Raw genomic sequence first — 267,316 nt, forward strand, 5'->3', positions numbered from 1 at the left:
GTGCCCCTGAGTCCAATTGCCATTCAAGCAAAAGCAATAAGTATTTATGCAGATATTAAGGATAAGTACAGCAACCCCAAGCCAAATTCGTGGAAAGCAACAGGTGGTTTAATAGGTTCAAGCATCACGCTGGTTTCCAAAACATTAAAGTATGTGGTTAAGTTGACAGTGCCGTTTCTGCAGCTGCAGAGAAATTTTGTGATGTGTTGGAAAAAATTATTTATGAAGGCGGCTATTCAACACAGCAAATTTTTAACGTTGACAAGCGCTCTGTATTGGAAAAAATGCTGGATCAAACATACATTGCCAAAGAGGAAAAGACAATGCCAGGTTTCAAGGCTTCAAAAGATCGGGCCATGCTCTTGCTTGGGGCTAATGCAGCAGGAGATTACCGATTAATACCACTGCTTATATACGATTCTTGAAATCCTCGTGCATTTAAGGGCATCAGTGAAGCCACCCTACATTTCCGATCGAACCAGACAGCATGGATAACAATTTTTCTCTTTGAGGATTGGTTTAAATGCTGCTTCATTCCCGAGGTTTAAAAATATTGTAAAGACAGCGACGTTCCTTTCAAGATTTTGCTTCTATTAGATAATGCTCCTGGGCATCCTACACATCTAGCTGATTTCAATTCGAATGTGAGAGTCATATTTCTACCCCCAAACACGACTTCACTCATCCAATCTATGGATCAGGGTGTTATTTCGAATTTAAAAGCATGCTATTTACACACAACATTTGCTCAGGCATTGTCTGCAGTAGACGGTGATAAAAATTTTACATTAAGAGACTTTTGGAAGTCTTACAATATTTACCATGCCATCTTAAACATTAATAACGTCTGGGTGGAAATTACTAAAAGTTGTTTAAATGGCGCATGGAAGAAAATATGCCCGCAGCATGTAAAAGAGTTTGAAAAAGATGAATCACATGAAGAGGTTACAGATAAGATTTTAAAGGTTGCAGAGCTACTTCAGTTCAAGGTTGTTGCCAAAGACATGGAGAAGTTAATAGAGGAAGAAGAGAATAAGTTCTAACAAAGAACTTATTAACTTGCAGGCAGCGATAGTGAAAGAAGAAAATTGTTGACGAAGCTCAAGATGAACCAAATGAGGAGCCGAGACGCTTCATTACCAGAGAGATGGCAATGGCATTTCGTGAAATTGCATCGACAATGGCTAGGTTTGAGAAGATGGATCCTGAGAGTGAACGATTCTTGAAAGTTAACAGAGGGCTGAATGATATGCTTGGCTTGCTACAAAGAAATCTACGATGAAAAGAAAAAAACTACCGTCCAGTCATCCATTAATATGTTCTTTCGTAAGGTTGAGCAGCCGACTCCTTCTAAATCTCCACAGCCCTCAACCTCCGCAGCGGCATACTTATCAGCTGAAGACATCAATTCTGGCAATGATGCTCGAGAGGTAAAACTTACTGACGTTATGCCTGTCTCCTCTCTTTTTTTTGTAATTTTATAATTTTGAAATCGTTTAAATTGCACGCTTTTGTAGTTTTTCCTGCGCATGAGATAAAAAATTGAATTAATAATTCTATTCACACATTCGTTGAACATTTATTTTTTGATTCAATCAATTCAGTGAGCAATTGAGAGTGCTACACAAGCATGGGGGAAATTCCGACTTACATAGAGTTCCGCGGAATGCAACCCTTAATTGAGGAGTGGCTGTACTGTATACATACAAGACAGTGCACAAAACGTCCCACATTTGTATCATCATTAAAAATTAACTATTAGTTAAATTTTGCAAAAAAGTTGAGTTAGTCCACAGTAATTCCTGAAAAATTCACTACAGCACAGTAAGTAACAGCAGTTTATATGCTCATGAACCCTACATGCTCCCCTCAATAAGAAAAATGAATAAGGAATTGCACCTCACACAATCAAGCATAAGGCTTGTGTTGCACTTTTGTTCACTGAAACAAACAGTGTAACTGCTGTGCAGGTAAGATTTCAGGCTTTTTTAGAACTTCAAGAACCTGCAAGAAACTGCTGGGATACTTTGTTCACCCCAGCAGTATGAATAAAAAAGCTGTGTAATAGCTTTTCTATTCATACTGCTGGGGTGAACCCAGCAGTATGAATAGAAAATGACCTCTTGTGAACAGTGTTTATTCTCAAAAAAATGCCAAGCCTTCTGAGTTACAATGCAGTGTAATCCAGGAAGGTCAACAAAATGCAAACTTAAAATATCTTAGCATTCTTTTCGGTGATTGCTTCAATTAAATTTGAAGATGTTCCCACACAAGATTACAGTACTGTATAGACGTTTCAAAAATGATAGGCAGAAAATACTTTTATTTGATGCATGAGCAGAAGGGAAGCAGGGCAAATTGTTGCACCTGGTTTTTATGTGAAGCTTATTTTCACTTGGACAAGACTCAACAAGCAGAACATATGCTTTTGGGCATCAAAACCTCTCCCTCCAACTTCATGCAAAAAGTATCCATGGAGGGTCAGTCAGTAATGTGTGTGTTAAGTGCCAAAGCAACTTTTTAGCATTAGCATTAGCATTTGATGCAAGAAAGCAAGCTTATGCAGCATCAGCCAAAAAAAATAAATAAAGTAAAATAAATAAATAAAAAATAACCACTTCCACTTCACCCCTCTGTTCGTTCGAAATACCTGTCCAGCTGAGCCTTAAACTTATTTAGGCTATCAACTTCCACGACAAGGGATGGAAGTCTGTTCCACCTACCAACCACCCGCTGGCTAAAGGCAAATTTCCGCACATCTATCCTACATCTGTCTTTCCTCAATTTGAATTTATGCCCTCTCAGGTGATTATTCTGAGCAAGAGGAAGAATCCCATCAGCATTGAGCATGCTCAAGCCATTCAAGGCTTTGTACACCTCTATCAGATCACCTCGCTGGTGCCTAGTCTTCAGGCACTGTAATTCGCAAAACTTAAGCCTTTCTTCGTAAGAGCACCCCTTTGTTCCATTCACTAATCTTGTTGCCCTTCTCTGTACTCGTTCCAGCAGCTCTACATCCTTCTTGAAATGAGGCCTCCAGGCCTGTAAACTTCACTAGGTGTGGCCTGACCATTGCCTTATACAAGGGAATAATCACCTCCTTATCCCTCCTAGAGAAATTCCTATATATCATTGACAATACACCATGAGCTACTCTTGCAGCCTGTCTGCACTGCTCAGAGAACTTCATATCTGCCTGCACAACCACCCCCAAACTAAGACTTTAGTTGTCAGTGTAGTCTGTCTGTAAATTGTATGTATTCTGCACTTTATTTGCCTATTTTCCAGATGAAAAACTGAAGTTCCCAGGAGAAAAGCATGCAATTCTTACTTGAGACCAACTGACTTGGCCCTGTTGTGGAAAAAAAGCCCATAAAAATTCTTTGCATCATTGACAAGATTCAAACTTATGCCTTCCCTGCCCAGTATGGGGAGGATAGTGATCATTCCACTGTGCTACCTGAGAGGAATGCTATGGAGGGACGGTGACTCTGAGTAGCCCCAGCCAATCATGGTTTAATTGTACTCTTTAATTAACTCACAGCAGTTCCTACATATGCATATATATGCATCGGAATGATGTTCTACCACAACTCATGGCAACTGAGCTCTGAGTTAGCAATAGTAGAGGCATATGATGCAAGAAAGCAAGCTTATGCAGCATCAGCCAAAAAAAAAAAAAAAACCCTCCATTTGTTCCAGATGCCTATCCAGCTTAATCTTACATTTATTTAGGTTAACAACTTCCACAAAAAAAGATGGAAGTCTGTTCCACCAACTGCCCGCCAACCAATCAACTACCCGCCAGCTAAAGGCAAATTTTCGCACATCTATTCTACAACTGTCTTTCCTCAATTTGAATCTGTGCCCCCCTCAGGTTCTTAATCTGAGCAAGAGGAAGAATCCCATCAATATTCAACTTGCTCAAACCATTCAAGGCCTTATACACCTCAATCAGATCACCTCTCAGGTGCCTATACTTCAGGCGCTGCAATTTGCAGAACTTAAAGCTTTTTTTTGGTAAGAGCACCCCTTTGTTTCCCTCACCAGTCTTGTTGCCCTTCTTTGTACTCGTTCTGGAACTCTGCATCCTTCCTAAAATGAGGCCTCCAGACCTGTACAGTACTCTAGGTGTGGCCTGACCATTGCCTTGTACAGCAGGATAATCACATCTCTGTCCCTGCTAGCAAAATTTCTATATATCATTGACAAGACTCCATGACCTGCCCTGGCAGCCTGCCTGCACTACCCAGCAAACTTCATATTTGACTGTACAATTACCCCCAGGACTTTTTCACTTTCCACTTCCCTGAGTGTAGTACCACACAGTTGGTACGTTTCTCTTCAGTTAGTTCTACCCATATGCAGTACTTTGCATTTGTCAGTGGTAAACTTCACTTGCCACTTCTCAGCACATTTGCCCAACTTATCTAGATCCAGTTGGAGTAACATACTGTCTTTATTGTCGTTAAAAACTCTACCAACCTTTGTATCATCTGCAAACTTGGACATTAAACCTGATATACCTTCAGCAATATCATTGATAAATATACAAAACAACAGTGGGCCTACACCGAACCCTCGGGAACTCCACTAATAACATTTGTCCATGAAGAGCAGTGTCTATTGATTATCACTCTCTCTGTTGTCTCCCACTCAACCATCCCTTTATCCATTGTAGCAACTTACCCTTAATGCCATACCTCTCCAATTTGTACAGCAGTCTTCCATGTGCAACAGTATCAAAAGCTTTCCTGAAATCCAAGTATATGATATCAAAATTATTTTTGGCATTCAGTTACTTTTTGACCACATCATAGTATCCAATCAAACTGGTCAGACAACACCTCTCTTTTTACAAACCCATGCTGTGTCTTAACTGTAACTGCAGTCTTGTCTAGATGATCCTGCAATGCTTCTTTAACCAGTGATTCCATTATTTTCCCCGGAACAAGTTAAACTAACAGGTCTATAGTTACTTGTGTCACCTTTTGAACCCCCTTTGGTGATACATTTGCACACCTCCAGCCCATGGGGACCTCCCCTGAGTTCAAGGAATCTCTCATAATTATGGCTAAGGGTTTGCTTACTTACTTTGCTGCCTCCTTTAATATAACTGGATAGATTGCATCCACCCCAGGTGCCTTTTTTATATTTAACTTCAACAATTTCTCCTCCACTTTGCTCTCATTTATTACAAAATCACTTAGCTCCCTGTTAGAGTTTAATAAAGTGCTGGCACTCCTCATTGAATAACTCTTCATGTGTGAATGTAGATACAAAATATTCATTCAGTTTATCAGCTACCTGAGCATGATCATCAATAGTCAACCCATCTGTGTTAAGTGGTCCAATCTGATTCATCCCTTTCCTTCTAGAGTTTACATAAGTAAAGAACTCTTTGCTGTTTTTCTTTGCATTCTTTGCCTATGATTTCTAGTAATCTGCCTTCGCCTGCCTAACCTCCTTTGTGACTTGATTACAGACTAGTTTATATGTGCTGTAGGCTTCTGTGTCACCTGATATTTTATATGCATCCCATACTTTTTTTCTTCTCTGCGACGAGTGTCATTGGTTCATCTGACATCCATTTAAGCCTAAACCTTGAACAATATTTCTTAGTAGGAATGAAAAGCCTAGTAGGCTCCAAAATTAAGTCCCTGAAGTCTTTCCATTTAGAATTTAACGTTGGTAACAACATCAGTTGATCCCACTGTACAGAATTTAAAAACTGTCTGAGACCCCTGTAGTCACCTTTACGAAAGCAATATCCCTTCCCTTTAGCCTTGATGGTAGTTACATCTTTAAGTAATTCCCACATCAGTACATTGTGATCACTGTCACCCAGTGGTTCCTTTATCTTCAAATTTTTAATGCATGAGTAATCATTGCTGACAGTCAGATCAAGAGTATTACTCCCTCTGGTTGCCTCTTGAACATGTTGCTGTAGAATTGTTGTGAGGTGTGGCAAGATGGTGCCATACCACTAATATTGTGTTGGGTTTTCTACGTACATTGTCTTACTGTTATCCAAATTATCTCAACTGCAGGTACTTTTGGCCACCTTAGTCCAGATTCAAACCTATGACTTTTTCTTGTGTGGTTTCTTGAAAAGTTCTTCGGGTGTGTTGTAAAATTGATAGAGACATTTGTTTGCATTATTATATGCATCCCATACTTTTTTTCTTCTCTGCGACGAGTGTCATTGGTTCATCTGACATCCATCTGGTGTTTATCCTCAGTAACGTTTCATCAAAGTGGAGGACATGTGATAAGATAAAAATGTTTTCCAATAATCTGAGCATGGAAGTTCATACTATTTCTAATAAATAAGTTTTTTTAGAAAACATAAATGTGTCAACATGTCATGTACCCACCCTGTATATATGATAAGAATTTGATGTTTGTTTGTTTGGACGGCGCCTCCCTAGCCAGGTGGGAAGGAACAGCAGTGCGTAGCACACGCTTCTTGATTAGACCGGGGTTCGAACCCGTCACCACCAAATACGGAGGATGCGGAAAGATCAGGGAATGACCACCGCATATCCCGGAGCAATATGGCCTTAGTTGCTAATGCTCCTAAAAACCACAAATAAAAAAAAATAAAAAAAATAAATAAATAAGTTTGTTTGGAGATTCCAAGTCCTTAAGAGTTTACAGATACATTTAACAGCATCTTTTCAATTCTTTTTCTCATTTATCTTGACTGGAAGAGCAATCATTTGTTATTTTTATCCACATACTTTAAAAACTTTCATATAGTGAATTTGAAATTAAAGGGACCAAATTTCTCAGCTTAATTATATGCACTCTTCAGAAAGGGGAGTTTTCTAATGTCAGCTATCATTCTGTTCTTGCATATATTAACTGCTAAAGAGATGGATATGTTTGCAATTGTGTTATTTACTTTATCAGTTCTTTTGCTGAATAATTCCCAATCAACTCAGATCAAAAATGCTATTTTTTTTTTAGTTTGTGGTCAAAATAAATAAATTTCAAATTGAAATTAATTAGTATTAATAAGCAGAGTTGTACAAACACAAAAAATCTTTTCCACAACATGTTTAGATAAATGTAGTCACAATATCCATTAATCCATAGCCCAAAACAAGATAACAAGAATCCTTTATAGCAATGAAATTGTTCATATTCCAATTGAATGCATACCAAAAAAATACGCATCTCTATCATCCCTCCATAAGTCCACAAGACCCACAAATCATCCAGTTTTCCAGTTCTCCTTCTTCCTCTTGATCTGTTGCCCATCACTTTTCTTTACATCTCTTAACAAATTTTCTCCACTCAGTACCATATTAATTTTCATATTTATATTTGGTTGAGGCCCATTAACTGGCTGGGTTGATGTTTAATGCATTTTGTCTATTATGTTTGCTAATTTTACTTGTAGAGGGCAGTGGCCATGACGTGTTTTAATTTTGAATTCTGTTCATTATTTTTTGTCTGGTTCAGGTTGTATACGGCCATCCATTGCTGGATAGGGTCAGTGACTGAAATATGATCCTTTTTGAAATTCACAAGCACTGATGTTAAAATTAAAGATGTAGTATTTGTGAGCTCCCAGTTCCTATTTATGCAATTATCTATTTATTATAAAAGTGGCACATATTCTTTGGTGGGTTTGGGCATGCATTTCCTTGGAGAGTTCGTCATGTTCATACTGTGAAAAGTGAGTGTTGCTTTGTTTTTTCTTCTTCATTTTTATTTGTTTTATTTCAATTTTATTTTATTTTATTTCATTTTATTTTATTTTGAATATGTAGTATCTTGGTACATAGGAGCATTGCCTTAGCTACAGCAGTAATTTGCTGTATTTGTTACATGGTTTAGTGTTTTCTTTTTTTTGTAACAGAGCTTGCTGTTGAAAGATTAACAGTGAATCTTATATAAAGACAAGTACAATTTTGAAAGGATAAATATTTTTCAATCCAAGAACTTTAGTTTATAATGTCATATAGGACACTTAGATGATCAGGTAAGTGAACTAATTTATTTTCTCTAATTATGCATTATATATGCTTATTAAACTAGCATCAGAAATGATACATCTCATTTTGACTAAATGCACAACAGTGATATAGAATACATTTGGATTTGCATCTTTTTGATTTTCCTTTTCAAATCAGTATCAGTATTAGCAAAAAAAGGCCTTCTAATAATTTATCCAATTCTTTAAATTTATTCAAATTATCTACCTCCAGAACACTAGTAGAAGTTTATTCCAGCAAATGTTTAGTCTGTGCCTAAAGGCAAATTTCCTCACTTTTATTTTATAACTATCCTTTTCATTTTAAATTTGTCTCCTCTTGTTTATGTAATCTCAAAAAGTCTAAAGATGCTACCACCATTTAGTTTAGTTAACACTTTTAAAGTCTTAAATAATTTAATTTAGTCACCATGAAGACACCTAGTTTCAAGACTGCAATTTATTGAACTCTAGTTTTTCTTGGTGAGAACATCCTTTTGTGTTCCCAAGTTATCTTGTTGTCCTTCTCTGCATCCTTTCCAATAGATCTATGTCCTTCCTAAAATGACATTCACATAGCTATTAGAGGCAATTAGAGAAAAAAAAAATTATAAGAAATTTTTGGTGAGTAAAACTAAGAAATCCTTATTGGCATATAAAGAAAAGTATGTATACAAAAGGGGCTAAAGAAAGCTCTTTGAAAAGATTTTCCAAAGAACTTTTCTTTATCTTCTTTTTCTAAAAAGGTTTTGTGAAAGATTTGGAAAATAAGTATCAGAAGGCAGAAAAATATTTTGGCCTTTGTTTAAAATCTCAAAAGAGCAACTAAAACTAAGGTTACCAAAAATGATAATGTGAAGTTAAAACAGATGAGAAGCGTATTTTAATGGTATGGAGCAAATACTTTAATGATTGCTAAATGAGGGAGCTGAAGACATCACTGAAGAAGATGAAAAGATTGAAATGGGGGTAACTTTCAGTTACCCCTATTTCAATCATGGTATCATAGTATCCAGTCATATTGGTCAGACAAGATTGCCCCTTAACAAATCCATGCTATGACTGCAGTATAATTGCATTGCTGTCTAAATGAGCCTGCATTATTTCATTAATCAGTGACTCTATTATTTTCCCTGGAACGGGAATTGAACCCCCATTGTGAACTGAGGATACAGTCACACATCTCCAGTCCATAGGACCTCTCTGAATCCAAATATGCTCCTGTAATTATGGCTAAGAGTTTGCTTACCTCCTCTGCTGCTTCCCTTAATATGAAGGGGGGTATCAAAAAGTTCATACCCTTACCTAGAAATATTAGCCTTAGAAAGGTGAAACTTCACAGAAACTTTAATCATTTGCTATGTACAGTAAGTCCCCAACTTACATAACTTCAGACTTAGGTTTTTTTTTGGTTTTTTTTTCACTCAAATTTTTTTTTTTTTTTTTTTTTTTTTTTTAGGATTGTAAAATTTAAAACAGTAAAAAAAAAAAAAATCAGGGATATAGTAGAAATATTTTGTTAGTCATTCCCAAGTTACATAAAACTTGACTTAGGTAAGAAGTCCTTGAACATATCTCTTACGTATGTCAGGGACTTGCTGTACTCACCATGTATAGTAACACATTTCTCCCATCTCTGGATCAGTTGTTTAATGCCTTGATCATAGAAGTCTGCACTTTTTGCCTGAAACCACGATTCCACTTCACTGATGACTTCCTGAGACGAATCAAAGTGGTGTGTGCATGCTATGGTTTCTTCAATATACAACCAGCATTCGTCATTTGTCACCAACCGATCAAAAAAGTTCTCAACATCTGCATTACACAAATCCAACAGTTGGCAAGAACATTGCATTCAACATTACTTCTGCAAAGACGTCAGCACTCTTGGAACCCATCGTGCAGAGACCTGAGACGTGCAGATGGTCATTTAAAATGCTGTGGGTAGACCCATAACTAATACCCACTGCATTCGCAGTGTAATGAATTGTCACACGTCTGTCACTCAGCACCAGCTGCTCAACCTTTGCAACCATCTCAATGTCTGTGGATTTTGATGGCCTTCCTTCTCTTGGCTCATCAAAGACACTTGTACGACAGCACTGGAACTCCCATTTCCACTTTTTTACTGTGTCATAGGATGGGTAATTTTGCCCATACACAGCTTTCATTTCTTCGTCAATTTCCTGAGCTTCCTTGCCCTGATTACTACTTGATACTTCGCTTTGTCAACCATAGCATCCTTCCTCAGATTCCAGGCTCCACCTGTGGTGTACGATCACCTACGGGAATGAAATTTCACATGTTAATTATTGAATATGCAGACAAGTTATGTTAAAAGCGGCATCTTCCTACTGATATTTTATCTAGGTCAGGGTAGTACAAACTTTTTGATACCCCCTCATATAATTGGATAGATCCAATCCACCCTAGGCACCTTTTTTATGTTTAGCTTCAACATTTTCTCTTCCACGTTGTTCTCAGTTATCACGGAATCATTCAGCTTCCTCTTAGAGTTTGATAAACTTCTGGCATCACCTTCCCTAAAGAATTCTTCCTGTGTGAATGTAGATGCAGAATACCTGTTCAGTTTGTCAACAAACTCAGCGGGATGATCATCAGCAGTTTGATGACCAACGCCAGTTGGTCCAATGTGATTCAACCCCTTCCTTCTACTGTTAATGTAAGCAAAGAAGTCTCTACTGCTTTTCTTTGCATCCTTTTCCAGAGACTTCTCGTAATCTGCCTTAGCTTGCCTAATCTCCTATATGATTGACTGCTATCAACTGAACTGAAGTCTCTTCAGTTCATCTGACACCATTTACGTCTAACATAGTATTAATTGATATGAAAAGCCTAGTAGCTTCTGCAATTACTTGCCCAAATGCTTTCCATTTAGAGTTTGCTGTTGGTTTTTTTTTTTTTTTTTTTTTTTTTTTTGATTTGGTAGTTGTTGGCGCATCGGCTTCTGTGGCCATATTGCACCTTCCAAGGTTTTTGCAGTACTTTGATCCAAGCCCGAGGCGGGAATCGAACCCGCGACCTTTGGGTTGCCGGGCAGGTACTTTACCCACTCGGCTAGCCCGGTCGGCCGACCTTGCTGTTGGTAACATCCTCAGTTGGTCTCACTGCATAGAATTTAAAAACTGTCTGAGACCTCTGTATTCAGCCTTATGAAAACAAAAGCTCTTCCCTTTACCATCGACAGTAGTTGTCTTTAAGTAAGTCCCACCTCAGTACACTGTGATCACTGCTACCAGTGGATCTTATACTTGAAGATTCTTAATGCACAAAGAATTACTGCTGATAATCAGATCAAGAATATTGCTTCCTCTTGTTGCCTCTATAACACACTGCTGTAGAAAACAGTCATCCAATAAATCCATAAAAGTGTGCTAGTGTGTGGATGACCAACTCATTAGTTCCATTCAATATCTGGAAAGTTAAAATCTCCCATTATAAGACATTCTGATTTACTTGTCCACTCTATTTCTGTGTATAGCTGTTTGTTATACTTATCATAGTCATTAGGCTTGTAACACACTGCTACTCTCATTTTTGTTTTCCCAGGGGTTATGGTGTCATACAAAATTGACTCAACATTGCACTGGCCGCACACATTGTCTGGATGCACTGCCTTAGATTTAATATGCTTCTTAACTAAGAGCATAACCCCCCCTGCCCTGTCTGTCCTTTCTGTACACATTGTACTCTCCATATTCAAACTTTGCATCCTTTATGTCTGTGTGACACCATCTCCGATATTCCTACAATGTCTGCATTTGATGACTTGTTCAGTACTTCAAATTCATCAGATTTATTTACAGTTCTCCTAGCATTAGTGTATATACATATTATACATATACAGAAGAACATAATATAGTGTATATAATGAACGATAATAAAGAACAAAGTTTATTAACCGATTTTAGGCAAATTGAAAGTTCCAAAGATTTTGTATAAATTGAAGCAAAGGATTCAAAATTGTTTACCAACAAATCATCACTGATTTGTTAGTAAACACTAATGTTGGAAAACATTGTATGATTTCAGGATAGATGGGCAGAAATTTGCTTTTTCAGATAGCAGATAATTGATTGTATAAAACTTTCATCTGGTTTGTGAAATTGGGTTGTTTGAATAAATTAAGGTAGTGGCATTTTTATGAATAATTCTTGATCTATATTTCGTATTTTATTAAATTTGCAGTCAAAAAAATTCACAAAGCCATATGCTTCCAAACATGCATAATAATTTTGATATTGCAGAAATGAGCACCTGAAATTCATTTCATTTTAAAAGACATGTCCACATCATTCAAGTTGACTTTTCATTTACAGAGTAATCAATTGGACTTTAAAGAAAAAGCATGTCTCTTTCAAAATCTCAGTTATGTCAAGAGATCTTACAATCTCTTGACATAACTGAGAATTATTAATGTCATATTTCATCAGTTGAAATGCATTAGCATTAGCAAAGGCACATGATGCAAGAAAGCAAACTTATATAGCATCAGCCAAAGAAAAAAACCCTTATTTCACCCATCCACTCACTCCAAATGTTTGTCAAGTTCTGCCTTGAATCTGTTTAAGCTATCAACTTCTACAACAACAGGTGGAAGTTTGTCCCGCTATCAACCACCCACTGGCTAAAGGCAAACTTCTGCACATCTATCCTACCGTCTTCCCTCAATTTGAATTTATGCTCTCTCAGGTGATTATTCTGAGCAAGAGGAAGAATCCCGTCTGCATTGAATGGTTTGAGCATTGAGCATGCTCAAACCATTCAATGCTTTATACACCTCAATCAGATCACCTCGCAGGTGCCTAGCCTTCAGACACTGTAATTTGCAAAACTTAAGCCTTTCTTCGTAAGCGCAACCCTTTGTTCCATTCACTAATCTTGTTGCCCATCTCTGAACTCGTTCCAACAGCTCTACATCCTTCTTAAAATGAGGCTTCCAGACCTGTATACAGTACTCAAGGTGTGGCCACACCATTGCCTTATAGGGGATAATCACCTCCTTATCCCTGCTAGAAAAATTCCTGTATATCATTGACAAGACACCATGAGCTACTCTTGCAGACCGTCTGCACTGCTCAGAAAACTTCATATCTGCCTGCACAATTACCTCCATGTCCTTTTCTTTCTCTACCACTGTCAGTGTAATACCACAGAGTTGATACGTTACTCAGGGATTACTGCTTCCCATATGTAGTACTTTACATTTGTCAATGTTAAACTTCATTTGCCACCTCTCAGCCCATCTGCTCAAATTTTCTATATCCTGTTGCAGCAGTGTACTGTCATTAACAACCCTACCAGCCTTTGTATCGTCTGCAAACTTGGACATTAAGCCTGTTATACCATCATCAGTATCATTTATAAATACAGAAAACAACAATGGACCCAGCACTGAACCCTGAGGGACACCTCTAATAACATTAGTCCACGAAGGGCAGTGTCCATTGATTACAACTCTCTGTCTTCTCCCACTCAACCATCCATTTATCCATAGCAGCAATTTGCCTTCAATGCCGCACTACTCCAATTTGTGCAGCAGTCTTCCATGTGCAACAGTATCAAAGGCTTTTCTAAGATCCAAATATATGATATCAAAGTTATTCTTTGCATCCAGTTCCTTTGTGACTACATCATAGTATCCAATCAAATTTGTCGGACAAGGCTTCCCCTTAACAAAGCCATGCTGTGTCCGAGCTATAACTGAAGTCTTTAGCATTAGCATTAGTAGAGGCATTTGATGCAAGAAAGCAAGCTTATGCAGCATCAGCCAAAAAAAAAAAAAAAAAAAACCCACTTCCACTTCACCCCTCTGTTCGTTCAAAATACCTGTCCAGCTGAGCCTTAAACTTATTTAGGCTATCAACCTCCACCACAAGGGATGGCAGTCTGTTCCACCAACCAACCACCCGCTGGCTAAAGGCAAATTTCCGCACGTCTATCCTACATCTGTCTTTCCTCAATTTGAATTTATGCCCTCTCAGGTGATTTTTCTGAGCTAGAGGAAGAATCCCATCAGCATTGAGCATGCTTAAACCATTCAAGGCTTTATACACCTCTATCAGATCACCTCGCTGGTGCCTAGTCTCCAGACACTGTAATTTGCAAAACTTAAGCCTTTCCTCGTAAGAGCACCCCTTTGTTCCATTCACTAATCTTGTTGCCCTTCTCTGTACTCGTTCCAGCAGCTCTACATCCTTCTTGAAATGAGGCCTCCAGACCTGTATACAGTACTCTAGGTGTGGCCTGACCATTGCCTTATACAATGGAATAATCACCTCCTTATCCCTGCTGGAAAAATTCCTGTATATCATTGACAATACTCCATGAGCTACTCTTGCAGCCCGTCTGCACTGCTCAGAGAACTTCATATCTGCCTGCACAATCACCCCCAAGTCCCTTTCATTCTCTACCACTGTCAGTGTAGTACCACAGAGTTGATACGTTGCCCTGGGGTTGCTGTTTCCCATGTGTAGTACTTTACATTTGTCAATGTTAAACTTCATTTGCCACCTCTCAGCCCATCTGCTCAACCTTTCCAGATCCTGTTGCAGCAGTGTAGTGTCAGTAGTGTCCTTGACAACCCTGCCAACCTTTGTATCATCTGCAAACTTGGACATTAAGCTTGATATACCATCATCAATATCATTTATAAATACAGAAAACAATAATGGACCCAACACTGAGCCCTGAGGGACTCCACTAATAACATTAGTCCACGATGAGCAGTGTCCATTGATTACCACTCTCTGTCTTCTCCCACTCAACCACCCCTTTATCCATAGCAGCAATTTGCCTCCAATGTCACACTGCTCCAATTTGTGTAGCAGTCTTCCATATGCAACAGTATTAAAAGCCTTTCTAAGATCCAAGTATATAATATCAAAGTTATTCCCTGCATCCAGTTCTTTTGTGACTGCATCATAGTATCCAATCAAGTTGGTCAGGCAAGACTTCCCCTTAACAAAACCATGCTGTGTCTGAGCTATAACTGAAGTCTTGTCTAAATGATCCTGCAGTGCTTCTTTAACCAGTGCCTCCATTAATTTTCCTGGAACAGAAGTTAAGCTCACAGGTCTATAGTTACTTGTGTCAGCCTTTGATCCTCCTTTGTGAATTGGGGTCATATTTGCACATTTCCAGTCTATGGGTACCTCCCCTGAGTCCAAGGAAGCTCTCATAATTATGGCTAAGGGTTTGCTTACTTCCTTTGCTGCCTCCTTTAATATAACTGGATAGATCCCATCCACCCCGGGTGCCTTTCTTGTGTTTATCTTCAACAGTTTCTCCTCCACTTTACTCCCAGTTATTTCAAGATTCTGTAGCTTACTGCTAGAGTTGAATACACCTCTGGCATTCCCCTTGCTGAATAACTCCTCATGTGTGAATGTCGATGCAAAATATTCATTTAGTTTGTTAGCTACCTGAGCAGGATCATCAACAGTTGACCCATCAATATCAAGTGGACCAATCTGATTCATCCCCTTCCTTCTAGAGTTTACGTAAGTAAAGAACTCTTTGCTGTTTTTCTTTGCATCCCTTGCCAAGGATTTCTCGTAATCTGCCTTCGCCTTCCTAACCTCCTTTGTAACTTGGTTGCATATCAACTTGTATCTATCATAGGCTTCTGTGTCATGTGTTAATTTGTAAGTATCCCATGCATTTTTCTTCTCTGCCATATGCCTCATTAGTTCATCTGACATCCATTTTGGCCTAAACCTTGAACAATATTTCTTAGTTGGTATGTAAAGCCTAGTAGCTTCCAAGATATGTTCTTTGAATGCTTCCCATTTTGAATTTGCTGTTGGTAACATCATCAGTTGGTCCCACTGTATAGAATTTAAATACTGTCTCAGTCCATCGTAGTCGCCTTTACGGAAGCAATAACCCTTCCCTTTACTCCTAATGGTAGTTACCTCTTTCAGTAAATCCCACTTCAGCACACTGTGATCACTGCCACCTAGTGGTTCATTTATCTGCAGATTCTTAATGCATGAAGAATCACTGCTGATAATCAAATCAAGAGTATTACTCCCTCTAGTTGCCTCCTGAACATGCTGATGTAGAAAACAATCATCCAATAAATCCACAAAAGCCCTGCTAGTGTGTGAGTAACCAGCCCCCAAATTCCAGTCAATATCTGGGAAATTAAAATCTCCCATTATAAGACTCTCTGATTTACTGGCCCACTCTATTTCCCTGTACAGTTCCTTATTATACTCATCAGAGTCATTAGGCCTATAGCACACTCCTACTCTCAATTTTGATCTCCCAATGCTTATGTCACACCAAACTGACTCAACACTGCACTGTCCAGCGATGTCGACTGGCTTCACTTCCTTGGTTTTTATGTGTTTCTTAACTAATAGCATAACCCCTCCCCCCTTCCTATCCTGTCTATCCTTTCTGTAGACGTTGTACTCCCCAAATTGCAGTTCTGCATCCCTTATATCTGTGTGACACCACGTCTCTGATATCCCAACAATATCTGCCTTTGATGTTTTGAGCAATACCTCAAATTCATCAAATTTATTTACTAAACTCCTAGCATTGGTGTACACGCACGTATACCTGCACCTGTTTCTATTCTTAGCTACCCTAACACAACCCATGTGTTTATTTGTACCGCAATGGCTCCCAGCAGTCTCTGAAATACCATGCATCTTGTTTTTCAGGCTTCTGCTCATTCTAATAGAAGCAGTGCAAGAATCTCTTTCACCTCAGAAGTCTTGTCTAGATGATCCTGCAATGCTTCTTTAACCAGTGCCTCCATTAATTTCCCTGGAACAGAAGTTAAACTAACAGGTCTATAATTACCTGTGTCTCCCTTTGATCCTCCTTTGTGGATTGGTGTCACATTTGCACATCTCCAGTCCATGGGTACCTCCCCTGAGTCCAGGGAAGCTCTCATAATTATGGCTAAGGGTTTGCTTACTTCCTTTGCCACCTCCTTTAATATAAATGGATAGATTCCATCCACCCCAGGTGCCTTTCTTGTGTTTATCTTCAGCAGTTTCTCCTCCACTTTACTCCCAGTTATTACAAGATTATCTAGCTTACTTCCAGAGTTGAATACACCTCTGGCATTCCCCTCCCTGAATAACTGCTCATGTGTGAATGTTGATACAAAATATTCATTTAGTTTGTTAGCTACCTGAGCAGGATCATGAACAGTTGAACCATCGATATCAAGTGGACCAATCTGATTCATCCCTTTCCTTCTAGAGTTTACATAAGTAAAGAACTCTTTGCTGTTTTTCTTTGATTCCTTTGCCAAAGATTTCTCGTAATCTGCCTTCGCCTGCCTAATCTCCTTTGTAACTTGGTTACAGACCAGCTTATATCAATCATAGGCTTCCATGTCACCCATTAATTTATATGTATCCCATGCATTTTTCTTCTCTGCTATATGTCTCAGTTCATCTGACATCCATTTAGGCCTAAACCTTGAACAATATTTCTTAGTTGGTATGTAAAGCCTAGTAGCTTCCAAGATAAGTTCTTTGAATGCTTCCCATTTTGAATTTGCTGTTGGTAACATCATCAGTTGGTCGCACTGTATAGAATTTAAATACTGTCTCAGACCATTGTAGTCGCCTTTACGAAAGCAAAAACCCTTCCCTGTGCCCCTGATGGTAGTTACCTCTTTGAGTAAATTCCACTTCAGCACACTGTGATCACTGCCACCTAGTGGTTCCTTTATCTGCAGATTCTTGATGCATAAAAATCACTATTGTGATTCTTCATGCATCAAGAATCTAGTTGCTATAGAAAACAATCATCCAATAAATCCACAAAAGCCTTGCTAGTGTATGTGTGACCAACCGACAAATTCCAGTCAATATCCGGGAAATTAAAATCCCCCATTATAAGACACTAATTTACTGGCCCACCCTATTTCTCTGCACAGTTGCTCATTATACTCATCAGATTCATTAGGCCTATAACACACACCTACTCTCATTTTTCCTTTTCCAGTGCTTATGTCACGCCGACCGGGCTAGCCGAGTGGGTAAAGTACCTGCCCGGCAACCCAAAGGTCGCGGGTTCGATTCCCGCCTCGGGCTTGGATCAAAGTACTGCAAAAAACCTTGGGAGGTGCAATATGGCCACAGAAGCCGATGCGCCAACAACTATCAAATCAAAATCAAAAAAAAAAAAAAAGCTTATGTCACACCAAACAGACTCAACATTGCATTGTCCACCCACATCAACTGGATGCACTTCCTTAGATTTTATGTGTTTCTTAACTAACAGCATAACCTCTCCTCCCTTCCTGTCCTGTCTATCCTTTCTGTACACATTGTACTCCCCAAATTCTAGTTCTGCTCTGCTTATGTCTGTGTGACACCATGTCTCTGAGACACCATGTCTCTGATATCCCAAGAATATCTGCCTTTGATGTCTTGACTAGCACTTCAAGCTCATCGAATTTATTAACTATACTCCTAGCATTGGTGTACATGCAAGCTTACATGCACTTGTTTCTACTCTTAGTTACCCTAACACAGCCCATGTATTTACTTGTTCCACTATGACTCCCAGCAGTCCTGGAAATTCTCATTGCCTTTCTTTCCAGGCTGCTGCTCAATTGCATTTCAATAGAAGTAGTGCAAGAATCACTTTTAACTCTGCCAGAGGCTGCTGTTAATCTATTAGTCCATGTATCCCCCCAAGCTAGCAGTTTTCCTACTCACCTAACTCTGCCTCGATAGCATCAGAAAATATTCTTGCACCCTTTCTATTTAAGTGTATCCCATCCCTGTAGAAGTAGTCTCTCCTGTTAACAAGCACAGACCAAGCTGAGAAAAATTCTACCCCTTGAGCCTTGCACAATTTCTCCAGGGCCGAATTGATCAACAAGGCTCTCATCATATACTCCCTCCTATCATGTCTGGGCAGAATTGCAGACACTTTCAAATTCAACCCTAACTCACGGTTTTTTTTTTTTCAGAATTGTCTTGTACTTGTTAAGTAATTCTGCCGGTCTACTCTTAATATCATTAGTGCCAACGTCTACAACAATATCACCCTTTGTGCCTTTAAAGGATGATATCTGCCCTACAACGTCATCAACCTTTGCCCCTGGCAGACACACCCTGGTCCTGTTCCATCTATCCTTTTTGCACAATATGTTCCCCATTTCCCTGACAATAGAGTCACCTACAACAACTAGTTCCTTTGTGACCAGCGCATTCTGCCTTGTGGGTTGCCGCTGTGTTGCGTGATGTTCAAGTGGAAGCTCTGGCATTGATGTGGGCAGCTGAGAGCTTGATGGGTCGCTCAATTTAAATCCTTCAAGGGCATCCACCCTGTCCTTCAAGCTCTCATATAAGCCCATAACAATTGCTGAGTTGGCACCTGATTCCCTCGCACTCCTTATATCATGCACACACAAAAACAATCCCCTTGGCAATATCATGTCCCGTTCCTGATTGCTCCACAAACATCAAACAAGCAGTGCATTTCAATGGACTGTGATTCAGAGGACAACCTCCCCCCCCCCCCCAGTTCTCCCCTGAGCCACAGCACTTCCACTAGTTTGAGCCTTTTGCTTTGCTGCTCTGGTCTGAGTCATGATTTCTATTCAAGTTCAATAAAATTCCAGTACAAAATATAACCCTAAACCTATATCCCAATGCAGTTATAACACTTATATATATATGTATTTCGGTATCGGATATTATCCCCGAGTTACGTCATATGACTTTCTTATCCCCTGTCAACTTATATGTATTAATTTATGATGTTACATTTGTAATAACTAGGTCGCTATATTTATTTAGTTAAAAAAGTACAATTCAATTGACAAAAAAATTTAATAAGATTAATAAATTTTACTGATTAATTGATACTACTACTATACTTGCTGTCTAGTTTTCCGTTAAACCTTACCCTAGCACACGTATCGTATAACAATGGCAGCAAGTTACGGCAAGCTACAAACACAAGGTATTATTTACTTTCCAAATCGCACTATCTAAATTCAAAATAAACCACGGAGCTTGACTAGGTCTATAACCTATTTATAGAAAATAATTTAATCTAACAATTAAGTCAATAAAGTGGCTAAGTATAAATAAAAAAAACTTTTTGTTCACGGCAGCTGCAAAACCTGTCCACATGTGGATTTGATACCCTTACCAATACTCTTCTGAATGCAGGTCTGAATCTTTTCAAAATCCAAAAAAGCATCCTTCAAATATTGTTTGCAGATTCTCCATCCAAGTAATATAGATTATGCTGTAGATTCAATTCAGGATTTCCCGCATACTTAATCATATTTTGAAAGTGTGTGAAGTCTCATATGCAATATATGAAGTTTTAGTTTACATATAAACTCCCATGCATAACTAGCCCTTTCCCTGTAATTTTAGATTGTTTGTTCATGTGTAATATAATGTCAGTGAGAAAATGCAAGTCACGTTGCCATTTTTTATCTTTGATTATAGAATATTTCGTTAGTATTAAATTTGTGTCAAGGAAATTTCTGATTGAAGTTAACAAGACAGTAAAGCATTGCAAAACCTTTCCACAACTGAATCAGCACACATTTGCAAAAACATATCGTTAAAATCATTGTTATCTACTTCTTTCACAACTCGACAAATTGACAATAGTTCATGGCATTACCATGAATATAACTGACAATTTTAATCACTATCTCCTTATGACTTTATGACAACCAAGGATTGGAGATCTGCACTTCTACTTCCTTGCACTCATTTTAAAATCTGTTTAAAAATATATTTTTGCCCCATTCTCCACCTTAGTTCTTTTCAATGCTTCTTCCAACCTAAATTTAGCCACCATCTACCAATAAATTTATTGCAGATTTATACAAGGTGAGTACCGTTTTTTAAGCATTTGCTATTCATTTTTTAGTCAGATTTATCACTGTATTATAAGATTACTATAATTTCACTATTGTCACTATCTCCATAATACTTTTCAAAGAGTCTGTTCCTGCCATCTGAGCACAAAGATTTTCTTGGTTGTACACCAAGAAAATCTCTCTTGGTGTGTAACCAAGAAAGATTTGACTTCCTTTCATGCATTGAAAGGAAAAATCTAGATTTTTCCTTTCAATCCAGATCCAGCAAAAATCTAGATTTTTGCTGGATCATTGCTGGAGTACCATCAATCATGACAGAAACTAACTTTGTCATATCTAATTCATACTCTGCCGCAACATTGTTGAAAGCATTAAAAATATCGATACCATGAGTCGTGTCTCTTAGGCTAAGAATTGCCAACATTTCTTTGTGGATCTGCAACTCTTTTGAAACAAGACAAACCTAGAAAATTAGTTGTGCAGTGTCTTGAATATTACATGATTTGTGCATTGCTAAAAAAACATGAAATGCAGTTTTTAAAATGTTCTAACAGTTGGCCTTTAATGTTTTGTGTCAAATCTTGTATTTTGCGAGAAATTGTCTGGTGACTCCATTTTTTACATTTTTTTTTACTTTTTGCATAATGTCATTTTTTGTCTTTAATTCGTAATTTTTGAGTAAAATTTTCATTATAGAGCAGATAATTTCTTTTACTGGTTCTCTCTCTCTGAAAATGGCTTCCTTTTTCATGCTAGTATCCATGCTGTTTTGTAACTATCTAAAGTTTTAAAGGCTTAGATGTTAAAAAAATTTTTTAAACATGCTGCTGTTGATTAAACTTTGACCTTTGACAAGTAACTTTGCCCACTCTGTTATGACTGCCAAAAGGAAACTTCCTATTCAATTCATTGTGCATATTGTGAAAATGTCTTTTCTTAAATTGTCCACTTTGTTATCATTAAAACTTTTGTTACACAATATATATGTGGTTTTTTCATTTACTTCTATGACAGCAAACTGCAACCACCATTCATCCTGGAACTTACAATTAACATTTTTCCAATTTTTGTTTTTTATTTTCTCCTGTTGAAGTCTTCTGCATTATTAGTGAAGCATATTCCTGTTTCCTGGTTACAAAAATAACTATGTCTAGCAAGTGAAGATAAAAAATAATAATTTATACTTACTTCACAAAAACCTTTTAAAGATAAAACAATAAATAATTAATTAACAACAAATAAAATACATACTCGTGGCATTTAAATTAACGCCGACCGGGCTAGCCGGGTGGGTAAAGTGCCTGCCTGGCAACTCAAAGGTCGCGGGTTCGATTCCCACCTTGGGCTTGGATCAAAGTACTGCAAAATCTTTGGGAGGTGCATTATGGCCACAGAAGCCTATGCGCCAACAACTACCAAAAAAAAGAAAAAAAAAAAAATTTAAATTAACACACAATATACAAAAAAGCAATACAGACAAATGGGTAGTAGCAAAACTTGATAGAAATTGTTACTTATCACTGCCTATGCACTCTTTTACATCACAATGCTTCTTGATTCCATCTTTCTGTATAATGCACAGGCACGCATCATACAGCAAGAAGACAGAAGGTACAAGCGCTAATATAATATATGTATGTATTTGCTGTTTTTCTCTTTAGTAGTAAAAAATATAATTTGAAGTTTTTATTTCTATTTAATCATGCATTTGCCACAATGTAATGGGCAATTTGCCACATGTGGCTAATGGTGAATGCATTGGACATCTATAAATTAAGGAATGACTAGACATATTGTGAGGGGTGGAACAAGTGATGTGAGGTGTTTTTTTTTTTTTTTTTTTGCTGATGCTGAAAAAGCTTGCTTTCTTACGTAACATTTGCTAATACAAATCCTAGTATGTATATTTTATGGTTTCCCCCACTTTAACTCACTTTTTTGATTAATCAACCAGCTACTAGTCTTGATCACATCAAACGAGGGCTTCACCTGTAATGTTGAGAGTATCCTTGGATTCAGGTGAAACTCTACAGATTGGAGTTGTTCCAACATTTATCCTATTCACAAAAGTAATTTTAAGAGCGTCATAAGTAATTTTAGCTTGTAAGTTTGATTTCTTGCCAGGAAAAATTATGGAGTGCATAGGTAAGAATGTAATGCATTATTTGAACTGGAATAGAATTAATAATCACAAATTAGTTTTGATAAGAGATAGTCATTCCTGTCCAATATTATTAGCTGCTGTGAGGATGTCACAGAAGAACTGGATGCAAAAAATAAGTTTGACTTCATTTACTTAGGTTTTATTAAACATTTTACATTGCTCCATATGAATAACTTTTGTATAAATTGGAGCAGTGTGGCAGAGGTTGCTATTGTGTAGAAGTGGGTAATTAAGTGATATCAGACTGAGAGCAGTTATAAATAGCCATTGCTATTTATTGACCAATGTAGTGAGTGAAGTCCCTCGTGGTATATTTAATGTCTAAACTTTCTGACAATAAAGATATAGTTAAAGATAGTAATAATAGGTTGTTACTTCAATAACATCTAGATAAATTATTTGGATATGTTGATAAAAAAACTGAGATATAACATTGTAAATGTATTGGATGTACATTTCTACTGATAAGAGAACAGTCATCTCTAAAATGGTGCCATCTGGGTGGTGACACTCAGTGGAGAATAAGTCATAGTGTATTAGTATTAGTAGTGGCGAATGATGCAAGGAAGCAAATTTAACCCTTTGCAGTCCAGCATTATTTTTGCTGTCTTCCCCTTGCAGTCCAGCTCTGTCAATCAACACAATGACTAGTTGAATTGTGATGTCCAAAAATTGTTTATTTTTGGGTTTACATAATCTAATATATGAAACAGCAAGACAAAATATTTTAAAAACTGTAATACAATATTTTTTCCTGGAAGAAATATTCATGAAACCTTCCATCTGCATAATTGACAATTTTTTTTTTTTTTTTTTTCACTTTAGAGCCCCTACTTTGAATTCCTTTTTTGTCCTTTTGTGTCTGGAGAGAGATGCAACATCCAAAATATCTTCCTTCTTGAAAAACTTAATGAAACCTAAACCCAGTCATACCACAATGAACAGTTGGAACTGTCTTATGTGTAAGAGTCTCCTTTTTGCATCCCTCAGTTTTTTCAGAAAGGTCTAACAATTTTTCAAATTCACCATCAAAAAAAGCCTTTACTAGATCTTGATGGCATATCTAAATACTTAACTATATAACACAGAGTAAAAGAAGTTACTGTGTGATTTCTACACCAAAAAAAAAAACAGTGCCACCTGCTCTTAACAATTGATTGTAAACATAAATAACCTTAGTTTTTGAGATTGTTTTTATGAAGACTAAATGGACAGCAGTACAACAGGAAAACAAATTTTATAATTGGAAATACCAACAGTCATGCTAGTTTCCACATTGAACTCAAGAAGGACAAAAAAAAAAAAAACACCACCTGCCATTAACTATTGAATATAAACATCGATTTAATTTTTTCAGATTGTTTATATGAAATATAAATAGATGGCCATACAGAAATTGAGCCATCACACGAGCAAAACAAATTTAATAATTGGAAATGCCAACTGCTGCACTGGTTGAGACATTTGGACTTCAAGAAGAAAGAAAAAAAAACCTGACTACTGTTAATGATTGAGTATATTGAATATAAACATAAATATAGTTTGTCAATTCTTTACATGAAGTATAAATAGATAGCAGTACAATAATTGAGCCAGTATAGCAGGAAAAGAAGTTTCAGGACCAAAAATGCTGACATGCATGGCATAACAGAAAGAGGACTAAAAAAAAAAGACAATGCTAAATGCACTTAACAATTTGAATATAAATATGGATTTAGCTTTTCAAATTGTTTATATGAAATGCAAATAGATGGTAGGACAATAATTGCACTAGTACAGCAGGAAAACAAATTCCATAATTGAAAACACTGATGTTTTTGTTTGTTTGTTTGTTTGTTATTTAGGAGCATTAGCAACTAAGGCCATATTTCTCCAGGAAATGCGGTGGCCATTCCCTGACCTTTCCGCATCCTCCGTATTTGGTGGTTACAGGCTCGAACCCCAGTCTAATCAAGAAACGTGTGCTATGCACTGCTGCTGCTCCTTCCCACCTGACTACGGAGGCGCCAGAAAACACTGATGGGTGTGCTTGACGTGACATCAGACCGCAAAGGATTAAACAGCATCAGCCAAAAAGGGAAGGGGAAAATATTCATCTCATTTAACCATCCTTTCTAATAATTTGACTATTTCTTCCTTAATTTATTTAAACTATCCACTTCAACAATATCAGATGGAAATTTGTTTTAATTATCAGTTACTTTTTAGCTGAAAGCAAGTTTTCACACATCTGTCATACAGCGATACTTTTTTTTGTCACTTTATGTGTGTTGTTTGAAAAAGAGTAAGGATGCCATCAGAATTTAGTTTATTAAATCCACTTAATGCCTTAAACTCTTCAATCTTTCTCCTCTCTGATGCCTAGTTTCCAGATTTGCAGAACTCAAGTCTGTGGTAAAGTACCCTTTTGTGTTCTTGATTAATCTTGTTTGCTTTTCTCTGTACTCATTCCAACAGATCCACATCCTTCTTAAAATGAGGCTTTCAGACCTGTGTGCAGTAATCCAGATGTTGCCCAACATTGCCTTATATAACAGGATAATCACTTCCATGACCCTGCTGGTAAAATTTTTATGTATTTTTCTGTGTGGAAAGTGTTACTTATTCAAGGTGTAAGAGTAAGGCAACTTGTTGTGAAGGAGTTCATAATGTGAAATATATTGATGCGATGCTTTTTTTATGCAAACTTCAGTTTACTTAAGGTTTAATGTCCCTGGAATTCCACAAGTTTGAAATTTATGTCTTTTGGTATCCCTCATATTGTGGAAATTAGTCATTGCTGGATTGTCGGCTTTTACACCTTGGGTGCCTACCCACCTACCAGTGCAGAAACAGTTATCTCCAAAGCAATATCATCTTGCTGGTGGCACTCAACTAACAGTATACTTCTCTATTTGGGAAATGTTATTTATTCGATATACACATGCTGACCAAAAAAATACAAACCATTGTAGTAAGACAGTCACTGGAAGAAGAAATGCAAATAAATGCAAATAAAACTGTGACATAGTGTAATGATTTGTTTCCTTGTTTAGTATAAAGATGCACAGGCTGTTCAACTGCAGTAATCTAAAGCCAGAATGGAGAAAATACATGATCTGTGAGACTTAAAGAAGGTCTTATCGTGAGTGCACTTTTAGCAGGAGTCATGATTCAAGAAATGAAAGACATAACTGGTTTCTCAAAAGCATCCATCTCAAAGGTTTTTAATGACTAGAAAGCAAGCAGTTCTTCCAGATCTCAAAGGTGTAAATGTTGCAGAAAACCAACACTTCAGGAGTGAAGCTGTTGTACTCTAAGGAGTACTGTAAAAAAAAAAGGATATCCAGTGTTCAGCAAATAATATCTGAATGCAACCAAATCCAGAACTTCTCTATTTCAACCCATACCATGTGCAGGGAATTTAAGAAATTGGGTATTGGCAATTGCCTACCGATTTAGAAGCCACTTGTTTCAGAGAAAAACAGAAAACTCCGCTTGCAGTGGTGCCGAAAACATTGATTGGTCAGTGGAACAGTGAAAGGAAGTCATGTGGTCAGATAAATTATGATACACTTTGTTTTGCACTGATGGTAGGCAGAGGGTGTGGCAAGAACCTCATGAAGCAATGGACCCTGCTTACCTTGTTAAGACAACCCAAGCATCTGGAGGTGGTATCATGGTAATGTTTGGTTGATACAGACTGGTTCCGTTAATACAGGTGGAAGCTCACATGTCATCCTGGGAGTACCTGAATTTTGTATCAGTTCTACTGCACCCTGCAATGTTATACTTTTATCCCAAAAGTGATGGCTACTTTATGAGTAACAATGCAACAGCAAATTGTGCAAGAATGGTTTCTGCCATCCTCCCTGGCCCCCATATTCACCTGATTTCAGTCCTATTGAAAATATGTGGGATATGCTGGAGAGTGCCATTCAACAGTGAAGTCCTCTTCCTTCAACTTTGCCACAGCTATGTAATTTTTTGCTGGAAGAATGGTTATAAATAGACCAAAATGCACTAAACACTTTATAGATCCATGCCACACCACACACTTTCTGTTATTCAAAGCAAAGGCAGCCCAATTCAGTACTGAATAAAGGTCCATATTTTTTGGGAAGTGTATGCTCTTGAATAAGAGTAAAGCAACTTATTGCAAGAGGTTCAGAGTGTGAAATATAGTGAAATGGTACCCTCAGTTTGGTTCAAACAGTTTAGCTCCATACAGAAATTATGCTAATGCACTAACTTATGTATTAGTTTGAATTAAGGGTAACCCTTTATCACTGAAAAACAGTACTCCCAGAGAGAGAGAGAGAGAGAGAGAATATAATTAATTCATTCATTCATCTCTATAACCCAGAGGTTCCCAAACTTTCTCGTTTCATGGCACCCTTAGTGTCCTAGTAATTTTTTCACTTCACCCCTAGGTCAAAAGAAATACCTAACACAGTGGTTTTCGACCTTTTAATCTTTACCTGTATAATAATTTTATTCTTTATATAGAGGTACTAAATAAAGATCAATTATAGATCACCACAAAATTAAATAAAAAGATATGGTACAACGGATACTGTACACCTTTTTATAATGAAATAAATATACAAATTTAAAAAAATAATAATAACTTTAAGTAACTTAAACCCAAATTACATGGCACCCCAAGAATGTTGTTGCGGCACCGTGGTTGAAAACCACTACTATAACTCTTCAGGCCATCTGTGTTTTAACAAAGTTATATAAGTTTGGGGTACTTTCTGAATGGACCTCACATAAAAGTATCCTTTGTTTTTTTGAAAACTTAATATATATGTAGTTTCTTCTAGTCCAGAATGTGGTAGGTTTGGTCTTGGCACTAGAAATGAACGGGGTGAAAGTTTAATTGAATTATGTCATCTGAACAGTTTTGTCATATGTAATACCTGCTTTCAGCAGCACCTGAGAAGGTTCTACACATGGAAATCTCCTGATCATAAAAAGGACTCAGATTGATTACATCCTTATGCAGCAAAGGTGGTGTTCCAGTGTAATCACAGCAATATTACATCCTTATGCAGCAAAGGTGGTGTTCCAGTGTAATCACAGCAAAAACACTTCCTGGAGCAGATTGTGGCATTGTTCATCAGCTACTCCACATCATTCTCAAGCTGAAGCCGAAAAAATCATGAATAAGCTTTTCCCCTAGATGATTGGATGTAGCAAAAAATTCCAAACAATTATATACTTGAAACAGGCAATCGTTTTCAACTCTGTTAGAACTAGATGATGATATGCTGCCTGAGGAAATGTGGAAAAATACAAAAAGCATTTTTAAGGATTCAACAAATAGATACATTAAAGAAAGGTCAAAGATCAGGAAGCCATAGATTACAAAAGTCATTTTTAAACTTATTGAACAGAGAAGAACTGTAAAAGCCTTTTTAATCTTTATGCTGAAGGTGTACAAGGAAAAAAGAGTATCAGGAACTAAGCAAAGTTATCAAATGCTGTTTAAGCCAGAACAAACAGGATTATATCAATCGAAAGTGTAAAGAAATCGAATACCACAACAAACTAAACACCACTAAGAAGTTCTGACCAAAACTTAATGTAATTAAGGACTCCAAAGGGGAAATTTTAACAGAGTAGAACACAATTAAAGGAAGGTGGAAAGAATACTGTGAGCAGCTCTTCTGAGCACTTGCTGACACTAATGATCTGCCACCCCCTTTTTCAAGAGTGTGATCATGAACCAGTTACACTGAAGGAAGAAGTTGAAAAAGACATCAGAGAACTGATGTGTGGCAAGTCACCTGGACTCGATGAAATCCCAGTGGAATTGATTAAAGCTACAGGTGAAGGGCACAGAGTTTTTTCATAAAATGATTGTAAAAATTTGGGAAATGGGACGGTGGCCATCAGATTGGAAGAAATCAATTTTCATTTCCTTACCAAAAAAAGGAGATCTGAAAATTTGCTCAAAATACAGGACTATTAGCCTAATTTCTCACGCTAACAAGATTCTTCTTAAAATCATATTAAACAAAATCTCAAGGAAACTTGAAAAAGAAATGCCAGAAGAGCAAGCAGGTTTCAGAAGGGGCAGAGGAACCCGAGATCAGATCTTAAGGCTACGACTGATTATTATAAAATGCAAAGAATTCAATGTTCCAGTCGTTTTATAGATCATGCAAAAGCATTTGATTGTGTTCAACATGAGAAACTATGGGAAACGATGACTAATATGGGTTTCCGAATCCACATAATTCAGCTGAGTAAGCTACTGTACCAGGAACAGGAAGGAACTGTGAGAACCAACATAGGAAACACGGACTTTTTCACAGTAGGTAACGGTGTCAGGCAGCACTGTATTTTGTCACCTTACCTTTTTAATCTTTATGCTGAAGATATCATGCGTGAAGCTTTGGAAGATTTAGAGACTGGCATCAAAATTGGAGGACTGAAGATAAACAACCTTCGTTATGCAGATGATACTGTGCTAATTTGCAGTTCTAAGGATCATCTTAAAGAAACTCTGAAGAGAGTATGTGAAGCAAGTAAGAAAAAAGGATTGTTTCTGAATGTGTGTAAAACTAAAATTATAGGGATTGGCGATAATCTCGGTTTCAGTAAAGTGAAGGGTAATGGGCAAGATATCGAATAAGTAATGAATTTGATTACTTAGGGTCAAGAATAAATAAAAATAGTGACTGCTCAAACGATGTAAAGAGACGACAGGCAATTGCTAAAACATTGATCACTGATCTGACAAAATTATGGAGAGATCAAGATCTGCCCTTAAAGACGAAACCGAGAACCGTTGATTCATTAATTTTTCCAATTGCCACTTATGGGTGTGGGGATGGAATCTGAAAAGAGTTGGCAGGAAGAAAATCGAGGCATTCGAAATGTGGTGTTACAGGAGAATACTGCATATTTCTTACTTGGATCGAAGAACAAATGAGTGGGTATTGAATAAAATTGGCGGACCTAAAATTCTTCTTCATAACATCAACAAAAGAAAACTCAAGTTTTTTGGTCATATAGTAAGAAGGGAAAACTTTCTGTTGAAGAATATAATGGATGGAAAGGGGAAGAGGTGCAGAGGAAGACCTGCAACTAGGTGGAAGGATGGGATCAATGAACTTCTGGACATGACTCTTAGCAATGCCGCTCGTAGAGCACATTATCGATGCAGTTGGAGGAATTTGTTGATAGTCACAACAGCTCCTCACGGAGCTATGTGACTGAAAGAAGAAGATGTATCAGAGTCTATAAATTTTGTCTTCTTGGTAGCAACAGAAAACACATATCTACATAGAAACATGTCTGCTTCCTACTTCAAATGCCAAGTTATTTTTGGTTTTATCTTCAGGAATATTACTCCATTGTTTTTGGAAAGTGAATGGTCATTTCCATTATTTAACCTCCCCCATTTTTTTCAGCTGTTGCTGCATGATTATTATAAAATTATAATTGGGAACTAAATTGTTATTTATGTTAATTTTGTGTTTCTCTAGAGCAGAGGTTCTCAACCAACCTTTATAAGCCCGCGTACTGGTCAACCACATTGGTATCTTATGATGTACCGGTGTGTTAATTAATGAGTACATAAGTCTGTTTTGAAAAGTCACATAAATAATTAGGTAAGCAAAACCGAGCTATTCTACTAAAAACAGAAAAACGTATTTATTAATTAAGAAAATACAATTTATAAATGAGGTTTTATATTTTCACATAACATATGGTTTAAACATTTTCCTCTTGAATTTTTTTGTTTCTGTTTCGAATTTTGAACCAGTTTCGCTTTTACTAGCAAATGGATATCTGGATTGATTAGTGTCAATTTCAGTCGAAGATCTGATTCAGTATTCATCGAAGTTCTATATTTATTTTTCATTGCAGCCATCGCTGAAAATCCAGCCTCACACAAGTAAGTCGAATTAAATGGCATTAAAACTTTCAATGCCTGCTCAGAAAGTAGGGGATAGATAGCCAAAATTTTGTAAGTTTGAACTCTTAAACTTCAACATTAAGCCCCCATCAGACACTAAATCTATGAATGACTCCTGTATATCATATATTCTGGGATCTCATTCAAGAATGCGAAAGGGTTCCTAATCCAATTCTGTGCTCTAGTCTTCCTAGAAATATTTTTCAAAACTTGTGTGCAAAGATTTTATGTGTTTGTGGATGTCATCAGTCACATTTTGGGTCATAGATATGTTATTTTCCTGGATAAAATCGTGAAGTGAAGGTAACATACCCATATTGTTTTTTTAAAACCTGCTAATTGGGCGTAACATAAAGTTCTATCACTAGAATTAAAACTAATGCTCTTCCATTAGTTTTAATTTTATTTTAAAAGTATTAATTTATCACTGGAATCAAACACTGTACTAGTTGTTCCTTGCAAACTCAGATTCAAGTCATTCATTCGAGAAAAAATATTCACTAAATAACCACTCTGCATAACCACACTTCATTTAAAAAATTATGTTTTTTGGGATCTTTTGATTGAAGAAAATTATATACTTCGAAGCGCAAAAACAATGAAGGACCTTTCCTCGAGAAAGCCACCTCACTTCTGTGTGGAGTAACAGTTTTCTGTGAGCAGTCCCCATTTCGTTGCAAAGAATGTTAAATAATCAGAAATTAAGAGCTCGAGATTTTATAAAATCACTGTCTTTACTGCTTCACCTAGAACCCTTTTTAGATTAAATGGCTATATATATATATCGGTGTAGATAGACCATAGATAACTCTTAAAAAACTACGATGGTAGTGTGGAGGGCATCATTTTCTCTGTATCTCATATTGTGCCCTTCCTTCACGAGTTGCCATTGTGAAGGAAGAGCACAATATGAGATACAAAGCAAATGATGCCCCCCACACTACCATCGTAGTTTCTTAAGAATTATCTATGGTTTATCTACACTGATATTATATAGATATTAAACTCTTACTCAATGTATTATGCCTTGTTGCATTTAGTTATTTTTAAAGATTAAATGGCATATTTCTTGCAGCTAAAGCTTCATGATGAATTATACAGTGTACAGACTTACATGCCGGTGCCATTGTCTTAATTTTGGTAACTACACCAAATAGCTTTCCAACCATTGGACATGCTCCATCCATGCAAATTCAAACACATTTTATCCAGTTTGTAATTTCTCTTACAATAATCATTAATTATATTAAATATTTCATCGGACTTTGCTTTTCCACATATTGATTTGCAAAATAGTATGCCTTCCTGCATTTCGTTTTCGTACTCAAATCGAACATAAACTGCAGGGAATAAAATGAGCTCTTTCTTAATCTTTCGAATAGAATGGCTTCTACTTGAGATGCCGTGTCATCTGTTCGGCGTTTTACCTTATTATTCAATAATGAAACATTATCAATTTGTTTAGCTGCTTTTTCTCGCAAGATACATTTTACAATATCTTTGATTGCTGGTAATACCAATGTCTCTCCAATAGTGTGAGCTTTTCTGCACTTAGCAATACATAAACTCGCTAAATATGATTCATTTTTGTTTTCATGCTCAAATCGAACATAAACCTACGATTGGGCCAGATTTGAGATATCAGTGCTTTCATCAATCTGCATGGAATAAAATGAGCTCTTTCTTAATCTTTTGAATAGAATGGCTTCTACTTGAGATGCCGTGTCATCTATTCGGCGTTTTACCTTATTATTCGATAATGAAACATTATCAATTTGTTTAGCTGCTTTTTCTCACAAGATACATTTTTCAATATCTTTGATTTCTGGTAATACCAATGTCTCTCCAGTAGTGTGAGCTTTTCCGCATTTAGCAATACATAAACTCGCTTTCACTATGTTGGAATTAACATTAGTGAAGGAAGATACAACCGTTTTCTGAGCACATAGTTCAGTCATCTTTCTATGAAAGAATTCATGAGGTTTGTCTTTTAAATTTGGGTATTTTTCTGTTAAGTGCCTTTGAAGAAATGAAGGTTCCAAACATGAATTGGATAGACATTCGTAACAAACAACACACTGCAGAATTGGTTCTGCTTCTTTGCCTGATTTAATACAGAAGCCATAAATTATATAATCAGGATCATACCTCCTAATCCATGTTGGCCTAAGTTTCTTCAAATACTTTTCAGGGTACTTGCAAAAATCAATAGAATCATTAGATCTATCACTAGAGTTACTACCAGTCTGCTGTTCCAAAAACCTCTTCATTTTCAGGGGTTCTACAAAAAAAAAAAAAAAATAAATAAATAAATATAAAAAGAGATTGTTGAAAAAACCAACTACAGCAAAGACCCACCTCTGGCAGTAGAAATTGAACCTGCGTCTCACAGGAGTGAGTGAGTATTTAATTAAGAATTATTTGTGGTAAAAAATGGCATCAAATGGCATGAAAGGATATTTTTGTGATTTAATACTACTGATAACTTGTAAGCTAATGATATAAGTAAAAGAAAAATTAGTTGTTGAAAATTGTCATTTCAACTACTTAAACATCTACTAAACAGAATTTTAAAACTTGCATTTTGAATGCTTATATTTTACTTGAACTATAGTATTGATCAGTATTAATTATTGTTGATTGGAATATCAAAACTATATAATAATTAGGATAGCAGTATGTTGTAATTTTTAATGATCTAAATTTGAAATTTAGATCATTAAAAGATCTGTGAAATCGCTACAACTGCAAACACTACTTTTAATGTTCACTAACCAACCTCTGAAGGAAGACTGATCATATAAAATAAGAAGAAAAAAGAGGAAAAGTAAAGAGATAAAGTTCTATGAATTAAAAAGTACAAGAAAGAAAAGAGGTATATTTTCCAAGAAGAAAGACTGAAATACTCACATAGATACGAACTGTGAAAAATAAAAAGTTTTGGCTTTAGTAAGATATTAACATTTAAAACGTTTACTTTCCCTTGAGGAAAATTGCAATTGGTTCCATTCACAGCCCGTGTACCGGTATCTCGCTCCTCATGTACCAGTACCGGTGGTTGGGAACCTCTGCTCTAGAGGATTGCTTTTTTTTTTTTTTAATTACAGTACATACCAAAAACCCAAAATAAATTTCATAAAAATATTTGTAATTTGTAAGCAATAAAATAACAGCTTGGTAAATATAGAGGGCATAACAATGGAAATATTATCTAAATGACTTTTGGGGATTGTTATAATAGAAAAAGAGAATAAGATAAAACATGCATGATATGAAATAAGGTGGGGGAATAAACCTGCATAGTTTAGTGTATATGGCATTGTATAGTAACTTTCTAATAATTTGTCCATTCCTTTAATAAAACTTTTTACTTCCTCAACACCAGTGAAAGTTTATCCCAACAATCAATTACTTTCTTGCCAAAGGAAAATTTTTGAATACTGTTCTGCAACTGTCCATTTTCAATTAAAACTTCGCCCCTTGTGTATATCTGTTTCATTTGAGAAAGAGTAGAGACAATATCAGCATTTAAAGCCCTTTTAAAGCCTTAAATACTTTTATTAAGTCTGTCCATACAGATACCTATTTTTCAGATGCAATTTACAGAGCTCCACTCTTTCTTGGTAAGAATACCTTTTGTGCCCCAACTAGCCTTGTAGCTCTTCTCTGCAATCTTTCCAACAGATTGATACACCATTTTTAAAATGAGGTTGGTTTTCTAACCTGTATGCAGTATTCAGGATGTGGCTTAACCATTTCTTTATACAGGTAGGATTTGTTTTGTTTTACAGCAGGGTTAGGTTCCAGCAAAACAGGGTTGTAAAATGAAAAGTCGTAAAACAAGACCAATTTATAATGTAATTGAATGAGATAGATTCCAAAATTCCCAAAATTTTCCCAAGTATGTATGTACTAATATTTCTGTTCTTTATAAATAATTAAATATTTTAAACATTTAATACATCTGTTTTATTTATACTTATACTGTACATAAAACAATAAAATAAAATTTTAATTTACTTTGGTTCTGTGGAGTCATCGGTTGAGTATGTGTTTACTTCACTGATATTTTATGTGACAAGGCGTAATGGGGCACATTAATGGGAGGTTCCTGGTTGAGGGTCATCGGGTTCTGAGGGTTCCTTTCTCTTCTTTGTCAAGAACTGTTGTATTGATGTCTGGCATGACTTCGTACTTCTTTCTTCCAAGATGTTATAGTAGGGTCTCAACATCATGTTGACACCTCTTTGGATGCCATGGCTATGTTCCCAATCAGATCATTATCACAAAGTTCATCAAATGCACTACGATTTTGGCAAGAGCACTCTGAATATGTTTTGTTTTTAATGTTCTGATTGGCTCCAACCCCTCCACTCCATCTGGTGTGTCAGCCTCATGTTGTTGAAGTTTCACAGTCAGTTCCTCCAATTCCTCCCTCGAAAGTGGCTCACCATGACTCTCCAGCAACTGGTCAACATCATCTGGATCAACGTTGTCAATGCCAACGGCCTTAGCCATGCGAGAAACATCTTTAGCCACTTTTGAAACTGGCTCAATCCTTACAAAATCAATCACTGCTTTGGGCCACAATTTACTCCAGATGCCATTCATGCAGGACTGTGACACTTCCTCCCAGGCAGAATCAATGTTTGTGATGGCATTCAGGATGTTATATGACTTCCAGTAGTCCCTCACAGTTATATTATCAGACTGCACAGCCTCAACAATCCCTTTGAAAGTCATACTCAAATAATACGCCTTAAAGGTCACAATTACACCCTGGACCATCGGTTGCAAAAGTGAAGTTGTGTTGGGAGGCAAATTCACAACCTCAACTTCCAAATGGTCATTGTGGATTTTTTGGAGGTTGGCTGGGTGTCCTGGGGCATTGTCCAACACTAACATGGCTTTGGGAGGCAAGCCATTTGCTGCACAAAACTGAGCAACCTCTGGACAAAAGTATGAGGTGTACCATTTGCTAAAAATTGTCTGAGTCACCCACGCCTTTTTGTTAGAGCGCCAAAACACAGGAAGTCGTGTCTTCACCATGCCCTTTATTACATGAGGCGTCTCTGGTATGTACACGAATGGTACACCAACATCGGTTTGAGTTTAAATGTTCCCGATGCATTGCCACGCAAAAGCAATGTCGACAAATCTTTTGCAACCTTGAAACCAGGGGAAGACCTCTCTTCACAGGCAATGTACGTCCTACTTGGCAATTTTTTTCCAATAAAGCCCTGTTTCGTCCACATTAAAAACTAAATCAGGGTGGTAGTTGCCTTCGTCTATTAAGCATTTAAATTCAGAAGGATACTCTTCCGCCACTGCAACGTCAGCACTAACAGCCTCACCAGACACTTTCACATTGTGAATTTTAGAACGGTTTTTAAATCGATGAAACCACCCTTTGCTGGCCGTAAATGTTTCAGTGCTACCAAGCTCCTCACATATTTCATCAAATAACGACTTCGCCTTGTCCAGAATTACCGCCTGTGTAACAGGAATGTTATTTTGGTTCATATCGTCAACCCATAACACTAATAATTTCTCCATTTTTTCCATTGTCTCACTGCGTGAATAAGTTGTTCTGGAGGATGACACACTTGTTATCCCTGTGTGTGTGTGTGCGCGCTTTATTTTATCAACATTGTTCGTAATCGTTGATACAGTAGAAGGCGCTAAATTTAACACCTTACACACATCCGACTGACACTCACCAGACTACATGCGATGAATCACATCCATTTTCTCCTTAATTGTTAGTGTTTTACGCTTTTTTTGCCCCACCCTGGCACAGATACTGCCCTACACTTAGAGCTCATGGTTACACAAAATTATTATTAATGAGAAATAACACTGTGTAAACCGTTAACAATTGAGGGAAAATTCACAAAGAAACCAACGTGGCACACTAAACGTAAAGAACTCTTGGCGTCGCTATCATTCCACCCGCAGTACACCACGAAAAACAAAAGAAGCACAAGCATTGCTGCGATGTGTTACTGAGTTGCTATTTTTTTGTTATTTTCAATTTTTTCAGGTAATATTTTGAAACAGTCATTAATGTGAAAAGTCGTAAAATGGACCGTTGTAAAACGGGACCTACCTGTACGTACCTATTTTTTTTATGCTAACAAAGTTTCTATATATCATTTACAGAACCCCATGAGCTGTCCTGGTAGTTTGTCCACATTGCTTAGAAAAATTATTGCTGCACTGTAAAGTTACCCCTGGGGTCTTTTTATTCTTGCCAGATTGTACATTTACCCTAAGTTAATTATTCTCAACCACCAAACAGTATGTTATTTTAGGATTATTGCTACCAAATGATTATCAGTGTTATACTTCATTTGTCATTTTTCAGCACAACTTAGTTTATGTAGCTCTTGTTGAAGTACCATATTGTAATTAAAGTCATTAACCCTTCCCCATTTTGTATCATCAACAGACTTTTGCCATTAAACTTGAAACACCTACATCAATATCATAAATAAATATCAAACAGTAGGGGGGGGAGGAGCCTGGTACCAAACTCTATGGGATCTCATTGATAAAATATATGTCCATAAAGTGTAGTGGCCACTTATAACTATGTCTGTGAAGACAGTGGAAAACAGAAAAGAAAATTGAATTAATACTTCTTGAAACTTTGTGATTACGAATACATATAATTCACCTGAGGTACATTTTAAAATTATGCGGTTTCGCAGTGCTGTGACTATTTTCATAATGTATCTAGTTATAGTGTCATTGATTATTATGGTTGGTCATTCTCCCTTTATGCAGTTTAAGCCCTAGAAATTTGTTTGAAGAAAACACCTTTTTTAAATAATTTATGATAATGTCACCATTTATATGCATTTGTTAAACATATTTATGAAATTGATATACCTTATAGTATTCATATTATAATGTACATTAAAAGTGCCTAATAGCATCATAGCATTTGTTACTTTCAGAAATATATATATTAAAGAATTATATATTTTTTATTACAAGCTGATATGGTGGATTGGCTCTTTGCTAAAGAAACATAATTTAATAATGTTTGCCACTTTTACTATTTTTTTTAATAAAGTTTTTTAGAATCCAACCATTTTTACTATTGCTAATAGTGTAACCTCATTTAACTTTACATTGTGTGATAAGGAGTACAATTTGAAGGAAATACTTAAGACTAACCGCTTTCAAAAAATATTCTCAGAATAAAGCATTTTGCTGTTAATATCTGCGAGTTTATTTTTTTATAATTTAGCATTTCAGAAGAATCCTTTGTAATGCAATCGATACAATTATTCTTTGAAATTTTAATGTGCTGGTCCTGAATTATACTTAGTATCCATTTAAATAACTTTAAATGAAAATAATTTTAAAAATATGTACCATAATGTATATGTTACAATTCTTTGAAATCAATAAAGATATGAGCTTATGAGAACATATGGATCAAAGTGTGAAATTCAGAACAAATATAATTCCCGTATTATTATTTTTATTTTTATTTTTTTTTCAAGCCTCTATTCTTGAATCAGAGATGTTTTGGTACTTCTAATTTGTGTTGCGTCTAACAAATATTATTGCACTCAAACAGCAATTATTGGTTCGTTATTCAATGCTCACATTGTTCATGCATATGGGAGGGGTGGGTATCAAAATGTTACCACATATGAGGACAACTTATGATTGTTAGTGTTGCATTTTGGTAATTTTTTTTCTTTCCCTTCTTGCATTTTGATATTTTGAATCTTAAATGATTTTAAAGCTAACTTTTTATAAAATTAATAATAAAATAAACATACATAACATTCAAAACTGATTCAGTTAAGATTATTAATTAATTATTTGAAAAATTTGTTAATTTGCAAACAATATTTGCAAATTGGATTTCAGCTTGCTGCAGTAAGACATTTCGAAAAATACTTCAAAAGGAAGATAATTACATAAGTGGGTGTTGAGGTTGATTGAAGTAGTCTTTTCAGTGTAATTACTGATATTTAAGCAGTGGTTTGTAGTAAGAAAACTTGCATAAGTACAAGGTAACACCAAACGATTTGAGATGACTATAGCAGCTTTTCTGTGCAGCTGCTTTGAATATGATAATCGTATGTGTAAAACCAACAACAGCTTAGTATAAAATTACACTGTAGGTGTGGTCATGGTACTGAGAGTAACAGATTGTTCCTTGTGAATTATTACACAGTTATGAGAAATCATCCCCTCAACCTCCATACATATTTTATCATACTGCATAAAGGATATTGTAATACATGCTAAGTAAGTAAATACATAGCTGCCAACTCTCTGGATTTACAATGAAGAATCTGTCATTTTGACTCAATTTGATATGTTCTTTGTCTCCATTTTACTGAAGATAAATTAATAGTGCCTATGGTAGATATAAATTAGTCTGTAATCAAGTCACAGAGGAGGTTAGGCAAGCTAAGATTATGAGAAGTCTCTGGCAAAGAATGCAAAGAAAAGCAGCAAAGATTTCTGTGCTTATATTAACAGTGGAAGGAAAGCATTGAGCTACATTGGGCCATTTGATGTCAATAGGTTAACTGTCGATGACCCTGCTCAGTTTGCTCACAAATTGAATAGGTGTTTTGCATCTATATTCACACATTCTGTATAAGCTTGCTTACTTTCATCATTTTCCACTGCTAATGCTAACATGAGGAATTCTTTAGGGAAGGGGATGCCAGAAATTTATCAAACTCCAGTGGGGTGCTAAATGACTTTGTTATAACCGAAAGGAAAGTGTAAGAGGAATTGTTGAAGCTGAACATGAAAAAGGAACCTGGGATGGATGGAATCTATCCAATTATATTAAGAGGCAGCAAAGGAGATAATCATGCCTTTAGCCATAATTATGAGAGCACCCGTGGATTAAGGGGATGTCTCTATGGACTGGAGATGTGTGAATGCATCCCCAGTTCATAAAGAGGGATCAAAGGGTGACATGAGTAATTACAGACATATTAGCTTAACATCTGTTCCAGGGAAAATAATGGTGTCACTTGTTAAATAAGTAATGCAGGACCATCTGGACAGTATTCAATTATACTACAGTTACAGCATGCATTTGTTAACAGATAGTCTTGTCTAACCAATCTGTTAGCTTACCACGATGCAGTGACCAAGGAACTGGTTGCAAAAAATAGTTTTGATATCATATACTTGGATTTCAGAAGGCTTTTGATAGTGTTGCACATAAAATACTGCTGTATAAACTGGAACAATATGGCATTATGGGCAAGTTACTGCTATGGATAAAGGGATAGTTAAGTGGAAGAAGACAGAGAATGGTAATCAGTGGGCACTGCTCTTCGTGGACTAATGTTATCAATAGAGTCCCCCAGGGTTTAGTGCTGGCCCATTGTTGTTTTCAAAATTTATTAATGATATTGATGAAGGTATATCAGGCCTAATGTCAAAGGTTGGAAAGGTGGTTAACAACAGTAACCAGGGTGGGCTACTGCAACAAGGTCTAGGGAAATTGCGTCAGTGGCTGAAAAATAGCAGTTGAAGTTTATTACTGACAAATTCAAGGTACTGCATATGGGTAGCCGTAATCCCAGAGTAACTTATCAACTGTGTGGTACTACACTCAGGGTAGTGGAAAATGAAAGAGACCTGGGGAATTTGTGCACTCAGATATAAAATTCTCTGAGCAGTGCAGACATGCAGCCAGGAAAGCCCATGGGGTTTTGTCAATGAAATACAGAAATTTTGCTAGCAGGAATAAGGAGATGATTATCCCTTTGTACAAGGCCATGGCTAGGCTGTATCTATTGTATACAGATCTGGAGGTCTCACTTTAGGAAGGTTGTAAATCTGCTGGAACAGGTGCAGAGAAAGGCAACCAGATTGGTGAAGGGAACAAAAGGGTGCTCTTATCTAGAAAGGTTTCAGTTTTGCAAATTGCAGCTTCTGGGGACTAGGCACCCTCAGAATGATCCGATTAAGGTATTTAAGGCCTTGAATGGATTGAGTAAGCTAAATGTGAATGGCATCATTCTTCTTCTTGCTGAGACTACACACATGAGGGGGCATAAATTTAAGTTGAGGAAGGATGGTTGCAAGATAGATATGCAGAAGTTTGCCTTCAGCCAGCATGTGGTTGATTGTTGGAAAAGGCATCCATTTGTTGTGGAAGTGGATGAGTTGAATAAATTCAAGGAAAGACTAGACAGATCCTTCGAGGATATGGATGGCCAAAGTGTGTAGTGTTTTTTTGTTTTATTATTTTGCTGCTTTATAAGCTCTTTCTTGCATTATTTGCCTCCACTACTACTACTGTAATTAAAGATATATTTTAAAAGAAAATAGATTATGTGCTTTCATCTTCTAATGCACATTGCCAATAGAGTCTGGAAATACAAGTTGAAACACTGCTCTCCCCTTTCAGTATTTTAGGAAAGACTGCCTTCCTTGTTAATGACAATTACAAAAGACCAATGAGAAAAAGTACAGAGAGAGAGAGAGAGTACACTATGAATATCAAAAAAATGTTAGTGCAGTAAAACTTTAACTTAAACTGTCTTATACATAAAGTTAAAAAAAATAATAAATAAGCATTACCAGTAGTGAAAGTCAGCACTGTTGAGGTGATTTGTATGCAAATAAGATCAAATGAAGTGTTCAACTTCAATATTTAATACACTTTTAGCAAAAGTTGTATGACTTTATGAATAAATTTGGTAAATTACAGACTTAGTTTGGTGGTCAGCTGACTTTCTGTAGTGAATTCCAAAAACTAAAGTGTGTTAGCATTAGTATTGGTATATGATGCAAGAAATCAAGCTTATACAGCATCAGTCAAAGAAAAAAAAAAAAATTCTCCATTTCGCCTATCCATTCGCTCCAATGATAGATGGAAGTTTGTTCCAGCAATCAACCACTTGCTGACTAAAGGCAAATTTCCATACATTTAATTTTGCAACTCTTTCCTCAATTTGAATTTATGCTCCTCAAGTGCATAATCTGAGAAAGAGGAAGAATCTCATCAGCATTGAGCTTGGGCAAACCATTCAAAGTGTTATACACCAAAGCATTATACACCTCAAAGCATTATGCAACTCTTTCCTCAATTTAAATTTATGTCCCCTCAAGTGCATAATCTGAGAAAGAGGAAGAATCTCATCGGCACTGAGCTTGCTCAAACCATTCAAAGCGTTATACACCTCAGTCAGATCACCTCGTAGGTGCCTAGTCTCCAGACACATTATGCAGAAATTAAGCCTTTCTTGGTACCGCTTTGTTCTTCTCACCAATCTCATTGTCATTCTCTGTACTCATTCCAGCAGCTCTACAAGCTTCCTAAAATGAGGCCAGATCTGTATGCAGTACTTGAGGTGTGGTTGACCAGTGCCTTATACAAAGGGATAATCACCTCCTTATCCTTGCTGGCAAAGTTCTTTTATATCATTGACAGGCAGCCTGTCTGCACTGCTCGGAAAACTTTGTATCTGACTGCACAATTACCCCCAGATCTTTTTCATTCTCCACTACACTGAGTGTAATACTTCACAGTTAGTACGTTACTCTGGGGTTACTGCTACCCATATGCAGTACTTTGTATTTGTCAATATTAAACTTCACTTGACACTTCTCAGCCCATCTGTTCAACTCTTCTAGATCCTGTTGCAGCAGCGTACTTTCATTAACAACCCTGCCAACCTTTGTATTGTCTGCAAACTTGGACATTAAGCCTTATATACCTTCATCAGTATCATTGATAAATATAGAAAACAACGATTCCAACACTGAACCCTGTGTTACCTTATGACAGCATGGAGTTTACAGTCAAGTGCCTGCTAGCTTAAAATTCCAAATAGTAAGTTTCCACCTGACTTTTTGGAAGTGTTAAGTAAAATATTGTTTAACGATAACTTAAATATAATCATTTTTTGGAGAATGAGTCTTTTGAACCAAATTGAAATGAATTAATGTCACAAAAAAAAAAGTTTACAGTACTTCTCAATATCATTTAAAGTAAACAAATAAATATTTTGTAGATCAGTTCTGTTAATAGAATCTACCAGATGCTATTATGGAAGAAGAAAAAATTTATGTGGTAATGCTTGGTCAGGGACAAGTTCACAATGAAGCATGAAATATAACAAGTTATTTCAAGTCAATCATGGAATTTTAATAATTCCTCATGGCAGTGTTGATTGTTTGAGAATATTCAACTGGGGGGGGGGTGAATTCAGATCCCTTTTTGGTGCAGTTTTGAAAATGCTGCTGACAGCCAAGTTTGAACAGCAATGCCATTGTTATAAATAAAACTTTGACTCAACATTTTTAAAGCAGTGCAAACTGTGCTACAGAATCTTTCTTGAAGCAGTCATAATTAGTTGATGTATAAAAGACAATCCAGAAAGAAATCCACAGATAGAGCGAAATATTGGATAAACAATGTTTAAAAGCATACTGTACTTGTTGTTGTTGTTATTTGGTTTTTAGGAGCATTAGCAACTCAGGCCATATTGCTCTGGGGATATGCGGTGGTCATTTCCCTGACCTTTCCGCATCCTCCATATTTGATACTGTACTGGTAAACAATTCTGTGGCTGTATTTTAATGTAAAATGTGTATTTTTTCAGTGATTTTTTTAATTTCTAGTGCAGTGTGTACTTTAAAAACAAACCTACTGCTTTTTTTTTTTTTTTTTTTTTTCAAAGAACCTTGTGTTTTCCTCCTACCTAGAAATACCTGATCTCCAGCTTTTTAAAGTCAAAAGTTGGTGCTATGCAAAGAGGTTTGGGGCAGGTGGCTGTTTAAAAATATACCATACCCTGTTTCCAGTGATAAATAATATAAAATAAATGAATAATAATAATAATAAAGGTAAAAAAGGGCACAATTAGCTCAGTGGTTACAGTGCCAGACCACCAATATAATGGATCCAGGTTCTAATCCTGCCATGAAGAAAAAAAAAAAGGTCACTCATGTTCAGGATGTAGGCAGAGTGGTTGGTTTTAAAAATTGGCAACAGTCTCCTGAGGGAGCGTGTGCCACTGTCCCCTTATAGCCTGATAGCCTACCATAAAGGGAAGGCCAAGACCATCGAGCCCAACTGGCTGTATATGCATCTTGCCCAACTGCACTCACTGGTGACCACCCAGAAAGAAAGAAAAGGCTAACACATGAAGGGAAGCAGCAAAATAAATACATTCATCATGCTAGCATACTACAAAGTAACCAAGCTTGAGACTGATACGACACTGGACCGGATGAAACTAAACACCAAGTGATTGTACAGTTCTCAGCTGTTCAGGTCACTGAACAGTAAATAGCAGACCAGAGACACCATCATCATGAAGAACCTGATAGCTCCTACAATCTTGCAGCACCATCTACAAAGAACACATAGAATATGGACACAACCAAACCAGAAATAGAGGAACAGCAATTACAAGAAGTACAACCCAGAGCAGCCGAAGTGGAAACAGTCACAATATTCAGAATAGAAGAAGAGTGGAAGATGGTCCTAGCAGAATTTGAGGGAATAGACTCCGGAAAGACCCAAGCCATACTGAAGCAAAGGTCCAACAGAATTCTCTGTAAAGTCACAGATCATCCCCCAATCGGTAAATAATATTAGATTATCTTAATGGTGAAGAAATAACACTAGATGCCATCTGTGAAGCCATTTACTATGCTTCTGTAGCAATCACCAGGACGAGCAGAAGAGAAATCCGAGACAAACAAAAGAGGCTACTAGGCTTGAAAAAGAAGGCTACAGCAGAAGATAGAAGCACTAAAAGTGAAGATGGCCAACTAACCCAGTACCAGTGGAGTAACCGAAGTAGGAAGCTGATCAGAAAAATGAAGACCATCCTCAAGGACAACATCACATCTACAGAAAACACGAGACCTGTAATCAGAAGATCAAAGAATATCTGGACACCCTCAAGCAGAACCTCCTTGCACTCAGCAAGAGACATTGCAGATACAAGGAGAGTGCCCAGAGGAAAACAAGCAACAGGATATTTGATGAAAACCAGAGGGACCTGTACTAGTACATTGGAGAAGAGGTGCAGGAAGGCAATGGACCCTCTAACCAGTAGGCACTCAAGAAGCTTGACGTAACCTGTGGAGCAGCAAAGTTAGCCATGTCCATGGATAGACCTAGAAGAGAAAACCAACACATACAACAGATGACAAACAGCAAACCCCAGGGATAGATAACATTCACAACTACTAGTACAAGAAGTTCAGCTGCACACACAAGCACATAGCAGAGCAGTTCACCCAGATGATACATCCTGACACAATCCCAGAGTCTCTCTGACTCAAGGAATCACTTATATGAAGGACAAAGACACCACACACCTGGAAAAGTACAGACCAATCATCTTCTCCCAACAATGTACAAGATCCTGACCAGCTGCATAAGCAAGAATATGTCAGCCTACTTACAGAGTCAGAATGTCATGGCCAAGCAGCAGAAGGGGATATGTGCAAAGAATGCAAGGAGTCTTCCATGTAGGTCTCCACTTCACCATGGCTGCTTCTAGTAAGTGGTCAAGGACATCACAACCATACCAACATCCATCACAAGAGAAATCTTCCGGAGAGATGCCGTGACTTTACTGTGGTTCTCTCTGACATTCAACCCACTGTCCACTATGCTCAATAACAGCAAGTACAGATATACCCTTGAAGAAGGGAAGAACTTGTACACCTTTTCTTACCTGATGTATACAGGGTATACATCAGGTAAGAAATGTATACATCAAAAATATTGGTACAAATGTTTAGGGGAGGTAGGTAACATCTAAAGGAATGTGAATCGCATAGGAACCCATAACCGGAAACGTCACTGTAAGTCGGTACACAGCGCTGTTTATCAGTTGGCGAGAGGGAAAATTTTTGGTTTACTCATTCAAGCAGTAGTCGCCGCACAAAGAGCATGCATCGATATACGAACTGTGAGCTGGCAGACATGCACCTAGTGTATGGATTAGCAGAGGGCCCACACGGTGTGCGCCCCCATGCGGTACAACATCGCTTCGCAATAAATGTGTGGGCAGGTATGGTCGGTGACTGCTTAGTCTGGCCATACCTGTTACCATCCCGCATGAACTCCACTAAGTATCGAATCTTTCTTGAACAAGTTCTACCAGGGTTACTTGACGATGTTCCAGCAAATGTGAGACGCAACATTTGGTTTCAACATGACGGGGCACCTGCCCATTATGGAAGGTGTGTTCGTGACCATTTGAACAGGCGTTTTGGACATCGATGGATTGGCTGTGGTGGACCCGTTGCCTGGCCCCCACGCTCACCTGATTTATTGAGCCTTGATTTCTTTGTGGTGGGACCCTCAAATCTATCGTGTATGAATCGCCTGTGGAGACGGAAATGGATCTTGTGGCGAGACTCGTTTGCGCTGCTGCTACTGTCAAAGAAACTCCAGGCATGTTCGACCATGTCTGCCAATCCATGCTGCGTCGGTGTCACGCATGCATCACGTCTCATGGCGGAACCTTCGAGCATCTGTTGTAACATCATGAAATGCATCCATCTCGTACTCCATTGTTAATATTATGTCAAATAAATGTATGCCACTAATTACTGTCTTGTGTCATTTCTGCTTCTTGTGCCTCTGCTACTACTTTCCCCGTGACATTTCCAGTTATGGGTTCCTATGCGATTCACATTCTTTTAGATGTTACCTACCTCCCTAAACGTTTGTACCAATATTTTTGAGACACCCTGTATATCAATGATATCAAACTCTATGCAGCAACCAAGAATCAATTCCAGCAGCTACTCTGGATCACCGAAGAGTTCAGAACTGACATCTGAATGCAGTTTGGCCTGAACAAATGCAAGGCCCATGGATTGCATCAGGGAAATCCAGTCAGCTAAAACTAGGAGCTGAATACCAGCGATGAAATTGAAGCCATGAAAGAGGGAGAGACTCACAAATGTCTGGGGATTATGCAGGTCCAACAGTTAGAACACAAGGAGATCAAGCCTGCCTGACTGAGAAATACTATCAAAGACTGAAGAGCTTGCTAGAAACTTTGCTGAATAGTGACCATTGAACATCTACATAGTCCCAGTACTGACATACTCTTTCAAGATCATAGATTGGACGAACGCCGAGCTGGAGGAGATTATGAGATTGACCAGATTAGTAATGACCAAGCACTGCCAACACTACCCAAAATTGGCCATTGAGAGACAGACCACAGCTTTGAAAGGAGGAGGAAGTGGTTTGATATAGCTCATTGAACAGTAGAAGAAGGCAATTAAGAACTTGAGGGATTATTCCCTGTAAAACACAGTGCAAAACTACCAAGCCATAAGGAAGGTTGACAAATGGCACACACTGCTCAACCTCGTCAAGGAGGCCCCACTCACACAGACAGAAGAAACAAAGACAGAAAGACAGGCAAAGGCATTCCATGGCAGACACTACAATGATCTCCATCAAGACTACATAAATTATATAGATAAAATGTCTTACATAGATAAGATGTTGTCCAATGCATGAGTGGGAGGCTCTTCCCCAAGACCAAAGGATTCATGCTCACTATCCATGACCAGGTAATCAACACCAGGAAATACTTTCCCAAGACCCCAGAGTGATCCAGCACATCACCATGGTATGCAGGGTGATCACCCAGACAGAGTTACACTCATAGACATGACCTGGTCACCAGGATACTACACCAGAAGCTAGAGTGAAAATACCAGTTGATCAAAGAAAGTGTATTACTAGTACAAATCTCAGGAGGATGCGGAAAGGTCAGGGAATGACCAATGCATATCCCGGAGCAATATGGCCTTATTAGTAACTAATACTAATGCTCCAAAAAAACAACAACCAAACAACAACAACAAATCCCAGGCCCTTAGAGACACCTACTCACAAGCTATACTGGGACTGCACCATAATAACTGACAAGACGATCCTGCACAACAGATCAGACATAAACCTCATCAACAAGAAGGAAATGGCTACCTACCTACCTGATCGACATAGTAATGGCCAACACCAGCAATCTCCAGAAAACTCTGAGGAAAAGATCAGGAAGTACACAGACCTAAGGGAACTCAAAGGAGTGTGGCATATGGAATAAGTAATAACCATTCTGATCATAGTGTCAACCACTGGCATGGTGCCAAAGAGCCTCCTAAAGAACCTAGCAGCAATAAGCCTTCCAAAGAACACTTATATGGAACTCCAGAAAGCTGCAATCCTGACCATCTGTAGGATAGTCAGAAAGTTCCTCGACCAACAGTAATAATAATAATAACTGGACACAACCAACAACCCTATGAAATTTGTACCAGTACCTCTCATGGTGTGGAAAAAATCCTATAAGGAGAAAAAGTCATAATAAAATAAATGATTTATAAGCAGTCAACAGTAAGTGACACTATATTCCTAGTTCTAAAATTCAATTTTTATCATTGATGCTAAGCAGTTTAGAGGTCAGTATTTTTGTTATACCCTTTTTTTTTTTTTTTTTTTTTTTTTATGGCACACTATGGCCATAGATGCCGATGCACCTAATAAAGCCCCAGACAAACAAATAAACTTTTTTTTATGAAATTAGTACTTATTATTTTAACTATAAGTTTTGATTTTGTGTAGTTTGTAAAAAGTTTGCTACAATATAGCTTCTATTCAAGTGAATGATATATTTGATTGAATAATTGAGCTAACTTATACTTTATCAAGTATAATGCTTATACATAGTTGTGTAGGCATTATACTTGATAAAGATCATCTTAAACTACCCACTATTAGAATTGGTTTACTATAATGATGGTATCCAAAACAACAAACTATCGCATTCTGCGGTACTCTAAATTTTGATCAAGTGTCCTCTCCACTTTCACCTAATTTAAACCTTTTCTGAATCTGACTATTTTAGTTTTGTTCAATCTGAGGATTAAGTAGAATTTTTGTAAAACATTTTTGAAACAGTGTAAAACTTTTTTATCATCATATTTACAGTTGTTTTTATTTTGTGAGACATCCATGATGTACTGGAATATTACAAAGCTAATTAAAGCAATTTTTAATGTTCTTATTTGAAAATTTTGGATAGAAGGAGGCTAGTTCAATTTCTTTTTAAGGGAGGATTCTAATGATAATTAGGCTTGGTTCGTGTTAAAATGTTTCATTTAAAACAATCTAAAGGGTGTGCACCCAATTAGAAACCATGTTTACAAATTAAAATCTCCATTAATTAATTTATTTATAAATTAAACTTCAGAAAATAAATTTGCCATGAAAGAGGCAGTAATTTAGATTTTTATAAGCATTTTCAGTAAATAAACAGAAAAATTATTGGATTAAACATTATGTTAAGTGTATTATCCAAATGATTAAGAATTTTTTTGTCTTTAAATCTTAATTTGATGAATGAATATTGCTATCTTCTTGATATGAGTACCTAACACAGATTTCTCATCATTTGAACAACTTGAATTCCATAATAAACAGATTTTATTTTATAAATTATTCACTGTTTTCTTAGTATTAGTACTAAGTACTAATGCGGTTCTTAGTACTAACTAAGTACTAAGTACTAAATTAGTATTAGTACTAATGCGGTTCGCTTTACGCTGATTCGCTATAACACTGTTCTTATATTATAACCCGTATCTGACTATAACGCCGTCACAGATCACTATAACGCTCTTTTACAGATTGCATTTTTGGCATATTTAACAAAATCGTTTCATTTGATGGAGTCGATAGCTTGAAAATGAATATCAAAACAGCATTAAAACGTTTCCCACGCCGACTTGAGAAATTTTCCCAAGCTTGGTGAAATTTTCTCGCACGCTAATTTAATTGCAGTACAGTCACTTGTTACGTATTCCAAGATCAACATTTTAAAAAATGATCAAGTATATTGCTTGTAATATTTGCGTTATATGCATTTATCCGAAGTCTAGTCATCCCTCAGTACAGTATTAGACATTGTGTGTAACGGACAGTTTACTCGAACATTGTATCATAATTAATGCAACCAACGCAGTTACATTTTCGAAGAATTAATAATGGCCGATAAGAATGAAAAAGCAACGTCTGAGCACAGTAAGAAGACTACAAATGTAAGAAAAAGACTGAATTTGAAAATTAAATTAAACGTTTTGAAGCGAATCGATTCTGGTTAACGACAAGCGGATGTGTGCCATAATTTAGGACTTGCCAGTTTAACTGTAAGAACAATTATAAAAAAATAAAGAATTAATTTTAGCAGCGGGAAAGATAGCTGTTCCACTGCAAGCAACTAGGGCTAGGCCGACTATTAGGATTGAAATGGAAAGACTTTAACTAATTTTATTGAAGATAATATCCAATGCAGAATTCAGTTGTTAAATATTATTAAAAAAAAAAAGAGAGAGAGAGAGAGAGATTAGCCAATATGATGATCTGAAGAAAACTCACCTAAAAAAAAAAATGTGGAACCATTTAAAACTTGTAAGGGCTGGTTGAATAGATTTAAAATCTAGGGAGAAGCCGCAAGTGCAGATCAAGGAGCCGAAACTTTCAAAAAAGAACTTGTTAAAATTATTGAAGAGGAGGTATTGTGTGTTATACTTCTCAACAAGTTTATAACATAGATGAAGCAGGACTTTTGTGGAAACGAATGCCTAAAAGAAGTTTCATATTGAAAGAAGAAAAAAAACATGCCAGGTTTCAAAGCGGTGAAGCATCGGGTGACTTTATTGTTGGGTGGTAATGCTGCGGGGGATTTAAAATTAATACCCCTTTTAGTTTATTTAGAAGAGGGCCAAAGTTCAACCCAAAATCGACATATTTTTCATGATTAAATTCATCGATTAAATTAAATCAATTAAAATCAATTTAGATCAATTAAATTCATGATTTTAATTGGAATTTTAAGTTTAATTTTGATACGTAAGTAGTTACCACATAATTATATACGTATGTAATGCAGAATATTTTATATGTACAAATATTTTAACATTAAGTATTTTGACCGATATTTGTGCATCTTTTCACTACTGTTTATTATTGATTAGGAAATATCCTATGGCACCGACCGCAACTTACAAATACATATGTTACCTTATGGGAATGTGGCGCTCACTTAGCGCGGATTCACTTAGCGTCTGTTTTTTCGGAACGAATTATCAGCGTTAAACGGGGGTCACCTGTATTGGCAAAATGATGCAAAGAAGCAAAGCTTATACAGCATGCACAAGTCAAAAAAAAAAAAAAAAAAAAAAAAAAAAGATCCCCACTTCATATGGCCATTTTTTCTACTAATAATTTGCCCAAAACTTCTTTAAATTTATTCAGATTACAGACTTCTACAACACTAGGTTCATATTTATTACTGTAATCAGTTACTCTCTGGCTGAATGCAAATTTCTGCACCTCTTCGGTGCAGTCAGTTTAAATTGGTTGCAGAATAGGTGTGCTCCTTTTCAATTTAAATTTTTTTCATTTGTATGTTTATGTGCATCTGTGAGAGAGAGAGAGAGAGAGAGAGTAAGTAAAGATACCACAGCATTTAGTTGACTTAACCATTTTAAGCCTTGTATAGATCACACTTCAGTTAGATCACCACACAGATTCCTAGTTTCCAGGGACTGCAATTTGCAAAACCCCAGTCTTTCTTCTTAATAATACATTTTTGTGTCTTACCTAATCTTGTTCTTCAGATCTATGTCCAACTTTACAGTGGATCTGTGTCCCTCCTAAAATGGCATTTCCAAAACTGAAAGCAGTAATCTAGGTATGCCCTAACCAGCTCTTTACATAATGAGGTAATCCAGTCTCTCCTGTTAGCAAACTTCCTCAATATCGTTCACAGAACCCCATGAGCTGTTGTAGCAAGCTATCTGCACTTCTCAGAGAACTTCATGTTGGACAGTTAGTCACCCTCCAAAATACATTTTCTTTATTAACAACTTTAGTTTGATGCTACTTAGATGATATGCTGTCCCATTATTACTGCTACCCAAATGCAGTATCTTGGATTTCACACTGTTAAATCTCAGCTGCATATTTTCACACCATTTGGCCTAATTCATCAGGCTTTGTTTCTGTAGTATACTTTGATTACTGTCATTAACCTCACTGCCCCCCTTATTATCAAACTTAGGCATAAAACTTAAATTCCTACGTCAATATCTCTCTCTATGTATATATAAAATCACTGTGTCCTTCTATTGTTGCTCTCCTAAAATGGCAACAATAGGATATATTCAAGTTCATGGCCACTTGCCATGAATATTATTTAGTCTACTATTGCGAGATGAAAAACCAGTGCAATGTTCAGATATATTTTATTCTCTGGTAAAATTGGTTGTTTTTATTTTATTTTAATTTTCAATTATATTTTGAATCTGCCTGAATAGCTGTTTTATTTTAGATGAAGGAAGGGGATTTCTATATGATTAACCCTTTCTATATGAGTAATCATATAGAAAGGGTTAAGTTTCCTGGCAATGAAAAAATAAAAAACCTAATTATACTCTGCAATGAAGGTGACAGGTGATTTACTGATGGAAGAACTAGATGCAGAAGAGGTAAATACAGTGAAGGTAGAAATCAGCTTAAAGATTTGTTGGATTGAAAGTTTATCTTCCTTTTCAATTTCTTTGCAGGGTTCTTTATAAGATAGTACAGCAGTTTTGGGTTTTTCTGTCCCTAAAATTGCAAATTTTAGGGACTGTGAACACATACTAACTCAACAATAATACTCAATAATACTACTTTTGATTATATGCTGGTCATGTGTGAACCAGCATATTAATCAAAACAGTCAGATGCTGTAAAAATCCCCAAAACATATTTTTGTTAAATTTATATAATTTTAGCAACATTTTGTTTTTCATAAATTTAAGAATTATTTAAGATGAAGTTTAAAATTTGTACATGTGTATATTGAATAGGCCTTGTGATTTGGGCCCATGGGGGGGGGGAGGAATTTTGTGGTATCCTGGTGTCCCAGTCCACCCTTCGTTCTGTAGTTTTAATAAATTGTGTATTTTGGAATTAACTATATCATTTGTGTCATTATATTTTAAACAATTTCACAGCTACCATTTTAGGGAGGCAATTTGAGTGCTTCCCTAAAATGGTAGCTGTGAAATTTATAATATAAAAGTCCCAAATAACAAGAAGTCATAATGCCAACAATCAAACCATGTTTACTACTGTATGAAATGCTGAATGGATTAAAATGTAAGCATTTTGAATGTCAGCCTTTTGACTTATGCAGCATTTTGGCTGTCAGTAATTTAAACTGAACTTACCATTGTACATGTAATCAAGTAAATGTGAAATTGCCACATACAGGGCTGCATTTACACTTTGGAAGCCCTAGGTGCAACAAAATTATGAGGCCCCAAAAGGTCATGTCAAGTCAGTACAAAGTAAAAAAAAATTGCTTCAAACATTTATTTCAGTTAATCAAATTCATAAATATTTTTTTTAATTTATTGAAAATAGAAGTCGACATTTCCATAAAAACTCATTTTAATAAAATAAAAATAACCCAGCATTGGTATATATGTATTAAATTAAAAAATAAATAAAATAACTAACAGTTTTTTTTCTGGCTTTGGTCTTAGCAAATATATCTATTATATCATAAGTAATTGAGTCCATTGCATCTGATTCAATGATTAATAACGATAGGTCACTTGTTTTATTTTGGTGCAAGTTGCTTCTTAAATTATTTTTAATTCATTTCAACACCGAAAGTGAGCATTCAGCACTTGTGTTTGAAATAGGCATAGTCAAAAATATTTTTTAAATAGTTTCTAGGGAATGTAGACCTTAACCCGTCGTTTATAAATTGGTACATATTTTTAAATGAAAAATTTTCTTTTTTCATCATTATTAAAAATTGCTTAACTTGATCAATAAATTTTTCCGAGTCAATATCAGTCCTATAAGTTTGTAAAATTTTGTTAATACTAGTCATGTTCTTGTCTTGATCTATATCTTTCTTTAAAAATATGTCTAAATAGCTTTTCATCCTTTCATTAATTTCCAAAATTATCTTATCGCAAATGACATTAAAAGTATTATCAATGAAATTTTCTTTTCCATGTAATATAATGTCATCGTCGGATTGTGAAACTTCATCACACATTTTTTTCTGTTTTTTCATTCTTTTCTTCCCATCTTTAAATTGTGTCTCATCTGTTAATAAATTTGCTTCTTCATTTAAAGCAGCAAAACCATTTCTTATATCTAAAATAAAATCAATTAAAGACTGTAACAAATTATTAGCTAATAGCAAATCCATATTGGGATCTTGTACAGATTTACTAGTCGCATTTATTCATTGTAAAATTTTGTCCCACACAATTGTTAAAATAGCTGTTTCTAAATTGTCAAAATTTTCAGCCATAAGCTCTCTAATTTAGAAATAGGCTTTAGATGAGCTCTCTAATTTAGAAATAGGCTTTAGATGAGCTCTCTAATTTAGAAATAGGTTTTTCCTAAGGAGAAATGGATAGTTCAAGTAATGCCTCCTTAATTTGTTTATATCCACGTTTCAATGCCAATATAGCATCAGCTCTTGCAGACCACCTCGTTTCACTTAGTCTTTTAACTGTTAAAGATTTTTTTTCTAAATGTTTAAGGAGTATGTCCCATCTTCTTGTTGAACATGAAAAGTAATTATATACATTTTGAACAAAACAAAAATATTGCTTTGCTTCCAGACAAGATTCCACAACATAGTTGCCAGTTAAATTTAAGGAATGACTAGAGCATGGTATGTAATGTGCAGAGGGACTAAGGATTTTTCAGTCTAGCTTGTAAACCTGTATAGACACCTTTCATATTGGCAGCATTATCATAGCTTTGCCCTCTGCACATTTTTATATCCAAAGATAATTCTTCTAATTTTTTTAATACTACCTCTTCTAAATATTATGAATTATGTTGTGTAATACTGATGAACCCAATAAATGTTTCTCTAATGTCAGAATTTGCTGTAACGTACCTAATTATAATAGCTAGTTGGTCAATATGGGCAACGTCTGGTGTTGAGTCGAGTATTATTGCAAAATAAGCAGCTTCCTTAATTTTTGATATTAATATTTCTCTTGTTTTATTAACTATTAACTCTATGAATCCATCATAAGTGTGGTAAAGAAAGATAATTTGATCTGCCAGAACCACAGTTGGCGTACATTTTAATGTTATGTTATAAAAAATCATCAAATTCACTTAAATAATGTAGACATGATAAATAATTTCCACAAGAATCAGAAAAAATATCATTTGTATTGCCTCTAAACGATAGTCCCAATTTACTCAAGTAACTTAACTGTAGCTATTATTCTTTTTAAAAACTCTCTCCAATAATTTTTTTCAGATTTTATTTGTTTCATCAATTCATAATCGATATGACTATTTGAAGAACTTGACTTTCTTTTTCGATATGTGCACATCACTCGTATGTGCTCAGTTGAACGCCTGTGATCACATAAAGTTTGCATTATATTTCTCCAGTCATTAAAACCCTTCATTAAGTTATTATTTGATTTAGAAAACAATTTGCAAACAAAGCAGTAAATTGATTTGCTCGTTTCTGAAAAAATTAGCCACTCTCGTTTCTCCTTTGTACCATTTGTCTTTTTACAGTAAAAATGTGATTCATTTACATTTCTGACATATATCCTATTGCATTCTGTATATTCTTTTTTTAAATTTTCTATTTTACCAACATTCTGAGGCATATTTATTAAAATATGCTCGATAAATTTTTCATCAATACTAATTGGCCACACGGCTATATCAGAAGGATAAGAGATAACTTGCTTTCTGGTAAGTACAGACTCCGATTAAAATTTTTTTTCAAAATTCTGTTGATTTGTTTCATTTACTTCTTTTACTTCTATATTGTGCACATTATTTTGATGTCCTTCATTTTCATTTTTGTCTCCTGATACTGATAACAATGTTTCACTTTCATTTCGAGTAATTTGAGGTACATCTTCAGTTCTATAAAATTCTTCATTTTCAGAAGGATGTAAGAAAGACAAACTTGCCCCCTTTTGACTGTTTAGTTGTTTTGCCTTTTCTCTGAGTTGTTTTCTTTTATTAGCTCTGGATTCAAAATTTCTTGGCATCGTTATGTGTGTTATATACTATTAAAAGCGAAATAAATATTTATTAAATCCAAAATATTAAAAATAATTTTTATAATGAGTACTAAATTCTTGAGTTTTAGATCTATATTTATTTCTTTATATGTTGCATATAATTACTTTTACGTACTATATTACTGTTACATACAATTACAAAGAAATAAGTATAGATCTAAAAACTCATGAATTTAGTATTCACTATAAAAATTACACGAAAAGATCAAGAAACCAATTCAAATTAAAAATAATTACATTAAAAGCTAAAAAATATAAAAAAGAGAAAGAATAGTATTTTTCTGTACAAAAAAAAATCTTAGTTTTGTTAAAATAACAATAAATTTATTGGAAAATATATTTCGATAAGACAATATTTCAAATGGAGGCCGCACAAATTTTTCAGGAACTCTAGTTTTTATATTATGAATTTAATATTTAAAAATAAGTTTTTATTTTGCAGCTATAACTAGACTGCTTTTTATATAGTTGTTTGCGAGGAGTTAGGTTTTAAAGTGAGGCCCCCAGCTTGCACTTAATGTGCCTTATGGTAAATGCGGCCCTGCAGTTATATGTAACTTAACTGTTTCCTGGAGGTCTGTCAGCAAAATGCTTTTCTGATTCTTTCATTGGCCAGATTATTAATTATTTTTTTCCTAACTAAGCTGAGGACAATTAAGTTGTAAACCTGTATAAGTTAATCTATCTGCATGTCAAGTTGGACTTTTTAGTCATTAATAAATATTAAAAACAGTGAGGCAACAAACACCAACCTCTGTGGTACTTTTTTTAGCATCAGCATTAGCAAGGGCACATGATGCAAGAAAGCAAGCTTATATAGCATTAACGAAAAAATCATCAATCACCAAAAAATGATCAAAAAATTTTCACCTCATTAGCCCATGCAAAGCAGTGGCATTTATAAATTCTCTTTATCTCCTATTATTTAGCCATCCCTTTATTCATAGTAGTAACTTGCTTCTGATGCTACATTGTTCCAATTTATACAACAGTCATTCGTGTGGAATAGTATCAGGCATTACTGAAATCTAAGTATATGATGTCAGAATTATTCTTTGTATCCAGTTTCCATTGTGGCAACTTCATAGCAGCTAATGAAATTGACCAGGCATGATTTCCCTTTCACAAATCCATGCATGTTTGCCACAGGACTTCATTTCAAGATGATCTTGCATTACTTCTTTAACTCATAAGTGGGCACCCAGGTGTATTTCATGCACAAAAAAAAAAAAAAAAATTATTTCAAAATAAAAATACAGTGGATTCCGGTTATTTGGGCCACCGGTTAATCGGGGCAGCCGTTTATTTGGGGCAAATCTTAAAAAACAGAACCCAATCAAGAAAATAGGCAGGGCTTAATTGGGACAACATGCCATTTAATCGGGGCAGGAGACTGCAGCACTGGAGATTACCTTACAATTAGCAGTCACCTGTTTATTGGGCTTTTCTCATAGTGCAATCAATCATAAATGGATAGTAAGCTCAATCTCATTGAATTTGCAATAATACCGACACAGCTGGAATTATGTGGGTTATTATGGTGAAATGTGTTTACACTTCCATGGAATCTTCAATCATATAAAAAAATTAATTTTCAGAATCTTCTCTTCATTCCTATTTTTTAAACTTCATAACTTGCAAATTGTTACTTGCAATTTGTGTGTGCTGTGTTCTTTGTTATTGATTGCTTATCTTTTTACTGTTTTAAATTTTAACCCCCACCCACAAATGTCAGTGAACAGAAATGTCAACTAGTTAGTATGTACATATTACAGTACGTATTAATTATTCCAATTTTCACGTATCATTTAATTTTTTAATTGGTAAGGTAATAATGGGTAAATTTGTGCTTAATATTTCTTTACTTTTATATCCTGTGGATAATATTCCTCCAATTTTCACTAATTAGAATCGCTGTTTAATAGAATTAAAATTCAATTCACAAACGTGATCCCAATGACCGACGCTTACTACACATTGTATAGTGAAAGGTACCTTACTATGGTGTCTCCATCGTAACGTGATTTGATTGTACAGTGAACCAATTGTAAAGCCTGGGGTCCATTGTATTTTTAACTTTTTTTACGTGAAACTTTGGATAATTGGGGCAGCCGCTTAATCGGGCCAAAATGCACTAGTCCCGATGTGTCTCAGATAACCGGAATCAACTGTATCTATGAAAGTAGTGTCAATGCAAATTTTATTGTTCTTTCATTATCATTGCAACTTTCTATCTACATAATTTATATCATCAGAAGAGAAAACTAGCAGTAAAAAATTCAATCTCTCTGTTGATATCTGAAATACATCAGAAATTGGGTTTTACCCACAGCTTTTCAGCAGAGTTACCCATCACATATAAAGTACACTGCTCCCATGTCATCTTATAATCAGAAGAAGAGCAGTACCCATCGATAACATCTTCTTTCACTCATCTATAGCAATAACTTGCCATTAATGTCACGCTGCTCCAATATGTACAGCAGTCTTTTATGTGCAACAGTATCACATGCTTTCTGAATTCCAAATATGTATGCCAGAATTATTTTTTGCATGCAGCTCTTTTGTCACTGTGTCATAATATCCAATCAGATTAGTCAGACAAGACTGCCCCTTAATCAATCCATGCTGTGACTGCAGTATAAATGCTTTTGTGTCTAGATGGTCCTGCATTACTCTTTTAACCAGTCACTCCATTGGAACAGAAACTACCGGATCTATAATACTCGTATCAACCTTTGATTCCCTTTTATGAATTAGTGATCCATTTGCACATCCCATCCATGGGGACCTTTCCTTAATCCAAGGATATTCTCATAATTATGGATAAAGGTTTGCTGACTACCTCTGCCTCCCCTAATTGGATTAATTGGTGTAAAAAGCCCAGTAGCTTCTACTATTACATCTCTGAATGTTTCCCATTTAAGACTTATTGTTGGTAACTTCAACTGGTCCCACTGAAATCACCTTTACGAAAGCAAAGTCCCTCCTTTTGCCCTTGATAGTAGTTACATCTTTATGTAAATCCTACATCAATACATTATGATGACTGCTACCTAAGTGCATCTTTTATTTGGATTCTTAATACACAAAGGGTTGCTGCTGATAATCAGATCAGGATATTACTTTTTCTTGTCTTTGTAATATGTTGGTATAGAAAAGAGTCATTCAATAAATCCACAAGCATTTTGCTGCTGTGTGAGTCACCTACCCATAAGTCCCAGCCAATATCTGGAAAGTTAAAATACCCCATTATAGGACATTTTTAATTTACTGGACCACTCTATAAGTCTATACAGTTGCTCAATTATATTCATCACAGTCATTAGGCCTATGATACATTCCTACTCTCACTTTTGGATTCCATATTGCACTGCCACCTGTGTCAACTGGATACACAGCCTTAGATTTTATGTGCTTTTTAATTATGAGGATAACCCCTCTCCTATCCTTTCTGTATGAGGCCTCTCCCTGGCACATGCTCAGGCAATGCCAGGGCTTGACACCCTATTTCATGGCCTATCCCCTCATGGTAGTGGACGGGCAACAGGAGGGCCTTTGGGTGTTCTAAGTGTCACATGGCTAAGAGGCTATACGAACAACAGACCAACACAACATGATGCAGACCACACATTAACACGATATCAGGCCTTCAGAGACTTTGTATCATGTCACAAAGTTACATCACTGAGTTGGGGAAACCCCCATAGCTGCAAGACATTGAACACCATAATATATACTGTGTACTTTCTGTACAATCTTATGGGAATCAAACATTGATGTTACTCTGGCTACTGCCTTCATAGCTTCAAAAATAACAAGTTGGTGTGTTCATGATGCTTGGAACCTTTGACCTTTTTCATTAACTGAAGGCTCCCTTTCTTTACTATGACATTACAGGGTACAGTATCAAAAAAAGCTAACTGTGATGCTTTTCAGGAAACACTAAGAGACGAGAATTGCTGTAGAGAATTTTGCCAATCTCTATCCCTCACCTGCCCCGTTTCCTAAAGTCATTCTGAAAAATCGCTCAGGTAACGCTAAATACATGTAATGTGTCTATGTGGAGAAATAAGCAAAAGAAAAATACAGTCCCCTGATGGTGCCTTCAGCTGGGAATCCTCTGGCAAAGGGTCCACCAAACAAGGAAAAACTTTCAGAGTGCAAGGAATACCTGGCCTGAAAATGAGGTAAATGCTCTGAGGGAACCTACAGGAGAAGCAGGAAAAGAGTCCTGTCAACAGCTGGTTGGGATTACAAGTGGGAATGCCAACCCTTGGGATTGCGTATACTGCATTATCAAAAACAAGTTTCTGCCGTGCAAGGTGGTAAACACTACAACCGTGGCTTTACCCCTATCTCACTTGTGAGACACCATGAATAACATATTAGACATTCTATACTCCCAATGAAAACACAACTCTGAATCCAGCCCAGCAGAAAATATGTAATAATCTAGCCTATCGCTCTACTGGGATTGAACTAGAGGTCACTCTAGACCACACAAAAAAATAACAAATGCCCTGGACTAGACTTATTGGATGTGGAGGCTGTTAAAAAATTTGTTAGAGCCTTTCCAGACCAACTACTTCACCTCTACAATCACTGTCTTGCCCATGGAATATTCCCCACCCCATAGAAACAGGAGGACTTTGGAAGCTAATCTGAAAAAAAACCCTGAGAAGCCACCTACTGATCACAGATCATACCAACTGATAGCTTTGCAACCTGTACTTGGTAAGCTTCTGGAGAGACTGGTATTGTGTCAGCTACTTGACTGCTACCAAGCAGCAGCTCTGCAGTCTGACAGTGTATCTTCAAGCCAGTCCACTCAACTAAAGATGCAATGTAACAACTAATAAGTGCAGAAAATAACACAAAGCAGAAATACATGTTAGCCATCTCTAAATTTTGCTGCTGCTTTTGACACTCTGTGGTGGCCCAGCATTCTTCAAAATTCTATACCAGGCTAATGTGTCAATAAACCTGTACAATACTATCCACAGCTATCTTGGCAATAGTTGTACCAGATACCAAGGTTTGGTTTACAATTTTTTTGTGCATTAACAACATAGGCTGTTAAGCACCAAGACAAGTTTAGAGAAAGTTAAAAATAAATTGTGGTACCTCTGAAAGGTTACCTCATCTAAAGGTTATATACGTAAAAGGATAAAAGGCAGTACAGGTAATAAAAATATATTCAGTGTTTTAATACATATATACAGTTTAACACGTAAAAATTTAAAAATAGCTGACACATTGTCATTGTCGGATAAAATCTGACTCAGTGTGTTTAAGGCTCAGCCAGATGGTTAAAAGCAGTTAAAATGCATTATTAAAATCTGCACAGTCAATTAAAATATGCTTAATGGGTAAAATGGTGCCACAAGACTCACACATAAGATCAGTGGCCCTCAGCAAAAAAGGAATGTGTCAAATGGCTGTCCTGTGCGGAATTCAGCCAGATACCAAGAAACATGCAGAACAGTGAAACAAGGTTGCCCACAGGGCTCTGTGCTGGGTCCATTCTTTTGGACCATAGTGCTTGATGAACTCCTAAACATGGACCTGGTCCCTGCAGATGGCCTTGTTATCATTGTGAGGGAGGACACCCATGCAGGGAAAGAAAACCAGGCAAACCTCCCCCTTTAAACACTGCAATAGTGGACACTACTCCACAAATTAAAAATCTCCAGAAAAAAAAAAATTCTGCTGAAAGGCTCAGTAAAAAGATAACCTCATAAAAATCTCAGGTACTTCTATCAGAATGGTCCAGGAATTAAAATACTTTGGTATCATTTTTGATAGCAAGCTCTCTTCCGACCACTATATTGACCACCTAGCTAAGAAAATTAGAAATTATGCTGCCATGATCTCCAGGATCACCAGATCTGACTGGGGACTTGAAAAATCTGGTATAATAGAACCACAGTAGATAGAATTAAAAGAATACTAGAAAGTATACAGAGAAACATCCTAGTAGAATTAAAAGAATACTAGAAAGTATACAGAGAAACATCCTACTGGCCATAACCAGAGCTTGCTTTGTGGTGAGTACCTCTGCCATCCAATCTTTGCAGGTACTCTCCCCATGTATTTGTTAGTACATCAAGGTATTTATTATAGACTTACAAAAGCTATGCCCACTGAACATCTGGTTATCACCATAGACTTGTCGTTTGACTCTCAAGGAGAAAAGAATTGCCACTGAGCTTACATGGCAGTGGCAAGTAAACTGGAAACAGTCCACAAAGGGAGAAGTGACAAGACAGTTCATGTCCAGAGTGTTGCTGTTGTTTTCTCCTGGACTATGACATTCCTACATTGTGCAACAAAATTGACAGAACACGTAGAAAATGTGTAATTTGTGCAGCTTGCGATGAAGCGGGACAAACTTTGGTACAGTTCCGACGAGTTTCATTTTAGCCTACAGACGTTATTTCATCTGGAGACAACAAGGAATGGCGTAGTATTCCTTGTTGTCTCCAGATGAAATACGTCCCTCCAACATCAGAGAAAGGAACACAGTGGAGGCTGTTCTCGTGTGGAGTGGAATAATGATAAACGGCTGCAACCCTCCATGTTTTTGAGAGGGTAATGTAATTCCGTAGGCGAGTGGTCAGGAGCGGGAGTGCAGTAGCACATGCTCTTTGAGTAGACCGAGGCTCAAGCCCCTGACTGCTAAATACTGTCGACCTGCCAATCTGCACTGGATCAGTGTAGCAGATTACGGTCCATTTCCCTCAACAAGGCTCGTTGAGGAGGCTTTCATCCTACAGTGGATTAATAATCTTATAACATAACTGCAGAGGTACTGAGAACAGATCCTCAAACCCTATGTGCCACTTTTTAGGGGTACACTTGGCCCAGATTTTCTTTTCATGCACGGCAGGCACACTGCACATAGAGCTCAATGGTGGGGGACTATCTTGAAATTAAAGATCTGACTGCCATGGCTAGCACTATCACCAAGCTTAAATTGGATCGAACATGTGTTGGATGCCCTTGGGCATTGCATTGCATGTCAACAGCTTCAGTCACTTGGCACCCACTGGTATTGCACTACATCCGGTGGGTGCGGGACTTGTGCATTTAGCAAAGACAGATAACTTAAACCCGGGCCTAGAAAACGGCACTGGGCAGCAGCTGCCTTGTATTGGTGGTGGTATAATACCTCACACATGTTTTTAGGCTAGCTTTGTAGAGGTTTTGCGCCAAAACAGATGAACTAGGTGGAGATGGGCTTTTGCCTAGGAGCCACCCTTGATTCTGGGATACACATATGCAATGTACCAGGAGGTCAAATATAATGTAGTATCTTGTAATGTATACTATAATGTAGTATATACGTGTAACGAGAATGTTAATGTACGGTATATAAAATTGTATATATATCTTCTTGTAAGTATTGTATTGACTTATTTGATGACCCACACTACAGTTGAAGATTGGAAACACTTGCTATATCCAATCGATGACCACTGAAGCTTACTTATCTCAAGAATTGGCCCACTCTCTGCTGATAAAGAACACTGCTTTATCATTGAAGAAGAATACTACAAAGATCTCGCATGCTATGCCTGAACTAAAGCTGAAACAAGAAGGCAGAACCTTAGACACGATACAAATGCCACTCCCCAAGCACCTTGAACCACCAAACTGTATGGCACCATATAATTCAGGCCCAAAACTCAGGCTGATCCACCCAGTCTCCACCCTAACAATCAGATAGTAAACTCAGCATGACTCTTGAATCCCTGTTGTGTGAATACTGCTTGTCTTACCTCAGCCTGCAAAAAAAATGTGTATGATAGCTATATTTACTCAGAGAGATTTACTCAGGTAACTACCATCAGGAGTAAAGGGAAGGGTTTTTGCTTTTGTAAAGGTGACTACGGTGGTCTGAGACAGTTTTTAAATTCTATACAGTGGGACCACTGATGATGTTACCAACAGCAAATTCTAAATGTGAAGCATTCAAAGAATTAAATCTTGGAAGCTACTAGACTTTTCATACTAACTAAGAAATATTGTTCAAGGTTTAGGCCTAAATGGATGTCAGATGAACTAATGAGACGTGGCAGAAAAGGAAAATGCCTAGGATAAATATAAATTAATAGGTGACACAAAAGCCTAGGATACAGATTCTAGTCGCGAAGGAAGTTAGGCAAGCAAAGGCAGATTATGAGAAATCTTTGGCAAAGGATGCTAAGAAAAACGGTAAGGACTTCTCTTCTTAAATTATATAAACTCTAGAAGGAATGGTAAGAATTAGATTGGTCCATTTGATATCGATGGTTCGACTGTTGATGATCGTACTCAGATAGCTGACAAATTGAATGAGTATTTTGCATTTACATTCATACATGAGGAATTATGTAGGGAAGTGAAGGACAGAAGCTTATTAAACTCTAACAGAGAGTTAAATAATTTTGTAATGGAGTGCAAAGTGGAGGAGAAATTGTTGAAGTTAAACATAAGAAAGGCACCTGGGGTGGATGTAATCTATCCAGTTATATTAAAGGTGGTGGCAAAGGAAGTAAACAAATCGGTAGCCATAATTATGAGAGCATCCTTTGACTCAGAAGTCGTCCTCACGGACTGGAGATGTCAAATGTATCCCCAATTCACAAAGGAAAATCAAAGGGTGACATGAGTAATTCCAGGCCTGTTAGTTTAACTTCTGTTCCATGGAAAATAATGGAATCAGTGGTTAAAAAAGCACTGCACGATCATCTAGACAAGACTGCAGTAATAATTCATACAGCATGGGTCTGTTAAAGGAAGTCTTGTCTGACAAATTTGATTGGATGCTATGATGTGGTTACAAAGGAACTGGCTGCAAAAAATAATTTTGATATCATATACTTGGATCTTAGGAAAGATTTTGATACTGTTGTGCATGGAAGATTAATGTACAAATTTGGGCAGTATGGCGTTAAAGGCAAATTGCTGCTATGTATAAAGGGATGGTTGAGTGGGAGAAGACAGAGTGGTAATCAATGAATGCTGCACTTTGTGGACTAATGTTATATTAATGGAATCTGCCAGGGTCCTGTGTTGGGCCCACTGTACATAACATACATAAATATATATACAAAATATATATTTATGTATGTTATGTATGCAGATTATACAAAGATTGGCAGGGTTGTTAATGACAGTAATGGCAGTGTGCCTGCAACAGGATCTAGAAATGTTGGGCAGATGGGCTGTGAAGTGGCAATTGAAGTTTAGCATTGACAAATGTAAAAATACTGTATATGGGTAGCATAACCCCAGAGTAATGGACCAACTGTGTACTACACTCAGGGTAGTAAAGAATGAAAAGTAGCTGGGGATAATTGTGCAGTCAGATATGAACAGAGCAGACAGGCTGCAACAGTAGCTCATGGTGTTTTGTCGATGATATACAGAAATTTTGCTAGCAAGGATAATCAGGTGATTATCCCCTTGTATAAGGCAGTGGTCAGGCCACACCTCAAGTACTGCATACAGGTCCGGAGGCCTCATTTTAAGAAGGATCTACAGCTGTCGGAGACTAAGCACCTGTGAGGTTTTCTAATTGCAGTGTATAAGGCCTTGAATTGGTTAAAAAGCTTAATGCTGATGGGATTCTTCCTCTTGCTCAGATTGCGAAACTGAGAGGAGTATAAATTCAAATTGAGGAAAGACAGTTGTAGAATAGATTTGCAGAAATTTGCCTTTAGCCAGTGGGTAGTTGATTTCTAGAACTAATTTCCATCTATCATTGTGGAAGTTGATAGCTTAAATAAATTCAAGGAGGAACTGGACAAACCTTTAGAGGGAATGGATGTGTGAAATATTTTTTTTTGCTGTAGCTACATGAGCTTGCTTTCTTGCATCACATGCCTCTACAAGTACTGCTACCAGTATTACTACTACTCAATTGCTGAGTAGTACAAAGAAGCACTACTCAATTGCTGAACAGTAATCCCATTAGCCTTTAATTCATGCTTCCTACAGCACAAATTCTCAGATTCCCTTTCTGCATATTCCCACCTTTGCTCTTTTAGTGAGAAGTTGGAATATGCGAATTGGCAATTTGAATATAGCACAGCATTGTCCTCCTTACGCTGGCTGGGAAAGGCCCGGGTCCAGAAAAATCAATGTAAAAATTCCTCAGCTGATTTAGTTTCCGAGGATTTTTATGGGCCTTCTTCACGACGTGACTGAGTTAGTTGGATTCAGGCGAGGGTAGCATAGTTTTTTTTTTTTTCATCCTCCTGAAATCTTAGGTTTTTTTCACAGTAACAAGAAAAGAAAATCGGCTATAGAATACCTGCAATTTGTTGACACTTGAAGATACTTGAAGCAATTATGGCCTTAGTCGCTGATGCTACTAAAACTGCTACAACAACTCTATCCATTCCCACCAATAACTGCTTGAGTATCTGCACAGTAGCTTTCTGTTGCAACATTATGGGACACCATAGGACGGCCAATTCAGAATCGGCCTTTTTTTTTTTTTTCTTTTGGATACTTCCAGTTATTACTGGCACTTAAAATTTTGCATACAGATTTTACTTTACCTGATGTGTAAGTAATAATTCTATACATATGATTATCATTTTTGTAGTTTTAGTTTAATTTTTAAGATGTAACATTTTAAAGATGCTTAATTTGATATATATAAAGATTTTATTAAAATCTTTACTCAAAAGTAATTATGGTTTCACCTACAGTAGAAAAGTGTTCGTAACAGATTAGAGAATGTTGTGACTTATGGAGAAATTGTCACTGGCAATTCACAGTCTTGGATTTTATGTGCTTTTTTAATTATGAGGATAACCCCTCTCCTATCCTTTCTGTATGAGGCCTCTCCCTGGCACATGCTCAGGCAATGCCAGGGCTTGCCCCAGCCAGACTTATGGAGAAATGTGTTGTCTTTTTCCTTTTAATCGCTGTTGCATGTATGCAGTAATTTCTTTAGCTGATGGGGATTCTTTTCTCTATGCTGAGTGTTGTTGTAGCAGAGTTCTAGGTGTATCAGGGACTAAGCCCGTATTGATCCATGTATATTGTCTGAAAACTGTGTTCTGTGATCAGTTTGCTAGACGAAAAACCGGTGTTTCTGGCAGAAAAAACCATGCTACCCTCACCTGAAACTGATTAACTGAGCCACGTGAAAAAGTCCCATAAAAATTCCTCCTGTCATCAAAGGGACTCGAAATTGGGTCTTTTCCACCTGGTGTGGAGAGGATACTGATCCAACATTGCTAACAAAGGGCTTATGCTACATATGTGAAGGCTTAAATTACAACTTGGTGTACTGTTAGATGAGATTAAGTTTCTGAGAAGAGTTGTTGCCCCAGAGAATCTGAATGGGGCTACTGAACCTTACGGAATTGCCCTGAATATTTCAAGGCACAATGCCCAAGTTCCACAGGAGATAGTCTTAATTGTAATGGGATTCAATTGTAAGTGAAACCAGAAATGTTATTTCTGATGCAAGGGCTACTTAATCCATATTGTGACTGTAGGAACAGTCAGAAATGATAATCCTATCCATTTCAGAAAGCAGAAAAACTGATAGATTTGTTCCTAAACCAGGATTATGTTTTGTAATAAAGACAATATTTGCCGTATAGTGCAAGGAAGCCAAAGCCTTTTGCTGCGCTGGCAAACGAAAAAAAAAAAACACCAAGCAGATAAAAATATAAATTATATGGTTCCCCTCATAGGTAACTATACAGCTGACCTTTGAATTTTTAAGAACTCTAATGCATACATAAGGCGCATGCCATACTCAGCACCCTTCACAGCTACAAGCCAGAAGATAATTCAAACTCTCAGCCTCAACTACGTAGAGGGCAACTTATTCCAGCAAACAACTCAGCTAAAAGAAAACTTCCTACCATCTAATCTAAACCTCAAACCCGGTAATTTTAATTTATGGCCCTTAGTTTTGGAATTCTTTATAACAAAAAAAAAAAATTATTATATTATGGTCACCCAGTAATTTCTTCCATATAACTGCATTTGTGTCTGTAAATTGCATGTTCTGTGGTCGATTTGCCTGTTTTGTTTTGCTGGATGAAAAAAAAACTCCAGTTTCTTGGGGGAAAAGACTTAGCCACGGAGTGAAAAAAAGCCCATTAAAGTTCCTCGCTTCATCGACAGCATTTGAACCGGGGCATTTTCCACCCAGTGTGAAGAGGTCGGTGGCAGTACCACTATGCTATACACACACAAGGTATGGATTGAACAAGATGCTGAAAACGTGCAGGAATGGAATACCGTGCAGACATGAGTGTCATGCAGTTCCTTGAAACGCAGGTGTAGGCCTGCAGCGAACAACCCTTTCCAGCTCATCCCAACGATGTTCAATAGGATTGAGATCCAGAGATTGAGCGAGCCACTGCAGCAAAGAAAAGTCATTGTCATGTTTCTGGAACCATTCCATAGTGATTCGGGCTTTGTCCACTGGCACATTATCCTGCTGGAAGTAACCATCTGACAGGATAAACTGTCAACATGAACGGATGCACTTGGTCAGCAACGATGTTTATGTACGATGTGGCATTCAGATGTGAATTTATGGGTATCAATGGACCCAACGTTTGCCAAGAAAACATTCCCCACACCATAACACTGCCCCCCCAACATCTTTCACAGTAGTGGTCAGACATGACGGGTACATGGATTCATGTTGTTTTCGCCAAATTGTGAGCCTTCCATCAACATGATGCACCAGGAACTTTGACTCGTCAGACCAAGCAACTTTTCCAATCCTCGATAGTCCAGTGCTGGTGTTGCTGTGCCCACTGCAGGCATGCTCTGTTGTTCATTGTTAACAGGCACGCAATGTGGCCATTGGCTGTTGTAGCCCATTCGCAACAAAGTGCGACTAGTGATCCGTTGCGATATTTTGTTCTGCACACCAAGGTTGTATTCTGACGTGATGTGTGACGTTGTGGCTCGTCTATTTGCTTGCATAATTCTAGCCATCCTCTGACCTCTCTCATCAACAAGCAATTTTCTTCCAGAGGAGTGCCGTTGAGAGGATGTTTTCTGTTCGTTGCACCATTCTCGATACACCCTTGAAACTGGTGCATGAAAAGTTCAGGAGAACTGCTGTTTCAGAGATGCTTTGTCCAACACGTCTTGCACCTACTACCATGCCATGTTCGAAGTCCGTAAGATCACTCCTTTTCCCCCATTCTTGCTACGGTTTGTACACTTAACTGATACTAGAAAGGTTCTGCATTTATATCCAAAACTGTGGTTATGTGACTTGCAACGTGGAACAAACCATTTGTGTGCATAGCAGGTGTGTATCTAATAAAGTGGCAGCACAGTGTAAACTTCAGTCAGGTCACCTGAGGTTCAGAGTTGCAAGCTCTGTAGACCACATCAGAACTTCCTCATGTGGTCATCTTTTTTCTGATCTCACCATTCGAGAAGCCCGTCCTTCGACTCAAGAATCTCGTCTTTTGTCAGATGTCTCCATACTTGAACACAGTAAATATTCCGAAAGTGGTCTTACAATTGCCTTAAACAGTGGAATTACGACCTCCCTATCTCTATCGGATAACATTAGATAAATCATTGATGCGACGCTAGGCTTTCCTGTATGCCTGTTTACACTGTTAGAAAACTATATCTGCCACGTGACTCCCAGAACCACCTCCACTGTTTTTAATTTAACCACAACAAGTGATTTATTTTAGGGTTGCTTTCCCCAAGTGTAAGACCTTGCATTTAGTTTCATTAAAACATAGCTCCCACTTTAATATGTTGTTGTTTGTTGTTATTTGTTTTTAGGAGCATTAGCAACTAAGGCCATATTGCTCTGCCCCCACTTTAATGTCTTTGAAGTTTGTTCAAGGCATCTTGAAGGAGCTCTTCTTGTCACTGATCACTACTACCAATCTTCACGTCGTCTGCAAGGTCTGGCATCACGTAGGCGCCTCCGTAGCCAGGTGGGAAGGAGCAGTAGTGCGTAGCACACGCTTCTTGATTAGACCGGGGTTCGAGCCCGTCACCACCAAATACGGAGGATGCGGAAAGGTCAGGAAATGACCACCGCATATCTCGGAGCAATATGGCCTTAGTTGCTAATGCTCCTAAAAACTAAAATAACAACAACAACAACAACTGGCATCACGTCTTCTATCCCTTCGTCGATGTACTTTATGAAAATTACCAACAGTGATCCACGAACCAATCTTTGGGGGGGAAAAATCTTTGGCTCTGAAATTACACCAATATGAAGAGCATCCATTAATCACAACTCTCCCTTTTGCCGTGTAGCCAACCAGCAATCCATCTTAGAATCTTTCCCATAATTCCAACCTGTTCCAGCTTATATATAACCTCTCGTGAAGAAATGAATCAAATAAATTCTTTGCTAAAATCCAAATAAAGTGTCTAAATTGATCCCTATATCCAGCTCATGAGTAACTGTCAAAAGCTTACTAATTAATTAAACATGATTTTCCTTTAATACGGCCATGTTACGTGTCAGAATGCCATATCTATCTAAATGTCCCTGGATTACACTTATAATCATTGCATCTATAAGATTTTCCCTACCACTGAAGTCAGACTAACTGGTCTGTAGTTACCAAATGTACTGTTAGAACCACCTTTATGCACTAGCAATGCATCAGCACTTCTCCATTCCAAAGCAATCTCCACTGAGTCCAAAGAGGCCCTCATTACCTTAATTCATTCAGTACACTCCCTGCCTGTCTTCTTCAAAACTATAGGGTATGTGCCATCAAATCCTTGAGCCTTACTTGCCTTTATGCTCAAGAGTTTTTCTAAGGACTAATTTTACAGCTGAAAGCTTGAAGTACTATTGATTATCTATATTAGATTCTTAGCAAAGCTTAATATCTTAGTACTCACCTCTAGATCCGTATTGGTTAGGGTTAAATTTACATAAAGGAAAGTAATTTTTAATAGATTAATTAATCTCTTCTTTATCTAAATTTAACCCTAACCAATACGGATCTAGAGGTGAGTACTAAGATAATAAGCTTTGCTAAGAATCTAATATAGAGTTTTTCTAATAAACAGTCATCTGTTTATATGGCTCAGCATGAAGGATCTTTCGTCAGTAAAGACCGATGCAAAGTACCTATTCAATTCATCTGCGTTATGTAAGACTTTCCCACGCTAAGTGCATAAAGGTCCGATCTAATTAGCTTTCTACTTCGTCGTATTCACATGCATGAAATATTCTTTCTCCATCCTTGGCTCTTTTAGCCAATGTTTTCTCACACTCAACCTTGGCCTCCCTAACCTTATATGTGGTACTATTATAGATCAACTTGTACCTGTTGGAAGCTTCAGTACTTTTCATTGCTCTGTAACTATACCGTGATATCTTTAGCATTAGCATTAGTAGAGGCATTTGATGCAAGAAAGCAAGCTTATGCAGCATCAGCCAAAAAAAAAAAACCCGCTTCCACTTCACCCCTCTGTTCGTTCAAAATACCTGTCCAGCTGAGCCTTAAACTTATTTAGGCTATCAACCTCCACTACAAGGGATGGAAGTCTGTTCCACCAACCAACCACCCGCTGGCTAAAGGCAAATTTCCGCACGTCTATCCTACATCTGTCTTTCCTCAATTTGAATTTATGCCCTCTCAGGTGATTATTCTGAGCGAGAGGAAGAATCCCATCAGCATTGAGCATGCTCAAACCATTCAATGCTTTATACACCTCTATCAGATCACCTCGCTGGTGCCTAGTCTCCAGACACTGTAATTTGCAAAACTTAAGCCTTTCTTCGTAAGAGCACCCCTTTGTTCCATTCACTAATCTTGTTGCCCTTCTCTGTACTCGTTCCAGCAGCTCTACATCCTTCTTGAAATGAGGCCTCCAGACCTGTATACAGTACTCTAGGTGTGGCCTGACCATTGCCTTATACAAGGGAATAATCACCTCCTTATCCCTGCTGGAAAAATTCCTGTATATCATTGACAATACTCCATGAGCTACTCTTGCAGCCCGTCTGCACTGCTCAGAGAACTTCATATCTGCCTGCACAACCACCCCCAAGTCCCTTTCATTCTCTACCACTGTCAGTGTAGTACCACAGAGTTGATACGTTGCTCCGGGGTTGCTGTTTCCCATGTGTAGTACTTTACATTTGTCAATGTTGAACTTCATTTGCCACCTCTCAGCCCATCTGCTCAACCTTTCCAGATCCTGTTGCAGCAGCATAGTGTCAGTAGTGTCCTTGACAACCCTGCCAACCTTTGTATCGTCTGCAAACTTGGACATTAAGCTTGATATACCATCATCAATATCATTTATAAATACAGAAAACAATAATGTACCCAACACTGAGCCCTGAGGGACTCCACTAATAACATTGGTCCACGATGAGCAGTGTCCATTGATTACCACTCTCTGTCTTCTCCCCCTCAACCACCCCTTTATCCATAGCAGCAATTCGCCTCCAATGTCACACTGTTCCAATTTGTGTAGCAGTCTTCCATGTGCAACAGTATCAAAAGCCTTTCTAAGATTCAAGTATATAATATCAAAGTTATTCCCTGCATCCAGTTCTTTTGTGACTGCATCATAGTATCCAATCAAGTTGGTCAGGCAAGACTTACCCTTAACAAAACCATGCTGTGTCCGAGCTATAACTGAAGTCTTGTCTAAATGATCCTGCAGTGCTTCTTTAACCAGTGCCTCCATTAATTTTCCTGGAACAGAAGTTAAGAGAAGTTAAGCTCACAGGTCTATAATTACTTGTGTCTGCCTTTGATCCTCCTTTGTGAATTGGGGTCACATTTGCACATTTCCAGTCTATGGGTACCTCCCCTGAGTCCAAGGAAGCTCTCATAATTATGGCTAAGGGTTTGCTTACTTCCTTTGCTGCCTCCTTTAATATAACTGGATAGATCCCATCCACCCCGGGTGCCGTTCTTGTGTTTTTCTTCAACAGTTTCTCCTCCACTTTACTCCCAGTTATTTCAAGATTCTGTTGCTTACTGCTAGAGTTGAATACACCTCTGGCATTCCCCTCGCTGAATAACTCCTCATGTGTGAATGTCGATGCAAAATATTCATTTAGTTTGTTAGCTACCTGAGCAGGATCATCAACGGTTGACCCATCAATATCAAGTGGACCAATCTGATTCATCCCCTTCCTTTTAGAGTTTACATAGTAAAGAACTCTTTGCTGTTTTTCTTTGCATCCCTTGCCAAGGATTTCTCGTAATCTGCCTTCGCCTGCCTAACCTCCTTTGTAACTTGGTTTGCATATCAACTTGTATCTATCATAGGCTTCTGTGTCGTGTTAATTTGTAAGTATCCCATGCATTTTTCTTCTCTGCCATATGCCTCATTAGTTCATCTGACATCCATCTTATTTTACCGGCCAGCTTCGCAGGCATCGGTTTTGCCATACTCCTGCAATATTTCCTTCATGATATGTATGTGTTAGTGGCGTCTGCGATTTTTGCTTTAAAAGTCTGCGCGCGTAGCACAATGGTATCGTCACCGTCCTCTCCACACCAGGTGAAAAAAGACCGGGTTCGAATCCCGTCGATGACGCGAGGAACTTTAAAGGGCTTTTTTCACTCCGTGGCTGAGTTAGTCTCAGGCGTAGATATCAACGTTTTTTCCCCAGAAACTGGGGTTTTTCATCCAGTAAAACAGGCAAATTAACCACACACCAATTTACGGACATAATACACAATGCATGGCAGATAAATTTAATGAAGTTATTCTGGCGGCCTGAAAATAATAGGGTTTTTTAATCCCGTTCTGGTCCATCCGTTTTTAAAGTATTCTATAAGTCAAATGTATTCGCCCTCACTCGGAAATTCGGCCAATTCATAGATGCCATATAGCGCCTTACACTGGTAAAATCTCTTCTGAAGTTAAAACCCTGTACTGTCTTTAACTATTGCAATAACTTTTTTCATCTTGAAACTGATGATTTCGTGATCTCTTCCTGACAATTATTCCTGTACTTTAAGCCCCGTGATGTCATTTGATTCGTTGGTATTGATGAGCTCAAGAATATTCTCACCCCTAGTATTTCTCTAACATGTTGATACAATTAATAATTACCTAGTTTATTTTTAAAAATTTTTCATCTTGAGTTTCTCTCCCACTTATTCTATTCAATCTGTGGCAGATTAAAGTCACCTATAATAAGACTTTCGCACTTGCTTGCTCGTTCCATCATACTCTTCACTATCTTCCGGTCTGTAGATTATTCCCACTCTCATTATACCCTTGCTTCCGACTAACTCACACCACACAGATTCTATGTTAACAGGCATAACTTCAGACTCAGCAAAAGCTCTTTTCGCGTTCAGGCTGCTTTTGATAAAAAGCAGGACCCGTCCACCCGTTCTCTCTTTCCTAAATGCATTATGCATACCGTACAGGAACTCATCTCCAATTTCTGGTGGCGCCCCGTTTCTGCTAGCCCTATTATGTCATCATTAGTTTGTTCTAACCAGGAGTTCAAGTGCAGCCATTTTATTGACAACATAGCATAGTTTTTGCAGAAAGTTCAATGTGAATAATCCCCGCAAGGGCTCACATCTGGTGAGCATGGGCTTTGGCACACCCAGGGTCCTAAGCTGGATATCATCATTCTTCTCTTTCTTGGTGATTCCCTTCTACTTCTCTCTCTCTCTCTCTCTCTCTCTCTCTCTCTCTCTCTCTCTCTCTCTCTCTCTCTCTCTCTCTCAGGGTAACTTGGAATTTTTTTTTTTTTTTTGGCTGGTGCAGCACAAGCCCCTTCGGCTTCCTTGCACCATATAGCTAATAATAATAATAATAATAAACTGTAAAGTGTAAAGTGTATCTAGGGTCAAACGGCACCAGTGGTTTCCCCCATCTCCGCGTAGTTTACTTTGTGTGGTCATACAGTTCACTGTAAAGGCCAGAGATTTAAAAGTGTATGGATCTTGAAATGTGTGGTGTCATGTACCGTTGTTCTTCTGGCCATTTAGCTGCTAGACCCCTGCTGGAGCCCAACGTTGTCCACACTTAGCCTCGTGGAGGCAGACCAGGTACCTAGTAATTTGCATTTACTCTGGCAGGTCCTGCCACCTATTTTCCTGAGATTTCAATGGCAAGGACCTTAAAAAAAAAAAAAATTGCACGTTGTATGTTGATCACATACATGTTTCCCGGTTTGAAGGGGTTGCGTTTGAAAATTTAATGCCGAGGAGAGGGCGAAATAATTTAAAGAACCTAGAATTTTGGTGTGGGTCTTGCGCTGGCATAGAGATAGAGAGGGGAGGAGACTGAAGGCTAGGGGGAGAATAGCTAGGAAAGACTGGGGTCAATAGAGTAGACGACCCCAGCATGTGCCAGTGGGGCATGCCCATGCCCCACCAGAGAGAAAGTTGTGGGATGGCAGGGGGGGAGGCAACAAGAAGGCTGTCGCCTCCCCCTCTGCCAGGGGAGGGAGGAAAGTGTGCCCGGCAAGGGAGCCGGCACAGGTCGCCATATGGCCTGCGGCTGCATGTATGCTTGAGTCAGGTCCTTGGTTGGGTCCTAGTTGTCCAATCTGGGTGTAGGTTCCTGTCTGTGGTTGTCACTTGGCAGCAGGACAGGTGCCTTAGTCGGGTCCGTAGTTGTGGGTATTTGGTCCAGTCTGTGGTTACTTATGTCTCTGTCTGGAGTCATGGTCATTAGTTATTGGATCCTGGGTCCATTTGTTGGATCCGAGTTTGTCGAGTCCGGGTGTAGGATCCTGTCCGTAGTTGTCACTTAGCACCAGGAAAGGTCCATTAGTCAGGTCTGTGGTTGCGGGTGTTTGGTCCAGTATGTGATTTCTTCAGTTTATGCTGTTTCTTCCTGGGATGCAATCTCTTTGTGGATTATCTTAATGGTGACTGTCAGTGCACCTTATATGGTTGTTTGCAAAGTCATATATTGTGGGCCTGAGAATCGCTATTGTGGCTGTGGGGGCGGAAGAGTATGCCTTCTGTCAAAAAGATCTTGTGCAAAGTTTGCCAGTGCTTTGTAGCTGTGCTCCTCCTCCAGTAAGCGTTCCTCTTGATTCTCTGGTACATAATATGATTCTGTAATTAGTCAGCACATCGGAGGTCTTTAGGTAGGTGGTAGACATCATCGTGCCGGGCACATGAATGATTGGACCGAGAGTATCCCAGCAGAACATCGCCCAAAGCATGACACTGCCGCCACCAGCTTGTTTTCATCCCACAGTGCATCCAGGCGCCATCATTTCCCCAGGTAAACGACGCACATGTACCCAGCCGTCCACGTAGTGCAACAGGAAACGTGGTTCATCGGATCAGACGACTTTCATCCGATCACTCAAGGTCCAGTTGCGATGCTCGCATGGCCATTGTAGGCACTGTTGCCGATTAAACGTGGTTAGCATGGGCACACGGAGTGGTCTGCAGCTACGTGGCCCATTTTCAGAACAGTTCGATGTATTGTGTTGTGACACATTATTCCTTTCACCAGCATTCCAATTACCGGCGAGTTGCGACACAGTCGCTCTTCTGTTGCCACGTGCCATCCGAGAGAGCCTTCGCCACCTCGAGCATCGATGAGCTGTGCTCGTCCAACACCTCGCCGGCGGTTCGTAGGTTTTCCTTCCTCGGACCACTTTCGGTAGGTACTAACCACGCTGACCGTGAGCATCCTACCATCCGTGCCATTTCAGATATGCTCTGACCCAGTCGTCTGGCCATTGCAATTTGGCCTTTGTCACACTCTCTTAAGTCTGCTGCCTTATCCAACTGAATAATAAGAGTAACACTGATTAACGAAGCTCAGTATCAGGTGTTTTTTCTACCGTGTGCCGACCCGCGCTGTAGTTCACCTGCAGTTGCTTCGTTTTGTATAACTACTCGCTGGTCATAATGTTTTGGCTCATTGGTGTATACAGCACAATATGGCCTACGTCTGATGTGCCTAAATCTCTACAATTATACCTATTCTATACTAATTTATTGTAGTCATTATCCAAGGGTTTATTTTGGAAACTATAAATGCATTTGTTCCAGTGTGGAAGATTCGCAAAAGAAAGATGCCCAACTGGTTCACCAAAGATATTAAGGGTTTAATTGAGCAAAATTTAAAAAAAGCATGCGATTGTTACCGACTATAGAGAGATGCTGATTTATATGGGTATTTTAAGCTGTTTGTAACAAAATCACTGACAGAGTAAGATAGGCGAAAGCTAAGGTCGAGAAATTAGAAAAATAAAAAATGAGATGAAGTTCTTTTCATACGTGAATACAAAAAAAAGAGCGCGTCTCAGATACACTGCTTTCCTGATCGAACTGAAAAAGGCTTAAAAGCCCATCTGAAGTGGCAAACGAGTTGAATACTCTACAGCATATTCAATGGTTTTTCAACGAGCTCTATAGTTTAAGAACCACTCGAACCATAAGGAATCAGTACAAGGAATCCAACTGCTGTAAATGAAGTGGTGACAATCTTGGTGAAGATTATATGGGAACAACTACGAAAGCTGAATGAAGTTTAAGACTCTAGGAGTGGATAGTATACATCCTGTTATACTAAAAACGGCTTAAGGTGAGTCATCATCCAAATAGGACTGTTAATAACATCATGATTAGAAGATTCATGGGATATCCTCCTGGACGGGAGATGCAAAAGACAGGATGTGCAGCTATAGGCCGGTGAGTTTGACTTTGGTCAGTAGGCTCATGGAGTCTGCCATTAGGGTTATAATACAGAACTATCTTGTTCGGAATGGTATCTTAATAGATGGCATCATGAGTTCTTGAAGGGAAGTCTTGCCTGACCAGACTAATTAATTATTATCACGAAATTCGGTAAAAAGTTTGTTACGGTTCTCTATTAAATGATGTTTAAGGCAGTTTATATAAACTGGAGAAAATTTGTATTAATGGCAAGATCTTTCGTTGGATCAAGGCCTGGACAGCAGACAAAGTAAATGGGCATACCTCAACATAGGCCAGCATAGCCTGTGGAATCCCTCAGAGATCAGTGTTGGGGTTGCTTCTATTTTTTGTCTTTCTTGATGATATTGATGAAGTGCAAGGGAAGTTGTCAAAGTTTCCTCATGATTTAAAGGTCAGGTCAGTTAACGACCACAACCAGGCCATTTTCTGATACCATTGCCTCACCTATATGGGATATCATTACCAGATTTTCACCACGCAGTAAAAGCGATTCCAACCTAATCCCGATCAGTTTGAAATTGCGAAACATGGCTTCCTTGGATCAGAAGTTTCCATTTAATTCCATGTGGTTATTTAATAGCTTGGCCATTGAAAATCAGCACCTGCAATAAAAAAAATCTACAGAATTTTAACGCTTGCGGATACTGAACCACTCATCAAGCGGTAAAAAATATACATCAAGATACGCTAGGCAACTTCTGGTGAATGTACGTAATTACATGAATGTCCGTAATTACATTCGAAAACTGATATAATTAAGATATTACTTAAATATAAAATGATGAAAAATTGCTGTTGTGTGTTTGAGAATAAAAATGATTTTGTATAGACATTTAATTTCTGGACGTTTACTGTATTTTAGTTTGTGTACGTAGGAACTGTGTATTGTTTTTGTCTCTGTCTGTTATTTATTTTATTTTATTTTTTTTTTTTTTTGTACGTAGAATTTAACCACTATGCTCTTAGCTAAACAGCAGTACAGAGGTGTTCCATGATGATAAATGATTTTAATAATAATAATAATTGCCACTTGCACTACTGTCTTCCTCTTCCGAGGAAGACAGTGGTGCAAGTGGCAAAGTCCTGCGTATGGCTACCACAAGAGAAGGGCAAGACCATCGAACCCCACCAATTGGAAGTGCTTCCTGCACAACTACGTAGTGAACACCCAGGAAGGAAGAAAACGCCAACGCATCAAGTGGAGCATCGAAATGCATACGTGCATCATGCAAGCATACTACGAAATAGCTAAGCTGGAGACCGATATGGTAATGTACAGTTCGAGACTACATAGCACGTGGTTGGAACGATTCCCGGATATTCAGGTCACCGAACAGCAAATAGCCGACCAGTGAAGGACCATCATCACGAAGAACCTGATAACTCTTGCAATCTTGGAAAAAATCAAGCAGGACGTGAGCAATCAACTACAAAGGACTACGAATGTGGACAACACGGAACCAGAGGAGGAAGAGGAGGAGGAGGAATAAGAAATACAACCCAGAGCAACTGAAGTTGAAAGAGACGACGTCATGATATCCAGAATAGAAGACAAATGGAAGGAGGCCCTAACAGAATTTGAAAGAATGGAAGCCACAAAGATCCATGTGATACCGAAGCAGAGACCCAATAAAATCCTGTGGAGAGTCACAGACCACCTCAATCGGCAAATAATACCATGTTACCTCGACAACAATGATGCAACACTGAAGCCCATCCACACAGCCGTGTACTGTGCTGCCATAGCAGCAACTAGGATTAATGGAAGTGAAACGAAACACCAGCAGCAGAAGAACAGAAAAAAGAAGAAACCGCCAGCAAGAGAAAGAAGATTTCAGCAGAAGATAGAAGAATTAAGAGGCAAGAGACTAATTGACCCAGTAACAACAGGGTAATAGGAGTAAGAAATTATTGGAATAATGAAGAACATCCTCAAGAGAGACAGCGTCCACAAAAAAAAGCCAAACTATTATTAATAGTACACCTGAATAATTAAATTCATCTACCATCTTGTCTTATGTCTCTTAATTGCGTGGGTTCTATGGTCGATTTGCCTGTTTTTCTGGACAAAAAACCCGAGTTTCCGGGGGAAAACCTTACTATCTACGCCTGAGACCGATTAATTCAGCCATAATGAAAAAAGCCCAATAATGTTCCTCGCGTCATCGACGGGATGCGAACCCCGGCCTTTTCCACCCAGTGTGGGGAGGATGTTGATGATACCACTGTGCTACCCACACAGATTAGACAGCGTCCACAAAAAAAAAAAAAAAAATTATTACTTTTAGGCCACCCGAATAATTAAATTCATCTGCCGTGCTGGATTTTCTAGACGACTGCCCACAAAAATATATTAGTACAACCAGCTTTAAAAAAGAGCTTGTTTGTACTCTTAAACCAAATTCTCAGATAAAATGTATTAGTCACAATAAATACCAGCCACATATTAAAAGCCACTTATAAAGCACTTCCATCAAATACACAAAGCCAGTATTTCCTCAATATTTCTTCTCACAAATTTAAAATTTATGGAACTTTTGGCATTAAGGTGTTTGAATGCTAAAAGCTATATTACCAATGGATATTTCCTACACACTGGCTCTGGAACATGTTATGAGAAATTTAGCACAAGAAATCACATTGGTGATATTATATCTTTATTGCAGGCAGTGATTGGTTATATGATTGGCTGATGCAATAATACACACAACAGCGACAGTGCCAGGGGTTTGGGACAATGCTAGGGAAGCTTTGTGATATGATCATAAGGCTTCCCCAATTAAGTTTACTGTTCTGCTTCCTTCTCCCCTTTTTCACTCCATTCTTACCAGTAGAAGATGGCCTCTGCCAAAAACTCAAAAGGTTTCAGTTTTTAATCTGTCTTTATCCCTCCCTTAATTTATCCTTAAAAGAGAAAGTTATAGTGCACTTCACCTTTTTGAGGATGTTTTTAGTTTAGTCATTAATTTGGTTTTTTTTTGCGTGTGTGTCTTATGTCTGTTACTTGCATGTGTTCTCTGGTAGATTTGCCTGATTTGCTGGACGAAAAACCTGTTGCCGAGGGGAAAACCTTGCTATCTACGCTAAGACCGACTAACTCAGCCACGGAGTGACGGAGACAGAATGAATGACCGAAAATTTTTTTCCTTTTTTTTTGGCAGTTGCAGAAAATCCGTTTCCTGGCATCATTTTAGCCATTGTAATACTAATAAGTGAACAGAATTTCAGAAGAGTTTTTGACATAACAACGTTAACGCTTCCCCTGAAAGGCGGAACTTTATTATTATTTATTGTATTAGGCGCTTCCAGCAGCTTTCCTGGCATCCCTGCCACTATTCACAATACTGTACAGATAATTAGACTTACAGCGCTAATTTCTGCTTCATTAAAAGATATTGAAGTTCTGCACTTCAAGTACCCGCTCCATTATAAGGCATTAAAGCCCAACAGTTCAGGAATTTGGAGTCCCTGCCACGAAAAGTAGCTATTGAGAAATTAAAATCAGTGCATACAATGTGATGTCCATTCTGGCAAAAAGTCTTTTTAATGAATGAAATACACTAATTTGAAATACGGATCAGTGATGAAATGCACGCCCTATAGCACCTATCCTCGTCGAGTACTCAGACTTGAAGGGCCACTCAGTGAAGCACCTGACCTTCTCGAATCCTTTGACTTGAAAGACCACTCAGTGATGAAATGTTGGCTAACTTTGGATGAACTGGCCTATTTGTACTAGCCCTCTTGAATCTTTAATGATTGTCTACCAGCTGCCAAAGCTCGTGCCTGCAGTACCAGGAACTTCATCGCACAGCTGTTATCCACGGCTCCATACAATCGTAAAAGAAACATCAGTGTGAAATGTTTTTTTAAGTAAATTTTGATGTTCTTTCATCTTGATTCATTTAAGCAGTAACCTGCAAACATGCACGTTTATCAATGATTCATCATATAAGATCGAACGTTAATTATTGTAATGAAATAACACTGACTACATTCATTCTTTTTCGCCACTAATTACAAATCTTTTGCTGAACCTTACATTTTAATTTCTTTTATTACTTTATCATTTTAGGTAGTTCTATAAAACGATAGGACTTTCAATAATCCAAATTAATACCTAATTTTAATCCAATTTTTTCAGATCTGATATTGCTGAACTAACTGGGTGGGAAAAATCATAGCCTGCAGTTTCTTAGCGCCAGTTCTTCATAAAAAAAGTGAGTATTTGACAACTTATTGAATACTGTATTAAAGTGCTAACTGTGATTTCTTTATTTTTTAAATATGTAAAATATTTAATATATCTAATGTAAAACTGAAATGCTCTCACATTTTGGCCATGTACAAGATGACCATAAAAGCCCTGCTATTTTCTTTTCTTTATTGACATATAATAATCTTCCGATTCAGGAACACCTTGTATTTCTCAAAAGTGATTCGTAGATAGAAAGTTGATAAATCAAGACCGATTTTCGCATGCACACATACATACATACATACAAACATACAAAAAGCAGATTTCGTGCCAAAATTTCTTTTTTTTTTTCCTTCTTTTTTTACACTACACTATAATTCATTCTTTATTCAATGTGTATTTGAGAGTGATAAATGTTATCTATACAACTCTAGCAATTCCCATGAAAATGTGTAAGAGTCTGATGCAAAATTGCATCAGACTCTCTAAATAGAAATAATTCCAATAGAAGCACAAACTGATCCAATGCACAAAGTGTATTTGCTAATTCATAAATATAAATATTTCACTTTCATTAATATTTTTGTTTTACTCAAATTTATACTGATATTTGTTTATATTTATATCTGTTGTAATATGAGAAAATAGACACATTATTTAGTTACGAACCTAGTGCAGTAAATGTGATTCTTTATTAACAGTTTATTGAAAAATAAGTTTAACATATTTTTGTTAATATTCATAATAGGTGATTGTGGTGCTTAACGAAATGCTAGTTACTTTGGTAAAATATATCGAGGAATAATCATTAAGTAACCAAAATTATATCTGACATTACAGAAAATACACGACACTAGACTTGTAAAATGTGTTGGTTATATGTGTGTTATATGGGTATATGTGTGCATCACTAGATAGCATCGCAGTTTGAAAGAAACTACGCAACCAACAGTGTACATGAGAAGCGATGAAAAGTGTTGTTCGATTTCTGTGAACTAAAAATACCATACCTATTGGAATTCACTTCACCGCTATTTGAAAGACATTGTGTTGAAAATGCAATTGTGAAATGGTGTAGCAAATTCAAAGCGGACCAGACGTCTGATCTCTGTTCAAAAACGATGTTGGTGTCTCCAAACGTCTGTTGATAATGTGAACATTGAAACTGTTGAATTTTGTTCATCTTATATTTCCACGAAAAATTCTGGTGTATGAAAAGTGTGTCAGCAAGATGGAGCCTGACGAATAGGCTCTTGTTTATACAACCTGATACTGAACATCACGGAAAAGTTAAGCTATACCCAAAAGGAATCTTGAGTATTGCTAATTAGAGAGAGAGGCATTCTTCTGCACTTCAGCACAAGTCTCCTCCTTGCTGAATTCAAGAAAAACCTGCCTGATTTCAAGTGGGAAATCCTACCTCTTACTGTCCTAGCTTAGCTGCGTCTCCTGAAACGGCATCACAGAGGCTAACGTTTCTTGTGTGACGACAAACGATCGCAAGCAATCAGTCAAACGTAACGTGTTATAAAGGCATCACTAGTTTTTCATTGCATTGGGACAAATGCCCGAAAAATCTCGATGCTGAAAAACAATACTGACGATGTTGAAACTAACTATGTTGCTATTCAGTATGTTATTTTTGCTGGTTACTTAATGGATCCTACCCGAAACGTATTGTAACTCACTGTCATCGGTTTCAGCCTATTTGCTTGCACAAAACAATGCTGCTGGTCTGTAGTCACGAAACAAATAATGGACTGTCTATTTCTGATTGTTTTGAATAGGCCTACTGCATCTCTCTCTCTCTCTCTCTCTCTCTCTCTCTCTCTGTCTTCGGAGCATAAAGTTTTTGTGTTTTGCGAAACTTTTGATGTGAAAACATCTTTGGCGACACCTACCAAAATTTCGGACTGAAGTAAAACCGTTTGGTCACGAAAATGACGCCGCTTCCAAAATGACGCTAAAATGCGAGACGAAAAAAGAAATTGTTGACAAATACAGTAGAACCCGGATAAGAAATTCCTGCATAAGAAGTTTTCCCCTATACTACGTTTGGTTTCTTAAGTCCCAATTTCAATTCTGTATGTTGTAATGTATTATTTCCCGCATAAGAAGTTTCCCGGGTGAAAAGTTTTCCCGCATAAAAAGTTCGTGATAAAGAATACTTAATTCCCATTTAATACGTTTTTTAAATATAGAAATTATTTATTTTTAATATTAAAACATATTAAAAAAATAAACATTTGATAATCGAACAAGTTAGTGCCAAGCATCATTTTAGTTCGTAGTAAACCACTGAAGTGAAATGGCATCGTTTTTGTTATATCTCATATTGTGGATGCCATCACAATGAGTTGCCCTGATCTTGCACTACATTCAATAAGCAACGCTTCGCCATGGAGAATGACCAATGTTACTTATTCTCAACGGATTCCACCCCAGGGGCTGTGGAGTGATGGTATCCACCGAGAATCCATTGGCGAAGTGTTGCCTAATCGAGAATCCATTGTTTGAGCTTTGCTTATTCGAGTTAGTTCAATATCAGGGCAACTCGTTGTGAAGGCACTCACAATATGAGACTTTTGGCACTCCATCCGCGATCCTAATTGCCATGAATATAAAAGAGCTCTAGAGATTGCACGATTAAGGACCGCTGATGAATGAGGCAATTCGTGACTCCAAATGCCCAGAACTTTTGCGTATCATGGATCTCGTAAGACAACGGACTAACTATGGATACATTGTCTTTTACGAGTTCTTCACCTGCAGATGAACCAGTCTCTGAACTTAGCCTGCTTCAACTGTTTGTTTGTTGTTATTTGGTTTTTAGGAGCATTAGCAACTAAGGCCATATTGCTCCTGAATGGTTGAACTGAATGCTCAGCGGTCACGATTGGTGGTCGATGAAATCCGAAAGGTAACCGACGAAATTAAATACGACATTATAGCCTTACAAGAACCATACCATTTCCGCGGTAAAATAACTGGATATCCTATCTCTTTTAGGGTTATTCAGCGGGAACATGCTGAACCACGCACGGCCTTCGTCATAAAAAAAAGTAAAGTGCAGCCATTATCAACCCACTACAGGACGGAAGCCTCCTCAACAATTCATGCTGAGGGAAATGGACCATAATCTGCCACGCTGGTCCAGTGCGGGTTGGCAGATCGACCGTATTCAGCAGTCAGGGGCTTGAACCCCAGTCTAACTCAAAGAGCGTGTACTACTGCACTCTCCCTCGTCATAGTCTATCCTAAATTTGACGTAGTCAAGATAATTAGTCTTACCAATCAACACGCTGTCTGCATAAGTGTGTCTACTCCTCATGGCTCTTACTTTTAAGTTTCACTATACTGCCCACCAACTTCGGACATTACACTTCATCTTGCCCACCTCGATCAAGTTATTTCTTTGGTAGGTACTGCCAAACTCATTATAATGTCAGACGTTAATGCCAAATCCAGTCTATGGCACTCCGACCATACTGATAACAAGGGTTCACTCATAGAAGGCTTTCTCCTTTCACATGAGCTGACGGTTCTAAATAAACCCGGCTCACCTTGTACCTTCAGCTCTCTAAATGGCGAATTAAATAAAGACATCATGCTACTTACACTGTTTCTTCAAACATTAATGACTGGACAGTAAACACTAACATTTGCTCAAGTGACCATCGTGCGATCACCTTCTCCGTGACTTGCTCTGCACAATCATATAATCCTCCACTACAGGACCTTAGAAATTTTTCTTTGCGGCGCATCATATGCAACCGGTTTGATGACTCAATCAACGCTGACTTTCCACTTGAAACCATAAACTTCATCCATCACTTTACAGCTTCTGAATTAGCTTCCGATATTAATGATGCTCTCGGCCACGCCTGTTATAAAGCAGCCAAAAAGAAAATGCAGTCTTCCCATCCCACTCCGTGGTGGAACCGAGAACTTACTTTGCTTCGTCAGCAAGTGCATCGGGCTAGGCGTACTTACCAATGACATCGCAGGAGCTGGCCACCTCCTGACGTCGAAAGTCTTAAAACAGAGTATCAGGTTCTCAAAAGACAATACGTCAAGACCATCACCACATGTAAAATAAAATATTGGTAGAATTTGGTTACTTCTACTGGCAATCGGGACCCATGGCCTTGTTTATCGCCTTACCAGGAACAAATCCTATTCTCCTGCTGTTTATTGGTCGGGATCCGCAAACGGCACCGAAACTCTCACCTGGATGGACACCATCAACACTATCTTGGACATTCTGCTTCCTTCTGATCGCCCAGAGGATGACGTGACTACTCATCGATAAATAAGAGGGCTCAATAACTCCTACACTACTACTTCTGAATCTCAGCTATTTACGCAGCTGGAGGTGGAACAGCTGTCCTAAAAATTAACAACTCTGGTTGTCCAGGCCTGAACCTTTATTAGAGCATCTTTATCAAACAATTCCACAAGCTACGGCCAACGGTTCTTCCGACTATATTCAACAAATGTCTGAATGAAAGCACTTTCACTGTTATCTGGAAGACAGCTCTTCTTAAACTAATTCCTAAACCTTCAAACACCCCAAGTGGCAAGTCCTTCCGTCCTATTGCTCTGTTATCGCATGTGATCAAAACACTTAAAAGATTGATTGCTATAAGACTTACTTCTCTTTTCACTAACACCTCTCTTGCATCAGATGATCAATATGGTTTCCGAACTGGACGAGGAACTGAAGAAGCAGTCGTTGAATTCCTTTCTCGAGTTAACTCATCAAGCTCTAAATATGTTCTTGCTATTTTTGTTGATTTCTCTGCGGCATTTGATCTGTTATGGTGGTCTAGTTTGTTTGCTCGCTTACGTGCTGCCGCTTGTCCTCTTCATGACCTTCTAAGAAGTTATTTTGAAAATCGTACAGTTTCTTTTATTTCTGGATCTAACTTCGTTTCCCGCTCTGTCACTAGGGGCTGCCCCCAGGGTTCGGTTCTTGGACCACTCGTCTGGTACATCGTTCTTGTCGAATGGCTCCTTAAAACTATTCCTTATACTTCCAAATTGGTTTATGCAGACGATTTCATTCTCCTGATGCAGGGTAATTCCCGTGCCTCTCTTAAAAGTACTGCCAATTTAGTCATGTCAGATCTCTCTCAATGAATGGTCCACCATAAATAAATTATCCATATCGTCCACGAAAACTAAAATGATGCTGGTTAAGGGTTTGCTTAATATTTCACGGCCACCTGTTGTAAAACTTCAAAACAAATCACTGTCCATGGTTTCTTCTCTAAAATTTCTTGGTCTGATCATTGATAGTAAACTTACGTTTACTAAATACTTGGAAGATCTCTCAGAGAAAGTCAAAAAACTTACCTTCTCACTTTTGCGTCTCACTAAACAATCTTGGGATCTCAATTCTCGCTCTCTACGGTTATATTACAAAGCTACCAATTTTTTTCCTATGGCGGGGGTCACCTGGCTCTGGCATGCTAAGGTTTCAGTCCAGACTAAACTTCATAGCATTCAACGTACAATGCTTTTAGCAATGTGCAGGGCCTGTTGGACTGTGTCTACTCCTGCTTTGCAAGTCCTTAACGGCTGTCTGCCCCTCGATCTCTTTCTTCTGTACCGAGGTCTGTGCTTCTACATTAGGCACGCTGTCTCTGTTACCTTCCACAGTGACATCGATATTACTATCGATGTACTGTGGATCCTAAGGTAGAGAAAAGACGTTGTTGGAATATTTTGATGCAGTGTTGGCAAGATAGATGGTCCTATACCTCTAAGGGTCTTGTTACTTTAAAGTTCATCCCTAACGTCACCTTTGCCACGTTAGAGTCCACTCAGAAATGGTTTCACCCTGGCGTGTACACTCTCTGGTCATGGCTCCCTCAATGCCAAACTAGCAACTTTCAACCTTCCTGAGCACCAGAGAAAATTTCCAGTTCCTGCAAGAATTTGCTCGTCATGCTTTTGATCGCCGGAGATGCCGTCTCACTCAACTACGGAATACCTCCTAGCCTTCCTAGTGGAGACTCCTGCTGGCACTGGGATCAGATATATATATATATATATGTTTATAAAGACACTATATATTCCCCCCCTCTCTTTTCTTTCTTTATTTTATTTTTATTATTATTTATTTCATTTTATTTCACTTTTCATTTTTATTTATTTACATATTTATTTTGATGGTACCCTGGGCTGTCCGATTGACGGGATTTTATTATTTACTTACATTTTTTAAATTATTATTTTGTTCTTTATTTATTTTTTATTTTATTATATATTTATTATTATTTTTTTTATTATTATTATTTTTTTTTATGTATTTATTTTATTTATTTATTATTTTTTTTTTTTGCTCTGATATTAGAGCAGTAAAAGCTGGTAAACCAGAGGGTTTGGAGGGCGGCCGCGGTACATGCGTAGTTGTGGCCTACCTCCCCGTGGTGTAGACGGACACTGGGCAGGCTTTCCAAGTGATCGCCTGCCTGGTGACAGAACGGCCAGAAACAACTAAACAACACACACACACACACACACACACACACACACACACACACACTGCACAAATATAAAATTACACACATTTCTGGCCTTCTACAGAGCTCTGTATTCATCACAGAATACAAAGGCGAAGTTGAATTAACGTTCAGGTGCCGTCCTACATAAGATACGATACATGTCTACATGTCACAATATAAGGAATAACAGAAACGATGCCATTTCATCTACTTCGTTGGTTTACTACGAACAAAAATGATGCTATGCACTAACTGGTTCGATTAGTGAATTTTCCATAGTCTGAGGCTTTCAGCGCTAAAACATTTTCAGTAGATACATTTTGATGTAATGAAAGTGACACATTTAAATTGTTTTCATTGATGTCATAATTGGATACATGGACAGCGTTAAGTTCTGTTGGTTGTGAACAGTTCTGGATTACTTAGTAGATAATTGCTCTTTCTTACTGTAATTGTGACCTTTTATGGTATTTTGAAACTCCAGTGGAGCTCATCCTTCCAACTTGGTAATGAGTTTAATGAACAGAATGTTAAGCAATTAGAAATCCTCAGTTTAAAAATGTTTCTCATAAGCAGAGTAAAATATTTATAAATTTTGAAATAGTACTTAAAATTATCTTTAACTTATGCATGTATATCTTTTCATTTTTATTTGTGTAGTTAATATTTCATACCCTTCTAAGAAGTTCTAAACCTCCAGTCCCTTGAAAAACTTCTTATCCTGGTTCTACTGTATTTAAAATAAATACATTTTCTGTTTATACTCCGGGACGACCAAACGGTCAGAGGAGTTCACAAGATAGACAGAATACAAGAAACAAAACGGTATTCAGCAGTCACGGGCTTGTACCCCGGTCACTCAAGGGACGTGTACTTATGCACCCGCGCGCCTGACCACTGGGCTTCATTTTATTTCACTTTTCATTTTTATTTATTTACATATTTATTTTGATGGTACCCTGGGCTGTCCGATTGACGGGATTTTATTATTTACTTACATTTTTTAAATTATTATTTTGTTCTTTATTTATTTTTTATTTTATTATATATTTATTATTATTTTTTTTATTATTATTATTTTTTTTTATGTATTTATTTTATTTATTTATTATTTTTTTTTTTTGCTCTGATATTAGAGCAGTAAAAGCTGGTAAACCAGAGGGTTTGGAGGGCGGCCGCGGTACATGCGTAGTTGTGGCCTACCTCCCCGTGGTGTAGACGGACACTGGGCAGGCTTTCCAAGTGATCGCCTGCCTGGTGACAGAACGGTATTGTTGCAATCATGCTCTTCAAGAAATGGCTACAATCAAATAGGTAATTAGGCTATTGGCTTGGATTTCGCTAATCTCTTCCAAGCCAAGGATGTTTTCACATAAAATAAAACATCTTTCGTTGCAATCATATTATTCATTATTGTTGCAATCATACTATTCATTATTGTTGCAGTTATACTATTCATTATTGTTGCAATCATACTATTCATTATTGTTGCAATCATACTATTCATTATTATTGCAATCATACTATTCATTATTGTTGCAATCATACTATTCAAGAAATGGCTACAATCAAATGGGTAATTAGGCTGCTGGCTTGGTTTCGCTAACTCTTCCAAGCCAAGGATGCTTTCACATAAAATAAAACATCTTTCGTGCGTAGAAGGTACACACGGTTTTTTTTATACAAAGGAGAATGGAAATTTCATCCTTCATTTATGAAACTAGAATCACTCGTGACTAGATGGCTGAATTATTATTATTTTATTTCATTATTTTATTTTATTTTTTTACATTTAAGGTTCCAAAACAGCAAAGATATATTAAAAATATAAGTTGTAATGAAGTGGGGGAAGGGGGAAAGGAACGAAAGCGTATAATTTAGAATACATCCTGTGATATAATGATATAATCCATGAATTTGAAGTATTTTGCCATGAGAGTATGCATCGTTCTTTAATTAAGCCTTTACCAGTTAAATTTTCTCAGAAGTTTGATTACGCGGCGTGGGTGACTAAGTAATCTAGTTTTAATTTCATTTTTGGATGTTTATTTAAAAAACAAAACATGAAAATTTGTCACTAACCATCATACAGTCTTTTAAGTGAAGAGAAGAATTATGACATTCCATCCCTTCTTCCCCTTGTTGCTCTCGTGTAATTCTTTTGTATACTTTAGAGCAAGGCCCAGCAAACTACGGCCTACGAAGCTAAGCATGGTTTTTACATTTTTAAATGGTAAAAGAAAAAAAAAAATTAAAAGAAGAATAATATTTCGTGACAACTTGAAAAATTTATGAAATTCAAATTTCAGTGTCCATGAATAAAGTTTTATTGGAACACAGCCACGCTCCTTCGTTTATGTACTGTAGTCTTTGGCTACTTTCGCGCTGCAATGGCAAAGTTGAGTAGTTGTGACAGAGACCGTACGTAGCGCTCTCATCGTTTCGCACTACTCCTCGGCGCCAATTGGAGGTAATTAATCTTAATCTGCAATGTAATGACACGCTAAAAGGCAAATATCAAGAGAAGAATCTAATAGCATTCTATAAATGCCTTCCAAGCGATGAACATGCTCAATTGAAATCATATGCTCGTGGATTGATATCAGTATTTGGTACTACCTATCTGTGTGAAAAGACATTTTCAAAAATGAAACGTCAGCATTAACATATGAACATTTGCAATCGATTTTGATGATAGCAAACTAACTTTGAACCCCAATTAAGCGAATATTTTCCCAAAAAAAAAAAGAATTCCATTCTTCTCATTAGTAGCCCTGTATTACAAAAATTTGTACTCAAATTATTATAATTATATTTTGAATTTCGTCAATAAAAAAATTTGTGAAAATTTGTTTTTTCTCTAATATCCTCGATTTTTCCGCTTGGCCCGCAAAGCCTAAAATATTTACTGTGTGGCTCTCTACAGAAAAAGTTTACCGACCCCTTCTCTAGAGCATACTTTCTGAAACTGTGGTAACATGTACCATTGGTAGTATATTTAATTGTGCCAGGTGGTATGCGCACCCATAAAAATTTTTAAATTAATTTCAAATACTTAAAAATACTGACATAATTTGATTTGGTTTATCACTGTGGTTGTACAATAAATATCCAATTTTTTTTAAGTGCTACGCTAACCGAAAAGGTTGAGACATCTGCTCTAAAGAAATACAGTAATTGAAAACACTGTGCGTGCACAGTAACTGTGTGTGTGTGTGTGTGTGTGTGTGTGTGTGTGTGTGTGTGTGTGTGTGTGTGTGTGTGTGTGTGTGTGTGTGTGTGTGTGTGTGTGTGTGTGTGTGTGTGTGTGTGTGTGTGTGTGTGTGTGTGTGACAGGAGAGTAGAATGTAACGTTTGAGGTAAGCTGGCCATGTAAACCAAGAATGGAACTATGAACGCCAAATGCAGGCAATGGCAGTGATTCTCTTGAATCTCTAAATTGATCTTTAGAAATATTATCTAAAATAATATAAATATGGCTATTTCCTACACTATGATAACGAGCAGTCCATGTCTCCTAATTTGGCGTGAAGACTGAATCTACTATTAAACAGCTGAAGTAATAATAAGGCATATGGATGTAATGACAGTGTCATTTGCTCATTATTCTTTCTGTTTTATGTCCATTATTCTGTATTTCCACCTGTTTTAATCTCTTTACCTTACGTTAACTGTGAACGGTTTTACGGCAGTTGGCTCACTGTGGACGATAAAATTTGAGTAAGCTTCCCTCATTTAGTTGGACTCCTTCCTTCTTCTGTGGAAACACAAGTCTCTCAGGCACTGCGTAGCAAATTTTGACCTCTGAAATTTCGCCTTGGCATTTCTCAGCTTGGCGCTGCCGATAAATGTTACGTCAGGAAGAGGAGGATTGCCGCTGCTATGGTAACCAGCAATGACGTCAAGGAATATCCTACGGCGTTACAGCTGCCTAAGAAGAGAAACAAACAAAAAAAAAAGATGAGAAAAAATAATTTTCGTTGCTATCAATAATATGTACATACATACACACACAGAGGCAGTTTTGTTTCTTTTTAGTTAACTGAATTTCTCCCTTCTAATATTCAAGAAAATTTACTACTAAAGAAAAATATTTTACCAGTTATACAGAAAGATTTTTACTATGTATATATATATACAGTATATATATACGAGGTGTGGCACTAAAATTCCCGAACAGGTGCAATAAAAAGAACACAAAGTAAAGGAGCTCAAAAGTGGTTTTATTTTTATTCAAAGTAATCACCACCTGATTGAATGCACTTATTGATCGTTCTAAAAGTTTCTGAAAAGAATGAGCGAAGGCGTCCAAAGAAATGATGTACAGTTTTGCGGTTACAATTTTCTTTATGTCCTCAACATCCTGAAATATTTTTCCTTTAAGGGCAGTTTTCATCTTGGTAAAGAGAAAGAAGGCCAGTTGTGCTAGGAATGGGAGAGTAGGATGGATGGTTGATTTGTATAACTCCATGTTTCATCAAAAATGTCTTCACAACAAGTGCGGAATGGAGGGAACATTTTTGTGCAACAAGAACCAGCTGCCTTTCTCTCGAAATTGCCGCCTCACCCGGGAAATGCGTTTCAGTTTTCTGTACGTTGAACGCAGCATTTACTCTCCCCCATTCAGGTACAAATTCCTTGTGAATCACACCGTTTGTCGAAAAACGTAATTAGCATCGTCTTGATCCTGGACTTCTGTAAACGCAACTTTTTGGGCCTTGTTGATGATTTTGAAGTTAACTGCATGCTCTGACGCTTGGTCTGTCGTACTAAAATACCCAACACTCATTTCCAGTGACAATACAGTCGAAGAAATTAGGATTGTCTTGAAAAATCTGAATGAAGTATTCTCATGATGACACTCTTCTTTACATCAGTGAGATTGTGCGGCACAAATTTTGCACAGACCTTCCTTTTCCCTAATTCTTTATGCAGAATTTGACGAATCGTCCCCTTATATATATCATCAGCCATCATTTTTAGTGTCAAAAGATGATCTCTTGCCACATTTCCCGAACTTCTGCAACTCTGTCCTCATTTCGAGAGGTTGACAGACGCTCACTATTTGGATCATCGCGAAGATCCTCACGTCCGTCTTTGAAACGAGTATACCATACAAACACACTGGTACTACTTAACATTTCATCCCCATAAACAGTTTTTAACATTTCATACGTTTTTGTTGCAGATTTCCCAGTTTAAAGCAAAATTTGATATTCGTTTGTGGCTCCATTGCAAAATCATGGGAGACCCATGATTTTGCAAACACACGGAACGCTAACGCTACTAACGAAATTGGTTGTTACTTGCAACTTGTTAGCCTACAGAACAATATCTGTACCACCACCTGCTGGAGGCAGTTTGATCTACAACATACCACTTCTGTTTATTTTCAGGCTCATCGAACATGACCGCAACAGCACCAGTCAAAGAATTTTGTTGACACACTTCGTATATACATTATATATATATATTTTTTTTATTTTATTATTATTGTATTATTATTTTATTATTATATTATTGTTTTATTTTATTTATTTATTTATTATTATTTTTTATTTTTTTGATGCGGCAAATCGGTTGCATTATTTTGTTGAACTATGGAGGATTTTAATCCCTAAACAAATAAGCACATATTTTTACTAAAGTTTATTTTAAGTCGGTCGAAGGTCACTGCGCTGGTAACTAGATTATACTTTGTCTATCGATTCTCCTGTATTTTCCACCAATAAAATGCATGTTTCTCTGTTAACAGCAATTTCTGGGGTTATAAACTCGTTCTAACCTTATGAGGTAGGATCTCAAAATACGCCAGTGTACTGTTCCTGATAGCCCGCCTAAGCGAGAATTCGCGTAAGATGGGTCCCCTATAGAAAACTATTGTACTAAGATAAAACTAGGCAACTCCTGCAAACTATGAACGCATGTATATAAACTTTATTTCAGTAAATTGAGTCTTAAATAAAATACAATCAGAAGAGTCCGGCCTTATAAAGGGTGTGCCTTTAGAGAAGGCGTTTAGGCAGTATTTAGTGTAGCGTAGTAGTTGGCGCCAGACGCGTTAATGGTTATGTCAGAAACTGCAGCATTGCTAGGGTTTTCACGTAGACTGTCTTGGTTGAATTGGAATTAGTCAAATAACCAAATAACATCCGGCGATCCTGTGGTCGAAAACAGCTGGCTGATGCGAGAGGCCAACGGAGTCTGCCAAGACTTCTGAAGGGTAACAGAATGGATTCAGTCAGTCAAAAAACAACCCAGAGCAACAGTAGTAGTAGCCAAAGGGGCATTTAAGAACACAGCTGCTTGTACCTTGTCTCGCATGGCATATTGCAGCCAGCAACCGAACTGGGTTCCACTCCTGTCAGGAAAAAAAAAAAAAAAAAAAACGAGAAGGTACAGTTACATTTGACTCAGGAACACCAACGTTGGACTGTGGAGGCTAAAGAAAATATTGCCTAGTGTGACGAATTCTGGTTCTTTCTGTTTCACCCAGATCGAACCAGAATATGGTAAAAACAGCCAGAGTCCATATTTCATTCTGCCAAATATGAACAGTACAGGTTGGTGGAGTGGCGGCGGTATAATGGCGTGAGGAGAGTTCTCGTAGTATACATTGATCCCATGATGCTAACGGAGCAACATCCAGATGCCACAGGCTATCTGAAAATTGTTTCTGACCAGGCGTAGTGAATCATGGTACAGCGTATTCATCTGCATATGGGTTCTTCCAAGAGTGCACCAGAATTGTATAGAACTCATTGAAGGAACATGAGAATGAATTCTGTCAACTGCGGTTCCCCGGTCTTCAGGTGTCAATCTGAGTGAGCACCTGTGGGATGGGATGGAACAAGCTCTTCGGAGTAGAGATCCGCAACTATTCAATTTACAATTCAACAGGGACCGGAACCCCTGCTGCTCATTTTCAACACCTCGTTGAGTCTCTTTACCAACGAAGAATCCTGGCTGTTCTAAGGACTGAAGGGGGATCTACTAGCTATTAGGTATTTTTACCTATTGAAATGGCCAGCAGTGTTAACTGCAGTGTGACCATTCGTGACTAAGACTATTTAAAGCTGCTTTGTCTGTCCTTCCTGGATAATCAGTGTAATTCTGCGTCAAACTGAAAGAAATTGAAATATTAGTAAAATTTACTGAACTTAAATGCAAGTATTCTTTAGTGTCATCAAAGTAGGTTTCCATTATCAACTGACCTTGAACGAAGATTTCAGAAAAATGTGGTTGCACCCCTCGGATGTTTAGACTAGAATTCGTTGAAAGGCGTCACTGTGGAGGTTTGCAGCTGGAGAACAGCTGATTTCACAGTGATGAATTTTTTAATGATCACTATCAATATATTTATATTTTATCAATATATTTTATAATTAATTATAAAAGGTGATACCAAGATGAAATTAGCACTCTTCTCTGATATTAAATGTTATTACGAACACAAATGATATATTATTTTCTTTCTTTCTTTTTTTAAAGTTAACCCCATACACGAAATGTGTTTTAGTACTGTGCATGTGTTGAAAGTTGAGAAAACTGAAGTTTCTCCTTGACATTATACTTGAACTTCTGTAGGTTGTAATTTTCTCGAAATACATCTAAAGTAAGGTTATTCCAAAGAACAGAATAACTGTAAAATAGTAGAATAGTAGAAATTTAAAAAGAAAAAAAAAAAAAAAAAGGAAAAGAAAAAGTTAGTTCTGTGAGTTTGGAGTATGTTAACTACTTGAGGCATTGTTTGGACCGCTTTGGAAGCGAGCGGTAGCATTACAGATGCCTCTTCAGAAGAACATGCTCATAGAAATATCTGTAGAGGACTAATGCAGCAGAAACTGAACGCATGTGTTGCAGAGAGAGAGTGAACTAAAATTGTACATCTTGGGTCATTAATTAACTTGACCTCTCTCTTGATTAGAGTCAAGACGCTTTGGGAGTGACACCCAAGATGCGAGAACAATATTCCGTGGTAGAGTGGATTTGTGATTTGTAGAATCAGTAGTAGTTTAGAAAAAAAACAACGCCGAGAGCAAAAAAGAAAACTCAGTTTTTTTTTTTTTTTTTAATGTGGTGGAAACAATATCTGTGATGGTCTTATGCCAAGAGAGAGAGAGAGAGAGAGAGAGAGAGAGAGAGAGAGAGAGAGAGAGAGAGAGAGTGGAAGGAAAAATCCTTAATAAAGATATGTGATCTTGTCTAGAAATCTGCGTCATCGATGATTAGCATAGGAGCAGTGGATTCTTTTTGCAAGGGAAAAGACAGGACAGTTTTAGAAGGATTGAAGTTAACTCTTTTCTTAGCCATATTGAAAAATTATATGAAGATCAACATTTAAGGAACTGGTGGTGGATATCTGAGAATTTGAGGCTTGCAAGCCAACTTTTCTCAAATTGGAAGATAGAATAGAGTGTGCTGTATTCAGCAAAACTATGGATAGGATTTGCAGTCAGTGGAAAAAGTTCGTTAAGATACAAGAGGAAAAGAGTGGAATAAAGAACTGAATCTTGTGCAGAAGTTAAAAGACCGCTTAAAAGAGCCAGTTACTTCACCCACAGTTAACGGTCAAACAGAAAACTGGATATCGAATTGCAAAACAACAGTCGGCAAGCCATAAGTATTAAAGCTTGTTTAGAAGACGTTTATGCCAAACACAGTCAAAAGCTTTAGAAATGCGAAAAACAACTATTTGCGTTTAACTGAATTTTTCCATCGATTTTTTTTTTTTTTTTTTTAATGAGTAACATAAGCCAGTATACTACCAGTGAATTGAAATTGACGGAATCCGTACTGATGGTAATTAATCAGATAAAAGGTTTCGAGATAGCTTAAGAGTTGGCGGTTGAAGGATTTCCTCCATTATTTAAAGAGTAGATAGAGGTAAGTGCAGTTGGGCGATAATTGGAAGTGAAGGATTTATCACTTTTATTATTTATTTTATTATTATTATTTTTTTTTTTTTTTAAGTAACTGGATGAATATGAGCAAATTTATTTCCAAGCTGAAAGGGAAAATACCAGTGAAAGAAGATGATGAGCCAAAAATTCTGTTAAGAGCTGTAAAATTTTATAGAAGGAACAAAAAAATAAGGAAATGCGTTGTTTATTCCAATAGCATGAGCAAAAGAAAACAGCATCACAAAGAAAATCAATGTTGCATACTTACTGCATAATGTTCTTGAGCCTCTAGATACCTCTTCCGGTACCCATGAACCATTTCTGCATATGAGAATGGGCGGACCTCTGAGATTGTAACCATTGTCACAGTGATAGATGACTTTTGCACCTTCGCGAGGTGTTCCCCAGCAGCTCGTCTCCGGCGTTACGTTGTAGTAGCCATTGTCCAATGGATTCGGCCGGGCAAGGCATCCAGGATCTGATGAATTAAAAATAGGAAAATGAAAACCAAATAAAACCGAGTATTGGACTTACGATATATTTTCTGTGAACAAACATGATTTTTGAAGGAGTTCATGTTCGTTCAGAAATGGCAATATTTTTCCCGACTGTGCTAACGACAAATTTAGCTTTATTTTTAACGCTATCTATGAATTCTGTAAATTTGCAACGTAGCAATGACCGCATGTCGGTGAATTTTGAGAGCAGTTGTTGTAGGGGTTTAAGCGCATCAGCAACCTAGGCCATATTGCGCCGTATATAATATGTCTGTAAATTGCGAGCATTCTGTGGTCGATTTGCTTATTGCTGGACGAAGAACTCCAGTTTCTGGAAGAAAAACCATACTACCTTCGCCTGAGACCAGCTAACTCGGACATGTTTTGATCCATAAAAATTCCTCGCGTCATCGATGGGATTCGAAATCAGGTCTTTACCACCCGGTGTGGGAAGGACGGTGATTATAAACTGTACTACCCATGATGGCTTATGTGTGAGAAGTGCAAAACTATTTTAAGTATTCATCATGTTTTTTATCGAATGTCCTCTGTTTAGAGATGCATGGCTCTTATGTTTTACTGCTTTTAATAATCTAGCTGAACCGTTTACACTCAGCCAGATTTTAGATGGCAGAGACATCTGACGTTTTTAACTTTCTTCAGGCACAGATTTATAAACACAGATTTAAATTTCTACTTTGAAATTGAAAATTTGTTATTTACCTTAGTACATAATAATATGCCTTAGAAGCACTTTCGGATACACTTCAATTTATTGCTCTTGAGGATGCATCAAAACGCATTAAAATTTCCGATCGAGCAAATTTCTGGTTTAGTCCATAAGTAAAATATGCTTTCAAGCACAAGCAAAAACTCTTCAGAAAATGGGAAAAAACTGAACACCCACCTGATTATATTCAATATAAAGAAGGTAGAGCACGGTTCATTCGATCGAAACGTCAAGCTCACTATGATATGGTGCGATCACATTTAAAGAAAGGAAGCAGGATATATAATAAGAAAAGGCGTACGGATATAATGCCCGAGCACATCTTCTCAGAATGGATCCAAGCCACCTTTGGAACTCCTCTGGCAGAAAATCAAGTTGACAGTGAAGCCAATACAGGGAAAATCCGTAAAGCGGTCTATGCTGAACTGTCTCAAATCAATATCGCTAGAGATGACGTTAAAGCCGCTGTGAATAGCCTCAGGAATAAAGCCACAATTGGGCCTGATAAATTCCCGCTCTTCATGATTAAGATCAGCAATGTATACATCATAGATCTGCTCCTTCACATTTTCCACTAAATTTTAAGTGAAAACCACTTTCCGAAGATATGGAGTATGTACTGCGTTAAACCTGTTCCCAAAAATAACAATCCTAAATCCGCCAAAGACTACAGGCCTATTGCAACCATCAACCATCACTGCTTCGGGCATAGATCGGAGTACCTTCATTCAGTGATCATTCCTTCATTCCTGACCCAAAATCAAAAACAATTTGTCGTATATGCAGACGACTTGAAATTTTTCATCACCTCGAATGACCAAAACACATCCTTACAACGCAACAACGAAGCAAACTCCAAAATCGCCGAGTTGCAAGAATATCTTAATTGCATGGGGCTCCGACTAAATGAACACAAGACAGCATAAATGGTTTTCACCAACAAGGTAATAAAGAACCACATATCAATACGCGTAAATGGTAGCGTGGTCAAAAAAGTCAGGACACATATTGATCTTGGTCTGAAATGGGACGAAAACCTAAACTTCACACCCCATTTCGGACATGTAAAGAAGAAAACTTACGCAGCGCATGGACCTCCAGACAAGAACTGGTAGGTATCAGGAAACCTGACCTTGTTAAACAATATATTTTAAGATGCGTCATCCCCATCCCTCTCTACGCATCTCAGATTTGGTCTTCTGCCCCAGATGCTACCATCAAGGCTTTCCTGGGTTTAGAGTACTGGATGCTGAGATGGTTAAACAGGATCACTACGCGGCCATTTACAATCTCAAGGGCTGTTTTATATGCCAACTTAGATGTCACGCCTTGGTCTCACATAATTGTCACCAAGAACATTCTCACGCTTGCAAAACTGCTGACCGGGAGACTCGACTCGCCGAAAACTGACTACCTGCTGACTCGGCTCCGCATGACGCAAAGGTGGGCGAATAGAATACCATCCCCTCCAATCAGTAGCGCGCTCACACAGCTGGGAAGCCTTCGGCGATTTTTTCCTTCTAACACCATTAAGCTCTACAACGATCTTCACGAAGACCCAGAAAAGCTTTGCACAGAGAAGAGGTACAGGACTGAAATGTTTCAAAATGCATTATTCCACCTATAAATGTTGAGTGAAGCCCACACATGAAAACAAAACAGAATGCAGGAAATGAAGAATGGACTGGTCGGGACTGTTACTGCTTCGCATTGGTGCTCCTGTTATGTTTACATTATACGTCTTATCTCGCTGTAAATAGTGGTGTATTTTCTAATTGAACATTCTCTAATTCCTTTTAAAATTGCAAATTATGCTTATGCTCTCTTTCTATCTGCCTGTCATGTAAAAATAAGGCAATGATATGTATAATATAATTAATCAGACAATGTATAATTTGTATAATTTATACATATATACATAATTTATACATATAACTTATATTTGTATATATGAATGTGCACCCCCTGGTTAATAGCCGTAAGCGGGTGTCTCTTAGGAGAAAATAAAGATAATAATAATAATAAAATAATAATATTTACCTTAGTACATAATATTTACCTTATTGACGTGGTGGCCTGTTTATAGACCAAATATATTTAGTACTGTTTTTATTTTTATTTGGCGCATTATGGCCTAAGTTGCCAATGCTCTATTAAAAACGAAATGATCCAGCCAACCAATCCCTTGCCCATGTCGAACAAGTGCTCATAGATCGCATGCTACGAACCTGTCCTGGTGGCATAATTACCATCCTCCTCAACAACCAACCAGCCACAAACCTGTAGTATCACATTTGCCGGTTCTCATCGCGACACGTATGCCACCAAGCAGGTAAGAGTAGCCGATTGCTAAAATACGGGAGTGGTCTTAATGTTTCGACTGGACAGTATATACGGTATTAGTTCTGTAAATTGCGTGTATCCTATGGTTGATTTGCCCGTCTGCTGAACGAAAAACCAGAATTTCCGCGTGTTAAAACTATGCTGCTTTCGCTTAAGACTGAGATTCCATTTCTAGCGGAGATCTGAAACTACATTAACCCTTTTTGATTGTTGAAACAGCAATTAAGTATCCGTAATTATGTTGAAATGGGATAAGTAATAATAATAATTAATTTTCTGATTTATTCCAGAGGATCGCTTAATGTGAGAGGAGTTTACAATATATGAGAAAATTACCGTATTTAGTAGGCACTCAGGCTTGAACCAGCAACCACTTAAAGCGCGTGTATTTCTTACCATTAGCCTTGACCACTTGGTTACAGCGGCTTTTCTAATGAATAACTATTTGAAATTATTTCAGTACATGCAATTCTTAGACTTCGATCCGGCACTGTTCATTTTATTAAGTTTGAGGTAAAAAGAGAATCTTCCATATCATCTTACCACCAAAAAGGCGATGGCGAATCCCGTTTCTCCATCTGGTACCGTGAACCAGCACATAACAGCGGAATGTGATGTCAGTGTGATTGAGCCAGTCCTTAATGTTATACCGATGATTCAAGCTGATCTCGTATGTCCCGTTGGGTAATTGGTCTGTCCGATCAAACGGCACACTTTCCACAAATTTACCCATGAGTTCGCTGTAGACTCCACAGGCAGGAGATGGCTTGGGAAACATGCCTACGCACCTCATGCTGATTGTCTCAGTGCAAGTGATCATATCAGTGTGCGTCTCCCAAGAATTTTCTTTGCAAGTATCTACAAATAGAAAAATAGAAAGAAAGAATTAATCAGTATAAAAGGAATAAGAAGTATTATTACGAAGGTTATCCCAAAAGTAATGCACACTGCGCACATGCTCCTCACTCCATACGCCTGCGCGACTGATGTTTATCAGGATAATAAATTGAAATTTAACCTCAACATTATTGTGCTTGAAACAGGATTCGTGTATTGAAGATTTGTGTAGAGGCTTTTTTTAAACTCTTTTATCAGAATTGAAACTTTGCCTGTTCGAACAGCGACACAAATTTATGAATTGTCGTGAGAATGTGTGGTGAGTCAAGAGTAGATCGTAGCACGATTTAACGTTCATCTCAAAGACTTCAACAAGGTTGCAAGAAGTGTGTGGTAAGTAAACAGCAGATAATAGTACGATTTCACGTTGGTTTCAAACGTTTCGTCAATATCAGGCAGGTGCTGAAGGTGAAACAAATAGTCATCATCACCTACAATTATGACAACGCCATTGCCGCTGATCATGTGCCACTTGGAAAATCAATAACTGGAGACTACTATGAAACATTTCTTCGCCAGAAATTATCCCTGAAAATTCTTAAAATGCGGCCACAGATGTTGGAATTGGCATGCTCGTGCTCTATCACAAAGCAGGGCCTCATCACACATGTCAGTCTGTTGTTTTCTCCGATTACAAATGTACCTCGCCCCTATTATAGACCTGATATGAGTCCTTGCGATTACAGTACAATCTATTATATTCTCCGAGTTCAAAGAACCATTGCATGGACAAAGATTTCTGTCTTTAGAAGCATTGCCGCCGTGACCAAACCATTTAGACAGCTGAACTCAGCATAGCGTTAAACGGCATTTAGAAATTACCTTAACATAGGGAAAGAGTCATATGGCATGAAAGAGACTACATTGAAGATTTTTAATGTAAATTATGTTATAAAATATATTCATTTTAAATTAATCTCTTTTGTCATTACTTTTAGGATAACCCTCGTGGTTTCTAATGTACTTTGAAGTTCTGAACATTGACTAGGCATGAGTATTAATTACTCTTGTAATTAAGCTTTAAAATGATATTACGTGGGAATATTACTAAGTAAGAATATAAATATTTAATAAAACACGCATTTCCAAATAAAATATTTAAATATTATTCCAAATATAATAATATCATTCCAAATAAATATTATTCCAAATATAATATTTAAACTATTTACTAAATAGTCCCAATAATCATATAAAATTGGCTGCTTTTCGGATATCTATGGTTTTGGTTTCTGTAAAATACATGTACAAAGAAATTAACACAAGTTGACAGAATAATACTTGAAAACAATATTCTAAGTTAAAGTGAAATGTTAAAGAAATTAACAAGAATTCTGATATCGTTGATAAGAAAATGATAACCCAGGGTAATTTAAATCAACCATATGCGATCCTCTCCTCAGTCAATCACTCACTTTTCCACTGAGAGTTTTGTTTGTTTGTAATAGACGGTATCGACGCAACTCTCTTTTTGGATTTTGTACAAAAAACTGAGAGGGAAAAAACGGAAAAGGAAACATTGCATTCATCCAATCATTAGTTTGCGTGACAAAAGGGGAACTTTTATTTACTCTTCGAAAAACTGTGTGATTCCGATAAATTCTTCAATTATTCCGAATGTCTGTTAGCTCATTCACTGAACTACTTCAGATTTTGGACAACTTCATTCGTAAAAAGAACGCAAATATGGGAAAAATTTTTTGCATTTCGCCAAAGAAAAGATTGACAGTGACTCTAAGTTAGGCTTAATGATGAATAGAAATCGGATTATATGCACTAAAATATGTACTGAAATGTACTAAAATATGCACCAAAACGCTAATATATGCACTATAAGTTTTACATTTATTACTAGTTTATTATAATTACTTGAACCATAATTTATTTGTATTCAACATGTAAACAAGTAATAAAACCGTTTATGAAAAGTTTCAAAATCTTTTTTAAAAGTTTTACCTTTCAAACTGACGCCTGGAATAATTTTTGTCACAATACATAATAACATATTTCTCAAAGTGATCTATTGTAAATTTGTGGCTTTACAAGCAAGTAAATACGAACATAATGGTACTGCATCTAATTTTCCACATATAAAATGTGCAATATAGCGGACACAGACGTCTGTCGTTTTGTCAACGGACATCCAAATGTAGGTTTTTTTAATATCTTGACAAATTTCGCGAATAATGTCGTCATAAATAGCTTTAAGGTAATTCTTTCTCAAAGTAGATTCGTCTGGAATATTTTGATTTATACACTATTTTTTCAAAAATTGCTTGAAGACTCGATGTTTAACTTACTGAAAGAGATATTGCTACTTACCAGGGTGGGATAAAATCCTTTTAAAATAATTTTTCTCTTTTTTTGAAATGCATGGCTTGATTAAAAGTGACTGCTTTGGAAATTTTTCTTTGCTTGGCCATAATTTGCAATGTTGTTTTCACATGTCGGTCACTCTGGAATTTTTCTTGCGTGGAACGTTCTTTTCGCAAACAACACGGAACACAATATTTTTTTTTTTTTTTTGGTAGTTGTTAGCGCATCGGCTTCTGTGGCCATAATGCACCCCCCAAGGTTTTTATTTTTTTTTTTTTTTTGCAGTACTTTGATCCAAGCCCGAGGCGGGAATCGAACACGATAATGCCATCCGTAGTAAAATATTTTCCGTGATTGGCAATCCACGATCCCATCCGAAGTTTTGTAACATATTTAATTTTTGGCACGTTTAACGAAAATATTTCAACTGATGTAGTCGATAGCATGAGAACAAATAGCAAAATACCATTAAAACTTTGGGGTATTTACGTGTGTTTATTTTATTTTATTATTTTTTTCCCTCCTTTCATTTGCTAGCACTGTTTTCTCAATTCGCACATTGCCCTCTCTTTCCGGGACACTCTTCCCATGGAATTACCGGTTGTTTTCTATCTTCGCCACCTGATGAACAACACTCATCAGCGGCTCATTTTATCTACCATTTTCGACTCACCACCACTGTCCTCCGCAACTCTATAACAAAGGTTCCCGCTGGAGACCTCTCCATCTACCAGATTTCCACTTTCTGATACTGTAGTAGGGGTTTTCGCATCTTGACGTTATGATCTGAAATTGCTCGGTCTCTTTCGTCTCGGTATCACTATTTTCATATACTGTGTAGGGGTACCTTTTGTACTATACAGGGCGATTCACTACCAGTGCGACAAACTTGCAGGAGGTGTAGGGGGCACAAAGACGAATCGGAATCACATAGCATTGCAGGGTCCGAAATGCCTTCGTCATGCTGTAGAGGACGTTGAACGGGAGGTCGTGTGAACAGCGATCCCGCTGGAAGTCAGCATTTGCGAACCGGTTCTCAAGGCAGTAGGATGGACGAGTATTCAAACGTTGAACTGGCCGACATGCACCTCGCGTATGGAGCTGCGGACTGTAACGGGCACACCGCTCTGCGCTTGTACCAGGAACGTTTCCCGCACAGGCGTGCTCCTCATCATACGATTTTCGCACGTGTGCACAGAAGGTTACGTGAGACTGGTTGTTTCACGAGAGGTACCATGAATCAAGAGTGAACGACGAGGACGCCAGACAATGAGGAGAATGTCCTACGTCTTGCAGAAGGCAATCCGAGTACGAGTACTCGAGCGATAGGCCAACGATTGGGTATTTCCCAATCCACTGTATGGAGGATACTGTCAACAAACCAAATGAGTTCATACCATCTGCAACGCGTCCAATCATTGGAGCCTGCGGATTATCCACTCCGGAGGACTTTTGCTACTTGGTTTCTTCAACAGAAACGGTTCGCAAATGCTGACTTCCAGCGGGATCGCTGTTCACGCGACTTCCCGTTCAACATCCTCTACCGCATGACGAAGGCATTTCGGACCCTGGAATGCTATGTGATTCCGATTCGTCTTTGTGCCTCCTACACCTCCTGCAAGTTTGTCGCACTGGTAGTGAATCACCCTATATATATATATATTTAGTTCGCCTACTATATTTTATTTAGGTAACTATATCTGTCCTTGGGCCACTGACTGCATATAGAAGTCCAGTGATTTTCCTTTTTGGTTAGCTAGAATAGAGTGAGACAAACCGACACATACATATACACTGGTGTTGAAAGAAAGTGCATCACCTAGGAATTTCACATTTCTAACACTTTTTTGCGATGGTACGTTACATTAATGACATCACAAATAGAAATATAAACAAAAGATATTTATTAATAGTTAAGGCAAAGCTAAGTAATATTTGACAGGTGCTCTCAAAATATACCAAAATGAGCATTTGCAACCTTTATACAATAGTTTTGGTAAACACGACAATTATGGCTGAAATGTTATCAGAAGCCCTCAATTTGCTTCAGTTTATCATTTTAAATGGAAAACAAAATGAAAGGTTCACCAGGTACATACTAATATTAAGTTGAACCGCCTCTGGCCCCGATGACAGCAGTACACCATCGAGACATTTACAAGATCAATTTCTGAAGATAATCAACTGATAGTTCGTGGTTCCAAACACGAATTATGGCTTCACGATGGGTCTTTGGTTTCCTTCTGGAAACTGCAGATTCCACACGATGCCAACAGTTCTCTATAATATTCGGGTACGGGCTGTTTCCTGGCCAGCTAAGAGTTGTAATGGACCGTCCTTCCAACCATTTTTTCACCTGTAACAAATGTAAACACATTACTGTCGAACCTCTAATGCAGAAATAAAGCTAAAGTAACTTCAGAAGTGCCTACTTACACTTTTCGCCCAATGAAAGGAGCAGAATCGTCCGGAAAGATGCTGTTACTTGGAGGTTGAAGTGGTCTCCAATGGTTGGCAGCAATTTGCCTTCCAATATAGCCAGGTATCCACTGGCATTTATGGAACCTTTTATAAACTGCAGGTGACCTACTCCGCGATACAAAATGTACCCCCATATCATTTTGCTGGTAGGGAATTTCACTGTAGACACCATACAGTCTGGATGGTATTCTTCACCACGTCTCCGGCGAATCGTTTGTCTCCCATCAGAGCCATGCAGGTTGAATTTCTTCTCATCCGAGAAAATAACTGACTTCCACTGCTCGGGGGTCCATTTGAGATGCTCAGAAATAATACTCCAACTGGAAACCTCCAAGGCCAAGTACGAATTGGCCGTCTTTATAGATTTTGAAGGGGCCTTTGACCCGCTATGGTGGGAGAGCGCTCTGCTGATTGCCCACCACAACTCTACTGGCTAATCAGGAACTATTTCACCAACAGAACCGTTACAGTACAGGCAAGACATAGGCAACTAACACGACCAATTTACAGAGCTCCGTCTTGGTCACCTTAATCTGCAACCTGGTTCTTCAGGACTTGCTTCGCCGCAGATTTGCAATGATCTTGCCAGTCGGCAAGATCATTGCGTTCGCAGACAATCTCACCTTCATCTTCTCGGGCCGCTCTCGATGAGCCCTTGAGACCACTGCAAACCGCGTTCTTGACGATCTTGCCGACTGGACTCAAACTAATAAGCTCCGAATCAATCCAACAAAAACCAATATGATGATCTTTGGAGCCAAACTCGACCTTCAGAGGCCTCCCCAGGTTAAAATCCAAGGCACAGGTACCTCTTGTGACCCAAACCCGAGTCCTAGGGGTCATCATTGACCATAGATTTATTTTCCTCCCTCATCTTCAGAATCAACATAAAAGTAAGAAACTTCTCAGCCTCAATAGTCAGGATCTCCAAGAGTGACTGGTGGCTCTCCAAGCACACAATACTCCTTTACTACAAGGCAGTGTTCCTTCCCATAGTCACGTTCGCTGCAGGGGCGTGGTTTCACCGGCAATTAAGTGTAAAATTAAAGAGAAGCTGAACTCTGTCCCATGGGGACCTCTCTTGACCACCCATCGGATCTGCAGAACAGTCTCCACAGCGGCAACACAAATCATTTCAGGGGTTCTTCCTCTGTACCTCTTTGTAGTTTATAAGGGTATGCTACAGAATACGGAGGAGGATTCCTGCAGAAATCCTAGACATCCACCTTAACTTAGACACGGACGTAAAAAGAGAGAAGCTGCGCTGCTATAATGAGCTAGTTCATATATGGCAGACGCGATGGGACACAACCAACCAGCGGCTAGTCACGAAAAACTTCATACCGGATGTTACCTTTGCAATGGCAAAATCTGTTATGAAATGGTTTACTCTCACGATGGAAACCTCCTATCTAGTCACAGGACATGGGGGCCCTCAATGAGAAATTGTTTCAGTTTAGGCTTTCAGAGTCAGACCTTTGTTTCTGTGGAGCGAAGGTGAACTGGTCCCACATACTCTTCGACTGTGCAATATATAATGAATCCAGAGAAAAGCTGAGGAATAACGTCCATGGATTCCCCCTCAACCGCAGTGGAACAGTAAGTAATCTTGTAGCACTCCAGGCCTTTGGCCTTTGCAAAAGAAATTTTTGCGCGAAGGAAGAGGCTTATTCTGGGAGCGAACCCGGTTCTGCTCCAGATCAATCAAGTCTGAAGATAAAATTGTACAATAAGATTCGTTTCGCCAAGAAGACCTGGACAATCAATACTTAGTTTAAAAGTCTGTTTTTGATGTTAGAGTTAGCATTAGCATTAGCAGAGGCATATGATGCAAGAAAGCAAGCTTATGCAGCATCAGCCAAAAAAAAAAACGTTACCATTTCACCCCTCCACTCGTTCCAAATACCTGTCCAGCTCAGCCTTAAATTTATTTAGGCTATCAACTTCCACAACAAAGGATGGAAATCTGTTCCACCAACCAACTATCCGCTGGCTATAGGCAAACTTCCGCACATCTAACCTACATCTATCTTTCCTCAATTTGTATTTATGCCCTCTGAGGTGATTATTCTGAGCAAGAGGAACAATCCCATCAGCATTGAGCATGCTCAAACCATTCAAGGCTTTATACACCTCAATCAGATCACCTCGCAGGTGCCTAGTCCCCAGACACTATAATTTCCAAAACTTAAGCTTTTCTTCGTAACAGCAACCCTTGGTTCCATTCACTAATCTTGTTGCCCTTCTCTGTACTCGCTCCAACAGCTCTACATCCTTCTTAAAATGAGGCCACCAGACCTGTACTCAGGGTGTGGCCTGACCATTGCCTTATACAAGGGGATAATTACCTCCTTATCCCTGCTAGAAAAATTCCTGTATATCATTGACAAGCCACCATGAGCTACTCTTGCAGACCGTCTGCACTGCTCAGAAAACTTCATATCTACATGCATAATTACACCCAAGTCCTTTTCGTTCTCTACCACTGTCAGTGTAGTACCACAGAGTTAATACGTTACTCTGCGGTTACTGCTTCCCATATGTAGTACTTTACATTTGTCGATGTTAAACTTCATTTGCCACCTGCCCATCTGCTCAACTTTTTCTAGATCCTGTTGCAGCAACGTACTGTCATTAGTGTCCTTAACGACCCTGCCAACCTTCGTATTGTCTGCAAACTTGGACATTAAGCTTGATATACCATCATCATTATCATTTATAAATACAGAAAACAACAATGAACCGAACACTGAGGGACTCCACTAATAACATTAGTCCACGATGAGCAGTGTCCATTGATTACCACTCTCTGTCTTCTCCCACTCAACCATCCCTTTATCCGTAGCAGCAATTTGCCTCCAATGCCACATTGTTGCTCCAATTTGTTCAGCAGTCTTCCATGTGCAACAGTATCAAAAGCCTTTCTAAGATCCAAATATATGATATCTAAGTTACCCTGCATCCAGTTCTTTGTGACCACATTATAGTATCCAATCAGATTGGTCAGGCAAGACTTTCCCTTAACAAAATTATGCTGTGGCCGACCTATAACTGAAGTCTTGTCTAGATGATCCTGCAGTGCTTCTTTAGCCAGTGCTTCCATTAATTTTCCTGGAACAGAAGTTAAACTAACAGGTTATTAATTACTTGTGTCGCCCTTTGATCCTCCTTTGTGAATTGGGGTCACATTTGAACATCTCCAGTCCATGGGTACCTCCCCTGAGTCCAAAGAAGCTCTCATAATTATGGCTAAGGATTTGCTTACTTCCTTTTCTGCCTCCTTTAATATAACTGGACAGATCCCATCCACCCTGGGTGCTTTTTTTATGTTTATCTTCAACAATTTCTCCTTCACTTTCCTCTCAGTTATTACAAAATCATCTAGCTCGCTGCCAGAGTTTAACTTACCTCCGGCATTCCCCTCCCTGAATAACTCCTCATGTGTGAATGTAGATGCAAAATACTTATTTAGTTTGTTAGCCACCTGAGCAGGATCATCAACAGTTGAACCATCAATATCCAGTGGACAAATCTGATTCATCCCTTTCCTTCTGGAGTTTACATTGGTAAAGAGCTCTTGATAGCCAAAATTGTTTAAGATATGGATGAGTTACTAGTGTAAATTTTATGCGTTTTTTTTTTTTTATTAATTTATATTTTTTATGTTTTTACAATGTTGTATTTATTTAATTATTTTATGAAAGTTGTAAGATACTCAGTTGAGAGTTGATAGTCGGATTTGAACTTATGTTCTGGGTGCTGTCTTTATTTTTAATAAAAATAAATAAAAAAATAATAAAATTTGACATGCTCCTTACAACAAATTAATCGGGCCTTTTTCATTTTTTGTATGAGGAGGGGCTTCTTCTTAGGACGACGGACTACAAGTCCATTTTTGAAGATGCGTATTTTGGCTGTTACTGCACTTGCTATCACTCCTGTATGTTCTTCCCATTATCTTTTCAGCTCAGACGAAGAAGCTTTACGGTTTTTAAGGCATAAGCGCTTCAAAACGCGGTCCTGTTCTGACGTAGAGACTTGTTTGCATCCGGTTCCTTTTTTTTTTTTTCTGTATCAGCAGAACCAGTATTCTTGAGTTCGGAAAGTTATCTACTCATTGTCGAGTGATTACAAAGCACCTAAAGCAATATGACGGGAAGAACATTCTTCCTCGCGTAAAGCAACAATAGCACTCTTTCTTCGTGGCGTCAACTGCACGTAACTACTCGCCATCCTGACACAAGCAAGGAATGACTGCAACTCTTGCAGAGCTTGCTTATATAGCTGAAAGTAACAGCTGATGCAATATTATGTCATCATCTACGCGTGTCAATCTCATCTGATGCAATCTGTAAGAAATATGCCATATATTTACGTTATTCGGACGACAATTACAATTTTAAGGGGTGATGCACTTTCTTTGAACACCAATGTATATAATTCCAACATATTTAATATAAAAGTTTAAACTTAGGTACATACATTACTGTGACTGATAATAAAGGTTAATTTCAAAAATAATTGTCCAGTACAAGTAAACTCCTCAGAGATATGCAGTTACCAAAGCAGTTTATATTAAATCTCACTTACTGCAAGGAATAATTACAGTTGTCAGTAGTATAAAGACAATCAAATGGGTGTTCTCCTTCCATCGTACAGGCTAATAAAGTCATTCGCTGACAGGAATACAGAGTGCCTTAATTAGTCATTCCCTTTATTTCCAAAATCCCAAACAATCTCCATATAATATGATTAAAGAGTACTTACAGTTAATTGTCCCCTTCTCCAGGTTGGGCCAGCTCCGTGGTTTTAGGACGATTTTCCATTTCGGGTTTTGACTTTCAGGATTCCTTTGTTCCGTACCTGTATCCCCCACCCCCTTTTAACTATCAGATCGAAATCCTGTGTTAGCGGGCCGTCTGGTTCTCGTCATCCTTCGCATATCCTGAACTTAGCTAGTCGGACTCCACTCAAAATTCCCTCCTTGCCTATACTGTTCCTATTTCAGTTAAATTTTACTGATCTATACCTCCTTAGACATATTCCCCGGAACACAACTACCACCCGTCTCTTAACAACGCCACGACTATCTTTCCAAAACCCCACTGACTCACCATTTTGCCCGCCAAACAATTTCTTGTATACTATATTAGGTCCTAATTTCTCCTCCCCTTATTTTAGTATAATCCCCGATTAATCTCTTCGCCCTTGACCATCTAACTTCCTTCAGCCCGTTTCTTTTCGAGGAATTTTGACTTTACCTTCTGTAGGCCGAAGTTCACCGTCCTTCTGAGAATTTGCTTCGCCTTTACGTACATTCCTAAACCATTAATTACCTGTTCCTATTTTAATCAATTATTTCAGTGTTTAAATAAATGTTTGCTGAATCAAACTAAGTTGTAATAGGATATAATAATAACACCAGAGGTGGAGCCCGGAATCTGAGGAATGGCGCTATGGTTGACAAAGTGGAGTATCGAGCAGTGATCAAGTTCCTGCATTTGCAGGGCAAGAAAGCTCAGGAAATTTACAAAGAAATGAAAGCTGTGTATGGGCAGAATTGTCCATCCTATGACACTGTAAAAAAGTGGAAACAGGAGTTCCTGTGCGGTCGTACAAGTATCTTTGACGAGCCAAGAGAAGGAAGGCCATCAACATCCACAGCCAGTGAGACGGTCGCAAAGATTGAGCTGCTGGTGCTGAGTGGTAGACATGTGACAATTAATTTCATCCCAAATGCAGTGGGAATTAGTTATGGGTCTGCCCACAGCATTTTACATGACCAAACTATTATATTTAGGCCACCCGAATAATTAAATTCATCTGCCGCGCTGTGTCTTATGTCTGTTAATTGCGTGTGTTTTATGGTCGATTTGACTGTCTGGACGAAAAACCCCAGTTTCCGGGGGAAAAAAACCTTGCTATCTACGCCTGGGACCGACTAACTCAGCCACGGAGTGAAAAAAGCCCATTAACGTTCCTCGCGTCATCGACGGGATTCGAACCTGGGCTGTTTCCACCCGGTGTGGGGAGGACGGTGACGATACCACCGTGCTACCCGCGCAGACCCGTTTTACATGACCATCTGCTCATGTCTAAGGTCTTCACACGATGGGTTCCAAGATTGCTGACGCCTTTGCAGAAGCAATATCGAACACAATGTTCTCGCCAACTGTTGGATTTGTGCTACTGCGGCACCCACTCTATTCTCCTGAACTAGCACCGTCAGACTTCTTGTTTCGAGAAATGAAGAAACCATTGCGTGGACATCGCTTTGATTCGTCTCAGGAAGTCATCAATGAAGTGGAATCGTGGTTTCAGGCAAAAAGTGCGGAATTCTATGGTCAAGGTATTAAACAAGTGATCCATAGATGGGAGAAATATGCTACTATACACGGCGAGTACATAGAAAAGGATTAAAGTTCCTGTGAAGTTTCACCTTTCTAGGGCTATTATTTCTAGGTAAGTGTACGAACTTTTTGATATCCCATATGTTTTATTTGCTAGTAACTGTCAGTTTAATAAGTGGTTCTTCCCAAGCATGGAGACATCTTATCTAATGACAGGATATGGGTCTTTAATTGTTTCTGTGGATTAGATGAATTGTAGGATTCCTTAAGGTACCAATTTAATTAACTTAATAAATGGTAGCAATAGCTTAATTTTTAGTCCACACCTTTAAAAAAGGTGAGTTTTCAAAGGTGAGTACTAAAAATTAAGCTATTGTTTCTGTGGTCAAGAAGAAACATGGTGCCACATATTTACAGTTGTCCTTTGTATTCTAATTATACAACTCAGTTAAATATTGTTATTCACAATTTATCTAATGGTGATGAATCTAATTTATAAGTAATGCCATTAATTTTACTGCCTTCCAAAAATTTTCTAATTTAGTATTCTTAAAGAGAAGGCATCTTTTACTTTGGAATTTCATCGATTAACGAAATTCTCAGAGTGAATGTTTTTTTTCATCCTCTTACTCTGGATCTGGCTCCTTTTTTTATTTATTTTTCTTTTGTTGTTGCAGGCACTGTAGTATATTTTACACAGTGCGGGATTTTAGCCAGACTATTTGTTGTGAGGGATGAATGTTTTTTTTTTTTTTTTTTTGTGTTGTTGTTCACCCTGTCCTATATTTCTGGCAGGGCTGGGTTGAATATAATTTTCCCCCCCTTACCATGCCCTATGCTTGAAATAGTGCTAGTATGAGATTTATTTATTTTTTTATTATTTTATTTATATATTTATTTTTTTTTATTATTTTTTAATTTTTACCCCTCTCTTTCCTCGGCTTCCTTTTGGTATTGCCTTTTTTTTTTTTTTTTTTTTGGCTGGGTATGGTTTGCCATGCGCGGGTTAAGGTAGTTGGGTCGGTGGTGTGGAGATGCAGTTTTTTTTTTTTTTTTTTCTTTCTTTCCCCCAGATAATGTGTTTTGCTGCCTCTCAGGTGTGGGCAACCTGGGAGCGGGATTTCTGGCACCCACTGGTCTATCACTTCTACATGTGGGTGCGGGATTTCTGGCACCCACTGGTCTATCACTTCTACATGTGGGTGCGGGATTTTTATTATTAATTTTTTTTTTTATCGAGACAGACGACGGATCCGTGGGCACTTCGTCTTTATGGGTCCATAAGCTTTGCTAATTCTTGCACCATGGTAGCTACGCCTCATATTTACTGTAAACGTACAAGTATAATTTCCCATGTAGCTTATTAATGTTCACCAGTAATCAACACATCCAGTTTGTCTTATCATTGAATAATATACAGACAGTATTATCTCTGCAAAGAATCCCAATACTGGTCTTTAAATTTGGATATTCGATAATCAAAGCAAAAGAGGGTAGATCAGAGAACGTATGGGATGTTTAAACAAAGTAATTTTGCGTTATCTTAATTAACAGATACTCCCAATTATACAGTATTAGCAGTAAAGTCGAAATACATTTCTACTTGAGTGCAGTGCTATTATTTCACTATGTTTGCGTTCCTTTCTTATTTTAACAATAAATACGTTGTAGATGCTTACCTACAATGACGGTAACGTACGCCTCGTTTTGTGAGGGGCGACCATTCGTGTCCACGCGACACGTGTATGTCCCATGCATGTCCACATGTGCTTCTTTGATGATTATGGTGCTGGAGGAGTTATTACTCAAGTCCACTCTTCCCTTGAATATATCTTTCGCTACCGGTGGTCCGTCGGCCGACCATATGTACACCTGCGTACCATCCCTTTCCCACACAATGCTTTGGAGCTGCTCGTTGTTGTCAAGAACGTAATGGCACGCGAGGGTGGCTCCTTCACCATGCAGGACGTAAAGACTCTGGTTGCTGTCAGATAACAGTCGGACTTCTGTCACAACCACGTTAACTACCTCTGAAAGAGAAAGACTTTTAATTAGTGTAATTAAATTCTCAAGATTTATAGAGTTATGTAGAAAGTTAGTTATATATATATATATATATAACGTTTTATTTTATTTCAGGTAAGTTTGACTTTTCATTTGTCCTTCAGGCTTTATTGTTAAAATACTAACCAAACGTGCACTAGGTTTGGTACTCACCTCGAATGTAATACTGTATATACAAATTTAAAAAAAAGAAGTTTTTTTTTTTTTTTTCCTTTTCGAATTATTTTCTATATAGTGTGACTAATTAATTCGGCATGGTAAACATAATTGAGCTTTATTTACATTCAGTATAATGACCTGAGCTATTTATTTATCTTTTTTCTTGTACTGTCACGATTCATATGATGATCTTAATTTATTTTAGGTAGTCTAACCGTGTTAAGATTAGGTTAACTTAAATAGGTGAAATTAATCAACTGAGTAGCGTTTTGCGCTGTTGCATTGTACAAAATTGAAAAAGAATAAATAATGTAATAGTCTTTATTTACTTCATGTTAGATTTATAGATTTCATACAAAAAGGAGGGTTTATTTTCATACAAATGGCAACTTATATTTTCAGTTCCCCTCTCTAACTGACATTTTAAGCGCAATTTTCGCCAATCGGGGGTGGGGATAAATAGTTACACATATATCGTAATACGAAAATTACAACGAAAATAAGCAATTTATTTCGTAAACCACTGGCGTGTAGATTTTTTTTTTTTTTTTTTTATATTTGTATATAGAAAATCATTTGAAGTAGATATTTAGGACGGTGTTGCCTGAAGGGCGACGCCGTTCTGTCCACTAAAGGAAACGAGCTGTTCATGGCTGATTGATTCTTCCCCAGGTAAATGCTGAAGGTCGCGCAGTCATCTGATGTGGATTTTTATAAATTTACCACCGATTAAATAAATAATAATATAAAATTCTCCAGAAAAGCTGATTCTATCCATATGTACAATTTCGGCTTTGCACGAAAAAAAAAAAAAAATAATAATAAATAAATAAATAGAAATAATAATAAAGTAAAAAATAATACTAGTCTATCCCTTCATGCAGAATTTTACTACGTTCTTTATTTGGATCTTCTCTTGCCTTTTGTTGTGCTACTGCACACATTTTCTGCCGTTCCAAAAGTAGTTCAATGGAAGGGTCATGATTGTGCGTTTCATTGCTGATAATTAACTGCTTTTCTGAACTCCACACTAAAAAAAAAACAAAAAAAAAAAAAAAGCACCTTTTTAATATATCGCCTCCATCTTTTTGTTAAATACCGATTGTTCAAAATAAAATTTTAAAATCTTTTGCGGACTTATTTAACTACGAACTACGTTCACTCATTGGCCTTATTTCTGATATCACTACTGTACTTGTAACTGCGTATTCCACACGAGACTGTACTATTGTTTCTTCGGGGAATTTAATTGAATATTGTTTCTTCGGGGAATTAGGGGAATTTATTATTGCATTTTTAAACTACTTATAAACTTACAAGTTCTCACCACGTTGAGACCGTGTAAATATTTTAAGAATGCCAGTAGTAAGAATGAGGTTGTAAGGGAATTTCCATTCTTTTAGGAGACTTTTTCGCTGTGGACCTCCGTGATCACAAATTGCCTAGGATAGAAGCCGACACCTACCACCACGTGAGCTACTTCAAAAGGAATATTTGCAAGATTTTTGTACCTAGCTGATCAAATGGTGCATCTTGGGCTCAAGGTTGTCCATGTTCGGACAGATCTTAGATATGTGGATTACTGGGTTTGGTAACTAAGTAATTTTGAGAAGATCCAGCTGAAGTTTTTAAGGCTCCGAGAGTGGATAGTAAAACGAATTATAAGGATATTTTCATTATATTAAATGATATTGGAAACAGACTACATGAATTAAGGATAAGAGAATAATTATGGATTGGATTTGAGGAGTTTTCATCTAGCCAGTGAGTTGCTTCCGTGGGTAGTTTGTTTGTTATTTGGTTTTTAGGAGCATTAGCAACTAAGGCCTGCTCCGGGGATATGCGGTGGTCATTCCCTGACCTTTCCGCATTCTCCGTATTTGGTGGTCACGGGCTCGAACCCCGGTCTAATCAAGAAGCGTGTGCTACGCACTGCTGCTGCTCCTACCCACCTGGCTACGGAGGCGCCTACGTAGCTCAGATAAGGTGTCAATGGTTCAGTAGGTTGTAAAATTCCGAGCGTAATGGGTAAAAGGAAGGATTTATCGGACTTTGATAAAGGACAGATTGTGGGTGCTCGACGGGCTGGTGCCTCGATTTCCCAAACGCTGAACTGGTGGGGTGTTCGAGAGCCGCCGTAGTTAAAGTGTGCCAGGAATAGCGTCAAAATGGTCAAACAACGACCCGACGACAAAACTGAAAAGGTCAGCGAAAGGTTGATGTTAGAGGTGAGCGCAGAGTCCGACGACTCGTACAGGAGAACAGACGTAGCACTATCGAACAGTTGACTACCCAATGCAACATGGGCAAACCCGGAAACAATATCTGGCATCATCATGCGTCGCACACGCGCACGTATGGGCTATACCACCAGACGACCCCTATGGCATTCTCTCCTAACCAAGGTTCATCGGCATAAAAGATTCGTTTGGTGCAAACAGCATGCAAGTTGGACGTTAAAGACAGGAAGAAGGTGTTGCTGGTCGGATGAGTCACGTTATTTACTCCATACCGTAGATGGTCGTATACGGATTTGGCGTCAACAACATGACTCTTGATCCATCATACATGGTATCAATAGTTCAGGCCGGTGGAGGTTGTTTTATGGTGTGGAACACGTTTCACTGGCAGGAACTTGGGCCCCTGGTGCATGTGCAACGTATCAGTGGTCTCCGCTATCGTCAACTGCTGGCTGACTGTGTACACCCCGCTATGTTACCTTTTTTACCGAATGGCGATGGTGTCTTCCAAGATGACAATGCGCCGAGCCATCGGGCACTTGTTGTGCAGGAATGGTTTGAGGAACACAGTTCTAACTTCCAGCATATCGATTGGCCTCCGAACTCCGCCGATATCAATCCCAAAGAGCACTTGTGGGACACTATGGAAAGGCATATCATGTGTCTGGATACACCAACTACCTCCCATATCTGCGTTGCTCACCGCATTACACATAGCTTGGTTGGCCATACCTCCCGGACGCTTCCGATATCTTGTTGAATCAATGCCACGTCTGATAGCTACTGTACTGAGGGCAAAAGGAGAACCTACGAAGTATTAGGTAGGCGGTCATAATTCAGTGATCACTCAGTGTATTTTAGTATAAAATTATCAGTTAAACTCGTGTCTTTTTTTTTTTTGCTAAGCTTTGGCTGAAGGTATTTTACTGCTTTTTAGGTTTGATATTAGACTTCGGTAAATTAGCAGTCTAAGATAACTCATCCATCACCCCTTCTCACAAATGTATACAAGCATCCCCGGACTCCAGTTCAGAAGACTAACTTCCGTTTGTCTGTATGACCCAATTTCTTCCATGTTAAATTAACTAATGTTTTTCATGCTTTAATTTCAGTCATTGTTAGATGTCTTAATAGACCTGTCGATGTCAAGCTTGCAATGAGTGGAGGTCAACTCGAATTCAAAAATTCGATGCGAAATTCTAAATCAATAGGTGCGCATATCTGTGATAGTCATAGTGATGTAACTGCAACAAAAGAAAAGAAAAGACAATTATACGTTTAAATTACGGTATTTTGTTTTGTGGAAAGCAACATCCCATTTCAATTAAGAAGTGATCTCACTGTTATAGCTAGAAAACGTTTAAGAATATATCCAAATTACAGCTCATTTTGTATTGAGTATAATATTAAACATCAGTATATCGCATCAGAATATATTGCAGATAATTGGTCTTCTATTATCTGTAATATTCTGATTTAACAAAAATTCTGGTCCATCTAAAGAAGCACGTGGAGGCTAAGGAAGAAAACACGGGTGCGGGGAGAGAGAGAGAGAGAGAGAGAGAGAGAGATAAAAAAAAAAAAAAAAGTGAAAGCTCCGTAGATTTTTAAGTTTATCTATTGTAATCATTAGATAATACAATTGGTTCGCAAATGCTCATATTGGGGAGCTCCGCTGGAGAGGGAGAGACAAGAATTCACGAGATCTCTTCTTCCAATAAGAGATCTCGTGAATTCTTGCCCCTCCCTCTCCAGCAGTTTTGTTTTTAGCGAATAGTTTGGCTTGATAGGTAAAGCGAATTGCTGCTGCTGTCAATGTTCCTGAATATAATAAATGTAAAGTTGTGTAAGGTCTAACGGCACCAGGGGTTCTCCCCCAACATCTCCGCGTGGTATACATTTCGTATGTTACCGTACGCTGTAAAGGCCAGAGAATTAACAGTGTGTAGTAAGTGTAAGTGTGTGTTGTTGTCTTACGGCACCAGGGATTTCCCCCATCTCCGCGTTGCTTTCATTGTGGTGAACCAGTTCACTGGGAAATGCCAGAGATTTAAAAGTGTGTGGCAATTGTTCATGTGTTGTGTTCTGTACCGTTGTTCGTCTGGTCATTTAGCCGTTGGACCCCTATTGAGGCCCAAGGTTGTTCCACTTACTCCCCGTGGAGGCAGACCAGGAACCCAGTAGCTGTAGATTCACTCTGGCAGGTCCTGCCGCTTAATTTCCTGGGATTTCGGCGGCTAGGACCTTAAAAAAAAATAATATAAATAATAATAATAATAAAAACAAATAAATAAAATAAAAACAAATAAATAAATAAAGAAAAAATATGAATAAGTGAAAAATCTGCGCTATCGTAGGGGTAATATCGCTTTAGTTTGCTAGGCCGAGTTTTGGGCGTAAGGTAATTTTATCATGTTAAGTTTTTGATGTGTGGGGCTTTCGCTATGATGAAGGTAGAGAGGGGAGGAAGACTGGAGATTGGGGGGAAAAGACAGAAATATGGGGCCAGTAGAGTAGATAGCCCCAGTTTTCAGTGGGGCATGCCCATGCCCCACCAGAGTAGAAGTTTGGGGGTGGAGGAGAGGGAACAGAAAACGTCCCCCCCCCAAGGAAGTGGAAATAATAGGTGAAGAGGGCTAGGGTGTCCTCTTCAGATCGCCATCAGGCTGTTTGCAGCTGTGCTGCGTTTAGTCTGTTCTCTACTGTCTGTGCTGCATTCTGTTCTGTTTTGTCACACATGGGGCGAGCCCCGTCCTTGCTTTTCTTTTCCGTGTGATCAGCACTCTTCTTATCCAAGTACTGGTCCTCTGCGGGGTTTCAGTTTTCTGTCACATTTGGCGGCGATTTTTCTCAATCTCTGTGTACGTTGCTGTAGATAGCTATTAGTGTTTTTCTCCTGGTGAATAGGTCTTGCGCATACTGGGAGAGTGCCCGATATTCATCCTCAATGTCCAGGAAGTTGTGCTCCAGTCCTTTTGGGAAGTATCTCACCTTGTTATTAGTAGCCCTCTGAGGTCTTCATAGTGTTGACAATCATAGACTATGTGGCTCCAGCTTTCACTTTCCCCACATATGCAGTTGGGGTCCTCAACGAGTCCGAAGCCAAACAGCTTCTCCTTGTAGGGTCCGTGTCCGATTAATAGTGTTGTCATATGATACCCTGGGAAGTACCACGGTGGCTGCTTTGGGTATATTTTCCGGAGGTCTGGTAGAAATCTTTTTGTTACTTCGCCTTTTGTAGTCTCTGTCCACCTTCCCTGCCAAAGATCTAGGAGGTGGGTCTGTAGCCTAATTTTTTCGTGTTTTAAGTTGCCCGCCGAGTCGGTCGTGTATCCTTGGTGGGTAGCGGCCACAGTGTATGGATATTGTTGGGTGTAGTGTCGTGTACCGTTGTTCATTTAGCCGCTGGACTCCTGCTGAGGCCCAACGTTGCCGTCACTAGCGCCGTGGAGGCAGACCATGTACACCAGTATTTTTAAAGTAATCTGGCAGGTCCTGCCACCTAATTTTCTGATATTTCAGTGGCTAGTACCTAAAAGGAAGAAAAAAAAAAAAGGGTGAGCGCTCGTGTGCATATGTAAGAAAGGTTACATAATGATAGACGAAGTTTAATGGAATCTCTTGATATACTCAGTAGCTGCTGCTACTGTCGCTACGTTGAAAATATGAGTTCGAATCCAGTTAAAAGAATCTTTGCTTAAGTTTTCTCTCGATACTGAAGTGTGGAATGTTTCAGAAGGAGATTGCAGCATTTCAAATTATATTATTACTCCAGACCAGGGATTCTCAACAGGGGCGAAAAAATCGTACCTCTTACAATGGTTTGTTGCCCTCCAAAGTTCATCCCTATCCGACGAAATCTTATTCCTTAATATTTAATTTCTCTCATTGGGTTTTCTTTTCCCATGAGACAACTGATTTTTAATGTATAGATTGTTTGTTTATTATTTGGTTTTTAGGAGCATTAGCAACTAAGGCCATGTTGCTCCGGGGATATGCGGTGGTCATTCCGTGACCTTTCCCCATCCTCCATATTTGGTGGTCACGGGCTTTAATGTATAGATATATTAGGAGTGAGTGAGAAATTTTGATAAAAGGAAGATAGTGGGCATTATTTAATTCACCCACCTTTGCTTTTCATAGTCATTAAATGCCTAAATGCTTTCAGAGGCAATGTCTCCGCAATCTTTGGCGTTTGCGTCTTTTCGACAGCTGCAATCTTGGTGGCGGCGTGGTTTGTGTGGTTTATTTATTCTTTTGTTTCATTGGTCAATATATGAGACATGGATGGGATGAGGAAATGGTTGTCTATTGTTTCTACTTTCTAAGCGACAATTAGTATTGATTTATTGTTTCCTCGTGGAAGCTTATTTTTATCCACAGTACTTTTGTGAGTGAACTGGACTATAGGAGTTAAATAAAAATAGTTTATATTTTATTATTTAATTCTTTGTAGTTATCCAACCCATCGTGTCAAGTGCTAAAAAGAAAAATTGTTGACAGTATCTGGATGAATATCTAGCTTATGGTTTTATTGAAAGCCCTCGACTCAAGACAGCCTAATGTGTCTTATGTGTAATAGTTTTTTTGTTTCCAAATGAGGCTATGAAACCATCAAGACTTTTAGATAACTTAAAAAGGAAACATCCTGATAAAGTTGGATGGAGTGATTGCATCTTATAAAATTGCAGAAATCATTACAAAAACTGGTAGTGCCCATACAGTTGCTGAGACTGTTATACAACCCGCATTAGACTAATTTCAACAGTGATGCATCAAAATCCTTCCAGTATTTTAAAAGCATTGCCATTGAGCAACGATTCAATTCGAAGACGAATCGTTGACAGTGGCGGACTAAAGAAAAATCGGGCTCTAGGCAAGATTCTCATTTCGGGCCCCACCTAGGGTTGCCACCTTTCAGAAATTCTAATGGAGGACATAATTGAATGGGTTAAAAAAAGGTATTTTATTACTAAATATAAAAATACATTTGAACTCTATTATTGAAGTTACCAACTTAAATCAAATAGTTCATACCAACGTACAGCAGAGGCATTGATTAAATAACTAAATCTACCTAATGTGCGACTAAAGCTATCTGGTGAATCATCGTGTATACTGCGTCTGGGGCGGTATACACGATGATTCACCATATAGCGCTGCTTGCAAAGATGCTTTGATTGATCGGCGCGAAACAAGCGGAACATTATAAATTTATTTAAAATAAAATAATGAAAAAAATGTATAATAAAACCGTTTTTATGCGCCCCAAAAAATTACGGGCCCTAGGCAGTTGCCTAGGCCGAAGTCCGCCCCTGATCATTGAGATGTCAGTTAACATTGAAGAGCAGCTAATTTACAAACTAAAAACGAGAGAATTTTCTATCCAGATTGATGAATCCACAGTCACTGACAATAAGGCCCTTCTAATGGCATACGTTCGTTATTTCGATGATGATTGTGAATTGCAAGAAGAGATGTTGAAAATCTGTAGAAACTGACTGTACTGGAGTATCCATTTTTGCTGTTGTAAAAACATATTTTGATGAAAAAACAAGTACCATTGGAAAACTTGATATCCTGTGTTTTCTAACGATGGATATCAAAGATATCCATCGTTAGAAAACAAAGGTTTTATAGTCCACCTAAAGGAAGTATGTCTCGAAGTTCTTGCAATACACTGCATCGTGCACCGACATCCTCTGGTTGCAAAAAAATATTAGTGCAGTTCTTTATCAGTCTCTCAGTATAGTTATTAAAATCATCAATAAAATAAAGTCACATAGAAATATGATCGCCTTTTCAGAAAATTTTTGTGTTGATAATGAAGAACAGTATGTGAATCTTCTTTTACATACAGAAGTCAGATGGCTTTCTAAAGGAAACCGTCTAACAAGATTTGTAAACTCTTTTTGATACGATAATTAGTTTTTTAGAAAGCGAAGGAGACACAGATTTAGCAAACACAAAAACAACATACTCTATGGGTTGGATTTTTTGAAAACTTAATGAAGAATGTTGAAAACTTCAATTTCAAGGGAAATTAAATACGGTGATAGACTGCAAACGCGTATTAAAAGCCTTCGCTGAAAAACTGGAAATATTTGAAAGCAATTTAACGAGAAAACAATTTCATGGTATGCAAGAGTTAGCTGAATTCAGTGAATCTTCACAGAGAATGATCCCAAGAATTATTCAGATCATATGTGTTCTTTAAAAGGTGAAATGAAAAAAAAAAAAAATTTCAGATTTATTTTCTTTCTAAGTGAAGCCATGGATGTTAGATCCAGTTGGATGCGATGCCGGGTCTACTAGTGAAGAAATTCAAGAACTCGTAGAATTAAAATGTAACGAAGAATGCAAATATAAATTAAAGAAAAAGGTGGAATGGCCGAGTCGTGGGGGTCAAACACAACCAAACTTCTTTATCCAACAATGTTGTCTGAAATGGCCAAAGTACTCCTTTGTTTTCCAACGTTTTATATGTTGAAAGTGATTTTAGTTCAGTAAATAAAATATTAACAAAGGAAAGAAACAGAATTTATATATGTTCAAGAGGAGACATCAGAATTAAACTTATTAACATCATACTGACCATTGAACTTTTTTTTTTTTTTCGCACTGCAAGACCTCTCTGTAAATTTTTCTTAGCTGATTATTGCAGCACTTTAACTACTGCAAAGAGTGTTTTCGCAATTCATGACGAACTGTTGCCTCGTGTCAAGTGATTTTTAAAAAGTATTTTAAAAGTTGCTATCCTCTCCGCTTTGCCGCAATTGCTTCCCGGAAACTAAGCAGCCCGAAAACTCAGCCGTCGAACCCGGAAAACATGACATCTCAAACAACAAAGACTGTCATGGAGGAGTGCAGTGGTCATCTATCACGCTGAGTTGTTTGAAGGACTTGGGGGAAGCAACGAGATGGCTCGTGTGAATTCTGCAATCCAACTGTGAGAAGTCTCCTTTGTTCATGCGATGTGTAGAAATGAACTGAGTTTCTAGTTTCGTCTGAATGGAGTTAATTCGCGATAGCCACTCAAATAGCCTTTTCATGTGGTATCAGCATAGCAGAGACGCTACATCTCACAAATTTCATTGCGATATTTAATTTTTAAGGTGTTTTTCTTTTTTTTTAATATTATTCATTGCCGTTTTGCAATTTGCACTACAACAGGCAACGCTGTTAACCCATTCTAAATTATTCATCAGCTGTCTTGAGAGTCATCAGTTGACGATATCGAAAAGTTTCTGACAATTCATCAGAGTAGCATTAAATTGTTTAAGTTGTGATTTCACTGCATGCATTTGTAATTCGTTTTTTTTAGATGCCGAACATTGCGTATTTTAACAGCATGCGTCTGGACTGTATCCACAGGTCCAGTGGCGTAAGGTTAGGGGATTGGGGTGTTTATTTCATTGATCTCTTCCCAAGGGCGTTCCCAGCGTATATAGCGCTCGGGTGCCAATCTCAATTTGGTGCCTGGGTGCCAATTGAAATTTTCTGCCCCCTTTAAAATTTTATTCATATGTGTATGTAAATTTCTGGTTTTCAGGCGCTCCTTGAATGTTCGTGCCCGGGTGCAGTGCACTCATATCACTCTCGGCATGGCTGGCCCCGTCTCTTCCAATCCAGTAGTAAGGAGCCTGTTTATTCTGCCATCCGACTGCCTGACTCTAATGAGCATGCACGCCATCCTGTTGAAACCATAAACCATCCCGGTGTATTGCAATCGCGGTTAACATCTTTTCACGCCGTGTGGTAAAGGCCTAGGTTCTAATCTATTCTCGACGGGAGGAACTTTTATCTGCTTTTTTTTCTTTATATTTCTTTTTTTTTTTTTTTTTTTTTTCCGCAGTCGGTCTTGAGCGAGATTTGCATGGTTTCATGGCCTGGTAACTCGACCAGCAAACAGGTAAACGGACCGAATAATACTTTTTACTGACATACTATACTGATACCTCATTCTTAGTTGCTTTGGCGTGTAAACACACACCATCTCCGGATGTTCGTCCTACTCTTCGAGAATGTCTGGAAAAACACCATTGTTGTCGCTTCGTCAGAAACTTTCCATGAAGGTCCACTGCATTCTTTATCCGTCATTGACTTTGTCTCCTTTAATGTCGTGAAAGTGGTGGAATGGCGACAGTTCTGTAAGATACATCGCGCCGAGTACAATCTCTACAGGGCAGAATTACTCCCTGACGCTGGTCATTATTCAGTGCCACAATTGCAAAAAAGAAAGACAATATACGCAATACGTTACATTTCAGGTGCCATTTTTAATTCAAGAAAAAAAATTAATTTTCTTTTTATATGATTAATAGAAAAAAAGTAACTATAGTTATCTTCTTACAAAGTAATTACTAAAATTATAACTTTGTAGAACACTTAATAGCACTCTGTGGTTTTACTTTCTATATCCTTAACCGTTCAGTTTAATTACAACGTTATAATATGTATTACTCTTTCCCCCCCCCCGTATAATCGACCCTCGTGGGTAACACAGTTGCTATAATCACCAGGTAGAGCCCTCCGGGTTCTAATCCCGTCAATGACGCGAGGACTTTTTATGGGTTTTTTTTTCACAATGTGGCTAGTTGGTCTCAGGCAAGGATAGCATGGTTTTTCTCCTGGAAAGTAAGGTTTTTTTGTCTAACAAACAGCAAATCGATCACAGAACACAAGAATTTATAACAAATCGACCACAGACATTATATACAGCGTGCACAAATCGGACAGTGTGGTATTTATGGCAGGTTGTTGCTATGGATAAGTGGAAGAAGACAGAGTGGAAATCAATGGACACTGCTCTTCTTAGCCTAATGTTATTAGTGGAGTCCCCCAGAGTTCGATGTTGGGCCCATTGTTGTTTTGTATATTTATCAGTGATATTTATCAGTGATTTTGTATATTTATCAGTGCTTAATGTTGAAATTTGCAGATGATACAAAGGTTGACATGGTTGTTAAATGTCAACCTTGATGTGTGAAATGGGAATTTTTTTTTTTTTTGCTAATGCTGTACAAGCTTGCTTTCTTGCATCATATGCTTCTATTAATGCTAAATGCCAAGAGAAAGGACAAAATGTGTGTAGATATGATAGCCGGAAATATATGATGAAAGTTTTGTGGATAAATTCTAGACTTGAGGGGGGCTTCAAGGCTTATGGGTTAAATTTTTTTATCTTCATGGCTTGCCTTAGTTAATAGAGAACACTTTTGTAAAGGTGAAATTCATTTTAACAGAGGAGGTCCAAGAGTTATTAGTAGTTTCATTGAAGAAGCGATAAGGGCAAGTGAAACTGCTAAGTTGTGGGTTAGGGGAACCAGTGGAATGACATAGATTGAAATTACTCACTGTCTGTGCTTGTATCCGACTTGTAATTAGCTTATGCACAGAATGGTACATTGAAATAAATTCCAAAACCATCAACGCTAGCATACTTTCGGGAAAATCGTTTTAACAACTATAAGGGTTTTGAAAAGTCCAAAGATTAATTTAATTTGTTTATTTAGTAATAATGTCGGAAGTACTGAAATTAAATTAAACGAATTTGAGCTTTTAATTAAGTAAATCAACGTTAACATAATAGGACTAACTGAGACACGGTGTCCTCCAAAGTAAGGGATGAAAAAATGTATTATGGTGAGTATTTAGTATTAGCAATGGCCACATGTTGCAAGGGAGCCTATGGCTTAGCTGAACCAGCCAAAAAAAAAAAAATAATAAATAATAATAATAAATAAAAATTAAAATATAATAAGAGAAAAAGAAATAGACAACCTATGCGTTTCCCTCCTCCCATAGGTAATTATCCAGCAACCCTTTAAATTTCCCCAAACTGTCAGCCTCTACAACCCATATAGGTAACTTATTCCAGTAATTTATTAAAATAAAATAAAATTAAAATAAAACTCTGATTAAAATAAAACTTCCTGCAATCCCGTCTAAACATCTCCCTCCGTAATTTGAAATTATGGTGGCCCCTTGTTCTAGAATCATTTATAACCGTGAAAATTTCGTCCTTATTCATTTTGATTATGCCTCTCAGACCTTAAAAACTTGAATCTCTCGTGTATAGCGTGTTTAGGATGGAAAAGGGTGGGGGGTCGTGCTTCTTATCAACACTTTTTCCGAAAGCAATTAGACTGCATCCAAAGTCACATCACCTGCAGATGGACGTTGAGTATGTGTGGTGTGATGATAGTCGAGGGTGTTGCAGACCAAACGACTGTGAGGAGTGTAACAAAAATCTGTATACTTGTAGGCAACTTTAAGGTTATTCTTCATTAACAGCGACTTCAATCTACCTCTTATAGATTGGAAATCATGGATGGGCAATACGGATAAACAGATTTTTAAGCTATCTGGATGATTATTTATTCTAACATATTAAAGAAATTACGGGGGCTCTAATATCCTTGGACTTGGTTCTCACTTAGGATCCAAATTCAATCCGAAGTCTGACAGGTGCAGGAATCAATGACAGGTAACACAATGTTATAAAATGGTTAGTGGTCGAGGCAAAAAAGGGAGGAATTCAATTTCAAGGGAGTAGAGGGGACTATAATGGAAGGAACAACTATAAGTTGCTGGATATAACTTCATTATGGGAAGTATTCAAAGGTTTTATCCCGGAATATACACATACTGGCCAAAAAGAATACGAACCTGTATTCAGTATCGAATCGGGCCACCTTTGTTTTGATTCACAGTAAAATGTGCGGTGCGGCGTAGATTATATAAAGTGTTTTGGTCTAATTGTAACCATTCTTCCAGCAGAATATCGCGCAGCTGCTACAAAGCTGAGGCAAGAGGACCTCGTTGCTCTCTCCAGCATATTCTGCATGTCCTCAATAAGATTGAAATATCAGATAAATGTGGTGACCAGGAAAGATGGTGGAAATCAGTGTTAGGTAGCACAGTTCGTTAGGATCTACGCCCCCCCCCTCCACCAGGAGGAAAAGATTTGAGTTCGAGTCCCGTCGACGACGGGAGGAATTTTTATGGGCCTTTTTCACAACGTGGCTGCGATAGTCCTCTCAGGCGAGGGTAGCATGGTTTTTTCTCCCGGAAACTTGGGATTTTTCGTGTAGCAAACAGAAAATCGACCTCAGAACACATGCAATTTACAGACAATATACACGGAGCAATATGGCTTTAGTCGATGATGCTCCTAAAACCCTACAACAAAAACAACAACCGTGTCATGGTTTCTGAACGATACTGGCACGATGCGCTGTTGCACTGTCATCCATAAAATGTCTATCACCTTCGGAATAAACCTGTAACATTACAGGGTGCAGTAGACCTGATACAAAATTTAGGTACTTTCCGGATGACATTCCATCTTCCGTCTAGGCGCCTCCGTAGCCAGGTGGGCAGGAGCAGCAGTGCGTAGCACACGCTTCTTGATTAGACCGGGATTCGAGCCCGTGACCACCAAATACGGAGGATGCGGAAAGGTCAGGGAATGACCACCGCATATCCCCGGAGCAATATGGCCTTAGTTGCTAATGCTCCTAAAAACCAAATAACAACAACATCTTCCGTCTGTATCAACGGACTCACTCCGTGCCAACAGCACATTCCCCATACTATAATATCACCTCCAGATGTTTGAATTATCTTTAAGGCAAGAATGGACCATCGTTTCGTGGGGTTTTCTTTGCACTCTACTTACCATCAGTTGAAAAAAAAGTGTATGGAGGATGCGGAAAGGTCAGGGAATGACCACCGCATATCCCCGGAGCAATATGGTCTTAGTTGCTAATGCTCCTAAAAAAAAACCCTAAAAAACAAAGTGTATCGTGATTCATCTGACCACATGACTTTGATCCACTGTCCAATGACGACTCTCTTGACACACTACAAGCGTGTTTTTTTTTTTTTTTTTTTGTCTGTTTCTTTTCGAAACAAGTGATTTCTTCCGAATAGGCAGGCGACTGCCGATACCCAATTTCTTGAATTCCCTGCGCATGGTACGGGTTGAAATAGATAGTTCTGGTGTTGGTTGAATTCAGATGTTATTTGTTACATATTGGATGCTCTATTTTTCCGTAGAGTCCTCATTGGAGAACAATGTCTTCGCTCTTGAAGTATTGTTATTTCGTCACATTTACACCTTTTGAGACGTAGGAGACCCTTTTGCTTTTCAGTCATTGAAAACCTTTGAGATGGATGTTTTTGAGAAATCAATCATGTCTTTCGTTTCTTGAATCGTAGCTCCTGATAGTGATAGATCACGCGTTATCCCCGTTTTGGCTTCAGATTACTGCAGTCGAACAGCCTGTGCAGTCTTTATACTCAAAGTGGCAACACGTCACAATTTTCTTTGCATCTATTTGTATTTCTTTTGTCTGTGACTGTCTTAATCCAAAGGTTCTTATTTTTATTTATTTATTTATTTTATATAATAAATATAATGTATTACTACTGTAAAATTACAGTAGTAATTCAAACATCAATTTTACAGTAGTAGTTAGATTACAGACTGGTGTAATGTTTAAACAATAATTTGATGGCATTAATCTGATTTGACATACATTTTCCACTCTTCCTTTTGCTACTTTCCATTATTTCATAAGATTATATATATGATATCGCTAAACTTCAAACTAAATTTTCATCGCACTTCTGTTCTACGCACGAAAATAATGACTGCCCTTCAAGACATCTTATCAAAACTTCTCAACTGATTCCAGAGAAGCAATTAACTTCCACGTAAGTTTTAATGTTTTAAGTGGCTGATTCAGAAATTCACCGCTAATACGTCATGTCCTCATTAACATCGTTAGTATCAAACAATTATGTCACGAGGGCATAACAGATGGTGAAAATTACATAACATCTGCCTTTTCATTTAGAGTACGTTAACGTACTTAATGAAAAGATAACCATACTGCTGTCTATTCGGAAATGCCCAAAGTCCTTTCGCAATGATTCATGTCGGTAATGACAGAAACATATTGTGATGCATCTTCAAGTGAGCCGATGAGGTTCCAGATCTGCCCTCCTTTCACCGAGATATTGCCCTTCATTTTTTTTTCCATTCCACAAACAAATTGACCTCAATATGCAATTTATAAACGACACGACATGCCACAGCTTCATTATCTTAGTTCCCTTGGCGCTAATCCAAAATCCCTATTGGTGAGTTTTGAGAGAGTCGTGATCTCTCGATGGTTCAGATGAATACATACTTATTCCTGATAAGAGCAATCGAGACTGAAGCCAAGAATATTAAAGAAGAGTTTTAAAGTGATATGATATTTTAATATTGTAGTTTTTCTCCAGACCCTCAAATCGTACGCACACGATTGTTGTATGAATTCGAGCAATGTGGCATTGGGGGATACGGAGTTACTACTATCGATAAAGTGATGTTTAAGTAGTAGGAGACAAAGGCGGATTATAAATGGCCACTGCTTATCAAGGATTACGGTGATAAGTAGAGGTCCATAGAGATAGGTGGCCCCTTACTTTTTTAATGTTTGTTAATGACATTAGTGTAGGCATGTCAACAAATATCTTCTTTCGTCTTCTCAACCTCCAACCCAAGCACGGTACTAAGTACTATAGGTTCCAATACCTTTCGTGTTTTGGATTTTCATAAAAAAAAAATTTAATTTTATGTCTAAGTTTTCTGATAATAAAAAGGTAGACAGATTGGTTAATTGTAGTAATTAGGGTACGCTACTTCATGAGGATCCAGATAAATTAAGCAGATGGTCTGTAAAACCTAAATAGATTTAAGTGATAAATATAAAATACTGCATTTGCATAGCAGTAATCGCTGAATAACATGATTTGGGGTATGAAAGCCAGCCAAACAAAATCATTGAAATCTTATGTCTCCAGAAACCCTATTGTTTCAGGAGAAAGAATATCCCATCACAGCCTCCCCTTTCATACACCCCAAGTTTAACCTGTTTGGATGACAAGCAATCACATGGTCAACACAAATGTTCAATCAAACATGAAAAGTGAGATGTTTTTGGCAGATCCAATGATTCCAACCTGTAAAATAGAGCAAAACAACTTGCACTCTGCCTTTGAGAGCTAGTTTTATTCAATGTCGTTTCGATGGCCTTGGAAAATCCATCCAAAAGAAGACCAGGCCCCATAAGTGTCCTCTGTGGGGCGGGGGCGCACGCGCACACACACAAAGGCAAACTTTGAAATCAACTTCATAGGGCTTGAACGGAGTTTCAGCAGCGCCATTGTACCAGATCTCTTCAAGTAGCAGTTCTAAAAAACCTAGATTCACCTGCCTTAAGAAATCAATATTCTAGTTTGATAAAATAAAAGACAAAGTTATCCTGTCAGGATTTGTTCTCCAATGCTGAAACTCATATGCATGGGGACTCATCTATAAAATACTCATAAAACAGAATTAACACTCATCTATAAACTGATCATAAATAGAATTGCTACTGGCGACCTCCCCGATTCCTTGAAAGAATATCATATCATATCGCATAATATTATAATACAGATGTTAGTTCATGAAAATAAACAGATTCTTCCGAACTAACAGGATAACTTTGCCATTGATATATAATACAACACACCGTCCAGCATGAAAATGAGTCCTATACTACTCGAGAAGAGCAATCATGAATTTCCCCTCACTCAACAGTAAATTGGAGATTCCATATTACATACCAAGAACGAAAGTGCGCATGTGTAGATCTAATCAAAGTGTAAGTGGCGAAACGTCTTTTTCCAAGCACCCAAGAATGATTTTAAATCTCTATAATATTCCCTGCCCAAAACAGAGCACCTTCCCAGCTGCTCACTAGAAGTCCTGTAAAGCTCCTAATGATCACTGCTTCTATTCACCTCCTCCTTGTTTTCAGAAAAATAACGGAATATTATTTAATCTAAAAGCTCGCTATAGCCGAACGATAGGCTTCAAGAAAAGAGTGTAATTAATGCTTCGGCAAACCTCTTGTGTATTTCTTCAATCAAAAGTACACCCTGTGGACCTTCTGTTGCATTTGGTGGCTAAGTTAATCTAGGATAATTAGAGCAGCTGAACTACAACAGTAGTCATACAACTGTATGAACTTTAATAACAGGAAGAAGTAGCTGAACTAGAAATTCTGGGTTCCCGCGAGAATCACAAATGAGCTCCATGCTCCCTTTAATAGCTACGTCGACTACGTGGATAGCACAGTTGGTAGAATCGCCGTCCTCCCCACACTGGGTGGAAAAGACCCTAGTTTGAGTCCCGTCGATGACGTGAGAAATTTTATGGTTCTTTTTCACAACTTGGCTGAGTTAGTCGGTCTCAGGCAAGCGTAGCATGGTTCTTCCTCCCGGAAACTCTGGTTCTTCATCCAGAAAACAGAAAATCGACCCCAGAACACATGCACTTTACAGACAGTATAAACGGAGCAATATGGCCTTAGTTGCTGATTCTCCTAAAACCTTACTACAACATTCATTTATTGAGTAAAGCGTCTCCTAGCCAAAAAAAAAAATAAGGCAAATCCACCAAAATGTGGAACGCTTCACGATTTTGCGTGTCATCCTTCAACAACAATAACAGCTATTTCAAACCAACAGTATACACAATTCCCCTCTAACCTCGTGTGGTGGCAGACCTGGAGGTGTGGAAATTTTCGCCACTGACCAGAAGGCAATCATACAGGAGACCGTCAAAAGCTACCCAGAGATATTATGGCCCACATCCCTGAAAAATTCTTTGATGAATGACTCGGTTCATTCCCGATAGAAGCCTAGTAGACCTTGTAATTCTAGTTCACTGTTGAGGAGCCCGCCATTGAGGACTCTAGAGCAAATTTCATCCTTGTAAAAAGGATGAAAGGGATTCATTTCGGGCAGTCCTATAGGAACTCCTGAAATGGATCGCTGCTTACAAGCTCAATATGGATATCACTGAAGGCTGTGTCATGGTCCTACAATATATGCTCAGTAGTACTTCGCTTGTGATAGTTCAGATTAATAACTGGCCTATCTGTTATGTCAGCAAAGTAAATTGTCTGGATATTATCGTCATTGATAAACTTTTCGCAAACCATCTGAGACATGTAAAAGGAGAAAAAAAAAAAAATACGCCTATGATGACCAGTATCACAGAAGAGGCTAGGCATACAGGAGGGGGGAATAGAGCTACACTATAAAAATATCTTTTTGCCCATCATCACCTGCAAGGTGGGGGAGATAGTTTAATCATACAGGAAAACAAAGAAGTAGCCATCAAACTTTTATAGCAAGCGCGAATTCTACAGGAGTAAACTTCCTGAGCTTACCTGTTACTGTTCATTCTGATCCAAAAAAAAAAAAAAAAAAAAAAAAAAAAACAGATTTGCCCTGATTTTAGCCAAGTGGTCAGGAGAAAATAAAGAGAGAAAGTGAGTGCTCAATAGCACATGCTCTTTGAGTGCACAGGTTCAGCCCCGCGTGACTGTTGAATACGAGTAACGATTGTATTTATGATTTATTGTAATCTCCTCTGACCTGGTTATCGTGCCGTAGTATAAACAAGAACTTTTTTTTTTTTTTTTTTTTTTTGGGAGGAAATTATCAAGATATGGCAACAGAACAGATAGGAAAACCAACCCAAAGGATATTGTTACCAAAAAAGTTCATCCTAAATGTGGGACTTCGTAAGCATCCCAACCGAGAAATACGGCGAAATTTCCACCAGAAAATTCTTAGCACACTCGGATGCGACCTTCAAAAAAGAAGTGGTTCGTTGCCACCAGACATCAATAAACAGTGATCCCAGAAGATGTAACCATGTTACTACCAAACGCTTCGGTTCTGCAAATTACAGCGCTTAGAAAGCAGACACTTTCGAGGAGACTTGATTGAAGTGTTTAAGAGTTTAAATGGATTGAGTAAGCTACATGTTGATGGCATCCTTACTCTTTTTCGAACAACACACATAAATTTGTAAAAGGATGGTTGCAGGATAGATGTGCGAAATTTGCTTTCGCCCAATGAGTAATCGATTGTTGGAACAGACTATCATCTAGTGTTGCTGAAGTGGGTAGTTTAGATAAGTTTAAGGAAGAATTATACAAATAATTAGAGGGGATGAACGGATGAGGTGGTTTTTTTTTGTGATGCTATATAAACTTGCTTCCTTGCATCATTTGCCGCTACTAATACTAATTGTACTCAGGGCCGATTCGAGATATATTTACTCCCAGGGAGGGGAGGCAATCCTGCGCCTCTTCCAGATGGAAAAAATTTAAGGTGTTTTTATTGAGTTAATATTTTTAATTTTGCTAAAGAAAAGTTAAAAAGACAAATGTAAACACAAAAAAAAAAAAAAACCCAGAATATTTATAATGTTTTAATTGTCATATTAACAATAAAAATTTTACAAAAGAGTGAATTTTTTTATAATGAAATTTATCAAAATAATAGCAGCGGGTTGGTTACGCTTGCCTTTTAATTTATATAATAATAGTTTCTATAATTTATATTTTAATTAGCTTTAATTTGCTAAAACTCCTTTCTCCACTTGCTACAGTTAGTGGAATTGTTAGCGTAACTCTCAGTGCTACCCATAAACTTGACAACTTATCTTGTAATTTATTGCTATTTATAAATTTCAAAATATTTTTCTTTATCAGGTACAAAATATATCAAAATATTTAATTCCTTATCAAGCAAAATAGTATCCTTTTCGACTGTTTACTACACTACAGAGAAAGAAAGGACCTCCACATCTTTCCCAAAATCTTTCGTTTTCCCCCTTCCACGAAGCATATGCGCCCTCTGACACACCCTCATGTCATGCGCCCTGGGCGACCGCCCGGTTCGCCCCCTAGCTCGAACCGACCCTGATTGTACAGATAAATTCTCTCTGCAGTACAAACAAACAACTAGAACAGCTCATGGGGTTAATGCAACGGTAGGCCACATCTAGAATATTTCATACAGGTTTGGAAACCTCAATTTAGGAAGGACATAAATCTGTTGGAAAGCGTGCAGAGACGAGCAAGAAGTTAAGTTTGGGTGGCACAATAGGATATTCTTACCAAGAACGACTGTGGAGTTCTGTAAATTACAGTGTCTGGAAACTAGGCATCTGCGGGGTGACCCGATTGAAGTGTAATAAGACTTTTTAAAAGGGCTAAGTAAACTGAATGCTGATGTTATCTTTACTCTTTCTCAGATGAAACACACAAGGGGGCATAAATTTAAACTAAAAAAGATGGTTACAGAAATAGATGTGAGGAAATTTTGCATTCAGTCAAAGAGTAATCAGGTGTTGGAATCAACTAATGCTGTATAAGCTTGCTTTATTGCATCGTGTGCCTATGCTAACTTCTACCTAGTGTCGTAGAGGTGGGTAGTTTGAATGAATTTAAAGAAGGTTTGGAAATTATTGGAAGGAATGAGAAAATGAATTTGTTTTTTGGCTGGTGTAAGAGTCTTTCCTTCATCATATTTCTGTTAATATTACTAAAAGCTGCACTACTCAGCTAAATCTCTAATGATGCATTGTAGACACCGAAACCAGTCTTAAGCATACATTTCATCAATTAAAATCGTAACAAAAAAGTGAACGCAACTGAAAAAAACAGATCATTTGTTCTGCATATAAACCGTCCGTAGTTTTAACAATTTGAATCAACTTCCCCCATCACTTAAAATAAAATAATACTAATTTAAAAGAGATGAACAAATTCGCGCTCAACCCTCGAAAAAAGATAATTCAAATAGAATGCAATGATATTTATTTTTAAATATAGATTTCTAAGATAAATTGTTTCTTTGGCATATTCTGTTAGCGAAATCATTAGCAAAGTCATAAAAGTTAGTATTGCTACTAAGTATTGTGTAAATAATTCCAGTACAATAGAAACTGGCGCACTATGGTCATAGTTGCCGATGCGCCTAATAAATCCCGAAACCAACAAACAATAGAAACGTTCGCATTTCTTTAAAAAATTAGATTTAGTGCGGGGGCATTTCAGTATGAATGTAGTGAGCCCTCGGAATGAGGAGTACCCAGAACTTTTTATTGTATGCATCAAAACTAATACACGGGCATGCTCATCACGTCTTTTTCACTACGAGCGATGTTCAGAATATTGTAATCATTCATGAATAACTTACGGATTGTTTCTTGGATTTCTGAAACTCGCGCTGTGGCAGAACTTTCTTCGATTAACACATGCTTTTTCGCTCGTCGTCCGTGCGGCATCCGCTGTCAGTTGGTGAGGGTAGTGAAGTTTATTAGTTTCTCTATCGATCATGTATAATGTAACGTGCGACGCCTGTTTGGGTATGCGACGGTGGTTTGCACGCGATGTTCATGAATGCTCGTATCTGTATATTTAAAATGTACAAATAAACGGAATGACGTAATTGTTGTGTGCAAAATTCAACCGAACATTCGCTAGTATGAATATTGAAAACCGATTGTCTATAAACATTGGCCGGTAGTTCGCTCGTCGTGCCCTTCTGGAGAGAGAATTTTCGTCGCAGGAATGTTTCTCTTGTTAAATTCCTTAAAGATTTTTGAAGAAATTGGGCTATTTTTAAGAATTGTGACTTATTTCCCTACACATTTTCATTCATTCGCATTAGTAGAGGCATATGTTCACCATATGCATGATATAGCCAAGAATATAAGAAAGCAAACTTATACAGCATCAAGCAAAAAAAAAAAATCCATTCCCTTCAAACGTGTGTCCAGTTCTTCCTTGAATTTATTTAAGCTATCACCTTCCACAACGACCGATGGAAGTTTTGTTCCCACAGTGAACTACCACTGGCTAAAGGCTCTTTCCTCCATTTGAATTTATTTCCCCATCACGTGCGTAATCTGAGCAAGAGAAAAAAAAAAAAAATCCCATCAGCATTGAGCTTGCTCAAACCGTTCAAGGCCTTGTACACCTCAATGAGTTCACCTCGCAGGTGCCTAGTCTCCAGATGCTGCAATTTGCAGCACTTAAGCCTTTCTTGGTAAGAGCAACCCTTAGACCCCCCCCCCCTCACCACTCTCGTTGCCCTTCACTGTACTCTTTCCAGCAGCTCTACATCCTTCCTAAAATGAGGCCTCCAGACCTGTACGCAGTACTCAAGGTGTGACCTGACCATTGCCTTATACAAAGGGATAATCTCCTTCTTATCCCTGCTAGCAAAGTTCCCATATATCATTGACAAAACCCCATAAGCTGCTCTGGCAGCCTGTCTGCACTGCGCTGAAAACTTCATATATGACTGCACCCAGTCAGAAAATTACTCCATCTTTTTTCATGGTTGAGTGTAGTAACGCAAAAAAAAAAAAAACTCAAATTGTTATATTAGGGATACCTAAAGTGTGATGCACTTGTTCTATTCTTACTCCATCGATCTCAATTACGAACGGAATTGATCTTTTACCAATCATAATTGCCTGCCTTTGTTTTCATCACGTTTATCTTCATTCCACACTTCAGCGCTTTCTTATTTGGTCTTCTGATCACATTTTGCACCGTAGCAGGGCAACCTGCTAGAACCTGCTAGAAACTTATTAGCCTATACACACTTCACCTATATTAACCTTGCACTTCTTATTCCCAAGTGCCTCCTTTATTATCACTTCAGCAAAAGCATTGAACAATCCAGGTGAAAGTAAGCATCCCTGTCTTACTGCCTTTTTAACATGAGCTTTTACTGTCAGTTTTCCCCTCACTCTTATCACCGCATTTTGTCTTCTGTGTAAGTCATAGATCATTGATCAGTCAATAATCTTCATCCTGTATCCAATTTTCTCAAGCAATGGGAACGGTTCTCTCCAGATTATTCTGTCAAACGCTTCTCATAATCTATAAAACACACATAGAGGTTTCGTCCCATATTATGCATTCTCTCTCTCTCTCTCTCTCTCTCTCTCTCTCTCTCTCTCTCTCTCTCTCTCTCTCTCTTAATGTTCCATCTCATGAATGATTTCCTTTTATTCAGGCGCTTCAATTTCCGTTCCACATTCATCTTCACTAGTTAGTGGTATGAATCTCCATCTGCTCCCAGATAGGACATTGCTTTCTTCACTTCGTTACGGTATTTCTGTTTAACTAAGATGTAATCACTTTGATATCTTCGTGAGTCGCCAGGATTCTTCCATATATCTTCTGCGGAGTGGTGCCTTAAATCACGTATTTGTTACCATTTGACTCTTCTGTACAAAACTCCGCTCGCTAAGCATTGATATCTTGTGTTTCTCACACCTAGACCAAAGTTCCCCACTGTCTTTTCTTGCCGTCTCCCTTCAAACGCCGCATTCCAATCCCCGTAATTATCACATTGTCTCTTGATCTGGTTTTCCAAGTATATGATATCAAAATTAGTTTTTGCATCCAGTTCCTTTGTGAGCACATCCTGTTATCCAATCAAATTAGTCAGACAAGACTGCCGACCGGGCTAGCCGGGTGGGTAAAGTGCCTGCCTGGCAACCCAAAGGTCGCGGGTTCGATTTCCGCCTCTGGCTTGGATCAAAGTACTGCAAAAAAACCTTGGGAGGTGCATTATGGCCACAGAAGCCTATGCGCCAACAACTACCAGACAAGACTTCCCTCCCTTAACAAACCTATGCTGTGTCTGAACTATAATACAGTCTTGTCTGGATGATCTTGCAATGCTTCTTTAACCAGCGACTTCATTATTTTCCTCGAAACAGAAGTTAAGCTAATAGGTCTGTAATTACTCTTGTCACCCTTTGATCTCCCCTTTTTGAACTGGGATACATTTGCGCATCTCTAGTCCGTGGGACCTCCCCTGAATCCAAGGATGCTCTCATAATTATGGCTACGGGTTTGCGTATTTCCTTGGATTCCTCCTCAAGCAATGGGAACAGTTCTGTCCAGATTATTCAAAGGAATCTTTTAATATAACTGGACAGATCCCATCCACCCCAGGTGCCTTTCTTGTGTTTAACTTCAGCAATTTCTCCTCCACTTTACTCTCAGTTGCTACAAAATCAACTCCCTATTTTAGTTTTATAAACTTCTGACTTTCATTTTTCCACTGAATTTCTCATGTGTGAATGTAGATGTAAAATATTCATTCAGTTTGTCAGCTCCTGAGCACTGTCATTCTCATAAGAGAGGTTAGTCTTCCATAGACAAACACAGCTCATGTGGCTTCCCAACTGGTAGAGCGATTGCATATAGAGAAACAGTTTCCGAAATATCGTACTAACATATACTTTAATAAGGTTTTCATATTTAAGACATTGATTCAGTTGTTGAACTCAGTAGCGAATTATTACTTCATTCACAGTGATTTACATAAAAATTTATCAAATTTTTCTAATGTTAGGGACGCAATCCACGATTAAACATCATTTGGAAATATCCTGTAGAAAAAAAAAAAAAAATCCTGATAATAATATGTCCCAACCCTTCTCTAAATTTATTCAAACTACCCACTTTCACAACACTAGGCCGGAAGTTTATTCCAGCAGTCAGTTACTCTTTGACTGAAAGCAAATTTCCATAAATCTATTCTGCAACCATCCTGTTTAAATTAAGTCCCCTTGTGTATCATCTAGGATAAAGTAAAAATGCCATCAGCATTTAGTTTGCTCTTTTATTGCCTTTACACTTCAGTTAAGTCAACACGTAGTGCCTAGTTTTAGAGAGTGCAGCTTATAGTACCCCAGTCGTCTTTCTTGGAAAGAATCTCCCTAAAGTGAGGTTTACAAACCTGTAAGCAGTATCCCAGGTGTGAACTAACCATTGCCTTATAAAGTGGGATAATTAGATATTTTTCACACTCCACTACTTTCAGTTTGGTGCCACACAAATGGTATGTATTCTGGTATTACTGATACCCCAGGTGTACTAACAATAGCGGTATTTATCCATGTTACGTAGCAGTATTTATATCCATGTTAAACATAAAAAAAAAAAAAAACTTATATTAATGTTACCTGGTATTTCTTGCATATACTCGTATTTATGTCTGTAAATTGCGTGTTCTCTGACCGATTTTCCTGTTTTGCTAGACGTAAAAACCCCAGTTTCTGGGGGGAAACCTTGCTACCTACACCTGAGACAGATGTTTAAACCTCATGTGGATATGTGTATTGTATAGGGCGGCGCCTGGAACGGCTATTCAACTCCATCTCGTGTCTCTGTGAAGAACAGAATCAACTGTAAAAAGGCCGGAAATATATGTTGGTGTAAGTTTGTGTGTGTTCTGTTCTGGCCTCATGGCTACCCAGAAGTATCAGTCACCTGGACAGATGAGATGATTCTGGGTACTCGTCCGCACCACGGGAAGGTGGGCCATTTCCAGTAGAGCACGTACTGTCTCAAGAGACTCTGACACTGGCCTAGCTTTTGGTAACACTTAGTGTTACCAAAAGCTAGGCCAGGATCCTCTGGGGGGCCCAATCCAGAGGAAAAGAAAGAAAACAAAAAAAAAAAAAGCTGGTTAAAAAAATTAAATAAATAAAAAAGTAAATAAATAAAAAAAAATAATTAAATTAATAATAACAAAAAAAGACAGTGGTGCTTGTTAATAAAAAAAAAATAGACGGGCTGGTTAAAAAAAAATAAATAAAAATTAAAAAGTAGCCTTCAGTAAGTACTCTTGTTTTGACATCCAGAATAATTCAGAAGTCGAACTGGTGTCCTTAAGGACCAGTGCAATGGCAATTTTTGCATACACGAACCATAGAAGAAAATATAGCTAATTTTGGTGCAGTTATGCTTAATTCGTGAGCAGCCCAACACTACACACAAATCTGAGTGTCCTCTGAAAGTACATGTTTTGTTATCCAGGATAGCAGGGAAGTAAACTATTGTCCCACTCACACAGGTGTATTTCGACTATTTTGGTTCGCTACTTGCGCGTTAATTCTCTTTCTGTGAGCAAACATCTCAGAGGTGAAGTTCTGGAGAGCTGAAAGATGTTTTTTATTCTGCAGAAGCAATTCCTCCCGCCCTGGAGAGAAATGTGGAACGTCAGTTCGGAGCTTCACCCTAAGATCGTCGTAGATTGCACCAGGGCTGGACTAAGGTACAGTATCCGCGCGCCCCGGGCAGAAAGATTATTTCGGCGCCCTTTGCATATCCTAGAAAACTACGTAAGGATTTTATAAAAAAAAAATCCTTCCCTTGTTCTTCAGCTTCTAGCGCCCCGGTTAACTGCCCTGTTACTGGATTACACAGTTAAAGAGCAAGTGACTTCAATCTTCCGTATTCCTGCAGCGGCAGAGATCGGTGCGATGCAAGCCAAACTGATAGGGTTTTTGATTGAAAGGGCCATGTCCATAGATAAGGAGTACTTTTTTTTTTTTTTTTTTAAGGTCCTAGCCGCCGAAATCTCAGGAAATTAAGCGGCAGGACCTGCCAGAGTAAATCTTAGTCTACTGGTGTTTCCTAGTCTGCCTCCACGGGGTGGAAGTGGGGCAACGTTGGGCCTCAGTAGGGGTCCAGCGGCTAAACGACCAGATGAACAACAGTACATGACACTACGCATATACAATATCCATACACTTTTAAATCTCTGGTTCACCCACAATGAAAGCAACGCGGAGATGGGGGAAACCCCTGGTGCCGTTTGACCCTAAATACACTTTAAACTTTAGATAAGGAATACCAACTGAACTAAAATCAACCGCGCTCGTTCCAATTTTTTATTTTAGGTTCTAGCCACCAAAATCCCAGGAAAGTAAGTGGCAGGACCTGCCAGAGTACAATTGACTCACTGGTAACACCCGGCTAGCCTCCACGTGGCGAGGTATGGGCAACTTCTGTTCCCATTAGGGGGCTGGCGGCCAATAAGCCGGATAAACAATGGGCACAACATATAACACTACACATGACCCACACACTTCTAAATCTCTAGCTTTGACAGGGTACTCTCACCGATACATAGAACATTCGCAGAGATGGGAGAAATCCCAGGAGCCTCTAGACCCTCAATATACCTCATAGATAAGGAGTACCAGGTTTTAACCGATTTAGAGAGTAAGAAGATCACATCAGGTTGGAATTTTCTTGTGGCAGTTCCAAGTGGGTGGTGTCCCATCTGGTCTGCCAGATTCTAAATAGCTCGTTAAAGCATCTGGATTTCTCTTTTTTAGAATCTTCATTTAAATTTAGCTGGATACCAAGTAATTCTGAAGGTATTTGTTTTTGTGTCGAAAGCAGAAGCCACGATATATGACAAATAGATCCAAAGGATGGGACCCCGCAATAACTTGCACGCAGCGGTTAAAACTGTTCTACAGACTCTAAGAATAGAGAGGAGCATGCTCCGTTGGATGGAATTCAGTTTTAACCTCATTTTGGAATTGGTGGCCCGGTGAAACCAAGCTCCTGCTGCAAAGGTGACTATGGACAGGAAAACAGCATTATAGTAGAGAAAGCGTGACTTCTAGAGACTCCACTCTCCCCTGTAAAATCTAATAATTGACCTTGTGAATTTTTGGATTTTAGTACTCGTGTGAATCAGATGAGGATAGAAGAAAAGCTTATAGTCAATGACCCCAAGGACTTTTGTTTGAGTGACTATAGGGAGCCGCTTGCCAAATATTTTGACTTGGGGAGGCCACCCGAGATCCAAATTGGATTTAAATAGCATCATTTTTGTTTTCACTGGATTAATTTTAAGTTTATTAGGCACTGACCAGGTGGAGAGGTCAGTTAAAATCCGGTTTGCATTTACCTCCAACACCGCACGAGACCACTTTCACTTTCAGCCTATCCGCTTACTTTATCTGGATATTCTTGAGGTACCATACTGTGATTACTGTTATTAACGACTGTGTACGCAGTTGTATTATCAGTAAACTTAGACGTCATACTTGAAGTACATTAATGATAAATATTAAAAACAAGAAGGGGCCAGTACCGAACCCTCTGGAACTCCGCTTATATATCGCTGCTACTTTTCATTAGTCCATGAAAAGCAGTGGCCATTTATAACCACTCTTTCTCCTATTACTTATCCATAGTAGTAACTTGCCCCCTAATACTACATTGCTACAACTTAAACAACATGTGATACAGTATCAAAGGATTGCTGCAATCTAAGTATGTATCAAAATCGTTCTTTGCATCCAGTTCCTATGTCTACAGCGTAAATAGCAGCTAATTAGACTGGTGATGCATAATCTCCCTTTAATAAATCCATGCTGTGATTGCCTTATGGCTTAACTCAGTGGTTTTCAACCGGGGTGCCACGTACTTTGGGTTTAAGTTACTTGAACTTATTATTTTTTTAAATTTGTTTATTTCATTATAAAAAGGTGTACAGTATCTTTTTAATTTTGTGGTGATCTATAATTGATGTTTACTTAGTACCTCTATAAAAAGAATAAAATTTTTTATATATATATATACACGCGCGCGCACACACACACACACACACACACACACAGAGAATCGGATCTAACAGACAGTAGATTGAGTAGGGGTACCGCAAAATAAAATAAATTATTTAGGGGGGTACCGTTATTAAAAAAAAAGTTTAAAATCACTGGCTTAACTCCTTTATTCTGCCTTTCATTTGAGTGTAGTAAATGTATCCGGGCATTTTCCAACCTATTTAACGGTGCATGGCGAATCGTGTATTGATTTGACTTAGTGGCGGACAAAAAAACTGCATCACTTGTGAATTTTGCAAATAATGTATTTTGCGCTGCATTATGGGTTGCAGAAATGTTCAAAATGCATTTGTTAGATGGGATATATATCTCTGCGAATGAAATCCAATAAAAAGACTGTCATACCTAATTGCCATAAATATCTTCCCAAAGGGTAAAATGCGTAATTAATGGAATATGAGAAATCATGCAAATGGAAATCATGACAACCAAACATACATTTTATTGCATTTACGTGTACAAACTGAAGTGACAAGTTAACGTAATAGTAATAAAAAAATAATAATAAGTAAAATTCAAAATATTCATTATTCAAAATAGTGTTCTCAAAAGTTAGAATCTTAGTAAAGATATAACTATATTTACTTTTCATTTCAGTTAATTACAGAAAATGAAAAGAAAAATCCAATTAATTTTAAGAAAATAAATTGCTACTGAAAAGTACCGCACATTATAACAATTTGTAATGTAATAGAAGTTTATCTGATGTTTTGACTACGCCGTAGCCTAGTGGTCAGGCGCGCGGGTGCATAAGTACACGTGCCTTGAGTGACCGGGGTTCAAGCCTGTGACTGCTGAATACGGTGCTGTTTCTTGTATTCTGTCTATTTGTGAACTCCTCTGACCGTTTGGTTGTCCCGGAGTATAAACAGAAAATTTATTTATTTATTTATTTAATAAGAAAAAAAAGTTCAGCTGATATCAGCTGAACTTTTTTTTCAGCGTGATTCATTGATCCCTGGAACGTTTCCCCCCCCCCCCCCCCCAATAAGAAAATAAGTCTATTCATGTAAATGAAAGTGTTTCGTGTATTACTCCAGAACGAAGAAAAGCCGGACTGAGGCCCAATTTTCAACCTATGTTTTGTTGGTCCTTGGGATAATTTCAGGTCCAATTGCTTTTTCACAGAGCTCTTTCCTCCCCCTCCCCCCTTACAAAAATTGTCATAAATGAAGATAAGTTTTCGCATTAATCGACAAAATGCAGATTGCTACCAAATTTTCAACGTATATTCTGTTAGACCCTGGGATAGTCCTAAGTTCAGTTCCCATTTCATAGCATTCCCTCTGTAGTTTCCCCTACAGAAATATTGCTATAAATTTGGGACAGCAGCTCTTATCTATTTTATTGCTTGCTTAGAATATTTTAGGAATCTCTTTTAGCAAATTTTCAAGTCAGTGGGTAGACTTATTATGTTATGAATTATTACTGTTGGTAACGCGCCGGAAATTTAACCCACTGCGTGCACTAACTAACTTAATATGCTTTCATGTGAGCAGTGGTGGAAGCTATACTGTATTTCCGCAACCTCGTTGCATTTTTTTTCCTTTTTTTTTTTTTTTTTTAATTAAAGAGCATATAGTCCCTTTTGATCCAATAAATATTCTTTATTGTACGACGAGAGAAATTGAGTAATATTATTACAAGCCCTTCACGGACAATTACTCTAATTATCTCGGCGTACTTTCACATACGATATGCGTTTTTTTTTTTTTTGTTTTTTTTTATTCCAGTTCTGCTTTTCACGACTAAAAAAAGCAGGGCGTTTTTAATTTTGATAAGCTTCTACCGGCGGTTAGATGGAGCACATGTATGCTTAACCTGAAAGGTACAGAGCTTACAGTATTTATTTTACATACTCGAAAGTTGTGGAATACCGAAATGTACCAAGTTAAAGGATATTATTTTATCAAAAGTGCTGTAAATTACAAAAATATGTACAAATAAGGGATTGAGGTAGTCCATCACCGATTGTTGCCCATGGTATCTTTTCAACCTTGACTGTTTTAGTGCTCACAGCCAGGCTTCTTTCGAGTAATAGATGCCAAGAGAGGGGGCCAGTGACTGCTTCGCTTTATTTTATTTTACATTCATCGTGGCAGTTTTCCTCCTGGTGGGCTGTCATAACTTACAGACACATAACGGACACATAACTTATGTGTCCGTTAGCTTCTGGCGTGTGTACATATGCTGCTGGCAGAATTTATCCAGGACGATGGCCAGATTGTTGATCAAATCTACCGTGTTTCTTGGGAACATGCATCTCAAGCCTTTCAGGTTGTTGAAACTGATTCTGAGTGGGAGCCTTGGGTCCATTTGATTTTTTTTCTGCCAATGCGGGGAGTTTTTCTCAGATCAGTGATATCAGTGGCATAGAGTCGTCCTGTGATCAATCTGGAAAGTGTAAGAAAGTTTGCTGCCTGCCACAATCTTGTTTCCATGGGGTGACTTCATTATTTATGTAGAGTTGGGCCCTAGAAATGGTGTATTGGTTGCCAGTCCGCCAGTTGAGCCATTTCAGGAGCCAGTATTCCAGGCTGAGGAACTTGAAGTGTGTTGTGGGAGCAGAGGATCAAATAGTTGCTGCATAGAAAGGTATGGGATAGAGACATCGGACAACATATTTCTTTACCAGTTTGGCGTCATGAATTCCCGTTGGTTCCTGGCGGATCGCCCACATAGCGGAGTACATTTTGGTTTTTGTATTCAGGAGTTGAGTCTGGAATGTCAGCTCCTCATCCCATACTAATCAGAGATCCTTGTATGCTTTAACTTTCTGAATGGATGATCCATTGATGGTAAGATTGATATCATTGCGTGACTTCTTCCAGGTGAAAGACATTTTGAGCTGTCTTTGCTTGATTAATCTGTAATCCCATTGAGGCCAGATACTGTTGAAAGTTATGGATATTTTTACTTGCCTGCAAGGTAGGGCTAAGAACCTGAGTTTGGTCAAAAGATGTGATGTAAAATTTCAGGTCATCAGCGTATCATTGGAAGTCAGTTTGGGATGCCAGGAAGGGCTCCAGCGCTGCAGCAAATAGGGTTGATGATAGGACTCCCCCTTGTGGGACATCCCTATTAGTAATGCATGTTGTCCGAAAACTGCGATATGAGATGATGAGATATCTATGCTCCATGATCGATTTAATGATGCTGAGAGTTCTTCCTGTGATGTTGAAGTAATGCTGGAGAATGGTGTGATTAGAACTGTTATGTCTATTTTGTCATAGGCCGCTTTTATGTCAAAGAAAATAACATCAAGCTGTGTCCTGTTGTTGAGGGCTTTCTGGATTCCTGTAAGAGTGTCCAGGAGGTTGCTATTAGTAGATCTCCCCTTAATCGCGGTGTGGAGATACGGGGGCCTGTGATTGAAACAGTGATCTGCAATGGTGGGCTGAATTGCTTTTTCAAATATCTTGAGGAACCCACAGCCGATGGCAATGGGCCTGAAATCTTGAGGCCTCTTGGGGTCTCTGCATTTAGGAACTGGCCAAACAAAGTATGTGTTCCAGGTCTTTGGAATCTCTCCACTTTCTAGGATTTTATTGAAAATTATGGACTAGGAGGTCTATTGTGAGAACCGTGGTTTCTTTCTATTTACCTATTTATATATTTTTTCTATATGGTTATGTGTCGTTATACCCCGTACTTTGGAAACTAAAACAGGTAGTTGTTTATTATTTCAATTTTAAAACAAACTGGTGCCTCACTCCTCAAAGTTCACAAGCTACCTGACAACTAATTTTGTTCTTTCTGTCCCAGAAGATTCTGGGCACTGAGGTTATATTTATTTCACATGTACAGATTAAGACTTGACGAATTTTGTTCCCCTTTTTTGAGGGCAGTGTACATTTCTATTAGAATAATGAGGCACTTATTTAAAATTCTAAACATAACAAAGGTTTATTTCAATATCAAAATTTACACAGCATTATCTCTAATGTTAAGAAATATTATCACTGCCTTCCTTCTAAAAATTGTACAACACTACTCTTAAGGTTAACTTCAGGATCAGTAGAAGCTTTCCTTCTACCTTCTTTATACATACTCATCATACATATTTATATTGATCTTATTTTTTTTTATATATACAACATCTTCTTTAACAGTTTCAGCCTATACTGTTCTCTGAAAACAATCCTTTTAGTCTTACAAAAAAATCCTATTCCTGAAGCCAATTATCAATCAACTGTCTACCTTTTTTTTTCTTTTTTATTGTTTGTTTGTTACAAACATATGCAACTTAGGGATACATATATATATTCTCCCTAAAGCACTTATACATAATCCTGAGTATCTACTTTATATGTTCTTCACAATGCCTTTATATCTGAGATAGGATTCTCTCTCTCTAACCCAGTTTCTTACTATGTACATGTGTTCTAGGCCTATCTCCAGCTATCGGTCGATAAGGCTAACAGTTATCAGTCCTGAGTGAATTCTAACCATTAACCAATATAATTGTCAGGGGACTTACTTTTCTTTGCCTTTTCTTTATTTCCGCAGACATCCGACGGATGATCCTCCACTTCTGGTCTTTTTACGCGGCCATCCTTGTACTTGGCTTACGGAATTTTCAGTCATTCCTTTCCTAGGTTCTCCTTTAGAGAAACTGATGACGATGATTTGCATCCATTTATCTTTTATTTTCTTATTATGACGAGGCTCGGGCTTCTTAGATATCCAGCAGGCCAAACAAACCAGACAAACATCTCAATTTCCAGCGACTATCTTCACTCCTCCAAACGTTCACATTAAACACAGGCACTTCTACATGACCATTCCTTTCCGACACGAAATTACAACATTCATTTTTCGACACCACTCACCAACGACAACTTTTCTTCTCACACGCATACCAAAATTATTTCTTTTCTCGTGCTCCCGCCTTTTTTCTTAATCACAATCACCTTCTCTTCCAGCATGTCTACTCTAATTCGTCCTTCCTCTCAAAACTTTGTTTCTATCATGTGTTGTATGGCTGGGCATCCTTCCCCCCCCCCCCCCCCTAAGTACAAAGGTTACGGAGCCACTTCCATCTGGAACTTTCCCCGAACTGTACTTTCCGGTTTGTTATGTTATTAGTCAGAAACGGACGCTCTTCTGTTTCTCCAAATGCATTCTAGGGTCAGTTTCATTGTAGGTACCAGAAGCTTAACTTATCTTCCATTACCAAAGCCACAATCCATTCCTCTACTCATGCACATACCAGGATTAATGGATAATTTGGGGCGGTAACTTTATTCCTTTCCCAACATATCTTTCCGGCCATTACCTGCATTCCGAACCATTATATTTTTAGAAATCAAACTTGCCATCCATTGTCACCTTCCAGTTGTTCTGTACTTGCTCACATTGGCATAACAAATCAGCAGTCTACTTCAGATGAACATCTGTGCGGGTTTGGATGCAAAAGCACTTAGCTTACCCTATCTTAAATTCTTTGTAGCTAACTACAAAGAAGAATTAGAGAAATTAGTTAATTTTTTTTTTTCTAACTAATAGAAATAATATTATTCTTTTTATTTATTCTTCTAAGACTTGGAATCTTACACTATAATATATGAACTACAGATTTTGATTAAAAAGCAGAGGAAGATGGTCTGGACCCACTACAGCTTTCAGCGGTAGTTTTTTGACGATTTCCATCAGATGGCTTCGGGTTATAGTTAGGAGTGATAGTGAAGGTTTGCAGGGAGAGCCAGAAAGTGTAACAGGGAGTTGTGCATAGGATTAGTCGGTCTGTTGAAAGGTGAGCTCAGTCTGTTCCTTAAATATTTCTTCCTTCATAGTGATTTGCTTGTGGCTCTGTTTCTGGAGTCTTTTAGATCTTTTCAGCTTATCCAGGGCAAGTTGGTTGCAGACAAGTCGTTTTTGTCTTAAGAAGAGAGCCCTTTCCTTTTTTATAGGCGCTGAAGCCTTCGGCGTCAGCTGATTTTCTCCATCGTCTGTAGGCCTGCTTCTGGAGGAAAGATTGTCCGATTAAACCATCCAGAGTTTCTGGAGGTGATGCGTATTACTTTTGCAGCTCCCTCTTTGGCTATTCCATAAAGCTCTTCGGCTAGGTGGCTTAGGACTACGTCAGGAGGGCCGGTAAACAGATATGTCCAGTTGACTTCTGAGTCGTCTGAGGATGATTTCTGGTTTCAGGAATTTTGTGGAAAAGATTAGTTCTCTCTGTGATTGGTTTTCTTTCCTGGAAAGTGAAGATTGTGATTTTTTTTTGTAAGCGATTTCACATGTGATAGGATTGTGGTCAGAGTAGAATTTTTAAAGAAGAGGTGATCACAGAGATGCTGTCAAGATTATGGAATACGAGGTCGAGTGTTCTATTACCTCTGGTTAGGCTAGTAATAATTTGCACGAGGCTGATTGTGCAAGTATATTTCTTCTTTAACAGATTTAAACTGTAAACTTCCTTAACTATATTATAACCCAGATGATTAATAATTCATTTGTGTTCGAAAAAGAAGCAAAGAACAGCATGGAGCGATAATTTCCCTTGTACGTATTTGATTTTTGTAGACTTGCTCTTAATACAATGCACAAGTAAATGCTAAGTAATAATCCATAATTCTATCATGGATTAAATTTTATTACTTTTAGTATAAGTGTTGTCCGTAGGGAATGTTGCAATTACAGACAAAATATACGTACTGTTGTTGCCTTAGTTGATTTGACGCTTAACACATACCATAGCGAATGAAGGGAGTATGAAAGAACTTATGAAGATACATCCCTGTTAGCAGTGCTGATGTAGATATCCGTTGTTGCATTGATGCTCATCACACTACTTGGCTTGACATTTCACACGAAATGTTTCGTCATGCAATGCTTTGACGTTAATGGGAACTCTCCATGGTCTGTATCGTCCTTGATGCATATCTAAGTAATTGGAATATTACTCAGAACGTCCTGGCGAATTACAAAATATGCAACGCCAATTTTTGGGAGAGAACGTATATAGTAAAAGAGTTAAAAGAATTCATCAGTATTCGTGAAGGTTACTAGGTGAAACATTTTTATTGCCTTATTGTTCTTGATGCTTTTCTTCTTTTTTTTTTTTTTATTTTCATTATCTTTATTTTTTCATCCTTTTTAACTTACGAAAATAATCGAGTATTTGAAGATGTGAAAAGAGATAATAATAATAAAAATCCTTGCGCCCATTTAGAGGGCGATATGGGAGTTAAGGCCATGGTGCAGAAATAACAGTTCAGTTAATTGCTTGTATTCTAATGTGGCGGAAAAAACTCTGCATCACCTTAAAAGTAACATTTGTAGTGAAAAGTATAAGATATTGTTTGATTAGTCTTTTTTTTTTTTTTTTTGTCAGATTGCGTCAGATAACGCTCCTATTGCATCAGACAGATTTTGGAGGACAGACGTCCAAAACGGCATTTTTAAACTGGACTCAGCACCTTGCCACACAATTGCATCATCCGTTTCTATAAATACGGCGTTGGAATGGTATACACGCTCATTAGTACCCTGTTTTGCGGAAGTGTAACCATGGCACCATATGTTCAGTTGACACCAAGAAAAAGTGTTGCTGCTCTGTCCCAGGAAGGGCTTTCTACGCGTGCTATCGCTGATAAAATAGGCTACCACCAGTCAATAGTATCCCAGGTGCTGAAATTAAAGCGTGAAACCGGTGACGTGAAGAGAAGACCTGGATCAGGCCGCAAGAGGAATAACTACGGCTTCCCAAAATCGATATTTGAAATGGCTATGCCTTCGTGATCGCCATGTTAGTGCTCCTGATCTGTAACTGGACTTTGAGATGGCCTCTGGTGTTAAAACAAGTGCACGAACTATCCAAAGACGGCTTTCGGAATGTGGTCTGCATGCCTGTTGGCCCAAGAAGAAGCCTTTGTTGACCCAACAAATGAGGAAGAAGCGAATTACTTGGGCTAAAACGCATGTTTCATGAACAAAAGAGCAATGGGACACCATCATCTTTTCTGATGAATCGAAATTCAACCTGCATGGCTCGGATGGGAAGCGATATGTCAGAAGACGAAAATTCGAGGCACACCATCCTGACTGCATAACACCAACTGTAAAGTTCCCCGCGGTCAGATGGTCTGGGGATACATAACAATCAAAGGGGTGAGGCAAATTAAGTTTATTAACTGAACGGTGAATGCAAAAACCTACACTGCTATCTTGGAGGAGTGCCTGAAACCCGTTATTAGGGATCACCACACAGACGTCCAAAACTGCATTTTTCAACTGGACTCAGCACCTTGCCACACAGCAAAATTGGTAAGTTTTATGCTATTTAGATTTAATGAGGAGTTTGTCTTGTCTCACAAGGCTTAAAACATACTTACACCAATGTTTTCCCTCGTTTTTTTTTTTCCTTTAAGGTGCAGTCATACCTCAAATGTTGGACGTTACAGTGTTGGACTGGCCCGGCAGCAGTACAAATTTGAACCCTATTGAAAATTGCTGGTACATAATGTCGTCTAAAACTGCTCAGAAGAAGCCAACAAGTAAGATTCAGCTGCAGGAGAGCTTTGTTAAAGGGTGTGTTACCATGAAATTGGACAAGCGTATATCCAGAAGTTGATTAATTCTATGTCAGATCGTTGCAAGGCTATAATTGCAGCTCGAGGAGGAACAACAAAATATTGAGGACTTAATTTGCTAATTTACAGTACATAATACTATTACGTTAGCTTGTCATTTCAGTTTGTACACGTAAATGCAATAAAATGTATATTTGGTTGTCATGATTGCCATTTGCATGATTTCTCATATTTCCATTAATTACGCATTTTACCCTTTGGGAAGATATTTATGACAATTAGGTATATCAGATGGAGTCTTTTTATTGGATTTCATTCACATAGATATATATATCCCATCTAACAAATGCATTTCGAACATTTCTGCAACAACCCACAATGCAGCACAAAACACATTATTATCAAAATTCACAAGTGATGCAGTTTTTTTGTCCGCCACTGTATAGCCATTCGATTGTATCGCGGCATAAAAAATCAGTTTTCAGGGTAAAAATTCCAAGTAATCCTCATCCGAGACCGACTAACTCAGCCACGGTATGAAACAATGTGATCGCACATTTTTTTTCATTTAATTCTGTTGGATTCTGTTTAATTTTCTAATCTTGGAGTAGCCTTACTAGTGAGTACATTCCACAATGTCCTATCAAAAATCATAGGACATCGCTCTAAATGTAGGAAATTGTGTGTATAATTATGAAATATGAAAATCTTTTAATCTATAGAGGAAACAGGTAGTTAGCCTAAAAGTCGTTTTAAACGTATTCAATGGCTGACAGAGCTTCAGAGGGGAGGAATAGTAGTATATGTCATGTGGAGAAAAATGTTTCCGTGCGTGCGCTATTGCTCAGGTATTAGTGAGGTCAAATGATTCGAGGAAGAGGGCTTCTGCAAGAGCCAAAAAATTACTTAATAAAAACAAGATATTCATACTATTCCCATTTCCCACAAGGTAACCCTCCAATTTTGCTTTGAACTTATCTCATTCCCTCTGCCACACTGGGAGGCACTTATTCCAGTGTTCGACAACTCACTGCTCATAGGTGAACTACATGAGATTCGGTGTTCTGTTATTTCCTGAGACTATATATTTATGCCCCCTGGTTCTTGTCTCACTTACGTGAAGGGAACCACTTCATTCATTTGACTCAAACCTCCTAAGGGTCTTATATACCTCGTTCAGCTATACAGTTATATAGATCTACTTTTAGATGTATAGGCCTCTTTAGTTGTCCAATATTAGCACACATCTTTTAAGCCTTTCATCATATAATAAATACATTTTCTGTGTATACTCCGGGAGTATACACACGGTCAGAGGAGTTTACAGGATAGAGAAAATACAGGAAACAGAAACATGCTTACCAGTCGCGGGCTTGGTGACTTTTGAATTTGACTGACTGGGGTCATTCAAAGTACTTGTGCACCCGTTTCCAGACCTGAATACAGTATTTCAAATGCGGTCTAGTCATTGTCTTGTATAGAGGGATAATGACGTCCCTCTCCCTGCCAGCAAAGACCTATGTGTGCCATCCTAGCCTCCTGTTTACGTTACACGGAAAATGTAACATCACGTTTAATCGTAACACTAGGGTATTTTTCGTCTTGAAACAATTTTAGCTCCTCTTCCCCTACCCTCAAGCTTATGCATGACGCAGGATTTCTGTTCGCCAAATACATAACCAAATGCTTACATTTAATAGCATTAAATTTGTAGTTACCATTTTTCTGCCCATATATATAACCGTGTTTATATATAAATATATATATAAACATCTGCCCATATATATATAACTGCCCATATATATAACCGTGCTCCAAGTTCTCTTGAAGCATCATGGACTGGCTCGGATTTTAACCACTCTTTACACCTTCAATTCATCAGCAAACTTTGAAAGTTTACCTTGGGTACTCTCATCGATATCATGAACACAGAGGAACCCTACCTTTTACGCTAGTTCATCCGGAAGCCTAACATCTATGACAACCCTCTGTCTCCTATCTTTTAGCCAGCCTGCAATCCAGCGTAGAATCTTAACAGTAACTGGAGTCTGGGTGCGAGGTTAGCCTGTGCAGACATTGCTCTTTAAAGCTCTTCAAACAGAGAAGTTTTTCCTGATTTATTTATTTTCTGCTTTATTAGTTTAAGTTGTCATATTAACTTATTTTCTAGAGTAGCTTTATATTCCTAGTTACGATACTTAGTTTAAAGTTTAACTTAGACAGAGATTTCGTAGATATTACTTAGTATCGGTAACGGTATCAAATCCACGTGTCACAAATTGAACGAGAGGTCTTTTAACCAAATTTAGTCGATTTATTAACCAATTGTTATATCAAATTATCTTCTATAAGTAGATTATAGACCTAGTCAGGATCCTTAGTTTATTCTAAATTGAGATAGCGAGATTTCGAAGCTAATCAATACTTACGAGTCCGTAGAAATACCGTTCGTGAATTCCCGCCATTTTTACACGATAGCATAAGCTTAGTGTAGTATACTGCATAATATAATATTGTCAATTAATCAGTAAATCTATTAATCTTGATAAACTTTATTGTCAATTATATTGTATTTTTAACTCTATAAATATATATAACGACTTAATCGTAACAAATAATTAATACATAACTATAGTGGTACACGTGATACGGAAGTTGTATAAAGGGAACACTAGATACCGAAAAAAAAAATATATATATATATAACATAACTGTTTTGGGATATAACTTAAGGATTTAATTTTTGTTTTAAATTTTATTGAATTAAATTGGAATCATGACTCTGACCAGAGCAGCAAAGCAAAAGGCTCAAGCTAATGGGAGTGCTGTGGTTCAGGGGAGAACTGAGGGGGGCAGTTGCCCTCTGAATCACAGTCTATTAAAATGCACTGTTTGCTTGATGTTTGCGGAACAGTCGGGTACAGGACATGATACTGCCAAGGGGGATGTCTTTGTGTGTGCACGATGTAAGGAGTGCAAGGAAATCAGGCGACAACTCAGCGTTGTTATGGGCCTTTATGAGACCTTGAAGGACAGGGTGGATGCCCTCGAAGGAAATAAATTGAGGGGCCCATCAAGCTCTCAGCTGCCCACATCAACGCCAGAGCTTGCACTTGGTCATCAGGCAACACAGGGGCAGCCCCCTAGGCAGAATGCGCTGGTACCACAGGAACTAGTAGTTGTTGGTGACTCTATTGTCAGGGAAACGGGGAACATGCTTTGTAAAAAGGATAGGTGGAATAGGACCAGGGTATGTCTGCCAGGGGCAAAGGTTGATGACGTTGTAGAGCGGATATCATCTTTTAAGGGCACAAAAGGTGATATAGTTGTACACTTTGGCACTAATGATATTAAGAGTAGGAGACCGGCGGAATTACTTAGCAAGTACAGGTCACTGTTGAAAAAAAGCCGTGAATTAGGGTTGAACTTGAAAGTGTCTGAAATTCTGCCCAGACACGATAGGAGGGAGTATATAATGAGAGCCTTGTCGATCAATTCGGCCCTGGAGGGATTGTGCAAGGCTCAAGGGGTAGAATTTTTTTCAGCCTGGACTGTACTTGTTAACAGGAGAGATTACTTCTACAGGGATGGGATACACTTAAATAGAAAGGGTGCAAGAATTTTTGCTGATGCTGTCGAGGCAGTGTTAGGTGGGTCGGAAAACTGCTAGTTGGGGGGGGGGATACAAGGACTAATAGATTAACAGTAGCCAATGGCAGAGGTGGAAGTGATTCTTGCACTGCTTCTATTCAAATGAGCAGAAGTCTGAAAAACAAGATGCAGGATATTTCAGAGACTGCTGGTAGTCATTGCGTTACAAGTAAACACATGGGTTGTGTTAGGGTAGCTAAGAATAGAAACAGGTGCATGTATACCTGCGTGTACCCCAATGCTAGGAGTTTGGTAAATAAATTTGATGAATTTGAGGTATTGCTCAAAACATCAAAGGCGGATATTGTTGGGATATCAGAGACGTGGTGTCACACAGATATAAGTAATGCGGAACTGGAATTTGGGGAATACAATGTATATAGAAAGGATAGACAGGACAGGAGGGGAGGAGGGGTTATGCTATTAATTAAGAAACACATAAAGTCAAAGGAAGTGAAGCCAGTTGGCATCGATGGACAGGGCAGTGTCGAGTCAGTTTGGTGTGACATAAGCATAGGGAAATCAAAATTGAGAGTAGGAGTGTGCTATAGGCCTAATGACTCTGATGAGTATAATAATATATTGTACAGGGAAATAGAGTGGGCCAGTAAATCAGAGAGTCTTATAATGGGGGATTTTAATTTCCCAGATATTGACTGGAATTTGTGGGTTGGTCACTCGCACACTAGCAAGGCTTTAGTGGATTTATTGGATGATTGTTTTCTACATCAGCATGTTCGTGAGGCAACAAGAGGGAGCAATACTCTTGATCTGATTATCAGTAGTGATTCTTCATGCATTAAGAACCTGCAGATAAATGAACCACTAGTTGGCAGTGATCACAGTGTGTTGAAGTGGGATTTACTCAAGGAGGTAACTACCATCAGAGGTAAAGGGAAGGGTTTTTGTTTTCGTAAAGGCGACTATGATGGTCTGAGACAGTATTTAAATTCTATACAGTGGGACCAACTGATGATGTTACCAACAGCAAACTCAAAATGGGAAGCATTCAAGGAACTAATCTTGGTGGCTACCAGGCTTTACATACCAACTAAGAAATATTGTTCAAGGTTTAGGCCTAAATGGTTGTCAGATGGACTAATGAGACATGTGGCAGAGAAGAAAAATGCATGGGATACATACAAATTAATGGGTGACATGGAAGCCTATGATAGATATAAGTTGGTCTGTAACCAAGTCACAAAGGAGATTAGGCAGGCAAAGGCAGACTACGAAAAATCCTTGGCAAAGGATGCAAAGAAAAACAGAAAGGAGTTCTTTACATACTTGAACTCGAGAAGGAAAGGGATGAATCAGATTGGTCCACTGGATATTGATGGTTCAACAGTTGAGGATCCTGCTCAGGTGGCTAACAATCTAAATGAGTATTTTGCATCTACATTCACGCATGAGGAGTTATTCAGGAAGGAGAATGATGTAGGTAAAGTAAACATTGGCAGTGAGCTGGATGATTTTGTAATAACTGAGAGGAAAGTGGAGGAGAGATTGTTGAGGATAAACATAAAAAAGGCACCTGGGGTGGATGGGATCTATCCAGTTATATTAAAGGAGGCAGCAAAGGAAGTATGCAAACCCCTAGCCATAATTATGAGAGCTTCTTTGGACTCAGGGGAGGTACCCATAGACTGGAGATGTGCAAATGTAACCCCAATTCACAAAGGAGGATCAAAGGCTGACACAAGTAATTATAGACCTGTTAGTTTAACTTCTGTTCCAGGTAAATTAATGGAGGCACTGGTTAAAGAAGCACTGCAGGATCATCTAGACAAGAATTCAGTTATAGCTCAGACGCAGCATGGTTTTGTTAAGGGCAGGTCTTGCCTGACCAATTTGATTGGATACTATGATGTAGTCACAAAAGAACTGGATGCAGGGAATAACTTTGATATTATATATTTGGATCTTAGAAAGGCTTTTGATACTGTTGCACATGGTAGACTGCTGCACAAATTGGAGCAGTGTGGCATTGGAGGCAAATTGCTGCTATGGATAAGGGGATGGTTGAGTGGCAGAAGACAGAGAGTGGTAATCAATGGACACTGCTCAACGTGGACTAATGTTATTAGTGGAGTTCCTCAAGGTTCAGTGTTGGGTCCATTGTTGTTTTCGGTGTTTATGAATGATATTGATGATGGGATATCAAGTTTAATGTCTAAGTTTGCAGATGATACAAAGGTTGGCAGGGTCGTTCAGGACACTACTGACGCTATGCTGCTGCAACAGGATCTGGAAAGGTTGAACAGATGGGCTGAGAGGTGGCAAATGAAGTTTAACATTGACAAATGTAAAGTACTACATATGGGAAACAGTAACCCCAGAGCAATGTATCAACTCTGCGGTACTACACTGACAGTGGTGGAGAATGAAAAGGACCTGGGGGTAATTGTGCAGGCAGATATGAAGTTCTCTGAGCAGTGCAGACGAGCTGCAAGAGTAGCTCATGGTGTCTTGTCAATGATATACAGGAATTTTTCTAGCAGGGATAAGGAGGTGATTATTCCCTTGTATAAGGCAATGGTTAAGCCACATCTTGAGTACTGTATACAGGTCTGGAGGCCTCATTTCAAGAAGGATGTAGAGCTGCTGGAACGGGTACAGAGAAGGGCAACAGGATTAGTAAATGGAACAAAGGGTTGCTCTTACGAAGAAAGGCTTAAGTTTTGCAAATTACAGAGTCTGGAGACTAGGCACCGGCGAGGTGATCTGATAGAGGTGTATAAGGCTTTGAATGGTTTGAGCATGCTCAATGCCAATGGGATTCTTCATCTTTCTCAGAATAATCACCTGAGAGGGCATAAATTCAAATTGAGGAAGGACGGATGTCGGATAGATGTGCGGAAATTTGCCTTTGGCCAGCGGGTGGTTGGTTGGTGGAACCGACTTCCATCACTTGTTGTTGAAGTTGATAGCCTAAACAAATTTAAAGCTCAACTGGACAGGTATTTCGAACGAACGGAGGGGTGAAATGGGAGAGGGTTTTTTTTTTTTTTTTTTTTTGGCTGATGCTGAATAAGCTTGCTTTCTTGCATCATATGCCTCTACTAATGCTAATGCTAATATATCTGAAGTCTGGATATAGACATGTAATGTCAGAATTGTGACCGGCATCCAACTGGTTAATGTTAGCCTGACCAACCCATGGTAATTCACCATGGGTTGGTCAGGCTTGATCTTTAAGAATTCATGCTGCGATCTATTCAGAATACCATTGTTGAATAGATCGCGGCATGGGTTCACATTTTAACTCTCTCTTATATAGAATTCAATGCAGCCCGTGAACTTGATTTCCACAAGTTAAATTTGCTGACCTATCGTTACCCAACTGCTCTTTAGCACGGCCTTCCTGGACTGGAGAGATATTGCACATTTCCAGTACAAGGGACCTTTTTGTAGAACCTTGAAGTAAAATCTTTCCGAAGGAAAGCCAACCATCCTTTCATGACTGTTTTAACTTCCTTATCATAATTATGTGTTACCTCGGAAGTGTCCTTTACACTTTGGGACCAAAAAAATCGCTTAGGACCCAGTTTAAGTTGTAGGGTGGATGCAGAACAACTTCAAATCACAGCGTCGAAATTCTTGTCAGTTGCACTGCTGTGGTTAAGATCTTGTGTTATCGTGCTGAAGCCCCTTCGACAGTTGTTGTTATTTGGCTTTTAGGATCATTAGCAACTAAGGTCATATTGCTCTGGGGATATGCGGTGGTCAATCCCTGACCTTTCCGCATCCTCCATATTTGGTGGTCACGGGCTCGAACCCCAGTCTAATCAAGAAGCGTGTGCTACGCACTGCTGCTCTTTCCCACCTGGCAACGGAGGCGCCCCTTCGACAGTCAGAAACTAAATAATTGCACATTGTTACAACTGTGTCCACATATGCTTTTATTTAAAACTGCATATGTGGACACATGGTTTTATTGAAAATAGTGTAAATTGTAAACGAACCACACAGAAACGTTACTGCACATACTAATTATAATATGATAAATAGTTGGTGGCGCAAGGTCATTCACTAGTCCAGTCCATTCCATACTCATATTATGGAATGAGTGAGGAGAAAGACCTTAAGCCTCCTATTGCCTTTTTCTCTATCATATAAACTATTAGCTACATGAAAATAGTTGGTACTTTCTTCGCCATCTAGCACTGAAGTTATAAATTAAATCGCGAATTTTGAGGCTACCATAATATATTAACAGTTGGTTTTTTTAACTTAAAAGGCAATTTAATTGATTTATTAAAAGAAGTACGTTGAAGAGCTAAAGGAACTTCATAGAGACCGACTCAATCAACACATCCTTTGAGTCATCCTGTATGTTTTGGTGTTGTTTACAGAGAGCCATTTCTAATAAAGAATTTGGTTTGTAGTAGTAGTGGCATGTGATGCAAGAAAGCAAATGTATGAGCTTATGTAGCATCAGCCAAAAAAAATCCGACGTCACTGTTTCTAGAGAAGATCTCATTAATGCTATTAATGCCTTGCCTAACAAATCTACAATCGGTCCCGACAGGTTCCCAATTTTTATTTTAAAAATATGTAGCGCCTATATAGTTGATGTGTTGTTGCACATATTCCAAAACATCCTAAAAGATGGAGTTTACCCCCAGAGATGGAATCACTACTATGTGAGGCCGGTGCCAAAAAAGAACCCTCAAGACCCTTCAGACTTTGGGCCCATATCGATCAGTTGTTCGCTATTAAAACTCTTTGAAAAAGCCATCCTCCCTGCTTTAACCCAACAGTGTTTTGCGCACAGGCAACCCCACCTCCATACCGTATTACAAAGAAGATCCACTATTACTAATTTGTTGGAGACTCTTCAGAGTACAAGCTTTAAATGAAAAGGCCCAAATTGATATCATATTCATTGACATTAAGGCAGCTTTTGATAATGTTTCTTTATCTGCCCTTGCAAATATTTTGTCGGTTTACTTCCGCATTGTATGCATACTATTACAGATTATAAAGATCATTTTGAAGCCAAGGCACCTAATCGGCCGACCGGGCTGGCTGGGTAGGTAAAGTGCCTGCCTGGCAACCCAAAGGTCGCGGGTTCGAATCCCGCCTCGGGCTTGGATCAAAGTACTGCAAAAACCTTGGGATGTGCATTGTGGCCACAGAAGCCGATGCGCTAACAACTAACTAAAAAAAAAAAAAAAAAAAAAAACACCTAATCGTACAACATAAAGAACTTCGTGAAGAATACACTCTCACTTGGGGAATCCCTCAGGGAGATGTTTTATCAGCTTTGCTTTTCGCGACCTCCCTGGAACCTTTTCTATCGCAGACTCATAGTTTTATTTCATACGCCGATGACATTAAGTATTTTGTTGTTTCTAATGAACTAACCCTTGTGTTCGACGTCGATTCCCACGCCAACGCTCAGCTTGTCATTTGTTTTTAGTAGCATTAGCAACTAAGGCCATATTGCTCCGGGATATGCGGTGGTCATTCCCTGACCTTTCCACATCCTCCGTTTTTTGTGGTGACGGGCTCGAACACCGGTCTAATCAAGAAGCGTGTGCTACGCACTGCTGCGCCTTCCCACCTGGCTACGGAGGCGCCTGCGCTCAGCTTCATGAACTACATTTATACTTAGGTAAAATAGATTTATGACTAAACTCTGACAAGTCAGCACAACTGACAATAACTAATAAGAAGGTAAAGAATATAATTTGTTGTTATCTATAAATGGAGCACAGATTAAGAAAGTCAGCACCTACACTGACCTTGGAGTGACGTGGGATGAGGGCCTTACCTTTTAAAAAGCACTTTCAGAACACCAGAACAAAAACTCTCGCTGCCATTTGGGCTGTAAGATAGGAGATAACTGGGATTTGGAATCAACAACTAGCGACCCAATACATCCAAAGATATATTGTTCCTGTTTCCCCTCTGTGCATCAGTTATTTGGTCCTCTGCCCCAAATATCTATATTAGGAAGTTTCTCAGCCTGGGATACTCCGGTGGTTGAATAGGATTGCCGGGAAGCCCTTTACAATTTCAAAATCCATACTGTATACAAACTTAAACGTAGCTCCGTGGATACAGATGGTCATTATGCGTAACATCAGCACTCTTGCACAGCTTCTGACTGGGAGTTTAGATACCCCTCAAATTGATAATCTTGTGGTCAGGCCGCGCCCTGGGGCCCGGCTCTAATCCCTCATAGTCTTCGAAGCGCTCTCCATCATACGGAGGGATTAAGGCGGCTGCCAATACTCTGGAGCTCTTTGGAGACTTCAAAATCGACCCGAACAGGTATTGCCATAAAAATCCTACAGGAAGCTGATAGCAGCAGTCTTGTATACTACACTACAAATTTAATGAAGAGGAGAGTGTACATTTGTTTGGAATTTGAACTGTTGATCATCTGTAATGAAAGATGATCTACAAAATACTCTGAGGACTGCAGAAATTCTGAGATTCATTCATAGTACTGTTGCTTGCACAAGTGACTGTTGATGTATTTATTGATTTTTTTTTTTTTATTCTTGTGTATTTTTTGAATTTCAGTGTTGCCGTCTAATTTGTTGTAGAATGTCTGTATTAACCACCCTCCTAGATAATGTCTGTACAGGGGTGTTAGATAAATAAACATGCTGATGATTATAATAATAATAATTTTAGCGTATTTATTACTTTGGGAAGTAAAAATCACTAATTCAGATCAAAAGGAATTTTGACTCCTGCGATAAGCTCTTGCAGAAAACAAGTTCTTAAAATGCCGTTAACTTACAAAATTAATTGGTCTAGAAATTGTGTAACGACCAGGTTAAAAGAAAGTTTGCAATAACTCGTGCTAATAGGGATTATTTCCTAGTGAGTTATGGCCTCTTGTCTCGTAGAGTTTGAGTAGAAGTAATTTGTTTCTTGTCCTTTATAGATAGTTTCGTCCGAAAATAACAGTCATGCCAACTGTTGCTCGAGCCCAAGGCTGATTTAGCCTGATGGTAATTGCGCGTGCCCACAAAGAGGTGGTTAGACATAATTGTAGCTGTGGGTTACTAGAGAACTTAATGCTGTTAAGCGGTGGAAAAGTTTTCAGGGGAAAGATGATGAAATGCAGTTAAATGCTTGAAATATGGACGCGAGGCCTTTATGTAATTGCTCTAGACGAGCAATTGTGCACAGCTATTGAGAGCATGTTGGGGGGGGGGGGATATAATTCACAACACATTCAACGTAGCGTCACCCACGTACGCAAACAAGGAAGTAACGATCACGTGGCATTTAGAGGAACTGGGAATCTTGCGTTGACCTCTCGAAACGTATGAAGAAAGCAATTTTAAATCCCACTTATATGCGTGCAAATTTCTGTCCTTGAGCAAGTTTTCTAATAGAATGAGAATTGCTTTACAGAAGTAAAGACGTGATGCTTAAAAGAAGTTGTTAGAAAGCTAAAATTTTCGTTGCTTTTATTATCCAGGTAACCCTTAAAATAATTCCTGAAAGAAACAATCTCCAGATTTATTGCCAACCCAGCTCCCATTTAGATTGCGTGAGCCAGTTAAAAAAAAAAAAAAACAGTACAATAGATTACCGTCATTTGGGACACATCGGGATAGTGCATTTTGGCCCGATAAGCGGCTGCCCCAATTATGCGAAGTTTCACGTAAATAGTTAAAAAAAAATACAGTGGACCCCCACTTTACGGTTGATTCTCTGCACGATCAAATCATGTTACGATGGACTCACCATAGTACGCTCACTATACGATATGTAGTAAGCGCCGGTCATTGTGATCAAGTTTGTGAATTGAATTTTAATTCTATCAAACAGCGATTCAAATAAGCAAAAATAGGGGAATATTATCCACAGGCTATAAAAGTAAAGATATATTAAGCACAAATTTACGCTTTATTACCTTACCAATTAAAAAATTAAATATGATACGTGAAAATCGGAAGAATATTTTCCACAGGTTAGCAAAATAAAAATAAATTTACGCTTAACGTGCATAGCTTAATTAATACGTACTGTAATATGTACATACTAATTAGTTGATATCTCTGTTCACCGACAGTTGGTGGCGGGGGGGGGGGGGGGGTTAAAATTTAAAACAGTAAAAAAGATAAGCAATCAATAGCAAAGAACACGGCACGCACAAATTGCAACTAACACGATACACGCAAGCGAGAACGGAGTAACAAGTTACGAAGTTTAAAAAATAGGAAAGAGAACATTCTGAAAATTTTATTTATGATTGAAGATTTCATGGAAGGGGAAACACATTTCACCGTAATAACGTAAAAACTCACAGAATTTCAGGTGTCGGTATTATCACAAATTCAGTAAGAGCGAGTTTACTGTCCGTTTATAATATACTGCACTAACAGAAAAGCTCAATAAACCGGAAAATGCTAATTGTTTTATCGTTGTGACCACCAGAAATCCGACCGGATCACGTGGTATGGTCGGAGACAATCGTAGGGTAATCTCGAGTTCTGCGGTCTCCTGGCCCGATTAAACGATATGTTGTCCCAAATGAGCGAAGGAAACCCTGGCTATTTTCTCGATTAGGTTCTGTTCTTTAACTTCTCTTATTTTAGTCTTCCGATAGTGTTTTCATTATATTTTATTTCTGTATATTTTATTTTTATAGTAAATTTTTAATTCCTTGGCTGGTGTTTGTCTTTAATTATTGCAGTCTGTTCTTTAAGATTTGTCCCAAATAAATGGCTGCCCCGATTTACCGGTGGCAAAATAACCGGAATCCATTGCTTCTTCTACAATATAATATTAATACTATATTGCTTCTCCAGACTTTAAAAAAGAGATTGTCTGGTACCGGTTGGAGGATGGCAGTATTACTGAAATTGCGAATCGTATAGGCTATTCGCTGAGTGCTGTAGTTGATGGGTTCTAAAAGTCGACGGATAGTGGACAAGGCGGCAGCCACCAGGCCAACGGCGAGCGCCACGCTCATCGATGACAGTGGTGAACGTAGTCTATCCCGCTTTTTTGCGAACCCATAAACAGAAAACAGTGTAACGGCTGCCCTCGTGGCCGAATTTGCTTTCTACATTCGGAAATAATTATCTGTAGGTTGTAGTTTTTCGTATAGTGACGAATAAACTGCCCCGGGGCGAAGTCCTCGCCTCAACTACCAAACTTGATGAAAGCTTTACTTACACCAGGCATGATTCTGTTAGCATGATGCAGAAAAAATGCAGCATGATGCTGCATTTTTCCCCCAATGGCACAGCAGCATTAACTGAGGAACAGCAACCAATGATACTTACACCACTGAGAATGTGCAGTAGCCGTTCAGAGAAATTGAACTCATCGCTGCACTGGACAAAACCAAAGATAATAAGATCCCCAGCAAAGATCTCTTAGAGGTGAATGTTGTGAAGAAATTTGCTGGGTCATCATCCAAAATTCCTGCATGCTACTTACAAGTGTCTCGCGGACGGTACCTTTCCAATAATTTGGAAAGAAGCTGTTCTCAAATTGATTCTGAAAGCTCCTGACAAGATATCTGAAGAACCGAGGTCGTATATGCCTATAGCCCTACTTCCCGTATGAAAACTTAGCCTCTTTGGCCCAATATGGACCTCTGTGCTGGAACCTGGTTTGTTCCAGCACAGAGGAAACCATACTAAAATTAATAACATCAACACTGTCGGGTTGTTGTCACTACCAAGTACCAGTCAATCACTAGAGGTTTCCCCCAGGAATCGGTTCTGGAACCCTTTTTTTTTTTTTTGGTCCATTGTCCTGGACGAGTTTCTTGGGATGGGCCTTGAGCATGTTGAGTCTCTCGCTTTCGCTGATGACTTGGTCTTGGTAGTGAATGCTGACACAAGAGCTGGCCTGGAAATCCATGCTAAGAGCCCTTTCAAAGCTCCTGACAAGGTACCTGAAGAACAGAGGTTGTATAGGCCTTGTAGCCCTACTTCCTGTATTATCCAAACTGTTGGAAAGACTCTTCCTCTACCGGCGCTGCAAGTACTATGCAGATGAAAACTTAGCCTCTCTGACCCAATATGGATACAAACCAGATTTCAGCACAGAGGACGCCATACTGAAATTAATAACGTCAATACCGTCGGATTGTCTGAAGTCAAATATTTGAGAATACTTATTGATATGAAGCTCACCTGTCGCCCTCATCTAAAGTACCTGACCGACAAGGTTAAGAAGTACTCTGCTATGATTATCCGGATTAGGCAAGTGGACTGGTTCATCAAGCGTCGGACCCTTGATGTTAATTTACAATTCTATTTTCATCCCCATCTCAAATTTTCACCAGAGCTACACTCGCATGAAATTGCAGCAAACTAAACTCCATCCAGAGAACAATGCTACTTGAAGTTACAAGGGCGTGCCACACAGCTAGCACCCCTGCACTCCAGGCCCTTTCTGACTACCTTCCCCTCCACTTGGAGGTCATCCGCAGATGTCTCTTCCAACGTTTGAAGAGGGGCATTCCAACGACAATTGCTTATGTTACCCTTAACTTCACAAATGATCCCAGGCATGAAAAGAAGAAAATCACCGAAAAACTTAACAGAATCTGGCAAGAGCTGGGAAAACTCTGGCAACGGTATGATTACTAGGAAATCCATCCAATCAGTTGCATTTAATAGTAAGTCTCCTCCTTGGTATTCATCAGGCCTACAAAGCTACCTTCTTCCTTATGGGACATGGGCCTTTCAAGCTCAAACTGACAATGCTGGTGATTTAAAATGGCCCGACATGTGGAGATGAAGAAAGTTGGGACCATATTATGTACACTTGTCCTAAATACGAATACTTCCGACTCGGGTTAATCCTCGAAATACAGGAAACCCACAGTATAATGAGCACCTCCTACTGCAGGATGAGTGTTGCTATCTTGCCTTTATTGAGTTTGCGAAATGTCTTTGAAATTAGACGAAACAACTGTCAAACAAGCCCATAAGACAGATGACAATCAGGACAACTAATCCCTCCAATGACCTTCCTATGGAATTACTTTTGCCTTGCAAACTTTTACTGTCCCCAGTCTCGGATGGACTTCCCTGCCCTGGAGTGTCTAACCTTTCATTCTTTCCCTGCCTTCCTCATCTGGAGGACGCCTTCTTTCCTCGTCCTTCCATCTTCCTACCCGCTTTAACTCCCATTCTTCCACTAATCACCCTTGCTGACACTTTTTTTTTTTTTTTAACTTGGACTTTGTCCAGGAAGCTCAAGCGATCCTGGCGGAGTCCAGCTCGAGAATAATGGGCAGTCTGGCTTACCTCCTAGTAGTGGTAGCGGGCAATGTAGGGTCCCACTAGAGGCCCTGCGGCTAAGTAGCCAGAGAAACAACAGAACCCAACGCAATACAATACACATATAACATGTCACTCACACTTCTCGAATTTAGAGTTCTGTGTACTACATAAGAGTACTGATGGCGTAGTTGTAGGAAACCACCTGTGGCGTCTTACCCTAAATACTATGACCAGGAACTTTTAATCAGGGGAATACTTATTGATATCGGGTCAGCGTTGTTTCCAAGAACCCTCCTCCGTATGGGCTGCCGGAGTAGGCCCGGGCAAGGTACCCATGCTTATGGTCACCCATCACCAACGAAGCCTAAAGTTTGCATCTGAACGGCGTCATTGGACTATTGACGACTGGATAAAAGTTTCCTTTTCTGATTAATCACGTTTCCTACTATACCGTGTGGACAGACGGAGGGTACGGCGACGAATTTGAGCTTGATATTTGAAAAATAACTACGAAGGTTTATTTGTAATGAGTTGTGTTTCAACAAGAATATAACTTAGGAATATTATTTCAGGTCAATGTTTCAGGTTAAAATGGCTTAAATTGAACCATTTCCTATCAAGGTGTTAATTTGACTATTATCGTAGCCTGATTCGATATTTGTCAAGTGCTTCATATCATCAGTTTGGTTATGATGTTTTCTGAGTCTCTCTTTCTCAGCGCCTCCGTAGCCAGGTGGGCAGGAGCAGTAGTGCGTAGCACACGCTTTTTGATTAGACTGGGGTTCGAGCCCGTGACCACCAAATACAGAGAATGTGGAAAGGTCAGGGAATGACCACCGCATATCCCCTGAACAATATGGCCTTAGTTTCTAATGCTCCTAAAAACCAAATAACAAACAACTCTTTCTCAACAAGCTGAAGCCATTTAAGCCCTGGAATGTCTGCCATGTCTAACCGTTACTTAAGAGTAATGGTTAATTTCCTCTGCTCTTTTTGTAAGTTTCAGTTCTAGACTCAAGTTACTGACTGTAGCTTTATATAACATATAACGTCATCAAAATGCTATCATTCCAATATTTAGTATCTTGCCACTGATTTGTGAGAAAAGAATAGGTTCGAATTTGTTGCTGTTTAAAGGAACGTGACTCTTAAACTTCCGTTTTTCTGCTACAGAACAGACAAACTTTATCTGAGAACTCAACATTGTGTATACCGGTATATCATAAAAGATTTTAAAAACATTGAAACTACTGTCGTTTCCTTTACTCCTCTGATGTTATGGATATTACAGGAAGCTCCACCTTCCGTAGGACGTTTCAATTGTTTAACATAATTATCTTGCAGACTGTAAGATGTGACGGTAACAATTCTTATTATCTTACTTACAGTAAGACGACAGCGACATAATTACTATCATCTTACATAATTACTATGAAACACTGTCTCTTGTAGCTTAATCATGTAAAGGCTTCTTCTGACTGTTTTCTTGAGATATCAATTAAACGAAAAAAATATATATTTGAAAAAGAAATAAACAAATGAAGCTTTGTTTTTATTTATTTTGTTATTTTTGTGTTGGAATTGGCATATAATAATTGTTGATCATATACTACAAAATTTGGGTGACGGGGCAAAAAAAAAACAATTTTTGAATATGTTACTGGCGATATTGACCCTGAAAACCCTAGGTTTGCATCGACTCGCTGGTTGTTTTTTTTTTTAGTTTCCTTCTTTTTTTTCAATCATTGTTTCTATACAGGCGGCCTTTATTCTGTTACTTTAATAATTTTTCAATACATTTTTTTTTTTGTTTAGTCGGCATAGACAGTAATAATATTATGTGTTGTACACGCTCTACCTCTATAAAATGGGCTATTACAATTTAATATTGAAGAAATTTAGATGATTTCGCTTACCGATGGGTAAGCGAAAGAGAACCAACGTTATTACTGAATCATCTAGTTTGAATTTCCTTCCATTTACAATAGCTAAGAGTGTTATTTAGGCACTTCTGATATTAGACGATGTTAGATAGCCAGCTTACACGGATTTTCTATTCTGCTTCCGAATATTTTTGATGTGATACTGAAAGGTGTGTTGTGTTTTAATTGACTGATGACGGCCAGCTCCCGCTAGTAACTAGTTCTAGCATGACTAGATCTCTTTTTCCACGGCATTCTAAGAAATTGAACTCATTTTTTTCATCTGCAGCATTTATTTCGCTTTATGCAGAAAAAATTAAAAGCATTCGAAATATTTGCATTTAATCCTGTCCATATCTCACTTTGAGCAAAGCCATTGTTCATATGTTTTGAACAATCGCTTTCCGAAAAAGTAACTCTTCCACGTCACATCCCACCACCCCCTGTTTTCCGTAATACTATATAATAGTTTCGCCACTTCTCACTCATTTGGAGAGAGAAGTTTGGGTTCTATTTCCTTCTATGAATGGAGGAATTTTATAAGGTCCTCTTCGATTGAGGATGGAGTTAGTCCATCTCAGGCACAGAGAATAGGGTTTCTCCCGTGAGTTATACCGGATTTTTCAGCCCGCACAACGTGCACATACGAGTAGGATCGTGTCAACACACACAAGTACAACTGCGCAATATAGTCATAAGTCGCTGATGTTCTTAAACCCTACGATATCAACGGCCTTCTCTGCCCACTGAAAAATCATGCTAATGGAAAATCTTGATTAGAACTACAAGGTGAGAGTTGATTACTTCCTCACTCTAACCAAATTAGCTGTCGGACTGCTTGGTTTGTTTCACTATGAGCGCACATCGAAATCGTAAGCTGAGATATATAAAGACAACTTGTTGCTTTGCATAATATAATAGTTCAATGTGGGATGCTCTGCTTCTCAAAATAGTCCTTTTTTTTTATTTATCTGATGAACAAATTCCCGCAGGTAAGGAGACGTCACTTACATCCATGAATTTGTAAGTTTGATGTGCTTTACAAGTCGGTGAAAACATGATGAAATCATTATGGATTGTTCATATTTTGTCTTTTAAATCGTGATCCCATTGCGTAATAGGTGAATTTAAAGTTAGGACGAAGAGACACTGGTGAATCATAATGATTTGGATGCAGAAATCCTCTGTTAAACCTTTTTATCGATTGAGAAAATTGTTTACTGTTCGCGATATGCCACTCAGAATTAACAAAATTACTAAATAAATAAAATTGTTTAGAAAAATCAATCCATCATATTATTTTCTTATAGTTTCCTTAGAAATACTTGCATTATCTAAAAATTAATAATGCAACGAAAATTAATTGTTTAAAAAACTTTTCTTAAAACCATATTTAATCCTTAGGAAAGGCTTCAAGTAACTGCAAACATAAACTCGAAGTTTTGAGTTCTGACACGATCCGCCAGACAGCCTTGTATCTGGAAATCTTTGATTAAGCAGTAAGTACTTTCTGTAGATAAATGAAAAATATTTCCTAAATTTATAGTAAAAAAACTCAAGTAGTTATTTCAAAATTCATTCAACATTTCAAATGAATTCATGGATAGCTCTTTGTCTTCCCATTCGTTTACTCCCATAAAGATTAAATTAGATAGTAAATGGGTTACGAATATTAAAACAAAGGAAAAGAAAGAGCTGTATTATTACAATACAAATAACAACAGTCTGAATGTCGTAAGGAATGAAGACCAATAACAAGGAACCAATAATAACGTTAATTTCAGTGCATGCATTACTCTCTCTCTCTCTCTCTCTCTCTCTCTCAGAGATCGTCTGAATTGTTAGTGGGTGTTTTGTACACTTTTTGCTTTAACGTAACAGGTGAAGGGGGGGTGAACGTGGTAGCATTCCATGGGATGAAGCTGGCCCATATGCACTTGCTTGACGTTTACCGAACTTTTTAACCAGTCAAATACATTAATTCGTAATATTTCGCCCCACTCAGCATATCGTCAAGAAAAACTGAACCAACAACTTTGCCACATCATACTGGCCATCGGCGAGTATTTCTGCGGTATTTAGCTTAGTAGCAGGAATTGTTAGTGAAGCCATTACGAGTGAAGATGACCTCGTCAGTCCACAGAATATTGCTAAGAAAACTTTTCTTCCATCTTGGTTTTTTTTTTTTTTTTTTATGAGAACCCCAAACACGAGAGGTATTAGAACCTATAGTACTTAGTACCGTGCTTGGGTTGGAGGTTGAGAAGACAAAAGAAGATATTTGTTGATATTGGACTTGAACTTCTGTAGATTGTAATTTTCAGGAAATATGTATGAAGGAAGGTTGTTCCAGAAAACGGCAGTTGAATGAATAAATGAGGAAGATGAAAAGTTGGTTCTGTGGGTTTGAAGTTGGACAGTAAATGGATGTTGGCTGGTGGCAGCACGTGTTCGGACTGTTTTGAAAGAGAGAGCGGGAATTATAGAAGCCAATTCAGAAGAACAGTGCCCATGGAAGTATCTGTAGAAGAGGCATGCAGCAGAAACAGTGCGTCTATGAGAAAGCGAGTGGAGAGACTCTGTTAGAGATGAATCATTAATTAACCTAACTGCCCTCTTCTGAATGGAATCAAGAAGCCTGAGAGAGGTTTTGGGGGCACCACCCCAGATGTGGGAACAATATTCCATGGCAGGGCGGATTTGCGATATATACAGAGTGAGCAGCAGTTTGGAAGAAAAGTAACGCCGACAGCGAAAGAGAAAACCAAGTTTTTTAGATGCAGAGGAAGCAATATTTGTAATGTGCTTGTGCCCAATATTCCATGGCAGGGCGGATTTGCGATTTATACAGAGTGAGCAGCTGTTTGGAAGAAAAGTAACGCCGACAGCGAAAGAGAAAACCAAGTTTTTTAGATGCAGAGGAAGCAATATTTGTAATGTGCTTGTGCCAAGAGAGATTAGAAGTCAAGGTAATCCCCAAAAGAGATATATCATTTTGCCTAGAAATCGGAGTGTCACTAAAGATAAGCATAGGAGCAGAAGAATCCTTTTTACGAGATATAAGACAAGATTGAGTTTTAGAAGGGTTGAAATCAACAAAGTTGTCTTTGCCCCACTGGAGAATTACCTGAAGATCGGCATTTAAGGAATTGGCAGCAGATTTTCGAGAACTTGAAGCTGATTGAGCTGGACAAGGTTTCTCAAAATGGAAAGTTGAATGCAATGTGCTATCATCGGCAAAATTATGGATAGGATTTCCAGTCAATGGAAGAAGGTCATTGATATTCAAGAGGAAAAGAGTGGGGGAGAGAACTGAACCTTGGGGGACACCGGCATTAGTGGAGAAGTTAGAAGACAGAGAGCCATCTACCATCACCCTCAGTGAGCGATCAGAGAGAAAACTGGATAACCAATTACTAAAAACAGTTGTCAAACCATAAGATGGAAGCTTGTTTAGAAGACCTTTATGTCAAACACGATCAAAAGCCATTGAGATGTCAAGAGCAACTACTTGTGTTTCACCGAACTTTTCCATTGAATTAGTCCATAAATGGGTAACATAAGCCAGAATATCACCAGTGGATCGACACTGACGGAATCCATACTGGCGATCGTTGATCAGACGGGTTTCTAGGTAGTTTAAGAGTTGGCGGTTAATTGATTTCTCCATTACTTTAGAAAGAGTAGAAGTAATTGCAATGGGACGATAATTGGATGGGAGGGATTTGTCACCCTTTTTAGGAACTGGCTGGATATGAGCAAATTTCCAAGCAGGAGGAAAAACACCTTTGGAATAAGAAAGTGAAAAAAGGCGGCAAAGAATAGGAGTAAGTTCAGGAGCACAGGTTTTGAGAACAAGTGGAGAAATACCATCAGGACCTGGAGCTTTATTAGCATCAAGATTCATCAAAATCCTTCTGATATCCTTTTGACGGAAGACCACAGGAGGCATTGAATGGAGCGTGTTAGGAATGGTGGGAGGTGTTTTACCAAGATCATTAATACATGAGCTCGAAGAAAAATGGGATGCTAGCAGGTCAGCTTTATCCTTGGCTGAAGTGACAACAGAACCATCTGGTTTGGACAGAGGTGGGAGCAGAAATGGGCAAAAGTTGCGGCCAATAGCTTTGGCAAGAGACCAGAATGCTCGGCTACCATTAGGGCAAGAAGCAAGTTTTCTACTCTTAGCCTGTTCAAACTCTAGTTTGGACTGATTAATAACTGCTTTACAATTGTTGCGAGCTTTGGTGTAAGCGGAAAATGAAACTGAAGAATTAGAAACAAGCCAATTACGATATGCAACATTCTTCTCTTGGACAGCCTTAGCACATTTATTGGAAAACCAAGGTTTAGATAAAGGACGAGATTTTAAAGTGGAGTGTGGGATAAAAGATTCCATTCCTGCAAGAATAATTTCACTGACACGATCTGAGCAAACGTTGACATCAGAACTTTTGAAACAGTAATCCGACCAAGGAAAAAAAGAAAAGAAGTCTCGCAGGTCATCCCATTTTGCATTCTTGTAATGCCAAACAATACGAGGTTGGGAATAGCCATGAGATAAAGGTTCCATTGGAGAAGAGACAATCACCAAGTTGTGATCTGAAGTGCCTAAAGGACCTCTCACTTCAACCTTGTACTTAGAAGGGTTGTTTGTGAGAAAAAGATCAAGCGTATTGGCTGTATGATTAGGATTGTCCGGTATTCTTTTAGGTAAATGAACAATCTGTGCTAGGTCATTAGTAATTGCAAAAGCCTCAGCATCTCGACCTGCTGGGTCGGTGTGACTAGAAAACGGAAGCCAGCTGGAGTTGTGAACATTAAAATCACCAAGGAAAATTACCTCACTGTTAGGAAAGCTGGACTGGAGAAAGTCAAGTCGCAAAGAGAGGAAGTCAAAGAGCTCCAAGTGATTAGTGGAGTTGGGAGAACGGTAGAGACAACAGATGAATTTTACACAATGAGGTAGAGAGATTTTAAGCCAGAGAAGATCAAAGAGAGGAGATTCCAAATTGCCACGTCTCTGACAGGGAATATCAGAACGGACGTATGCACAAGTACCACCTTTGAGGCGAAAGGAATCATACAACAAATAATTTGGACATCTGAGATGAGCAGTAGTTGAATCAACTGATAACTGAGATTCAGTCAGAAAAAGTACATGGGGTTTGGAAGACTGCAAGTGGAAATGGACATCGTTGAGTTTGGAATTGAGACCACGTATATTTGTGAAATGAATTAGGAAGTCCTTGGGAGGTTTAGATCTTTTCGCAGATAAGCTTGCTCTATTATTTTGACAATTCATGGTGTATTCAATAGTAAGAAAAAGTGGGTGGGGCGTGCTGTATGAAGTAATGAAATTTTTGGATATGGCGTATATGTGGTAAGAATATACCCAGATCCTCGACATAACGTGGCCTCGACAATGCTCCCCGCATACACACTACTCGGACTCCCTCCAGTCACTATCTGGCAGAGTAGAGGTAGCAAGATTATACACTAGCTGATCCGGAAGCCTCCTAGAGAGTTACCAATAGGTTTGGTCCGGTGTACTATCTAGCGGCCGGCCTGCGAACACCGTTTTAGAGCTGTACCCTCGAAATGTAAGGAATATTGGATCTCGCCACGACATTCATCATAACCTCAAAAATCATCAATCATACTGCATGATGGAAGAGATAGGGAAGGGTTGGCCGGAACTTAGCTCTAGAGACTAAACATGGGTTCCACCACTTCAAGCCTCCAATAAGCAAAGTGGTGGTATTTCACCGGTTGATGAGAGTCATCTACCACCTAGTACTGCCTGGTAACATAGAGGGGCGGCGTTCCTCCATGTGGTTTGGGCCCCACACCTCGACCTCTGCTTACGTTGGTTCACACCTGGGTGGTCACCCACCATGTACTTGTGCATGAAGGTTATACCCAGGATTACTAACAGTCCCACCATCGTGAAAGTGCAAGCAGAGGATTTGGCTGTCATAGACCGTCCGGACTTCGCCGAAATTGGGTCCACTTGACTTGAGTGTCACCCGAATATCAGTTCCATCAGCGTTTTAGACTCCCAGGTAGCAAGAACAGCTTGTCTGGCATATCTGAGAGAATGTATCTGACAACCTCAAGGACTAATACTTGGTCTTGGGACTAATACTTAATCCAAGGACTTGGATACGACAGGAAGACGGCCACAGCATCATTCCAATTTCTGTACAGATTCTTATCCTTGTTTTATGCATCATGCTTCTATTTAGCACAAAGCGATTTGCAACACGCATAATTAACGGTTAACAGAAAGTTATCGAACGCCAGTCGTTTCATCACCTTCATGCAAACGTTGTTGTAAAAAACAATTGATAGGGACATCGAGGGATCCTCCAAATCTGCGTGTGCTTGATCCCACATGTTGAAGAAACTTCTTGGACATTCTAGTTGGATACGACAGGAAGACGGCCACAGCATCTTCCAATTTCTGTACAGATTCTTATCCTTGTTTTATGCATCATGCTTCTATTTAGCACAAAGCGATTTGCAACACGCATAATTGTAGTATATGATATTTGCAGTGTCTGAGAATGTCTCTCGGAAAGTATTCTTACTGATGCTCTAGCACAGTGGTTTTCGACCTTTTTTTTTTTTTTTAATAACTGCACCCTTAAGTAGTTTATTTTATTTTGTGGCACCCCTACTCAATTTTCTGCCTGTTAGATCCGATTCTCTCTCTCTCTCTGTGTATAGTATATCTAATATTAAAAAGTTATGATAGTTATTACAATAATATAACTATAAACATAATTACAATTCGTAATACAAATTATATATATATATATAATCCAAAATTAAATACAGATAAAAAGTAATATATATATATACAGTATATTAAAATAAATAAGAAAAAATAGTAGAAAAGCTAACATCAGTGGCAGCAAAAAGCACAATCCACTAAATGTTGCTTATAATAAGCTAAAATAGAATATTTGCCAGCAACATGGCAAACCAGTAGAGTGAAAAAGAACTCAACCAAATAAAATAACAATAACAGAAAAATATATAGTGGGGGAGTAAAGAAGAAGAGGTAGTGTTGAAGCAAAGTTGCTAAAATAATTTAGAAAATGAAGCCAATTAAAAGAAATTTAGCGGCGCCCCCTAGTAGGCACCTGTTTCTGAATTATGTGAAATCTCACGTTTCCACCTTAGTGAGATTTCACCTAATTCGGAAACGGGTGCCTACTAGGGGGCGCCGCTAAATTTCTTTTAATTGGCTTCATTTTCTAAATTATTTTTGGAACGTTGCTTCAACACTACCTCGTCTTATTTATCTCCCTCCGCCATATATTTTTCTGTTATTGTTATTTTATTTGGTTGAGTTCTTTTTCACTCTACTGGTTTGCCATGCTGCTGGCAAATATATTTTCTTTCTCTCTCTCTCTCTCTCTCTCTCTGTGTGTCTCCACAAAATTAAAAAGTACCGTACACCTTTTTTATAATGAAATAAATGTATAAATTAAAAAATAAGTTTAAGTAACTTAAACACAAATTACGTTGCAGCACCCTAAGGTGCTGCTGCATCTCCATTGTCAATCAGGTCAATTGACATCTGCAATCAGGCCTGACTGCAGATGTCAATCATCTGCAGTCAGGTTAATCAGTGACCCGCTTCTTACAAGCTCTACTCTCTGTCACACAGATGTTCAGTTTCTACGCATTCCTTTTCTGTAGATATTTCCATAGACACTTCTTCACTCGCATCTGCAATTCCACCTTTCTTTCTAACCAAACCGAACGCGTACTTCAACCAGTGAATCGATTCAGTATTGAAATGCAACTCCAAACTAAAAAGTAACTTCCACTTCATATATAAAATTATAATCTACAGATATTCTAGTCCATTGTCAAGTATCTTGTCTCAACCTTCAGTTCATGCATGATACTAAAGCTATAGGTTCCTAATACCGTGTATGGGGATCACCATTTAAAAAAAAAAAAAAAAAAAAAAAAGCAGCACAATCTTGGCATATGTTGAATCTCCAGTGGACACCAATCTCGTTGTTCCGTTAACTTTGACCCTGTTTATTTTGGACTGTATTTGTTTCTTTTGTTTTCCGCTTGCAACTACCGTAAATCTTTATCTTAGGTATGAATTTTGTTCCAGGAGAATCGTCCCGATTCGCCTATTGTTCTTACAACACTCATTGGGACACTAATAATAGCGAAAAGTACTCTACCGTTCGTTCTTTGAGTCGTGTAATATTTTTGTAGCCTTTTGTTTGTTTATTAATTTTAAATATTTGATCTGTGCTTCTGTGATCACCCATTGAAGGTTTTGATAATCCCAAAATAAAAGTCAAGGAAAAATTTCTTCGACGCTTTCCCCAGTTCCGAATCATTCCAATCATCTTGCCATTTAGCCATGAAGACAGAGTGAAGTCTGTTCCTTTCAGATGTTATAGTTGCACTAAAATTTAATTGAATATCATTTAATGATATGAGAACTGCTTTTTTCAGGTGATAATTTAAATAGCGATACTGGATCTCTTACTCTATTTGTTATTTCCCTGTTTAAGACCTGCAGAGCTGCTGTTGAAATTGTTCTACATGCCCTTGACATTATTAAAAGAGCACCCCGCTGTGCCTGTTGCAACAGCTTTATTATAGCGGTCTTGACCGGCCTATAATCCCAAGCGCCAGAGCCGTACGTAATGATGGACAGGAAGACACAATTATAGTAAAGTCTCAAGGAGTATCCCTTCAAACCCCAGTCCTGTCTGGTTACATGTCGTAATCTGGATAGAAAAGACTTACATTTTTCTTTCATATGCTTAGCATGAGGAATAAAGTTCAGTGCATCATCAAGCATTATGCCCAAGTACTTTGTTGTTGAGTTATTTTTGATTGATCCTTGTATTTTATTACAGGAGGATGCTCTCTATCTAGCTTACCTTTTAGTACCATTTGTGAAGTCTTACTAGTGGAAAGTTGAAGCCACCTCTTCAGTGGAATTCCTTGAACTAAAATAATTTATTAAGTCGTCTGCATAGGCGACCATCGATGTCTCAATAAAACGTCTGCACAACCAAGAGTCAAAAACAAAGTTCCAGCATAAAGGTCCAAGTATAGAGCCCTGTGGGCAATCTGTTGTAACGCTTCTGGAAACTTGGACAGTATTAATTTTTACAACTAAAGACCGTTCAGAAAAATTGCTGGTTAAGAGACTATACAATGGCTTAGAGACTCCGGCTTCTCGGAACCTCGCTAGAGCACTTTTCTACCGAAGAGTGTCAAATGCCCCTTTGAAGTCCACAAAGAGGCCGAGCAAATACTTAGCTGTGGTATCCTCTGAAGGGCAAAAGCCCACTAACATTAGTATTAAAGGCACTCGATCATAAAAGCATAGGGTCGAACAATATACTTTTAGTAGGATACTTTTTATGCTGTTGAAAAACGTGCAACATTTCATTCTTGAAACCAATGTCAACACGACAGAACATTATGTAATAAAGATATAAACCTTAAGAGAAGCGTCGGTATGGTACTTCAACAAAGACTGAAGCATTGAGATGCATCTTAATGCTGATCAATCGAAGATGTCGTTCGCCAATTTTAGGTGAAGGGAAAAGCATGTAAACATACGCTAATAAAAGATCTAGTGCACCATGAACTAGCCTACTGTGTCTATGCCCGAACTAATTGCTGCACCAAAAAATCTCTAAGCAAAAATACGTTATATTGTTGGATACACTGATTTACAGAAAGCATGGGAGATACTAGTAAATAAGCATATTTTATTTTAATTATTATTTATTTAAATATTTTAAAGGACAGAAATATGGTATAGAAACATAAATGAACCTTTTTCAGAAGATGAAGTTATCAGTTGAAATCGACGTGCCACGCGGAAATCAGCTGAGTGAATCTGAAAATGGACAAATAATTGGATGCCATTAGGGAAGGATACAAAGATTTCTGAGCATATTCTGAAGGTCTCTGTCTAAGGTATAGTTGACAAGTGGCCATGATAGCATGCAGATACAGTTGGCCATGCTAAAATTTTGGCAGTGAGAGTGCTCCTTATAGTTTTCCCTCCTGTTGTCCAGAAAAAGCGTGTACATAGAAACAGTTTTCAATGTTATGCTGAAAGTTCTCCCAAAAGAGAATTACACGAATGAGCAGCCGCAACCCCATGGTGACGTTCAGCTAAGTGCAGTAGCGTCATCATGCACTAAGGAACTAGCCTCTAAGTGATTAGAATGGGATCCTCAGGAGTGAAAAATATCGATATAAGTTATTTTCATTAGATGAAGGAACCTATATGTGGCACCAACACGAAAAAAGTTTTGAAAGGTAACTACCAGCTCACCACCGCCGCTTTTATCATTTACGAAGCTCTGTTGTGGTGACAGTTCGGGCTCGCTTTTCATGATATTGTGTTGGACCGATGGTTTTGTAGACGTGCCTTTCAGAAACAACAGTATCGTGGCATCTTGACTAACTGAGTTATTCAGAATGCCATAATAACACTGATGCTATTTAAGTAGGGACCTTACATTTTTGAATAGGACAGTTCCCTCCCCCCCCCATAAAGCTTGTCATGTTGGCAGCTTAGTTTAGGCAGATAGCTGCTACACTGAACCAATGAACTTGAATTCTAAATGAGAAGCCTTCAGGGGCTTAATTTTGGAGGAACTGAGAAATACTAAGAAATTTTGGAACTGAGAAATACTGTTCAAGGTTTAGGCCTAAATGAATGTCAGATGAATTAATGAGGCTTTTGGCAGAGAAGAAGAATGTATGGGATGCATATAAAGTATCAGGTGACACAGAAGCCTATGGCAGGTATAAACTAGTCTGTAATCAAGTCGCAAAGGAGGTTAGGCAGATTATGAGAAATCTGTGGCAAAGGCTGCAAAGAGTTCTTTACTTGTGTAAACTCTATAAGGAAAGGGGTGAATCAGATTGGACCACTTAACATAGATGAGTTGACTACTGATGATCATGCTCAAGTAGCTAGTAAACTGAATCAGTATTTTGCATCTACATTCATGAGGAGTTATTTAATGAGGGGAGTGCCAGAAGTTTATCAAACGCTAACAGGGAGCTAAGTGATTTTGTAATAACTGAGAGCAAAGTGGAGGAGAAATTGTTGAAGTTAAACATAAGGAAGGAACCTGGGGTGGACGGGATCTATCCAGTTATATTAAAGGAGGCAGCAAAGGAAGCAAGCAAACCCTTAGCCATAATTATGAGGAAGCTATCCTTGGACTCAGGGGAGGTCCCCATGGACTGGAGGTGTGCAAATGTATCACTAATTCACAAAGGGGGTTCAAAAGGTGACACAAGTAACTACAGACCTGTTAGTTTAACTTGTGTTCCTGGGAAAATAATGGAATCACTGGTTAAAGAAGCATTGCAGGATGATCTAGACAGGACTGCAGTAATAGTTAAGACACAGCATGAGTTTGTTTAAGGGAGGTCTTGTCTCACCAATTTGATTGGATACTATGATGTGGTCACAAGGAACTGAATGCCAAAAATAATTTTGATATCATATACGTGCTGTACTTGGATTTCAGGAAAGCTTTTGATACTGTTGCACATGGAAGACTGCTGTACAAATTGGAGAGGTATGACATTAAAGGTAAGTTTCTACAATGGATAAAGGGATGGTTGAGTGGGAGACGACAGAGTGGTAATCAATGGACACTGCTCTTCGTGGAAAAATGTTATTAGTGGAGTTCCCCAGGGTTCGGTGTATATATATATATCAATGATATTTATTAAGGTATTATCAGGTTTAATGTCCAAGTTTGCAGATAATACAAAAGTTGGCAGGGTTGTTAACGACAGTAAAGACAGTATGCTAGTCCAACTGGATCTAGATAAGTTGGAAAAATGGGCTGAGAAGTGGCAACTGAAGTTTACCACTGACAAATGCAAAGTACTGCATACGGGTAGCAATAACCGAAGAGAAATGTACCAACTGTGTGGTACTACACCTAGGGAAGTGGAAAGTGAAAAAGGCCTGAGGAAAATTGTGCAGTCAAATATGAAGTTCGCTGAGCAGTGCAGACGGCCTGGCAGGGCAGGTCATGGAGGTCTTGTCAGTGATATATAGGAATTTTGCTAGCAGGGACAGGGAGGTGATTATCCCATTGTACAGGGCAGTGATCAGGCCACACCTAGAGTACCCTGTACAAGTCTGGAGGCCTCATTTTAGGAAGGATGTAGAGTTGCTAGAACGAGTACAAAGAAGGACAACAAGATTGGCGAGGGGAACAAAGGGGGTGCGCTTACCAAGAAAGGCTTACGTTCTGCAAATTGCAGCGCGTGGAGAGTAGGCACCTGCGAGGTGATCTGATTGAGGTGTATAAGGCCTTGAATGGGTTGAGCAAGCTGAATGCTGATGGAATTCTTCCTCTTGCTCAGACTAAGAACCTGAGGGGACACAGTTTCATATTGAGGAAAGATAGCTGTGCGGAAATTTGCCTTTAGCCAGCGAGTAGTTGATTGGTGGAACAGGTTTCCATCTTTTGTTGTGGAAGCTAATAGCCTAAATAAATTTAAGGCTGAACTGGACAGGCATTTGAAACGAATGGAGGGGTGAAATGGGAGGGTTTTTTTTTTTTTTTTTTTTTTGGCTGATGCTGCATGAGCTTGTTTTCTTGCATCGTATGCCTCTACTAATGGTAATGCTAATTTTTGAATAGGACAGTGCCCCCCCCATAAAGCTTGTCATGTTGACAGCTTAGTTTAAGGAGATAGCTGCTACACTGAACTAGTAGTATGGGCTCCTGCTCTGGGTCTAATAAAACCTCATGAGAAAAAGAAATAAAACGATGTGTGACAGTTTGACTTCCGTGGAGGTCAATATCACGAGCTTAATTAAAACTTGTTTTTCTGGACAATGAAGAAATATTTCCTTGGAAAGTGTTCCAAGCGGCTGTGCTCTATTACTGGCCCTACATCGTATAAGGGCCAGTAATAGAGCACAGCTGCTACATTGTTTATACACCAGGACGTCTTTTCGTCTTGTAGACCCCTATGAACAGAGGGGTCTACAAGATGAAAAGTACGAAAATGTTATCCACTTTTGCGGTATCACTTGGATTCGAATATGTGATGTTTTAATTCTGGACCTGCACTCTGTCCATTCGAATAAGTTCGTGCCTGTTAAATGTAATCTGTAAACAATTTGCTTTTACTCTTCGTGTGTTAACACTTTTAGTAACATAATGCAGTTTTGCCCTTCCTATTATAACCTGGATATTTATCGAACAGGAAGAGTTATTTACACCCCATGTTCGAATCCACATACGTACTACAAAATTCGGTAATGTTCTTGTAGCTATTCCCTATCGTGTAAACTCCTTTTAATACTTATATGGCCGTCCCGGGATATATACTGAAAATTTATTATTTATTTTTTCATATTCAGAAGTAGAAATGGCTTTATGGAACTGGATATATGCCTCAGAATTAGAGTTGGGGGGGGAGAAAACAGAGACCCCCAAAATTCCCCGTTAGAAAGTAGTAGATTTAAAAAAAAAAAAAAAAAAAAAACTATATATGCCGGATATTCCGGTATTATTCCGTTCTCAGATGGCGTTACGTCATCTGAGAACGGATGGGGTGGGGCTTTCCCGAATCCCTACCGGAGACTGACCACGGAGTGAAAAATGCCCATAAATTCTTTTCGTGTTGAAGGGACGTGGTGTGGAGGGACAGTGATCGCAACCACTATGCTATCTGCAGCGATTCATATGGTTTCGTTGGTTGTTTACAATATTCGTAGTGTCACTGAGGAGCTATTTACAAATTACGTAACCGAAGGGACTCTTGAACCCTCTCCTCCTTCCGAAGGAGCTGCTCTTGATAGCCAACTCTGAACGGCAGTGCCATCGCTATAAACAAATCTTTGATCAACATTTCTGAAGAGGTAAAGTGTGTGCTAGTATCTTTCTTGAATCAATCATAATTCAGCTGTCTAAAAGATAATCCATAGAAAAAAAAAAGTTAGGTAAGTTAATGTTTAAAAGCATACTGTACTGGTAAACAATCTTATGTCTGTATTTTAATATAAAAATGTGTCATCGGTGAAATTTAATTTATAATTGTAGCGTGGTCTTTAAATAAAGCTCCTGCTTTTTTTTTTTTTTTTTTTTTTTTTTGTAAAATCTGTTTCCTCCTGCAGAAATAGATTTACCGGTAATTGCAATAAACGCAGCATTAGGGGCCCCTTGAGATCAAAGAACCCTGAAACCTCGTAATTAAAAAAAATACTGTAACTAAGAAAAATAAACTCTCAATACTAGTAGGAATGTCTAAAGCCTCGAACATTGACGAAGATTTTTGATAAATATGTACGCCAACACTGCAGGATTAAGTAATGTTAGCGATGGGAATACCACTGACATTAGTTTGGGGGTGAGTAGAGATGTGCCGAACGGAAACGCAGTTCCCGTTCGGCACACACATCAGTAACGTTATATTAAATTCTTTTTTTTTTTTATTATTATTAAAAACAAGATATTTTATTAACGAGCGTTCCGTTTCGTAAGATTTTCTCTTTCCAACAATTTGGTCGATTATGAAATGTTTGGAGTCAAACAATGCCTTTTTTTTTTTTTTTTTGTTCTTCCGCTGTTTTTGTTCCGATTCTGGAAAATACAATTTCGGTTTGGCTCCTGTCGGTGAAGTGATTTGAGAGCTGCTTATTTTAGATCACGAATACCTTTTTTTTTTTTTTTTTTTAGCAAGTTTCCAGAAATCGCTTTAACCTGCGAATTTTTTATTTAATTAAAATAAGTCTTCACTATACCAAGAAAAATGTTTTTAATAATAAAAAACAAAGTGCGAAAAATATACTATATATATATATATATATATATATATGTGTGTGTGTATGTTATTAAGATGTTATTTTTCCTGCCCCATAATTCAATGAAATTACTCTTGCTATATTGCAGAAATATTTTCCACTCTTTCGTGAATTACAACCATTATTGTATTTTTAAATCCACTGGAGTAGATCCTGCATATTAAAAGATACTACTCCAACAACACAGTATACTTCTGACTGATGCTAATCCAGTTATTCTCTGGGAGATTACATATCCCCAGGGGCTCACATCTGGTGAGTATGGGCTTGGCACACCCAAGGTCCTGAGATGGATATCATCATTCTTCTCTTTCTTGGTGATTTCCTTTTCTCTCTCTCTCTCTCTCTCTCTCTCTCTCTCTCTCAGGGTAACTCAGAATTTTTTTCTTTTTTTTTTTTTTTTTTTGGCTGGTGCAGCATAAGCCTACGTTCACTGCAGCAACATATAATTCGTGAATTTTCTTGTGTATAACACGTTTTCTTCTAATCATTGAATCTTGCAGAAAATTTAACTTCTTTTTTTTTTTTTCGAAAAGAAGGCAAGGCTCGGTGTACAAAGCACATCACCTTTACTTTCTGAATAAACTGACCGCTTTTTTCTTTGCCATTCTTTGGCTTCCTTTAACAAGTTCTATCCGAACAAATGAATACTTGATGAGAATCAACCGAAAGAGAAAGTTGGCTTTAGGACAGGATTCTCAACTATGGATCACCTTCACGTAATATCACAGCTAATGGAGAAAGCAAATGAATATAAAACACCATTATGCCTGGCATTTGTGGATTATGAAAAGGCATTTGACTCCATACAGCATAAGGCAATGTTTCGGGCACTGGCATAGATACTCCACATATTATGATTTTGAAGAAAATATATGAGAATGCTACCTCCTTTATTAGACTAGACAAAGACAGTAGGAAATTTAAATCGAGAAAGGAGTTCGACAAGGAGACACAATATCTCCGAAGCTGTTTACTGCTGCCCTTGAGGAAGCTTTCAGAAGATTAGACTGGTCGCAGAAAGGAGTCAATGTGAACGGAGAGTACCTAAACCATTTACGATTTGCAGATGACATTGTGGTCATAAGCCACGATCCCAAAGAATTAGAGGAAAATCTTAATCAGTTATGCACAGTTAGTAAGGATTTTGGACTAAAGATGAATATGGCTAAAACAAAAGTAATGATGAACAAGTATGCCACAGAAAGGGAAATAATGATTGAAGGAGCAGTAATTGAAAAAGTGGAGTCATATACTTATCTGGGACAAGTTATTAGCTGTAATAATGATAAATGGCTGGAAGTCAAGAGAAGAATAAATTTTGGATGGATAGCATTCAGGAAATATAGTCACATACTGAAGAGCAATATCCCAGTTTGTCTGAAACGTAAAATAATGAACCAATGTATACTCCCCACCATGACTTATGGAAGTGAAACTTGGGCACTCACCAAAAAGAATGGAAGAGAAGCTGAGAACGACACAGCGAAGAATGGAACGAATTATATTGGGAATCAGACTGTTAGATAAGAAGAGAAACACATGGATTAGGCAGCAAACTCAAGTAAAGGACATTCTTATCAAAACTAAAGAACTAAAATGGTCTTGGGCAGGACACATAGCTCGAAGACATGATGACAGATGGACTAAGAAAATAACAGAATGGTACCCAAGAGGAGCTAGAAGAAAACCTGGAAGACAAAGGCGGAGATTGATAGATGAAATTCATGAGTTTGTGGGTAGTAAATGGATGGCCAGTGCTCAAAACAGAAGGAACTGGAAAGTTACTGGAGAGGCCTTCATCCTGCAGTGGATTGAAAATGGCTGATGATGATGATCTGAACAGAAACTTTAATGTTTTCTCTATAACTTGTTTCGATTCGTTCATATACTGCATTCTCATAAACTCCATGCATTGCTGCATAACTTTGCGTTTGGCACTCATTATCCACTTGGTATGCTCAACGCTAACACTGCAGCTGTGAAAGCACGAACATTTTCAGATTCTGGTTCACTTCCGCATTCCTCCCTCCCAATGCCTCCGTAGCCTAGTAACAACACCGATACCCGTACGAAGTACAGTTCATATAGTTGGCAGTACTTTCTCTAGTTAGTGCTGAATAAAAAATAAAGACACCGACAACCATAAACTGTACTTCGTATGGTGGTTGGTATCGTTACTCAGCACTAATTCGTGAATTAGTGCCTGATTAACGACACTAGACGCAAGCAACGTGTAGTAGTTCAAGAACAAATTGGGATGCTACTTTATCACTTCCGCTGCACATGCGTAATCGCGATAAGAAGGAGGGGATAGCGATAACAAAAACCGCAACACTGATTACAGTAAACGACGTTTTTTGTGTTAGTAATACGTCTGATCAAAATTTCATAAAAAATTGATAACATTATCCGTGATCACAATATGCGGCGTGCGCTATATTGAAAATTTTATTAAAACTGTATTCGTTATAATGGCATTTTACTGCACCAATTAATTTACCACTGCTAAAATAAGCTTGCTTGCTCCCACTCTTAATCGTAGGTATAAGCCTTATAAGGAAACACGAAGCTAATGGCAAATCGCACTAGCACTTATAACTTCCGTGATTCTCTAAGTGTTGGAGATTAGTGTTGGCCTACCATATACAGTAGTTATCTATTTACACACCTTCAACTTAAAAGTACAGGTAGGTTGTTTTTTTTTTTTTTTTTTTTTGTTACAACTGTGCTCGGATAGGGCAAGGGTACAAAAAATGTTGCCGAAGATCTCATGCGACTGATTGTGTGACAACTGATATTAGCCCTCGTTGGCTTACTCTAATCATGATTTACATCCGAGCGTCGCTCATCTAGCTACGTTTTCAAAAAGAACATGTAATTTGCTGAAAATCGACACCATTGCCATAAAGTTTTTAAAGAAGGAAGAAAAGGGTCCAAACACTTACCAAAACGATACACTGTAATATCTTTAATAGCAAAAGTGACAATTAAAAAGCTGAATTCTGTCTACTGAGCAGTAAAAGCTTGCTCTCGTTCGAAAATCGGGTTGGAACAGGAGTAATAACGATATAAGACACTTTTCCAAGAATCGATACTTTTGCTGATACACTTTCATATAAAACAAAATAACAGAAAAGTAGTTGAACCGGCCTCCGTAGCCGAGTGGGCAGGAGCGGGAGTGCAGTAGCACACGCTCTTTGAGTAGACCGGAGTTCAAGCCCCTGACTGCTGAATACGGTCGATCTGCCAACCCGCAGACCAGCGTGGCAGATTATGGTCCATTTCCCTCAGCATGAATTGTTGAGGAGGCTTCCATCCTGCAGTGGGTTGATAATGGCTGCACTTTACTTTTTAGTCGAAATCTGCATCAAAAAGCCCGGGAACTCGAGTTCACCAAAGGAGTAAACTTTTCCATGGAATTCTTTCTATTCCCAGCTTTAAGAGTGGACTCCCAAAGTAAAATATCATTTCTTTTTATTCTTCTCTACGATAAAATATTATAATCAAATGCATTACCGATGATTTTCCCTTACGATTCACCGCAAGAGTATCGATTCTGGGAAAGTGTATATTGTTATTTTGATGTTTAAATGCCACCGCGATCAAGTGCCGTTGATCGCAGCTCGCCACGCTTGTAGTCGCGCTATTAAGCTGGCTGCACGAAAATGCTGGCGAGTGACGCGCGCCATGTAATTGAGCACAACCCTCAAGAAATCGCTCTCTTTTTTTTTTTTTTTTTTTTTTTTTCCCTCTTAATCTAAAATCCAAACGAAAATATCTCTCTCTCTCTCTCTCTCTCTCTCTCTCTCTCTCTCTCACACACACAAAAACATTTTACTTATGAAGATTATCATCATTCAGTGCCTGAAGTGGAAGAATTTTTGGCTTTATTAAAATAACCAAGAGGCGGAATCCTCTGAGAATGACTAATAACTCGCCACCCGTTTGAACGTTGGGGCGTTTTCAAGTAGATCTGGGTTATCCTGTTTCAGGCAAAGAACTTTCTCCATATTTCCCACGGAATTTTTTTTATTCCACAGTTAGATTACCAGAATGCGCTTTGGCCTCATGGCCTGATTGCTTCGGCATTAATACAAACCCGCTCGAACATTCACGTAACGTGCCGTTATTCTGAGCAATGGATGCCCTTACTAAGAACTGGCGTGAATTGGTACCGGGAAGCGGTCTTTCTAACGATCTCCGCTTTCCCGTAATAAAGTGTTCAGAAACAGCTTGTACAACACAAAAGCAGACACTGCACGAACATAACACTATACTAAAGTGACCAGATCCTTAGTATTTCAATGCTGAACATCGATTTTTCACCCCCTCCCCTAAAAAACAATATACACATATTATTTAAATATTTTTTATTTAAACTAAGGCGCATTTAGGGCTAGAGCCTCAAGCTGCGAACAAATTTAGACTATGTATATAAAGTGCTTAGCATCATAATACACAGCCATTTCTGAATAAACAGAAAATTTTTAAGGTGGCATCGTTTTAGGTTATATCTCATATTGTGAATACCTTCACAACGAGTTGCCATGATATTGCACTACTTCGAATAAGTAACGCTTCACCTAAGGAGAAGACTAGTGTTACTTATTCTCAGATAGGTACCACCACCCAGACAGCACTGTTTCAGGGCTATTTGGCCCTTCGTCAGTGAGTGGGTAGGTACCCAAGTGATGCAATGATGGCAAAAACAGTTATGAAGTATAACTCCACAATATGAGAGATGCCTGATGGTGTATGATGTATTTAGACTAAGGCGCATTTAGGGCTAGAGCCTCAAGCTGCGAACGCATTTAGGGCTAGAACCTCAAGCTGGTACCTACCCACTCACTGACGAAGGGCCAAATAGCCTTGAAACAGTGCTGTCTGGGTGGTGGTACCTATCTGAGAATAAGTAACACTAGTCTTCTCCTTAGGTTAAGCGTTACTTATTCGAAGTAGTGCAATATCATGGCAACTCGTTGTGAAGGTATTCACAATATGAGATATAACCTAAAACGATGCCACCTTAAAAATTTTCTGTTTATTCAGAAATGGCTGTGTATTATGATGCTAAGCACTTTATATACATAGTCTAAATTTGTTCGCAGCTTGAGGCTCTAGCCCTAAATGCGCCTTAGTCTAAATACATCATACACCATCAGGCATCTCTCATATTGTGGAGTTATACTTCATAACTGTTTTTGCCATCATTGCATCACTTGGGTACCTACCCACTCACTGACGAAGGGCCAAATAGCCCTGAAACAGTGCTGTTAGGGGGAGCTTGATGATGTCCGGAGTTTCCAAGAATAGGTAACAACAGCCTTCTCCACTGGGGAAGCGTTGCCTATTCGAGGAGTTTATGAGTTTTTGAGTGGTGTGAGTTGAAGGAGTTACTGTCCCTTTCATTCTTCTACACTGTTTCTTTTCCTCTTCCACTCCTACTATAACTTTCCCTCTACCTTTTTTGCTTTTCTAAGTCTGATAGGGACAAGTGGATATTCGAGTAGATATTCACATTACATACATAAATAGCCCTGAAACAGTGCTGTCTGGGTGGTGGTACCTATCTGAGAATAAGTAACACTAGTCTTCTCCTTAGGTTAAGCGTTACTTATTCGAAGTAGTGCAATATCATGGCAACTCGTTGTGAAGGTATTCACAATATGAGATATAACCTAAAACGATGCCACCTTAAAAATTTTCTGTTTATTCAGAAATGGCTGTGTATTATGATGCTAAGCACTTTATATACATAGTCTATATTTTTTATTTATAAAAATATATTTAGATACAAAATATAAATTAAATACATATACTTCTTTGAACTAAACTTATAAAATATCACACTTCAAAAAACAAATAGTCTATATTTGTTTTTCGTTTTTTTTTTTCTTCACATATATTTGTTTTATTTCACAGAATACTTATATTAAATAGGTATTTCTGTAAAATAATAATAATAAATCTTTTAACAATAAAAACAATAGAAATTAAATATTTTTCAGCGGAGTGAACTTTTCTTAATAATTTTTCATTATTTGCAATTTATTCGTAAAATTCTTCAAGAATTAGCAAAATTGCATTTAACTTACAGTACTTCTTTCAAATACCTGCATGATATGTCCCTTGTGTCAAAATGTTTAAATATTTCGACTCACCTCATAACTGTTGGCATTCTTTTGTCATTCCATACTTTTATTTTTGAATCGGCATCAGCACTTTTTTTTTTTTTTTTTTTTTTTTTTTTTTTAATATCTCGTTAAAAAGCCCACTTTCTTCATCTGCATCAATTAACTTCATTTTATCGTGATTCACGATATAAGTATGGAAGTTACATGTCCAATCCGCGACAGTTTGCAGTGCGGGGCAAACGACTTAAATCCGGGACGTCTTGTCACTTTACACTATACTCATCTCTGTATCATCACACTGTAACACGACTGAGTTGAACTAACTTACAGGAGACGCCCTACATAAGATACATTACTCGCTAAAACTGTCAGGAGGGCACCGGACTGTAACAACCTAGCTGAAAGATTGTAGGAAGTTATCGTATTGTAGAAGGACGGTTATTTCATAAAAAAAAAAAGTTAATCTAATTAGGTTTATTTTGCATAGAATTACAGGGCATTTTCATTATTTCTGTATAATAATAACCGAATTTGTTTTAACATTTCGAATCTGTGTTTTATAATATATTCCAGGAATCCGAGAAATTATAGGTTCTAGTCTGGTAGCCTAATTAGGACAAGTTCCCCCCCCCCTCTCAATTCTTGTCAATTTAATGAATTGAGTTTTTGTGTTTTCTTGATTATTCATAAGTTCAGTATAAGAGAAAGTCGAATTTACTGTTTTAACTTCAGCAGGTAGCGCGGCACACCTGTCAAGTATAAAGTTTTTTTTTTTTTTTTTTTTTTTTAACCACAAAGCAGACAAAATAACCTTAATAACACGCAACTGACAGATTCCTCTGACCTTTGTACAGCTATCTCGGAGTATAAACCGAAAATTTATTTTTAATACACTAGGTACAAACAAGTTTCTTGGTGTACTGATTGAAATAAATCATGTGGATACTGAAAATATTTACCGTAGCCTATTACAGTAACAAAACCTCACCAGTTATAAAATATGCCTAATTATAACCAGTGCCGGATTAATCAATAAGCAAAATAAGCACGTGCTTAGGGCACCAAGGGAAAGGGGGAATCGCAGTTTTTTTCCCTAGCTATCATACCAACTTTAATTCTTTCGCTGCCACATGCTACTTCAGTTGATTTTTTGTAATTGTTTTACCTGCGTGTTCGACTTTTCTCCGCATTGTTAAAAAAAAGTTTTTTCTTCCAAAAAAAAAAAAAAAAATCACTCTCGCCATGATACTGAAGGTTAAACAAAATCCACTCTCAATTAGTGTATTTATTACGAATTTAAAACAGTAACTTTCGCAAGTTTCATGTGTATTTTTTAACATTTATTCTTCTGTAATTTTAAGACCCGAGCTGAAATGTGTTCAATTAAGTGGTGCAAAAAAGAGAAAACTGGCTAAAAAGAATCAACAAATGGCTTTGGATTTAGTGGCCAAGACTGGAAAGCTGACTGATTTCTTCACAAAAGTTACACAACTTGATCTTCCAAATCAAAGCAGATCTCCGCCATCAGAAGCTACTTGTACTGTATCTGACTATGACAAGATTGAAGATGAACAAAGCTCCACACCCATCAGTACCGCTCGGTCAACTTCAAGGTCAGAACATCATCATGATGTTGAGATGTCACAGGCTGGGTCAATTGGCACGAGTCTCACTACTGATCACACTTTGCCCGTAAATTCTCATGATATATCTAGTGTAAATGTTGAAGTGTCTACAAGACTGTCTGAAGTTGAAAAGATTGCTACTGGATCAAGGTGAAATGATTCAGTCTGCAAAAGATGAAGTAAATTAAGCAAAAGATCCAGGGTTGTGGCGAGATTTTTCTGCTGACGATGTGACTTATTGGATTGCTTGCGGACGCAGTGACTGTTGCACCATAATGGGCCATATGACAAATCTTACCGAACTTTCAAAAGTGGCAAACAAACAAGATACTGTAAACGAAAGCATTTCTCTGTGGTAAAAGCCAGTGGTGACCAATACAAGAGAGAGTGGTTATTGTATTCACCATATTTAGACGGCCGCCGTTGTCGAGTGGTCAGGCGCGCGGGTGCACAAGTACATGTGCCTTGAGTGACCGGGGTTCAAGCCCGTGACTGCTAAATATGGTGCTGTTTCTCGTATTCTGTCTATCTTGTGAACTCCTCTAACCGTTTGGTCGTCCCGGAGTATAAACAAAAAATTTATTTATCAACAGGTCAGTTACTGCTTTGTTTGTAAACTTTTTCTCCTAAATGTTCCTCGTGTTTTTTTGAAAGAGAAGGGTTCAGTGACTGGCGAAATACTAGCGTAATGGCTCATCACGAAAGAAGCACTACTCACCGAGACTCTATACTAACATACTTAACTCGCAGACAAGGTTTGGGCTTGCCGCTTTGCGACAAGAGTTTGAAAACCAAATTAAAGAAGAGTGCAATTACTGGGAACATGTCTTGGAGCGTGTAATAGCTGTTATTCGTACGGTAGCTGAACGTGGCCTAGCCTTTCGAGGAACAGATGAAAATTTTGGTTCGCTGCAGAATGGGGATTTTTTAGGGCTGCTTGAGCTCATAAGTCAGTTTCATCCATTTTTAACAGGACACATTTCGAAATATGGAAATTCTGGAAAAGGAAATCCTTTTTCAGAACCAGAATCTGTCCAAAACCACCTGTGAGGAGCTCATTGTACTAATGGCTCAGAAGATCCACGTTTTAATTGATGACGAAGTAAATTCTTCTGGTTATTTTCCCATGTCAGTTGATTCAACACCAGATCTATCACATAAGCGCTGTACTTCGATACCTAAAAGATGGGCAGCTTACTTGAACGCTTTTTAACCTTTTTGGAACCGAAAAACCATACCGGTGAGGAAATGGTAAACCAGGTATTGCAGTACTTACGTGAAGTTTGCTAACTAAATTTTTCAAAGTGTAGGGGTCAGTCCTACGACAATGCTGTTAACATGTATGGTAAGGGTACTGCAAAAGACTTCAGAAGAAAATAAGTTTACCATATATGTGCCCTGTGCAGCCCATTCACTAAATCTGGTAGGCCGAAGTGTGGTGACTGCTTTAAGTGGCAGTTAAATTTTTTTTTTCTCTACAGTGCATTTGTTCTACTTTTTTTTTTTTTTTTTTTTTTTTTCAGCTTCAAACAGCAAGTGTAAAAATTCTTAAAGCTTGGCTTAGAAATGAACCTGTGTTAACATCCCTGCCTAATACCAGATGGGAGGCATGTGCAATGGCAACAGCAGCAATTTTGAAGTGTTTCTTTAAGATATTGGAAGCTTTACAGTGTTCAGCTGAAGACCAGTCACAAAAGGGAGACACTAAAAGAGAAGCAGAAAATATTGCAAATAATATGCAAGAGGTAGAATTTGTTTTCGGTTCGTACATGTGGGATGAGAATTTGCGAAAGTTTCAGAGAGTAAGTCCTGAAAGTCAGTTCATGTTTTTACATGAACTGACCAACTATGCTCTTTAAGAGATGACTTTGAAAGATATGAAGTACTTATAAAATAATGTCACTTCATCGGCTGAAACTGAAAGGTACTCCCACTGCTCTCAAAAACTAATTGATGCTTACTCAGAAAACTTGGACAATAATCTCTGCTGAGCTTCAGCAGTTTCACGTGTATGTGTGCCATAAGTTCTGTGCAACAAAAAGCGCAAAAACCAGATTCAATCATGCTAAACTTTATAAAATAATTGTAGAAGACAAAATTGATTGTGCGTTTCCAAATGTAGTTATTGCCTTGCGTATTTTTTTAACATTAATACAAATTTCACAGCTGAGCGTTCATTTTTTTCAAGTAAAGCACATTAAAAATCCCAAGAGAACAGCTATGCGACAAGACACATTGGATTCCTTGTGTCTGCTAAGCATACCATAACAAATCTGTTTCTATGCTTAGCATAGAAGCAGATTTGTTATGCCAAATTAGTTTTCAAGACTTGATCAAAGATTTTGCAATTAATTAAAAAATCTAGAAGAAAACGTTTTAAAAAGTAAACAAATATAAACCCATAGGTAAATCTTTGCTTATGTTTCACTGCTATTTAATGTTTGTTTAATAAAAAAAAAAAAAAAAATTTTAAATCAATAATATACAGTGGCGGACAAAAACACTGCACCACCTTAAAAAAGTAACACTTGTAGTGAAACGTATAAGATATTGTTTGATTACAGTCATTTTGTTTGTCTCAAAGCAAATGTATTGCGTCAGATAACGCTCCTATTGCATCAGACAGTAATTGCAAGGTATTGCATCAGCCGTTTCTATAAATACGGCGTTGGGAGGGTATGCACGCTCATTAGTATCCTATTTTGCGGAGGTGTAAGCATGACTCCATAAGTTCAGTTGACACCAAGAAAAAAAAGTGTAGCTGTTGCTCTGTCCCAGGAAGGGCTTTCTACGTGTGCTATCGCTGATAAAATAGGCTGCTACCAGTCAACAGTATTCCGAGTGCTGAAATTAAAGCGTGAAACCGGTGATGTGAAGAGAAGACCTGGATCAGGCCGTAAGAAAGTGACTACGGCTTCCCAAGCTGCTATGCCTTCGTAATCGCCATGCTAGTGCTTCTGATCTAAAACTGTATTTTGAGATAGCCTCTGGTGTTGAAACAAGTGCACGAACTATCCAAATAAGGCTTTCGGAATGTGGTCTGCATGCCTGTTGGCCCAAGAAGAGGCCTTTGTTTGCCCAACAAATGAGGAAGAAGCGACTTGTTTGGACTAAAATGCATGTTTCATAGACAAAAAAGCAATGGGACACAGTCATCTTTTCTGACGAATCAAAATTCAACCTGCATGGCTCGGATGGGAAGCGATATGTCAGAAGACGAAAATCGGAGGCATACCATCCTGACTGCATGACACTGACTGTAAAGTTCCCTGCCGGTCAGATGGTCTGGGGATGCATAACAAACAAAGGGGTGGGGCGAATGTAGAAACGTACACTGCTATCTTGGAGGAGTGCCGGAAACCCGTTATTAGGAATCGCCACACAGACGTCCAAAACTGCATTTTTCAACAGGACTCAGTACCTTGCCACACAGCAAAATTGGTAAGTTTTATGCTATTAAGATTTAATGATGAGTTTGGCTTGTCTCACAAGGCTTAAAGATACTTACACTAATGTTTTCCCTCGTTTTTTTTTTTTTTTCTCCCTTAAGGCGCAATCATACCTCAGCAATGCTGGCATTACAGTATTGGACTGGCCCGGCAAAAGTCAGATTTGAACCCTATTGAAATTGCTAGTACATAATGTCGTCTAAAATTGCTCAGAAGAAGTCAACAAGTAAGATTCAGCTGCTGGAGAGCATTGTAAGGGTGTGGTACCATGACATTGGGCAACCCTATATTTAGAAGTTGATTAACTCTATGCCAGATCGTTGCAAGGCTGTAATTGGAGCTCGAGGAACAACAACAACAACAGAATATTGAGCACTTAATATTGTACTGTAAATCAGCAAAATATTTTGCTGATTTACAGTACATAATACTATTACGTTAACTTGTCATTTCAGTTTGTACACGTAAGTGCAATTAAATGTATGTTTGGTTGCCATGATTGCCATTTGCATGATTTCTCATATTTCCATTAATTACGCATTTTACCCTTTGGAAAGATATTTATGGTAATTAGGTATGTGAGGTGGAGTCTTTTTATTGGATTTTATTCACAGAGATATATATCCCATCTAACAAATGGATTTCGAACATTTATGCAACCCACAATGCAGCGCAAAACATTATTTGCACAATTTACAAGTGATGCAGTTTTTTTGTCGGTCACTGTAGTTGTGGGGGTCTTGCCTGGAAGAAAACTGAAAAATAGTTATAAATTTTCAAACTCTGATTTCACGTTCAGCACTAGTCTTAATGTCTTATATGTTAAGCAATGGAGAGGCCGAGGGGCACCATTGTTGGGCTGTGCTTAGGGCATCACCGCGCCTAATTCCGGCACTGATTATAATAATAATACTCTCTGATATGTTATCTTATTAAGTTTTGAAATGTCATCATTTCCTCTGAGATGTTATCATTCTTACAATATTCAGTAGTTTATATTTAGCGTTATCTAATTAATGTTATGAATGCCGCATTAGTTTGTGGTATAAAACTGTTTATCGTTTTCCTGCTATAATAATCTCGAATGTATTGGCATGTTAAAGCCATAGATTCGAAATATATTGAGCAGATTTTATATTCACACTATCTATCAAGATAATGATGTATCACTTATAAGAGTCACTTCTATCCTAAAATTGAGACTAATATAAAATCCAGAATGCCGAATAAGAAAAAAATAAAATACAATTATTGAAGAAAAATTCAACTTCTTCGCCTCTGTATCCGTATAGCAAGGCTCATGTTGTTTTTGCTCGTATTTCTGCGCAATTCTTCCCCATATTTCAGTTTATATTCAGAGTCGGCAATTCTCGGATTTCAAGATAAGGCTATGAGTTTTGCACGCTTGTTTCATTTAGTGCAAGAGTGTTGGTTTTGCTCCTGTCTACTTCGCAGAGATGAGTAATGTCAGTTGGTAATGATGATAAAAAATGTGTGACACTAGAGTTGAAGTTTCCATTTACACATGAAAGTCGCTGGACTCTCGTCTCCTGGGGAGGGAACATAAAAGAACTCCGTGCCTCTCATCTCGGACTCTCTCTGTACGTATGCTTTTGTCAGATCGATACGAGAGGACAGATGTGGAGGTTGATCGAATACTGACCAACAAAAACGAGCGCATATTTGAGCTAAAACTTATTCAGCTAAAAGCACATATCCTCTACAAAAACGATGGAGGCGAGAAAGACCAACATAAGCAAAGTTTTCCAGATTACTCAAAACTGAGGAATGAAAACTCGTTGGAAGTGCGTAATAGTTCTGTGTCAAAGTTGTCCATTGCGATGTTATCGTCTTCATTTTTTTTTTTTTTTTGTCGAACTTTTCGTCTGAAAACGCTTGTCTCACATTCTCAATCTAAGCAAAATGTACTTATATGCTAAGCGTCATTATGAATATATGTAATAAAAAATATGATTTAGTTTTAGCTATAAATTTTACTTTCTTCTTTACCGAGAAGGTTAAACTTGCACTGGCTTTTACACTATACATTTTACGGGTAACAACATTCATTCTACGCCGATGCTCTCGGCTCTTCTTCTTTTAACTCTGATGTAATACTTTGATTTGGTTCATTATGCTGCCTTTGCCTAATTAGGGATTTAACAGAACGAGTTTACGTCCCGAAATTTACCTCCGTTCATCTAAATATAAGCACTTAAATGAAGGGACTATGTACACAAGAGTTATATGCAAACAGTTGTAACAATATTAAAGTTTAGTCAAAAATAAATTATAAATTAATAAAAATTAGCAATTTATTTTAACAAAATGCAAACAATACATATTCAGCTAATTACTGTACCTGAATGTTTAACGCAATACATCTTCAATAATTACAGTATCTGAAAATAATTTGCAGAAAACTTTGAGCATTATTATCAGCCAAGTAACTTTTAAAAGGTTACTTGGCTGATAATAATGCTCGGAGAATACAGTAGGTTTCCAGTTTTTATTTTATTTATTTTTTTTTTAAAGACTTAACTCCAACATTAGAAGCGATGCGCTGTAAAACTTGCTGTACAGCAAATACTGTTTGTTGTTAAGTTTTTAGCGCATCAGCTATTTAGATCAAATTGCACCATTGTATATTATGTCTGTACAAGCGTGTTTAGGCCAAGGCCTCTGTAGCCGAGTGGTCAGGAGCGGGAGTGCAGTAGCACACGCTCTTTGAGTAGACCGGGGTTCAAGTCCCTGACTGCTGAATACGGTCGATCTGCCAACCCGCACTGGACCAGCGTGGCAGATTATGGTCCATTTCTCTCAGCATGAATTGTTGTGGAGGCTTCTATCCTGCAGTGGGTTGATAATGGCTGCACTTTACCTTTTACCTGTTATGCGGGCTGAAAACCCCAGAATAACTTACGGGGAAGTTCCTACTCTCTCTCCGCTGTTGTTGTTATTTGGTTTTTAGGAGCATTAGCAACTAAGGCCATTCCCTGACCTTTCCGCATCCTCCGTATCTGGTTGTCACGGGCTCTAACCCCGGTCTAATCAAGAAGCGTGTGCTACGCACTGCTGCTCCTGCCCCTCTCTGCGCCTGAGCTTGGCTAACGCTCTAACTTTGGCCTGTTACATTGTAAAAGTGAGGTCATCAGGCTAACAAAACCATAAGGCTGTAATCATAAGAAAGTGCTTTATGTACTTCGCGCACTTCCTTATGGTATGCAGCTTCAAGCTTTAGCGACTAATGTATGTGTTCGTGTGTGCAAATATGTATATATTAACATATATATTCCTCAGCATTTTTCTACGATTTATTTATGCCTTTTTTTCTGTTTTTAATGAAATTAATTTCAAAGCATGAATTGAGATCATTTATTTGAGAAGTTTATAAAGTATGTTTAAGTTGGAAAAGTGACAAATCCGCCCCCCAAAGAAATGGAAAAGCCGACTAGCGAAAGAACCAAAACGGCGTCGATTGTATGGTCAAATTCTCCGGAATCTTGGAAACAGATAAGAACTTCAAATGTACACTGAATGGCATCTACAAGAGCAAATGATTTGCAAACTAAACTTATGCGAGCAGCTGACAATGCCATACATAGAACTGCTATCCAGAATGAGACTTTTGAACAGCCCTGTGTAAGAAGACCAGCGAGTGAAGCCAGAAATTGTAATCAAATAGAAACTGAGACAAAAATTCCAAAATTCTGAAGAACCGACTATTGGATTGCACATTTTTGGTCGAATGACAACTGTTTTGAGTTTTGTAACTCAAATTCTAAGAATGTAGTAGTAATGGAGGCATTACTAAGAATGTAGTAGTAATGTTGATGCAAGAAAGCAAGCTTATGTAGCATCACCAACAAAAGGAAAAAAAAAAAAAAAAAAACAATTTCACACATCCATTCCCTCTAAAAGTTTGTCCAGTTCCTCCTTGAATTTATTTAAGCTGTCAACTTCCACAACGACTGCCAGAAGTTGGTTTCAGCAATTAACCACCCCCTGGCTAAAGGCAAATTTCCGCACATCTATTCTAAAACTGTCTTTCCTCAATTTGAATTTATGCCCCCCCCTCAGCTTCGTAATCTGAGCAAGTGGAAGAATCCCATCAGAATTCAGCGTGCTCAACTCATTCAAAGCCTTATACACCTTAATCAGATCACATCGCAGGTGCCTAGTCTCCAGCCTCTGCAATTTGCCGAACTTAAGCCTTTCTTGGTAAGAGAACCCCATTCGTTCCCCTCACCAATCTTGTTGCCCTTCTCTGTACAAGCTCAAGCAACTCTACATCCTTTCTAAAATGAGGTCTCCAGACCTGTAAAGGCATGGCCTGACCATTGCCTTATACAAAATGATAATCACCTCCTTTTCCCTACTAGAATGCTTCCACAAAGGCAAATTAAACTTGGAAATTAGAACTTTACAGACTTTCTTTGTGAACTAATATCTAATACAATCTCAGCATATAAAAAATTTTAGAGAAAATATTAGAACTTACAATGGGACTATGCGATTTGCTGCAATTGGTACAAAATTCATGGTCAGGTTTATTACCTAACTTTATCTTCATCTGTCTGAGTCAGAGGAAACTTTCAGAAGTTTGCACAGTTGTATTGCTTAATAGTATAGAACATGTTTGGTACTTTTAGATCACCAGAAAATGATTGTTTGCTATTCGTAATGCCAAAGTTGAATCGTGTCATAAGAAAATCCTTTTGCAGCTGATTTAATATCATAAAAGCTGAAATATTTGCGTATTATGCTGAAGTTGGAACTGTGCCAACTGTTTGCAACGATAGATACTTTGATAACGCTCTAGTGTGGGCTGTCACAATATAAACTACAGGTCGCCCAATGCAACATTAGAAGAGTGCCTTGTGGGCACTCGCTTAACGCATGCAGCCTTATTCGGTTTCAGCAGTTCAGAAAAATTACCCAGTAGACTGTAGTAATTTTATTGTGAGTACTGTGCGAACAGCAATTTTTTAGTATATTTCTACTTTTTTTTTTTTTTTTATTTTTTTTTTGTTTATGCATATATTTTTTTTCAATACAGTTTCATATGATAATACAATTTCACAGCATAACACTTAAGAGTGATGAATCCCCTGAAGAATGAATAAGCGAGCCAAAAAAGAAATTCATCTGTGGATGCAGCATCAAAGTCTGAGCAGCTGCTAATGCCAGACGTAGAAATTTCAGAGAAATTATTAGAATGTACAATAACGCCGTCACTTGCCCTTAAAGTAGATATGAGGCTCTGTCGCGAAGAGTATCCAGAGGTGGGGAATGTGTGTGTGTGGAAAACAATGGAAAAATTTGGTAAATCCCTTTCCCCTCAAAAAAAAAAAAGTTTTATATTGCGCATCTCTAAAATTTTGCTTTAAAACCGGAAAAATCGCAAGTAAAACATATGATCTTAAAACTGCATACGGGAACTCTTCAATGTGCCATCCATTTTCGATTAGCGCCGTCGTTTTAAATATGAGGCACGGTTCTACCTCATGTTCAAAGAGACTGTTTACAGAGAAAACAATGTGAACATCCCCAGAATGTCGCTTCCTATATGTTTGAACGGCTAATGAGGAGAAAGTATCGAAACGATTCAGAACTGGCAATCAAAGTTATGGTATGATCCCAACAGCAGTCAAACAAAGTGGAAGACCCTCCCCCCGCTAGAAAAAAAAGTGCCGAGTACACAGCAAAATGAACGTTATCCACTACGGGTGTTTTCCACTACGAATATGCTTCAGTGGGACAAACAATTAATAGAAACTTCTCCATTGAAGTTCTGAGACTCCTTTAGAATGGATCGAAGAAAAGTGGGACTCTAAAGCCTGGTTGGTTGCTTTATTACTATAATGCACCATCGCATTCGCTGCTACTTGTGCCGATTTTTCGGCCAAACATGTAATCGCTCAAGTCCAACAACTCCCTTATTTGAGGGGTTAAAAAAAATTAAATTATGTCAATTTGATGACACAATAAAGAGTAATATCAACGGCTCAGCTTTCCAGGAGTGCTTGAAAGAGTGTGAAAATCGTTAGGTGCACCTTAAAAGGACTATTTCGAAAGGGATTAAGTGCCCCGGATACTTTTTGTACAGTCCACTTATGTGGATGCGTTTTCAGTAATTGGAAACCCTGATCAGCAAATACGGCTTTAAAGTTTTAGTGCAGATTCTCCGTACTAAATTTCATCATGTAGAGAGCACTTGTTATATTCCTCTCAGAAGCGCTGACCGACCGAAGCTACTAGCCATATCACTGCTTATATAACGTGCCTGAAGTAGTAAGTATGCGTATGGGTGGAGGATAGAATCAGTGCAAGAAAACTGTGAGGATGGTCAAGGTCAGTAAACACGGCAGTTCCCCAGAGAAAGTGCGGCAGTCATGGCACTGCAGGAAATGTATTGTATACCTTGCCAATACTGTATTCACGTGATCTGGAGATCAGCTTACGCTGATACGTGACTGTCTTCCCACCCTCTAGAGGGCCCTCTTCTACATTCCTCTTAGGTGGGAGAAATCTCACTCAACCTGCGGAGGATGCCTTCCTTTACATCCACCGTCGCTCTGTCTATACCTTCTTTCCTTTACTGTCTCTGGTACATCCTGTACTCTTATTTTTTTTATTTTATTATTATTTTTTTTTACTTGGTCACTTTCCAGGAAGCTCAGGTGACCTGTAGGAGACTAGCCAGAGAATTATGGGCAGCCTGGCTACCTCCTAGTGGTGTGTGCGAGCAACCTGGGGTCCCACCAGGGGCTCTGCGGCCAAAAGCCAGGACACCCAACAGAACCCAGCACAATACTTCATTTACAACACATAACACTTTCTGGCTTTCACAGTGATACCGTTTGTCTCCACAGAGTTTATATGGCGCAGATATGGGAAACCATCGGAGGCGCTTTTCCCCCCAACACTATGCAGATCAGCTTACGAATCCAATGTATTTAGTGGATTCTACCTGCAGTCCAATTCCGACAAGGTATACCTTTAAAGAATTCTTCCTTGCATAGCGGTTCTGTTTGGCTGTGAAGCATCAGCGGGTTACTGGACATTAAATGGTTTGAACGTCAAGTTATTGGACAAAATTTGAGACACTTTTTTATAGTCCATGTGTGAAGACAGATGCACTTTCAAGGTCCGCTTATAAGAGGTCATTTACATGGAATTCCTTTGTTTTGTTCTTGTAAATAAATAAACAAAAGTTCCCATTTGCTTTCATGATGCACTAAGGGAATATTGCTAAGTTTAATTCTGACCATACAGCTATTCAAAGGAAATCGTGCATATAAAGAAATTTTAAAGGAGAAAGTTTCCTTTTCGTTGCAGCTAGTGTGACCTATTTACCTTACATTTCATAGAAAAAAAAATCAAGACATTCCGTGCGTTTCCGCCCGTAAACTCTTAATTTTTATTCACAAAAAAGATAAATCAATCTTTAGAACATGCAATATACAGACGATATGAGAGATTATGACCTGGGTGTCTTTTCAGGGAACTTTAAAAACGACCGGAGAGATCTGACACTGCGGTGATGTTTGTTTTCCATGGTTTAGATAACATTCATTTGTTATCTAATTATGATAAAAATGGTAAATTGGAATAATTCCAGAGAATTATTCCAATTTACCATTGATGAATCTCCTTCTACATACTGTTTGCTAATACTTATACAAAAAGAACTGTAAGCAGAAGTTGTGTTCTGAAATGAGTGGTTTTTCATTAACCATCCATTCGAAAAGTCCAGGTTTAATTCTTCCTGCCATTCAGCTTATTTTAGCCTTTTCAAACGGATTTGAATTATTCGGCCTGAGGCGTATGGTTTTAGAGATGTCCCTGATTTTTGTCTTACTTATCTCCCACTTAGAATGTACACAGCACGTTAAATATAATAGGACCTACTGATGTCTCATTTCTTGAATTTCCTTGGTGTTCGCTCAAGTGTTCCAAATCGGTAAAATTGCAGTCGTTCGTGCCCTGTGAAAGATGGAACTACATTGCTGTTAATGTTTTGTAATTTCCAAATGGTTCATTTGTCTTCCACAATTCATTTAGTTAAGAAAGGACCAAATACCGTGCTTTAGCCAAAAGACAATTTAACACTAATTTACTAAAGGAGTCTCATTTAGAGATGAATTCCTTGTTAATTATGCAAGAAAGAACTACTAACTTAGCGTTACTACCTGTAATAATTATACGGGCCAAGGGTTTTTTGTTCGGAACACAAAAAATTTCAAAGAGACGAGGGGAGCTCTCTGACGAACAGAGTTCCCTCCTCTTCGGGTTTAAGCCTGCTATGTTCGGATTCCAGATTTGTTTCCATTTCTCTGGGTCGTATGATAGAAAAGAAACTATCTATTCCATTTTAAAGTGAATAGACATTTTCTTTTCTCTGGATCTTATCAGCGTCCAGTATAGCACTGATAAGATCCAAAACTGAAAATTAGAAATTTATAAGTAGTTATCACAAAAGAAGTCCATGGACTAGTTTTTCTCTAATAAATAACATTTAACTATATATATATATATATATATATATATATTTATTTATTTATTTATTTATTTATTTTTAATTGCAAAGTAATGTAAACTTCGCTTTTTCGCTAAAAAAACAAAAAAAAAATTGTTGTTTTCTGTTATCCCTCCCCCTTTACCCCATCTCCTTACAAATCATCTTCGGGTGAAATATTCTGAAAAGGTGATAACTAAAGACGTGGCACAAATAGGCTTAAAATATATAGGAGTAGCAAGAGAAGTGGAGTAAACACTTCCATTTCCCTATTTTAAAGAACTGAAGAACATAACTAATCATGCAAAATAAAAATGTAAGTGTCCTCTATCAAATAGGCTCCTGTGCTGATTTTATTACTTTCAGAATATCCTTCGGTGTTAGCACCAGTTTAAAACGTCGACCGTCTAGTTCTATTCTAATATGAACATAAAATATAGAAAATTATTAATACAACAAGAATGTACGAAGTACGTTTATTTCCTGTTGTATTCTATTGCTATTAAGCAGCTTATCGGGTGTGATTTAAGATCTGCTGTCGGATTTTCACACATCCTGCAACTGACCCAAACAATTGGGGCTTCAGTCAGTGTTGTATGTATTGACTCCGACACTCAACAGCTCCAAGATTAATTAAGGATTACGCAAGCAGATGGACAAAAACTATGTAGAAATAATCTTTCTTGTTTACTGATTCGGCAGGCAGGCTAGCAGTATTGCACCCATGGGTGAAAAAACAGTGTGCCTATGCGAGAAGAAATTGTGTGCAGAAACTTTCATTTTACGTCTTTCAAAAGAATATCGCCGCGATTTTAAGATAATATGATCATGACTGCTAATGCAGTAACTTGAACTAAGATTTTGTTACGCCAAATAGTGTTGACTTAGATATCACAACGAACCTGAACACTGACGATTCCCTGACAGCATCCCGCGCTCAAAATACCGTTGTTTAAAAGGAAGGAAGGAAGAAGTCTCAAATTCTTGTCTTTCCACCCTCCGATGGATGTTGGACAGCGCGACGAATGCACGTGTAAGTCTCGTAGCCTAGATATAAAGGGAATACACATAGAACAGCGAATTTCTGAAATCTCCATTCCTATACAAATGCAACGCTCCCTCCCCACTTTTCACCTGTCTAATCGGGCTTTCGTGACCGGGAGTTTGTCGTTATCTCTATGGAAACGTTCAAATTTAAGCGTAGCCCAAACACGGTTGTGTGCCGTATACGGGAAACGCGCTGTAGAATGCCGAAGCAGACGCATGCTCCTACTTCGACATCTACCTCTGCGAACATGAATCTCCACAACCTCTTCCCGTTGCCGGAGGAAAACGTCATCGTACCATGTGTTTGACGTTCTACGCATCGACTTCCTGTTATCTTCTGACCTATTAATCTACTTGGCGGTGGGTAAGAGAAAATCGATTCAACGCTTCCCGCAGTGTGCACTTAATAGGAAGACAAGCTTTTCTTACCTCTGAATGAAAGAACGAGCAACAGAACAGTTTTGTACAGCCCACTCCACCTCAGCAGCTCTCCCGGATCCATAGCTACATCATACATGCAGTCTTCAGCGACTTGCAGCCACCTTCTGCCATCGCACGCAAGCGCACTTCACGAGCAAGAGGCTAACTGACCTTATTGAACGCCAGAAGCAATGACGTCGGTCGTGGGACCAGCGCGCGCCAGTCGAACATCGTAAAAATGGCTGCTGTCTTTAATGAATTAACCGCTGCATATACACATCTTTTCGCTGTTAGCGTCGGGCAGAATTTGTTAAAACTGCTTATTTATATTGGCGGTGGTTGTGCAGTAGCGTGCTAGCTGGCGATAGCCACCGAAGTAGAGCGTGTGCAATACGGTACGCTAATTAAGCTCTGTCTATAAGTATTACCACAGCCAAACAGGTTTCCTCTGCAGACTCAACACTACTTTTGTATTGATTGACTGCTTATAGTAGTTGGCTAGAGGTACTCTACACTTCAACAAAGTTAGGTTTTTTTTTCCTGTTTCTATTTTTAGCACTTTTTGTGGCATTCACGAAGTAACTGATTGTTTTTCCCTAGAAAAGTCGTTGAAAAATGCACATTCATCACAGAGACTAAAATAATGGCCATGTTGTAATGCAACCCTTCACAAAACTTTTCGTGTTTCGTATTAAAGCTATAAGAGATCTCACCTTAGAACAAAAAAATGTCACAGTAGTTTGTACATTAAAATACAGCATAAAACTGTTGGGTAGTGCGCACATTCGAATGTGATACAATTGAACGGTAAAGATGCGTTAATGAAAGTTAAAAATTAAATTGAAATTAAATTACAATTCATATAAGAGAAATTCTATAAAGCGGAAGAACAAAACTCTTGATTGAAACTCTTGAAGAAAGGAACAGGAATGCTAATTATGAAACAATTCGTTCTTTTGTTTTAATGAATAGTTAATAGTCATGAGTATGAAGTCAGGATGGGAGCACATACGGTCTCGCTTGTAATTTGATTATCAATAAAAAATCATTCTGAGCAGTGCATAGATAAAAATCATAGAGAAATCCAGTAAATGCAACTGCAATATTTCTTAGGCGGGAGACTCTTCTGCATCTGGAAGCCTTGGATTTGTAATTCGGTATGGTGTAGTGCCGAATTACCTAAAGTTCTGAAATCGTTCTTAAAGGCTTTGCTTTGATGGAGGCTTGAGTCTGCTATATCCACTGCAACTCCAGCTCCTTGTGCTGCCATTTCTATTCTCAGCAGCTCCTTGTGCTGCTGGCTTTCCAACAGACTGTTAACAGAAGTCCAATGAAGTTTGGACTTTGTCTGAAATTTAATTATATGTATATTTATTTTTTTATGTAATTTGATTATTCTCAGTTTGTTCATATCAATCTTTTTTGGTCAAGGCAGTTTTCCCTCCCTGTACTTGGGAAAACAGGAGAGGGAGTATATAGTACTGCTAAATTATGTGTAACTGACAGTGGGGTTTCCATTGGTTGGCTGGGACCGCTTTAATTAATAAATAATAAAAATATATATAGTACAAAGCATTAAACAAAAATTTTGACCGATCACAGCTGCTCGCTAGAAGTTCCGCATTTAAGATCAAATAATTTGATTATTTATAACTGATTGCCAGCAGCTCGCATAAGGACTATGAAAATAAATTTATCAGGTTTAAAATTAGCAGTATAATATACAATATGTAGTAACCCCAGGGCTCACATTTGGTGAGTATGGGCTTGGCACACCCAGGGTCCTGAGCTGGATATCACCATCATTTTTCTTGTTGATTTTTCTCTCTCTCTCTCAACTCAGGATTTTTTTTTTTTTTTTTTTTTTTTTTTTTTTTTTTTTGGCTGGTGCAGCAAAAGGCTTCCTTGCACCATATAGCTAATAATAATAATAATATGCAATTCTTGATATTAAATAAAATAAAAATAAACAATGTTTATATGAAGCACCACATTTAGTTATTATATATGTACTTGTCTAAGGCACCCAGACTAACGTCCATCTCTGCCTGTATATTCTGTATTCAAGTAGAATCTCTACAAATGGGCCTGCAGTGTAACTGTGTAAAGTATGTGTAATATGTTATATTTAAAGATGAAATGCACAAGGCATAATTATATAAGGGTTTTAAGTAATTAACTATATAATATCGGTATAGATACACCATAGTTTACCCATAAATTTAAACAATGTATGTAGCGTGATGTGATACAAATATGAGATACAATTAAAACGGTGCCTTTACATTACATACTTAGTTTAAATTTATGATAAACTGTGGTGTACCTACACCAGTGGTTTCAACCGGGGTGCTGCAGCACACTAGGGTGCCGCTACAACATTCTTGGGGTGCCGTGTAATTTGGGTTTAAGTTACTTAAAGTTATTATTTTTTTTAATTTATACATTTATTTCATTATAAAAAGGTGTACGGTATCCATTGTACTGTATCTTTTTAATTTTGTGGTGATCTATAATTAATCTTTATTTAGTACCTGTATATAAAGTACCTGTATATAACTCTTTATGTATATAAAGAATAATTTTATTCTTTATATACATAAAGAATAAAATTATTATATAGGTATATATTAAAAGGTCGAAAACCACTGTGTTAGGTATTTATTTTGGCTTAGGGGTGCCGTGAAAAAATTACTGGGACACTAAGGGCGCCGTGAACCGAGAAAGTTGGGAACCTCTCATCTACACCATAGTTTAATCATATAGGGTATAATAAAAAAATAAAAAAAAAGCAGGTCTCTTCGCCATCAGGGAGCAGGCCCCACTTGGTGCCCATCCCTACGCACGCGAATCCAGGCCAGGGTCTACTTCACTCTCAGTGCTATTTGCGTTAAAACCCCGTTCCCAGGCTGTCTATACCTGGAATCATACAAAAAAAAAAAATCACCCAATCCCGCATCCGTTTTCTTTCTGACGCCGGCAAACAACAAAAAAAAAACCTCGAACGAGTTTGTAACGGAGTAAAATAATTAAAAATAATAAATAAATAAATTAATTAATAATAATAAATATATGAGAAAAAAGAAAAAAAAATACTAATAAAAAAAACCTGCAAGAGTTTTTAATCCCGCATCAGTTTTCTTTCCGATGCCTGCAAAAGCAGTTGAATAAAAATAAATAAATAAACCTAAAGCAAGTTGTGGAAAAAAAAAAGTGTGCAGTTCTAATCTACATTAACCAATACAGATAACTGTTTCCGTTTTTTTTTAAAATACATTTCTACAAAATTCCTGGAATACTAAAAAATTCTCAGAACCTTGCACCCATTGAGCTTCGGCTCCTCGATTAAAATTTCTGGTATAACTGGTCTTAAAATTATGCTTAAATTTCTCATAAAGAGGACAATCATAAAAAACATTCTCCCAGGTTTCAGGTAATCTACATATACACAAAGCATCCTCCTCCAAACTCAAGTCACATAACTTATATTTAAGCGAGCCATGCCTTGTGATTATATGAGGCTTCCATGCAGGGAAATAACCATTTATTATGTTTATTTCTAATATTAAAACAAACATTAAGAATAAAAAGCCTAGTTACAGCCACCAGTCACACTGGTGCTCCACCGTTCTTGCCATATTCCTGTCAATTTCAATAAAATTATTATTTTTTTCCTTCTCTCTTTCGATGAATCAAAATATCATTAGTAATTCCGATGATTGTAACTTGTCTGCCCTTCCTTAAAAGGTAACTAAAAGCTCTATATACAATATACAAATCCAAGGGGAGTGCTCCAGCAAGCACCTGAAGGGCATTAGTCGATACTGTCTTACACACTCTCAGTTGTTAATAACATAGTACTGTACGCTGTAATGAATTCAGCTTATTTTTTAAACATTACACGCTTAAACCAGATAGAGGCACCGTAAGCTACAATGGGTAAAAAAAAAAAAAAAAGTCTTTATAGTAAAGACTAAGGACCCTTTTACCGAGCTCCCAGTCTTTCCTAGTAATTCGGACTATAGAGGCTATGTATGAAGTACCACAGTTAATAATAATAATAATAAAAATCAGCAAAGTAAATTCTTGAGGAGGAACAATACGATTCTGGTGAGTTTTTTTTGTTTTTTTTTCGATAGTTGAGTTGTAATACAAATCCGCTAATGTCTAAATCCACTTACTGGGCATGATCAAGCTTCTGGTTTGGAATGAATCAATTTTTCTAATTAGACAGAAGATGGCGTCGCCTTAAGACCTGAGAAAACAACAATCTGATTACCATAATTTTAGTCGCGAATCTAGGGATCTGAAACACGAAAGCCAAGGCTTTTGTCCTCAATTCCATGTTAGCTAAATATTTTTTCGCTGCTTCATATTTTCGTTTTGTGCCTAACAGGCACAAACAGCTTAACAAATTCTTTAAAGATACCGAATTTAAAATTGTGGCCTGGCCAATACGGAAATTACACACTAAACTGAACAATCGCTCAGTCCTTTCCTCGTTCGCAACACGAATTAATGACCTGTATACATTTCTTGCGGTGATTGCTACTAGTCTTGCCAAGGGTCGACGCGTTTTCCTCTGAATATTTGTGTTAATCAACATGCGGCCTCAGTTCGTGCTTCTCATTCAGCAGCGCCACATTTCGTGCCGTTAACAAAAAACATACTTTTTTATTTAACGAGGCCAAAATAGTCCAACGTAATTATACGCTACAATTAATTGCAGAAACCGTAGAAATTAAATTACACGAGAATTCTGATGTTCGCCGGCCATATCTGCTCTCCGATTCGTGAGCTTTTACGCGGATGCGCGAAGACAAATAATTTCTATTTCATTATCATCAGCCATTATCAATCCACTACAGGATGAAGGCCTCTCCTGCAACTTTCCAGTTCCTTCTGTTTTGTGCAATGGCCATCCATTTACTACACACAAACTCATGAATTTCATCTGTCCGTCGTTGTCTTCCAGGTTTTCTTCTAGCTCCCCTTGGGTACTATTCTGTTATTCTCTTAGTCCATCTGTCATGTCTTCGAGCTATGTGACCTGCCCAAGATCATTTTAGTTCTTTAGTTTTGATAAGAATGTCCTTTACTTGAGTTTGCTGCCTAATCCATGTGTTTCTCTTCTTATCTAACAGTCTGATTCCCAATATAATTCGTTCTATTCTTCGCTGTGTCGTTCTCAGCTTCTCTTCCATACTTTTGGTGAGTGCCCAAGTTTCACTTCCATAAGTCATGGTGGGGAGTATACATTGATTCATTATTTTACGTTTCAGACAAACTGGGATATTGCTCTTCAGTATGTGACTATATTTCCTGAATGCTATCCATCCAAAATTTATTCTTCTCTTGACTTCCAGCCATTTATCATTATTACAGCTAATAACTTGTCCCAGATAAGTATATGACTCCACCTTTTCAATTACTGCTCGTCCAATCATTATATCAATTTCTATGGCATACTTGTTCATCATTACTTTTGTTTTAGCCATATTCATCTTTAGTCGAAAATCCTTACTAACTCTGCATAACTGATTACGATTTTCCTCTAATTCTTTGGGATCGTGGCTTATGACCACAATGTCATCTGCGAATCGTAAATGGTTTAGGTACTCTCCACTCACACTGACCCCTTTCTGCGACCAGTCTTACCTTAAAGCTTCGTCAAGGGCAGCAGTAAACAACTTTGGAAATATTGTGTCTCCTTGTCGAACTCCTTTCTCAATTTTAAATTTGCTACTGTCTTTGTCTTGGCTAATGAAGGCGGTAGCGTTCTCAATTTTCTTCAAGATCATAATATATGGGGTATCTATGGCTTGTCTTTCCAGTGCCCGAAACATTGCCTTATGCTGTATGGAGTCGAATGCCTTTTCATAATCCACAAATGCCAGGCATAATGGTGTTTTATATTCATTTGTTTTCTCTATCAGCTGTGCCATTACGTGAAGGTGATCCATAGTTGAGAATCCTGTTCTAAAGCCAGCTTGCTCTTTCGGTTGATTGTCATCAAGTATTGTTTCTAATTTGTTAGTAATGACCCTTGTGAACAACTTGTAGATGTGGGATAACAAGCTAATTGGTCTATAATTTCCAATTTATCTCCTTTCTTATGCAGCAAAACTACAAATTTGTATGATTGCATTATTCCACTGCTTAGGCGTCACACCTTTTCTAATGCATTTTGTGAAGAGTCTTGCCAGTTTTTGTGCCATGTCTCTTCCTCCAAACTTTAACAACTCTACAGTAAGTTCATCTTTCCCGGAGGCTCTTTGATTCTTCATTTTTTTTTTCAATGTATGATCTACTTTATCAGGAAGGATATCGGGTATGTCGTATGAGTTACTAATTTGCGATCCATCTTCCCAACTGCTGGCATCATTTCCTCGCTCCTTGTATAATTCTCTATAGTAGTCTTCTGCTATTTATAAGTACACCATCGCTATTCTTCAGTTTTAGTATCATTTGTCTTTCTGTATTACTGCTCATGGCTGCTGATTTAAGTCCTTTGTTTTCCCTTAATGCTTGTTCTACTTTACTTGTGTTAAATCTTCTTATGTCCTCTCTGAGCCTTTCTAATGGCTTTGCATAACTCAGTATACTCAATTTTCTCCTTGTCATTGTTTATCTTGCTCTTCATTTGTCGTCTCGGTTCATCATGACAAGTGTTTCTTGACTAATTTTTTCTTCTTTGGATTTCTTTTTACCTATAAGTTTCATACTCACCCCTATTCCGTAATTTTCATTCCTGATCGACATACAGTCGAAAAGCGTTGTCAGCTTCAGGAAGGAAAATCGTTTTGCAATTTTTTCGTTAAATTCTTTTAATTAATTTTCTTAATTTAATTGCATTAAATTGATTTTTAATTGTGTTCAATTGATTTTTAATTATTTGTTACTGTAATGTAAGATTTTTGATTTTTTTCGTTTTACTTTCTGGAGAGTATCATACGGAAGTGTTCTACGTACTACATTGAGGTAAACTTCTCTTATTATTTTACAAATATTAATATCAACATAAAGGTATTGAGCATTACAGCTCTGGTTCATACTATCGTAATATTAATGTACGCAAATTCCTGATGTTTTTACATTTAATGTACACAAATCCCCTAGCATGGACCAGATTCTTTTTAATTTGCCATCTTAGCCTAAGCATTTCTAAGTGAAGCCATAATCAGGTGACTGTTGAATCTGATCAGAAAATCAAAGGTAACACCAGGATAATGCTGTTCAAACAAGAACTGATACGGTATGCAAGTTATGACTGATTTGTATTTTGTTTCGTTTCATTGTGAAAGCTCACCTGCCTAAGATTATATACATTCCGGATGGGCGCCTCCGTAGCCAGGCGGGAAGGAGCAGCAGTGCGTAGCACACGCTTCTTGATTAGACCGGGTTCGAGCCCGTCACCACCAAATACGGAGGATGCGGAAAGGTCAGTGAATGACCATCGCATATCCCGGAGCAATATGGCTTTAGTTGCTAATGCTCCTAAAAAAAAAAAAAAAAAAATCAAATAAATAATAACAATCCGGATAATACAGAATTTGAATATCGCGCCGGTAAAGAATACTTGAATTGTAAAAAAAAGCTTCGAACACTGCGTTGGCAATTTGTAAAATGTACATTTTCAAATCTGTGTTACACTTAAATAATAATTAATGTCTTAAATAATGTCTTTCGTTATACGTATTTAACGCGGTGAACAGATAGCGTCTGACTTCCATGTTACTCAATTTTAGTAAGATCAAAAATCAATTTTAAAAAAATCTATTTTAAGAAATTAAATTTTTATGAAGTCCTTAACGAGAAAATTTTTTCGAAAAACTTTTATGAAGTACTTAACGAGCGCGTAGAAAAGGATGGGCTGCCGTGCCGACTTTTTTTTTTCTCATGAGGGAGGAGGAGAGAGTCATGTATTGTTAATAAAATATGCACTATACTGTACACACACACAGTGACGGACAAAAAAACTGCATCATTTGTGAATTTTGCAAATAATGTGTTTTGCGCTGCATTGTGGGTTGAAAAAATGTTCGAAATGCATTTGTTAAATGGGATATATATCTCTATGAATGAAATCCAATAAAAAGACTCCACCTGATATACCTAATTGCCATAAATATCTTCCCAAAGGATAAAATACGTAATTAATGGAAATATGAGAAATCATGCAAATGGCAGTCATGACAACCAAACATACATTGTATTGCATTTACGTGTACAAACTGAAATGACAAGTTAATGTAATAGTGTTATGTACTGTAAATCAGCAAAATAAGTGCTCAATATATATATATATATATATATATATATATATATATATATATATATATATATATTTTTTTTTTTTTTTTTTTTTTTTGTTTCTTGTTCCTCCTCGAGCTGCAATTACAGCCTTGCAACGATCTGCAAAATAAGTGCTCAATATATATATATATATATATATATATATATTTTTTTTTTTTTTTTTTTTTTTTTTTGTTTCTTGTTCCTCCTCGAGCTGCAATTACAGCCTTGCAACGATCTGGTATAGAGTTAATCAAATTCTGGATATATGGTTGTCCAATTTCGTGGTACCACACCCCTATAATGCTCTCCTGCAGCTCAATCTTACTTGTTGGCTTCTTCTGAGCAATTTTAGACGACATTATGTACCGGCAATTTTCAATACGGTTTAAATCTATGCTGTTACCGGCCCAGTACAACACTGTAATGCCACTATTTCTGAGGTATGACTGCACCTTAAGAGAGAAAAACGAGGGAAAACATTGGTGTAAGTATGTTTTAAACCTTGTCAGACAAGAAGGCAAACTCATCATTAAATCTAAATAGCATAAAACTTACCAATTTTGCTGTGTGGCAAGGTACTGAGTCTTGTTGAAAAGTGTAAAGTGTATTGATGTCTATCGGCACCAGTGGTTTCCTCCCTCTCCGCGTTATGCTTTCATTGCAGGTGTACAGTTCGCTGGGAAAGCCAGAGATTTTAAAGTGTGTGGATATTGTTAATGTTTATATATATATAATCTTTATTGTAAGATTCATATGTACACGCAGGTACCCTACCTTTACAAACCCTTCACGGCACTAAGCCAGGGGTTAGGGCAGTGAAATGGGATAATAATAGGATAAATAAATAACATACAGCAGATTGAATTTAGTTAAAAATAAAATATAATAACAATAATACATTAGAATAAAATAACACATGACAGTTTTCTTGAATTCGAGTTTCCCTGAAATTCTTGCCGAGTCGGAGCGATCTCACATCAGTTGATGGTTGTGGAATACACGTGCAGATCCAGGATGCGCCGTCTGTACTTTTTGTCATCGACGATTTTGCACAGGTCGGCGTCCAAGGGCTGAGCTTCTGATAAGGGAGGAACCGATCTTTAAAATGTAAACTCGACCGAAGAGCAAGAAGCTTGGGAGTGGAGCAAAGTGCTGGTTGAGGGATTCTCCAGCACACGGTGTCCCAAATGTTGGGCGCTGTGATTCTTCCAGCGATCATTTTGATGGTGAAGATTAGTCTTCTTTGGTTCATTAAGGCTGCGAATCTGGTTAAATTCAGTGCTTTGGCCATCGGTGTTATGTGAAGTTGTGGTGGGAGATGACACTTCCAGGTAGCCCACTTCAGGAGCCAGTATTCCGCGGTGTTCAATGGTTTGATTGTTGTGTCTGCGGCCGAGCCAGACAACTCTACCCCATAGTATACCTCCGAAGATCATCGTCCTGATATACGTTCTTATCAGTGGACGCCGGTAGGGTTCGTAGCATAGCGGTCACGTTATTTTTAGCTCCTGTATTATCGTGTTAGAACTATGGATTTATTCGTGTTAAAAGTGCAGTTTTTTTACCAAATAGATAATTACAACTTGAGGATTCTGTTGGTAAGCATAGTTTTGTGTTATTAGAGCTCTCTTTCGAGTTTCTTCCATTTTCTTTTCACTGCTATTGTTCTTTGGTCACTCAGCTTAGGCGCCATAGCCGAAGCTTTTGGGAGGTGGCCGCTCCTTTGCCTGACCACCACAGTCTCTAACCTCGCTAATTTGACTGGGGCTGTTTTCCCCCTTCCGTGACCTTGGACGGGCGTCGCATTGAAGTTACCAGTTTCACCGTTTTGTGCTTCCGGTGTTTACTTCCTACTTACACTTATCCAGTGCCAGCAGTGCTCGTCTCAATAGCACGCATGCGTCGCAAATTTTCACCATCTGCATAAAGATCTGTACAGCCCACCTATTTTATGCCAAGATCAGCTACCAGACTGCAAAAATCTGACCTGAAGAGTCTGTTCTCCTGGACTCCATGAAGACTGAAGAGGTTTCAAGTTAAACTCTTCTTTTGTCTCAGTGCCATCACTTTTAGATATTAAATTTGCTCTACGCATATATTTCTGATTTCAGTTAACATGGATGATAAACAACCTACTGCAGCTGGTATCTTTTCTCCGTTGCCATCTGTTGGTGAGATCTCAACACCTCTGACCCCTCGAGTGCCATTGACTCAATCACCGGAACCGACTATTGCCTCTCAGGAAAGCTCATCTTCAAAAGTTGTTACTGATTCTCTTTCACAATCAACTCTTGACAAAGAACGTCAGACGGAGCTTCCTTCGAGTAATAAACTTGGAACTGCAGGTGCAGAGGAGAAAAATAATTTAACAAACGCTCAGGCAAGCGACCCGGGACAGAATGTTCTTATTTTATACGACAGAATTGCAAAAATGAGACGGGATCTCATTGAAAATGATTTAGGGCCTTTAGCTTTTCGTTCTCTACAAGGAGATAAGTCTCCAAACATAGAAATAAATACACGTACCAATCTTTTGGAGAGAGTTATAAATACATTTTCCGGTATAACAACAAATATGGCTTGTTTGGCCAAACAATCTGTTAGTGACAGTTCCTCTACAGACAAACCTACATTAAGACATGATGTGTCCCCTGCCCCGATTGTCATGGATGATTCAACTTTGCAGGAAGACGCTGCTACTGACACCTCTATTGTCAGGACCTTTGCTGATGCTGTCCGTTCCGCTGCAAATGTTCCTAAAGTGAAACCTGACAATGTCTTAATTCTTAGAGCTTCTGAAAACAGCAATTGTAAGTCAAGTGCTGACATTAAGACATTGGTGGCTAAAACTCTTAAATCGGATTTAAAAAATGTTAAGATCAAGTCTCTTAGGCTAGTGAGGAACAAAGGAGTCTTGCTGGAAACGGCCTCTAAAGCAGATCTGGAGTGTCTGTCCTCCTCGGAGTCTTTTACATCTGCAGGTATCAGCTCAGGTGTTCCTCGAAAGGGAAACTCCACTGTACTGATTTATGATGTCCCAAAGGAATTGACACGTTATGAGATACCTTGAAAATTTATATAACAAAAATCTTGGCGATTCGGATTTTACATTTGAGGAGGTTAAGAACGGAACTTTCTTTCGTTTCTCAACTAAAGCAAGGTCAAATTTATCTGTAAATTGGGCTGTTAGTTTTTCTCCCAAGATTTACAAACATATAATTACACTGGAGCGCATATTTCTTGCCTGGAGTTCTCATAGACACAGACCTTATACTGTTGTGACGAAATGCTTTCACTGCTTGGGATATGGTCACACCGCTCAGTACTGCACGCACGAGTCCCCGTCTTGCAGTCACTGTGCGCATGGTGGACATGTGTTTAACGAGTGTCCTAATAAAAACGAAGAGCCATCGTGTATCAATTGTAAGAGAGGAAAACGTGACTTGCACCATTCGGTGAGAGATAGCAACTGTCCTGTCTACAAAAAGGCCTTGGAAACAGCACGACTTAGGATTGCTGATGAGTAACACACCCAATTCCAGTGTATATAGTGTAAATAATTCCCCTGCTGGTGATGTTAATAGTACGAACTTGCTTAGTGTTCAGTCTATTAATCTGAAATTTATGCAGATCAACGGGCATCATTCTCGAGTTGCTTCGGACGAGATTAGATTAACAGCAGAACAAAACTCAATCGACATCATCACTATTCAAGAGCCATATTTTGCTAAAGGGCGAATTGGAGATTGTTCAAAGATCACAGGTTATTCTCTTTCCACCCGAGTAATCCAACCTGCTCACCAGCAACCGAAGACTTGTATTGTTGTATTAAACGACAAAATTGATGTAACTGTCATTAATGGTCTCTGTCACCAAACTGCAACTTGTATCCTTGTCACATATTCTACCATGACCTTTTATATCATCTCAATATACTGCCCTCCATCTGAAGACTTAAATAACTCATTAAATTATTTAGAATCCACATTGAATTTTCTGGGTCCTCATAATGTCCTTATTTCAGCGGATGTAAACGCCAAGTCTAAGTTTTGGTTTAGTGCACGCTCTGATGCTCGAGGGAAATTACTGGAAGAATTTATTATTAATAATAATATGAAGATCTTTAACAGACCTGAACAGTTCACTACGTTCTCCAGCTTCTCCGGAGAATCAAATATTGATATCACTTTTTCAAATTCCTTCTGTAATCTAGCTATCAACGATTGACCTGTACAGCCTAACTGGACAACAAGTGACCATCGGGCAATTTCTTTCTCGGTCTCCATACCTTCTCGTCCCTCAGATTCGAGTATCTGTGTGCCTGAGTACGTTCGCTTCTCAATTAATAACATTAATTGAGACATATTTGAACATTCTGTAAATGCTGATTTCTCCAAACTGACTAACTCTCACTTTGACGACATGTCTGTGTCTGAAGCTGCGACACAGATTCAAAAAATTTTGATTAATGCATCATATAAATCATCAAGGGAAAAACGTGTCAATGCCAGAACTTGTTCCTGGTGGTCGTCAGAATTATCTTCGCTTCGGAAACAGGTCCACCACGCTCGACGCACCTATCAGTGCAATCGTCATTTGTCTCGGGCTGGTTCGCATCTTTTATAATTATTACATTTATCTCAAGAAACGTTATGTGAAGGCAATTGCTACCAGGTAGAAGGAAACTTGGACAGAATTTGTGTACAACTCTGGTAATGCAGACCCGTGGGGGGGGGGCTACTTTATAAAATTGTAAGAAATAAATTATTTACACAAGAAGTGTATGGATCGATCATATACAATGGTCTGGAGACCACTAGCTGGACGGATTCTGTAAATATTATCCTAGATAATCTTTTTCTACAGGATAATGTGAACTCCGACTCTGATTTTCACACTAATATTCGTTCTGCCAATTCTCTATGTTTCTTCCATTAAGACTGAGCCTTTTAGTGCCATCGAGTTGGATACAGCGGTCAAACAAGTGAAAGTTAAGAAATGCCCAGGGATGGAGATGCTGGAGAGTACCTTTATTGTACAGTTCGCCAAGATTAAGCCCGGTATACTTCTACAACATTTTCAATAAATGTTTAGATGCTGGGACTTTCCCAGATCTGTAGAAGACAGCCCTTATCAAGCTGATTAGGAAACCAGACAAGCCTCCCCAGGAACCGAGGTCTTATCGGCCTATAGCCTTATTGGCCAACCTTGTAAGCTATTAGAACGTTTAGTTGCCCTGCGATTAAACAACTTGTTATTGGAACGGGGACTAATTGCGCCTAATCAATACGGATTCTCTCCTGGAAGGTCCTGCGAGGACGTCCTTGTAGACTTCATTTCTTCTGTTGAACACTCCAGTTTCAAGTATACTCTTGCTATCTTTATTGACTTCGAGGGTGCTTTTGATTCCCTTTGGTGGGAAAGTGCCCTCGAACATTTACGTCATGCCGAATGTTCCCAACAACTTTATCTTCTAATTAAGAGCTATTTCTCTAACAGATTTATCACCGCCAGATCTAAGTACAGACAAATTTTGCATCAGGTCTTTCGAGGGTGTCCTCAAGGCTCCATTTTGGGACCACTTTTCTGGAAAGTTGCTCTGCAAGGTTGGATTACCCGAACCTTTGACAACGTGAAGATCATGGCATATGCGGATGATTTGACAGTCCTTGTTGGTGGCAATTCAAGGTCTTCTATTGAAATATCCGCTGAGAAAGTTCTATCTGATCTTCAACAATGGACAGTTGAAAATAAGTTAAAAATTAGTTCTACCAAGACAAAAATTATGATCCTTGGCTCTAAATTGGACATTCGTCGACCACCAAGAGTTAAAATAAACAATAGACAAATACCTCTAATAACGGAAATTAAACTTTTGGGAATAACTATTGACAGCAAGTTAAACTTTCTCCCTCATTTATCCAATCTGCGAATTAAGATCAGAAATTTCACCGGCGCTCTTGTCAGAGTTTCTAGAACTGAGTGGGGTCTTTCTAGAAGATGTTTAAGAATCTACTACAACTTTGTGTTTCTCCCTATGGTTGCCTATGCAGCTGGCGCTTGGTTCCATAGGGTGTGGACTGTACAATTTCAATCAAAATTGATGTCAATCCAGCGTACAATGTTACTTTGTATTTTGAAGATTTGTGGAACAGTTTCAACACCTGCTCTACAGGTTTTAGCCGGGACGTTACCACTCGATCTCTACGTAATTTTCAGAGGCTTATGTTATCGCTTGAAACGTCAGATTCCCACTCAGATCTTTGGTATTTCTATTAACACTCAAGTCGATGTTAAAGCTGAACGACAAAGAATTTGGCAACAGTTGATCAACTTGTGGCAGAGTAGGTGGGATGGCACAACACTGAGCAGTGTAACGCGTAAGTTTTTTCCTGAAGTTGACTCTCTTACGGATAAAAAATCTACAGTCTAGTTTAGCCTTGACTTGTTTACCTCCTATTTGATATCAGGACACGGATCATTAAATAAGAAATTGTTTAAATTTCGCTTGTCTCTTACGGAACTCTGTCATTGTGGCGGTGTGGAAGATTGGCAGCACATATTTTACTCTTGTCCCTCATACAATGAATTTAGAGTAATTCTGCAGAATGCAATTCCCAACTTTTCATCAGGATTGGAACCTAACTTTGTATCAAATGCCACGAGTTACCGCGCTCTTCAGGATTTTGCTAAGGCAACCTTTAATAAAAGGCTCGCAATCCTTTCTGCAATGACTACACATGCGAATGTTTCAAATTCAGCTCAAGACTCTTCACCTTCACTGCAATGACGTCCATTTTTTCAACAAGATCTACAATTCTGGACTTGTGCTCTGTGTGTTGTGTTTTTTTTTTTTTTTTTTTTTTGAAACTACAAGTGTCCTACAACTACAACTCAATTTGGCGATGAAAATTCCTTTGCTCGGATGGCTGTTAACTGACTGTGACTTTGTTATTGGTGATTGACTGTGACTTTGCTACTAATGACTGCAGGACTTACTGGATTTAACCTGAACTGATTATAAGGTTTGCGCCTGCTTCTGGGCTTGTGTAAAGTTTCGTCGGTTGAATGGTACTGTTATCCTTAATTATTTTCTTTGAACTTGTTTTTTTTTTTTTTTTATGTTAATATGCATAAGATTACTGTTATTGTTTACTTTGACATTTCAAAGTATCATCTGTGTTTACCTCAATCTGTTGAGGTTATCTTTTGTACAGTATTTAATCTTTGTATAGTTGTATAAGTTTGTTGGGCTCTTGGTGTCCCTCTCTTCTGCTGCCGCCGGTTGGTAGCCCCTTGGTTTACCTTCCCGTGGTGGTGGTGTTGGCGCGTTTCCGACCTGCTAACTCTGGGTAGCCAATCAGCCAGTTCATTTCTGGCCATTTCCGCAGAATCCTCTAATTTAAAAGTGAAAAGAGGCGGAGATGAACTAACGTTCCAGGTGCCGCCCAAGACAAATACATACATACATACATACATATGTTCTTATCAGATTGGTGTTATGAATATGTAGCAAGTGCTGCTTGGCAATCCACCGTTTCCTGTTGAATTTTGCACAGAGTTCTTCAATGTGATGATGGAATCTTAATTTTTTATCAAAGGTCACACCCAGGTTTTTCTGCTTTTCGACGCAGGGGATCAAGACTCCGTCTATCGCAGGTTGAAATATGGTTGGTGTGGGTTTCAGTGAGAAGACCATGATGGCGGATTTTTCAGGATTAACTTGCAGGTCAAATCTCATGAGGTACTGCTTTATTTCCGATAAAGTCTTGTTGATGGTTTCTGTTGTGTCTATTGCTTTATCGGTTGATTTTATTTTTGTTAAGATCTTCAAGTCATCCGCATATGATGACATATCTGGTCTGTTGTGTACTAGCGGCTTAATTATGGCTGTGAAAAGAATTCCAGACAGGACCCCCCCCCCCCTTGTGGCACACCTGCTTGTATTTTCCTAGTATACATCTGCTTTCCTATGGACATTTTAATGGTTCTATTCTGAAGAAGAGAGTCAAACTTCAATACTTGGCCTGTGATATGATAGAAATTTTGAAGGAGCTTAAGCAAGGCACGGACGTTGACACTATCGAACGCTGCTTGTAGATCCAGGTATGTGATAGCAATTTCTTCTTTCTCCTCAAACGATCCAAGGATGGCATTGGTGGTCATAAGCAGATTGCTAATTGTTGATATGTCCTGCAACGCATAATGAATTTGATGTGGCCTGTGAAGAAGGATGTGTGTGGTAAGCGTTTTCAGTACTGTTTTCTCAAGCAGCTTCAGTAAACACGAGGAGCGAGATATGGGTCTAAAGTGCTTGGCTTCAGTTGGCTGGGAGACCTTTGGGAGTGGCCTGACGGAATACACATTCCATGCTGGAGGGAAAAATTCTCCTTTTAATATGTTATTAAAAATTGTTAAGAGGGGATCAGTTAGATATGGACTCCAACATTTTATTATAAACGTTGGAACTTCGTCAATCCCTGCAGTACCAGTTGCAGGCAATTGATTAATTGCAGATATAAGGTCGTGTCTTGTGATTAAGATGGTTACAAGTGCATCTTTGGGCACATCATTATCAAGCAGAGGAATATCACTGGACTCATGGTTACCTCGTTGAAATCGTGCAATAAAGTCCATCCAGACATCGGGATCGAGCTGTGAGGAGAGATCACAATGTTTCTGTGGATATGATGGGGCACCCTTACATAGTGTGACTTCAACGTGGTGTTTTATGGCTTGAGACTTTGAGTCGATTGAAGCTTGCTTGTACTTTAGCGTAAGCAATTCGCTCTGGGATTTGTCCTGTTCTTTTCCATTGTTTGTAGAGTTGCTGTTTAATCTTAAAGCTGTTGCTGAGCTCAGGGGTACACCATCCTCTCGTCCGTTCCGAGATCCTTATTTTCTTTGAGGCGTCACATTTGGAAATGTGACGAGCGAGCTAGTTAACAGATCCAAGGCAAGTTGGCTGTCACCCTGCTGAAGTGCATTCCAAGGAATTGCAGTGGCTGCTTCAAGGCATTTACTAGTGTTGATTAATTTCGGGCTGGTTATTACCTTTGTGTGGACCCTAGTCGAGACATTGTAGTTTGGAGTCGGAAAAGACACGTTAATGAAAATTGGCATATGATCAGATTGGAAGGCAGTTTCTGCTATTGAATCAAGTTCACAGTCGCTTGATGATAGCACAAGATCAAGATAGTTGTCACCCCTTGTCGGGAGCTGATTGATTAGATAGATTCCTAATAGATGAAGGCTATTTAGCATTCTTGACTGAAGATGCACAAGTTGAGTGGATAAGTTGAAGTCTCCACAGATTACGTGCCTTTGCTGACGGACGAAGCCCATGAATGAGCCAATTAGTTATCTCATCGATGATTTCAGCATTGAGTCCTGGTAGTGTATAAATAACTGCAATATCAATGCGGGCTGATTTAAATTGGCATGATGCAATTAGTCCTTCGAATTTATTAGAATGGCTTTTGTAAATCTTTGTTACAACCATGTGTGGTGTTTTATAGAATAGTCCCACTCCATCCCCTGTTTTGTCCTGTCGGGAGCAAAGAATCGTATTATAACCAGCCGAAACTGCAAATGGAAAATCCTCTTCATTATGGTCAAGCCAAGTTTCTGTTATGCAAAGCACATCATAATTGTGTGAGAGTAAAAGCTCTTCTATAGTTTCGAGCTTATTACGGATGCTACGCGAATTTTGATAGAAGAGGGCCAGGCTATTACATCTGGGGATCTTCCTTAGTACATTTTGCCTCTGTGGTCTGTTTCTTTCTATTCTGGAGATGTCTCTTTGAGATATTCTCACAAGAATCGTGTATTATCTTCCATCCACGATTTCCGTGCTGAGTCAGCTAGTTGGGTTACCTGTACCCTTAATGTGACTATGAAGCATTTCACTGTGCTGCTGCTGATGCCTTAAGGCGGGGGATTGAGAAAAGGGCCTGATGAGGAGCCCTCGAGGCCAGGCAAATGGCTGAATCAAGATTTTGTATTGGGTTATGCTGCAATCTAATCTAAAAGATGAATAGGAAGGCCATTTTGTGGGCAATTGGGATACATCAACAAATAGGTTTAGACCTGCTATTGAAAGAGCTGGAGGATTTTCTCTCTCAAAATTACTTCTATCAGTTGCTTCTTCATAGGTTTCTTTCTGATTCCGCATTGGGTTCTTTGTCAGTGCGGCAATGTGATGGTGTTCAGGTACATAACTTTCTTTTAGTGTCCTCCCATACTGATTGACAGGGATTATCATTGGACTGCTGCTGTAACTGAATGGTGAGGTTTTGTTCATTTTATTGGTTGGCAGAGAAGAGGCAAACGGAAGTCCTATCTCTCTGCCAGGTTTCAAAGGGGTACAGTTCACAGTCATGCTCTTAAATACTTCAAGTTGGCTTTTCAGTTGGGATACTTCTTGGAGGATCTCTACGTTTTGTGCCCGTAGGAACTGGTTTTCCGAGAAGAGGTCAGTGACGTTTTCAGACATCCTTTCCACCTTGCCTAACATGATCCTTGCATTATCTGTTTGTAGGGCTGTGATAGTTCTCGTGTGCTCGGTGATGATGTCTGTAAGGCTTCTAGATATTAAATCATTGATTACTTGGTCTAGGTTGACCTTCTGGCTTTCGAGCATACTGGTTTGTGTGCTGGATTCCTTAGACGCGATCTTGGCTCCATTGTCATGAGGAGGTTGAGCAGGGGGTAATGACGTCAGTGATGGGGATTTATCGACGCCAGTGGCTAGGACGCTGTCGTCTACTTTCCGTGGATTTACAGATTCATTATCTACATTGATTACGCTGTTTCTATTACATAGATCGCATGTCCACATTTTTCGCCGTTCTTTATTCAATTTCGATAGCACTGTGGGGGTGCATGGCTTACAAAAACCCCGCTTGCACAGAAGGCAGCTGAGAAATACAGTTGATTTCACCTTACAAATTGCACGGATACTTTGAATGTTTGTTATTTTAATGTTGTGTTCTGTTTCCAAAGCTTTTAAGTTTAGTTTCCACGAAACGCGTGATCGAAGATAAGGCTATACCAAGAGAGTGTTCCGTTGAGAGAGAGAGCTAGAGGCAAAGATTAACTTTACTTCATTTTAGCAGCTTACCCTTGAGAATTAGTGTATTAGGCACACCTTTGACCTTGTCCTTCCAACGTACAGAGAAGTGGTTAGCTTGACGTTGTGCTATACACAACACAATAGCCCAGCTTCTATATTCTTAGCAACAGTCTTAAATAAAATTAATATAAAAGATTACCTGGTAACCATCACGTTCAGTACATGTGATCATCAGCTCCATGACGATGAGACGGACCATTTGACATAAATTTCATACTTGGGAAGATAAGAATCACTTTAAAATTGCATATTATACGAAGTGACTAGAACCAAAAAAAAAAATTTATATATGCGCGCGCACACAAGTGTATGTATTCGCATATGTTTGCATTTGTGTGAGGGTTTTCGCTTGATCGAATGGTATTTTAGACATAATTAGATTTAGGTGTGTGGGGCATTCGCTTGCATAAAGATATAGGGGGGGAGAGACTGAAGACTGGAGGAGAAGACAGAAGTATGGGGACGATAGGATAGGCGACCCTAGCAGGCCCATGCCTCACCAGGAGAAGGAAAGGGGGAGGAGCGTGGTGAAGAATCCGTCCCCCCGCCGGGGGAGTGGGAGGAGAGAGATACCAGGGAGTTGTTGTTGTTTGGTTTTTAGGAGCATTAGCAACTAAGGCCATATTGCTCCGGGATATGCGGTGGTCATTCCCTGACCTTTCCACATCCTCCGTATTTGGTGGTGACGGGCTCGAACCCCGGTCTAATCAAGAAGCGTGTGCTACGCACTACTGCTCCTTCCCACCTGGCTACGGAGGCGCCTACCAGGGAGTCATTCTTTTGCACGTAACCCTGGTAAAATCGCCAACTGGTGTCTGCAGAAATGCTGCGCATCGATCCAGCTGGTGGGGAGTCAAAGATGTTATCCATGGAACAGCTTCTTGTCCGTGTTTGTTGCTTGTCCTTATTCAGTTTGTTTTCTTGGTTCTCCATTTCTTGGAGGGGGTAAGGAGGGTACCAGGCAATGGAGTCTGCTACTGCGCACTCTACCTACTGTAGGATTTCTGCTACTGGTCCAGCTCTCTACGGACTCAAGTTTGATAGTAATATTCCGGATGTCATCCACGGGACAGGGGTTCCATCCATATTAGTTTCTGTCCTGATTTGGGTTTGCGTCCTTAATCTTCCACTTCTTTGAGGTGGAAGTTGCGTCACGCTTCCTAACCCCAGCTGGTGTTGGTGTCGAGTTTACATCTATTTGCTGATTTATGGTAGTGGTAGGTTACGGGCTGTGGCGATTTGGGTTCTCTTCCTCACGAACAAAGCCTGCGCGTAGTTGGAGAAGGCTTGATATTCCTCCTTCGTGTCTAGGAGGCGATGTTCTTGTCCCTGTGGCAAGTATTGGATTCTAGTGATGAGGAACTGCGTAGGTCATCATAGAGCTGGCAGTCATGCATGAGGTGCTGCCAGCTCTCTAACCCTGCAGGTGCGAGTTGGGTCACCTTGGATTCCGAGTTGTGATAGGTTAGCATTTATTGCCTCATGCCTAGTCAGGAGGTAAGTTATTTGAGGAGAACCAGGTTGGCAAAATTGGGTAGTTTCGATCGACGTCTGGTAGAAACTTATGTACCTTTTGTGAGAAGTGGTCCATCTTTCTTGCCACGCCCACTGCAGGTAGGCATGTAGCCTTTTCTTTTCCACTTCCCTGTTGTTCGTTAGGTCAATTGTAAATCCCAGGCAGGTCTGGGGAGGTACTTTTTTCTAGGTGATACAGAAAGCCCTGTCGGACGATTTCTAAATCCAGCGGGAGAACGACAGCGAGGACTTGCAGTACGTGGGTGCTCACCATGCAGCAGGCACGAGTGATGGTTAGCAAAATAGATCTGTGGATATAGTCTACTATACATCTGTTGGTTACTATTGCGTTTTTTTTTTTTTTTTTTTGTACCATGCACCTGATGCATAGGTAGTAATCGGGGTGAAGATGGTTCTGTAGAACAAGTGCAAAATACGCGTGTTCAGGCCTCATTCTTTGCACGTAACCCTTGCGACTATTGCTGCATAACGTCTAATTTTTTCACGTATTTCAGGTGATCCCGGAATGATAGGTTTGAGCCCAGTTGTCTGGAGAATTTGATAGTTTTCTGATCGATCTTTATTTGTGGTGGCCGCCTGAGATCGATGCAGAAGAATCCTTTTTGCGAGATATAAGACAAGACTGAGTTTTAGAAGGGTTGAAATCAACTAAGTTGTTTTTGCTCCACTAGAGAATTACCTGAAGATCAGCATTTAAGGAATTCGTAGCAGATTTTCGAGAAGTTAAAGCTGATTGAGCAGGACAAGGTTTCTCAAAATGGAAAGTGGAATGCAATGTGCTATCGACAAAACTATGGATAGGATTTCCAGTTAAAGGAAGAAGATAATCAATATACAAGAGGAAAAGAGTGGGGGGAAAGAACTGAACCTTGGGGGACACCGGCATTAGTGGAGAAGTTAGAAGACAGAGAGAGCCATCACCCTCAATGAGCGATCAGAGAGAAAACTGGATAACCAGTTACTAAAAACAGTTGGCAAACCATAAGATGGAAGCTTGTATAGAAGACCTTTATGCCAAACACGATCGAAAGCCTTTGAGATGTCAAGAGCAACTACTTGTGTTTCACCGAACCTTTCCATTGAATTAGGCCATAAATGGGTAACATAAGCCAGAATATCACCAGTGGATCGACACTGACTAAATCCATACTGGCGATCGTTGATCAGATGAAAGTTTTCTAGGCAGTTTAAGAGTTGGCAGTTAATTGATTTCTCCATTACTTTAGAAAGAGTAGAAGTAATTGCAATGGGACGATAATTGGATGCGAGGGATTTGTCACCCTTTTTAGGAACTGCCTGGATATGAGCAAATTTCCAAGCAGAAGGAAACACACCTTTGGAATAAGAAAGTAAAAAAAGGCGGGAAAGAATAGGAGTAAGTTCAGGAGCACAGGTTTTGAGAACAAGTGGAGAAATACCATCGGGACTTGGAGCTTTCTTAGCATCAAGATTCGTCAAAATCCTTCTGACATCCTTTTGACGGAAGACCACAGGAGGCATTGAATGAAGTGTGTTGGGAATGGTGGGAGGTGTTTTACCAAGATCATTAATGCATGAGTTGGAAGAAAAATGGGATGCTAGCAAGTCAGCTTTATCCTTGGCTGAAGTGACAATAGAACCATCTGGTTTGGACAGAGGCGGGAGCAGAGAAGGGCAAAAGCTGCGGCCAATAGCTTTGGCAAAAGACCAGAATGCTCGGCTACCATTAGGGCAGGAAGCAAGTTTTCTACTCTTAGCCTGTTCAAACTCTAGTTTGGACTGATTAATAACTGCTTTACAATTGTTGCGAGCTTTGGTGTAGGTGGAAAATGAAACTGAAGAATTAGAAACAAGCCAATTACGATATGCAACATTCTTCTCTTGAACAGCCTTAGCACATTTATTGGAAAACCAAGGTTTAGATAAAGGATGAGATTTTAAAGTGGAGTGTGGGATAAAGGATTCCATTCCTGCAAGAATAATTTCACTGACACGATCTGAGCAAACATTGACATCAGAAGTTTTGAAAGAGTAATCCGGCCAAGGAAAAGAAGAAAAGAATTCTCGCAGGTCATCCCATTTTGCATTCTTGTAATGCCAAACAACACGAGGTTGGGAATAGCCATGAGATAAAGGTTCCATTGGAGAAGAGACAATCACCAAGTTGTGATCTGAAGTGCCTAAAGGACCTCTCACTTCGACCGTGTACTTAGAAGGTTTGTTTGTAAGAAAAAGATCAAGCGTATTGGCTGTATGGTTAGGATTGTCCGGTATTCTTGTAGGTAAATGAACAATCTGTGCAAGGTCATTAGTAATTGCAAAAGCCTCAGCATACCGACCAGCTGGGTCGGTTTGACTAGAAAACGGAAGCCAGCTGGAATTGTGAACATTAAAATCACCAAGGAAAATGACCTCACTGTTAGGAAAGTTGGACTGGAGAAAGTCAAGTTGCAAAGAGAGGAAGTCAAAAAGTTCCAAGTGATTAGTGGAGTTGGGAGAACGGTAGAGACAACAGATGAATTTGACATAATAAGGTAGGGAGATTTTAAGCCAGAGAAGGTCAAAGAGAGTAGATTCCAAATTGCCAAGTCTCTGACAGGGAATATCAGAACAGACATATGCACAAGTACCACCTTTGAGGTGAAAGGAATCATACAGTGAATAATTTGGGATCTGAGATGAGCAGTAGTTGAATCAACCGATAACTGAGATTCTGTCAGAAAAAGTACATGGAGTTTGGCAGACTGCAAGTGGAAATGGACATCATTAAGATTAGAATTGGGACCACGTATATTTGTGAAACGAAATAGGAAGTGTTTGGGAGGTTTAGATCTTTTCGCAGATAAGCTTGCTCTATTAGTTTGACAACTCATGGTGTATTCAATAGTAAGAAAAAGTGGGTGGGACATGCTGTATGAAGTAATGAAATTTTTGGATATGGCGTACACATGGTAAGAATATACCCAGATCCTTGACATAACTTGGCCTCCACAATGCTCCCCGCATACACACTACTCGGACTCCCTCCAGTCACTATCTGGCAGAGTAGGGGTAGCAAGATTATACACTAGTTGATCCAGTAGCCTCCTAGAGAGTTACCCATAGGTTCAGTCCGGTGTACTAACTAGCAGCCGGCCTGCAAACACCGTTTTAGAGCTGTACTCTCGAAATGTAAGGAATATTGGATCTCGCCACGATGTTCATCATAACCTCAAAAGTCATCAATCATACTGCATGATGGAAGAGGTGGGGAAGGGTTGACCGGAACTTAGCTCTAGAGACTAAACATGGGTTCCATCACTTCAAGCCTCCCATAAGCAAAGTGGTGGTATTTCACCGTTTGATGAGAGTCATCTACCACCTAGTACTGCCCGGTAACATAGAGGGGCAGCGTTCCTCCATGTGGTGTGGGCCCCAGAACTCGACCCCTGCATACGTTGGTTCACACCTCGGTGGTCACCCACCATGTACTTGTGCATGGAGGTTATACCCACGATTACTAACAGTCCCACCATCGTGAAAGTGCAAGCAGAGGATTTGGCTGTCACGGACCGTCCGGACTTCGCCGAAATTGGGTCCACTTGACTTGAGTGTCACCCGAATATCAGTTCCATAAGCGTTTTAGACTCCCAGGTAGCAAGTACAGCTTGTCTGGCATATCTGAGAGATACAGTCCTTGAGGTTGTCTGTGACAACCTCAAGGACTGTATCGTACCCTTTATATTTTATAATTTTTAGAATGAAATAAATATATGAATTTCAAAAAAAAAAATTAATAATAATTTAAATAACTTAAACCTAAATTACACGGCACCTCAAAAATGTTGTTGCGGCACCCCGGTTGAAAACCACTGCTCTAAAACATGAGTTCGAAGAAACATATTGATAATGTGATTTCACTATCTCTTTTATAAAGTGTAAATATTAAAGAACAGCTTAGCTGAGGCCTACAGACTTTCCATCTACAAACATAACAGAAAAGTTACCAAGAATCGTGAGGTATTATCTAAAATAATAGACTGCATTAAATTTTCTGGGCAGTGAAATTCCTTTACGTGGACATAACGAAAATGACGATTCTAAAAATCCAGGACTATTCAGAGGATAAATAAATTTCGCTTTTACATTGGATTCCAATTTAAAGAACCATTTAGAAAGTAATGCAGCATTTAACGGAATTTCAAAAACTATTCATAATGATATTCTTGACTGTTCACTACAAATATGCCGGGATAAAAAGAGAAATTAAAGAAACTTCATTCGTAGTTTTCATGGCAGATGACACAACAGATGTTTCAGAACATATACAAATAGTAATTATTCTGAGATATGAACTGAATGGAGACATTTTTGAGTGCTTGTGGAGTTTTTTTCACTCCGGAAAACCAAACGAAAAAACCAAACGGCAGACGAAATATCGAAGTGCATTGTAGATCAGTTAGATATAATCCTCAAAGGAAATACAGTGTACTCAAAACAACTGGTGGCGCAAGTGTGATAAAAGGCAAGAAAGGGGGCGTTCAGGCTAAAATAAAAGAAGTGTACAAAAATGCACATTTTATTCACTGCTGTGTACATCAACTGAATCTGATGATTAGAAATGCAGCGAGTAGTACCCGAGATTCAAGAATATTCTTTTCGAACCTCGTGAGTCGTGTCGATACCAAAATTTTTCTCGTGATTGTTTAACAAGGATCACCACAACGTATCTCTGTTTTCAGAAAGTATATGGACAGCCGTGTTGCCCGACCCTGCCCTACAAGATGGAACTTCAATATATACACACCATGAACAGCGTTTATGAAAATTTTGAGTCCCTAAAAAAGTGCATGGAGGAACTGCAAAACATACAGCAATGCAAATATGACGATTTCAGAAGCAACTGGAATTTTGCACATATTGAGTAATGAAAAATTGGAGTTCTGGTTAGAGCTTTTCCATTAGATTATGCCTCACGTGTAAGTTATTTATAATCAATGCAATCTCGAGAAATTGAGGCAGTTAAAATTCATGAATATATAGAAAACTTTAAGAATGCCATTCTAAAAATCAGAAATTTAATGTATTGTGAAAATCCTTCAAACACACTCATGAATGAAGCAAAAGGAAGTATGCGACTATATAAGTGTTGACATAGGTGAGAGATATTGTTTTACAAAGCAATTAATTGCTGCTAAATTGTTTAACAAGGAGAACTTATTTTTCGTACGAAAATGCCCATGGAAAAGGTACAGGAGACTACTGAAGCATGCCCCATGATTGAAAGAGAAAAACTTCGTACGGAATTACAAATTTTCTATAGCAGACATGATCTACACAAACTTAATTTGGAATTTTCACCAGAATTGGTAGTTGCAGACTATAAAAATGCCCTCAACAACACCATTAGCCATCTGACCAGATTCAGCCAACTGTCGGCTGCAGATTTCATCTGGGAGTGGCATGGTTTGTTAAATACTGTACAAAATTGTGGACCTTCAAGTCAATATATAAATAATGACAGACAGATTGGGAAATGTTTGTTGTTATGGCTGTTAAACGGAACAAGGGCCAAGATGGGTGCCTAGTTAGAAATTGCCTGTGAGGCAAGCCAGTTCATGCAGAAGCTGTAATACAATGAATTTATGATATAAATGGATCTGCTTTTAAAAGATTTGAAAAGGTCAGTCAAATTTGCGTAATTTCCCATAAAATGTTTTAGCTTCAACGGCTCCGTTAAGTTCTGTTAGAGATTGCAGATTTGCTGTCCAAGTATTGCGATTGTAAACTGCAGGCAGCCAGAGGTGTATTGCTAAAAAAAAATAGTACCGGAACGCTCGTCGATTAACTACAAATAGTTATCTACGCTTTTTTTTTTTTTTTTTTTTTTTCCTTTGCAAAAATAAATAAGTCAAAAATTAAAATATTTCTTCGGTATTTATTTATAACTATTAAATAAAAATTTCAAAAGTAAAAAACAAAGACAAAAAATTAAATCAGAAAAGAAAAAAACGAAAACAAAAACTCCAAAATAATATAAAAAAAATACTGTTCAGAAGAATCATAGAAATTCCCATACAGGATCGATTACGCATTCTTGTGTGACTACCCTTTTTGTCTGTTGGCAACAGCAGCAAGATGAGACCGCAATAAAGTTTGGACATAAAAATTTGGATTCCATAATTCTAATGGTGGACCGTGTAGGTTAATAAACAACAAACTTTCCCCATGTTCGACAAGAATCTCAGTTAATATTAAATTCATACTGCTGAAATATGAATATTAAATATTAATATGAATATTTAATTAGTATGAAGTACTAAACGAACAATATGAATATTAAAATCATACTGCTCGCATTCAGAAGAACTGCAAGCTATAATTTTGGAATAAGTTTTTAAATGTTCCAAATCTGTGGGGACGCTACGACCAACATTAGCTAAATAATCCCTGACGGCATTCAAACATTTTGTGAAAGATAAATTAAAACGTTTACAGAAAGGTATTATTTCATTTTCTCCAAATCCAAGATCAATTTCAGATGGCCATTCGCTTGGTTCAAGAATTCGCAATTCTTTTATAATGTCTGAAGTTGAAATTCCTTCAGTAAATTTAGTAGAATCTGTACTAACGCTCATCTTATGCTTCACATTATTAATAATATTGTTTAGAAATTTCTATGAATTAATATTACTTTGTTATTGTCCGTTAATGTTACTGAAAATAATTGCATTTTTTCAATAGCATCTGAGGCTTCTAACAACTTTTTTTCCTTATTGAGGATCTTTTAAAAATTCCAAGAAACGAATTGTACAACGAATAAATTTGTCTGCATATACTATTGTCGTATCTCTTTTTGCAATGACTGAAAGAATCGATAGCTCAAACAATACATCGTACATCAGGGCTAAATTTAGAACAAACTGTTTGGATGAAATTCATTTATATAATCCGTTGAACAAGGATTGTTTTAGTTTTGTTTCGGTTGTTATCTTTACTGGAATTTTCAAAATGATGGCATAAAGATGCAAAATTTTTGTAAAAACTGCTGATACGGTCCTAAAGGAGCTGGCCACCCACCTTACATTTAATACCCGTGCAATCCTTTTAATTTCTTCGCCGATGCTGGTAGTGCATGCTTCTATTTCTCTCTGGTTTTTTGGAGATTGACTGTATACAAGCTTATCCATAAATATTTGAAAATGGTTAATTCCATGAACTTCTGATATTGCATCTCCAACTGGTAACTCAAGCCAATGGTTTAAACAATGCCATATGATCAAATTTGGATATTTTTCTAATAATTTATTTCCAACTCCAGATTTTCTGCCCAACATAACACTTGCCCCATCGCTCGTAAAAGAAATTAAATAGTGTTGTAAATAATTTTTGTCAAATCCGTATTTTTCAAGTCATTTTAAGAGACTGTTATTGTGAAAGCTGTTTGATCTGTCAATTCGATTAAATCAAGAAACAAGTAATGTGGATCTTTCATTTTATTGGTTTCACATTTTAAATAAATAATCGGAGTAGATTTTTTGCTTAGAGTGGTAGACTCATCAATGAGAATTGATAAGTTTTCACTCGTGTCCACAATTTGTTGGCACGATTTTAATTTCATTGGTCTTGTGACATGCTCTATTATATTAGTAGCACATAATCTTGAAGTTGTTACAACTCAAAATGGTCAGAATATGGTCGCTCATGTTTCGCAATATAATATGCAGTTCTAAAAACCTTACAGATGCTAGAAATTTCGGAGTCATTCACTTGATCAATTACCACTTCTAAATGCTGTTCATTTGCAGTGTGCAAGATTATTGTTCATAAATTTTCTTATGCAAAGATGTCAATTGTGCACTGCTATCTTTGCCATAAGATGATACCACTACAAACTCCATTCCTTTGAAATGCTAACTCCCTGCGTTTTAAACGGCCCTAATTTTTTTACAGCAGCACAAATCAAACATCCTAATTTTCCGGCGTCGCGTGTAAGCCAAGGTTATGTTTTTTTCTTCTCAGTCCATGTCAGCATTCCAAACGTGAGGCCAATTAAATTTTAATTCTGTGTCACTGTTTCTCTCATCTTTAGACCTTAATGGAAAATAAGAGGTCATGTCGTTATCATTTCCACATCTTGTACATTTTCCTGCAGTTTTCATTTTTTTTATCAAGAAATCTATTTAATGTTGTTTGTTTGCGTTTTTCGCTAATTTTGTATTTAATGAAAATTTCTTCTTTTAATTTTTAAATACTGAAATTACGTAAATTTAAATTTATATGTTTAATCCTGTAAAAATTTAATTTTTACTTTAGAAGAAACAGTAATAAATAAATTAATTAATCTAAATAGTAGAGATTGGTCATAAACTCACATGTACATATTATATATATAATACATATATGAATGACAAAAAAAAAAAAACAATCCTGTACATTATTCTCCAGAAGACTATATGATAATGCCACATCGACTGTAGTAACTGAATCAGACTTCAGACTTGCGGTTCATAGAACAGCCAGTTCTAGCGTTCAGCTCATGGCGAATCAAAATGCAGGGTTCGCACGCATCACAATATATCTCATTCGTTAGATCTCTTTAACTAACACGTTGTACTTTAATAAGAAAGGTTCAAGTTTCATTGTGAAATTTATATTTTTGTTTTTAAATACATTTTTAAAGAAATCTATTAATTTTAAAGATTACTATTAATATACATATTTAGTAGCAATGGGTAAAATAGATATAATTTCTCCATCCCCTTTGATTATGCCATTGTTTCATAATACTAGGTGAATAAATTTAATGATTTTCTATTATCACATTTAGAAAAAGTTGTTCTGGCCAGAATAGGCCACTGCAGTCAACAAGAATGTGTTTAACTGATTATTGCAGTTAAACTGTATTGAAATACACAGCAGAAACCTGTGTATTGCAGTGCATGCACGGGGATGATTTTCTCCCATTAAAAGAGATAGGTGTAAGGCCTAGAGTACCCTTGTTAAAGTTACTTCTTTGTCTATTTGTTGTGTAACTAGATAGCCATAGTTCTGGTTGCTGTTTGATCTAATAAAAATTATTTGTTTCTGTCTGCCAGATTTGAAGGCATTCATCTTTACAACTAATTGTATAATCAGTGTGTGGTACAAAGGGTAAATCATGCTTGATGTGGTTGAATGTCTGGCGGCTTTGTCTGTTAATTTTCATTCTCTGGGATACCAGAATACCCTGGAATTTAACAGACCACTACACTCTGTTTTTTTTTTTTGGTTCTACAATGCCATAAATAGGCTCGAATTGGTTTCATTATAGGATGTGTAGAAGAGGAACTGTTTTTCAAGGCTGATAACCGCACTCTGAGCGTCGGTATAAACTGAGTTCTGCAAGCTAACCAAATTACATTAAGCTAGTCTAATGGCATATAGTTCAACTGTGTATATATATAGTTGAACTATATGCCATTAGTCGGTATGTACTGAGTTCTGCAAGGTAACGAAATTAAGTTAAGCTAGTGTAATGGCATCTGGCATCAACAACATATAGTTCAACAGTATATATACACTGAGTGGTCACTGAATTATGACCACCCCTAAGAAAACTGAATGCGACCCGTTGACCACGTGAGGTACGAGATTTCGGAGTTAGTCGACCTATGTAGCATAGATAAGGTATTAGTGGTTCAGTAGGTAGTAAAATTCCGAGCGTGATGGAAAAAAGGAAGGATTTATTGGACTTTGATAAAGGACAGATTGTGGGTGCTTGATGAGTTGGTGCTTCAATTTCCCAAACGGCTGAACTGGTGGGGAGTTCGAGAGGAGCCGTAGTTAAAGTGTACCAGGACTGGCATCAAATTGGTCAAACAACGACCCGACGGCAAAACTGCAAAGGTCAGCGAATTGTTGCTGTTAAAGGTAAGCGATGGGTCTGACAAGTTGTACAGGCACAGCACTGTTGAAGAGTTGACTACCCAATACAACATGGGTCAACCCGGTACAATATCTGGCGTGACCATGAGTCGCACATATGGGCTATACCAGCAGATGACCCCTACGGCATCCTCTCTAAATCAGTGCAAAAGACTTGCTTGGTGCAAAGAGCATGTAAGTTGGACGTTAGAAGACTGGAAAACGTGTGCTGGTCAGATGAGTCACGTTATTTACTCCACACCATGGATGGTCGTGTACGGATTTGGCATCAACAATGTGAGGCTCTTGATCCATCATGCATAGTATCAAAAGTGCAGGCCGGTGGAGGTATTAGCCGAGGTATACAATGCAAGAAAGTGAGTTTATGCAGCATCAGCCAAGAAAAAAAAAAAAAAAAAAACCACTCCAACTTCACTCCTCCATTCGTTCCAAATGCCTGTCCAGCTCAGCCTCAAATTTATTTAGGCTGTTAACTTCCCCAACAAAAGATGGAAGTCTGTTCCACCAATCAACCACCCACTGGCTAAAGGAAAATTTCCGCACACATATCCTACAACTGTCTTTCCTCAATTTGAATCTATGCCCCCCAGGTTCTTAATCTTAGCAAGAGGAAGAATCCCATCAGAATTCAGCTGGCTCAACCCATTCAAGGCCTTATACAACTCACCCAGATCACCTTGCAGGTGCCTACTCTCCAAGCACTGCAATTTGCAGAACTTAATCCTTTCTTGGTAAGAGCAACCCTTTGTTCCCCTCAATAACCTTGTTGCCCTTCTTCTTACTTGTTTTAGCAACTGCTCATCCTTCCTAAAATGAAGTCTCCAGACCTGTACACAGTACTCTAGTGTGACCAGACCATTGCCTTATACAATGGGATAATCACCTCCCTGTCCTTGCTAGCAAAATTCCTATATATCATTGACAAGACTCTATAACCTGCCCTGGAAGTCCATCTGCACTGCTCAGAAAACTTCATATTTGCCTGCATATTTGATTACCCCTAGATCTTTTTCACTTCCCTGAGTGTAGTACCACACAGTTGGTACTGTTCTCTTCGGTTATTGCTACCTGATATGCAGTACTTTGCATTTGTCAATGTTAAACTTCAGTTGCCACTTCTCAGCCCATTTGCCCAACTTATCTTGATCCAGTTGGAGTAGCATACTGTCTTTACTGTCATTAACAACCCTGGTTGTTAATGACAGTAAAGGTTGTACAACATACAAAAGTTGTATCATCTGCAAACTTGGACATTAATCCTGATATACCTTCAATATCATTGATGAATACACAAAACAACAAAGGGCCCAGCACTGAACCCTGGGGCACTCCACTAATAACATTTGTCCACGGAGAGCAGTGTCCATTGATTACCACTCTCTGTCGTCTCCTGCTCAACCATCCCTTTATCCAATGTAGCACTTCCCCTTAATACAATATCTCTCCAATTTGTACAGCACTCTTCCATGTGCAACAGTATCAAAAGCTTTCCTGAAATCCAAGTATATGATATCAAAATTATTTTTTACATTGTTCCTTTGTGACCACATCATAGTATCCAATCAAATTGCCTCGACAAGACCTTCCTTTAACAAACCCATGCTGTGCCTTAATCATTACTGCAGTCTTGTCTAGATGATCCTGCAATGCTTCTTAAACCAGTGACTCCATTATTTTCCCCAGAACTGAAGTTAAACTAACAGGTCTTTAGTTACTTGTGTCACCTTTTGAACCCCCTTTGTGAACTGGTGATACATTTGCACACCTCCCCTGAGTCCAAGGAAACTCTCATAATTATGGCTAAGGGTTTGCTTAATTCCTTTACTGCCTCCTTTAATATAACTGGATAGATCCCATCCACTCCAGGTGCCTTCCTTATGTTTAACTTCAACAATTTCTACTCCATTTTTCTTTCAGTTATTACAAAATCACTTAGTTCGCTATTAGAGTTTGATAAACGTCTGGCATTCCCCTCATTGAATCACTCATGTGTGAATGTAGATGCAAAATACTCATTGAGTTTATCAGCTACTTGAGCAGGATCATCAATAGTCGAACCATCCATGTTAAGTGGACCAATCTGATTCATCCCCTTCATTCTAGAGTTTGCATAAATAAAGAACTCTTTGCTGTTTTTCTTTGCATCCTTTGACAAAGATTTCTCATAATCTGCCTTCACCTGCCTAACCTTTGTGACTTGATTCCAGACTAGTTTATAACTGCCATAGGATTCTGTGTCACCTGATAATTTATATGCATCCCATACATTTTTCTTCTCTGCCACGAGCCTCATAAATTTATCTGACATCCATTTAAGCCTGAACAGTATTTCTTTGTTGGAACGAAAAGCCTAATAGCCTCCAAGATTAAGTCCCTGAAGGCTTCCCATTTAGAATTCAACATTGGTAAAATCATCAGTTGATCCCACTGTACAGAATTTAAAAACTGTCTGAGACCCCTGTAGTCACCTTTATGAAAGCAAAAGCCCTTCCCTATTGCCTTGATGGTAGTTAAATCTTTAAGTAATTCTCATATCAGTACATTGTGATCACTGTCACCAACTGGTTACTTTATCTGCAAATTCTTAATGCATGAATAATCAATGCTCATAATCAGATCAAGAGTATTATTCCCTCTGTTTGCCTCTCGAACATGCTGCGGGAGAAAACAGTCATCCAATAAATCCAAAAAGTCTTGCCAGTGTGCGAGTGACCAACCCACAAGTTAAAATCCTCCATTATAAGACATTCCTGATTTAATGGCCCACTCTATTTCTCTGCACAAATGCAGATCAACGAGCTCTTTGGGAGTCCATGACCATCCAATTTGCAACTATAGAAAGTTGAATCAACATGAACTGAAATTCCTGTGGCATATTATATCCCTACCACAATGAATGTACCACTGAATCTCAATGAAGCTCGAGAATGCATAAAGAAAGAGTGGAGACATCACCAGAATATGCATTGGACTGAGAGCAGCCAAAATGCATTGAAGTGGCCATTGCGGCCAAGGATGTGCCAAATCTATTTTCTTGAGTAAATATACCTTTTTTTTTTTTTTTTTTGTTAAATACTATACTAGGTCCTCTGACCTAGTATAGTCTATTTCTACTATAACATAATTTTTTGTTAATGTAAATATAGTTAAATGTTCCTTTAATTTCTCCTCTCAGCGTGGGCACCTGTACGTGGTGAGGGGACCTCCCAGTGACACTGCTGGATTTCCAGACTAGCATCACTGGGATCCAACGCCCACAGCCCAGGTTGCAGGCTTACATCAATGGAATCCGGCGTGTTTGCCGTGCGCTGCGACCCGTGGAAATTGGGAAGAGGGATCCTGGTGGTTGAGGGGCCCAGCTTCAATACACCACTTTGGCCCCTGCTTCGACAAGATGGGTGGTCCTGGAAGGCCCGGCTAGGATCAATCGGCTAGTAGGCTCGCCTGCGAGGGTCAACCATGTCAATGCCACGCCCCTACCCTCATGGTCCGAGGGACAGGATTCAGGCTGGCGGCGGTGCCAGCCTGAATCCTGTCCCTCCTGAATATAGTGTCTGGGTAGCCCTGGTGTTCCACTCCCGAGCGCATTTATTGCATGCCGGGTAGTGGGCGTCCCTTTGGACTCCATGGTGGGTGGGGAGCCCGGGCACTGAACACTTTAAAAAACTCAATGAATCCTGATAAACTTATTTCTTCAGGGGCCCCAACCCGGTCCCTATCTGAAAACAATGACAAAGACACTGATAGCAGTATTGCTAAAAAGAGGCAGCGAACCGAACTACCATCAGGGCCTGTCCCAAGGTTCCTAATTATACATTCCACCAGTGAAAAACCAATTGGTAAAATGTCGCCCTTTTTTATCCAAAAAGGGTTAGATGGGTTAGCAGGTTCACCCAAATCAGTTAAGAGGCTTCGTTCTGGAGACCTTTTAATTGAAACTAAAAATGACAGGCAATCAGAACATCTACTCCGAGTAACATCAATCGGAGGAATCCCTATAACAGTGACACCACACAGAACACTCAATTAATCGAGAGGTGTCATTTTGGAGTGGGACCTTCTCGACGTAACTGAGGAGGAAATCTGCTCCGAATTAAAACCCCAGGGAGTTATTGCCGTCAAGAGAATTACTGCGCGAAGGGATGGAAAAATTGTTAAAACCAGGAGTGTTATCCTGACTTTTAACTCTCCTAAACCTCCTGATGAGATTAAAGCTGGATACATCAACTGTTCAGTGCGTCCATACGTTCCGAACCCTTTACGGTGTTTTAAATGCCAGAAGTATGGACATTCTCAAATGGCCTGCCGTGGAGTCCTTGCATGCGCTCGATGCGGTGCAAAGGACCACGAAACAACAGCATGTTCAGCCGCAAAACCCACCTGTATTAACTGTGAAGGCGAACACCCAGCCTACTCACGAGCATGCCAGAGGTAGAAAAAGAAATCCAACGGCTGAAGGCAGAGCTAAATATATCATACCAGGAGGCAAGGAAATCGGTCAAACCCCTGAATATCAACAAACCTACCTACGCCCAGAAGGTAACAGGGAGATATTAGCATTAGTAGAGGCATTTGATGCAAGAAAGCAAGCTTATGCAGCATCAGCCAAAAAAAAAAAAAAAAAAAAAAACCCACTTCCATTTCACCCCTCTGTTCGTTCAAAATACCTGTTCAGCTGAACCTTAAACTTATTTAGGCTATCAACCTCCACCACAAGGGATGGGAGTCTGTTCCACCAACCAACCACCCGCTGGCTAAAGGCAAATTTCCGCACATCTCTCCTACACCTGTCTTTCCTCAATTTGAATTTATGCCCTCTCAGGTGATTTTTCTGAGCTAGAGGAAGAATCCCATCAGCATTGAGCATGCTTAAACCATTCAAGGCTTTATACACCTCTATCAGATCACCTCGCTGGTGCCTAGTCTCCAGACACTGTAATTTGCAAAACTTAAGCCTTTCTTCATAAGAGCACCCCTTTGTTCCATTCACTAATCTTGTTGCCCTTCTCTGTACTCGTTCCAGCAGCTCTACATCCTTCTTGAAATGAGGCCTCCAGACTCTAGGTGTGGCCTCCAGGTCAGGCCACACCTAGAGTACTATATACAGTACTCTAGGTGTGGCCTGACCATTGCCTTATACAATGGAATAATCACCTCCTTATCCCTGCTGGAAAAATTCATGTATATCATTGACAATACTCCATGAGCTACTCTTGCAGCCCATCTGCACTGCTCAGAGAACTTCATATCTGCCTGCACAACCACCCCCAAGTCCTTTTCATTCTCCACCACTGTCAGTGTAGTACCACAGAGTTGATACGTTGCTCTGGGGTTGCTGTTTCCCATGTGTAGTACTTTACATTTGTCAATGTTACACTTGATTTGCCACCTCTCAGCCCATCTGCTCAACCTTTCCAGATCCTGTTGCAGCAGCATAGTGTCAGTAGTGTCCTTGACAACCCTGCCAACCTTTGTATCATCTGCAAACTTGAACATTAAGCTTGATATACCATCATCAATATCATTTATAAATACAGAAAACAATAATGGACCCAACACTGAGCCCTGAGGGACTCCACTAATAACATTAGTCCACGATGAGCAGTGTCCATTGATTACCACTCTCTGTCTTCTCCCCCTCAACCACCCCTTTATCCATAGCAGCAATTTGCCTCCAATGTCACACTGCTCCAATTTGTGTAGCAGTCTTCCATGTGCAACAGTATCAAAAGCCTTTCTAAGATCCAAGTATATAATATCAAAGTTATTCCCTGCATCCAGTTCTTTTGTGACTGCATCATAGTATCCAATCAAGTTAGTCAGGCAAGACTTCCCCTTAACAAAACCATGCTGTGTCTGAGCTATAACTGAAGTCTTGTCTAAATGATCCTGCAGTGCTTCTTTAACCAGTGCCTCCATTAATTTTCCTGGAACAGAAAAAGGTCTATAATTACTTGTGTCAGCCTTTGATCCTCCTTTGTGAATTGGGGCACATTTGCACATTTCCAGTCTATGGGTACCTCCCCTGAGTCCAAGGAAGCTCTCATAATTATGGCTAAGGGTTTGCTTACTTCCTTTGCTGCCTCCTTTAATATAACTGGATAGATCCCATCCACCCCTTGTGCCTTTCTTGTGTTTATCTTCAACAGTTTTTCCTCTACTTTACTCCCAGTTATTTCAAGATTCTGTAGCTTACTGCTAGAATTGAATACACCTCTGGCATTCCCCTTGCTGAATAACTCCATGTGTGAATGTCGATGCGAAATATTCATTTAGTTTGTTAGCTACCTGAGCAGGATCATCAACAGTTAACCCATCAATATCAAGTGGACCAATCTGATTCATCCCCTTCCTTCTAGAGTTTACATAAGTAAAGAACTCTTTGCTGTTTTTCTTTGCATCCCTTGCCAAAGATTTCTCGTAATCTGCCTTCGCCTGCCTAACCTCCTTTGTAACTTGGTTGCATATCAACTTGTATCTATCATAGGTTTCTGTGTCATGTGTTAATTTGTAAGTATCCCATGCATTTTTCTTCTCTGCCATATGCCTCATTAGTTCATCTGACATCCATTTTGGCCTAAACCTTGAACAATACTTAGTTGGTATGTAAAGCCTAGTAGCTTCCAAGATACGTTCTTTGAATGCTTCCCATTTTGAATTTGCTGTTGGTAACATCATCAGTTGGTCCCACTGTATAGAATTTAAATACTGTCTCAGTCCATCGTAGTCGCCTTTACGGAAGCAATAACCCTTCCCTTTACCCCTAATGGTAGTTACCTCTTTGAGTAAATCCCACTTCAGCACACTGTGATCACTGCCACCTAGTGGTTCATTTATCTGCAGATTCTTAATGCATGAAGAATCACTGCTGATAATCAAATCAAGAGTATTACTCCCTCTACTTGCCTCCCGAACATGCTGATGTAGAAAACAATCATCCAATAAATCCACAAAAGCCCTGCTAGTGTGTGAGTAACCAGCCCCCAAATTCCAGTCAATATCTGGGAAATTAAAATCTCCCATTATAAGACTCTCTGATTTACTGGCCCACTCTATTTCCCTGTACAGTTCCTTATTATACTCATCAGAGTCATTAGGCCTATAGCACACTCCTACTCTCAATTTTGATCTCCCAATGCTTATGTCACACCAAACTGACTCAACACTGCACTGTCCAGTGATGTCGACTGGCTTCACTTCCTTGGTTTTTATGTGTTTCTTAACTAATAGCATAACCCCTTCCTATCCTGTCTATCCTTTCTGTAGACGTTGTACTCCCCAAATTGCAGTTCTGCATCCCTTATATCTGTGTGACACCACGTCTCTGATATCCCAACAATATCTGCCTTTGATGTTTTGAGCAATACCTCAAATTCATCAAATTTATATACGAAACTCCTAGCATTGGTGTACACGCAATCTTATTGCATGAATTCTTAATGCATGAAGAATCACTGCTGATAATCAAATCAAGAGTATTACTCCCTCTAGTTGCCTCCCGAACATGCTGATGTAGAAAACATCGAAAACAAACGAAACTCCTAGCATTGGTGTACGCTAGCATTGGTGTCCAGTCAATATCTGGGAAATTAAAATCTCCCATTATAAGACTCTCTGATTTACTGGCCCACTCTATTTCCCTGTACAGTTCCTTATTATACTCATCAGAGTCATTAGGCCTATAGCACACTCCTACTCTCAATTTTGATCTCCCAATGCTTATGTCACACCAAACTGACTCAACACTGCACTGTCCAGTGATGTCGACTGGCTTCACTTCCTTGGTTTTTATGTGTTTCTTAACTAATAGCATAACCCCTTCCTATCCTGTCTATCCTTTCTGTAGACGTTGTACTCCCCAAATTGCAGTTCTGCATCCCTTATATCTGTGTGACACCACGTCTCTGATATCCCAACAATATCTGCCTTTGATGTTTTGAGCAATACCTCAAATTCATCAAATTTATATACGAAACTCCTAGCATTGGTGTACACGCAAGTATACCTGCACCTGTTTCTATTCTTAGCTACCCTAACACAACCCATGTGTTTACTTGTACCGCAATGGCTCCCAGCAGTCTCTGAAATACCGTGCATCTTGTTTTTCAGGTTTCTGCTCATTCTAATAGAAGCAGTGCAAGAATCTCTTTCACCTCTGCCAGTGGCTACTGTCAATCTATTGGTCTTTGTCTCCCCCCAAGCTAGCAGTTTTCCGACCCACCTAACACTGCCTCAATAGCATCAGCAAATATTCTTGCACCCTTTCTATTTAAACCCTATCTGAGTTCCGTCGGAACTCAGACGGACATGACCATTCCTCCAAAGGAGTGTTTCACACCCATCGCGCGGTATCTCTTAAGTTCTGAAAAACCTGCACAGAAGGACCAATCAGCTGCCACTCCTATATCGGTACCTCCTAATGCTCCACAAGTAACAAAGATAATTATGAAAGAAAAGAATAAGAAAGGGGAAGTCCCCCCTAGTACCCAAGAAAAGATGGATGTCGAGCAGAACGAGGTACCCGAAGATTCAGTCTTGGAACTCTTTACGGAGGAGGAAATGGACACGGGACAGCGTCCATTCTTCCCCAAAAAAGATAAATCCAAGACTGATAAAAGTAAGCCCTCAGCACCTCGGAAGCCGCGTGATGGACCCACCAAGCCAAAATAATGGCTAAATTCCTACAGTGGAATTGTCGTGGATTCCGGCGAAATATTGATGACATCAAGGCCCTCCTGCAAAAGCACGAGCCAGTTTGCTTTTGCTTGCAGGAGACATATCTAAAGGCAAATGATGATCCCACCATGCACAACATCACATTTTTTTTCGAAAGGATAGAATTGCGGATGGCTCTGTACATGAGGGAGTGGCTATCCTTGTGGGTAACCAGACCCCAGTGCAGCCCTTGCTAATTACAACCAGCATAGAGGCTGTTGCAATTCGCCTTTCAGTGGGATTTTTAATAACTGTGTGCTCCATTTATTTGCCACCTGGGACTGACATCACCCAGGCAGACCTTGATGATCTTCTAACGCAGCTGCCTCCCCCTTTCTTACTTCTCGGGGATTTTAACGGACATAACACCCTGTGGGTAGTGCTAACATCAACGGAAGGGGACGGGTCATAGAGCATATGCTCAAAGACAATGACCTTTCCCTTCTAAATACTGGAACAAACACCTTCTTCCACATGCCTACCTGTACTTTTTCTGCCATTGATCTCTCTATCTGCTCCCCTTCTCTACTCCCTTCACTCACCTGGGAAGTGGAGGAGAATCCATACGGAAGCGATCACTTCCCTGTGATAACCTCGTTACACAGCGGGAGGCCATGTCTTCCCTTCAGGTTACCACGGTGGAAGATTGATCAGGCTGACTGGACTGCCTTCTAACATCAGGCAAATTTTGATCTTATAACAGTCAGTCAAGAGCCTATCAATGATGCAGTTAAAAACATCTGCCCGGTTTCCACCATTTCCCAAACCTTGGTGGAATTCACAATGTACAGCAGCAAAAAAGGCTCAAAACAAAGCGTGGGGGATATTTCGCCGATATCCTACCACGAACAACCTTATAGCCTTCAAACGTGCACGAGCCAAAGCACGCTACATCCGTCGTCAGAGTCTAAAGGAATCGTGGATCCGTTTTACATCATCTATTAACCAGTCTACCAACTCTAAGGTAGTCTGGGATAAAATCCGGAAAATGAAGGGGAAATATACATCCCACCCTTCTTCACTCCTAAATTATAATGGATGCGCTATTGCAGATCCAACTGCAATAGCCAATGCTCTTGGGGAAACATTCTCTAACATCTCTGCAACATCTTCGTGTTCCCCAGAGTTTCTGGCCCTGAAATATAAAATCGAAAAACAGGCACTTAACTTTAAATCTAAGAGCATTTATCCCTACAACGGGGATTTCACTATTCAGGAACTCAAAAGAGCCCTTGCTCTTTCCAAAGCAAGTGCTGTTGGACCAGATGGCATCCATTATGAAATGATTAAACATCTCTCACCAAAATCTATGGATTGTCTGCTCCTTCTGTATAACAGAATCTTTACTGAAGGGCAGTTTCCGGACTCCTGGCGAAAGGCAATCGTTCTTGCCTTTCCTAAACCAGGAAAGGATCCAAAAGTCACCACCAATTATGGTCCTATTGCTCTGACTAGCTGTTTGTGCAAAATCCTGGAGAGAATGGTTAATTCTCGTTTAATTTGGTATCTCGACACAAATGACCTTCTCTCCAACATCCAGTGCAGCTTCCGAAGGAACCGGTCCACTTTGGACCATCTTGTTAGATTGGAAGCATCCATCCGGGATGCTTTCCTAAAACGTGAACACTTGGTGTCGGTGTTCTTTGACATGGAAAAAGCGTATGACACAACTTGGAGATTTGGCATTTTAAAAGATTTAAATAGCCCAGGCCTTAGAGGGCATCTCCCCTTTTTTATTCAATCCTTTTTAGCCAATCGATCGTTCCAAGTTCGTGTGGGATCCTCACTCTCTCGCTCCTTTAGCCAAGAAGAGGGAGTACCACAAGGATCAGTATTAAGTGTCACGCTTTTTGCCATAAAAATAAATTCCATCACAGAACAACTTCCTCCGACTGTAAACAGTGCCCTCTATGTTGATGACTTTAGCATTTTTTGTCAGTTGTGCAACATGAGGGTTATTGAAAGACAACTGCAGAAAGCCACTGATAGTCTGAATTCCTGGGCACTTGCTAATGGCTTCAGGTTCTCGCTGGAGAAGACCGTTTGCGTACACTTTTGTCGCAAGTGTAATCTTCATCCTGAACCTGAATTAAGGCTCGGACAAAATGCTATTCCAGTAGCAGCGAACACAAAATTCTTGGGACTCATATTTGATAAAAAACCGACCTTTTTGGATCATATTCGTCAACTCCGCACAAAGTGCACAAGAGGCCTTAATATGCTCCGCTCGCTCTGCTCTTTATCTTGGGGTGCAGACCGATGCACCCTTCTACGGCTTTACCATGCACTTGTGCGATCCAAATTAGATTATGGGTCCCAAGTATATTCTTCAGCCAGAGACAGTGCCCTTCGATGGCTGGACCCTGTCCATCATCAGGCTCTATGTATGGCTACTGGAGCATTTCGAACATCTCCTGTCCAGAGCTTATACGTCGAAGCAAACGAACCACCGTTATCGCTTCGACGTAAGCAGTTGTCTCTAAACTACGCTTTAAAACTGAAATCCCTGCCAGACCATCCTACGTGGCTAACCGTTTTTGAGCCACGATGGGAAAATTTGTACAACACCCGTAAGACTGCCAATCGTCCTTTTGGTATTAGTGTCCAAGAGCTACTCAAAGAACTTAATATAAAGGTAGACAAGGTTGCCCAAACACCCAAGCAACCCCTTCCACCCTGGCATGCTTGTGTCCTGGCATGTGACTTGTCCCTTAGAAATTGGGGAAAGTCGGACACTCCATCGTCTGTCTACCTGCAGCTTTTTTCAGCACACCGAGCTGAACATTCTGACTTCGCGCCAGTCTACACAGACGGCTCGAAGGCGGAATCATATGTGGGATCTGCTGCTGTCTTTAGAGACAGCACTACATCGGAGCAGATTCCCTCCGAATGCAGCATATTTACTGCCGAGCTGCACACTATAAAGTTAGCCTTGGATCACATTAGTGAATGCCAATACCAACGGTTCATTTTATATTCTGACTCTCTCAGTGTTACAGGCTTTAATATCCGTGAGGTATAATCCTCATCCGGTTCTGTCTAGCATTCAGCAGAAGATTCACTTCCTGCGAGAACGTGAATATGATATCCGCTTCTGCTGGATTCCCAGCCACATTGGGATTAGGGGAAATGATTTGGCTGACACCGCAGCCAAATCAGCAATCCTTAATAATAATCGCTGCCTGTCAGTCCCCTATACAGACTACAGGCAAACAATACAGCAGAAGATACACTCCCAATGGCAGGAGTTGTGGAATAGACAGACTGGGAATAAACTACACCGTATAAAGCCTGTAATTGAAGTGGCAGTCTAGTCTGCGCAGGAATCGTAAGGAGGAAGTTGTTCTTGCCCGGAACCGCATAGGACATAGTCATTTGACACATTCGTTTTTGCTGAGGGCTGATGACCCTCCTATGTGTGTGTCCTGTGGCACAATTTTAACGATCAGACACCTTTTAATTGACTGTCCAGATTTTAGCAGCACTCGTTCTACCGCTTTTAACCATCTGACTGAGCCGTATACACTCAGTCAGATTTTATCCGACAATGACAACGTGTCTGCTGTTCTTAGCTATTTTAAATCAATAAAAGTTTTTAATTGTATTTAAAATTTATGTTATTGTTACGTCTTTATTGGTTTATTTTTTATATCTTTGTTATTATACATCTGGACATGGTGGCCTAACTACTTAGGTCACTGAATGTTTTAATTTTTTTACATATGACCGGTATTTGGCGCATTATAGCCTCAGCTGCTGATGCGCCAATAAAACTCAAACCAAACCTTTAATTTCTTATAAAATTATATTTTAAATTTAAAAATAATTGTATAATTTATGCAGAATAATTGTATAACTCGGTACGTTTTGTATAATTGTACAATACGGTATAACTGTATACTGTACTAAAAGAATAATAGTATTAAGAAGCCAAGTAATCGTGGAGGGTGGAGTGTAACAGTACGAAAAGGAAGATAACGTTGATTTTGGATCAGGGACACTGCATTAGTAAAACGTACCCTACAGCCATAGTGTGTGTGTGTGTGTATATATATTACGTTTTTATATATAAACTAAATTATTCAAAAGTTTGAAAACGGTCTGCTGTGTGTGTGTGTATGTATATATATATATATACTAAATAGATACGTTATAGTGTAAAGTTAATATCTTTAAAGTTTGAAAATCCATATAGCCATAGTCCTGCCATATCTCCAGTATACATGAAAACCAAAATATAAATCATATTAAGTAAATTAATAAAATAATAAAATAATAAGCCCAACACAGGAAAATTATTTTGCAAGGAACTTTGTCGAGGGCTAAACCCTTACAAAATAACCAACCCATGCTAGACTGAGCCATCGGTTTCTGTTATCATCTGCCTGTATACTAACGCCAAAATAATATAATAGTGGAAATGTGGAATAATTTAGTATAACATTAACGTAAGATTTGAGACAAATGTAAGTCTAGAATGCCAAAACAACAAGTGTCGTACCGTAATACATAACAACAATTTATAAATGATACAGGCTGGATGATATTTAGCCCGACCGATCGCTACCACATTATAAGCACAACTGAGTAATTATTAAAATTTTTGCTGAACACAATTTAGCATAAAATTTTGCAGAAAATAGCTAATAAAGCTAACCGAAGGAGAACGGAAAAATGTATAGTAGAGCAATAGTACCTCACTCCCCCTCGAATTACTCTAATAGTTCGCGAGGTATGAAAAATAAGGCAAGAGGAAAGCTAAAAGCAAAAAGAAAGAAAAGGTCAATTTATCGATAGTACATCGGATATTAACCGGGAGCGTAACTTCCCGACCCTAAAAGTAGGGATCCTGGTTAGGTAGTAAAGGCCTGTAAAAATATATCAATCGAATAAAAAGAAAAAGAAGAAAAAGAAAAAGGAAAAAACGGAATGGCTAATTCCTAATAAAGTTTACTTTAAGTAGGACATAAATAATGTCAGATAAAGTCAAATTGTCAGTAATGCTAAGAGAACGAAAGACGGAACCTGTCAGATAAGGTCGGATTGTCAGTAATGCTTAGAGAACAAAAGAGGGGACATGGTAAAAACCCCGTAAGGAATCTACCAGGCTACGGTAAAGTATGCTTGGTAGATTCCTTACGGGGTTTTTACCATGTCCCCTCTTTTGTTCTCTAAGCATTACTGACAATCCGACCTTATCTGACAGGTTCCGTCTTTCGTTCTCTTAGCATTACTGACAATTTGACTTTATCTGACATTATTTATGTCCTACTTAAAGTAAACTTTATTAGGAATTAGCCATTCCGTTTTTTCCTTTTTCTTTTTCTTCTTTTTCTTTTTATTCGATTGATATATTTTTACAGGCCTTTACTACCTAACCAGGATCCCTACTTTTAGGGTCGGGAAGTTACGCTCCCGGTTAATATCCGATGTACTATCGATAAATTGACCTTTTCTTTCTTTTTGCTTTTAGCTTTCCTCTTGCCTTATTTTTCATACCTCGCGAACTATTAGAGTAATTCGAGGGGGAGTGAGGTACTATTGCTCTACTATACATTTTTCCGTTCTCCTTCGGTTAGCTTTATTAGCTATTTTCTGCAAAATTTTATGCTAAATTGTGTTCAGCAAAAATTTTAATAATTACTCAGTTGTGCTTATAATGTGGTAGCGATCGGTCGGGCTAAATATCATCCAGCCTGTATCATTTATAAATTGTTGTTATGTATTACGGTACGACACTTGTTGTTTTGGCATTCTAGACTTACATTTGTCTCAAATCTTACGTTAATGTTATACTAAATTATTCCACATTTCCACTATTATATTATTTTGGCGTTAGTATACAGGCAGATGATAACAGAAACCGATGGCTCAGTCTAGCATGGGTTGGTTATTTTGTAAGGGTTTAGCCCTCGACAAAGTTCCTTGCAAAATAATTTTCCTGTGTTGGGCTTATTATTTTATTATTTTATTAATTTACTTAATATGATTTATATTTTGGTTTTCATGTATACTGGAGATATGGCAGGACTATGGCTATATGGATTTTCAAACTTTAAAGATATTAACTTTACACTATAACGTATCTATTTAGTATATACATAACGTCCGATGTAATGTTCGATCGTTTGATGGCATTAATTGGGTGTTCTATATATTACACTTTAACTATAATTTTACATCTTTACAACCTAAACTCAGTAATTTTATGGATGCTTTATATATATATATATATATATATATATATATATATATATATATAGGAGCAGCAGTGCGTAGCACACGCTTCTTGATTAGACCATGGATCGAGTCAGTGACCACGAAATACGGCAAATGCGGAAAGGTCAGGGAATGACCACCGCATATCCCCGGAGCAATATGGCCTTAGTTGCTAATGCTCCTAAAAACCAAATAACAAACAACTCGATTAACCGGGACACTTCAAGACACTTTCAAATTAGGAAAAAAAAAAACAGAACCAGAAATCAAAAAAATTCAAATAATAACTAGAATAGGTATAAACAGATATTTTGCACGTCATAAATAAGTGACAATCGGCATTATAAGTTGTCACCGGGAGATTAGTGTACCTATTATCTTGCTGTCTTCACACTCACCGCCAAAGAAAAAAAAAGGGAGAGAGACCAAATGTCTCTCTCTTTTTTGTCTGTATTAATAATGAAACAAATTTTGTTTCGTTATTAATGTCAGGGACGTCGGAATTTTTTTTATAGTAAAAATTATTATTTTTTTTGTTTAGAAATCGCGAAAATGATGGGTAAACGCAAAAGAGTTGCGTTTTCAGTTTAACAAAAACTTGAAATTATTCAAAAGTTTGAAAACGGTGCATCTGTTAAATCTCTAAGGCATCATTATAATAAGGATGTATCAAAATGGACAAGTATCGCGCGGAATCAGATTTGTCAATAATAATATAGTAGCAATATGCTATTAGTCATTCCTGAGTTACGTAAAACTCTACGAAGTAAAAAGTCCTGGAACGTATCTCTTAAGTACGTCGGGGACTTTTGTATTTTTGGATTATCCGGGATTTGTTTTTTACCATCTATCCCGGAAAATAGACAGTCTGCTGTATATATAAATATATCGTATATAGAAAGTGTGAAGAAGAAAATTTTTTGTTTAAACCTATTGAATATACGGTATACACCAGAAGTAAACTAGACTAAATGGATAAGGAATGTAGTGATATATGGTAGGATGAGGCAACCAGATAAGATATGAAAGATCTGTACTATAATACAATGTATGTATATACACCCCTTGATCAATAGCCGTTAGCAGAAAATAAAGATAATAATTAATCCCAGGGGCTCACACCTGGTGAGTATGGACTTGGCACACCCAGGGTCCTGAGTTTGATATCATTATTCTTCTCTTTCTTGATGATTCCTTTCTACTTCTCTCTCTGTCAGGGTAACTCGGAATTTTTTTTTTTTTTTGGCCAGTGCAGCATAAGCCTCAGGCTTTCTTGCACCATATGGCTAATAATAATATAAGAAAAATCAATTTTTCATTCACTGAGTGACGATTTGACAGGGGGGGGGATTTACAAAGGGATCTGCGTGTATGGCAATGCATAAGTGAACGAGGTGTTCTGCTTATCAACAAAGGCATAAGAACCAAACACGAACCAATCCCACAAAATAATTGACATTATTATTAGTAAGAGCGGGTAAATTAATAAAAGGGAAAAGGAGGTAAAAGTTGGGTAAAATACGATAGGTCCAGATGTGGAACTCCACACCATTGTGGAGGAGGATAGTTTTATATCTTTGTAGGGGAAACAGTACTATTTCTTTCTGGTTTAGGCAGAGTTTTTTTTTTTTTTTTGTTATTATTCTTTATTTTTCATGTTTGTGTGTGTGTTGAAATCTTTCTATAATATTTAAGAGTATTTTTCTAATTTCATACCGTTTTAAGTGGTTTTTTTTTTTTTTTTTTTTTTTGCCCTATTAGCTAGTGTTTCTTTTTTATTTCTACACTCGTATTTTTTTAATGATTTTTTTCATTCCATTTTTACAAGATTTTCTTTCTTTATCGCTTTTGAATAAATTAAACCTGTTTTTTTTCCCTTTTTACCTTGCTAAATAGATTATACATGTATATTTCTTGTAGTTAATACTTGTGTATTATTTAAGTTTCCTTCTAGATAAACCATCTTTTTTAAAGAAAGCACATTTATTCCCATAAAATGTCATTGAAAACAAAATTGAAAGGTGAAGTGTAATGAGCTGCAAATGAAATTTGCTGTTCAGAAGGCATTAGTAATGTCTTGAAATATAAGGGTTAAGTACTGATTCCGTTTTATTTTATGTCTAATGAAGTCTGAAAGTAGATTGTAGGGAACTATTGTTTTTAAAAAGGTTCATATACCTGTGATAAACATATCAGAGGGTAGTCTCTCCTTGCACAGTTGACAATCCAATTCATCCCAGAAGTTCTCTGTAAACTTGAGCTTGTGGCTGAAAAGTCCAATTTTTTGATTATATTGTCAGACCAGTCCTTCACTATGGGTAGATGATGCAGTATGACATGAATTCTTATCTTGCTGATACAGATATGGATCATCCCTGACCTGTTGCCACAATGTAGGTGACATATTATTGTCCAGGATGTCTAGATAGACATTTGTGGTTTTGTCCAAAACAACCAATTGCCCCAGATCAAACCATGAAAAAACTTCCCCAGACCATCATGCTGTCTCCACTAAACTTCATTGTTGAGATGATAGTCTGGCAGCCAGTTTTGTTCGGGCATCCTCTACACCCAGGCACAACCATCAGACTGTGACTCCGACCCATAGCTTTCCACTGGTCTACAGTCCAAGAACAGTGGGCCTTACAAGCTAGATGGCATACGGCATTTGGCAGTGTGTTTAGTAACTTGTGGAAACCTATATCATGTGCAGTGTCCTGCACACTGTACTGGTGCTGATGTAATCCAATTATTTTACTGAGGTCTGCATGTGCACAGCTATATTGACCTGCATTCTGCACAGACAATTCTTGGCGTTGCTGTTCTGTCAGTTTCAGAGATGTTCTGGGTTCTTATCACACAGTGTGCAGGACACTGTATGATATAGGTTTTCATGGTCATGCAGCTGTCCACGATTCATTAATCACACTGCCTAATGCCATACAGCATGTATTCATATTCAAAGGCCTAGGTTGTGTGTGATATGTGGTGCTTGCGTAGAATGTGACCAACTAGCAGCAGAGGGGGGGTGGTGTCCGTATCTAGGTAAGGCAGTGTATTTCAACTGATGAAAGAAGCGATATTGGAAATAATTATACATTGTGTGTGAAAACATAAGAACAAAGGTTCTCTACTGTGAGTGAAATTCCTTTCCTAGAGATATATGAACACTTTGTTAAGAACAGTAGTTTCCCACAATGTACTCACAGATTTTTTTTACGAGGTGTACAGAGGCAGACTGGGTCAAAAATTCTTACCAGGGGAAAACTTGTAACGGCCTCATACTAGTGTTTATGGCCAAAATCATACTGGCTTCAAGCCCATCCCTGGAGGTGTAAGATAAAACAGAATAAGTATTCATTATAATAATCTATTTCAAGCTCTATTACTCACAAATAACAAAAGTTTAATCTGATTGAATAATACATAGTTATTAGTATACAGGTTTTATTTGATTTAAAAATACATAGGTTGATTTGATTAAAATAATGTACACTGATTTAACTAGCAGAAATACACAGGTTTAACAGAAAAGTTAATCACCTGAAGAATTTATAAATGGGAAGGGGGAAATAAACAGGTTTAATACAAAAGATAAGACAATCTTGGTCACTTGTAGAAGTGGAATGAAAAATAATCACAAATAAAAAAAAAAAAAAAAAAAAATACAATTGTAGGAAAAAAAAAAAAGAATTAAACACACAGAAAGAATAACATCTGTACAGAAGAAAAATACACGAACTAATGGAAAAAAAATGAAAAGGTATAAAATTAAATATTAATGAAAAGGGGGAAAAAAAAAAAAGGAATTTAACACACAGAAAGATTTAAACCCAAAGACTTGTAAACAGATGAATAAAAAAGAAAAACATGAATAATAAAAGTGTATCACTGCCATGGATCAGTGCTTTATCGTGGCATCCCACAACCAGTCAGTATCCTTTTATTGTCCGACTTAAGGTCTACAAGATTGGTGAGGGGAACAAATGGGTGTTCTTACCAAAGAAGGCTTAAGTTCTGCAAATTGCAGTGCCTGGAGAGTAGGCACCCGCGAGGTGATCTTATTGAGGTGTATAAGGTGCTGAATGCTGCTGCGATTCTTGCTCAGATTAAGAACCTGAGGGGGCACAGTTTCAAACTGAGGAAAGACAGTTGTAGAATAGATGTGCAGAAATTTGCATTTAGCCAGTGGGTAGTTGATTGGTGGAACAGACTTCCATCTTTTGTTGTAGAAGTTGATAGCCTATTGACAGGCAATTGGAACGAATGAAGGGGTGAAATGGGAGGGGTTTTTTTTTTTTTTTTTTTTGGCTGATGCTGCATAAGCTTGCTTTCTTGAATTGCATGCCTATGCTAATGCTAACTTCAAACTCACAGAACCAAAGTTTCCTTCTTCCTCATTTATTCCTTCAACTTCCATTTTCTTGAACAACCTCCCTTCATGTGTATTTTCCAAAAATTATGATCTGCAGAAATTGAAGTCTGATATCATCATATATCTATCTTCTTTCATCTCAATCTTCAATCCATGCATGGTACTAAATACTATAGGCTCTATTACAGCTTGGTATTATCATAAAAAAAAAACAAAAAAAAAAAAAAGCACATTAACTACTGAGGTGTCTTTAAAAGTGGATAAGCATGTCCAGGAAGATGAACCAAAAACAGAAACTATGTAGGAGGATTTTCTCCTTGAAATATATATATCAGGCTCGAAATCATACTTAAAGATCTTGGAAAATACAACTGGAATGACCTGCGGTCAAAATCAACAAAAGCCAGCAAGCACTCTGATCCCACACAAATGATTCCAAACTGCTCTGGAGGGTGGGTCAAAAGAAATCAGGTTTTCAGATAGGACAAATGCCTGGTTCAGCCTTCAATTAAAAATGAGTTTCCATAGTAAACAAAAATATTTCCAAAAATGGCAAAAAGCTAGCCTCGCAGTAGACTGCACATGCTACAAGAAGGAATGAGTAAACTTTCTTAAATTAAAAAAGCAGGAACGTAATAGAGCTATTCTTTTCAAAATTAAGAAATGCAAAAGGAATTGTTGATCACAGAGCTAATATGGGAGAGTAGATCTTTAATGTCTGGGCTACTGCCACTTTCAACATCCCTCTCTCTCTCGTGCAAAACCAACTTAATTCAGATGAAAATAGAAACAGAATCATGGACTTGTTAGACGCCATTAAAAAAAGGAAAGTATCTTGAGAGGGCAACCCTGAATCCACCTGCCAGGGATGAGATTACAATTACTGGGGAGGGGGACCTTAAAAAATTCCATAAATCAGCTACTAAACAAGACTGCTCTAGGGCCAGATACAGTGGAATCTCGTTAATACAAAGTTCAAGGGACCTAAATTTTCACGTCTTGTATACAGTAATAGGAATAACATTTTTTTTTTTAAAGATTTTATTTTATTTGTAAGATAAACAAGAGAAAAGCAATATTAATGGAAATAAAAATATTGTACAGTATATATTTTGATGTACACAATATTTTAGTATCACAGTGAAAAGAATTGCAATCTTAATATAAAAGGAGACATACAAACCATTAACTTTTTAATAAATTAATCTAATTTAAAGAAAGAATCCAATTTTGTTTGCACAGTTTTTGTCCTATATGCATTTTTAACTACAGCACACACATTATCAAATGCAATAGTTGTTTCTTTATCAGTGTTACTGCAGGCCAGCACATTCTCTATTATGTTCAATGCATTTTGGGCATCTTTTTTAGATGGCAGTGTGCATGCTTCTTCACTTTCGCTGGTAACAAAACCATCATTTTGTTTGGTATTCAGCAGCTCTTCTGTTGTTGACATTGCAGTGGTAGCAACTTCATCATCCACCTTCACAAACTCCTCAAATTCGCCAACAAAATCCATATGCTCCTTCAAATTCCTCCATTCCTCACTGTTGCTTATCACATTCGTCTGCTGGACCATGTTTTTCGATCATGTTCTCTCCAAAGCCACTTTTCTGAAGCAGTTGATTATTACACTTGATGTAATACTTTCCCAAGCAATAACAAGATTACGGATAGCATTCAAGACATTCCAACTTGGCTGAAAATTGTTCCCTCCTCCTATGTTGCGGATCAAGTACCTTTTATGCTCTCTTGAGGTTATAAATAATGCCTTGATCCAGTGGTTGCATTAAACTGGTGGTATTGGGGAGTTAAAAACAACAGCTGTATTTGTCAACTTAAGTGTCTTGGCAGAGTGTGCTGTACAACGGTCTAAAATCATCAAAATGTTCCTTTTTTTTCTGAAGCCATTCTTCTGTCCAATTTTGATAACCAAGACTGAAAAATTTTGACCATAAGCCAAGCACTTCTATTGGCCTCATAATCACAGGGAAGTTGGTTAACTGCTTTAAAACATCTTGGTTTGGAAAACTTACCAATCACAAGCTGGTGTAGTTTTGTACTGCCATCTGAATTGAAGAATAACAGAACAGCGAGTCTTTGTTTACTTAATTTTCCGCCATGACAAGACTCTGTTCGACCAGCAAATGTTTTGTTTGACAGGAAATTATAAAATAAACCTGTCTCGTCAAGATTAAAAATATCCTTTGCCTCGTATTTTTCAACAATGGACCGTATGGAACACAAACAGTCTGTAGCCTTTTCTTTGTCGACTAATCCAGACTCACCGCAAACATTTCGCAAAACGAAGTTATTCCTGTCTTTAAATCTTTGGAACAAGTCACTGCTGCATTTGGAGTCACTAATTCCATGTTGCTGAGCTAGATAATTTGCCTTTTCTTGCAAAATTGGACCCGATATTGGCAAATTAGATGCACGCATTTTTTGATACCACTCAAAGTTTTGTTTCAAGCTCCTCGTGTTTTGCACCACGAATTCGTTTCCTGTTTTTCAGTATTGGAGATAAAGTAGGTAAAGGGATTTTGCATTCCTTTACAATGTCCATTTTCCTTCTTTCCATCCTATCAGCCTCTTGTATAATTTTTAGTTTAATTTCCAGGCTTAATTCTGTCAGTCTATGTTTTGTCGCCATAACACTGTTAGATAAGATTTAATATAAACAAAAGACAACTTCCGCAAAAGACATCAGCTCAGATAAAATGGCACAAAAAATAGATTGCTGTATACGATAGCAAAAGACTTTTAACTGGGGTAACAATTGCAACTGACCTTATTCCCGTGGAGAGCAAGGAAGTGCATGTAAACAACTTAGAAGAGAGAGAAGTAGAAGGAAATCACCAAGAAAGAGAAGAATGATGATATCCAGCTCAGGACCGTGTGTGCCAAGCCCATACTCACCAGATGTGAGCCCTTGATGTTCTGAGGGCAGAAACGTTTCAAATGAGCGAGTAGCAAATGAGCTTAAATAACTTTAAGGGGTGTGTAAGGGTAGCTAACTATACAAGAACACTAAGTCTTAATTGTTTATACAGTAATGTCAGAAGTGTCATCAATAAAATGAGTGAATTCAAACTGCTGGTTAGAACAACTAATGCTGACTTAATAGGGCTTACAGAAACGTGGTGCCACCCAGAGATAAGGGATGATGAGTTTCAGTACGGTATGTATAATGTATTTAGGAAAGACAATGAGGTCATGCTTCTTATCAAAAGTAGCCGGAGCACAACAAAAGCTTTCCTGGATTCAGATGTTTTGCATGCTAGTATAGAATCTGTATGGTGTGAGATAGTTGGAAGCAAAGGTATAATGAGAGTGGGAGTAATCTACCAGCCAGGTGATTGTGAGGATTATGATGAGAGCCTCTACATGCAAATGGAATTGGCAAGTAAGTGTGAATGTCTTATTATGGGCGATTTCAATTTGCCTCTAACTGATTGGAGAAAATGGAAAGGAAACTCCACATGGGGGATAAAATTTTTAAATCAACCAGGTAATTGCTATTTGTATCAACATGTCAGGGAAAGTACTAGAGAAAAGAATACCCCTACTATGTCATCTGGTTCATGGATGAACCAGATGACATAGTAGGGCTGACAGTACAGGAACCAGTAGCAGAAAGTGATCAGAGTTCTACGGTGGACAATGAAGAGAGAGGTAGCAGTAGTTAAAGGAATGGGTTATAATTTCAGGAAAGGAAATTATGATGCCTTAAGGTGCTACAAGGTCTCTATTAACTGGGTAGATATCTCACAGAGAGTGAATACAATTGAATTATGGTATACCTGTAAAACATTAATCACAGAAGCCTTGAATGCTTATATACCATTAAAAAAATACTCTCCGAGGAGGATTCCAAGTTAGATGAATAATGAAGTTGCCAAATTACTTGAGCAGAAAAAGATGGCATGGAAAAGTTACAGAGCAATAAAAAGTACTGAAGCCTATAACAGCTACAAATTTATCTGTAATAATGCCACTGAAAAGTTTAGGCTGGCAAAGGCAGATTGAGAAATCGCTGGCAAAGAGGGGGGGGGATAAGGAATTCTTCACATATATAAATTCAAAGAAGAGGACAAACCAGATCGGACCCTTATATAATGGATGTGGGATAGTATTAGATATCCCACCTGACGTTGCAGATAAACTCAACAGTTACTTTGCATCGATATTTACAGAAGAAAAAACCTTCACGTCAATGAAGTTGGAAAAAAAAACGTAATTAATGATGTTTTCACATGTTTATTTCATGAAAAAACTATCGATCCTACAGGCCAGTAAGGCTCCCAGGGTTGATAGCATTTACCCTATAATCTTAAGGGAGGTAACAAGTGAGTGCATTAAATCATTGAGGCTAATAATGAGAGCATCAGTGGACTCAGGTGTGATTCTTTTGGATTGGAAAAGTGCCAATGTATCTCCAATACATAAGGACAGTTCTAAGAGTGAAGTGGGAAATTAGCGGGAGGTTAGCCTAACTTCAGTAGTAGGAAAAATCATGGAAAAATGAAGGGTGGAATTCATGATCACTTAGATAGAAATGGAATTCTGAAGGATACTCAGCATGGTTTTGTAAAGGGAAAAATCATGTTTAACTAGTCTTGTTGGCTATTTTGACAGTGTCACTCAAGAGCTGGACTTAAGGGAATAATTTCAACATTATTTGGATTTCAGCAACGCATTTGATTCAGTCCCAAACGAGTGGTTACTTTATAAGCTGGAACAGGTTGGAATCAGAGGGAAAATCCTTAGATGGATAGCAGGGCGGCTTCAGGGCAGGAAGCTGTGATAAATGGTGATTCCTCGAGGATCAATACTAGGACCATTGTTGTTTTGATTTTCATAAATGACATCTATGAAGGAATAGAGGGCATGATGTCTAAATTTGCAGATGATGTAAAGATTGGTAGAGTAGTTAATGATTGCTGCCAAGCAGAGCTTCTTCAGAATGACCTAGATAGACTTCAAGGATGGTCAGAAAAATGGCAGCTATGCTTTAATCCAGCAAAGTGTAAGGTATTGCACCTGGGGAACAGTAACCCCAAAATAACTTATACACTTGATGGAGTTGAACTGAAGTCGGTAGTGGAGGAAAGGGACTTGGGTGTTACGATATGGTCAGACTAAGTTCTGAGCATTGTAGACAGGTCGCAAAGAATGCCCACGGTGTCCTATCGATGATGTATCGAACAATTTCTAGTAGAGATAAGGACATCATAATCCTATTGTTAGGCCACACTTGGAATACAGTGTACAGGTATGGAGACTGCACCTAAAGAAAGACATTGTTCTTCTTGAAAGGGTCCAGAGACGGGTAACTCGCCTGGTGAGATCGGCAAAAAGGCATCCATATAAGGAGACTTTGAATATGTGGGTTGCAGAACTTGGAAACTAGGCTCCTTAGAGGGGACTTGATTGAGGTGTTTAAGGCTCTGAGAGGCATAAGCAAAATGAATGAGGATGAAATTTTCACAGTTATAAATGATTCTAGAACTAGGAGCCATAATTTTAAGTTACCAGGGGAGTTGTTTAGACTGAATTCAGGAAGCTTTATTTTTGCCAGCGAGTTATAAGTTACCTACATGGGTGGGAGAGGCTTGAGTCTTGGGAAATTCAAGGTCAGCTAGATAATTACCTAAGGGAGGAGGGCATCGCCAAGAAAAGAGAGGAATGATGATATCCAGCTCAGGACCCTGAGTGGGCCAAGCCCAGGCTCACCAGATGCACAGAATTTTGCCACTAGGGATAGGGAGGTGATTATCCTGTTGTATAATGCAATGATTAGGCTGGGTCTTGAGTACTAAATACAGGTTTGGAAGCTTCATTTGCAGAAAACAAGTGGATCTGTTAGAATGGGTGCAGAGAAGAGCAAAATTGTGAGCGGAACAAAAAAGGTTTTACCAGGAAAGGCTATGTTGTGCAAACTGCAATGTCTAGAAGCTAGACACCTGTGAGGAGATCTTATTGAGGTGTTTAAGGCTCTGAGTGGATTACATAAGCCAAATGACAATGAAATCCTTTTCCTTGCTCAGACTACGTACATGGGGGGGGGGACATAAATTCAAACTGAAGATGGTTGCAGGAAAGATATTCAGAAATTTGTCTTCAGCCTGGAGGTAGTTGGTGCAAACTTCCATTAGGTGTTGTAGAAGTGGGTAGTTTGACTAAATTCAAGGAAGAACTAGATAAACTGTTAGAGGGGTTGGACAAGTGAAATGGGAAGTTTTGTTTTCTTTTTTTTTTTTTTTCTGACATTGTATAAGCTTGCTTTTGTGCATCATTTGCCACTACTAATACTAATTCCAGTCTTAGTCATGCAATCCACATGGCATTCTCTATTCTTACTAATTTACTTATTTTTACAAAATTTTTGAAAAGATGATAAACCATCAAATGGTAAGGTATGGTATCCATATTAATCTATTTTGTCTAACACCAAATTGTGCCACATTTAAGGAGGTTTTCTGGATACCATATCTTACCATTTGATGGTTTATCATCTTTTCAAAAATTTTGTAAAGGCAAATGATAAAGGGCATAGTCCTATAAGTAGTAAGGTTCATCGTATCATACTATGTTTGGGAAAGGTGTGTACTATAGCATGATGCCATTGTTTAGGGAATGTTTTTTGTGAAGTCTATTAAACAGATTAAGAAGTAACTGTAATGATTTGATGCTTAATTCTTCTTTCATTGAACAGTGATGTCATCTGGTCCTACAAAAAGATGTGTCCAGCTGTTGTAAAGGTTCTACATAGTTCATGCATTATAAAGGGTAAGTTGTATTGTTCATCTCCTTTTCAATAAAAATTAACTTTTGTTTTTCTGAAATTTCTTTGAACTTTCAGACAAAGTTTTCCAAAGACAGTGGCAACTTCTGCAGAATCAGCAATGCTCTGTTCCCCTTCAATGATAGGTAGAGGGAACTTGATATTCAACATTCATTTTCCTGATAGTTTTACAATTTTTTTTGTGTAGAAGTTCCTTCATTTATGGTTGAAGTAAAGCGGATCGAAGCAGCCTTTTTATTGCAATAATATCTAACGTGTCATTCTTGCTCAAACATGTTCGTATTGAATAAAATTATAGTTTGACTGCAAAAAAGATATTCCAAGCTTTATTTTTTTTTTTTATTATTTTTTTTTTTACTGTTTGGCATTCAATGCTCCACCAGATGTTTGGGTGTGCTGATACTTTTGAAGAGGATTTTGATATGGGTTGTTCAGCTTCTTGCAGTATTTTTTGTGTGACATACTAAACCTCTCTGTCAGTTGAAGATTAAATTATTTATGGGTGAAACCTTGCTAATTTTTTTATAGATTTGCCAATCTGCTTTCTCAGTGAGCCACTGCAGTTTACTGCTAGGGCCTGTAGAGTAATTCAATTATTATTGTTAAATGGTTGCTATGCAGGGAGTCACTGATTATCATCCACTGTAGAGTAGGACATAGAATTGCTGAACATATGGTTAAATTTTTTGAAGTATTTGTTCTGGAGCAGAAGGTGAACATATATAGGTGACTGTGACAGTGCAACCAGTTGACTTGGATGAGTATAGCAAAGAGCTATATAGGGAAATAGTGGGCCAGGAAATTAGAATATCTCGTAATGGGGGATTTTAACTTTCCATATGTTGACTGGAATTTGTAGGTTGGTCACTCACACACTAGCGAGACATTTGTGGATTTCTTGGATGACTGTTTTTCTACAGTAGCATGTCAGAGAGACAAAAAGAGGAAACAATACCCTTGATCTGGCTATCAGACCAACAGTATTGCATTAAGAATCTTCAAGAAAAAGACCCACTGGGTGGCAGTGATCACAGTGTACTAATGTGGAATTTAATTAAAAACTAATTTAATTTAATTAACTACTATCGAGGGAGACAACATAATTACTATCAAGGATAAAGGGAAAGGCTTTTGTACGGTGACAACAAAGGTCTCAAACAGTTTTTAAATTGGTTGCAGTGGGTCCAGCTGATGACGTTACCAACAGCAAATTCTAAATTGGCAGTAATCAAAAGAGCTATTAGGCTTTTAATACCAACAAAGAAATACTGTTCAAAGCTTAATGGATGTCAGATGAACTACTGAGACATGTGGCAGAGAAAAGTGCATGCAATGCATATAAATTATCAGGTGATACAGAAGCCTATGGTACATATAAATTAGTCTGTAATCAAGTCGGGAAAGCTAAGGCAGATTATAAGAAGTCTCTGGCAAAGACTTCTATGCTTATATCAAGAGTAAAATGAAGGGGTTGAATCACATTGGGTTAATTGTTGATGACCTGCTCAGGTTGTGGACAAACTGAATAGGTATTTTGCATCTACAATTCACACATGAGGAATTCTTTAGTATAGGAGATAGCAGAAGTTTATCAAACTCTAATGAGGAGCTTAATGACTTAAGAGAACTGAAAGGAAGGTGACAGAGAAACTGCTGAAGATGGACATAAAGAGGGCACCTGGTACAGATGGAATCTGTATGATTATATTAACGGAGGCAGCAAAGGAGGTAAGCAAACCCTTGGCCTTAATTTTGAGAGCATTCGTGGATTCAGGAAAGGTCCCTATGGACTGGAGAAGTGTGAATACATCCCCAATTCATAAGGTGATCAAAAGGCAACACAGGTAATTACAAACCCATTTAGCTTCATGTCTGTTCCAGGCAAAATAAAATTACTGGTTACAGAAGTAATGCAGGATCATTTGGACAGGAATGCAATTTAGCAATCACAGCATGGATATGTCAAGGGGCAGTCTTGTCTAATCAATCTGATAGGTTACTTTGATGCAGTGACCAAGGAACTGGATGCAAAAGTAATTTTTTGACATCATGCACTTAGATTTCAGAAATGTTTTTGATACTGTTACAAATCAAAGACTGCTGTACAAACTGGAGCAATGTGGCATTATGGGTAAGTTACTGCTATGGATGGCTAAGCAGAAGAAGAAGACAGTGGTTATCAATGAGCACTGTTCTTCATGGACTAATGTCCCAGCACTGAATCCTAGGGAACTCCACTTCATGGACTGATGTCCATGAAGTGGAGTTCCCTAGGATTTAGTGCTGGGTCCATTATTCTTTTTAATATTTATCAATGATATTGTTGAAGATATATCAGGCTTAATGTTTAAGCTTGCAGATGATACAAAGGTCATCAGGGTGAACTTCTGTAACAAGATCTAGAAAAATTGGATCGATGGGCTGAGAAATGGCAATTGAAGTTTAACATGGGCAGATGCAAGGTACTGCACATGGGTAGCAGTAACCCAGAGTAACTTATCAACTGTGTGGTACTATGCTCAGATTGAGAATGAAAAAGACCTGCAGGTAATTTTGCAGTCAGACATGAAATTCTCTGGGCAGTGAAGACATGGTGCCAGAACAGCTCATGGGGTTTTGTTAATGATATACAGAAACTTTGTTAGCAGGGATAAGGAGGTTATTATTCCTTTGTATAATACCATGGTTAGGCTGCATCTTCAGTACTGTATTACAGGTCTGGAGGCCTCACTTCAGGAAGATGTAGAACTGCTGGAACAGGTGTGGAGAAAGGCAACCACACTGGTGAAGGGAACAAAGGGATACTTTTACCTAGAAAGGCTTTTCTATTTGCAAATTGCAGCATCTCGAGACCAGGTGCCTGCGAGAAGATCTGATTGAGGTGTTTAAAGCCTTGACTGGATTGAGTAAGCTGAATGTTAATGGTATTCTTCCACTTGCTGAGACTATCACATGAGGGGGCATAAATTCAAATTGAGGAAGGATTGTAGCAGGATAGTTGTGTATAAGTGTGCCTTCAGCCAGCAGGTGGTTGATTGTTGGAACAGGCTTCGTTGTGGAAGTGGATGGCTTGAATAAATTCAAGAGAGAACTAGACAAATTCTTGGAGGCTACAAATGGGCAAACTTTTTTTTTTCCCTTCTGGCTGATGCTATATAAACTTATTTCCTTGCATCATTAATAGTAATGGTGACCCATTACTATTACTGATATCATATAGATCATCTATATTGGCCTGAAAACCACAACAGTTTCAAACCACAAAAGTAAAAGGAGCATTTTTTTCAGCCTAGTCTGTGCTTGTTAACAGGAGAGACTGCTTCTACAGGGATGGGATACACTTAAATGGAAATGGTGAAAGAATATTTGCTGAGGCTATCAAGGCAGTATTAGGTGGGTCAGGAAAACTGCTAGCTTGGGGAGGGGGGAGAAACATGGACTAACAGATTAACAGTAGCCACTGGCAGAGGTGAAAGCGATTCTTACACTGCTTCTATTGCAATGATCAGCAGCCTGGAAAATAAGGTGCCGGGGATTTCGGAGACTGCTGGGGGTCATTGCGGAACAAGTAAATACATGTGTTGTGTTGTGTTACGGTAGCTAAGAATAAGAACAGGTGCACGTACGTACACTAATGCTAGGAATGTAGTAAATGAATTGAGGTGTGGGTCAAAAGATCAAAGGCAGATATTGTTGGGATATCAGAGACGTGGTGATATAAAGAATGCAGAATTCCAATTTGGGGAGTACAATGTGTATAGAAGGGAGGAGTTATGCTTTTAGTTAAGAAACACAAAATCTAAGCAAGTGCATCCAGCTGCCATGGGTGGACAGTGTAGTGTTGAGTCAGTTTGGTGTGACATAAACACTGCGAAAGCAAAACTGAGAGCAGGAGTGTGCTATAGGCCTAATGACTGATGAGTATAATGAACAGCTGTACAGAGAAATAGTGGGCCAGTAAATCAGATTGTCTTGTAATGGGAGATTTTAATTTCCCAGATATTCACTGGAACTTGTGGGTTGGTCATTTGAACACTAGCAAGGCTTTCGTGGATTTATTGGATGATTGTTTTCTACAGCAGCATGTTCGAGAGACAACCAGTGGGAGTAATACTCTTGATTTGATTATCAGTAGCGATTCTTCATGCATTAAGAATCTATAGATAAAGGAGCCACTATATTTTGATGTCGGATTTACCCAAAGAGGTAACTACCATCAAGGGTAAAGGGAAGGGGTTTTGCTTTTGTAAAGGTGGCTATGGAGATCTGAGACAGTTGTAATGAGCCAACGGATGATATTACGAAAAACAAATTCTAAATGGGAAGCATTCAAAGAATTAATCTTGGAAGCTACAAGGCTTTTCATCCCAACGGAGAAATATTGTTCAAGGTTTAGGCCAAAATGGATGTCAGATGAACTAATGAGACACGTGACAGAGAAGAAAACTGCATGGGATACATATAAATTAACAGGTGGCACAGAAGTCTATGGAAGATATAAGCTGTTCTGTAACCAAGTCACAAAGGAGGTTAGGCAGACAAAGGCAGATTACGAGAAATCTTTGGCCAAAGATGCAATGAAAAACAGCAAAGAGTTCTTTACTTATGTAAACACTAGAAGGAAGGGGATGAATCAGATTGGTCCACTTGGTATTGATGGTTCAACTGTTGATGATCCTGTTCAGGTAGCTAACAAACTGAATGAGTATTTTGCATCTACATTTATACATGGGGAATTATTCCAGGAGGAGAATACCAAAGGATGTATTAAACTATGGTAGTGAGTTAAATGATTTTTTAATAACTGAGGGTATGTGGAGGAGAAATTGTTGAAGATAAACATGAAAACGGCACCTGGAGTGGATGGGATCTTTTCAGTTATATTAATGGAGGTAGCAAAGGAAATAAGCAAACCCTTAGCCATAATTATGAGAGCTTCCTTGGACCCAGTGAGTTACCCATGGACTGGAGATGTGCATGGAGGATCAAAGGGTGACAAGTAATTATAGACTTGTTAGTTTAACTTCTGTTCCACAGAAATTAATGGAGGCACTGGTTAAAGAAGCACTGCAGGATCATCTAGACAACACTTCGGTTATAGGTCGGACACAGCATGGGTTTGTTAAGGGGAAGTCTTGTCTGA

At 38.4% G+C, this 267,316-nt stretch overlaps 1 protein-coding gene across 1 annotated transcript; it reads right to left on the reverse strand.

The window, feature by feature from the left end:
* Positions 1–90,280: 90,280 nt before the first annotated feature.
* Positions 90,281–205,363, reverse strand: LOC150088340 (uncharacterized). Its single transcript, XM_090369458.1, has 5 exons — positions 205,213–205,363; positions 114,643–114,993; positions 101,463–101,777; positions 97,618–97,827; positions 90,281–92,377 (listed from the first exon to the last, which is right to left on the reverse strand). The coding sequence occupies exons 1-5, from the start codon at positions 205,298–205,300 to the stop codon at positions 92,298–92,300; spliced, it is 1,044 nt and encodes a 347-aa protein (XP_090225584.1). The 5' UTR covers positions 205,301–205,363; the 3' UTR covers positions 90,281–92,297.
* Between the last annotated feature and the right edge of the window lie 61,953 nt (positions 205,364–267,316).

Source organism: Mastigoproctus giganteus, chromosome 3, assembly GCF_048544385.1.
Source record: "Mastigoproctus giganteus isolate SK-2022 chromosome 3, ASM4854438v1, whole genome shotgun sequence".
Lineage (NCBI taxonomy): Eukaryota > Metazoa > Arthropoda > Arachnida > Uropygi > Thelyphonidae > Mastigoproctus > Mastigoproctus giganteus.

Bases quoted from the DNA above. Each gene is read 5' to 3' on its own strand.
- LOC150088340 (XM_090369458.1), bottom strand. From the start codon at position 205,300: ATGTATGATGTAGCTATGGATCCGGGAGAGCTGCTGAGGTGGAGTGGG. The intron at 101,778-114,642 runs GTAAGCATCTAC...TTCTATTTGTAG, and splicing joins GTACGTTACCGTCATTGTAG to ATACTTGCAAAGAAAATTCT. The intron at 97,828-101,462 runs GTAAGATGATAT...TTAATTCATCAG, and splicing joins TCGCCATCGCCTTTTTGGTG to ATCCTGGATGCCTTGCCCGG.